This window comes from Hyaena hyaena, unplaced genomic scaffold (assembly GCF_003009895.1).
Source record: "Hyaena hyaena isolate Hyena2069 unplaced genomic scaffold, ASM300989v1 scaffold_70, whole genome shotgun sequence".
Taxonomy (NCBI): Eukaryota; Metazoa; Chordata; class Mammalia; order Carnivora; family Hyaenidae; genus Hyaena; species Hyaena hyaena.
In genome coordinates, this window is record NW_024080701.1 from 2,677,410 (window position 1) to 2,965,767 (window position 288,358).

A 288,358-nucleotide genomic window follows, 5' to 3' on the forward strand; every position below is an offset into this window, starting at 1 on the left:
AGGACAAGCAAAAATAATTCCAGACATATAAGAACTCAGAAAGTTTACCACCCATAGATCCTCCATATATCTATTCAGTTTTGAAATTCAACAGAAATAAAAATAAACCCAAAAGGAAGAAAGGCATTATAAGAAGCTATAATGGGCAAATAAATAAGTAAAATACATTGTAAAGTGGAAATAAATATTTCTATTTTGAAGTTTGTAATACATTGTAAATAAAATTCAAGTAAGAGCCCCAAGAGAGTTTGTACAATGTTTGGGTGGGTGGAGAGCCAGATGTAGGACAGAAACATAGAAAACGTGTTAGCATGCTCAGGTTCTTGTCTTATTTGGGGAGAAAAAAATGGAGATGACTGGCTTTTTAAAGTGCTCTTTAAAAATAAAATTTTAGTGGCACCTGGGTGGCTCAGTTGGTTAAGTGTCTGATTTTGGCTCAGGTCATGATCCCTTGGTTTGTGAGTTAGAGCCTGGTGTCGGGCTCTGTGCTGACAGGTTGGAGCCTGGAGCCTGTTTCAAATTCTATGTTTCCCTTGCTCTCTGCCTCTCCCCATTTCATGCTCTGTCTCTCTCAAAAATAAATAAACATTAAAAATATTTAAAATAAAATTAAAAAAAAAAGTTTAAGTATTAAAAGCTTAATGAGGGGGCACCTGGGTGGCTCAGTCGGTGAGGCATCTGACTTCGGCTCAGGTCATGATCTCACCATGTTGGGCTCTGTGTCGACAGCTAGCTCAGAGCCTGGAGCCTGTTTCAGATTCTGTGTCTCCCTCTCTCTCTGACCCTCCCCTGCTCACACTATCTCTTTCTCTCTCTCAGAAATAAATAAAAAAATATTTAAAAAATTAAAAAAATAAATAAAAGCTTAATGAGAGCTCAAAACTGGAAATAACCCAACTTTCCATCAGCAGGTGAATGGATAAACAAACTGTGGTATGTCCACAAGATTCCTACTTACCAATAAAAAGAAATGAACCACTGATAAACACAACGGTGTGGATGGATATCAAAAGCACTATGTTGAGTGGAAGAGCCAGACACAAAAGAGTATACTCTATGTAATTCCATTTATACAAAACTCTGGAAAGGACAAACAAAGCTGGTCTATAATGACAAGAAGCAGATCAGTGGGCCCTGGGAGCAAGGGTGGGAGACTAGTGAGCTGGAACCCAAGAGAACATTTTGGGGTGAAACAAATGTTCCATATCTTTGTTTAAGTTTATTTATTTCTAAAACAAAGAGAGAGAGAGAGAGACTGCTGGGGAGGGGTAAAGAGAGGAGAGAGTAAGAGTCCCAAGGAAGCTCTGTGCTGTCAACATGGGGGTCTGATGTGGGGCTTGGACTCACAAACCTGAGCCAAAATCAAGAGTTGGACACTTAATTGACTGAGCCACACAGGTGCTCCTGGAAATGTTCCATATCTTGATTGTGGTGATGGTTATGTGTGTCTGAAAATTTGTTAAAATTCATTGAACTGTACCCTTAATCTTGTACACTTACTGTGCACTCAGCATGGGCGCATTATATTATTTATAAATTATACTTCAGTAAAATTTACAAGGGAAACCGTCAGCACTCTAGCAATAGAAAGTAGAACTTTCATACTAGTGGAAGGGGATGTAGAGGAAAGAGAATTGAATCAGGAGGCAAAAAATAGGAGGGTTAGATGATACCTGCCTGAACCAGAGACACAGGAGTACTTGGGCCCTATTGTGAAGCCCTCAGCCTGAGTCCAGAGGACTGAGTGGGGGTGGGTAGAGCAGGGAATATGGCCTGCAGTAGACCAGAGCAGGCCAAGCTTAGACAACTGTACCGTTTACACTCCCCAAATTATTCCACTGTGTGACATTTTGTGACCAACACTCTGAGGTCAAAGGATAAAGAGCTACAGAAGACTCGCAAACTCCAGCTAAGCAGCCAGACACTGTCTCAAAAGCAATTGCCCACCTCCTTTCCACAGCCTACTCACGCCCTCCCCACCTGATTGCCCCTCCCCTACTCATATTTTCTTCCTTCAATCTTTTTCTGACTTCCTCGAACCTTGCCTCCTTTTATCACTTACCTTTCCATGCTCGCCACCTAGTGGTGGCAATTAAACTTAAACTGTCTAGGGGTACCTGATTGGTTCAGTTTGTTGAGCATCTGACTCTTGATTTATTTCAGCACAGGTCATGATCCCAGGGTCATGGGATCAAGCCCCGTGTCAGGTTCTGTGCTAAGCATGGGGCCTGCTTGAGAATCTCTCTCCCTCTCCCTCTGCCCTTCCCCAGCTCATGCCATGCATGCACAGGCTCTATAAGATTAGATAGATAGATAGATAGATAGATAGATAGATAGATAGATAGATAGATAAAATGAAAAGCCTAATTAAATGGCCTATTATATATATTTTTTCAAAACCAAATTTGACTAAAGTAAAAGGTTTTTAATATATGTGGGCTCCTCGTTGCTTAATATTTTCTGCGCCTCAGTTGTCCTAATGGAAAAAACTTAATCCCCACCCCTGAACTCCAGGGATTAGCCTCACTTACTTGCAGGACAGCCCCCGAGTAGACCCCTGCCTCCTGCATGGAGAAGGGTGCTGGACTCCCAGCCCTGTTCCATGTTCCTGTAGGTTTTCACGCACTACAGAGGGAGTGCTTGAGGGGGAGATGGATGCATGCAGAGTCATGCAGGGAGTCCTCCTTTCCTCCTCTCCAAAAATGACTCCATCTGAAATGAGGGAGCTTCCATTTAAACTCTCAGCAAAAGAATGGAGTAGCAATGAGGCAATAAGCTTCAGGGCCTGAGCTCTGGCGAAGGTGGGGGTGCACCCATGCCAGACAGCCACCTGCCAATACCTGTGGCTCCCCTCCCAGGGCTATGCCAGCCAATGATTGAAGACAATACTTCTCTGGGCACCTGGATGGGTCAGTCAGTTAAGCATTCAACTCTTGATTTCAGCTCAGGTCATGATCTCACAGTACATGGGTTTGAGTCCCTCATTGGGCTCCATGCTGACAGTGTGGAACTTGCTTGGGATTCTTTCTCTCTGCCCTTCCCCCACACATGCAGAAGCTCTCTCGCTCTCTCTCAAAATAAATAAACTTTTTTTAAAATATAAAATTCTTTTCTTTCTTCTCTTTCTCTGTCTCTCCTTTCCTTCCTTTCTTCCTTCTTCCTTTCCCTACCCCTCCACCCCACCTTGCACCTCTTTCCTTTCTCTGTAGGAGACTCTTGTGAATGTCTGGAGATATATCTGAAGAAGCAAGGAGGCCAATATTTGAACCAGCCTCTTTTCTCACATTCCTTCAGCTAAGACTATGGGTTCAGGGCTTCCCTGCAGCACAACCCCATGGGGCAAATTCATATCATCACTTCCTACGAATGGCACCCCCTTGAGTTGTGTAGTATATAACCTGTGCAGACATACATGACACCTTGGTGGCCACCCTTTTCTTCTTTTGTGTGATGAGAGAGTCTGACAAGTTGAGGAATGATGTTCCTGCCTCTGTGTTTTTGCCCAGCCTCAGGATGAATCAGGCTTACAACTGTCTTTTTATGGCCAAATCCTTCCAACCTGGTCACCCTCAGGACCTTGAAATATGTTATTGGCCATCTTGGGCCAGGGTTGGAAATGGGACATAAATGCAGTAGAAATCGACTCTGATCCCTCCTCACCTAGGAGCAGGAGCCGAACTGGCCTGGTCATCCTTGACCCTTAGAGTCTGGTTGGCTCCCAGATTCAGTATTGGTGATGGTTCCTCTTTCCCTGGCTGCGGTTACCCCTGCATCTGCTAACCAATTTCCTGGCTAGAGACCAGCCTCCCCATCCTTGTCTCATTATGTCTTCCCAAACCCGATCTGAGCCAAGGTGGCATTTCCTACATTTCTGTGTAAATCGAGTTACCTACCAATTCTGCACAAGCCCACGTGCCTGCTTCCTTCATAAAACCCGCTGGCCTGGGACAGCAGATACCAGCCACCACAACCCTGGCGTGGTGATCACACAGCGAAGCAGAGAACTTGTTGTGTACAACTTTGCATATGTAAGTGCATTTTTCTTTGGAGAAGGTCCATGGCTTCCATCAGCTTTCCAAAAAGGTCCAAATGGGTTAAGAACCACTAGAGTACAGTGTTGCAAATCTTTTCATGATTAGTAGGTAATGATCCATCTCTTTAGAATGTAAGATCCCATTCACTTATTTATCAAATATTTATTGTACATCTACTATTGGCCAGACACTGCTTTAAACACTGAAGATATAGTGGCAAACAAAAAAGACAAAAAATCTCTACCCCCCGGGGCCTTACTTTTCAAGAGCCAGAGACAGCCCATGGCTATATGAGGCATTAAAGACAAACTGAAGATTCTAAGTTTTGAGCTCCATGAAGATCTTAGAACTCAGAACTCTCTGGGTTCCAAGTTCTAAGAAATCTACAAAGTTCTAAGTTATGAACTATGGAGGTCTTAATAAGTACTAATGATGCCAGCACAGGGGTGGTGATGACAAGTGGCCATAGCAGGAACTCAGGGGCCAGCCTGGGGCTACCCCAAAGGGAATCTCTCATTGCTGAGCCAAGAGATAGTGGTGACGATATATGATGATGGGCAGCAATGGTTGGGAGGTAGGAGAGAACCAAACTGTCTCCTACCCATGCCAGCCAAAAGCACTGGCCCTTCGGAGATCCAGTTCCTTAGCCCTCCTTGCTCATGTCCATCTGGAGGCCTGGGGGTCCCAGGCCAGGCCAGGCTGGGGACACAGGCTGGGGCCACCTTTCTCCCAGCTAGGAGCCAGAACAAGGGCCTTCTTCCCAGAGTCAGGATGGGTGAGGCTTCCTTGCATAAGTGTCCCTGACCAAAAAAGGAATTGTGACTTTGGTTCTGGAGAGGATGGGGAGGGAAGGCTATGGCCCAAGAAAGCACTTCTGGAAGAGAACGTGGGAGGAGCAAGTGTCCAAGTGAGTATGACATCAGGGCCACTGAAGGACCCCAGGCAGCTCAGCACTCGGCAGGGTGGAGATGGGGAGAACAAGGCCACAGAGGCCAAAGGCCAGAGGGCCCCCAGATCGTGCCTAGTCAGGGTGGACCCCCCTCTCCACAGACCTGAAATCTGCTCATGCTGAAGAGACTCTAGCTATTCAGAAGGTCCCAGGTGGGTCAGCAGAGATGAAAAGCAGGGAGAGAGAGGGGCAGTTTGCCCAGATCATAGCATGCATCTGTGAAAGAGGCAGGAACCCAGGCCTCCAAGTTCCCAGCCAGACCCCTCTATTACTGCCCATCCCTGGCCCACAGACAGGTGCTCATCAGCCCCACCCTCACAAGCAGAACACACAGCCATGCAGGCACACACACACTCTGCTCCCTCATCAACAAATGCATGCTGCCTGCTCTAGACATACCCATTGAGCTTCTGGGAATGGCGAGACTATTTACAGGAGGGGGAAGCTGTACGCCTGACAAGAGAGTGTGGCCCGAATGTAAAGAGTAAAGCATTAGTAATTAGCAGGGAAACATGAGGACACCCACCAGCCAGCATACCCTCTCAGCCTTCAGGAGGCTGGGCAGAGAAGGATGGTGAGCAGTGAGGTGAGGGGGCAGGCAAAGCCAGAGGTGAAGGAGAGTCGGCAGGCAGGAGGATGGAGTTTCTGATCCAGACTGACAACCCAGGAGGTCTCACTTTATTTCTGATAGCACTGAGCACTGCATCCAGGAGCCCCGCCATTTGCAGGAAGTGTGGATTAGAGGGATGAGGCTCAACCTGCTTTCACAGCTCTCAGTCTGGTGAGGGTCTGAAGACCTGGGCCCCCTAAGGTCCTTTTGGGTTTGGGGCAGGCCCTGGGGCTAGATTGTTGCCTGATTCCCTCTACGCTCCAAAGTAAAATGAGCACTGCTCACTTCTGCCCCCCTCCCCAGGAGGCCTGGGGAGAGACATCCTCCCCCATTGTCTCCCAGAAACACACATGAGAAGAGCCCAGCCCCAAAGCCAAGCTGCTGTTCTGCAGGAGCTTTCTGGGGCCTGGAGGACCTAAAGCGGGTCCCTGTAACATGGGAAGCAGAGTCTACTCCCCCCATCACCAAGCCCCAGGCTGGAGCCCATAGTCACTCCCCTCTCTCACAGCCCTCCAACTCCAGCTGGTTGGCCTCCAGCCCTGCCCCCAGCCTACTGTCGCTCCAGAGCCAGCCGGAGCGCATGCCTCAGGGTCTCCACATTGTTCAGAACATTGTATCGACTCAGAGCCACCAGCCGCTCAAACTCCTTGGGTTCATAGGTGAAGTTCATCATGCCATACGGAGTGTCTGCTCCATTGACCACAAAGTCCCCGTCGGCCTTCTCCTCAGCCGTTTGTCGCTCCACACCTAGGGGTGGGAAGTGGCAAAGAGGCCAGGCTGGGACTGTCTGTGGCTAGGAGTGGCCAGCCCAGAAGCCCCCACCCTTGCCCTAGGACTTCTGGGTGGACCCGCATTTCAGCTCCTTCTGTCAGGAAGAACTGGGCCAGTGTGGATGCTGAGGCCCCAGAAGCAGACGGCGGCAGACGCCAGCTCAGGCCTTCCAGGAGGCATGCCATCCAGGAAATCCACTCTCAGAACGGCACCCACCACCACTCCTAGGCTGTTTGGGCCAGACCCCAGCCCACGGCCTCTCCTCACCTGGGGCCAGGTGTGTGCGGAAGGTACGGTTGACGAGGGGGAAGTGCAGTACAATGGGAGAGCGGGGGTCCTTGGCCTTGGCAAACAGGTAGCACTCACGGGGTTCCTCCAAGTCCTCAGGGAGCACCTCGATACTTGGGAAGGGGATGCCTCGGTCCAGGCAGTACTTCTCTGTCATCTGTAAGACCTGGGCAGGGAGGCCAACTTTGGACCTTGCCTCAGGCTGCCTGCACTCACACAGCCGACCCACTAGCTGGGTGACTGCCGGGTGAGTTAGATGGAGAGTCAATGTCTTTATTTACTTAATAAAGACAGGAATAACTCTAGCAAGGGGTGGTGCAGATTAAGGACCATCATCAGTGTTCCCAGTGTCATTCCTCTGCTTCCCTTCTCTGGCTCCTCCCTGCTCCCTCTTAGGGGCTGATTTCAATGTCACCAGATGGAGACATAATGGTTACAGAAGGTCGTGTGGGAAGAAGCTTTATTCGTCATCTAATCCCAAGCTCTCCTTAGACCCAGGAGGATAAGGAGGAGGAAGCCAAAGAGAGAAGGGCTGGCCCAGCAGCTCGACCAGAACGCTCATCCGGATGGTGAAACCTGTCCACTACCAGACAAGGTTTGAGGGAGCTGCCCCTGGAGACTTCCCGAGGGGACCTGATGGTAACTAAGGGACAACAGACCCAGACCCCCGTCCGGACGGGAGCAAAGAATGCTATCAGGACAGGCAGGGGCCAGAACAGGAGCCTTCTCTTCACCAGGATGGGAGACTTCTAGTACCTTCTTTGGCTTCTTCTTCCCCCTCCCCCTCCATCCCATAGCCTCAGCAATCCCCCTCCTTCAGCTGGGGAGACCAGTGCCACTAAAGATCTTCACAGGGTGCCCACCCTTGGATTAGAACCTAGGCCCTCCATGAAAGGCAATCCCCAAATGCCCAGCTGGGCCGCCCCAGCAGAGACCCTCAGTTCCTCCCCACTACACACCTTACCTCAAAAGGGGCCTCCAGGGAGTAGTCAAAGGACAGAATGAGGTCCACTGCTCTCTGGGGCAGTAGGCTGAGTGGGAACGGAGAGTTGATGGCAAAGCCCCCATCTACCAGGTACAGGCAATCCCGCATGGGAGTGAGCTGATTGGGGAAGGCATCAGGGTGCATATCTGCAATAGGGACAAAGGCTTGCTCTTCTCTCTCTGTAGAGATCTCTCCTCCCCTTCTGATGACAACAGAGTCTCCCACCCCAGCCCCTGGCCCTGCCTCCTGGCAGACATCCCAGTCCCTCTCCGTCGGCCCCTGGGCAGCAGGAGCCCACAGTGCAACCTCTGGGAATAAAGGCAGTGCTGGCCCCAGTGAGCCAGAGGCAAAGGCAGCCCGGGGTGGGGGGAACCCCCACCCAGAGCAGCACCCACCTTTCCAGGCCACAAACTCCCGGCCAGCCACATAGTCTTTGTGTAGGCAGAGGCCCCTGGTGAAATTAAAGTTCTCCGCAGAGGTGAAGCGGGAGGTGAAGATGTCCAGCACGGTCTGGGAGAAGGGCCCCTGGGGGGTGAAGAGCCTGGTCCGCAGACATGCAGGATCATGCAGCTGGAGTTTCTGGCAGTCATCTGGATGGGGTGCGTGGGTGAATATAGTTGGAAGTGGTGCTGTCCATTCTCCAGTGGCCCCTATGGTCCAGGGGACCCCTTCTGTCTCCCCCCACACTCACCCCTCCTTCACCCCACCTCCCAAGCCTCAGACCACTGCTTTTCAGAACCTCTTTTAAATGACCTTTTCTTTCAGTTTCCCTATATTTTGAAAGTTTCCTATGACATTGTATTTATTACACAATAATTTATATCCCCCTTTGAAAATAAAGATGTATATGGGGCACCTGGGTGGCTCAGTTGGTTAAGTGTCCAACACTTACTTTCAGCTCAGGTCACGATCTGTGGTCGTGAGATCGAGTCTGGCATGGGTCTCTGCACTGAGCTGAGCCTGCTTGGGATTTTCTCTCTCCCAGTCTGTATCCCTCCCTCCCTCTCTCTCTGTCTCTCTTAAAATAAATAAATACATTTTTAAGAAGTTGCTACAGTCTAAAAAAAAATTATTTTTAAAGAAAACAAAGCTGTATGTACAACTTCCAATCACAATTTCATCCATTAAACACCTACTGAGCAGTTACTGCGTGCTGGGCACGGTGCCAGGCACAAGCCCCTCCAGGACTTAGAGCCTCATTAGGGGAGAGTCACATAAGAGATCAGAAATCATAACAGTGCCCCAAGGTAAGGACAATGATAGGGTGTGCACATAGTCCTATGAAACTTTGGTGCTGGAGGGATGGAGTGGAAGAGAGAAGCCCCCTGACATAAAAAATTATGTCTGAGCTGAATCTTAAGGGATGAGCAGAGGTTATCCAGGGAAGAAAGGCGGAAGATGTGTTCTGTGCAGCAGGGAGCTCATAGTCCACTTAAGGAGCAGTCCAAACAGGAGCCCTGAGGTATGTGGACAGACACCCACCAGATGCCTAGCGGTCCTGGGCTGCACTGACATAACTGAAACCCAAGAAGAGAATTCAAAGGTGTAGCCTTACTACAGAGCACTCACAGCTCCCACTGGCTTTTCTCATGTGGGCCTTCCCCTGGTCCCCCTGGCACACTGCCTCTGCAGACCTCTGGGCATCCACAGACTCTAAGCTACAAGTCATTTCCTCGGGACTTCTCTGAACCCAGTGGGACAGTTGAGTCCTGCATCATCCTCTCCCTCATCCTTTGTGCCTCGGCCAGGGCCCTGGCGCTGGGAATAGCGGGTACGGGGAGGTCAGGGTGTCTACCTGCACCTGTGTTGTTTACATTCCCTCTGTAACAGTCTAGGAAGCTGAGGCCCGAGCCAGCAGTCTTCAGGAAGATCTCATCCACGCTGGCTGCGAAGGCGCTGCCCCACACACCTAAGCAGAAAGGCAAGGCCCTGGGCCCTCACATCTCCAGCCGGCCTCAGGGCCTGGCCCAGCCCCTGCCCTGGCCCCAGCCCTCCAGCCCAGACTCACCCTGGAGGTAGCAGATCCGGGGCTCAGGTCGGGGCTGCAGCAGACGCCCCATGAAGAACTCAGAGCCAAAGAGCTCGGTGGGAACATAAGCCCCATACTTGGGGAAGCCGACCTCATGGGGGGTGAACTCACACCACTCTGGGGGCCCAGAGCGAAGGGAATGTCACCAGGGGCCTTCCACCAGGACCCCAGGGTCTCCCGTCACACCTGAGTGCCTGAGCGGGAATCTCACTTGCCAAGAAGAGGAGGCAGCAAGCCCGCTGTGGGCCACGGCTCCCATCTGTACACTAAGAACGCTGGCCCCTCCCACCTTCCTACCAACCATCGTCTCCGCCTGCCTCCCAGGTCCCTGCACCCAGGCACCTGCAAAGTCTTCCCCGCTGATGTTGGTGTGGACATTGATGCTGGCGTAGATAGGGTAAGGGTTCTGGCCCTGGCTGATGGCCTCCTGCTGGTCAGACAACTTGGCAGGGTTTTTCTGGTAGGAAGGAAAGGAGGCACTTGGCTTTTGGGGTCCCCCTTCCCCCCATCCCCATGGCCTGAGGCCTGATACCCTGCAGGGTATGCCGTGCCCACAAGAGACTATGACTGCCAAGGCCAAAGCTCTAGAGTCAGCTCTCTAAGGACGAGGCTTTAGGCTGCAGCAAAGGTAAGGCCACTGAGGGTTTTGTGCAATTCCAGGGGCATTGGGAGCACTCCTCACTTGTTTCCTGTTCCAGAAAGCATATTGGAACCCAAGGGAGTCGGTGACATTTCTTTATTTTTTTTGAGTCAGTGACATTTTTAAAGGAAAAATTGAAAACCCAGTTTACTTTCTTTAAAAAGTAAATCATTTGAAAATGTGAATTCTTTTCTTAGACATGAGAAACCACTGTGATAGAAGTCCACAACTGAGAGCCACACACCAGTGGGCCAGGCTCCCAGGGCTGAGAACCCTGTTGGGCTCTTAATACTCTTGCCTCCCAGCTAATGCCCAGCCTGCAGTTCTAGAAGCGGCACGGCAGCTGGGCCAGCACACTGCAGGTGGAACGCTCCCAAAACACACCTGTGCTAGAGCTCGACCCCAGACCAGCCCAAATCAATATCTCTGGGAGTGGGTTCCCAGGCAGAGGTGTTTTTGAAAAGCTGTGTAGGTGGGGTGCCTGGGTGGCTCAGTCCCTTCTGCTCAGGTCATGATCTCGCGGTTCATGGGTTCGAGCCCCACATGGGTCTCTATGCCGACAGCTCAGAGCCTTGAGCTTGCTTCAGATTCTGTGTCTCCCTCTCTCTCTGCCCCTCCCTCCCTCTCTCTTTCTCTCTCAAAAATAAACAAACATTAAAACAATTTAAGAAAAGAAAAGCTGTGCAGGTGATTCTAATATGCAGACAGACCTGAGAACTGAAGACCAGCCTCTCCCTTCCCTGGGTGAGGAGCCAGGAATAATGAAGCAGTGTCAGCCCACCCAGGAATCCACCTCTTGTCCTCAGACAGCTCAGACCTAAGGGATCTCTTTGCAAATCTTAGGTCTTAGCACAGCACCAAGGCAGAAGTAAGTGCTGCTGTGGGGGCAGGGGTGGAAAGGAGCCGTGTTTATTTATTATCTGCTCTTACCTCCTGGTAGAGGAAATACTCAATGAGGAGACCCCAGATGTCGATGAGGGAAACTTTGTGGCCAAGGCTTTCCAGGCTCCCCAGTTCCTGGGCGTAGTACTGTAGGCGCTCCGTGGACATTGCCCCTATCTTACTGCTGCAGACCCGAGCCTGGGCACGCTCAATGGGGCCCTGCAAGGCCACCTGGGACCAGGCTGGGTCCTTGTAGAGTGTGGAGATGCACCTGGGCATAGAGGCAATTAGGGGCAGCGCACCCTGCCCCACCCACTCAAGGAGGCCTTGGCACTCAGTGCCCCTCCTAATCCCCTTGGAGGCAGGATCCCAGCACACTCTCAGGGACTCCACCACATCACCAGACACATTCCTGCCCCTTCAGGGATCTCCTTTACTCTGCACCCTATCTCACCTCACTTACCAGGTAGACCCAGAGACCCCACTCAGGTAGGTCACAGTGTCCAGGAGGCCAAGTTCCTGCAGCCCTGCCAGGCTGCCGTACAGGGAAGACATGGCCCGGGTTCCACCTCCCGACCCCAGCACGGCCACCACAGGCACCTGGGCACCAAAACAATGATAACAGTGACCACCACTGTCGCTCATGAATTACTGCTGATAATGTCAGACATTTATCTAAGAGCCATATATGTATTATCTCATTGAATCCTTACAGCAACCCAGTGGGATCTCCATTTTACAGATTAGGAAACTGAGGCACAGGAAGGTTGGACAACATGCCCACAATCATATAGGTAGTAAGTGATGGGCTATCAGACTGAAGCAGTATGACTCTAGAGATGGCTTTTAACGATTGTCCCAGGATCGTATGTAACGGGAAGGTATCCTGGATTTCACCCAAAACAATTAAAGCAGGGTTTCTTGGGCCTGACACTATTGATGATTTTGGACTGGGTCACTTGTTCTTGTGAGGAGCTGTCCTGTATGTTAGAGGATATTTAGCAGCATTCTGAGCTGTCACCCAGTAGATGCCAGTAGCATCCTCCTCCTCCCTCACCCACCCACCCCGGCCCTGGTGGTAACAGTAAAGCATGTCTTTAGACAGAGACAAGTGTCCTCTGGGGGGGTATGGGGGGGAGATGAAATGACCTCCAGTCGAGAAGCACTGGGCTAAAGTGATGACCACCATCAAAGAGCCTGGACCTGCCTCAGACATCAGAGGTGCCTGGGGGGCTCAGACTAGAAGCTTTCTGGCTGCTCAGCTTTTCCATGAAGCTTTAGCTCATTCTGCCCCCAGACTTTTGGTTCCTTTCCCTGCCCTCCTTCCTTCTGTCTCAGAAGAAATGCTCCCCGGCCAGTGCCTACAAGGACACTCACCCTTCGGAGTGCTGGAGAAGACAGCTCCCTGAGATCAAGACCTGTGCCCTCTTTACCCTCCACCTCCTGAGAGGAGATCCAGCACAGAGCAGTCACTACCAAATGAACAGTCTGGCCTTGCTCACCTTGTCAGCACCCGGAAGAGGCTCTGACTCCTGACTACACTTGTAGCGGGAGGAAGCCACCGACTTGTTTCTGATTTACCATAACTCTCTGCCTTGGTGTGACCTTTCCTCCTGCTTCCCAGCCATGGCTCCCATGGACCCTCCATTTCCAAATCCCTCTGTCTACTGTTATGGTCTGAACTGTGCCCCGCCCCTGCAAATCTATATGTTGAAGCTCCAGTGTGACTATATTTGTAGAAAGGGCCTATAAGGTAGTTATATAGGTTATGTAAGGTCATAACAGTGGGGCCTTTATCTAATAGTATCGGTGTCCTTGCAAGAAAGGGAAGATTCCCCCGTCATCACCTGTAAGTGCACAGAGGAAAGGCCACAAGAGGACACAGCAAGAACGTGGTTGTCTACAAGTTAGCAAGAGAAGCCTCACCAGAAACCAATCCTGATGGCACCTTAATCTTGAACTTCCAGCCTCCAGGTGAGAAGATAACTGTTTGCTGATTAAGCCACCCAGTCTGTGGTGCTCTGTTGTAGCAGCCCGAGGACACTCACTTATACCATCCTTAGCCAGGGCTGTTCATCCCTCGTTACATACAGGGTCCTGACTCTCCTGATTTTGCCTATCAGCTCAGGCAAACAGGCCTGCCCCTTCCTCCTTTGTTTCCCAACCTTTCTCAAGGCTTCCTATAACCACTTGGCCACACAGAACTCTCAAGGGAAGAGGCTGGTTTGGTCTTGGTGACCCTGGGGACGGCTCCTCCATTTCATACCTGGCCACTGTCAGGAGCCTGGCTCAATCCTAGCACCTGCTGCAGGGCCTTGGACACGATCTGCTTCCTCTTGTCCAGAAACTCTCGTTCCCCATCACACAGGCCAAAACCAAGACGCAGGTCAAGGTCTCCAGAGCTGGCAGAGATGTGGTGGAGGTGGGGTACTGGGTGACTGTTCATTGGAGGAGAGCTTGGGCCCAGCCCATTTTTCATAGGAGCAGACCCACATTCCATGGAACCCCTTAGAAAGACCTCACCAGAACCAGAGATGCCTTCCACCACCAGGCTGAGCTGAGTGGGCAAAGAGGCCCTACATATCCAGCTTAGCCTAAGAGCTTTCCTCCTGAAGTCAGCCTTCCTCACCTCATTTCTGCCTTCATACTCAGAATCACCTCCAGGCCCTGAAAGAGACAACAGACCCATCCCAGACTGCCCTGAGTGGGATTCTCCCACCTGCAGCCCCTGTTGCTCTTGTAGCTCTGGCCCGTATGTGGGCATTGTGGCTGAGCTCCAGGCTGGCCTGATCTTGATCCCCTCTGTGGCCCCTCCCCTAGCCTTCTTTTGGTGGTCACAGAATAAGCAGGGGTCCCTCAGGCACCCAGACAGAGCCTTACCTCCCCTAGTGCCACTACGCGCTGTTCCTCTTGGCCTTGGGCCAGAGAGGAGAGCAGGATGCCCCCCTCACCCAGCTTGCTGGTCTGGGCCTCCAGCTCAGCACTTGGACCACTCTGTAGAGAAGAAAACACCCAAGGAACCCTCCATGGTGAAGGAAAACGTGCCTCCGCGGTGGCCCCAGGATGCCCCTCTAGGCTGGACTGATTCTATTATCCACCTCTTCCCAGGCTATGGGCTCACTCACTTGCAGGACTGTGAGCTTCTCCCCCAGCTCCACATCCAGCCTAGAGCTGATCACCGGGTTCACATGAAAGGTGAAGGTAGCTGGGAGGCCTCCCTCCATGGTAGGTTGCAGAGGCAAGGACTGTGGCTTCTCGTAGGCCCCGGGCACTGTCAGCTGAATCTGCCTAGAGCCTGGGAGCAGAGGGCCCAGGTGAGGGGGTGAGAGTGGGGGTATGTGCATGGCTTATGACAGTAGCACCCTGGATAGCAACTGCCCTTTCTTTCCTCTTTGGAGATGCCAATTCATCATCCTGCTCACCCTGTGACCCACAGCAAAGGCATCATGAAGGACACTCAGGGTCCTACAACATACCCTGGTCAGACCTGGGAACCTGGGGAGAAGGAAACACACAATGCCTGGGGAGGGGGAAGGGCAGGGAGGGAGAGGACTCCTTGCCCAGAGTTAATGGGGCTGATGATTTTGAGATCATGATATTAATGATGTAAAATATAATCGTATAATAATTATAATGTTATAATTATCATACATGATTACATTAATTACCAAACTTCAACTGGTAGTTTCCCCATCTTTTGCCTCCATTCAGCTCTGTGCTCATCATCCTGGGGAAGGTGTGTGGCCAGGGAAAAAAACAAATAAGGCAACAAATCGTTCTGCCCTTTGTTTCCAAAATGTTAAGAACTTGGGGGAACACAGAAGGTGTGTAGTGGAGGTGAGAGGGAGAGGTGGGTTCACGGGTAGAGGCTCAGAGAAGCAGGCGGGGCCAGCCCAGGTCAGAAGGACACAAAGAGGGAGGCCTGTGGGCTCATCCTGTTCCTAGCAGCTTTCTCGGGAGGAGGCAAAATCCCAGAGAGAAACATGGATGACATTCAGACAGAGTGGACCCCAGGCAGCCTCACAAAAGAGCCCCAGACCCCCAACATGACTTGGGAGCAACAGACACCCAGAGAGTCCAGGATGGCAGATGCCTCAGAAATAAGAGGTCCACACGGAACCCTTCTCCCAACATAGGCTTCTTGGCACTAAATGAGACCTCAAGACATGACGTGACCCCAGGTGGGAGGGACTTAGAGAAAATAAGGAAGCTGATACTCCTTTCACACCACGGTTTATGGATGGAGATTGATGTGTGCTGTTTAGAGTCAGAAACAGTAGCCCCCGGAGTGTCACAGACCTGGGTTTGGCTCCTGGCTCTAGTACTCTCAGGCTGTGTGACCTGAAGCAAGTTTCTTATTTGAGCTGGAGCTTCATAAATGAAGAGGTTAATAGTTGTATTTTCCAGGATCGTTATGAGGATTAAAAGATAAAAGACATGTGAAATGCTGAGCACAGTGCCCGAGTCATAGTAAGTGCTGGACGTTTTCTGGACAGGACTCATCCCATGGGCTCAGACCCTCAGTATCAGAGGAGACCGTAGGTGTCACACAGCCTCTGTGCCGCTTTTGTGCCTGCATCTGAGTGGCTACCCTCTGTGGCACACTACACCAGTGGCCTCAGTTCTTCACTTCTGGAATTTCCATGCTTTGTCATGTGACTTCACTTCCGCCCACCGAGAGGCCAAAATGTTAGTTAGTGACTATGATGTAACCAAAGGTTTGAAAACTACCTGCTCATTTGGGCCTGCTCTCCAACCTCTGCTGATGCCTTATGGACATGACCAGCCCAGGGCACCAGGGTGGCTCAGTCGGTTAAGCATCTGACTTCAGCTAAGGTCATGATCTTGTGGTTCATGGGTTCAAGTCCCACATTGGGCTCTGTGGTGACAGGTCAGAGCCTAGAGCCTGCTTCAGATTCTGTGTCTCCTGTTCTCTCTGCCCCTCCCCTGCTTACTCTCTTTCTCTTAAAAATAAATATTAAAAAAAATTAACAACAACAACAAAAGAACATGACCAGTCCACTAGTCACAGAAGGTGGATGAGGGCCATATGGCACAAAGCCAGGTCATTCTTGCCAAGCCCAGACTAGATCACGATGTGTGAGCTTAATAAATGGCTCCTGTTGTCTGCCGCTGAGATTTAGGATTGCTTTTTGCAGAGCACTAGTACTGATACAGCTTCTATGCTTGAACACTTCCAGGGACAGGAAATTCACTACTTCCAGGGGCAAATCCGTTCCATCCTTGGTCAGCTTTGAGTGGTGAAACATTAAGAACTTTCTGCCTCAGACCTGCCTTCTTGAAATCAGCAGCCCAATCCCTAGGAGGCAAGACCCAAGGCCATGGACCAAACTCACCATACTCTCCATGTGGGGCTGTCTTGTCTTCCCTGAGCGTCCCCTGGATTTTCAGACAGGGCTGAGCCTGAGGAAAACAGAGGCCTGTGGGAGCCAACCATTCACAGGGCCCAGCCCAGGGTGGAAGGAGGGGTCTCTGGGGCAGGGCCCAGGTAACAACCTTCCCAGGGCCTGGGCCTTGTGGGTAGAAGTTTTCTGTAGCAACCTCCTTCCCAGGACTCAGAGGAAGTGGGCCTGGTGGGAAAGGGGAAGGAGGAGAGGAGCTCTGATAGCGGTGCCTTCGGCAGTCCCAGCAGCCAGGGCCCAAGTAAGGAATGTGCTTCGCACACGGGAGGGTGGTGGGCCTCTGAGCTGCCCGCTCAGTATGAGATAGCTTCTTGCCCCGGGTCCCTGGAGATGCCTCCCTAGCATACTTCCCCTCTCAGGAGCCTTTGAATGTCTTTCACAGCCAAGTGGGCAGGATAGGCTCAGTTATGGAGTTTGCATTGCCCTCCAGCCCTGGGCAGCCCCAAGCTTGCCTTCCCTACTCACCACCAGGACCCCGTTGGTGATGACTTCAGACGCAGGCATCTGGCTGCAAAGGATGAGGGGCTCATGGGACATCTGGCTCCCCTCGAGATGGCTGTTACTATAATATGTGACTGATGCCGCTGGAAGAGCCTGGGGATGATGGCCAGGTTTGGGGGTAGGAGTGGGTTTGTCATCAACACTCAAATTGGTGACTAGACTAGGATACTCCTTCATGGGCCAGGCCACCAGAGGACCTGGTGATTGACAGCTGGAGCTGTCCTGGAGTCTTGGTGTAAATGGGAGGTCATCGCCACCACCTGGACTCACCTGTTCTCCAGAACAAATTCCACCTGCAGCTCCTGTGAATCCTACATAGACCAAGCAAGGGAGCACCCATTTTCAAAGAGCTCTGAAAGCATCAGAGACTGTCCCTGCCCCCTACCCTGCTCGGCTCCAGAGACTAGAAGAAGTGACTGTTGTGCTTCTGATGGGCATAGGATGGGTAGTAGCATCTTCATGAGGAGGTTCATGCCTTCAAAACTGTGTGCCAGGCCCTGTTCTAGACCCTCAGTGTCAACTGAGCAGACTAAGCAGCAGTGACTAAGACAGACAAAGTGCTCTGCCCTCAAGGAGCTCACATGTTGGCTCCTCTCAGGGAAAACGTATTTGAGGGGAACCTTTGTAGGGTCAGTGGTGTAGGACAGAGGAGGGTCTGTCTTGGAGGCCTGGCCTGTGCTGACCAGGAGCCCTCACCTCGGTGCCCTGTGCCCAACTTCCTCTCCTTGAGGTCACTTCATTGCTGGCACAGGTGGGGTGGCTCACCTGGTGGTTGAGTGGGAAGATGTGTCTGTAGGGTTGGCCAGGCTTGAGGCTCCTCAGGTCAAAGAGTAGCAGGGAGAGCTGGTCACTGCTCAGGATGTCCTTATCACAGAGGGTGAGCTCCAGGACGTTCTAGGAACAGGGCAGGTGAGAGGTGGGGGCCTGAGGCAGGGCAGGAGGACAGGCAGGCCTCTCCGTCTGCTGGCCCTCACCTTCACAGCATCATGGATCTGGTAGTGGAAGATCTCGTTCCACTCAGGGTCACTGCAGTTGGCCACCATCCTTGTCTGGGCAGGGCTGGGGGATGCAGTGGGCAGGGACAGTTTCACGTAGCAGTCAGCTTTGGACACTGCAGGGGGTAGGGAGGGGTCCTCAGTCCTCTAGCTCTAGTTGCTGAAAAGGTTGCCTGGAGAAGGCTAGGGCAGGAGGGGAAGGAGCAGAGGAGGATGGCAGGCTGCCTGTGTGGGACAGGGACATGTGGGGAGAGCCACATGTCCTTAATTCCATCTGGACCAGTTACACCTCCCATTCAACTGAATCCTATAGTGGCCAGTTGAAAAGATCACGTGGCAGCACAGATCGTTGAGTAATTCCCTATAAGAGCCTGATTCAGGCATAGAACTCTCCTCCCATTGTGAGCGCTGGTGTGGAAAGCTGCTGGAGAGCAGTCATTGATTTCTGGCAAGAGCGGGCCTCACATGCCCACTCAGGCTGGCACTGCTCCACTTGCTAGTGTCAGGGAGGAGTCCAAGGTCTGCACAAGTCTCCCCTCCAGCCTTTCCTGCCTGCCGGCCCTGGGGCTCCCTCACCAGGGTGGATTCCTTCCATGGTCAGCACGAGCCCCTCTGCCCCACTCCAGATAAACACACATGTCAGGCCAGCCCCTGCTGAGCTCTGGGGAGCCCCTAGGGAATGGAAGAGGAGAAAGGGTGGAATTGGGGGTCACTCACACAGATCTGTGCCCTGGATATTTCTGGCCTTCAGCACCTTCACCTGGAGGTCATAGTATGGGTGGGTTTCCCGCTGAAACAACAGAACTCCAGAACTCAGTTCCAGGAAGCTGGGTAGACGGCCTGATCTCCTCCCTGCAGTAGTGGCCAGCGTAGCCTTCCTTCTTCCAATCACAGAGCAGGAGCCTGGCCCACAGTCATTGATGTTGCTGTGCGTGGGAGCTGAGAGGCCTTGGCAGGGCCCGGGGCATTGGGAGTTCAGCATGTCAGTGATGAGCCTGGACCTTGGAACCTGGCTAGGTTCAAATCTAAGTTCCACCAGGTACTAGTGGAATGGCCTTGGGCAAATTACTGGATTTCCCCCATGCTTTATTTTCCCCATCAATAAACAGGGATTTACAATCTCACAGGGTTGTGGTGAGTTTTAAATGAGAAGTTGTATAAAGTGCCTGGTGTAAGTGCTTCACACATGTGGCCATTGTTACTAATTAGGGTTATGATGCACCACAAATTGGCAGCTTCCCTATCATGCTGCTGCTATAGCTTGGGAGCCTAAGTGAGAGCTGGAGTGATGTATTTAGGAGATTAAATATTAGACTGAGAAAGCCAAGGTCCACCCCACCCATTAGCTCGCTGACAAAGGCCACACCTCCTAGGAGGCGGCAGGTGAAGAGAAACCAGGTGTTATCCATCTTGTACTGGTACGACTAGTCTAGTCGCTAAGGGGACAGAGGGATAACAGCAGGCTTCAGCCTCCTGGGAATGAGGCTGTCTCCTCAAAATCCCAGCAAACACCTTCCTCATTTCCCCTGAGGGGCTTTCCAGCCAGGCTAGGGCATTCTGGGCAACAGCTTCAAGTAGCACATGACCTCACTCTCCATTCCTAACTGGGGAGGGTGGGGGGGTGGAATTATTCCCAAAAGCCAAGGTCTCGGCCAACCTCTTTAAGCTCTGCAAGGTTGGCTAGAGTAAGTTGGTCCCAGCCCAGATCAAAACCCAGTCCCGGGCTAGCCTCAGTCTTCACAGTGGACTGAGCTCCCAGGACTCCTGCAGTCCACACTCCCCGGGGAAGATCAGGTACTTTACCCGCCATTGCCTCCACTGAAGTCCCCTCTTCTCTCTCTTCCGCAGCAGCACTGCCCCCAGAAGGGGCAGCCCCTTCCCTGCCAGCCACCTTGGCCAGAGTGCCCAGAGCATGGCCAGGCAGCCCAGTTCTCAGCAGAAAGCCCGCCTGCTTTCCAGAGCCACTTGGCTCTCCTCTTGACTACACTCACTGCTAGCTCAGGTCTGACGGTACCACCAAGGTGGGGAGGGTGGAGCTGGCCGCTCATGGGAGGACTCAGGGTTGGGTCGCCTGCTGGGGCTGGAGGTGGAGTTTGATGTGCTCCAGGAAGTGACTGGGGCCCAATTCCCTGAGGCAGGAGGGACTTTAGTCCCTCTCCAAGAAGATGAGGAACTGGGAGTCTGGTTCCCAAACCCAGCCTCTGGTTATTATTGGGCTGCTCATGGAAAATAGATACCTGAGCGTCACCCCCTAGGTCATTTGACTGAGTGGGTGTGAGGAAGTGTTCATATTTCTAATCAGCCTTCTAGACAATGCTGATGCAGCACGCCCAGGGAATGGAAGCCAGGAAGTGCTGCCTTGGGGCCTCTTCTCCCCCAGGTACAAAGTCCTAAAACCATCTGCCTTCCAAGTCCCACCTTCCCCATGGCTCTGAAGCAGGTACACGGAAATCTCTGGTTCAGTTTTATCTGGACTCAAATGTGTTTCTAATCTCTTGTGGCCTCCCTCATTTATTCTCCCAACACTGACAGTGTGCTGTGTACCAAACCTGTACTAGGGCCTGTAACCAAAGGTGAGGAGGACCCAGCCATATCCTGAGGAAATTCGCAGCAGCTTTTGCCCAGGCCCTCTTCCTGGGTGGGGAGATGTGACTGGATGGTCCCAGTATACGGGTAGGGATACAGTCAGGTGGTATTAATAGGGACAGCTTAAAAAGCAGGTCTGCCTATCCTTAAGCTCCTAGAAATAAGGCTTTAGAGGTCCTCTTTTGACCACCGTAAGCCTAAGGCTACAGACGGTATGTGACGTCCCCTCTTCTGTGGACCACGACACTCTAGATGGTGTTTTTCCATCCAGGCAGTTTCCGGAAGAAAAGATCTCTAGGATAGTGACATGATGGGAGATAATTTATAGTCTTCAACCAAGACTTAGTCATCTTCACTCTCCTCCCCAGGGCCTGAGGTGGAGACTGAAAAAACAACAACGAAAAAAGAGGTGATTCAATTCCAAAATGAACACTGTAGGCAAGTTGAGAACAGAAACTCAGAAAAAAAGAGGATGACTGCCAATGGCCAGCCCCAACGGGAAGGCCTATTTCTGCTTAACTTGGGGCATGAGGCCAAGACCTGTGCTGAGATCTCAGAAATGCCTGAGTGTTGCCCCGTTGGTGGTGTCCACACACAGCATGCAGAGGACCCGTGGATCCACACCAGAGGTGCCTGAGTAAGGGCATGGAGCTGGCTGGGGCAGACACAGCAGCCTGGTGTCCCATCTCCTGACTGATGTGTTTCCTGGGCTGTCCAACACTCTCTCCTGGAAGTCACATGCCCTTTGCCTCAATAAAGCCATGCTTTAGTTCCAGATGTTTTTCATTCTCAGAGGACACTCAGGATGACCAGAGATGGCTAAAGAGAGGGACACAGAAGGACCAAACTGCCTTTTTGGAGCTGGCCAAAATGGACCAACCCGTCTCCACTTCTCAAACATCCTTCGGTCATTCCATCCCACCGACTCCATACGTTTCAGGACTCTCCCGGCCACCAGGAGCTGCAGTAAGAGGCACGAGGCCCTAATGTGTGAAGCTGGAAATGTTCTATACCCGTGCTGTCAAACCATCAGCCGCCACAGCCACGCTAGCTGTGCTGGACCGTGCAGACCGAGACACACGGGCCACGGGTGTTCTGTCTTTTCTCTTTGTCATGAATTGGCTTATTCTGCTCAATTCTTAGCTACATCATTATCTTCTCATTGTTATCTCCATCAAATTCCATAGGAAGCAGGGGAAAGAGATCCAAACAGGCTGGTTTCTTACTTTATGATGTTTATTACGAGAGATCCTCAAGAGTCATTACAGAGTTTCGTGGCTAGCCTTCTCCACATCTCCACAGAGGGCAAAGAGGGTCCAGGGAAGGAAGAATGGAGTTTGGGGAAAGCTGAATCGTTTTTATATTCCAGAAGGAAGAAAACACGCATTCTTTACTCTATTCCTTCAAACACATGTGCCACACAGGTCGAGGGAATGGCAGATACAAACAGAGCAGGCCGGGAAGCCCGGGTCTGCATGACGGGCGAGTCTCTGCTGCACAGAGGAAGGCTGGCCTCCCGACCTCACCGCTGCTTCCAGGGAAGCTCCTTCAAACCGGCAAACAGGTCCGAGGGCAGCACTGCTTCTAGTGGACTTGGTAGGGCCAGCTGGGACCTGGCTCTCCTGAAGCACTGTGCTGCCTCCCAAACCTGAGAAGAGCCCCCCGTGCATGCATGATGCTGAGGGCCTGCGCTCTGTCCCTGCGGACCCTCCACGGACAGTGCCTGGGAGGAGCCTAGTCTACTACACCAGCAACTCAGCCTACAACACAGGCCCAAAGCGGCACAGTGCCGTGGGCTGAAAAGAACCGTGGCATGTCAGGGACAGGTTACTAAAACACTGTCAGGGCCGGGCACCATCCCCCACCTTCACCACCATTAAAAACACAGCAGTGACAAGGCTGAGTGTCTGTAGAATCCCATGGAGGACAGGATACAGGGCCGCTCTCCCCGTATGTCCTCCGCCTGCAAGGCTACACACTCCTCCTGTCTGACTCTGGTGCCCCGTGAGGTGGGGGGGGTCTCCCTGCCCCCTAGAAGTGCTCCATGAATCTGGTAGGGAGTGACTTCATAAGCCCACGTGCTGCCGCCGCCTCCTGCAGCGCCCTTGGCTGTCCCCGGGGACCTCACAAACATGCTGACGTCATGTCCCTGTCCGTTCCTGATGTGATCAGTCCTGTGTGTAGCAGAGATCCACCCACCTACAACAAGCCAGCGCAATCCTCCATCTCCTGCAAAAAAAAGCTGGAGAACAATGGCCAGGCCAAGCTGCAAGGTAAGTGGGCCACACTGGCTGCAAAGGGAAAGGTGCCCGAGGCACAGAGCTCTCAGCTCACAGACTAAACCAACCTGCCCTGGGCGGCTGGTGGGTGAACCAGGAGCGGGAGTCCCCTTGGATGTCCCCTCTAACAGGTCATATAGCCAGTGCAGGCCATCCTTAGAGCCACCGTCCTGAGGGACGGAGGATGACGCTCTCCTAAGCCTCTAAGCATAGAGCTCAGTCCAAGGAGGATCTATTTACAATAAACCTGACAATCAATTATCAATGTATCCTGGAAACAGAGACTTCTTCTTGCTTCTCATTTTACCTTGTTTAAAATATTAGTTATTTCTCGTGTCGGGAAAATGGGAGACAAAGCCTGGGTGGAGCAGTGAAGGGAGAGATAAAGGAAGAAAATAAATAGTGAGAAAGAAATGGAGACTGAAACATAAAGGGGAGACTCCCAGGAGGACACAGGGTGTGGCGACTACGGAGAAATGACTGTCATCACCTAGAGAGCCAGTGTCCGGCCTACACAGGGAGAAGAAACCTAGGACTGTTACCTTCCAGACCTCAGGCCAACCGCGCAGGGTGCTCTGTGCTAAGTCCTGCGTGTGCCTTCACAGAAAACTCTGAATAAACAATCTCAGGGTTATGAACACTTAAGACACTTTCCCTGTTCAGGTAATTGGTGTGCAAAGGCAGGACACTGCCCTTCCCCACCTCCTCCCATCCACGCAGGTAGTAAATTCTCTGCAATTGCCTGCAACATAATGGTATGTAAGGTATAGCTAATCTCTTTTTTCTATCAAAAAGCTGGTAACACCAGACCACAAGTCTGATAAATTCAGAGATGTGCCAGGGCTCAGGGTAGCCAGTAGTGTCCAAATGGGGAGACACTTGGTGGTGGAAGCAGCGCCTCTTTTCTAAGACCGGTGCTCCTTCCCCTCTCTGGGATAGCTGAACCGTCCATCTGAAGAATTCCTGGCATGCTGGGCTCAGGTGTCAGCTGGGTTTACCTCTTTGGAACAGAAGTAGTGCACAACCACGCCATTGGGGTATCTTGCAAATGCACTGTAGGGAGGGAAAGCCATTCAGGACTGAGGACCACCTCTAAGAAAAGGCGCCTTATCCATGTGCCACCCCAGAAGCGGCCCACCCTAACCATGAGGAAAGGCCCACCCTGAGGTCTTCTGGATTTACATAGTCACCATCTCTCATATAACCAAACAGAGGATGAGCTCCATGCAGTTTGAAGGCATGGGAAGGTTTCTAATTAAGTCATCAATGTGAAATATAGGGCAGATGGAGCAGAACACTGGCCTGAGTCAGCACCAGCTTATGCAGAGCTGACAATGCTCATTAAAACAAGTTTCAGGCCAATTCTAACAAAAGACAGAAAGTAAGGTCTTTCTGGATTCTTCCACCCACGTAAGAAAAAGGACAAAGCACCCTGCTCTGCAGGAAAGGGGATGGACTAGAGTATATGCTTTGAAACACAATGATGCTGGCTCAGGATTTTACTCAAGTCTTCTTCTTCCTGCAGAGGCACATCCTTAAAAGACTTTCTGCCCACATACAATTCACATACACCCACTGACTACAGCACAATGCCTAGATGCCAAAAGGGAAGGGGTTTATAGGTAAGAAATCAAGAGCCCCATGCCATTTCAAGTCTTTAAATCCTCAAGCCCACCTGCAACAGACAATACGGACTGCTTTCTGGAGCCTCAAGAACTACCTGTGGCCAAGACAGCAGCCCTGCTTTCCCCCGCAGTTAAAGGGCAGAAGTCCATCCTGAGCATGATGTGCTGAAACTGCACAGCTGGGGAGGAGGCTCACCTGTTCCCAATCTTCTTCTTACACACCATACACACCTTCTCCTCTGTGATGATGCACTTCACCTGCTGGTGTAAAATCCTCTCTTCCTGGACCTGGGGGAGCAGAAAGACTGGGAGAGAAGCCCCACTGTCCAGTATACACAGTACCAACCAGAGGCTGGCATGGTCTCATTTCCCAGCTCCCACAGAGGCTTCTAACTGCAATACTTGCAACTACATGTCAAGTTGGCTATTGGATCGGTTTGAGCTACAGTGTTAAAGGAACACAAAGCTCTGCTTTTGTTTACAGGGCATGTGTGCTAACTGTCTCCTACTAAAGAGTATAGCTGCACCCTAGAGTTGGGAAGTTTCATACCCTCAGAAATTCGGCATGAAGAAGGTTCTTGAGCACTTGATTGAACCGTTTCTTTTGTGCATTTTCTTCCAACACCTTTTCCAGAAAGATGCGTATATCGTTAATCTGAGTGTTTGCTGGGAGAAGGTTGATGGCCTAGGGACAGGAACAGGGTGAAACAGGACACGAGTGAGCCTGAGGAAATGTCTGATGCCACAGAGCTCTCAAACCCCAGTCCCGTTTTCTGTCCTCTCCTCTCATTCAGTGCTCGCCCAGTGCCTGCCATCTCCCTGAGGACTCCTGACCTTAGTGGTGTCCAGCTTGCTGTGGTGCAGCTCGAGGACCTGCAGGGCAGCCTGGAGGTTGGCTTGTGGCTCCAGCAGTTCCAGCTTGATTGGTCCCAGGCAGTGAACACTGGGGGGTGACAGGTACATCCGGAGCAGGGACAGATACACCTGTCTCGTACAGGTACAAGCCACATATGTCAGGCTGGCAGTAAGCCTCCCAGAACCCCCCAGCATGACCACACCTAAAAATAAGAGGGGCTGGTCTATAGCAATAACTGTCAGGGAGCATTTTAAACTCATCACTTTTCACATTTTTAAAAGATTCTGGTGAAGTCAGTCAACTGAAGATGTTAAAAATTAAGGGCTGTTTTTCCTGAGAGGCAAAAATCAAATGCCTTGTATTTGTTAAGCCTGATACTACTAACAAAACGCCAGCACTGCAAAATGACTCAAAAAAGATCCCTCCAAGCAATCTGGCTTTGAGGTGGAGGCCCTGTCACATTTTGGCAGAGGAGATGAACCCAAGATGAGATGTCATAATTTCTTCCTGGTACCAGTAATGCAGGATTTCTCAACCTCAGCACTCAAGATTAGCATCTGGATTATTCTCTGTTGAATTTTAGCGCTCTGTTTAGCAGCAACTCTGGCCTCTACCGCCTAGACTCCTGTTGCCCCCGTTTCCCCAGGCATGCCTAACAAAAGTGTTTCCAGACACTGACAAATCCATGTGCATTTTAGATGGCACACATAAGTGCACCTTATCACAATCATTAGATGCTCCTTCTCAATAGGCTGACCACAACACTTATCATACAAACTAGGACTCTCTTGACAGTAAAGGGGCAGGGACGCTACTTATAACCACGTGGATGACAATGAGCCAGAAATATCCCAAGCAAACCAGGAGGTACACTCAACCCTGCCTCTTCCTCAATAAAACATGTGCAAAACCAATCAGTGATCTTAGCGATTCATACCAGTGTCACTTATGGACAACCTAGAAGGGGTGGGGTGTGCTCTGAGGGACAGTGAAAAGCGCACATGCTCCCTGGGGCCGGGGTCACTACTTACATCTTTGTTGCCATCTTTGTTTTGGTCATAATGCTTGTGGCAGTACCTGCAAGGGAGAAAGTGGTGAGACAAGGCCAGAACACCCATGTCTCGACAGAAGTCATGAGTGCTGCCTCCTCAGCAGCCTCAAGATGGCACCACAACCAGGGGCCAGCACAGGAAGCAGGGTGGAGGGGAGGTGGCCTTTTTAACCTCTCCCGCCTCTCCTCTCCTGTGGGGCGGCCATTAGACAACTTGGGGTGGTGAAGTGGCAGGGTCAACGTACTCCTCAGCCATCTTTGTGTCCTTCAGGATGTGGACGTAGATGAAGAGGGCTTGCTCATGCTTCCCCATGCGGCCCAGCAGCAGTGCGCGCTCTTCTAAGAGGCCTGGGAGGAAGAAGCAGTGTAAGTAGCCATAGCCACCACTGTGAAAGGATAGGCCAAGGGTTAAGCTGTGAGACAAATGGGTGACAATATTTTTATTACTTGGGATTTTTTTCAAGGAGAATTGCTAAAATTTAAAAAAGGATGGAGGGAGCTATTTTAGGAGGTACTTTATCCCATCCTTTTCGGTGATCACTTTTAAAGTGGGTGAGAACCCTCAGACAAAGATCAATTGTGCGATAAGCACCTACAATGTGCCAAGCACTCCAGCTAAGGAAGGCTAACACTCAGTCTCTGCTCTCCTGGAATTTATACATCAAACATGTCTTTTTCAGACAAATTATGTCAGATCACAAATACTGCTAAATCATGAACATGACCAAGAACAGGTACTGATGCAATAAACAGGTTCCAACCTGGCTATCAATTACCAAGTGGGTCACACCCAGAAGAGACTCCTCTCAGTCATGGTACAAAAGTGAGTCTTCAGATGGGACAGAAGAGCAACACTGGCCTGAAACCCATGGTTTTTTCCAGGCCCAAGTTTTGGGAAGACTATGACACTAGGGAAACAGGGAAGATGAGTTTTTACATTACCTTCTGATGAATGGCTTCTAGCCACAAGCCAGACACTCACCATCAAAAGGGAAGTCACAGATGAGCCGGCCTGGATCATAGTAGCCAGAAATTTCCAAGAAGATAAGGAGCTTCCGCCGGTATTCTCCCAGCTCACCCTCTTCCTCTCCAGCAGGAACTGGAGTTTTGCCTTAAAGAAAACTATTCTCAGTATGAAAAGATGCTGCTGGGCAGCAATGTGGGGTCATCAGGAGAAACGAATGATGGCACCACCATAATCAGAAAGGGCTGCCACAGTGGGTTCCAGTTGGACTTTTCTGAGTTTATGGTCTCTACATGACCCCAAAACATCAGCTTGAGGTATAGAGAAAAACAAGCTGCACAAACACCCTTGTAGGCAAACCTGTTTCTTATCAGCACAGCTGTCATCCTGCAGACAAACCTGTTCCTTCCTCCGCCCACAAGGGTGATGCTCAGAGATGCCCAAAGCCAGACAAGGGCTCGAGTCTCCCCTGCTGGGTCACTTAGCTTCACTGGCTCCTATGAGGAACCTCCCGCCCACCTGGGCCTGCAGAAAACAGTGGGGTCTGCTTCCCTAAGCCACATGTCACCCTTGGGGCCCCAGGTCACTTCCGAAGCCCAGGGCCACCGGCTCCCTATAAGAACTGGTACCTGCAGGGAAGGACAGGAGATATTCCTTCATCAGACCTTGCACCTTCTCACAGTACAGCTGGATTAGGCAGTTGTGGAACCGAGAGCCTGTCTCCTCCCAAACGTGGATGACATGTTCCTGAGGCAAGACACAGGTCTACCTGGTACCCTCTGTGCTATGACCCAGCTCCGTCACCCAGTTGCCCTCACATTTTTAAGGCCCAACAGGTCCCATCCAGATTGTTCTCTCATTAAGCGATAGCTGTTTTAAAACCGCCAGGAAGTTTTGGAATACAACCTAGCAACATCAGAGATTATTTTCTTGATTTGCAATCTAAGCTCCTTCATTAATTTTGTCCCACAATCTCTAAACTCTCACATCACCCCACGTAGTTAAGGTTAAACAGCTGCCTTCTGGTACTTAAAACCAATGTGGCTGTCCTGTGGTCACTGCTAAGTGGCTGTACAAATGTGGCTCTGAGCTGTTTTTCCTGAGCGTCATCAAAAAGTAACATTTCCAGGGGCGCCTGGGTGGCTTAGTCGGTTAAGCGTCCGACTTTCGCTTAGGTCATGATCTCGCGGTTCGTGGGTTCGAGCCCTGCGTCGGGCTCTGTGCTGACTGCCAGCTCAGAGCCTGGAGCCTGTTTCAGTCTGTGACTCCCTCTCTCTCTGACCCTCCCCTGCTCACACTGTCTCTCTCTCTCTCCTAGAAATAAATAAAACATTAAAAAAGAAAAAAAAAAAAAAAGTAACATTTCCAGCTTCACCTACCAAGATCTCTTTCTTCAGAGGATCCTGAAATCATCTTCCTTACATTCCTACCAATCCCCAAGTGACACAAACCCCAATCTGAATTGCCCAAGAACTGACCCATGTGGTCCTGGATTGCACATTTAAAGGTTTTTAGATCAGACCTAAAAAGATCTTACCAGATAAGGAATAGCCAGACTCTTAAAATTCTCCACCAAGAAGCCGAGCACTCGGTCTCGTGGCAGAGACTCCACTTCTGGGAGATCTTCGGTAAATATCTGTGGGAAAAACCTGAGTTCCAGTGGTGGAACGACCTGCTTGCAGTGCCGCCAAACACACACACACACACACACACACACACACACACACACACACACACACGGACCTCTGAAGAGGGAAAGGGGTGCAAGATGGCACCTGTAGCTAATGCGATAGCCTAGATCGTAGGTCTCCTGGTGTCCTGTGCAAGGCTCTCTCCACTACGCTGTCTCGTATTTCCCAGTCTACTCCTCTGAACACTAAGAAACTGCATGAATCCTCCCTTGCCCTCCAACCACCATTGCCCTAAGTAGAATCAAGAGCAAGCATCCAAGAGACCCCCGTGACCCACCTTCAGGCCATCCTCTGGAAAGTCTCGCAGCACCCATACTGAGTAGGAAAAAATCAAATGCAGGTTTTCTGTGCCTGGAGGGAAAAGACTTGTCAGCAGGTGAAGGCCACCTGCCCACAGGGGAAGGCGGGTGCACAGGTGGCCCCAGAATTTACTTTCCAGGGATAGTTCTGTCCAAGCACCAGACACCCAGGGCTGCTTGGCCCTACTAGGCTGTCAGTTCCACCACAGGAGTACTTTTACCCCAAAGTAAAAACAAAGCTGGGTGAACACAAGGGAGAGAGGGCACTGACGAGCCAGAATCAGAAATGGTGGAAGATCGGGTCCATTGGAACACAATCCTTTCCTGCTTCCATTTCAAAGCCGGACTTACCCAAATGTTGCAGATACTGCACGGTCCTCTCATGGCCTTTCAGAGGGGAGTTTGCTTTCTTGGACTGGTCCACCAGTACCTGCAGAGCTGGCCATGAAGCCCAAAAACAAGGTCATGAGCCTCTTCCAGAAGGCGTGTCCCCATGGGAGAGTTATCACACATCAGTAGGCTTCCCCAATCTACATACAAGTGACCCTCCCAGATGAGAGGAATCCCTCCTCCAGCCACCTTTCTCGTGGAGCCCCTTCTTCTCATACAGGATTATCAGTTCACTGTACTTGTGTGCCTTCTTCAGCACATGCTCGCTCTCTTCGATGTGGCAGTGATTGTTCTCCAGGCGCAGCAGGGGGGCCACTAGGGCCACGTTCGTCTGCAGAGGAAGCAGGACTTTGGTGGAAAGTTCTGCTTCATGGAGGAGCCCCCGCCCCACCTAGCCCAGGCCTGCTTCAGGCTGAAAGGCCAGGGCATGACACAAGCAAGAGAAGGCAAACCACCCATTTTCAGGACTAGAGTTAGCAGTTTCACAGCATTATGTTCTTTCACACAACAAATGTTAATGTTCTGGAGGGGAGTGGGGGAAAGGCGGCGATGCACTCAGGAAATACTGTCCCCGTCCACCTGGTAGCATTAACCCCAATCTTACCAGAGACCAGCCCATTGCAAATTCTGGGGCAATATCTTGCCTTATCCTTTTAATTCCAAGAAGCTCACAGGTGTCAGGCAAAGACCAGGCGGTTCCCATCATCAAAGATTTCACTTGTACTAGTGGCAAGTACCCCAAAGTAGCATTTTCCCAGTTTTAGCGGACTGGGGAATTGCGGGTACCCAAATGGTTGGAGAACTCACATGCAGGTAGCACTTGAGCAAGGTGGTGTCGATGATTTGCAACAGCTTCTTCTTGGATTTAATGGTGGGAGTGCCTTCCATAAGTGGGGATGTGCTAGACTGGTGATCTGAGTCATTCAGCTTCTTTACCAGTTGGCTTCGTTTCTGCAAAGGCCCAAAAATGCAGGGTCAAGGCCAGGACTAAATCATCTGTATCACCTGAGCTACCAGATAAATTTCAAAGACCTCCAAAGCGGCTCACACCTACCTACCTTGATCTCACAATAGGACATAATTTTTAGCAGGTATCAAAATAGATGAGTGCCAGACTGCCACAGATATGGTAACAATTATTTACTGGATACTTACTGCACACCAGGCACTGTGCCAAGAACTTTATGTTATCCTATTGTAAGCCTAAAACAAATGCAAGTATTATTATCCCCATTTACAAGCGAAGAACCCAAGGCATACATGTTACATTTCTCACAAGCAGTAGAGGCAAGTTTCCAATTAGGGTCTAATTCCAAAGCCCATATTCTTTTTTTTTTTTTTTTAAATCAACTTTATTGAGTTATAAGTAACATACAATAAAATGTATTGTACAATAAAAGTATGAGATCCATTCTGACGGACACACATGCATGTGCTATCATCTGCGCTTTGTTCAATTTATAGAACACAGGCAGAGTAGGTACAGCAAAATCCTTAAGGGCTCTAGGATATTTGAAATGGTCAATCAACACTGGCTCCAACTTTAAGTCACCAGCTGCATTAGGCCCCAACAAGAATGTCAATCTGTCCTTAGAAGCTTTGAATCCGAGCCCTAACTTCTACTCTCTAGCTATGAAAGTCCCAGTTGAGGGCGCCTGGGTGGCTGAGTTGGTTAAGTGTCTGACTCTTGATTTTTGCTCAGGTCATGATCTCACAGTTTGTGAGTTCAAGCCCCACATGGAGCTCCACACTGACAGTGTGGAACCTGCTTGGGATACTTTCTCTCCCTCCATCTCTCTACTTCTCTGCTACTCAAGCTCGCATGCTCCCTCTCAAATAAGTAAAAATAATTAAACAAACAAAAAAAATGAAGTCCTAATTGGCATTTTCTTCCAACAGAAGATTGTTCCATCTACACTGAAAATCTATTGTTGAGTACAGCCACCTTCATGAATGATTTTAGCTAGACCTTCTGGATAACTTGCTGTACCTTCTACATCAGCAACTGCTGCTTCACCTTGCATGTTTATGTTATGGAAATGCCTTCCTTCTTAAACTTATGAACCAACCTCTGCTAGCTTCAAACTTTTCTTCTCTAGCTTCCTCAACTCTCTTAGCCTTCATAGATTTGAAGAGAGTTGGGCCTTGCTCTGGACTGGGCTTTGGTGAAAGGGAATGTTGTGGCTGGTTTGATCTTCTATCCAGACCACTCAGACTTTCTCCGTAACAGCAATAAGGCTGCTTTGCTTCCTTATGATTCACGTTCACTGGCGTAACAGTTTTAATTTCCTTCAACAACTTTTCCTTTGCAGTCACAACTTGGCTAACTGGTGTTAAGAGGCCTAGATTTCCGCCTATCTTGGCTTCTGCCATGCCTTCATCACAAAGTTTAATTATTTCTAGCTTTTGATTTAAAGTGAGAAATGTGCAACTCCATTTCACTTGAACACTTAAAGGCCTTCGTAGGGCTATTAGTTGACCCAATTTCAATATTATTGTGTGTCAGGGAATAGGGAGGCCCAAGGAGAGGGAGAGAGACGGGGAAACAGCTAGTTGGTGGAGCAGTCAGAACACACACATTTATTAAGTGTGCCATCTTATAAGGGCACAGCTGGTGGCATCCCCAAACAATTATAATAGTGACATCAAAGGTCAATGATCACAAGGGCGTATGGGGGGCTCAGTCGGTTAAGGATTCGACTTAGGCTCAGGTCATGATATCGTGGCTCACAAGTTCGAACCCCACATCAGGCTCTGTGCTGTCAGCTCACAGCCTGGAGCCTGCTTTGGATTCTGTGTCTCCTTCTCTCTTTGTTCCTTCCCCATTTGTGCTCTATCTCTGTCTCTCAAAATAAATAAACAAATTTTTTTAAAGATCAAGATCACAGATCCAATCATAAATAATAATGAGACAGTTTGAAATGTTGTGAAAATTACCAAAATGTGACACAGAGACACAAAGTGAGTAAATGCTGTAGGAAAAATGGTGCCAATGGACTTGCTCCATTGCCAGGGCTGGCACAAACCTTTAAATTTTTCTTTTTTTTAAAAAGCAGCATCTGTGAAGCACAATAAAGGAAGTTGGTGTGGCTCTAAAGATCTAGAAGGACAATAATATAATGATGATTACTTTTCTCTGGGTGGGAGAGTTATCAGTGATTTGTACTTTTACTTTATATTTTCCTGTGTTTGCCAAGTTTCCTGCATAGAGCACGTATTTTTCCAGAAGTATGTGTGCTCCAAAAAAAGTGTTCCAAAAAACTTCTTATTTTCTAGCAACTAAAATTTATTCCTTTTAGTTCCTATAATAGCTTAGCATACATGTACCAGAAATCAAGTACATTTCCTGGTATTACGATTTGGCAACAAACAGCTCAATGTAAGAATGAACGGGAAGATGAAGGAGAAAGAAATGTGCCCAGCCCACCATGGCTGCTCTAGGATTCATGTGTGGAATCTGCCTGTGGGTTAGAGAAGGCCCTTACTTCCATGTCATAGAATAGCAGGTTCTAGAACTCCCAGGTAAACTCTTCCACACACCTCTGTATTACACCTACCTGCGTCAGATAGTCAATCAGAGCTAGGTGTGCCTTCTCCAGCTCAGCCCCCGAGAGCACAGGTAGCGGGTTAGGGTACTGCAGCTGTTTCCTGTAGTCTGTGGGCAGCAGGTCCGGGTACAGGCCCATCACATGAGTAGGGTCTAAAAAGAAGGTAAATGTGATTCCCCAGGAAGGAGCATGTAGCAATTTAAAGATTCAATAAAACGAGACTATTATTATGGCAAAATAAGTTCCACATTGATTTTTTTTTAAGATTTTTTTTTTAATTTTTTAAGTAATCTCTACTCCCAACATGGGGCTTGAACTTACAACTTGGAGATCAAGAGTCTCATGCTCCACCAACTGAGTTAGCCAGGCGCCCCAAGACTGACTTAAAAAATTTTTTTTAATGTTTGTTTATTTTTGAGAGAGAGGGAGAGACAGAGCACAAGTAGGGGAGGGGCAGAGAGAGAGGAAGACACAGAATCTGAAGCAGGATCCAGGCTCTGTGCGGACAGGCTGAAAGCAGCAAGCCTGATGTGGGGCTCAAGCCCACAAACTGTGAGATCAGGATCTGAGCTGAAGTCAGACACTTAGCCACCCAGCTGCCCCTAGACTGACATTTCTTTAAAAAGGAACGATTCCAAGTTCCTAACAACTCAATGAGCTATACACTTACATAATTTGAGCACTATTTATATTTCACCAAACCATTACAAAAATGGCTTGACTCTTTATTCCAATCATAGACATATATATATATATGCAGAATTCAAACTGAAAATTTATGAGCTCTCTGAAATGGAGAAAAACTTTTCCAAGAAAAAATGATAAAACATTAAAGTTGAAAAGATAAGGGGTGCCTGGGTGGCTCAGTTGGTTAAGCATCTGGCTTCAGCTCAGGTCATGATCTCATGGTCTGTGAATTTAAACATCACATCAGGCTCTGTGGCGACAGCTCGGAGCCTGGAGCATGCTTCAGATTCTGTGTCTCCCCCCTCTCTCTGCCCTTTCCCTGCTCACACTCTGTCTCTCTGTCTCTCAAAAATAAAAACACGAAAAAAATTTTTTTAAATAGCTGAAAAGATCAAGAACTTTAAAAAATTATCTGTCAAAAAAGGAATATTACTGAAACAAATGGCCAGACAATAGGCTACGGTATATATTTGCAGCCTATATGGCAAGAGATTAATAGGTTGATTATATAAAACAAATCCACACAAATTCGTAAAAATTTGTTTTTGATGAACAGGCAAAAGACACAAACATCTGACAAGAAAATAATATAAATAAGCGGGAAAGAATTCTGTTACATTAAGAATCAAAACAGTACAGGGACGCCTGGGTGGCTCAGTCGGTTAAGTGTCTGACTTCGGCTTAGGTCATGATCTTGAGGCTTGTGGGTTTGAGCCCCTCTGAGCTGTCAGCACAGAGCCTGGAGCCTGCTTTGAATTCTGTGTCTCCCTCTCTCTCTGCGCTGCCGCACTCATGCTTGCTTCCTTTCTCTCTCTCTCAAAAATAAACATTTAAAAAAATTTAATAAAAAAAGAAAACAGTACACACTAAAAACATGTACATATTTTTATATCCATTTAATTAGTAAAAAAAAGAATTATATGATACTAGCCAATGCTTGCAATATTATGAAACTGAATCCCTTTTACACTGCCAAGGCAAAAAATACTGCTACCTCAAATAAGAATAAAGCACCTGGACCCACTAAAGCCACTTCTAGGAGTTCACCCTAACAAAACAGTCTAAAAATGGGAGGGGAAAACACATCTGAATGAATAGGTAATGTTATGAGCATTATCTGCAACAATGCAATTCTGGAAACAAAGTGGAATTCCTTCAGCAGCAGAAATAAAATAATTTTCATTTAACTAAGAGATTATAATGCAATCATCACAAATTATAATTATGAAGGGCAACACAGCAACATGGAAAAATGCTGTAACAATTTTAAGAAAAACTATGAAAGTATATACCTTTATGATTATAATTACATTAAGATGTATACATGTCTGGAAACAGTCTGGATGAGAAAGAGACAAAATGATAGTCAAGGCTGGATCTAGAGTAAGCTTTGTTTCCTTTAACACTTAAATGTTTTGTATTAATGTTTTGTTTTCATTAAAAAAAAACTTTTAGGGGCGCCTGGGTGGCTTAGTCGGTTAAGCGTCTGACTTTCGCTTAGGTCATGATCTCGCGGTTCGTGGGTTCGAGCCCCGCGTTGGGCTCTGTGCTGACTGCCAGCTCAGAGCCTGAAGCCTGTTTCAGTCTGTGACTCCCTCTCTCTCTGACCCTCCCCTGCTCACGCTGTCTCTCTCTCTCTCCTAGAAATAAATAAAAAAATATTAAAAAAAAAAATTTTTTTAAAAAGTTGGAGGAACATGAGAAGGCCCTGTCCCTTCTATAAGGAGGGGAGTGCCAGGCAAGCAGACCAGAAGAGAAATACCACATAGCCTTCAATGCTCCAGGACCCACATCATTCCTAAGGAATCTGTGTCTGGCCACAAAATTTCTGCCAAGCCAGGAAGACTGTGTTCCTCAAAATCAGAGATCATGATAATGTGAAAAAGACACTTGTGAGAAGCGACAAACCAACAGGACAGTTGGTGGTTGTACATGGTCACCATCCGGAAGCGCAGTCTGAGGAAAGAAGATGGAGGTAGAGGGAAGGGTGGCCCTCGCTGTGATGCTCTGTCAGCCTCCTGCACCACAGTGTGTGTCTACAAACACGGCTCTGATCATGTCATTGTACTTACACCTTGTGCTATCACCCAAAGCCTCTAATATGATGTCTGCATTCCCTTGCAGCATTCAAGGTCCTCTGAAATTTGGCCCCAACATCTTCTAGTGTGATCTACCAAGCACCACGAACATCCCACTGGGCTGTGGTTCACAGACCCTCAGACACAACTGCATCCCCCTGCCACCTGCCTTCCTGTACACTCTCCTTTCCCATCTATGTTCCAGGGCCCACGTCACCTCTCTCTCTCCTCCTCTTGAGACCCCCTGACTCACTTCTCCACAAGCCTGGAGACCTCTTTCACACTTACTGCAATGTTTTACTGAGCAGTTTTACATGCAAGCTCTTTATGGACACACAACATGTCTTATTTATCCGAGAAGCCCAGGACCGAAGGCAGGAATGGCACTGACCAGGCTTACCTGATTTGCCTTCAGGCCATATGTTCTCTGAGTCCAGGATTATGCCACACATCAAATCCCGAGTAATAACAGACAAACAATTAACAATGAGACTATATTCCTTATGAGAACAAAGGATACAGATCAACTCTGCTTTGGCCACATGGATCTGGCGGCTCCCTGAATGTACCAGGCACCATTTCCACCTCACTGCCTTCCCACCAGCCATTCCCTCTGCCTGCAGTGCACCTCTCCAGACATGTACCTGCTTCATTAAATAGCCTCCTTCAGTCCCCAGCTTCTCAGAGACGCCTTCCCTAATCATTTCATCTCTAACTGCAATCCTAATTCTTATCTTCAGTACTCCTTATCCCCATTCCCCAGTTTTATTTTTCTTAGGACTTACCACTTCCCAACATATTATAATTTTATTTTGTCATCTGTCCTCTCTCTATCAGAATATAAGCCCACAACCTGGTACCCAGAATTGTCTTCAGTGCATGATAGAAGCTTGATAAAAATTTTGTTAGCTGAGTAAGTAATGAATATACTATGTGAACCAACTCAACAGTCTAGGGCTCAATTTCAAGATCTATACATGGGTTTTAAGAAATATAAAAATTATCTTACTCACATTATTCTCAAACACTAGACTCCAGTGTATCTTCTTATCAAGCCCTGATGCAAATGCCAGTAGCCTTACCTTTCTATCTTACATTAGAGCTTTTTATGTATAAGTTGTGGATTGCCACAAGGAAATAACCCTAAAATATTGGTCCTTAAACATTTTTAGGATCTAAGACATCTTAAAGATTTTGATAAAAGGTACTGATCCTCTCTCCAAAAAAGCTACATATGAAAAAACTTCTTTTACATCGAGTCTAGGGTGGTTTATATATTTGATAAAGCCCACTCACAGGTCCCATGTTCCCAGTGGGAGGAGACAAGTTTCTTCCCACTCATAAAGGGTAGAAATAGGACACCCTTATAAGAACCCTATCTGTGGGACACAGGAAAGGAAACCTGGGCCCAGTCCATCCTATACTATGGGGATGAAAGGACACTGGGCCCGGCAGTATTATATTCTAGTCATTTGAGACTGTTCTCTGCAGCCTGGCCTCCCCTCTGGCTCAGATGAAACACACCTCCACAAAACTTCCTTTCGCTCCTATTCTGTACTCTTACAGCATTCTTCTCACTTGGCATCCCAGGTACACTCTGTTCTGCTACAACCCAAGTTTCCTTCATGTGAATTAGTTCATGCACAGTTGGTAAGTGGGAAAATGATATCATTGTGAGGCGAAAATTGTGTCAGTTTGTATGCAAATTTCCCCAGCTTGTTAATGTTTTGAAGTGACCAGGCAAGCTTCCTCACAATTAAAGAGAGCCTTGACTATACAGGGAGACTTAAAGAAAGGAACTGAAAAGAAGTGACCTCTTTTAGTGCAAGGCGTGGCTGGTTAGCTTCAAAACACCTATACCTTCTATTAAGTTAAACCACCTGCAAAAGCTGAGAGTAAAAATGAAGCAAAGATGTTCCCTCCATATGAATTTTTTGAGGGTTTCATAAAGAAGCCTATATCCAGGATTGGACTTTTTATTTTGATGAAACTTGTTTCTATTAGAAGCAAATATTTTCAAAGATTTGTATCTCAAAGGAAAAAGCACAGCCCCAGGATTCAAGATTGCAAAGCACTATCATGCTGGGTACCAACACCAGTGGGAATTTAATTTTAGTAGGACTATTACTATTTTGTTTTTTTTAATGTTTATTTATTTTTGAGAAAAAGAGAGAGAGCAAGCACGAGGGGGGGAGGGACAGAGAGAGAGGGAGACACAGAATCTGAAGCAGGCTCCATGCTCTGAGCTGTCAGCAGAGTCTGACTCGAAGCTTGAACCCATGAGCTGCAAGATCATGACCTGAGCTGAAGTTGGACGCTTAACTGACTGAGCCGCCCTAGGACTCTTACTGTTTTAATTAATGTTCCACTTAAAAAGATGCCTGTCTTGAGAGTGGTCTGCCCCAACCTCATTTTTCCAACAAGCCTGTTATGTACCATTAAGTATGTATGTATGTATGTATGTATGTATGAATGAATGTATGTATGTATGCATGTATTTAAAGTTTACTTATTTATTTTGAGAGAGAAAGGGAGACAGAAAGAGAGAGAGAAAGCAGACGAGGGACAGAGAGAATCCTGTGCTGTCAGAAAACAGCCTGATGCAGGGCTCAATCTCACTAATTCAGAGATTATGACCTGAGTGGAAATCAAGAGTTGGACGCTTAACCAACTGAGCCACACAGGCACCCCTCCATGAGTATTTATTATAGAATATAAAGTTTTGCAGGACCACAATGAAGGCATCATAGCAAAATTGCCTGCACCACAATATACATAAAAAAGAGTACTGTGGGTGCCATGTATGAATATTCTAGCCATTGGAAAGAGATCTAACCTCTCTCCTGTAAATAAATAAAGGGATATTCTGTTAATATATTGGTCTGATGTGATTTTAGTCAGGCTATACTGATAGTCTGATGATCTCTGGATATACTAAGAACATCCACTTCTGGACCTGAGGACCAGACCTTAGTCTGAGGTCAATGGAGACGCTGCCCACTAGACAACAGCACCACCAGCACACATCTGCTGCCGCCACTGGTAAGGGTCCAACTTCTGCCTTATCTTCCCTACTAGACTGCTCTTTGAAAGCAGAATTCCTGTCTGGTTGTATTTGCTTGGGGTCCAGCGGAGTGCACTGCACTCTCTAAGAGCTCAGTATGTATTTGTGGAATGAATAAACTAAAAGAACTTCATTAAGATTGACTTTAAAGCTTTAGGACTGGAATTCAATTATCATTGGTACATGGAAAAAGTACCAAGTTACTATGGCAGTTATAGCTTATTATTCCAGTGTCTTCCCAAAGAGCTGGTAGTACACTGAAAATAAATGTCCCAAGTGAGTTCACTCAGAGGAAGGATGGTAGAAATTTAGTGATTTCAGGTTGCCAGCTTCCATCCCCCTTCTGAAACAGCAATCTATTTCCTTTTGGTGAGCTCCTTCTTCCATACCACATGTGGTCTTGGAGAATAGTTCTAGGTACCTACGTTTGCCTTCAGAAGCAAAGGGTAGCCACAACCTCTTTCCCCATCCCTAGTACAGTCAGAAGGTGTGAGACTATAACCTAATCCTGGCCAATCAGAGCCCCTTAATCTTGAGGAAGTGACTCAAGGATGACAAGCAGTATGGTACACACCAACACATATCATACATCCTACAAGGTTCTTTTACGTAATGTTGATATTCCTCCATCAAGAGGTAGGGTCTGTGTTCCCTTGCCTTGAACACATATGAATATGGCAGAAGTGACTATGATAAAAGACCACCTAGGTCTCTTGGATTGCTCACTCCAGGAAAAGCCGGTCACTGGGAATGAGGACACTCAAACAGAGGGACCCACTTGGACAAGAACTGAGGCCTCCAGCTCACCACCAGCACCAACGTGTCAGCTATGAGAATGAGCCACCCTGGAAGTGGATCCTCTAGTCTAGTCAAGACTCCAGATGAAGCCAGCCCAGCCAACACACAACTGCAAACACATGAGAGATCCGAAGCAACAAGTGCCCAGCTAATTCCTTCCCAAATTCCTAACCACAACACATACCGGGAAAGATAACAGATGGTTTGTTATTTTAAGCCGCTCAGCTTTGGAGTGATTTGTTACTTGGCATTAGATAGCTAATACAAGCTGGTAAGGGGTAATTTTCATTGAGGATGTGGTAACAGGAAAAGTGGTAGCAACAGCTCAGGAAGTGATTGTGCCAAAGGAGGACTGCTCAGCCTGTCCTGGTTCCACAGGGATTGCTGTCCAGCTTCCTGTTTCTTGCTGGGAGGTTCTCTGGAGCAACCTTGGTTCCTATCATTCACAAGCCTGGTCTCCATTAATTTTGTGTCTACCTACCATTCCCCCAATATTCCAAGAAACTACTCTTAATTTATCCAGATACTGCTTTAATTAACCAGGACTGGTCTCCACTGCTCACAGCCAAGAATCTTAACTGATACAGGGAGTTATCTTTAGTTCATTATTGGCCAAGGATGGGGGAAGGAGGAAAAAAGGCAAAACAAGAGAAGAAAAGGGGATAAATATTATATAAAGTCAAGCCAAGCATACATAGATGGACCTAAATTAAGCAAAAACAGAAACGAAACAATCTAATACTAACAACAAGCAAACTTTATTTGGCATTTATCTCATACCATACACTGTTCTAAGCACTTTACATAATCTTCACAGCAACGCTTTGAGGTCAATTGTTATTTTTGCCCTGCTTTGCAGAGGAAAAAACTGGAATGCAGAGAGGTCCAGTGACTTTGCCTGAGGTCAGCAGCTGGACTCCAGCGTACCTACCCCTCACAATGATGTTCTAATGTCTAGAGATTTTGTAGGTCTGAGAATAGGAAAGGCTTTGTAGCACTGCCCCGTGTGGCTCTCAAAAGGAACCTACTGTTTAATCCTACTAAGCTCAGGTCAGGGACTTTTGCCTAGAACAGCATTCAATAAACACTAGATGACTGAATACACTTGAATGACTTTGTTATCTTTCTCTAATGGCAAGACTAAACCATCTTGGGCAACCGGAAGTCTGTGCTAACGGGTGAGACCAGATGAACAAGATGAGAGCTATAAATACACAACCACTGTGGTCACCCACAGGATCCTGTGAGGCCCGAGATCAATTGACATGAGCACTGGTCTCAGATGGTCTAGTATCACTTCTCCCGTGCTTTTCAGTTTCCCTTCCCTCAAGGCCATACCCATGTGTTACCTGTGCCAAGCTTAGCAAAGACCTGCATGGACTCATCAAAACGCTTCTGGCAGAAGAGGTTGAAGGCATACAAGTTCTTGATGTGATGGATCTGTTGCTGCTTTTCACTGTCGAAATCATCTTTCATTTCCTGGTAAGAGGGTACAGGTAAGAGCTCACTCACTCATCAAATATTTATTCAGTAATATACTAGGTATTAGACACAACCTACGAGGCCCACATACTGAAGTGCACAAGGCAGCCGCATGGCATCTGCCCTCACATTCTAATCGAAACAATGAGAAGAAACTATGTAATGAAAATATAACTGGGTTTCTACAAAATATGTGACCAGTATACCTGAAAATTGTCAAGGTCATGAAAAATAAGGAAAGATTAAGAAACTGTCACAGATCAGAGGACACTGAAGATACACAACAGCTAAATGCAATGGGATTTCTGGATTTGAAACTGGAACAGAAAAAGGGTGTTGCATTAATGGAGAAATTGGTGAAATTTAAATCAAGTCTAGAGTTTAGACTGGAAACCAAAAAAAAAATCTAAACCAAAACAAAACAGGGTTGAGTAATGACAGAGGCACATGGGAGGGATATCTAATCTAGTCTGAACAGTGGGTCCAAGAAGAAATACCAGGAGGAATGTGGACTGAGACATAAGGCTGAGCTGGGGTTAGCCGGGGGAGTCCGGGCAGCTGATGGAACGGAAGAGGAGTGTGTTTTCCCAGCAGACAGGACAGCAAGTGTGCAAGGCCCTAATGTGACAGACAGAACATGGCATGCTCAAGGATCAAAGGACATTTAACATAGCTGGCAGAGTAGGGACAGGTGCTGTTCGCAGTAAGAGCTAAATTAAAGCAGCTATTTATAATTTTTGTTTCATTTAAACCCATCTTTATGTTTAATTTCTTCCTTCAAGCTGTCATTCCATTTTTTCCCTTCTTTTCCTTTTCGAATGCCATCTATTGCCTTGTCTAGACCACCGTCACCATGGGGCCACACCTGGCCTAAGCCCTCTTGGTGCTTTACAGGTTTTAAAAATCTGGCACAGCCACCTTATCTGGATTATTCCCAGACATTCAAACATCACCCTCCATCCCAGTCAGGATGGGCTCCAAATGGTTTCCACTCTTGTTTTCACTTCTCCAACCTCCTCAGGCTCTTAGTGTTCCTCTTTCCTCACCTGATTCTGATCTATTCAGAAAGGGTCCAACCTTGGGATGCCTTGTCCAGCCCACAGAAAACTGTCCCCTGGCTAAAATTTTGACCCATGTTTTGTCAATGGTAAAAACTTTGGTATGTAATTGTCCTTTGAAAGTTTCATGTATGTTCTTTAACTTTTTTACATAAAATTTTCCTCAAGAGCTAAGATGGCATCAACCAACCTTTCATCATTGCACAGAATACCTAGTAAGTACAAGTCAAAAAAAGAGAAGGAAAATGGAAACCCACACAACCTGCAGCAGGAAGAGATCAATGAAAAGACCCAAGACCTTCCTGTGGAGAAAAACAGATACTAAAAAAGCTATATGCTGCATCATACTTTGTAAAGTTCAAAAACTAAATATATATTCAAGCACACATACATATGTAAATGATTCAACAAGAAGCAATTGTTTTATTTATTTAAATTTTTAAAAATATTTTATTTCTGAGAGATAGAGACAGTGTGAGCAGGGGAGAGTCAGAGAGAGAGGGAGACACAGAATCAAGACAGGCTCCTGGCTCTGAGCTAGCTGTCAGCAGAGAGCCCGACGCAGGGCTCAAACCCACGAACCGTGAGATGGTGACCTGAGCTGAAGTTGGATGCTTAACTGACTGAGCCACACAGGCACCCCAAGAAGCAATTGTTTTAAATTTAATTCCAGGGGCAGCTGGGTGGCTCAGTCAGTTAAGCATCTAACTCTTTATTTCAGCTCAGGTCATTGATCTCAGTTTGTGAGTTCGAGCCCTGCATCGGGTTCCATGCTAACAGTGTGGAGCCTGCTTTGGATTCTCTCCCTCTTCTTCTGCCTCTCCCTTGCTCATGCTCTCTCTCTCAAAATAAATAAACTTAAAAAAAATTTTTTAAATCCCACCCAAGGATTCCTGGGTGGCTCAGCTGGTTGAACATCCAACTCTTGATTTCAGCTCAGGTCATGATCTTAGGGTCATGGGTCGAAGCTTGCATTGGGCTGTGCATGGAGTGTGGAGCCTGCTTGAGATTTCCCCTCCCTCCCTCTCTCTCCCTTCCCCCACTCCCCGCTTGTGCTCTCTAAAAATAAAAAAAATTTTAAAAACACTTAAAATTTACTTGCAAAACAATTAACGTATTATATTAGCTTCAGGTGTACAACATAGTGAATTGACAATTCTATATACAATATTCAGTGCTCATCACAATGTGTACTTTTTTAAAAAAATATTTATTTATTAGAGAGTACACAGGTGTACACATACGTATGAGAGGGACAGAGAGAATCCCAAGCAGTCTCTGTGTCCACACAGGGCTCAGTCTCATGAACCGTGAGATCAGGATGTGAGCCAAAATCAAGAGTCTGATGCTTAACCAACTGAGCCACCCAGGCAGCCCATGATACATGTACTCTTAATCCCTTTCACTTATTTTCCCTCATCTACCCAGCCCTCTGATAACCACGTTTGTTCTCTATAGTTAAGAATCTGTTTTTGTGGTTTGCCTCTTTTTAAATTTGTTTTGTTTCTTAAATTCTACATATGAGTGGAATCATATGGTAATTGTCTTTCTCTGACTGACTTATTCACTTAGGATTATACTCTCTAGGATCCCTCTATGTTGTTGCAAATGTTTCATTCTTTTTATGGCTGAATAATATTTCATTGTGTATATATACCACATCTTCTTTATCCACTCATCTATCAATGGACACATACGTTGCTTCCATATCTTGGCTACTATGATACAATAAACCTAGGGGTGCATATATCTTTTAGAATTAGTGTTTTTGTGTTCTTTGAGTAGTTCTATTTTAATTTTCTGAGGAAACTTCATACTGTTTTCCACAGTAGCTATACCAGTTTGCAGACCTACAACAGTGTATGAAGGCTCCTATTTCTCCACATCCTCACCAACACTTGTTGTTTCTTGTGTTGTTGATTTTAGTCATTCTGACAGGTGTGATCTATCATCACCCTGTGATTTTAATTTGCATTTCCCTGAAAAGGAATGATGTTGAGCATCTTTTCAAACGTCTATTGGCCATGTGTATGGCTTCTTTGGAGAAATGTCTGCTCATGCCTTCTGCCCATATTTAAATTGGATTATTGTGGGTGTTGAGTTATATCAGTTCTTTATATATTTTGGATAATAGCCCTTTGTCAGGTATGTCATTTCCAAGTATCTTCTTTCATTTAGTAGGTTGTCTTTTAGTTTTGTTGACTCCTTGGCTGTGCAGTTTTTTATTTGGATGTACTCCCAATAATTTGTTTTTGCTCGTTTCCCTTGCTTGAGGAGACATATCTAGAAAAATGTTGCTATGATCGATGTCAGATAAATTACTGCCTGTATTCTCTTCTAGGATTTTTACAGTTTCAGGTCTCACATTTAGGTCTTTAATTCATTCTGACCTTATTTTTGTGTATAGTGTAAGAAAGTGGTCCAGTTTCATTCTTTTGCATGTTGTTACCCAGTTTTTCCAACCCCATTTTTTGAAGAAGACTGTTTTTACCCACTGCATATTTTTGCCTCCTTTGTTGAAGAGTAATTGATCATATAATTGTGGGTTTGTTTCTTTATTCTGTTCCATTGATCTACGTGTCTGTTTTTACATCAGTACCATAGTGCTTTTACTAATATACTTTTGTAGTATATCTTGAAATCTAGGATTGTGATACCTCCAGTTTCGTTTGTTCTTTTTCAAAACTACTTTGGCTATTTAGGGTCTTTTGTGGTTCCATACAAATTTTGGAATTGTTTGTTCTAGTTCTGTGGAAAATGCTATTGATATTTTGAGAGAGACTGCATTAAGTCTATAGATTGCTTTGGATAGTATGGACATTTTAAGAATATTTGTTCTTACAATTCATGCATATAGAATATCTTTCCATTTGTCTGTCATCTTCAATTTCTTTCATCAGTGTTTTACAGTTTTCAGAGTACAGATCTTTTACCTCCTTGGTTAAGTTTATTCCTAGGAATTTTATTATTTTTGGTGTAATTGTAAATGGGATTGTTTTCTTAATTTCTCTTCCTGCTATTTCATTATTAGTGTATAGAAATGCAACAGATTTTTGTAGATTGATTTTGTATCCTGCAACTTGACTGAATTCATTTATCAATTCTAGTGGTTTCTTGGAGTCTTTCGGGTTTTTTAGATATACTATCATGTCATCTGTAAACAGTGATACTTTTACTTCTTCTATACTGATTTGGATGCCCTTCTTTGTTTTTGTCATCTGACTTCTGTGGCTAGAACTTCCAGTATAATGCTGAATAAAATGGTGAGAGGAGATAACCTCGTCATGTTCTTGACCTTAGGAAAAAGGCTCTCAGTTTTTTTTTTCCCCATTAAGAGTTATATTAGCTGTGGGTTCTTCATATATGGTATTGAGATATAGTTCCTCTAAACCTACTTTGTTGAGGGTTTTTTTTTTTTTTTAAATCATGAATGGATGCTGTACATTGGCAAATGCTTTTGTTTATTCACATGATCATACGGTTCTTTTTTTTTTAATATGTCTTTTTTTTTAAGGTTTTATTGATTTCTGAGAGAGAGAGAGACAGCATGAGCAGGGGAGGATGAGAGAGAGAGAGGGAGACAGAATTTGAAACAGGCTCCAGGCTCTGAGCTGTCAGCACAGAGCCTGACGCAGGACTTGAACCCACGAGCTGTGAGATCGTGACCTGAGCCCAAGTCGGACGCCCAACCGACTAAGCCACCTAGGCGCCCCGATCATATGGTTCTTTATCCTTTCTCTTGATGTGACGTATCACAGACTGATTTGCAAGTATTGAACCACCCTTGCAACCCAGGAAGAAATCCCACTTGATTGTAGTGAATGATTTTTTTTAATGTACTGTTGGATTCAGTTAGCTGGTATTTTATTGAGGATTTTTGCATCTGTGTTCATCAGGTATATTGGCCTGTAGTTCTTTGTCTCTCTCTTTTTTATTATTTTTAAAATTTCTTTTACTTTGCTTTATTTTAATTTTTTGTAGTGTCTGTATCTGGTTTTGGTATCAGGATAATGGCCTCATAAAATGGATTTGGAAGATTTCCCTCCTCTCTCCTCTTTTATTTTTTTGGAACAGTTTAAGAGTAAGTATTAACTCTTCTTTAAATGTTTGGTAGAATTCACCTGTGAACCCATCTGGTCCTAGACTTTTGTTTTTCAGGAGGTTTTTTGTTTATTTATTTGTTTTTGAGAGAAAGAGAGAGAGTGTGAGAGCAAGTAGGGGAGAGTGGCAGATGGGGAGAGAGGGAAAGAAAGAGAAAATCCCAAGCAGGCTCCACACTCAGCATGAAGCCCAGTGTAGGGCTAATCCCACAATCCTGGGATCATGACCTGTGCCGAAATCAAGAGTTGGATGCTCAACCGACTGAGCCATTAGGATGCCCTGAAAGTTTTTTGATTACTGATTCAACTTCACTGCTGATAATTGATCTGTTCAAATTTTCTATTTCTTCTTGATTCAGTTTTGGGAGGTTACATCTTTCTAGGAATTTATCCATTTCTTCTAGACTGTCCAATTTGTTGGCATATAATTTTTCATAATTTTCTCTTATAATCCTTCACATTACTGCGTTGTTGATTTTATGTATCCTCTTATTTATTGGAGTCCTCTCTTTTTTGATGACTCTGGCTAAAGGTTTATCAATTTTGTTGATCTTTTCAAAGACCCAGCTCTTGGATTCATTGATTTGTTTGTTTTTTAGTTTCGATTTCATTTATTTCTGCTTTAGTCTTTATTATTTCCTTCCTACTACTGGTTTGGAAGTTTGTTTGTTCTTCTTTTTCTAGCTCCTTTATGTGTAAAGTTAGGTTGTTTATTTGAGATTTTTCAACAAGAAACACATTTTTAAGAGGCATTATAAATACAAACTTAGGGTAATGGCTGTGTCTGGATGGAAGGCAGAGCGATGAGATGGGGAGGAACATATAGGTTACATAAGCTGTTTTTCTTGGGTAGGATGGTGGGTTCATGGATATTCATTATTTTAAAAATGAAAATAAAGTAATGGAGCATAATGCATAGGCGGCCAAAAAAATTAGTAAGATGTTGAAATTAAATGCCTGTAGAAAGAAACAATCTTTATGGGATATTAAACATGTCTAACTGTTAAAACTGGATTTTTGTTTTAAATCTAGAACATATACATCCAAGATAAATGTTGCTCTTCACAAGTATCTCCCACATGTGACTATCAACATAGATTCCAAAACTTGCGACCACCGCTTTCCTTTCAGAAAGAACTTACAAGATACTCAAAAAGTAAGCTTTTTAAATATTATCTTCACAAAAATCTCTTCTTACTAAATTAGTTTAATGACTAGGATCAGAATAATCTTTGGTTGTTTCCTAAAATCAAATCCACTCTCTACAGACAAAAATCACCACTGGGGATATTTAAAAGAACAATACAACTCTCAGAAGTCAGTCTTCAAAAGTTGGCAATGAGAGAAACACCTAAATAAGAGCATGGTCATGGCCATTACTTAACTCTGAACTTGGCTATGAACAATATCCCATGCAAACATTCAAGGACAGTGGCAGCCATAAACTTAAGAGTGCAGCCCTCTGGAATGCAGCAACCTGAGGTGGTTTCAGAATACCCGAAGAAGCCTGGCCTGTCCAGACACAGGAGGACTACTGCTGAAAGGGATTTTGAGAGGCCCTCTAGTTGCTGCATTTAACCACACTGTGATCTTACATTTATGATTGTTACTTTAATACCTGCATTGTCTTTAATTTTTCAAGGCTGTAACATATCTATTAAATTCTTTTATTGTCAGGGCATCTGGGTGGCTCAGTCGGTTAAGTGTCCAACTTCGGCTCAGGTCATGACCTCACGGTTCATGGGTTCGAGCCCCGCCTCGGCCTCTGTGCTGACTGCCAGCTCAGAGCCTGGAGCCTGTTTCAGATCCTGTGCCTCCCTCTCTCTCTCTGACCCTTCCCTGCTCACGCTGTTGCTCTCTCTCAGAAAGAAATAAAACATTAAAATTTTTTTTTAATTATTTTATTGTCTTATTAATTCTAGGAGATACTATTATAACTGGCACACTTCTACATTTGACAGATAATCAAACTGAAAAAGTGAAATTAATTAGAGTTTATGGCAGCATCAGATCCCGAATCCAAGTCTCCTAACTTTCAGTTCTATGGTTATTCAACCAGTCCAAACTAAATATAAACATCTAAACCAAAATCACCTGCTTTGGAGAACAATGAGGAAGGGAGACTCACATCTGTGTCTCAGAAACAATACTTACTGCGAGCTGTAGAGCCAATTCAAACTGTTTGTCCTGGAGAAGCTGTTGGATTTGGGTTGCCATGGGGACAGGAATAAGTCTCCAAACAAAATGATTGCTGGCCACATAGATAATGTTTGATCTGGGGACAGGAATAAGGGATATCAGAGAAAGGGCACAGGCTTTATGATGACAGAGGTTATTTTAAAGCTTTGCAACATGGCAGCTACAATAAAAAAGAAATTTCTTACCCTCCCGAAGTAATGAAGCGGGGCCTTTGCAATTCAATGCTCTGGACCAGAAGCCTTGGCTCAAATGTTCGGATCTCTACATATCGAGGCAAAACTGCAATGATGTAGGGAGGCTGGTGCTCTACACAAGAAAGAACATCTTGAATTGCAGATCTGGTCTCAGGCTTTAGGTTTATGGGCTGCTATAGTTTCCCATTTCTAAGGTGCATTTAAACGGGATCTCCAAGTAGTCCACTAGTCAAATACTAAGCCAGGATCCTATACTGTGATAACCGAAGGGAAAAAAATGTGTTTTGTCCAAGTGATGCTAAGAGAAATCTCTTATACGAGAAGGATGCATCCAGCTTAGCTGACAGTGACATGACCCCACACCTACCATCTCCTTCAGACGACTGGGTGAAACCTTCATCTGCTCCCTTTCTCACCAGTCACAAAACTAAACCAGAGAAAGGCAAGCAGCAGCAGCAGCAGCCCCTAACAACGCATCAGAGGGAGAATAAGGTTGCATGACCTCTTCTTGAATTCTCTTAGGAAGGGCAGGAGGAACGCAATTTCCTTTTTCCCTAAAATGAGGCTAAGGAAAGAATTCCACATTTCTGGCCAAAGTTATTTCTGCTTGAGATTTTCACAGGGAAAAGATGCAAAACTCCACCTGATGCTTAATGGTTCACAGAAAAGGCAGCTGGATGGCACTCTCAGGGTAGCAGTTTTCTACCAATGATGTGAGGTATCTAGAATGTAGAAGAGTGGTTGCCAAGGGCTGAGGGAGGGAGAAATGATTTGTTACTTAATGGATATAGAGTTTTAGTTTCGCAAGATGAAAATGTTCTGAAATCTGTTGCATGACATTATGAATGTATGTAATAACTGAACTGTACACTTAAAAATGGTTAAGACGATAGATTTTATGTTATTTTGATCACAATTAAAACTGGAAATTTTAAAATGTAAAAAAATAGTAAGAAATTAATCACTAGATGGCATAATTATCATACAGAAATTTAGCCTCAAAGAATATATTATTCATAGTTTCTTAGTATGGCTAACTAGCTATGAATTTATTTTCCTCATTTATTTTCTGATAAAAAGTTTTTCATATTAGATTTGCAATTTATACTCTACATCGAGTAAAAATTTTAAAGCCAGAAGGGAATTGGCTTAAGTAATACTTCCATCACTTTGAACGCTATCGTTCTTATTAGGTTGGCATTTTTCGTCTTACAAAAAAAATTAAAATAAAAGTTAAAAACATGGTTTTGTATTGGATTTTTTACTTTCCTTTTTATGCTGTCCTCATTTTTAAAATCTAGTACAATTCCCTTTGGTGTTAATTTGTATAAATGCATAAAATGTCTCTCCTTTAATCTGGTCTAATTTAATAAAAAAGGTAATCTATAACAGAAACGCTCTTATCATTGCCTAGTCTCCTCAACTCTGACAACAGAGATGGTCTACATCTTTTTGTATCTTCAAAACTTGGCAGAGTGGCTGGTATAGAGCAGATATGTAATTAATGGACAATAATGACCTATTCAGCAAGCATTTTCTAAAAGGCTATGATGTTTCAGGCCCTACTCAGTGGATCAAGACACGAGTCCAGAGCTCACAGAGCTCCTACATGAGCAGAGGAGAAGAAAGTTCACTGTATCCAGTGGGACAGTGTGGGTACCATGACAGGGAAAGCTGAAAGGGCTTTGGAGGCACCAAGGAGGAAGTGACTAATTCTGCCTGCGCATCTGAGAAGACTTCACAGAGGAAGTGCCACTGAAGAGGGCCTTGTCATGTGAGCTAGACAGGGCTGGGCAGAGAAGAAAGGAAGAGCAATAGTGCGGTGATGATCACTCCGTGAGTGGGGGGTGTCCATGATGACTGCAGCCTGGGGGAAATGGTAAAGTTGAGAGGAGAAATATAAGCGAAGTTTAAAATGCACACCATCTAAGGAGTTTAGTCTTCCTCACTCCGATGGTGGTTCTCTCACCCTACCTAAAAAGAATGCCCTCTCCCCACCTCAGTATGTTAAGGCACAGAACTGTTTTTGAGAAACACTGCCAAAGGCACCAGGCACTAACAAAGGGACTCTTACCCTAGGGAATCTGAAACATTCTTCAAGCATATTATACACATCTTCATCAGTTCTCCCACAGCTCCTCTTCTGAAGGGAAAACAAGGGTCCTCTAGAACACCACGAAGCTTCTCGTGCAGCTCTGAGCCCCTCAAACTTGTTAATATACATAATCTTGGGCTTTATAAAATATTGTCCTTTTGATTCATCTTCCTTCTGACCTGTTCATCTCTAACCACCACCAGAATAATTACCCTAGAACATGACGCTTTTATCAAAGCATTTACCATTCAGGAATCTACTGGCCTGTCAGACCTCTGCAGGGACATCTAACTGGCATTGGGCTGTCACAAATTAGCCTTTCTGACTATTTTTCAAACAATTTTTTCTACCTAGACAGGAACTTTTTTGCAAGCCACAACGTAAACTCCCTGCTTGCTCCGGTTCAATCGTACCTATGAAATGAAACTTCTTCCTGACAAGTTGAATAATGAACTGCCCTTTTCTGAACTACTGAATCTCAGCTCATCCAATTTAACCCCTTATGTGGTGCCTTATTTTATCTCTTTATCCAAGATGTAATCCTTACCTCCCCAGCTAGAGTCCTTAAAGACTGTAGCATGTCTGTATGCCCCACTCCACAGCAGTAACTATTTTTAAAATGCTCACTCTTTTCTGACTGAATATGAATTGCTGCAATGGTGGTCACACACTCCAGGCAATGCCACTGCTGAGAGCCTGAAGCAGGTGGAGGAGCAGCAACACCTAACGTGGAGGGCAGAGACTGACATCTAAACGCAATGTGCACCTCCAAGCTACAAAAACAGAAGCAATAATCACATCAAAGGCACTTCAATACTGAGCTGCATGTGTTACAGGAATAAATAAAGGATTTCCACAAACTTCCAAGTGTAGTCTATCTGGGAGAGGACACAATAAAACCATTACAAAGAAGGGAAAATGAAAAGGACTAAGAAGTAAAAATATATACCGGTAGACGATCACTTCCTAAAACACACAACTCTGTACAACTCTGTTCATATCTTTCCCCCGCAGAGGCAAAACCCAGCTTCCTACAAAAACCAGAATATCCCATTTATAATGATCTCACACTTGGCTTACAGGAACGGGAACCGAGAGTAAATGACACTGTAAACCACAGTTTGATGAAGCTGTGAAAGGGATTCACTCCGCTAGGATGGCTCACAACCCCAGCCCACAGTGGGAAAGAGCCGCTATGGTGGTCTCACCCATGGCCACTGGTATGTCTGTCCAGTTCAAGGCACATTTCTGTGTGCATATCCCCTCCTCATTGAGCACCACGGTGAGATCATCCTGACCCACAGCCACTTTTCCATCTGCCAGAGGTGCAACTAACGGCTCCAGCTGTTTTCCTGTTGGAAAGAGCTCTTTGATGGACCCCTTTCCATCGACCTATAGGAAGACACAAAGTGAGTCAACCAGCATCTCTTGCCAGAGGCATGAATATGGCCTGAAAAATCCAAATATAACCCCAAGCCTACAGAAGCCAATAATATTCCTTGCGTGGCATAAGGAAATATTATAGAGTTTGTTATGACAAATTGTGTCATCACAATGACAGAACCAGTTCTCTTTTTCTCTAACACAGAGCCACAAGCATCTGGCCTGGCAACTAACAATGTCAAGTGCTGGTGAGGATGCAGAGTGACTGGAACACTCACTCGCTGCTGATGAGAATACAAAATGGTACAGCCATTTTGTTTGTTGGCTTCTTATAAAGTTATATAGACACTTACCATATGACCCAATAATCCCATTCCTTAGGCACTTACTCAAGAGAAGTAAAAACTTAGGTTTACACGAAAACCTGTATGCAAATGTTTATAGCACCCTTATTCATAAGGGTGTAAAAATTGGAAACAACTTTGTTCTTCAACTGATGAATGGATGAACAAACTATAGTACATCCATACCACGGACTACTACTCAGCCAAAAGGAATATAATGACACGCACAATACAGATGGATGTCAAACGCATTATGCCAAGTGAAAGAAGCCATATTCAAAAGGCTACATACGGTAGGATTCCATTTATATGACATTCTGGAAAAGGCAAAACTATAAGAGATGAAGAACAGGTCAGTGATTACTAGAGGCTGGGGCATAGAAGGAGCGGTTGACTTCAGAGGGGCAGCAAGAGGGCATTTTTCGAGTGATGGAGGTACTCTGAATCTTGATTATGGTGGTGGCTACACAACTCAAGGCATCCGTTAAAAACTCAGAACTATACATCAAAAAGAATAAATTTTACTGTATGTATATAAACAATTTTTTAATAGCTTGGGCCTAAACCAAGATTTCCCCCCCCCTCAAAAGACTGTACCCTCGAGAAGATGATGACAGCATTCAAGAGAGTCAGAGGGAGCCCAAGCCAGTTTCAGGCTTTGTATCCCAAACGCTCATGAACTTCTTTTAGCACCTATATGTCTCACTGTTATTCTGCTAATCAGTCAGCTGGAGAGCAGTGATTCCTCTATGAGTTTGCAACTCTGATGCTTATAAAATGAGGACATTCTAACAATGTAAATGTGGAACAGATAATGAAGAGCTAACACAGTAAGGAGTGGGGAAATGGGGAGACATGGAGATGAGGAGAGAGATTTCTAGAATTGTCAAGTCTGGAATATGAGAGGGTAAGCTCAAATTTAGGTTCTGCTATGAAATGAATGGTGTATCAACCATATCTACATACATTATGCCTACTGGACAGAAAAAACTAATATTGTGGATATTTATACCACTTAGGAGAAGGAAAAAAAGATTAGAAAACAATGTGTATGACTGTTTCATAAACAGGAGGACCTCGCATGCCCAAAGATGAACAGTAATTATTTCTGAGTCAATGGATTATGGATGATTATATTTCCTTTATTTTCCTTATCTATATTTCCTTATTTTTTTTATAATAAACACATGTGGCATTTAAAATTTTTTAAATGAAAGTAAAAATCATTTAAAAAGTAAATGTACAAAAAAATTTGGAGAAACAGGAAACTCAAAGGCTTCAAAATGCTTAATACTAAAATTAGTTTATAATTCCTGAGCACTGAAGCCTTAAGATGGCAGTCCATGATAATGCTGTTGGACAGAGGCAAGCAGCCCTTATGATCTGTTCCAATAATTAGATACAAGACGTGGACAATTCATTATGTACAGAACTGAGAGTTAATGCTGCCTCACTTCAGACAGCTATTTGTGGAGATGCTGAGAAGCATAGAAAAGAACCAAATACACAAACACAAGCCCTGTTATGCCAATACACCACTTAAGGCAGTCTCTTGACCTGTAGTTCAGAAGCACGTGATCATGTCCCCCAGGTAAACTGATATACGCAAAATAATAAGTTTACCCTTATTAGGTAGTAGTCTCTCTTGAAACCCACACAGATAGAATTTTCACACCATGCCATGGACTTGGGCACATCTGGTACACTAAAGTCCCCCTGAGGAAAGAGAGCAAGAGTTCAAATGGAAAGATGTTAAAAGAAACCATGATCTTCCTGTTATTCCACGCCCACTCTGCAAAATCAACCTCACCCTCATCTAAACACAATTCTGTAAGCACAAGGCTGGGAAACCATCTGTGATAAAAATTTAAGTCACGCATGAACTGGATGACTGGATGCCTTTAGAAAAGGTGAAAACCCACTCTAAAATAAACCCATCTATATAAATGCTGTAGAACCTCTCGGAAGGCCAGGAGACTATTGATGAGTGGCCATGAACAGGCTCTCCTGTACTCAGAGAGAGCCTTCATTGGGAGAAAACTCCAAGACTGAGACCCTGACCTTCTGTGTCACCGAACAGGAGCCTTTTCAAGCAGTGAATCAACGTGCACTTTACCTGCAATTCGTGAAATTCCCTGTCCTTCCAGAAATAGAGCTGCAGCTTCTTTTTCACCGCCACACACATCCGCAACACCTCCTCACCAGTCTCTGTGTGCTGGGAAGAGACACCCAGAGCAAATGAGTACGTGTATATGACGGCTCCATGACTGAGTAACCGATAAATGAGAGACTGTCTACCCTGAAATGGCTATGAATCTGAAAATTCCCTGTAATACAAAGTCATCCTACAGATGAGCTGGATGGAATAACATCATTTTTCTAAAACGTACTTAAAAACAACAGGCTGAGGAGCGCTTCCTCCCGGAGGACTACCAGCCAAAGGCCCCAACCCCAGCAAATCTCTTGGATATTCGTAAGTCACACGGGAAAATCCCAGGGCAGGCCTTCACCTATGGAAATGTTTTCTCCTTTATCTTTCTTTCTTTCTTTTTTTTTTTAAATGTTTTTTATTTATTTCTGAGAGAGAGAGAGACAGCGTGAGCAGGGGAGGGTCAGAGAGAGAGAGAGACAGAGAATTGAAAGCAGGCTCCAGGCTCTAAGCTGTCAGTCAGCACAGAGCCTGATGCAGGGCTCGAACCCACAAACTGCGAAATCATGACCTGAGCCAAAGTCGGATGTTTTAATTGACTGAGCCACCCAGGCGCCCCGTTTCCTCCTTTTTCTTAAATGCTTCTCGCTCATGGCTGTCAATATATGTTGGTCAGGATCAGCATGTGTCACTGGCCACTTAATCCTTAAAGGAGCAGGGGAAAGAAAATGTCTAAACATAAAGCAGTGTCAACACAGACGACAAATGCTAAAAAGCAATCAAGCTGAGTAGAGGGGTAAGGCAGATTGTGAACAATGTAAGGATGATAAATTGGCAAAAATTAGGAGAAATGTCTTTCCTGAATAACAAAAAACATCCTAAAGACAAAGAAGACAATAATATGTTCAGAACAAGATCAATTTAATGTCCTATAGTAATGCCCACCATATTCTTACGTCTGGATTTTCCCCCTAATGGTTTGTCCATGGCAAATCCTTTTATTTTTTAATGTTTATTCATTTTTGAGAGACAGAGACACAGCGCAAGTAGGGGAGGCGTAGAGAGAGAGGGAGACACAGAATCTGAAGCAGGCTCCAGTCTCTCAGCTGTCAGCACAGAACCCGACGCAGGGCCCGAACTCACAAACTGCAATATCATGACCTGAGCTGAAGTCAGACATTGAACCAAGCCACCCAGGCGCCCCTCCGTGGCAAATGCTTTTATCCTGAATTAGTTGCCTCCTCTGGTGCTCTAACAGGGAACCCAAATGTTTCATCTTCAGACCACATACAAAGTGGGAAATTTCGCTAATACGATCTCAAACCAAACACTTTCTTTGGAGTCTCTGCTGGGTTTGGATATCCATGTTATTCTTCCCATCTAATGACAGGAATAATATAGGAAAGACTATTAAAATACAAAGTCAAATTTCACCTTGCCTACACTTACCTCGAGGTCACATGTGAACAGTGATGATCCCTTTGCCTTTGAAACCGTAGTGATTTGTTGAAATGTCAATAGGTCATGGACATAAATGTTACTTTCTGTTTGGAAGGAAATATAACAACCTTGTAAATTATCATAATTCTCTCCATACACAAAAGTAACTAACAAATCAGAAGAACCGAAAGGTGAATGTTGGTTGAAGCTGTATCTTTCAGTTTCATTAACAATGATTTATTCTGATCTATTATCAGAATTATATTCCAAAATGTTTAAAAGGCCACTTTTGTTCCTTTAAATTTGGGCTGGCTTGTGTAAGAGAGCTCTTTCACTTAGCAAAGTCCTCCTATACTCTGTCTTCCTCAAGGCTAGAAATTTTTGATGCAATATTTGTGTAAGAATTGGCTTTTGGGGTGCCTGGGTGGCTCAGTCAGTTAACCGTCCAACTTCGGCTCAGGTCATGATCTCACTGCTTGTGGGTTCGAGCCCTGTGTAGGCTGTGTTGACAGCTCAGAGCCTGGAGCCTGCTTCAGATTGTGTGTCTCCCTCTCTTTCTGCCCCTTCCCTACTCGCGCTCTCTCTCTCAAAAATGAATAAATGTTTAAAAAAATTAAAAAAAAACAAAAAAAAAAAGAATTGGCTTTCAAAGCTACTTTCAGTAGGAGGCCTCAATAAAAGAAAGGAAACCGTCTGTGGGTTTTGTACAATCCCATGATGCGGCTTTCTTTTCTAGCAAAGCAAGCGAAATAATTTCACTCCAGCCTCCTATCTAGTTTCACTAATGAAGATTTCATTATTTTAAATGTTCCTCTCTCGACCTACATTTAAAATTATTCTACCATTTGGGCCCTGGGCTGAACAGGGAAAGTTCTAGTTCTCTGTTGCCAATAAAAGGCCTCAATGACAGCCTTCAATGGAATCCATGGCTTTTCAGACAAGGCCTGAATAGTCTGACCTTGAGTCTGATCTCCTGCCACTGTGTCACTCTCCACCACACATCCTAAGACTGGCCAGACCGCAGGGCCTCTGCTTAAAATGCTCTGCCTTCCTCTCCCTTCCTGTCAAAATCTTAACCACCCACTAGATGATGCTGTCGCTCCCATTAAGATTCACATTTTTAAAAATAAATTTCCATTGTAACATCACACTGTATCATGATTATTTTCTGTCATTTCAGTCTTCACAATCAGAATATAAACTCAAAGACAGAAACCATGTCTCCTTCAACTTGGTATCCCCAATGCCTAGAGCAGGGCTCAATAAGTATCTGCTCAAGGACTCCATGACTGAATGAATGAATGGCACTCCTTGGAAAACAGAGCTCAAGTGTAGGAGGGACGCTGCTGTCTTTACTATTTGTGTGGCCTGCTATGTCTGGTGTGGAACAGGTCAGTTTCAATGACTCTCAAATCAACCATGAAAGAGTTAATCAGGTAACAGCTTTTGTTTTTTGACACATGAAATACAATTACAACCCCTCTGCTTACCTAATAGGCTGACCAGAATCTTAAACTGGGAAACCACGTGGATCTAGAAAGGAACAAATCATGAGACTCAATTAAACATTTCTGACAGGACTTAACAACTCTTCATTTAACTACAGTACTAAAAAGGGACTAAAGAGTCTATGCCAATGACAGGGATCAGACTTATATTTATGTGTAACCACAATGCCTGCTCACTCTAGAGGATCTCAGGCACATGATGGATGGACCATGATCCCTGTGTTAAGTGTGAGAACAGATAGCAAAAGATTCAGAGTTAATAAAAATGCTACCAAAGTTCTAGCTTTGACAGCGTCTCTCTCATAGAAGTCAAATATTCTTGTAGCGACCACCATGACTGCCTACCTGCTGAATCTTTTTGGAGAAGTTTTTATTGGATTTCTCTAGTGTAACTTCAAACCTGTTGCAACCTATGGAAAAGAAACAAACATTCATAGTTCCAAACACAGGGATATGTGCAAAAATAACCCTAACAAAAATGCTCTTCCATCCTGCTCTACTACATGAATCCACAAATTCCTAAAAGACTAGAAGCTGGAGGTCTACACTAGACAGCTGTCTTCATGGAGTAGAAGAAGTTGCTTTCAATTCCAATTTTAGAACAGAGGGTTTCATACACCTTCACTTAAACACTGGCACTGGCAATCATATGACAGAAGTTCACTGAAGCTTACAAGGTACCTGTGAGTCTGAAGGTCTTATCCTGCAATATAGGACCTTGGCTAAGTGTTTGTAAAAAGTCACAGTCAAATATAAGAGCCCTAGCAATGAAACCCAGCCCAAAGCATCCTCAGATCTAGACCAGCTAAACCCCAGCAGCTACCCTATGTTCTGCATCACGGGACAGAGCAAACACTCAACACTGTCCCCAAAATGAAAGCAATTTAATGCATCTACACTTATTGCCGCTTTCAGGAGATGCTACATCTGTTGGCGCTGCAGTAAAAAGGGAAGAAAGTTACACACTACAAAAATATGTCATGGCAGCTTTGTGGGAATGACAAAAATATTCAGCCTCAAAGGTCACCAAAAAGCCAAAAAGAGAGTAATTATCATAATAATGATAATAACAAACGAAACAAAAACTAGCTGCCGGGTTCTGGGTTTAAAAATTGATGTGTATTTTCTAAAACTTCGCAACTACACCGAGAAGTAGGTATTACTATTCCAGTTTCATATGTGAAGCACCTGACAGGGCAAGTATTTAGGTTGCAGCCAGTGAGAGAGTGCCCAGAAGCAAACTCAGGGCTGACTGTAAAGCCTGTGTGCTGAGCCTACACTCTACCTGTCTCCCAGTTTGTGAAGAGACCGTTCAGGCTGCTGACCCCAGGCTGCTCCCCACAGCTAGTAGGGCCCACACCACCAAGCTGGTCTGACTTCTTCCACATGTCCCTCAGCAGAGGAGATGAAGGGACTCTGGAGATGTAAGAGATTCAGAAATGTGCTCTGTATTCTGCTGCTGTATTTCACAAGGAAAAAAAAAAACACCTCAGCCACTTCCTATTTGATAAAGAGTTCTATATTTGAAAAGAGCTTTATTAGATTACTTCCAACAATTCTCCTCATAAGCAGAATTATCTAGGACTGAGGTTCTCAAATTTTTTGGTGTCAGGACTCTTCCACAACCTTAAAAATTACTGAGAATCCCAAAACTTTAATATGGGTTGCAGTTATCAATGTTTACCAGGGTAGTTATTTAAAAAAATTTTTTTACCGGGGCACCTGGGTGGCTTAGTCGGTTAAGCGTCCGACTTTCGCTTAGGTCATGATCTCGCGGTTCGTGGGTTCGAGCCCCGCGTCGGGCACTGTGCTGACTGCCAGCTCAGAACCTGGAGCCTGTTTCAGAGTCTGTGACTCCCTCTCTCTCTGACCCTCCCCTGCTCACACTGTCTCTCTCTCTCTCTCCTAGAAATAAAAAAAAAAAAAATTTTTTTACTGTTTTTATTTATTTCTGAGAGAGAGAGAGAGAGAGAGAGAGAGAGAGAGACAGCATGAGCAGGGGAGGGGCAGAGAGAGAGGGAGATACAGAATCTGAAGCAGGCTCCAGGCTGTGAGCTAGCTGTAAGCACAGAGCCCGACGCAGGGCTCAAACCCACGAAGCGTGAGATTATGACCTGAGCCGAAGTTGGATGCTTAACTGACTGAGCCACCCAGGCGCCCCTACCAGGGTAGTTATTAAGACTGAGAAATTTTTAGGGGCACCTGGGTGGCTCAGTCAGTAGTATCTGGCTCTTGACTTAGGCTCAGGTCATGATCTCACGGTTTATGGGTTCAAGCCTCATGTCGGGCTCTGTGCAAGCAGTGTGGGGCCTGCTTGGAATTCTCCTTTCCCCTCTCTCTCTTTCATAAACCTTCTACTTTGACTTCTGGTTTCTCTTCTAACCAGGTGCCTTCCTCTTTTCCTATTTCAAGGGTAGCAGAAGAGTAGCAGAATAAGGTGATGGGTAGCAGAATCGGCCACCTCAAAATCTGCCACTTTGGTATAAGGATTATTTTGAGCTGAAGGTAATTGAGAAGAAACAGTTACAAGAAAAGCTCTCTCTCCCTCCAATTTGCCTAAAAACAGAACATATGTTTACAAAGGTGTCCCTCCACCTCCTCTCTACCAAGGACAAGATTTACTTAGTTGGAGACAACCCTAGATCCTCAGTGGTCCAGAGAGGACACCAGGGCAATCTACTAACAAACTTTACTAACTAGTCCTTGCTGCGTTAGTCCCCTGTGTGTCTGTCTTCGAGCAATTTGCCATCCTAGAAACTCAAAGTCCTTTTCCTTTGTCTTATCACTTCTTTAAAAATTGTCTGTTTATTTGTTAAGACGCTATATAAGCTCAAATTAGAACCAGCCCTCTGAGTTACCCATCACTGAGTGCTTCCACATGTATGTATATGTGTAATACACATGTTAATACACTTGTCATTCTTTTATTAATCTGTCTTTTGTTAGTCTAATTTACATTCCAACCAATGAACCTAAAATGGATAGAGGGAAAAATATTCCCCACCTCACACACCTGAAAGATGCCCTTGTTTCCCATGTGACCCTTGCCTGAGGTTCCAAAGGGAAGTACTCTTATCTTAAGCTATTTACTATAGAAAGTCTATTAGGCTGAACATTATGAAATGTAGTTTTTTCTAATATAGTCAATAATGACAAGGGCAGGGTTGCCTGGGTGGCTCAGTCAGTTGAGCGTCCAACTCTTGATTGCAGCTCAGGTAATGAGCCCACAGTCACAAGACCAAGGCCTCTCCTTCCCTCTCCAACCCTCTATCCCTCACACCTGTGCTGGGCATGGAGCCTTCTTAAGATTCTTTCTTCCTTTCTCCCATTCCATCTGCCCCTCCCCCACTCTCACTCTCAAAAAATAAAATAAAATATGACAATTTCATATGGTTCAACATACTCAAGCATTTACAACAGATTTCTATATACTCTACAACTCCCAAGAATATTATCTAAACACAACAGTTTTCCATAAAAAGAACATCCAAGTAAAAGTAGGAAAAGGGAGTGAGGTACTTTTTTCTCTCCCAAAAGAGGAAACTCTAAGAAAAAGATTTCAAATACTTATAGTTATTATTCTACATTTTACTGACAATGCCACGTTTGAGAGAGCTTTAGTTTTCAAAGTCCTTGCGTCTGACTTCAACAGTTCTGTGAGACAGACAGGCAGTTTATAGAAGAGGAATATAATACTGGGAAAGACCTACTCAGAGTCATTTAGCCAAAGAAAATGAAAGCTGGGCTCACCCCAGGTCTCCTCTCTCCTAGTCCACCTTTTACAAGTTAACAAAAGTTTTTAAACCAGTGGTTCCTAATTTTGTTTCCTATCCCATCATTCACACAAAAATCATATCCATCAGTAATATTTCTTATTTCTGACAGGGAGTCTCTAAGAAGTAAGGAGGGGAGGAACTTTCAACCCCACCTAAGGGGGTGGGTAGGGGAACAGAATCTGAAGAAAACAAAAAACCCTGGGGATTTTCACATGCTTCTCCCCACTTTTCCACTGTATTACTCTCAACCCCGATGATTTTTAATGATCTAGGAATCACTGATTTCACAGTTGTATACTAGATATCAAAATTTTTTGCATGAGTACTAAACCATTTCTCTCGATTCTGGAGAGCTGCCACTTACCAGCATCTTTCCGGATCCTATAGAGAAGAAGGTGTCCTTGTTTGGTGCCAACAAGAAGCCATTCCTCTGCAAGAGAAAAAATTGTGAGAAAGGTCAATCAGCTTCCATAAGACCCTATTTCTTGGGCTGGGGCTAGTAACTAGAAATCAACGGGTCAAGAAAAGGAGTTGCTTTTGACAGCAGGTGTTTTGCAAACCTAAGGAATATTTATTTTTTTTTAAAATATTTTTATTTATTTCTAGGAGAGAGAGAGAGACAGCGTGAGCAGGGGAAGGTCAGAGAGAGAGGGAGACACAGACTCTGAAACAGGCTCCAGGCTCTGAGCTGGCAGTCAGCACAGAGCCCGACGCGGGGCTCGAACCCACGAACCGCGAGATCATGACCTAAGCGAAAGTCGGACGCTTAACCGACTAAGCCACCCAGGCGGGCCCCCCTAAGGAATATTTATAGTCAAGAAATGTTTGAGAACATTTGACTGGTTAATCAAAAAATCATCATTACTAGACTAGACATATCAGGGAACAGAAAATGTCCCTGCCTTCAAACAACTGGAACACTCACACATTGTTGGCAGGAATATAAACCACCAGTACAGTCATTTTGGAAAACAGTCTGGCAGTTCCTCAAAAAATTAAACGTAGAGTTACCATGTGACCCAGCAATTCTACTCCTGGGCATATACATGAGAGAAATGAAAACATACGCTCACACAAAACCTTGGACACAAATGTTCAGAGTAGCAGCATCTGTAAGAGTCAAAAGGTAGACACCACCCAAATGTCCAGTGACTGATGAAGGGATAAACAAAATGTGGCAAATCCATACAATGGAATATAAGCCCGCCATCAAAAGGAATGAAGTGCTGACACTTGCTACAATAGCAGGGACAAACCTGACAGTATGCTAAATGAACAAAGCCAGACAAAAAAGGCTACAAATTCTAGGAAATTCTATTTATATGAAATGTCAAAAAAGCCAAATCTATAGAGGCAAAAAGATTAGTGGTTGCCTAAGGCTGGTGGGCTTACAGGAAAATAGGGGAGTAAATACTAAGGGGTCTGGGGCTCTTAGGGTAATAAAAATGTTCTAAAATGGACTGTGGCCATTCTTGTACAACTCTGGGAATATACTAAAACCCACTTAGTGGTATAATTTAAATGGGTGAATTGTACGGTATGTGAATCACATCTTAATAAAGCTCTTATGAAGGGGAAAAAAAAAGACTGTCTAGGCCAGTGAGCAGTTCTTTGGTGTACATCAGAATTATCTGAGGATTTGTTAAAACAGATTGCTGGGCCCTGCCCCTAGAGTCTGATTCAGTAGGTCTTACAATGGGCCTGGAAACTTGCATTTCTAACAGGTTCCCAGGTGATGCTAACACTGTTGGCTCAAGGGCTGCATTTTGGGAGACATTAAAATGGTCTTTGCTAAAAGTAAAGAGGCTCTAAAAGGATTTAAATAATTACCCTGACAGATGTATATTAACTCATTAAGGGAAGTTAACCATGTACAGATACTTCCTCAGCTTTCTGATGTTGTCACATAAATGTTATTCATTCCTTCCATAAACTCTCTTGATCTTCTGCAAGATAAAATACTGGAAATGGTACAAATAGATAAACTTTACGGAGCATGTATTGTGTTCCAGGAAATACTAAGCACATATCATACGTTAACTTCACTAATCCACACAACTATCCTTTGAGGTACATTCTTCTTATAAAGCCCCATTTTATAGATGAGGAAGTTGAGGCCTAGGGGATAAGTAATTTGTCCTGATTCATACACGTAGTAAGATGTGTACAGAAGTGTCAGGACATAATCACATGCTGTGATGCACTTACTAATGCATCATATGTCAAAATGACTGAGCAGCTCAGTCGGTTAAGCATCTGACTCTTGATTTCGGTTCAGGTCATGATCTCACAATTTGTTAGACTGAGTCCCAGGGCTTCTTGCTGATAGCATGGAGCCTACTTAGGATTTTCCCTCTCCTCTCTCTCTGCCCCTCCCCTGCTGGTGCTCTCTCCCTCTCTCTCAAAATAAATTAAACATAAAAAAATATAAAAACAAACGAAAACAGGTCAAAAGCCACATCGAGGACATTTCTCTGGACTGATGTCCTTAGTCTTCTAGAAAAAGATAATGATTCTGTCTTTTATTTTGTGTTGCCACAAGAAGTAGAAGAGTGTGCCCCCCTTCTTTTTTTGAGAGAGGGAGAGAGAGGATATGCATATGCAGGAGAGGGACAAAGAGAATCTTAAGGAGGCTCTATGCCCAGTGTGGAGCCCAACATGGGGCTTAATCTCAAAACTGTCAGATCATGGCCTGAGCCAAAATCGAGAGTCCAGTGCTTATTGGACTGAGCCACCCTGGTGCCCCAACAGTGCGTGCTCTTAATGACATAACAGAAATCAGAAATATCATTAGCTCTATGAAATGGTGCACATTTATGTTGGGACAGAACACAGAAAACAAAAGAAATGAGTTCACAATGCTTGCTTTGTAAAAGATATTGTGCTCAGAATCCTACTTATCAATATCACTGCATTGAGCAACTGGTAATGCTGAAGTCGATTTTTAGGACACCCAGTGCTCTTCCAGATATAAATAAAATGAAGTGGAAAAGTTTTTAACTCACTTATTACATAAAAACCTATAACCAAAAGGCCAACATAATATAGTGCTCACTTTCCCTTCCCACTCCACTTCGCAAATCCCTACTGTTTTTGTGTCTTTTAGCACCTTCTTCTTGACAGTCTACCTTCTATAAGGTACCTTGCAACAGCTGTATCCTAGTTCTCCAGTAACCCCTGTGATGGCCTCACCCGGTCTCACTTTATGTGTCCTTCCACGTTTGCTGCAGGTTACCTTAGATCTGTTATACTGACACACTGGGGCTTAAATCCTCATGAAGCTGCACTACTAACATATGACATCAAACTCATACGCATGACATTCAAGAGTCTACTTTCCATTTTTATTGAAATGTTTACTTGCCAATAGATGTTTCTCGTCAAATGCCTACTCTATTGGTCATAAAGTAGAATCAGACAAATTCATTAAAATAAAAAAATTTTTAATTGAGATTTTATTTGGCCCTTTTCATGTTTTCATTTGAAGGTGCTAGGGAAAAATGTATTTATCAAATATGTAAAGTATTATAACAACTTTCCTTCATATAGTGAAAGCAACACACACATACACACACACTCCTAATACTCAAATTCATAAAGGAAAACAGTACATCATCCAGATGTAATAATGGCACAGAATCTTGAAGAGGCTTGATTTGGTTTTGGAAGTAAGTGGGGGCTCAGGGGACCAGAAGACCTGACCTATGTTGGGCCTCCACATTCTATGACATGTCATCTGATAATACAATCATGGATGCAAAACACAGAGAATGAGAAGCTTGCAGAGCAGGCTCATAATTGGGTAGACAGTCCCTTCTGAGACAGCAAATCACAAAGTGGGACACAATACATAAACGGTGTATTCTGTGGATAACACATAAACAGATGTGAATCAGTCCTAGAAAATTCCTGACAGCCTGATCCTGAGCCACAAGTTTGGATGTTATTCCTCCTGGGAAGTGAGTAAGTGCTGGGCCCTCTTGCTCATAATTACCCTCATGAAGCTCTGTCCAAAAGTGCAAACCCAGTCCAAGCTCATGTGATACACAATTCCATTCCTGGCCCTATGCTGGCCACTGCAGGGAATACAGAAATGGAAAAGGTAGTGGTCACTTCCTCTTTTTGGGTCATAGGGCAAAGAATGGTGTTTCTTAAAGCATAATCGTGGTTAACCGTATCAGAATCACTTGAACTTATTAAAAATATACATTCCTGAGTGCTGCTCCCAGAGATTCAGATACAATAATTCTGCAACAGTGACCTGAAATCTGAATTTTTCAATTCAATGCTTTAATTACATGACACATTTATGTAGTTTCAATGCTAAAACTGTGGGAAGTCTAGCTTCCATTCTTTTTTTTTTTTTTAATGTTTTATTTATTCCTAGGAGAGAGAGAGAGAGACAGCGTGAGCAGGGGAGGGTCAGAGAGAGAGGGAGTCACAGACTGAAACAGGCTCCAGGCTCTGAGCTGGCAGTCAGCACAGAGCCCGACGCGGGGCTCAAACCCACAAACCGCGAGATCATGACCTAAGCGAAAGTCGGACGCTTAAGCGACTAAGCCACCCAGGCGCCCCTTCCATTCTTTTTTTTTTTTACATTTATTTATTTTTGAGACACAGAGTGAGAACACAAGCGGAGAAGGGGCAGAGAAAAAAGGAGACATAGGATCTAAAGCAGGCTCCAGGCTCTGAGCAAACATTCAGAACAGAGCTTGATGCAGGGCTCGAACCCACGAACCGTGAGATCATGACCTGAGCTGAAGTCAGATACTCAACCGAGTGAGCCACCAGGCGCCCCAAAGTCTAGCTTCCTTTCTTGTCTACCCTCTCCCTTCTGCTATGGGCAACCATTTTAGTTCTTTTTATCTTTCTATTGTTTCTTTGGAAAATATAAGATTGATTGCATACACACATACAGATACACACACACACATTCACACATTTGCATTTTTCTTTACAGGTTCTGAATATATATTAAAGTTTCGGAACCAGTATCTATAATCAGACATGATTTACTAGGTAAAGGACCTTGGAAAAATTACTTAAATTCTCAGGTTATTCCTCTGCAAAATGCAGTTATTGTTTCATAAAAGCTTAATGCAGATTAGTACTCAATAAATGGAAGCTATTACTATTAATATCATCATTCATTCACTGAACAAAGATTTAATAAATACCCATTACGAGGAGCTATTCTAGGAGCTATAAGTAAAGCAATATATAAAACAAAGTTCCTGCTCTGAAGGAACTTCTATTCTAATATGCAGTGAAAAAGACAATAATATAAAACAGCATTAAGTAGCAATCCATGATAAGAAAGATAAGGCTGAGAGAGAAAACAGCACATTGTCTTTTATATGGCATAGTCAGGGAAGGTCTTGCTGAGACCTTTCTGCAGAGACCTGAAGGAAATGAGGAATGAGTCATGTAATATTTAGAGCAAGAGAGTTCTAGGCAGAGGTAAGAGCAAGTGCAAAAGCTCCAAGGTAGGTACGTGCTTTGTGTGTTATGGAACAAAGAAGACTGTTGTGTGCCTAACAGGACAAAGGAGCAGGGGGTAAGAGCATAGGAGATGGGGCAGATGAGGCGAAGTAACCAGAGGCCTGATGCTGTCAGAGGTACAAAGCACAGTAAGGGCTTTGCACCTTCTTCTAGTTCTGAGATGAAGCTACTGAAGGGTTCTGAACACTGGAGAAATGTTATCACACTAAGTTTTCAAGGGATCACTCTATCTCCGTGTGATAAAAGACTGAGAGCGGCACAATTACAAACACATGGTGATCAGTCAGATGACTACTCTAGTAATCCAAATGAGAGAGGTGGTACTTTCATCAAAGTAGAAATACTGCAGATGGAAAGAGTGACTGGACTCTAGACTTACTGGAAGTAGGGCAGACAAGATTTGCAGATGGACCGGATGCAGTATATAAGAGAAGTGAAGAATGATTCGAAGGCTTTAGGCCTTAGCAAAATGGGTAAAGAGAAATGTCATCTGCTGAGATGTGGGATGCAGGGGGACAAGGCATGTTTTGGGAGAGTGGCCATGCTACCAGACATCCAAATGAAGGTACAGAACAGGCAGGTGGGTTCTACAACTCTGGAGTTTAGGGAGAAGTCATCATCATCAGTATCCTCATTTCCATTTTCCAAGAGATGGCCTATGGTGTCCCTAAGACATCTTCCAGCTTGAATACTGTCTGGCCCTGTATGATCTGATTTCTAGAGGTTCCCAGATGAATTTTAGGTAAAGGGAGATAACAACTAGGAATAGTAGTATTTACTGCTGCTGAGTCAGAAAATAGTTTTGAGTCAAGAGGTGGTAAATAGCCTCTTGTAGCCTCATACTTAACACAGCGTCCTAGAAGGTAATGAGTACTTCTCCTCCTGGGTGACCGATGAAGGCAAAGAGCTACCTGCCATTTCAAGTTTTAATTTATTTATTCATTTTAAGTAATCTCTATACCTACCTTGGAGCTTGAACTCATGACCCCGAGATCAAGAGTTGCATGCTCTTCGGAGCCACCTAGGCCCCCCCATTACCTACAATTCCCAAACTATCTGAAAAGCTCAAGTACAGGGAATCTTTACTGTGACAAAGTAGAGTTGGTGAAAGGGTGAGATACATGTACCACTAGTTCCACAGGGTATCAGTCAAGGATTCTGACAAGTATGGTAAGCAGCTGTATTCATCCTTTTTAGAAGCATATGTCCTAGGCTGAGCTGAGTAACCCTCTCCCATGTTTCTATATTAGGCAACATATGCCTCCAATATCATTTATCTTGTGTCATAATCTATTCATAGGTCTTTGTTCCTCACTGTGTGTCCTAGGAGTACAGTTACTGTTTCTTAATCATCCCTTAATTCCTGTAGCAGAGAAATAGAGAAACTGGTGCATATAGGCATCTGATACATATGTGATGAAGAATTAGGGGAATATGTCCCTTTGTACTGGGTCAAATCTTTCAGTTTTTACATTTCTTTCCTCCTCTATTTTATTTTTTAAAATGTTTATTTATGTTGAGAAAGTGTGTGTGTACACATATGTGCAAGATAGTAAGGGGCAGAAAGAGAAAGAAAGAGAGAGAGAGAGAGAGAGAGACCCAAGAGAATCAGCGCAGAACCCTACGCAGGGCTCAGTCTCATGAACTGCAAGATCATGACCTAAGCCAAAATCAAGAGTCCAATACTTAACCAACTGAACCACTCAGGCGCCCCTCCTCTATGTATTTTTAATTTTTACTGAGCATTTAATCACAGAAAATGGAGGTTTTCTTGAGATATCCAGAGGAAGCAAGATTCTCTCCTTAACCCAAGGGACTAGGAAAGCGTGGAGGTATGATTTTAAAAAAGCCCAGGGCTGCTAAAGGCAAGACAGTGCACATTAACATGAAGACCTGTAGTAAAAGCACCCTACTGTAGAGGCTGTAAGGAACTCTGCAAGACTGACTGGGTGGTACTGTCCATAAATGATGCAGAAGATGGTGGCCACCACCAAGATTCCGCCAGGCCCATCTTAAGTACCTAGCTCAGTATAAGATCTGATTAAGAGTTCTGGGCCACTTTTTTATGGCCCTTTTTTAGCACCTAGATATTAATAAGAAAGACTTAAATTATTTGTTTAGTCTTTGGTAGCTGTTATCAGACACAACCACTCAAAGATAAGAGCATAATGTTCGTAACTAAGAGTCAAGGTTTAGACTCCTGAAACCATTTGTATTCTAGAGCATCCAAGAGATGCCAGACCCTGTTTTCTGTATTGACCCATCCCAAGAGGATTACACAAGTTTTTGAAGGGTTAGATTTCATGACAGCCTGGAATGAGGCTCCTCTACCCACAGTTAGGTAACCTGGACATTCTGAATATAAAGCAATCAACGACTTGGCTAGATTGAGTTTAGAACATGAGTTACCTAGAATACAGAGAAGTGAATGATGAGGGACTACTAAAGGGGAAAAAAGGCATATGGTATTAACGTATTTAATGCCTCTCAAAATAGTGGTTTTTCACCTAGAAAACAACAATCATCTGGACAAGTTCACACACCCGATAGGTTGAAAACTCCCCAGTGCTTGCCCCCTCCAAATTGAAGACTTTTTGGAAATCGAAATGAGCCAAAGCTGAGCACAGTTAATAAGAAAGTTGAACCTTCAATTCGGTACTGAAAGCAAGGGTAAACGTACCGAAAGCCTGAGTCCCTGAGGACTTGCCAAACAGCTCCATTGCCCTCGCTATCTACAATACTATGCCCTCCCTCATCCCGTGTCTCTTGGATAACGTCCGATCCGAGTCCATACAGCCAGACACCTGTCCACATTCCTAGCCTTGTAAAAGATAAGAACCGATTCTGCGCTGACCCCGCCTCGGCCCCTCGGCTCACCCCAGGCGGCCAGACAGTCGATCTGCAGAGGGAGCTTTTCCAGGATCGGCACTGGCTCGAAGGCATCATGCATGGCGGCGAGCAGAGTCGCCGCAGCAGTCTCACCCGAAGTATATGGGGACGGGCCAGGTTTGGACCTGGGCCGGGAACCAGCACAAAGGGCCGAGCAGGAGGCTGAGACCCCAGCTACAGGCCGTTCGACAACACAGCCACCAACGCCGGACTTCCTGTGCGGCCAAGCCCGCCCCTTCCGCTGTAGAAGCCCCGCCCCTTCCTCCCAAACACCAAAGAGACCTTCGAGGAACGCGCCGACGCTAGGTTCCTCACCTTCAGCCTAGACCCAGAACTTCTTTGTCATGGAGCCTAACTAGCTACGGAGCCTAACAAAAAGGAAATGGGTAGAAATCCTGGAACTGTCCCAGGCAGTTCGGGCTTTGGCGTCACTTGGTCGGAATGGAGATAAGCCATTTAGGAAATTAGCCTTTGTTTCCATATCTGCAAAGGGATGGTAGTGTTCCGCACTAGCCTGGCGTTGTGGGCGTTTAGCAACTCCTGACACACTCTAAACACCCAATAAATGGTGTTTGCATTACCATTATAATCCCAACAAGCTCAAGTATCTTACCCTTTTTTTAAAGGTTGTTCTAGGTAGTGGTTCTCAAAATGTGATCCCTAGACCAGCAGTATCAACATCACCTGGAAACTTACTGGAAATACAGTCAGTCTCAGACCTTCTTCCTAACCTAATGAATCAGAAAATCTGGACTGGAGGGGCTAGCAGTCTGTGCTTCAGTAAGTCCCCAAAATGAGTGCATGCACTTTAACGTTTGAAAACTACTGCAAGAATGAGGTACATCTGGCAACTTCCTTCCCCTTTACCCCAAAGAAAACAGCAGGTAGGTCATAAAAGCATTTGAGTTTAAAGCAAAAGTCTTTAAGTAAAAATAAAACTGGCCTTGGTCACTTTATTTTTATACCATGTCAGTTTCTTCACTTGTAAATTAGGATTATTGTCCCATCTTTACCAAATGTTTCTGATAATCCAGTGAAATATTTTCAAAGTATTAGCACTAACACAAAAATTGCTAAATAAATCAAGTGTTATGGGTGATTTTCACCATAGAAAATGGACACCTTGAAAATAAAGAACTGCCAGCTACCGTCCTCATAGAAGGCCTAATACCTGGTAGTTTCAGGCCCAAGGACTAAGACCGATATAAACTCTCAGGTAATAGGTCAATGTAATACTATAAATTACTTCTGAACCAGTTCTAAGAAATGATGTGCTGTATCTAACCACAGTGCCATAACCCATAAGAGAAAGCAGAAAGAATTATCAGGTCCGGTCTACATAATTTGTTACAATACACTACTGCTTAACACAATAGGATTTATTCCCTAATCTTAAGTCAACATCTAACCATCCTCAAAAATACATGACCAACTATTTTGCTGCATAATAACTATTATTCACTTGATAAATGTCTCTGGAAGAACAGAAGTACACAACAGTACCACTAGCCTTTTGCTAATGGGTTAACCTGAGAATATAGTCAGTTCTTCATATTGTTCCTTAGAGATACAGCCTAGGTGAATTTTTAAAATCACCACAGCAAAGAGCAGAGATGTTAAATAAATGTAAACACTTTCACTATAGTATGAGTTAGTAAAGATTGTGGTCATGTGGTCAATGGTTTCAACAGATAATAAGACTGTAGAATAAAAACCATGGGAGGAAAATTCCCGCAAGAATTTGGAAGAAAGAATGGTCTTTAGAGAAAGTCTGGAAAAAATGAGGAAAATATATTAATTTTGTTAAAATTTTTTATATTAAAAAGTGGCATGAACTTTCTATGTAAAACAAAAATCTTGGGAAGGCAAAATTGGACAAAACCATTAAAACATACATAGTGCTTCAAATGAATCCCATCACCTTGTGATGTCTCTTATAAACAGTCTCTAAACCAACACCAGATATAACAGTCAATCCTAAAGAATGAGCAGCAGTCCAGGGCCTCCACACTACTTCATGCAGGAAAAACTGTTTCAATTAAGCCAGAAGGACCTGTTTCCTTTGTATTAGCTCCTGCTACTTGAGCATTACACTTCCTTTAGCAGGATGCTCACTCACAAGCACACAGATGGAGTGCCTCTCTGCATCTAGTGCAACACCCAGTGAATGGCATGAAGGCAAACAAAGCACTGCCTAGGACTCCACAATGCCGCCGCCCTTGGAGGCTTACAAAACAGTAGTTAAAAGTTCTGGAGTGTGCACCACATTGCCAGCAATGGGATGTGTCACAATAGCAGATGTCAAGAGTTAAGCTAATATTTCTCTCTAAAGTACATCTGAAATAGAAAAATCTTTAATATACACCATTTGTAAACAAAATTGCACTTGATTTTTTTTTTAAATGATCTGAATCATACTGTAACAGTTTGCTTCTCTTACATACTCTTTTTGTTTTAAATCATCCATAGAACCATGGCTCCTTAACTCAGGACTCTTTTTTCACAAAACTAGCTCTGCAAGATGTAACCTTGGCTTCTCAGGAAATGGAAAGGTAATTGATAATTTCCCCCATCACCTATGTAACTCTCTAAAAAAAATAAAAATTATAGGCAGTTGCTCCTGGAGATCACATATTATGGCGTTGATGTCACAGTTCTTTAGAAGATGTTAAACTTTTTAGTTGGATAGATTAAACAATTTAGACATTATAGAAGATTCAGGAACAACACACATAAGTTGCATAAACATCCATGTCAGGGCGTGGCAGGGAAAGGGGCATCCATGTTGTAAATAAAAACTTGTAGATTTTTCTTGTCCTATGAACTTGTTTTCAGTAAGATGTTCTCCGTATTCTGACACCTCTCACCAGCTCCGATGCACAAAAGTCAAGGAATAGATCAAGTTTCACTGCCTCCTTTAATTCCATGGAGTGTAGAAGACTGACACAGAAGCTGATCTCTTCGGAGTTACTATCCATCTTCAACTGCACATCTTCCATTCTTTACTCCATTTTGGACCTTTCAAAGTGTGTGATCATTCGTTCCTAGGGGGAAAAAAGGTCTTTTCTAAGCATATTAATTTTAAATGGTCTACATTCCAAGTACCTTCTACAAAGATGATGCACATACACATTTCCCACAAGTACTTTTGCTGATGTCCACTAAATATTTAGAAATGCTTCCTAACTATCTATGAAGATATTGAAACATACAGATGTCTAGGCCCCACCCAAGATTAACTGAATCAAAATCTCTAGGATTCTGGACACCAAACCACAGATCCAAAGCAACTGTGTATTTTTGAGTCAAATAAGACGATTAAGCAAATATTTACTTAAGATTAAACTTTAATGAAAATGTGGACCTCCTCTGATTCAAGAATTTAACTTGAAGAAAATGTCAAGGATGTAGGCACAGGGTTTAGCCAGAAACATTTCTACTGCAAAACTCAAAACCGTAACAAAACAGAATTAAATGTCCAAAACATAGGACTGTATTACCCTTAAAATGAAATATTACACATTCAACAAAGTTATACTTTATGAAAAAGTTCTAGAGATCTGTTGTACACAATGTGCATATAGTTAACACTTTCCCTGAGAACAATTAGGATAGTAGAGTTTATACATTTTGATATTTTTTTAAAAAGTCATGCTAAAAATTCTGATTAAAAAATAGTACTTGTAGCATGCCACTTCAATTAAGAAAATTAATGTATTACCATTAAATATCCTTTCTTATGTAACTTTTTACCTTAGAGTTAATATTTTCATTTTTGTGTTGTTTCATTTGCTAAAAGCACATATCACAAAATTTATCCTGAACTATAACAGAACTATAATGCCTTTTCACTATGATCAATTACATCAGCTAATCTATCCTTTTTATTTTATTCTTAGAACTACTCCTCCTGAAGCTCTCTGGTTTGCTCCATTATGGACTGGATGCCCTCCATGACTGTCACCCAACTTCACTCTCGGAATTTCTAACATCAGTTTATCCTTGCCCCTCTATTGGACCTTTTATTTCCTGAGTCCCAAGTCTTTCTCTTTTTAGTTCTCTCATTTTGTAAAGGACATTTTCTATTACTTTCCTGAGAAAGCACATATGGAATGTTATTTTATTGCTTGCATGACTGAAAGTATCTTTATTTTACCCTCATACTGACAGTTTAGTTGAAATACAATTCTAGATTGAAAATAATTTTCCTCAGAATTCAAAGGCATTGTTCTATTATCTTCTAGCTTCCAAAATTGAGGCTGAAGAGTCTGATGCTCTTTTAATTCCTGGTCCTTTAAAACTGGTTTCTCTTAGAATTCATTTAAGTTCTTAGTTCTTTTTTTTATTTTAATGATTTTATTTATTTTTGAGAGAGAGAGAGAGAGAGAGACAGCGTGAGCAGAGGAGGGTCAGAGAGAGAGGGAGACATAGAATCCGAAGCAGGCTCCAGGCTCTGAGCTGGCAGCACAGAACCCGGTGTGGGGCTTGAACCCACGAACCATGAGATCATGACCTGAGGTGAAGCCAGACGCTTAACCGAGTGAGCCACCCAGGCGCCCCTCTTAGTTCTTGAATAGATTTTTCACACAGGGAAACATGAACAGATAGGTGACGTCGATACAACCAAAAGTACTCTATTAAACCTGTATTGCCATGAACGGCCCAACTGAGTTTCACATACTCAGCCTGCTCTGGCTGAAACAGAATGATGGCTGGAGAACTAAAGTCAAAGGGAAGCCCTGTGAGCAAACTATTAGCAGAAGCCCACAACAGGGAGATCTGGGAACTGCAGAATATACCATAGAAAGCAGTGTTATCACCATAGGTTTAATTCTGAATGGTAGAATTCTCAATTATTTCAATGCACAGAACTGCTAAGGAATTTGACATTGTATGCTGCATCACACAGCATGTCAGTGGGAAATAAACAAATCTTTTTTTTTTTTTGTTTTTAGCAGCCAATCCAACAAAATGAGTTGGATTCAGGCAGATGCTTTCAAAAGATTTTCAAAAATCAAGAGATTCTAGAATAACCTAATATTCAGAACAAAAGACCTGTCCTCAAATCTGATCATAAAACTTTGGAAAAGAAATAGGGGACACAAAGAAAGGAAACCTTCTTGAATATCTGGGCTCTAATATTAGTAGTTCTATTCTCATCCTTTTTGAACCATACCAAATATAGTTCTTCAGGCCATTATTGAGTAAAATAAATAAAATTCCCCTGAACAAAGGACCTATTAAATCATGAGACCTACAGTTGATGCACATGATTTGATCACTAACCTCATCTGAATCCAGAAGGGCTGGAAGTGCTCTGCAGAGAGGAAAACACCAAATGAACAATGTAAAGTCATAAATGGTTCATAGAGGAAAGTGAAATTATGAATACAATTTAAAGCCTTTTTAATAATTAAGATCTGCTTAATGCACACTTCAGGGGGAAAAAAGCAAATATGAAAACAGCAGAGTTACTGGAATTGTACAGAAAAAAACCATGTTCTGCACTGTAATAGGGCCAATATTTAATTAAAAATATAGTCAAGGAAAGGAACTAAAAAAATCCCCCCAAAAAATATCCCAATGATTTTGGCAAGGTTTACAGCTAAATCTTTCTAAGCAAAAATGAACAATCTGAACAAATAATCTGAACAAATAATCCTGATTACTTTTGCTTGTATATCATTCCTAATTTTTACTTAACATCTTTTTAACACTTTTAATATTCTTTAATTTTCTATTAGCATTCTCACTAGCATGTTCTTTAGCTCATTCACTTAGAATAATAAAAGTTATACTAACTGAATAAGGATTCTTGTGAAAATAGTTCAAAAACTTACACATCTGTCACAGAAGAAGGAACATTCTCTTCTACCCATTTCAAATCATCTTCCTGCTGGGAATGTACAAATACCAGTAGTTACTAAAATGTACCAAATAATACATGTCAAGTAAGGATCTAAAGAGGTCTCAAAATTTTTAAATTTCATCTTTTGAGAATTCTGATGTAGTATATTCACATAACAAATGTGACTGCTAATAATTTAAAAAATTACATAGTCAAGTATTTTTAAAAACTATGTAAGTGTAAAGAGGTGCCTCCTTAGCGCAGTAGGCAGCGCGTCAGTCTCATAAAAACTATGTAAGTGTAATATAAGTATATAAGTGACATAAAATTGTCTTTAAATGCTTTCTTCTCAATGTTCTAATACCTAAGAGTTTGTTTCTTGTAAGTTCTGCTCCTTAAAAGTGAGATAAATTCTAAAGCCCTTAATGTAGACTGCATGCATCATTCTAAAAAACAAAGAAAAAAAAAAAAAACTCCAAAACACTGCTGAATGAAAGAAAGCTTGTTCTTTACTATAAACAACACTTTAGGTTAATAGGGCTATAACTTACATTGATGAAAATAATTAAATAGAACCCTCAGGCTAGTCTGATGTACCTTTTCAGGACACAGTAACAAACCAAGTAAGTTAAAGATAACTAGATCTTAGAATCACTTGCTGTTTCTGTTTTTAAAAGTGTAAAAGAAATAATATATTAAAAGATGTATAAAGCAAGCTTAATTACAGCACAGATCTAAAAAATCATTAAGGCCTATACACAATTACTTACTGCTTTGTTTATTTTACTATTTCCGTTTGGTTCTTGTTTAGTACTTCTCATTTTCATTCCTTCTGTGGTGGGAAACAAAGTAAATGGGTTAAGTATACTGCAGTCCTACTGGAGTCCAGCAACAATTTCAAACATGGACTCAGAACTTTAGGTTTATGGACTGTGAATTATACAACAGATGTCTCTACCTTTATGCTAGGAAGTTCAAAGCCAAACTTTCAGCTCATCCAGTAAGCACACTGTACATTTCCTGTGCAATTATTTACTGAATTTATCATGGCTTCACCTTAAAATTTATACCCTTCCCTTTGATTCCCCCTAACTTCACCACATACCAAATTGAGAAACAACTGTACAACAATTGTAAAATGATAAACAATTATCAAAGCATCTTGATGTCGATACACACTGTTATACTTGCTTTACTCTATTTCTAATAACCAGAAAATAGTATTTAAAGCACAAATAAATTTTATAACTACCAAAGCTTTCTTTCAGCATAGGTTCCTTTTGTTCATCCTCTTCCTCTTCCTCAGACAATGGTGAGAAGGCAAACCTGAGAGAACAAAGAACGGAAGGAAAAATATTAGAAAACTACAAAAAATGCTACACTCTGGATTTTACAGACCTTATTATTGAAGCTGCAATGAGTCATTCATCAAATTATTTTAGTGAAAACAAAACAATTCTTGCCCTTCAGAAAGCTCTTGATTGCCTTTATTAGCAAGAGAAGCAGGACAGTATGACATTTACAAGTGCAGGCTCAGCCATACTGCCTGTGACTTGAGACAAGTTACCTATTCTCTGTGCCTCAGTTTTCTCATCTGAAATTGGGGATAATAAAACATTACTCATAGCAGTGTTTTATAAAAAGTAAACAAGTCATATCAAAAAGTGCTTAGAACAATACCTCACATGTGGTAAGCATTTACAAGCATATATTACACAAAGAAGGAAGTAAATTCTCATGTAATTTAAAATCTCAGCCTTTCAATTTGTAGTTAAGAGACAAAGTCCTGACCTTGTATGTACCGGGTAATTTAAAATCTCAGTTTCCAAGCGGGGAGCTGAGAAGATCAAGGCCTCAGGTGGTACATCTAAGAGATCTTTCCTTTACAACTTCCAATAGATTCAGCAAAGCAGCTGCCAAACAGGTAACTCCTAGAAAGCTTCCACTTTGAACCCACTCTGTACTGTTGTCTCTTATTTTCATTCTACCTTGTTTTTAAATCACCCTTTCATGAATTAAAAACAAAAAACCCAACAAACTCTTTAAAAGCTAGGAGTAACAGGAAATACCCATAATCTATTAAAGGATACCCAGCAAAAATTAACACTAGATATCAAAGTTAATAATAATAGTTGAAAAGCACATTTTTTAAAGTCAGAGTAGATGAGAAGGCCCACTCTCAATGCCTCATTTCAATATTATACAGGAGAGCCTAGCCAACACAAGAAACAGTAATGAGGCAGCAGTATTAGTTGGAAAGGAAGGAATAACATTGTCATTACTTTCAATAACAACCTAATGGGAAAATCCTGAGGTTATCAGAACTAACAAGACAATATAGAAAGGCTGATGGAAATGATAAATATATAACAAGAGCATTCCAGGGCTCCTGGCTGGCTCAGTCCATAGACCATGCAACTCTTGATCTCTGGGTTGTGAGTTCAAGCCACATTAGGTGTGGAGCCTACTTAAAATTTAAAAAACAAAAACAATTAGAGGTGCCTGGATAGCTCAATCAGTTGAGCATCTGACTCTTGGTTTCAGTTCAGGTCGTGATGTCACAGTTCTTGGGACTGAGCCCATGTAAGCTTCTGTGCAGACAGCATGGAGCATACTTGGGATTCTTTCTCATTCTCCCTCTCTCTCAAACATTTCACTCATATGTGGAATTTGAGAAACTCAACACATGAACATAGAGGAAGGGAAGGAAAAAGAAGATAAAAACAGAGAGGCAAACCATAAGAGACTCTTAAATACGGAGAACAAACTCAGGGTTGCTGGAGCAGGGTGGGTTAAATGGGTGACACGCATTAAGGAGGGCACTTTGCAAGATGAGCACTGGGTGCTGTATATAAGAGATGAATCACTGGGTTCTACTCTTGAAGCCAAGACTACACTGTATGTTAACTAAAGTGAATGAATAAATATTAAAAAAAAAATTTTAAAAATCAATAGCATTGCTACATTTTTGCCAAAGCCACATGTATTATTTTAAAAGGGTACATCCATAAGAGCCATAAAGTTTTTTAAATATTTCAATAAAAGTCATAAAACAGGAGGCCCAGGTGGCTTAGTCAGTTGGGCATCGAAGTCTCGATTTTGGCTCTCATCATGATCCTAGAGTTGTAGGATCGAGCCCCGCATCAGGCTCCATGCTAAGGGTAAGGCTCTCAGGGAGCCTCGGTGGCTCAGTCAGTTAAGAGTATGACTCTTGATTTCATCTCAGGTCATGATCTCCTGGTTCCTGGGATAGAGCCCCACATCACTATCACCTCAGCACCTGCTTGGGATTCTCTCCCTCTCCCCTTCTCTACCCCTTCCCACACCCACTCTCTCAAAATTAAGAAAAAAGAAAAGATCCTCCTTCTCTACCTCTGCCCCCTCCCATGCTCACGCTCTGAAAAAAAAAAAAAGTTATAAAACATAAAGCACTGAAAAGATTAAACAATGGGACATATAGGCAAGGATGGAAAAAAATATACGTAATTTCCCTAATTGACTTATCAATTCAATTAAATTCAATTAAATTCCAAACAAAATCTGATAAAGGTTTTCCTAGAATTAAATAAACAAGTTAAATGTTTTATTAAATAGAAAACAGCCAATAGCAATGGATATTTTCTAAAAAGAAGATTAAGGAGGAGGGCACATACAAAGACTTATCAGGAAACTAAGATAATTTAAGAAAATGTACTACTAATGCAGGATGAGAGAGAGAAAACAGCAGAAGAGAAAACTCACAAATAATTCTTGATGAATAAAAGCACAATTGAGAAATTTTGAAAAAATTACACAATAACTTTAGAACTTCACCTTAAGCCAGGAAAAAATTTCTTAAACAAGACACAAAAAATGGGGCACCTGGGTGATCCAGTTGGTTGAGCATCCGACTTCGGCTCAGGTCATGATCTCACAGTTCATGATTTGAGCCCTGCATTCGGCTTGCTGCTGCCAGCATACAGCCAGCTTCAGATCCTCTGACCCCTCCCGGACCCCTCCCCCACTTGCATCCTCTCTCAAAAATAAACATTAAAAAAAAAGACACAAAATATACAATACATGAAGGAAAAAAATGACAGATTTGACACTATACTTCCATCTTTTTCTATGGCCAAAAACCATCATTAAATTGTTCAAAGATAAACAACAAACTAGAAGAAAATATCTGGAATGCTTGGAACAAAATATTGGAATCTAAAAAAGGAATTTGTAAGGAATTCCTACAAATCAATACAAAAATGATCCATAAGCTGATAAGGAAAAAATGTCAAAGATCTAAAAAGCTGATTGGCAGAACTACGCAACCAGTAATGGCATAAAAAGTAATTTAGTCTTGGAGCACCTGGGTGGCTCAGTCTGTTAAGCATCTGACTTCAGCTCAGGTCATGATCTCATGGTTTGTGGGTCTGAGCCCCACATCAGGCTCTGTGCTGATAGCTCAGAGCCTGAAGCCTGTTTCAGATTCTGTATCCCTCACTTTCTCTGTTCCTCCTTCACCTGTACTCTGTTTCTCAAAAATAAATAAACATTAAAACAAAAAAAAAGTAATTTAGGCTTGAATGCAACTTTAAAAATAACGGTGAATATTCTCATTTACCAGATCTGTAAAAATTAAATAACAGGGAGATAGGAAGATAGAGGAGAGAGCTCCTCTCACACAATTGTTGGTAGACACAGAATTTCAGATTTTTCTGAATGCAATCTGATTTTAATACTTTAAAAATTATAAATATGCAGACCCTTTACCCTAGCAATCCTAAGTCTACTCAATTTCTCTTTTTTTTTTTCAAAGAACACAAACATTAAATGTATAATATGAAAAGACAGGCTATTTTTATGGGATAAAAAGAAGTCATTTATCTCACACACAAAAAGATAAAAAAAGATGTCGTTTATTCTCTAAATCTTTTATTGGTATCTCGAATTATAAAATTAGCTGTTTAGTTATACCACCTCATCCTTTTCCTTCTTTGGTGATATTATTGGGTAATATAAGCTCTTAACTATCTAAACATAAATGGGGGTGAAGGGGTGGTGCACCAAAGACACAGACATTCACAAAATAGCCAATTTCTATATTGTTACAAAGTAAGCTGAGCTAGTGGCTATAAAATTTTTCTTTCTTTCTTTACAGGAGACAGGTGAGACCCTCACGGAGTGTCACAATCTATCTACTTCCCTTCTTTACTTATAAACATACATATTACCAGAACACGTCAGAACTGAAAATCACCTTATATCAATTGATTCAATGGCCTCACATTATATGCTGAGGAAACTAAGGCCCAGAGAAGTGAAAAGAGGCAACATGCCCAAAGTCACAGTGCAAACAGGAAAGTGGACAGGAACCCATTTCTCTGGATTCCAGACCCAGTGAATATTCTTTCCACTATACGACATGGCCCTGACACTGTCACCCAATAAACCACCCCTAACTGATGACATGGCCATTCAATGATTAGCAATGTAAATAAGAAGTGTCCAAGAACCTCTGGTTGTTTGCAGATGGTCGCCAGAGAACCATGATGACAAAGAGGATCATGGAGAACAGCAACCGCCAGATGGCATCATCCACCCAGAGCTCCCGCCAATCCTACCAAAAGGGGGAGAAGTACATTTTTATACATAATCTTAACTCATTTTACAAAGCCCTTGGCAGAGAACAAGAATGACTTATTTATTAATTTAACTTACATTTACTAAGAGCCTGCTATGTGCTAGGCACTCTGCTAAGGGCTGGGAATAAAAAATAAATACCGTTTCTTCCCTGGTAGTGTTTATTGTTGCTAAAGAAAAGGCACTAACTAAATAGAACACTTTATTTATGCTTCCTTATAGCTCTGAGAATCTTTAGGGAATGATTTTTATACAAGCTAAGGGAAAGTAACATTATGTTGTTATTTTATTTATAGTTTTCATTTTATTTATTTTTACCAGCTTAGCTCTGGCTTCCAAAGAAATGCTTTGCCAGTCTCTGTGTTCAGATCTTAAATACATAGCTTCTACTTAAGATTAGTATTATTCACACATACTTAATGTTTAGGACTCTGGATTTCTTGCTAAAAAATTTTTAGTTAAGGCAAGATTGGGTTATGACAAACTGTGATGATCACTTATAATGTTCTCTCCCACTACTAGGATATACAAATCAGTCCTTTCTCCCAACGTCTGCCAAAAAAACCCTTTGAAACAAATCTATCATACTAAGCACAGTGTTAATATAGAATACTTAGGAGGAGGGAAGGATTCTAACCCTCAGAGTGGAGACCTAACCCTAATTTCTTAAAAGGTACGAATATTACCATTGTCATCAACATCACTGTTGATGTATAAAACAGTACACTATTCACAAATGCATGTGTTTGTAACTCACCGACTGACAAGTCACTATCCTGAACTTCATGGTTGTCCAGATGATAAACACAATAGATGCTAAGAGGAAATGAAAAACCTGGTCACGGTATGAATATTAGTTTACATCCCTAATTACATTCTCTGATTCTAGTTAAGTGGAATCCCACACATCCCTAACTCCCAATACATCACAATCATTTTCTCTCAGTTATTTTAACACATTTATTCAATACAAATTTACTTACAACTACGATAACTAAGTCCCACAATTCATACTCTTGTCAATCCTTTCTGTACTTAAAGAATAGTTTACCATGTGGCTACTTTAGTAACCCTCAGAACTGGAAAAGAAGGTATTAGAAACATGGCTTTTTCCAGATCAATAATATGATTTTTTCCCCCTTCTTCATCCTTAGTATAATAATGGTAATTTTTCTTTGGTTGGTCAGATGGAAAAACAGGTTGATAAAATGACTGCAAGACAAATAGAACTACTGGTTCCAATTATAGGCCAGACCTCCCTATTCCTGGTACAAAAGCCAAAAGGTAGGCAAATTAGCTTACATGGGCTAGAGTCTATCCAAATGGATATGTGAAACTTATATGTTATCCATGTTTAGTGACATATGTAGAAGCAATATAATAGCAATGTACATGGATCTAATATCTAAGTAAAATGCTATATTTATTTTAATAAAACCAAATAAGCAAATATTAACATCTTCTAAAAGAAATCTAAAAACATTAATGCTAACTTGCCTCAAAAAAAAAGTGTCTCAGAAAAAGAATGGAAACGGGGGAGAGATATACCAAGAGTTGAAATTATATGAAGTTGATCTTCAGCTATTAAAATAAGTGGTTCTCAAACTTTTTCTGAACCACAGACCCATTTGAGAATTTGACAAAAGTCAAAGACCACTTCCCCAAGTAAAATGTACAAAACTTTTTATTTAATTTTAGAGAGCCTACCTACGAGCTCTCAGGTTAAGAATCTCTGTTCTAAAAGAACTGCATTTAAACAGCAGGAAGCAAGTCTCCAACTTACCTGCCACTGCCAAGATAAGCGTGTTGGTAAAATGTCGGTACAAAGAAAGTTTTACAATGTTCCTCCGAAGTTTTAACAACTTCATTGTTTGAGTCAGGCTAATAAATATGTGTTTGCAGGTCAAGGAAATCAACATTCAGAAAATAACAATAAGCTAGTACACTAATCCTTATATTTCTTTGAGAATCTGGGGTCAAACTGACAGCTATGGACACCAGGCCTAACAGCTCTCACTCTCAACCTCACAAATACCCCAAGCCTCACCACGATTAGTAAGAAAGTCTTTATTTTCAATGAGACTTGAAGAGAACACAAAACTAGGATAAAGTGAAAATCAAAAGACAGGAAAAAATAAAAATTATTAAAGGAGAAATAAAGATAGGAAGAAGCTTTCTAGAGAAATAAGAAGAACCAAATGAAAGACAAAAGGAAGAAAATGAAATAAAAAGGAGTTCACAGGCAAAAATGGGAGTTAGCATCCTCTCCTTTCTTCTTTTAAGGTATTAGCTATGTTCTCACTGTCCTAACCAATCTAAAGTCATACACTCATGCCTACAACCTCCCAGAGTTTACACTCAGTCCCCTTGTGCCATGTTAAGAAACCTGCCATCAGCTGCCTGAGTTATCCACAGAATTACAAACTGGCTGAGAATCTCAGGCAGTTAGGCTCTAAAAGCAACAACTCTCTATTTTCAAGACATTATTCTTAAGTACAAGTTGCTGCACAACAACAGAGAACTAATGACTACTACAGATGATGATCTGCTCTGATGTTCAGCTTTCAGAATGAGGAGCAGATATGAAAGCCAAGTGAGCTGGAGCTCACTTCTGTCCTTTAACAGAGTGCTGGCTGCTACCTAATTACCAGGTCATCTTCTTGTATGGTTCAGTCCCCCTCCCCATATCTCTCAATATTTGTAGTAGAGGTTCACAAAGCATCCTTGAAAGGTATTGACCTAGAAAATCTTCAGCTTTTTGGGCCCAGTACACTTCAATTTCAAACATTTTTGATACAGGACAATCCCCCAAAATTCACAAAATTACAACTTTATTTACATTCAGCCCTTTATAACAATCATGGTCCATCAAGACTATAATATCACACCAATTGTATATAGGACCAAATAGCACAAAAAACAAAATAAATTTTTAAAAATCCCCAAAAGATAAAGTCCCAACGACCCGAATCCTTCATCTAATAGGTCAAGTCCCTAATAAATAAATGTTTACTCTTGAAAAGCAAGAAGAAAGGTTATTCAAATAGAAACTTGTTTGCTACCTGCTGGTTGACTTTTCCTATAAACAGATCAGTATTTATCTCAAAGAGTAGAAGTCTTCAAACAATCCCAAGTCCAATTTTAAATCAGAAGGTATAAAACACTTATCCTGTTATCCTGTATAGGTTAAAAATCAGCTAAATCTACTCAGAATTTTAAGAGTCACACAACCTTGGGGTGCCTGGGTGGCTCAGTCGGTTAAGTGTCCAACTTTGGCTCAGGTCATGATCTAGTGGTGTGTAGCCTCATCGGGCTCTGTGCTGACAGCTCAGAGCCTTGAGCCTGCTGCGAATTCTGTCTCCCTTCCTCTCTTTCTCTGCTCCTCCCAGCTCATGTTCGGTCTCTCTCTCAAAAATAAACATTAAAAAAATAAATAAAGGGAGTCAAAGAGCCTCATAGAGTTCCTAAAATCATATTTTAAGAATAAAAACATTTACATAATTTTCAAAGCATTTAATAATTGCCAGAGGTTGAAAGAAACAGTAGCCAGTGATCCTAACACTAAGTGAGATATGTAAGTCCAAAATTGAAGTGAAATCCTCATTTTAAGAAAAGCCAGAAGCTTTTATTTTGTGCTCAGTCCACAGTCACCAACTCTTGCTGCAATTTTTAAAATTAAAAATAAAATAACTCTTACCTGAGCTCTCAGGTTGTTAAGACTGAACATACCCTATTCCCAAAGGAAAGAGTAATCAACAAAACTGGTAAAAACCATTTGCAGAAAGATCAATGGAAACCCATCTCCAAGGGGAAAAATGGACCACCATCAAACAAGCCAATGAGAAGGATATCCACCAGCACAGGGCAGTGTCTAGGAAAGCCAAGGGGATAAAGGCCAAGGAAGCAAGATCAGTCTGGGCCTGCAGACAAAGAAAAAGAGGTGGTGAAAAAGATGTCTAGAGAGCACAGGAAGACACCAGCATATGATTCTGCATTTACATAATCATCTGGAATGATTTTGCACTCAAATCAAAAGAAAATAAGGAATAATACTCTGCACCTATGCCATTCTTCCGTTCTGACAAATGATCACATAGAATATACAGCTGTAAGCATTTCACACAAACTGTTGATTACAATCTCAATACAATGAAACATGCTAACTAAAAAGAGGCAAGCACCACAGAGCTCCTAGAATACTAAGATCTATGTTAAGAAGTGACCACACTGAACAGTTGTAGTGTTACAAGCCCACATCCCATTCTATCGTCGCCTATCATTGTGATTCTAGCTACATGTCTAAAAAGACCATTCTCATATTTCAAAGTACTGCAGTATTAATATATTACCAATTTCCAGAATTGTAATATAATGTAAATCTACAAATAAGAACACAGTCCAAAATAAAACATTAGGCAAATATCCGTCCCCAAAACTATGCTGCTTGTTTTGCACATTTATGTATAAAAGGTGCTATTTATATAACCCCAATTGTCCAATCACCAGGACATTATTGAAAGGATATCCATAAAATAATACAGGCATCAATTGCTGAGAGGGCCAGGTTTACTATCAGAGCCAAGGGATAAGAAAAAGACTACAGCAGCATAACAAAGAAAACAAAATTGATAGAGGGCTAAAACTGCTAAAAGTCAAAGGAAATTACACAGAACACAGTGTGATCTGAAAAACAAATATACATCAATAAAGTGTTTTATTTTAAGGGGCAATTTATTGCAAAACTTAAGGGGCTCAGTTTTCTTGAGGGCAAAATCAAATTTACAGCATTTGCCACCTTGAATCTAATGGGTTATTGCTGGGACTGATTTTTAAATAAGTAACTGCTGGAATGACCAGTTCTTCTTCTTCACACTAATCCACTCTAACATAAATTTCTTTATCATTTATATCTCAGTGCTTTGGTTTCCCTTCCTGGCAAAGGGCCATGATTTTATAATTCTCAAGAATGATGGGAAACAATTAGTTGTATATTAGAAAACCCTTTGAAACTCAAGTGGTGGCTAGCAAAGAGTACTGTCACTTTAAAACAAAAAATAGATTATGGAGCGAGTACATGACTGCAATGTTTGCCCCTTATACAAGAATGAGAGTCCACTATCAGGGAGGAAGAATAAGTAGCAATTTGGGGACAGGTGGGAAAGCATTCACTCCTGGTCACACATTAAACTTATAAAGCTCTAATAGACTAAAAAGAAAATTTGCATTACGCATACACTTTGAAAATCAGAGTTCAAAGATGACTCAGAAGAAAAAGCTCACAGACATTTCTAATTCACCCTCTCAGGACAAAAACAATGTATATGAACTGACCATACATACTCAGATTAAGGAGTACTGACCCCAGTAACTCTGAGGACCCCTTCCATGCCAGAAAACAAAAGATAGAGGGCTCCTGCTACCACAACTTTGTGAAGAGTGACTCCAAGTCGAGGCCTAAATAGGAAGCAAAGACAAGAGCTGAGTACCAATGCTACAATCTCCAAAATAAGCTAAGTAACAGCAACTCATGTTGATTAATAGGGGCCAACAACTTAGCAGAGATAAGCCAGACATACTTGATTCAGCTGAGAAAAAAAATTGGAAGAAAAATTGGTCTTAAACTAAGATAGTGGATACCTGAACTTTACATCTGGTCCCCAGTAATTGCATTTTTTTAAAAAAGGTCATTTTTATTACAGAGAATTTTCAAACATTCAATAGTATAAAGAATCCCTCAATATGTATCATCCACTTCCAGTAACTGCTAACCTATGGCCAATCCTGCCTCAATCCAAGCCTCATCCACTTCCCATCATCCCATATGATCTTTCAGCGTGTTTTTTTTTTCTTAAATCAATAAGGACTGTTAAAAAACATAACCACAATACCATTATCAAATCTAAACATTTTAACAATATAAGCAAATATCCTATTGCAACTCATTAGATAAACTGTAACATGTGTAAGCTCAGAATCCAACAAAATATAGTCTTCCGAGTAGTTTCTTCAATCTTGAATCCATGATATTCAAAATGCCATCCAATCAGAATCTACATTTTTAACAAGAGCTCCAGATGATTCATTAGTGCACTGTAAGTTTCAGATGCACTGCTGTAAATCATGTGTACCTAAGCCTAAGTGATATTTATTCCTGTATTTTTTGTTATATGCTAGCAAAGCTCCGTATGGGCAAGGATTTTTCTCCCTACTGTCATATCTTAGAAATCTTAGACTACTCCCTGGCATATACGAGGCACTCAAATATTTGTTAAATGAATTAAAGAACTAGAAAAATGAAACCCACCCCATTCCTCCAATCCCAATGAAAGCAAAAGTCCTTTAAATGAATAAATTACAAAAATTAAAACTCAGGGGTGCCTGGGATGGCTCAGTCCGGTAAGTGTCCAACTTCAGCTCAGGTCATGATCTTGAGGTTCCTAAGTTCAAGTCCCATGTCGTGCTCTGTGCTCACAGAGCCTCAAGCTTGCTTCAGATTCTGTGCCTCTTTCTCTCTCTGCCCCTCCCTTGCTTTGTACTCTCTCTCAAAAATAAGCAAGCATTAAAAAATTTTTTAATTAAAACTCATTTATTTAATCCCACTTAAAGCAAGACTCCTTGAAATAACTGTCTATACCTGGATACTCCCAACTCTTCTGCTTCTATTTTCTCTCTTGAACTCACTCCAATCAAGCTTCTATCCTAGCACTTCACCAAAACTGTCTTATTAAGGTCACTTATACCTCTCATGAAGTTAAACCCAGTGGTCACTGCTCAACCATCTTGACATGTTCACTCTGTCTTTGAAACAGTGTTCAGGTTTGCCTCTCACCACAATGGTCCTTCTCATATGCCTCTGGTCTAATTCTATTTCATCTCACTGAATTCTAAATATTTGAAAACATTCAAGGGCTCAATCCTTTGACCTCTTTTTTTTTTTTTTTTTTTTACAAATAGTTTATTGTCAAATCGGTTTCCATATAATACCCAGTGCTCATCCCCACAAGTGCCCTCCTCCATGCCCATCTCCTCCCTCCCCCCATCCATCAGTCCTCAGTTTGTTCTCAGCATTCAAGAGTCTCTCATGATTTGCCTCTCTCTTTCCCCCACCATTTCCCCGCTTCTTCTCCCCAATGGTCCTCCGTTAAGTTCCTCCTAGTCCTCCTATACTTACAAACAAATGATATTTGTCCTTATTTCGCTCAGCATAACACCCTCAAGGTCCATCCATGTTGCTACACATGGCCAGATTTCATTCTTTCTCATTGCCATGTAGTATTCCATGGTATAGATAAACCACGTCTTCTTGATCTATTTCTCCGTTGATGAAAACTTAGGCTCTTTCCATGTTTTAGCTATTGTTGAGAGTGCTGCTATGAACATTGGGGGTCCATGTGCTCCTATGCCTCAGCATTTCTGTATCCCTTGGGTAAATTCCTAGCAGTGCTATTGCTGGGTCATAGGGGAGTTCTATTGTTAGTTTCCTGAGGAACCTTCACACTGTTTTCCAGAGGGGCTGTACCAGTTTGCATTCCCACCAACAGTGTAGGAGGGTGCCCGTTTCTCCACATCCTCACCAGCATCTAGAGTTCTCTGATTTGCTGATTTTAGCCACTCTGACCGGCGTGAGGTAGTATCTCAGTGTGGTTTTGATTTGTATTTCCCTGATGAGAAGGGATGCTGAGCATCGTTTCATGTGTCTGTTGGCCATCTGGATGTTCTCTTTGGAGAAGTGCTTTGACCTCTTTTCTATATATATGCACTTTCTTGGTGATCACATTCCAGTCTTACGGCTTTACATAACATCTATATACTGATGACTCCCAAATTTATATCTTTACCCTATCTTCTCCCCTTTATTCCCTTTGGGCATCTAACAATTCCTAATCTTGACTCTACTCCAAACTTATTCTATCTAAGGTCCTTCTCAACTCATAAATGTCAATTCCATCGTTCCTTGCTCAGACCAAAATAGACGGCATCATCCTTGATTCCTCTTCTCTTTCACATCACACATTTGATCCATCGGAAAATTTCACTGGCTCCACCTTCAAAATCTGCACAGAATCTGACCACATCTTACCATCTCTTCTTCTAAGTGTACATAGAGTTCCCTCACCACCTTGAGATCTCTGCTTAAATGTCACTAAGTAAAGCTTTCCTTGGCCACTCTATTTACAACTGAAAGGTCCATTTCTTGCCTGGCACTCTCTACACCCTTCCCCTGCTTTATTTGCTCCATAGCACTTATCATTGACAGGTTAAATATTTTACTCACTTATTTTTATCTTTATCCCCTCTCTCCACAAATGTAAACTTCAGGTCTTTTGTTTATTTGCTTCTAGGCAATAAAGGGTCTAGACCACCATCTAATATATAGAAAGCACTCAATAAAATTTTCTGAATAAAAAGTAAATTATTTTCAGATTGATTTTTCAGACTGAATGACATTCCCATGAAAAAATGTGATCTGCAAAAGTATTCTGGAAGATTAAAAGTCACTGCAATTTCGCTCTAAAAGTTTGATGTTTTCATTGCCATTCATTATATTGCAGATTTTCCTGCAAATGCTTCTTGAGTTCTAAGAAGTGAAATGAAACACTTTACATTTCCTGGTTTTTACAAATCTACAAAATTTCAGATAACTGACTTATTGCAGTTCTTACATCAATTCTTTCAGAATAACAATGGAACCTGACATACTGGTACAGTTTAATCAATGTTTTAATATGTTCTTCCATATAAAAAGTTAATACTTACTTGACTATGCCGTATCCGAGGCTGACTATGATGACGAGGGTTCGAGCCAGGGAGCGTTTAACTGCTGAAAGCAGCTCTGCGAGGATCAGAGCACCCTGAACTGTGACAAAGAGGGAAAGGCGCAACTATAACCTAGGTTTGGGGAAAGGCTCAACTCTAGAATCAGGACTTAGAGCGAGATCTCCAACAGTTGTCAGAATAAGCACTGGGATTATCCTGTTCAGAGAGAATACCCCTCCTGCAATTTTTACAAATAAGCACACAAGCTAATTTTACTTACCTTTCTCATGTGAATAGCAATCTGGGTGTGCTCAAATCACCCTCCCTCCCCAACCCCACTTCATTAAAATCAGCACAACACCTCACCTACGTGGACTGTTTAGAAGACTTAGGACCTTTCCCCCATTTTTTAAAACTGAGGAACACACACTGAAAATATATAAATACATTGAATATACACATTGAAAAGCACAAAATACATACACAGTTTTCAAATCATTTTCACATCTACTATTTTCAAGCCCTTTCAAAGACAGGGAAAACTCTAATTAGTAATCTTACAATAGTAATCATTAAAAATTATTATGTCTGATGAGAAAGAACCAAAGCTATCACAAAAAACTTCAGTACAAAATATTTTGTCATTACCTGTTCACTTTAGTAACCTACGTACCCTCCTATTTTCTTGGTATTACTGTATTTTACCAGCTCTTGGACTTACTCCCTACCCCCCCACCCAATATTTTAACATCTTTGAAATCAAAGTATGTGCTATAATCAGTGACATCTTACTATTAAATTGGCAGTAATTATTTTCTTCCTCAGATGCATATAATGGTGCCTTAAAAATTAATGGTGATTGAGATTCAATGATGGTAATAATCTTACCCAAAATGGTCACTACTATTGTAACTTGTGAGAATATATCTCAGTACCATCACTCTTAAATCACTGAACCGTAAGTTATAAGGCTAAAATCAAGAGTCACAATCACACTGATTATATAATGAGGTTATTCCAGTAATTAAGTATAAAGTTAAATCCACTAATTGACTGCTGCTCTGAGTAAAACTGTCACGTCTTACCCACAAATCACTCAAAAACTGGCGAACAGTTTTTGGTTACATACCTGATTCTCCTTTGTATCGGATATTCTGAAATTCTGCATAGAAGACAGCTTTCTCAAGCATTCCCAAGAAAATGACAGCACCAATCCAAAACTGAATTCTCAGGAGATCTCTCCAGTAGCAGGCAGACCATGCCAGCCACAGAACACCAAATAGGACATATACAATGCACATCACCATGAAAAACTGTCATCCAAATGGGTAAGAAATAAAAAGGAAGATTAAGGCCAACAGCCAATTTAGAATCAATACGTAGTCTTAAACTATTAAAAAAAAAAAAAAACCCCAACATATTCTACCCTCTGCTGTTAAGAATAATTTTTTCTTTGGAGTTCCATAGTAATGTAATACAATGATCTCCTCTTGCACAGAGACTACCTAAGAACCTATGAATAAGAATATCCACTCCTCTGTATTATAAATGCATTTTCAGTTCACTATCGAAAATTACATAAATGAAGATAACACTAAAGTGGAAAAAAATATGGCAGGGTTATGATACATCTGAAGGCAATGAAACATAACAAAGTGGGAAAACTATGAAAGGAAAAAGAAAAAAAATCATGAACAAAGGAAATCTGAAAATAGAGTAAGGATATTCCTATAGACACAGACACACACAGGAGGCAGTGCCATCATTTAGTTACGTTAAATGGGATCGGAAACTATAGGGCTGTAAGAAGTGCCCCGCTTTGGATTCTAGAGAGAATGTGAGATGTGAAAATATCTTCGAGGTATTTTCCAATTCTGAAATTCCACAAGTTATCAATCTCTTCATTCTACAGATGTGAAGACGAGGCAGAGAGGGATTCATGGACACTCACAAGGTCATATGGAAATAAGAAATAAGTATAGAACTACAAGCAGTATTTTCTGAACTGTTCAGGAAGAATTCTTTAAAGAATATTGCCACAAAACATGAACAATCTTTCGAGTTAACTCATGTAATGTCAAGGTTAAAGAATGTAAGTTCACTTACAATCATCAGTGGATATTCTTCAAGCGTGAGATATTCATACGGACCCTTCACTTCAACGGTCACTGCCAAAACACATTCCTCAGAATTAATGTAAAGGATGTAGAAACTAAACAAAAACGCTGTGTAATATTTAATGAAATTAATGAAAATCTCATTGGTTATTTACTTTTAACCATTTCAATTCTGGTGAAGACTACATTTATAGAGCACTCTGAAATTCACGAAATATTCTCAAGTTTATGCTGGGTCCCACACAAGCCTCCATGGTCTGCCCCCAGTCAGTATCCTAAGTGGAAAAGGCCTCTCTTCCATATACACTTTGTTTCAAGACTAGAATGAATGTATTTCCTCCACAAAGCCTTCTGTGAGCTGCTCAACTAGAACTATAACCTATTTCCTCTAAATTCTAAACACTATTCATATGTACTTTTTCTTATAACACATAATGTGCTCTGAAAATTACAGGACTTCATTCCTTCACTCTGCTGTCCTCTTTGTCTTCTATCTATTCTTACCCAGATTTTTCTACTGCTTTATTATTTTTTACCTACTTCAATTTTATGTGACTTTGCTACATTAATGTATCATTTTCAGAAGTTCCTTACTAATAATAACAAAGTGTTTAACAATGGTAACAAGAATATAAATGACAGATTTGCCTTACAGAAATCAAACTGTATGACTATATAACTGTGATTATTTAACTGTGATTATTTTAAAATTATAATTGATAAAACTATTTGGATCGATTTTAGGTATGATTGATAAGTAAAATCTGATATGAGAAGTGATATCTATATCTAGAAATAGACTAATAACTGTCTAGAGTCAACAAAAATGTCCAAGTTTTTATCAAGCAAAAAGGACATAATACCATTGTTAAAAGTAAACCTGGTCCCCCTCACTGAAAAAAGTAAACCAAGTCCAACACTCATGCAAACAAGGAACATCCCATAATAGCAATCATAAAAATTAAAAAGATTTTTTTAACATTTATTCATTTTTGAGAGGCAGAGACTTTGTGGGGGAGGGGCAGAGAGAGGAGGAGACACAGAATACAAAGCAAGTTCCAGGCACTGAGCTGTCAGCACAGAGTCCAACACAGGGCTTGAATTCACAAACCGCAAGACCATTACCTGAGCTGAAGTAGGATGCTTAACTGATTGAGTCACTCAGGCACCCCACAATCATAAAAATTTTAAGCAGACAGACTGGTTATTAAATCTCTATCTACTTAATAAAAGAGCAAATAAAATACTTATTATTTATTACTCTATGCTAGGGTTCAGCCAAGTACAGCACGTGAGCCAAATTGGTTATCCACTTTTTATAAAGTTTTATTGGAAAACAGCTACATCCACTTACATATTATCTATGGTTGCATTCGCACAACAATGGTGGAGTTGGGTAGCTGCAGTAGAGAGAATATTTACTATCTGGCCCTTTAAGAAAATCTGGCTACCCCTTGCTGTATGCTACAATATAAAATAACATTTAGTGAGCACTTACTGTGTGACACACACTAGAGAAAACAGAGGAGATAAAAAGATACAGAAGATGTTTTCTGCTAGAAGGGAAAGTAGGAAAGCAATATGGAGAGCTATCCCTCTGAGCCAGTCCCTAAAGGATGAGTGTGTATTTTCCAGGACAAAGTAAAAAGCCATCTGGAAAGCGGAAATAACATGAACAAAGACAGGTATGAAAATGCATGATATATATTTGAAGAACATGTTGTCTGACACTGCACATAGTACCCTATAGTAGCATTCTGAAAAGAAAGCGGCAAAAGGTACATTGGGACAAACTGCAAAGTTTTATAAACCTTCCTGCAGAATGTAGACATTTTAGAGGCAATAGGGAAACATCAGGATTTACTGAAGGGAAAAATGATGGTAAAACTGTTTTAGAAAATTCTAGGAATTTCACATGGTGTAGTTAAGTCCATGCTTTAAAGTATCTTCTTCTTAGCTCCAAACAAAAGATGGATAAAACAAAATAAAACAAGGGATATAAGCTCAAAAACAAGATAAACACCTCCAAATATCAAAACTGAACAAAAACTTAGAACAATGTACAATGCTGAAGCTATGGTCATGTTTGACTCTAGGCCCAAAAAGTAAGCTATGGCAGGTGGGCTCCATCTCAGGAGTGGCGAGATCATGACCTGAGACAAAGTTGGACACTCAACTGACTGGGCCACCCAGGCATCCCTCCATTCTTTTCAAATAAAGAAGGTTGAAAAGTATATGTTGGCAAGTGCTGCTTTAGACTATTATTCATTAGAAAGCTGTGGGCCTAGAAATACAGAAGATACACATGTCTTAGGTCCAGAAACTCTGCCAGGCCATCTGTTTCCTTACCTAGACGCTATATCCCATATAACTATGGGGCATAAGACCCACTTCTGGATTGGGAATTAAAAGCATTCAACACAAGAATCTATAAAAAACAAAAATTTTAAATTAAGTCAAACAAAAGAAATATTGAAATAGCAAAGAAATAGTTGAGAAAACTAACAAAAGTTGGTTTGCTGCAATAAAAATATAGTAAAATACAATTCTATAAAGATTTAAAAAGTTAAAAAGGGAGACACATAGACAATAATAAGAGTGAGAAAAGCAGGTGCCTGAGAGGCTCAGCTGGCTGAGCATCTGACTGTTCTGGCTCGAGTCATCTCATGTTTCATGAGTTTGAGCCCTGCATCAGGCTCTGTGCTGACAGTGCAGAGCCTGCTTGAGATTCTTTCTCCCTTTCTCTGCCACTCCCCTACTTTCATGCTTTTCTCTCTCTCTCTCAAAATAAATAAAAGCTAAAAAAAAAAGAATGAAAAAAGCTATAGATAAGAGATATTTTTGTAAAGAATAATACTAATAATTTCATCATGACAATACAGTTGAAAATTTGAATGATACGGACAATTTGTCAAAAACAACACTGAATCAAGAAAAATAGAAATCACTAAAAAAACAACTTATTATTATTAAAGAAAATTAATCAGTTGTTTAAAATCTAAATGGGGGAAGAGACTGGCGCCTGGGTGGCTCAGTTGGTTAAGCGTCCAACTTTGGCTCAGGTCATGATCTCATAGTCCGTGGGTTCGAGCGGACAGCTCAGAGTCTGGGGCCTGCTTCCAATCTGTGTCTCCCTTTCTCTCTGCCCCTCCCCTGCTTGCTCTCTGTCTCTTGTCTCTCAAAATAAAGACATAAAAAACATTTTTGTAATAAAAAAATAATAAAATAAAATCTATATGTGGGAAGAGAAAAGAACATTAGGCCAAAACACTATCATTAAGTAACTTCTACAAAACATTCAAAAACTGGATCATCCAACCTTACAAACACTATTCCACAGAATTTAATAACAGGGGGCATTCTCCAACTCATTGTATTAGACTAGCATAACCTTGATGCTAAAAACCAAAGATGACAGTATGAGGAAAGAAAAGTATAGGGGTGCTTGGGTGGCTCAGTCAAAGGAGCACCTGACTTCAGCCTGGATCATGAACTCATGGTTTGCGAGTTCAAGCCCTGCATTGGGCTCTGTGCTCTCCATGCAGAGTCTGCATTGGGTCCGCTGTCCCTCTTTCTCTCTGCCCCTCTCCTGCTCGCTCTCTCAAAAATAAATAAAACATTTTAATAAAAAAATATATGTTATAAAAAAAAAGAAAAGAAAATTATAGGCCAATCCTACCATAAACATAGACCAAAAATTACAAATAAAATTCTGGAAAACAGAGGCCGTGTGTGTGTGTGTGTGTGTGTGTGTGTGTGTGTGTGTATCAAGACCAAATATTGACAGAGGCCAACTGTGTGTGTGTGTGTGTGTGTGTGTGTGTATCAAGACCAAATATTGGCATCTCAGAAATTCAAGAATGGTTTAACATTAGAAAATCAGTTTAATATAACACATCACATTAAGAGATTAAGTGGGGGAATCTACTTGATCAGTTAAATCAACACAAAGCAGTTGATAAAACTGAGCATTCATTCTTCATACTAAAAAAGGGGGGGAAATTCACTTAGTAAATGAGAAAAAGAAAGAAACATCTTTAACTACACCGAGTATCTTGAAAAGTCTACAATAAACATAATGAATGGTGAAATGTGCTAATATTGTCATTAAAGTCAAGAGCAAGAGAAGTATGGTAGTTATCACTGTTCCTAGTCAATATTCTACTTGTGAGAAAGGAGGGGTGGGAAGAAAACTACAGAGAAGGAAGAAGGAAAAAAGAAAGAAAGAAAGAAAGAAACTAGAAAAAATAAGACAGGTTAGGAAATGACCACAAAATTCCAAGTAAGGAATGGTGACCCATGAACTGGGTTAGTAAAATGAGAAAAAACATTAAGTAAAACTGAGACATAAAAAAATTTGAATTCAATTAATTCAAAACTTGCAAGTTTTGAGTTGGTAATCAAGTTTTGCTGAGTCTATTTTCAGGATACTGAGAACATAATACCAATTAAAAAATTTTAAAACAGGAGGATCAAATGAAGGAAAATGAAGAAAACATATGCAAAGTACCTAATACTGTCCGGTACATAACACACATTCTTAATTATTCCCTCCCTTAAAGCAGTTTTACACTACCCATTATGCATGACAAAACTAGGTAATACGAATGGTAAAGAGGAACAAAATGTACTTACTGGTAAAAAGATTACTAAGTGGATTTTCTTTTGAGGATTCCTTTGAGGGTGAAATGCCAACATGTACAATAAAAATGTATGGTGCATCTTGCCAAGTTTTCAGTGGATCATGCATTGCCTGGAGAGAAAAAAAGAAAACATCAAATCTACAAGTATTAAAACCTAAGAACACATGTTAATATAAAAATCTTGTTCCAGAATGTACCCTGAAACATGGATGAGTTCTTCATTTTCATTCATTAAAATAGTAGGCACAACAAAACAAACAGGTCTATAGTACATACAATAAAGTTAGACTATAAATTACTATAAGACAGAACATCTTATATATTTTTATGCACAAAGAAATCACATATTTAGGGGCACCTGGGTGGCTCAGTTGGTTAAGCATCTGACTTCAGCTCAGGTCACGATCTCATGGTTTGTGAGTTCCAGCCTCACATCAGGCTCTGTGCTGACAGCTCAGAGCCTGGAGCCTGCTTCAGATTCTGTGTCTCCCTCTCTCTCTGTACCTCCCCTGCTTGTGCTCTCTCTCTCACAAGAATAAATAAAACATTAAAATTTTATTTAAAAAATCACATATTTAACACTTACTTACAAGGAAAACCTCAGCTAAAAAATCACTAAATTGAATCTGTTTCATTAGCCATGCTAGAATATTTGGTTATATTTTACACGGATAAACTAAAAAGATTTAAATCACCTCAAAACAAAACAATAACACCCATGATGCTGACACCAAGTTATATTATAAACACTAATTCCTGAATTAATTCCCTTTGTTCAATGTTCTTCTCAAGACTACCAGAATTTCTGATAAGGACTCACATCTTTATCAAAAATTTAATCATGGCTGGTCTATGTGGAAAGAAAAAGTTACTGTTCCTCAACGTAAACGAAGTAGAGGTAACTGCCTCCATGTTTACGAAATTGGTTACTTGGGAAGAATCTAATCCAAGGCCAGTTAGTTTATACATAGCCTCAGCAAAAAGCCTTGGAAGGTTTTTTTGCCATACCTGCTAGATGGGACTATGGACCTTCACAAATACAAGACAAAACACAAAAATAAAGGACATGAACACAGATAATTATTGGCTTCTTCTTTGTGTATAAAAGAAGGTACTGCTACTTAGACTTGCCATTTATTACCTGTGGTCTTAAAAAAACCTTTTATCCAGACACCACTAAGTAAAGCTTCACTGATCTATGAAATCCCTCAAAGTGGATAACAGATTTTGCATATTTATGTGTTCTCCTGTAGAGCCACAGGTTTTCTCAAATGCTCAAATTATCCTACAATCCAAGAAAAAGCTAAAACAAATGTCCAAAAATTATATTCCATGATACAAAAGTGTCAAAGTAGATTAAATGATTCCACAGCTATACATTTACTAGGTTATTTTAGTAACTTAAGAACATAAATGCCATGCTGAATCATTCATTGATTTATCTCTGACTGAAGGCCTCTCTGTGACAAAATTCAGGAACAATTTATGAGAAAAATTTAGAGCTTCAAAGTTATAGGTACTGTTTACCCATAATTGACTGAACCTGTCCTGAACTTACTTGTTCATTAACCAATGAAACCAGGCATAACAAGCTGCTCTGGTATTAATTTTATGTATCTTAAAACTACCTCTTATAAATTTCAAAAGGGACTAATTCTCAGATTCCAGGATTTGATATCTATATCTGGAATATAGGTTTTTTGACCCTGTAAAAATAACATTCATATTCCAGACACTCTGTCACACATTTAACATTAGTCTTTTTTTAAAAATTATAGTTACTATGTCATTGTTCTCTTTTAATCTTTTTAAAAATTTTTTTAATGTTTATTTATTTTTTAAGAGAGAGACACAGCATGAGTGGGGGAGAGCAGAGAGAGAGAGGGAGTCACAGAATCCAAAGCAGGCTCCAGGCTCCGAGCTGTCAGCACAGAGCCCAATGCAGGGCTCAAACACACAAACCATGAGATCATGACCTGAGCTGAAGCCGGCCCCTCAATCAACTGAGCCACCACGGTGCTCCCATTTATTAGTCTTTAATCCTCACAATAACCACATTAGATAGGTACCATTATTAGCTCCTTCATAGATGTCTTTTAATAGGCGAATGGATAAAATAAACTGATACATTCAGGTAATGGAATACTATTTACCACTAAAAAGAAACGGACTATCAAGCCATGAGGAGACATGGAGAAACCTTAAATTCGTAATACTAAGTGAAAGAAGCCAAACTGAAAAGGCTATACATTATACAATGCCAACTATATGACATTTTGAAAATGTAAAACTATGGAGATAGTAAAAAAACAAAAAAACAAATCAGTGATTGCCAGGATCTTGATGGAAGGGAGAGATGACTAGGTGTAGGGAGCAATGAGGATTCTGAGGGCAATACAACTATTCTGTATATTATAATGAGGGATACCTATCCTTTTACAGTTGTTAAAAACCAAACAGTGTACAACACAAAGAACTAAAGCAGCGCATGTAACTATGGACTTTGGATGATAACGAAATGTCAATGTTGGTTCATCAACTGTAACAAATACACCACAATAGTGCAGGATGGCTGTGCTGGGGAGTCTGAGTGTGCATTTATGAAGGCGGTATGTGGGAACCCTGCTTTGTGCTTAATTTAAAAAAAAAAAAAGACAACCTTTTTTTAATGTTTATTTTTGAGAGAGCAAGAGAGAGTGAGAGTGGGGGAGGGGCCGAGAAAGAGGGAGACACAGAATCCAAAACAGGCTCTAGGCTCTGAGCTGTCAGCACAGAGCCCGATGAGAGGCTCAAACTCACAAGGCTGCAAGATCATGACCTTAGCTGAAGTCAGACGTTTAACTGCCTGCTCCACCTACGCGCCCCTGCTCAATTTTTTTTTTAAACTAAAGCTGCTCTAGGGGCACCTGAGTGGCTCAGTCAGTTGAGCGTCTGACTTTGGCTCAGGTCATGATCTCATAGTTAGTGGGTTTGAGCCCTGTGTTGGGTTCTGTGCTGACAGCTCAGAGCCTGGAGCCTGTTTCAGATTCTGTATCTCCCTCTCTCTCTGACCCTCCCCTGCTCACGCTCTCTCTCTCTCAAAAACAAAAAAAAAAACAAAAACTTTTTTTTAAAGAAACTCTAAAAAATAAAATCTACTAACTTTAAAAATATTATAATGGCAAATATGTCACATTATTGCTTAATTCAAACCATAAAACTGAGTTAATAAAAACATTAAATCTTTTCTTAGAGAGTAGGGGCAGCAGGGAGAGGCCCCTCTGTCTAAAAACTGTCTTATCAGAGCTTTAATACAAGGGAGTAGAGGTGCTCAACTTGTGAAAACTCTTTAAAAATAGGATTATTAAAGTATTGTCCTCTTAGGGCCAGTTTTCAGGAAGAATGATCAAAGAAAGATAATTCTTTGACTTCTTTTGACTACACTCTCACTATCTGTAAATATTACTTTGATATTCAACAGGGTCATCTTTCAGCCAGCTTTAATCACTAGGAACAGAGCTCAAACCTTGAGAAGAATGTTAAAGTATGCTATGCACAGAAGACCACTGAAAAAGCAAAATTACAAACAGCCAATATGCATATAAATAAATGTTCAGCTTCAACAATTTTTAAAAAATACAATTTACAACAATTTAACCTGATAAACTATATAAAATCTGTTTTAAATTGTAACAGCCATTGTGAGGAAACAGGGAAGCTCAATCTATTTTCTTGGGACCACAAATTGCTATATTTTTTCTCCAGAGCACTTATATGAAACACAAAAAAAGGACTTCTAAAATGTGCATACACTTGGACCTAGCATCTCCAACCTCTAGGAATTTAGACTAAGAAAATATTATAAATGTGCACAACCTTATCTGTAATAGTGAAATGGAACCTTATCTATAATAGTGAAAATTTGTAAACAACACAATATACATCAACCAGGAGTTAAATATAAAAATCATGGTAAAGTAAAATAATATGCAACCATGAAAAAAGTATAGTACTCAAGGTACCAATCTGCTAAATGAAAAAAAATTATACAACAGTATATATAATATGATCTCATTTTGGTTAATAAGCATGTGTTCTGTGTAATCACACCAAACCACTAGAAAATAAAATTACAAGGGATTTTTACTTTTAAATTCTACAACCAATATGTTTGCCCACATGGAAGTCTTCTGAAACCATAAAACAAAAAACTTAAAAAGTGTTCCACACATTGTAAGATTCCACTGTTAAATAAATAAGACTATAAGATAAATATATTTATAGTCCTAACAGTGTGTGGTAGTAGTACAGATGACTATTTTCTTCTTTCCATTTATGTATGTTTTCTAAATTTTTCATAGTGAATACATATTAACAACAAGAAAAATAAATTTAATGAAGTTGGTTGTGCCAAATTCTTCTTTAGGTTAAAAATTTGTACAACTATAAATCAAGGCAGGGAGAGTGGGGACACTTCCAAACTGGCAGAATGAGGACCTCTGAAAATGCATTCATCCCTAAAAGCAAAAAGACCATGGGCATAAATGATGTAAATCAACTTTTTTGCCAAGTCCAGAAATTAAAGATTTATGCCAACCCTAAAAGTGTTTTAAGAAAAACAGTTGGATCTCACTAAGGAAAGCAAGCTTGTTGGGGCTCCTGGGTGGCTCAGCTGGTTAAGTGTCAGACTTTGGCTCAGGCCACGATCTCACCATTCTTGAGTTTGAGCCCTGTGTTGGGCCCTGGGCTGACAGCTCAGAGCCTGGAACCTGCTTCAGATTGTGTCCCTTTCTCGCTCTCTCTCTCGGCCCTCCCTCCACCCCATGGCACTGTCTCTCTCTCAAAAATAAACATTAAAAAAAAATTTTTTTTTAAAAGCAAGCTTGTGGTGTTTTTGTTCATCCTAATCCCATGTTCCTCTTCAAGCTCCTTGAAACCAAAGTTCTCACAACAGTAAGAGCTGTGGAAAAACAGTCACAGGCAGCCACTGAAAAAAACAGAAAAAGTGGAGATGCCCTAAAACCCAGTGGCAGAGCTGTCTGACACTTATCTTTTATACCCAGGGCTTACTTTTATGACCTGATTCAGCCTCATTCAGTGGAAAGGACTGTACACTCAGGACACTGTCAAAGACACTCAGCAGCAGCTGTGAAAGATCACAGCTGCCCCAAGCAATGTTGGGGGGGGGGGAGTATTGAGAAGCTGAGTAAAAAATTAAAGGAAAATGGGGTGGGGGGGCCCCAGGTGGTTCAGTCAGTTTAGTGTCTGACTCAGCTTCAGCTCAGGTCATGATCTCCCAGTTCATGAGTTTAAGCCCCAGGGCTCCTCCACACTTACAGTGCGGGACCTGCTTGGGATTATCTCTCTCTGCCCTTGCACTTTCTCTCTCAAAATAAATAAACTTAAAAAAAAAAAAAGTTCCTTAACAGAGGACCATGGGGGAGAGAAGGGGAAAAATAGTGGAGGAGAGGGAAGTAGGCAAACCATGAGAGACTCTTGAACGCTGAGAACAAACTGAGGGCAGATGGGGTGGGGGGAGGAGATGGGGGGTGATGGGCATGTAGGAGGGCACTTGTGGGGATGAGCACTGGGTTTTATATGGAAACCAACTTGACAATAAACTATTTAAAAAAAAAAGTTCCTTCCTATTTACAAGTAATATTTATAGGATGATAATTACAAAAACAAGACTGATTGAAACAAATAAAGAAAATATAGGAAACACATAGAAGAAAATAAAAGTCACTCATAATATTATCCACAATAACCATTATTAACCTTTTGGTGCTTAAAGTTTATTTATCTACTTATTTTTAGTAACCTCCACACTCAAAGTGGGGTTTGAACTCATGACCCTAAGATCAAGAGTCACATGCTCTACCAAATGAGCTAGCTAGGCTCCCTAACACTTTGGTGTTTAAATCTCCATTCCTAAGTTTCTTTTTTAAATAGTAGAATACCAACATAATTGAAAACACACAAACATAAGAAATCTGAAATATGTATCAATGCCCCAAATTTCCTATTATACTTACAGTTTTGTCTCCAGTAAGGGTAAGGTTTGTTCCATTCTCCTTAGCCTAAACATTAAAAAAAGAAAAGAAAATTAATTCAGAATTCTTACTTTACTCTTAGAAATATGTAGCAATGAAAACAATTACCTCCTGTTTTTCTCCTAAGAGAGGCAATCGATGCACAAAATCTCCAGAAAAGCTCTATGAAAAGAACATTAAAGTTAAATATGTTTAATAGTAAAGAATAGCTCAAAATCGACCCCAAAAAATGGTTAAAGCAAAATACATTATAACATTAAATAATATAGCACTGTCAGACAAAAGATTTCCTATTAACCACAAACAAGTGAGAACTAAAAAATACTATCAAACTAAACAGGCCACTCAATTTTTCTGTTAAGAATTTAAAATACTTAAGAATTAAAAAAAAACCCTTAAACAGAAGACACATACTTAGGATAGAGAAATCTTATGGTTCCCTCTCTAGCTACAAATGAGAAAAATAAGGCTCAAAGCTACCAAGCTTTAGATGCAGAAGTGGAATTTCAACTTGGGATTTTTTTTAATGTTAATTTTTATTTTTGAGAGAGAGTGAGAGACAGTGTGTGAGTAGGGGAGGGGCTGAGTGAATGGGAGACCACATCTGAAGCAGGCTCCAGACTCTGAGCTGTCAGCACTGAGCCCTATGCAGCCTCAAGCCCACAAACAGTGACATCATGACTTGAGCCAAAGTCAGACGCTTAACTGACTGAGCCAACCAGGCACCCCTCAACTTAGGATTTTTAACTCTTGGGTCTACTGCTCCTTCCACCACAACACACTCCATGCCTATAAAAAAACCCACAATAATGGTCTCTTACCAATTATCAGTAGATGAGGAACTCTCCTTTCTGAGTAATTAGAGCACATTTTCCAACTCTGCTACATTAGACTGGAGGAGGAGAGGTAGCCTTACCAATAGGGATATATGCTAAAACCCTGAAAAGATTATAGCAGATCTAAAAGCAGTGAACCTAGGGCAACAGTACACAGCAGGTAGCTTTCCATGATCAAATCCAAGAAAGGGCAACAAATCTTCCCAAGCTAAGGGATAAACCCAGAAAAACTAACTGAAAGCCCCCAACTCAACATCATTTTTCCAGCTTTCTTATTCAACCATTCTTCCACCATTTTAAAGATACTTTTTCTCCTCCAAATCCATAATATCTAAGCTATGACAAGAAGTCAATTATCAACTGTTATAGTTCAATTATCAATTACTTCATTTGCTTATCAGCTACTAGTTATTAAATTAAAATTTTATCAATAAATTCTATTTCTAGTAACTATACAGAAAACTTAGCTTTCCATGAATGCTTTGCCTCTTTCAAGGCAATTTGCTAAATATTCTGAAGCAATATTTAAGTAAGGGCAAAGAAAAGGCTACAGTTAACAATAACTATTTTCAACACCTATAAAACATGTAATTTTTGTACCAAAAAAACTGGCATCCTATCCTATTCCTAAGAAAAAAAATTTCAGAGTAAGTTCCACTTACATGATTACGTATATGTAAGCATTAAAAATACACATTATTCGCCTCTTCCCCTTTATTCAAAAAAAGGTTGAGTTCAGGCCTATAGCAATAAACTCTAGAAACACTGATATTTCTCGGACTGTATCAATTCGATGAGATAACAAGAGAACCAAAAAACTGGAAATTTCAAGTGTCTGTCAGTGGATGAATGGATAAAATGTGGTATATATGTACAATGAACTACTATTCATCCTTAAAAAGGAATTAAATAGATATATGCTACATAGGGGAAGCTTGAAAACATCCTGCTAAGGGAAAGAAGCCTAACAAATATTGTATGATTCCACTTCTTTGAAGTACCTAGAATAGTGAAATTCATAGAGACAAAGGAGAATAGCTGTTAACAGTGATGGGAGGGGAGCAGGTGTTATTGTTTAATGATTATTAAGTGGCAGTTTGGGATGATGAAAAAGTTCTGGAGATGGCTAGTGGTGTTCTCATCATCTCTATATACTACACAACAAAGCAAATATACTTCATGCCCCCAAATGGCAAGCTTAAAAAGGGTTAAAATGGTAAATTTTACTTATGTTTTACCATAATAAAAAAATGGGGATTTGCTTTAACACACAAAAGAAAGCACATCCTCTTTTTAAGGAGATGAATATTAAGTGGCTCACTGTGCAACTAACAGAACATGCTTCTAACTTATTTCTGTCAGAAAAAAGAATTCAGAAGCGGGAAATGGAGATCACCAAATACATAGTTTACCTCTTCTATCTCCTTCTAGCCACTAACAAACATTACCTGTGTTTTAAAGAGTTCACTACAGTTCTGGAACAATTTTGATGATGTCTGGTATTTCCCAGACAAGCCTTTTTTTTCCTTAAGGTTTTCCAAATATGTCTCCACTTCTTCTGCCTGGAAAAACAGAGAAAATACAAAGTACACAACTTACTTTTCACAAGTAAGGTATTTAGAAGATAACAAATAGATTGCCTATAGGGCAGATACAGTTTTGGATTTGCTATTTTAAAAATTTACAGCATCAGATAAAAACTGTGTAATAATATCCAAGATTCTAATAGTATTAGACTTAAAGCACAGAATTCCAGTCTATGGCTCACAAAGAGTAGTTCTTCTAAGAATTCTAGGAAGACTGGGAAATTGTCAAGATCCAGAAGATTTTATCACAAGAAAATATATTTACAAGAGTTACTCGACTAGATCATGAAAACCAACAAAAAGATATACCTATGCTCATAAGCTAAAATAGAGCACAAAACTGTTGTAGCTATCCACATGCCACTGTTGATACTCTGAAAAAACTCATCATTTCTGTCACTGCATCTATCAGATCTGTGATTTTTTTCCCCATATTTACATCCTAATCTTCCCCCTTTTTTCCTAAACTCCAGTTCCACATCTCCAACTATCTGCTTGTCATTTCTGTTAATTGTGTCCTGTGGCAACCCAAGACAATTTTTACATTCTTAACTTGTATTACCTATAAAGACCGGACCTGCTAAGCTCTTGACCAGTTTATCACAAGTTTTGAATGCATTAAGTTTTTAACTGTAAATTCATGGGGCGCCTGGGTGGCTTAGTCGGTTAGGCGTCCGACTTTCGCTTAGGTCATGATCTTGCGGTTCGTGGGTTCGAGCCCCGCGTCGGGCTCTGTGCTGACTGCCAGCTCAGAGCCTGGAGCCTGTTTCAGTCTGTGACTCCCTCTCTCGCTGACCCTCCCCTGCTCACGCTGTCTCTCTCTCTCTACTAGAAATAAATAAAACAAAAAAAAAAAAAAAAAAAGTTTTTAACTGTAAATTCAATTAGTGATTAAAAGATCAAAAATGCTTCAAACTACATTCTAGACATATTATCATTTCTCTCTAAATTCTTCAGTCCTTTTAGTCCTCCTCATCATTATCAATCCTACTCAATGTTGTAAACAAAAGCAAAAAACAAATCACCAACACCACAAAAGAGATACTGTAAAACCCTAACATGAGGCAGAAATTCAAAATGCTTAAGGTTTGGAAAACCAAGTGAATGACAGACATTTTTTAAAGACCAGTCAGATTATCTTTGGAAAGGAAAGAGAATAACAAATGGAGACTAGAAACAGAATGAACAAGGCCTGAAAAACCCACTTTGGAGCCATATATCTTCATTGCCCAAGTACAGTGTACTATGTCAATTCTTAAATGAGGTCTAAGACTATTTGCATACCACTACTAATAAAATAATAATGTTATTTGCCTTGTACTGATAACACAGTAGTCATGATGGATAAAATTGCTGCCCCTTACCAGGAACCAAGGCAGTGGCACCTAATTATGCCAGTAGTCATTGTAGTCAGTCACAAACTTACAGCTTATTAAAATACATGCCTTTTTAAATTTTCTATGAGACAAAACAGAAAATACACAAAATACTTAACTGACTGTCTTGAGAAAAAACACTTTACAACTGTTTTGACTTTAAACCTAAACTATCCACTTTTTTCATTTATCTGAAAGAATAACTGACAAGCTATTCACACTTGGTTATTTGGGAAATATTTTCTTGAAAATGGGCAAAGGCAGGCTATCACTTCAAGGATGACAACTGACAGTATTATTACCAATGATAAAATTTGAACTTCCAAGCCAAAACTGCAATTTGGAAAACTTGTTTCTTCCTCACCATGAGGAAGGAGTACTCTAGTACCTAAGGAGTTTCTGATGTGACAGAAGGGTGATACTAACAAATATAACTTCAAGTTAATCATAAAATGAGTTAGTATTGGCAAGAATGATAAAATTCAGTCCACAAGTATTTTCTAAGTAAACAGTTACAAAATCAGACATGGATAAAAGACTAAAGTGCATGACATACCAACTTATTTAAATCTAATGGATTAGAAAAAGAGTTCACTGATATGGTTTGGGATTCCACACTGCCATCCACCTTTAGGAAACTCTCTCCACTTGTTCTGTTTTATTATAGCATCAAAAAACATATCGACAATTATCTGAAAACACTATTAAGATATCATTCTCTTTTCCAACTATGTATCTGTGTGAGGCCACATTTCGTGCATATATTCCAACCAAAATAATATATCACAATAAAATGAGTGAAGAAGCTATAAGAATCCAGTTGTCTTCAATTATCCAACATTAAATGAAAGGCACTGCAAAAATACAAATACCACTCTTCTGTGTTTTTGTGGAAAGTCATTTTTCAACACAAAATGTTTTTTATGTTAACATGCAATGGTTTACTATTGCTATTTTAAAATAAATTAATAAATATTTCTTTATTTTGTTTTAATTTCTAATACAATAACCCACATGAACCAAGGCTTTTCGGAGAGTGCAGTAATGTTTTTTTTAATATCGAATGCTTCATGAATTTGCATGTCATCCTTGCACAGGGGCCTTGCTAATCTCTGTATTGTTTCAATTTTAGTATAAGTTCTTGTTAGAAGGTGGGGGAGAGACAGTAAAGTATCCCCCAAACTGACGAAGTATTTTAAGACCAGAAAACAAAGCAGGTGACTCTCTACAGTTTATGCAGTTTTATTCAGGGTAACTTACTGACAGGCGGAGGGAAATGGGCAGAGTATGATTCATGGCAGCTGCACAGTTATTCTCCGCAAAGTCCAGACCTTAGTCCACAGATTTTATACAGTGAGGGGACACACAGAAGGACACTGCGGTGAGATCAAAGGGTTCCCATGTACCTGCAAAGGGCTTGCACGTACCTAATTAAAAGCTAATCATTAATTAGATCTTGTGGCACCAGCTGTCCATCAGGAAGGGGAAAGACTATGTTATCTCTAACAGATTCATGGAAGGCCAAAACAAGGCTCCTTCTGTTCCAGCCTTGGTGGGCATTTCTAAGGTATGTATATTCATCTCCACAGACCCACAACACATAGCCCCACAAGAGAGGTAACCGAACAAATGTGAACAAGATGGAGGGCCAAAAAGATGGAGTCAGTACCGTCAGCATTTCTACAGTGCTGCCCAAGTAAGCAAGAGTCTGCAGTAATTTTTAAGGGTTGAGACCAAAAAGTTTGAGAACTGCTAGTACAGTAGGTCTATAAATTGGGAAGCACAGATTCTAATTTCAGATCCTCTCCTAGCTCCTCCTAGGTATATAACACTTCTCCCTCTGTCAGGTTAGGACTCGGTGATATCTAAAGTCCTAAGAAAAGTTTGTTAATTTTATATTCCTTACCTTGAAGTTATAGATTTCATTGTAACAATCAGCACTTTTCAGATACCAGGTTATATTCAAAGATACATCACAAGGTTGTCCATCAACTATAAAAGAAGAAAACTTTGTGAATAAGGATGATTCTCAAAGCATTTTTCCTAAACTGTTATCACACATAAAATTTTCCTGCTAAATTTAGATACTCAAAGACCATCTCTTCTCCAAACTCAAGGCAATGAAGTAATAGATGTAAAATAACTAGGTATTCTTCAGATAAAAGTACTGTCATTCACAAAAGAACAGTTTTTGACCTGCTTAAGTGTCTCTCTCTACTTTTATGCCTTAAAACCCGTTTCTGGTTTTCTGTTGGGAAAAACCTGGAAGTAATAAAGCAGTCATAAGTTAAAATCACTGTTCCATTATTATTCAAATATTTACAGAGCAGAGCACTTAAGTATACAAAGCTACTTGACAGCAAGGTAGGCCAGAGGAGAACAGGACCCTTAAAAAGGCTATGTTCTAGCTGGAAAGACAAGGAATAACATTAGGGACATCACAAGGCAGTATTCAAAATAGTTCCACTGAGGGAAAAATTAATGGCTTAGACCTTGCAAGATATCAAAACTAGAATACAAGACAAAGAACTACAAAAAGCAAACCTGGCTGGAGAAAGCAGAAAGAGCAAAAGCAAAATGAAAAAGCATTAGACTTTTTCCAAAACCCACCTTAACACAGGCCTCAAGGAACTTCACAAAATCACAGCAGCCACATAGCTCATTAAACATGGTTTGGAACACAATATTCTAGTGGACCAAGGCAACAGTCTGAATATTTAAGAGCATAAATCTGACTATATGACTGATTAGCTGTCCAACCTGGAAGTCAGCTTATTTTTGATTCCAGCTGCATTATGGAACTAGAAAATACCTGTTTTATGTACACATAACAAAGATAAATATGACTGCATCTAAGAATATAATTTTGATTCTTAACAAATGATGCATATCTAAAATTATAACCTTTTTTTTTTTTTAAAAATTAATTTTCAAGTGACACACTTTTACAAGGTTCAATACACAAAATTCTATAGTGCCTGGGTGGCACAGTTAGTTAGCATCCAACTCTTGATTTCAGCTCAGGTCACAATCTCTTGGTTCCGCTGGGCTCTGTGCCAACAGTATGGAGCCTGCTTGGGATTCTGGCTCCCTCTCTCTGCCCCTCCCCTGCTTGCTCACTCTCAAAATAAACAAAAAACAAATAAACATTAAAAAAATTTTTTAAATACACAAAACTCTGATGTGCTGAATAGAATTTATCTAAACGGTAAAAAGGATATTGCAATCTCAATATAAATGACTCAGAAGAAATCATACCAGGGTGAGATTAGCTAAACAGAAGCTAATAAGAAAACCCCTTAAACAGAAGATCTACAGGAAAATTTGGCTGCAAAAATACTATTAATTATGTTAAAAGACACAATTCAGAACTTTGAATGGATGGATTTAAGAGACAAAAATGTCCCAGCAATTTCAGGGAAAGCTATTTACCATACCCCCAAAAGTATAAAATCAGAGTAAAGGCACAAGTGAGAAAGCAAAGAAATAACAGAGTGAGACATGATGTAAATTTAGGGGCTTCAAATCCTCCAAAAAAAAAAAAAAAAAATGCAGACACTGCAAAACATGCAGCTTGTGTAACTTGGCAAAGCACCATTTGACCAAAATACAGGTGAGAAAAGACTATACATAATAGAAAGACAGAATAGCATGCAGGTTATCAGGCTATCCCATGAGACCAAAAACACTGTTGTCACTAAAAGTTACTCTTACCTAGAACACCAACCTCATAAGACCGACCAGTTTGTCAGAGTAATCTAATTTATATCAAATTGAAGTCATTAGTCAGGAAATTATATTTTCATGGATATAGTCTTCTCTTCATAGAAATTCTATAGGTTCCTTTCACTCCCACTACACTTGTAAGCGCACTTAAGACAGGGCCTTTTCTATCACTTTCCTGTCTAAAGCAGTGCTTAGCACAGAATAGGTTTTTTAACAACTACATACTACATGATTAAAACAATGAAATCATCCAACTACAACCTAAAACTTTGCACTTTCATAAAGAAAGATGTGCAAAGAAGCACATACGGGTGATTTGAACTTTTATCCTTGATCCTGAAATAGAGGTATCCATGATAATTTATTCCCTAAAATAAAACCAGTTTCAAAAATAAAAGGACATTTTTCTTTAATACATAATGGGAGATTCTGGATTCAGGTACAGTGGTTTTCTCACTGGACAGACTGGTTCTATTCTATATAATCCCTATTTCCTGATAGTATCTTTGAGCTTCCTCTTCCAAAGATCTAAATAGCAAAATACTCCTGTAAACAAAGGTTCACTGAACATATTCATGCAGAGCCAAAGGACTGACACCTAACTCACATGTTCAGTAAACACCTAATAAGCACTCAAAAGCAAAACTGATGGTATCTCTCTGACACAGGGCAGATTAAAACACCATCAGACAATCAACCAATATAATTTGTCTACCTGTATATAGTAAACTCCAGAAAAGCAAGAGTAGAAAATAAAGTTCACACAAGCAAGTATTCTGAAGATTACTAAGGGAAAACACCTTAATTATACTACATGTTTATGCCTAGATAGTGCTAGACTATTAAATTTCAAAACTTATGTGTAGAGTAGATCAAAGATAGAAAATAGGTAATTTAAAAGTTTAAAGATCACTTAAAAAAATAAAAACCTCATGAAATGCAAAAACTCACATTTCAGGAAGATTGTGGTATTTTTGAACAGGATCTTTCCAAAACTAAAATAATTTTTCCCCTGCAAAGATAAAGGAGAGAAAGATAATTAACATACATCACTTTAATTCCCAAGACAGAATATAATTGTTACAAAAACCTAAATTTATAAAATGTTTAAGTTAGTTTTCTTAACAACAACAAAATCAATATCCTTCCTTTTAGTAAAATTCAACCATATCCAAACTGCAGAATTTTGTAGCTTGGTGCAGAGACATGATTTTTCTCCCTGCAGGCCATGAAGCAAAGACTCTAGAAAAGAAACTGCTAGAAATCCCAACTTAAATCTTCATGGGAAGTACTCCTTAATTAGTTCATTCCCTTTACTCACTAATCACTGTTCAGAATAACCAATCATTTCCCTGCCCCAAAAAAACTATTCTATGAGCAAATAGACAGACTTAACAATTAACCATTTTAGTAACAATATCTAAAATTCAGAACCTGAAGATCTTCACCAAATGAACAAAAGCTATAATGCTTGCCATATAAAAGCTCAAATAAGATTTGGACACTACAACCAGAGAGCAGAGCAGAATCAAATGAAAAGGCCACCATGGTTTCAACTGGACAAATGGTCTTCAGCATTTCCTGCGTGCATCTGATTTTTATAGGCTCACAGGAGAGGAATAACTCTTACTTCCAAATGAAGTTTAAAGGAGTGAGGTGGGATACAGAAAGGGTCAATCTATCTAGTAAGTTGTCCAAAAGACAGACTACCTTTACCATATCAAATTTTGGAAGACGATTTCTTCCATTTCAGCCATTCTCACTTTAGAATGTATTTTTTAAATGCCTAGGCTTCCTAATCACACAAAACTTAGAATAACCATTCGAAAGTTCAAAGGAAATCCAACAACTTCGTAAGTAGAATCATCCAGTAACAAAAAGTGCAAAGGAAATAAAGTGATAAAGACACCTATTTACAGATCTCTCTCATCCAAGTCGGGTCACTGGATTCTGTGAAACTTCAGCTGAAAGGGAAACCGTTCTGCACCTATCATCCAACAACTTTACACGTCTCAAGTAAGGCACTGAAAGTTCTCTCTGACTTGGCTGATAAGAAACCTCACCACCATTCTTCTCCGCTCCTGAAGCAGCCCTGGCACTCCTGCTAACCTACCCACGGAAGTGCACGGCTTTCCGCTCCAGGGTAGTGGATCCTTACTATCCAGCGACACAGATGCTCCAGGCAATTCCACCCCTTTTGAAGCGGACTTTTGCGGAACCTTCATGGACCCCTAGGGCCGCCGTAGCCCCACCCCTTGCTCCTCCAGGCTCAGTTGCTTCTGAAGTGAACACTCACCGACGGTATCGGAATGTGCCACTTGGATCGGTCAGCAGCAGCGACAGGTGCCGGTCCTACACGAAGGAGCGACAGTGGGGACGGCTGAGCCCCCAAAAGAAGAAGAATGACAGGCAGCACCTGAAGCCACGCAGCCGCCGCCATCTTCACAACCACGGAGCGCCTACCGAAAGCATTTCACCGTCTTCCGGTTCGCCCCGCCCTCTTCCGGCTCTGTTCTGGGGGCGGGATCATCCGGGTCTTCGAAACCTAGCGGGGCTTGTTTGTTTTTCCGCCCAGCAGCCCCTCCCTAAGCCAGGCGTCACGGTCTCGTGTGATGTTTAGACCTGACAGCGCAGGCGTCGTCCCGTCGTAACCTGATCACCTTGGAGCTTTAACCAAAAGCTTAACCAAAAGCCACCTCCACGTAGGTCGACTCTTCTCTCTCCTTACCCTTAAAGGGTCTGGGGATTAGGCAAGCACCTCGTGTAGCGTTTGGCTCTCTTCTGTCGTTCGCCCCAGCTTCTCAAACCTTCTAAGTCAAAGTCAGACACTGGGTCCAGAAGTCTGGGAAAGCCGTAAGTCTGACTGCCTCTTTGGCGTGTAGTATTGACTTCTCGGTTTCTGGAGGTATTTAAGCAAAGACTGGAATTTGGCAGTGGTGGAGTATAAGCACTTCCTAAACTGTATCTACTGTACTCAATAAGCTGTTTTAAAAAAAAGACCGTTGTAGCCCTGGAAAGTATGATGGTGCAGTAGAATTTGGAGAATATCAACCTTCAGCGCCCATCCGTCCGGCACTTTCCATTTAAAACTAAAAACGGAAAGAGTGGGCCAGATTTAAATACCTGTCTCGCGTGGGTCACTGAAATAAACCTGCAGAAGTTTGGCCTGGATCAGGCAAGCAGTCTCTGTACTACCTGGTTCTCACGCTCTAGATTTCTGTCCTCTAGAGCTCTTTGAGTACACGCCCCCTCCAGTACGAAGACAGTTGCGGTTTCTAATGAAAGCACTTCCTTGTCGTCGGCACTCGTAAGCAAGAAAATTTTGTCAACTCCCCATAGAAACGCTAGTTTGGGCCTGGAAAACCCAGGAGTACGTATAGACTTGCCACTTCTTAAGGACCTGGAGAGGACTCCATTTCCCGGGAACTTGATGGTGGTGAAGCGCTGGTTGTAATTTAGAAGACTGCCCATCAGTGTTTTAAAAAGATCTATTGGCGTTGGTCTAAGAACTGAGAGCCGGTCCGACTGGCTGGGAAGCCATGGAAGCTGCTGGGAAAGAGGAAATCAGGTAAATGCCCACTGGTCCTGCAGGGACTGACTCCAGACAGCAGGGAATAGATTGTACCTGAAGCAACAGTCTAGGTTTGAAGGTTTTATTTGCATGTTCGGTATTTGTGTACATCATCTTTTCTCAATTCCCCAGGGAATTAGTTAATATTAGTAGCTAGTCCCTCATAAAATATGTTCGGGATGGTTTACAGAACATGGAAAGTTGTGATCAGAACCCTAACATGAATTTCAGGCTACACCCCCATCTTCCTGTCTTATTACAGAGCTCATTCTTCAAAGCTGGAAAGCAAGGACTGCAAATTTCTCTAATCTTTGCACGCTTGATTAAAGGAAATGGTGACACTGTTTTAGTGAAAGATTTGATTACTTCCAAGAAAGCAACTTTTTAGTACAGCCAAGGGTATCTGTGGGCTTGTTTTCATAATATCTTGAAATTTGTGTGGAATGATAGTTTCCTACATAATCACAGACATGCTGATTACAGCTGTATTCAGCAATACGTCTGCATTAAGGCAAGTGTGTTTATTTCCCTCTTATAGCCCACAGTTGTTTTAATCATTTGGAGGCTAATTTGTTTTTTTAAATACTTTTTTTTCTTTGAGAGAGCTTGTGAGCGGGGGAGGGGCAGAGAAAAAGGGAGACAGAATCTGAAGCAGGCTCCAGGCTCTGAGCTGTCACCAGGAAACCCGATTCAGGGTTCGAGCTTGGTAACCACAAGTTCATGACTGGGCCGAAGTTGGATGCTCAACTGACTAAGCCACCCCGCCGCCCCAAGATTCTTTTTTTAAGCAATTTCTACACCCAACATGGGGCTCGAACTCACAACCCCAAGATCAAGAGTCATGTGCTCCACCAAGTGAGCCAGCCAGGTGTCCCTGGAGGATAATTTAAATACATATACTAAAGTAGCAATATATATACATCTTGTTCATGTTGTATTCCAGAAACAGCTCTTCTGTGAACTTGGTTTTTAAAAAATTGGCTCCTGGATTGTCAACATTATCTTAAATAGTAAAAGATTTTCCTTCCACATCTGTTTCTGTTCTCACTCTAGCCTCTTACACATACCTCTCATAAAGCATTTGTCAGGTTGATTAGTGCTTGTTGGTTAGGCTCTTGCAGGAAGCTCTGACACAGTCCTCTGTATCTTCCTCAGAACCCAGCACTCAGTAAGAATATTCTGCAAATATTTTATTGAATAAATAAGTAGATGGATTGGTTTTGTTTGGTTTGGTTTTTTGTGTGTTTTTGTTCCTTCCTATTATATTGTTGTAGTCATAGCCTTCAGTCGTGATTTTATTTTATTTATTTTAAATTTTTTCAACATTTATTTACTTTTGAGAGACAGACAGAGCATGAGCAGGGGAGGGGCAGAGAGAAAGGGAGACACAAAATCTGAAGCAGGCTCCAGGCTCTGAGCTGTCAGCACAGAACCTGATGCGGGGCTTGAACTCACAAACCATGAGATCATGACCTGAGCCAAAGTCAGACGGTTAACTAACTGAGCCACCCACGCACCCTTTCAGTCATTATTTTAAAAGAACACTTCCTCATAAATGACAATACTCTTCTTCCCATGCTTTCAGAATAATTCCAGAACTTGATGTTTTGTTGTTTACCTTGAGTGATTTACAAAAGGATGTTATTCTGCAGCACACATGCTATCATGTTATGGCCATGACACAATTTTGCTTTACAGAAGTTCATTACCCATGTTCATGCTATAGTCAGAGAAGGAACAAAAATTGGATTCCTAAGTTTCTTAAACTTGTGGAAAATAAGCTTCTTAAAATGTCTTTTTATTTAGTGTTGAAGATGAAGCTGTGGATAAAAACACTTTCAAAGACTGCAGCAAGATTGCTTTCTACAGGTAAGGAGAGGAAATGTATTACTTAAATCAAAACATTTCAATATTATACTGTTTATAGGCTTTCTAAGGAAAAGGTCAGTTAGGAAATGCAGTCATTAAGAAATTCATCAGACAGGAGACCTTCACCTTTATACAGCTACTACTATATTATTTAAATTTCTCAATAAATTCATATTTTAAAAGTGTTTATGTCTTTGAATAGATAATACTTTTACATGTTTCAAAAGTCAAACAATATGAAAAGATATTCTTTAAAGAGTGTTACTCTCATGGTTGGCTCCTGCCACCCTATTCCACATCTTGTCCACACCTTGTCCCAACAAATAATCACATTTGTTAATTTCTTATTTATCCTCCCAATATTTCTTTTCATAAATGCATATATTCTTTTTTTAAAATTTTTAATGTTTTATTTCTGAAAGAGAGACAGCGTGAGCAGGGGAGGGTCAGAGAGAGAGGGAGATACAGAATCTGTAACAGGCTCCAGGCTCTGAGCTAGCTGCCAACACAGAGCCCGACACGGGGCTCGAACCCACAAACCATGAGATCATGACCTGAGGTAAAGCTGGACACTTAACTGACTGAGCCACCCAGGCGCCCCTTTAAATGCATATATTCTTATACCACTGCCTTTCTTGTACCAAGTAGCTTCCTATATATGCTGTTGTGCACTACTTTTTTTTTATGCTTTATAGTTGATTCTGAGAATATGGAGATTGTCCTCTTTTTATAGCTGTATAGTATTCCATTGGGCAGTCATCCTATAATGTATTCAGTCTCTTTCATATTGCTGTCCTTGAGTTGTTTTTAATCTTTCAGCTATAAAATCAGTGCCACAATGAAAAGCTATACATATGCCATTTCCTATACATGCAGGTATATTTATAGGATTAATTTTCAGGAATGGGATGACTGGGTCAAAGAATAAATGCACTTAAAATTTTAACTGTTACCAGGTACCCCTCATAGGGCTTGTTTTGTACTCTTATCACTACTATATAAGATGATCTGTTTCCCCAGAGCCTCAAAAAATATTTCTTTCAAATCTTTCTGTTGAGTATCTTATCTTTATGTGATCCTGAAACTTAAATGACCAAAAATTTTATCCTATGCTACAACATTCTAATTTATTCAGACTGCTCTAAAGAAGGAAAATCAGATCACTTAAATTCTGAATGGGCGCCTTAAAGGGAACTCTATAGAGAACTCTTGGTCATTTTGTTAAATCACTAGATTCTATTGAATTTCCACTAGAATTTATTGAGTTTCTATTAAAGTGTACATTTCATGTAAAGAGGAAGGGAACTTAACAAACTAATAAATATCATCTATGAAAACTGCCCCACCTTCACAATAAAGGGGACAAAATGTAATCCTTGACCAGTGTTATGTTGAACAATTTCATTAGTATTATTAGGACTAGTAGTAATTTTATTAGCACTGTAACAACAAAGTATTTCTGTTAGTGCTTTATTAGAGTGTTAATACTGTCTGGGCCCAATACATTTATCATCATAGGGAGTTTTAATGACTTCTACCTGATAATATAGTTTGTTGAATGCTGATAGTGACAAATAATTCTCAGGCATTTGTATACTCTGTAGGCGTCAGAAACACAAGCTCTCCACAAAGTCCACCTATCAGGCATTACTAGACTCCGTCACAACAGGCAAAGACAGCACCAAGTTCCAAATCATCAATGAAACAACTAAGGTGAGATAGAAGTATTTTCTACAGAGAATTGTTTCTATACTAAATTGGATTTGAATGAAGTAAATTTCCACAAAGGTTAATTAAAACTATGTATGCTTCAAAAATAAACTTTGTTAGAGAAGTAATGTGATCTTTTTCATATGTACGCTAATAGTACTTTAAAAGTAATGTGAATATTTACTTACAGATTGCCTGCGTATCAAATGCTTTTCTAGATACTTTACAAATATTATTTCCTTTTCATTAATCTTCATAATACAAAAAAGTGACTAGAAGTCACTTGCTCTAAGTCCCGTAGCTAATAATCAGTGTTTTCACCTGTATCTATAAACTGTCAAGCACCCATGTTCTATTACTGTTATATGCTGTAGTCGGGCTGGTCATAGAGGAAGTGCTGTATGGGCTAAGGCAGGAAGTATGGCTATGCACAAGTACCAGTGCTCCCAGCCTGACCCACACTTCCAGTTCCACCCTGTCTTCTAAAGGCATCTGAAGCTTCTAAGGCCTCCCAGACCAATCTGACTTAATTGGTAATTCATATAACCGAAGGACATACTCGAAGCCATGAAGTGTAGGTTCCCTAACAAGTAACTGAGAAGGCATCCCTCCTTTAACTGCAAAGCTGTGAGAGATCTTCCTGTGGTGACCATAGCTCTCACCCTATGGTGCTGCACAAGGGAACCTCCTCAGAGGAGACAAACAGAAGAAAAACTTGGACCATAACATCAGGGGCTTCTCTCTAACATTTGTAAGGCCTTTAATTTAGCAGAGAGTTCCAGTTTTATTCCCAGACATGAGGATCCACTGCACAGTGAGGTCAGCTACTTTCTTTATGAAGTTTTAGAAAATGTAGCTGTTTCATAGATATGGAACTTTCTAACATAACTTTTCTTGCCTGAATTCAAAATAATGGCTAGAATCATATTAACAGTTCTGTGTTCTCTATCCCTCTCCTGTTTCCATCTGGAAACTGTAAAACAGTACACTTAGTTCATCTTTCTTAACGACGCAAATGGGATCGTTAACCTTTTTCTGAAACCTAATGCTGCTTTTATACTACCTCTTTTTTTCTAGAGCAGTCTGCTCCCTTCCTTGGCATTTCTACTACCTTTGAGTTCTCCGCTCATTGTTCCCCCAGAGTCCTTAACAATTGATCCAACTCAATACTAATTATATTTTTTAGCATAGTTTGATAGCCATTCATGGGAAAATAATGAAGCAGCACTGATTTCCTTCCTGAAGAGCCACCTGCCATTTACATGTGGTCTAATAGCCAGAGACCCAGACAAACCTCTGTATTCAGGGTCAGCAGAAGCAGTTGGCTCCAGGAAATGCAGAGAGTCCACTAGAAACCTTGTAGGAGTCATTAAGCCTGCCACCAGACGTCAGGTACCTTTCATTCTTTTTTTGTCATTTGTTCCTCTTCCTATCTCTAATGTGTCTAAACCCAGAGAGTTGTAGCTATCCAATAGTCAGGGCAAGAATCTCTTTCCATCCTTGGAGAGCCTCAGTATATGGAGCATCTGAACATGCACTGTCATGAAGAAGCAAAGTAAATGAGGCAAAAGCCTCCTGTGGACCAAAATGCAAGTGTTTATGCATCTTGATACGAGTGCAGTTAGTGGTGCATCCCCACACACAGCCTTTTACAAAACTATAGCTCAGTTCTCTTCACACATCCCTCTTTGGAGCCTGAAAATGTGTGAGACAATGCTGTTCAGGTCAGGTGCCAGAACCAGAGCCCACCCGATCTGGATGCCTTCCAAAGAAAAGGAGCCAAAGTTCAGGAAGACCCACAGGATCTTAACACAGACAGCACATGGCTCAGAAGGAAGCTGAGAAGCCCTAATAAGCAAGGGCAGTTATCCAGGATGTCAGTAACATAGCTCCCAGGACTGAGAACTCTTGAGGACTCCTTGAAAAAGACTTCATGTTCAGATATTAGAAATATTGGGGCTGTGGGGCTCAGCTGTTGGGCTATTGGGGCCCAGTCGATTGAGCATCCAGCTTTGGCTAGGGTCATGATCTCACAGTTCATCAGTTTGAGCCCCACATTAGGCTCTGACATTGTAGAGCCCATTTAGGATCTTCTGCCCCCCCCTCTCCGTCCCTTCCCGACTTGTACTCTCTCAAAAATGAAAATAAACATTTTTAAAAAAGAAACATTAGGGTTGCATAGAGAATCTGCATGCTCTGCTATCAGGCAAGTACATTTATATGTTTAGGAGGTCACCCTAAAATTCCGGGCTGAATTACAGTTTAATAATTTCCTTGTCACTTGGAGTTGAGATGACTAATAGGAACTTAAGGGTTCATGTCCTCTGTCAGTCTGATAGGGGCAAGGAAGATCCAGACAGTAATCTCCAAAGTTGTCTGAACCTTGTATCCAGCTTGCTGTAGAACCAAGCAGCCTCCATTAGAGGTCATTTCTGGGATGAGATGGGCGTTTCATGAGAGATTTCACTTTAGAGTATGGTATGGGTGTGGTCTCGAGATTTAAAACAAGCTGCACATATCTACCTATTCAGAAAGATAGCTTTTTACTTCAGGTTCAGAGAAACAGCTCAAAGCCTAAGAGATCATATTCAGCCCATAGCTGCAGTTCTCAGATTTCACTGATGAAGCAGATTCTTAGTGTAGGCCTGCTCCCACACCATTAAAAGTTTTAAAGCAGTAACTTTGTTGTCAAGGTCTGTTGTTAATTTTTGAAATCCTTCTTCTCAGTCCTCTTCCCGCAACCTACCCCTTTATTAAGGATACTTATTAGCAACCAGGAAACAGAACCAAGCTTCATTCAACATTTTCTTAGCTTGTACTGCCATAACAAAATACCATAAAGTGGGGGGTCTTAAACAACAGATATTTATATGCCAAAGTTCTAGAATCTGGGAAATCCAAGATCAGGGTGTCTGGGGGCATCCTCTTCCTGGTTTATAGACTACCACCTTCTTGCTATATTTTCACATAGAGAAAGCTTATTCTCTGGTTTCTTTTTATAAGGGCACTAATCCTATCATAACCTCATTCTCAGAACCTTATCTAAACTTGATCACCTCTCAGAGGCCCCATCTCCACATACCATCATATTGAGAGTTAGTTCATTAGTCAAAATGAGTTTGGACATGGGGGAATACACAATTTACTTTGTAGCAAACATGTTTCTGAACCACAGTGATATTACAGAACAAACTGAAGTGTTTCCCTGTGTGTTGTCTCTAGCTCAAGACATCTAGGCTTTGAAGAAAGGCCCATTATAGTTTAAAATGCATGAGTTTTCTCATATAGGGGCCCAGCATAGTATCTTGCCTACTCCTGAGAACAAAATACTCAGGTAGATATTTGATAAAAAGGCTTCCAGAAGAAAATCTTAAAGGCAAGTTAACAGTAAAATGTTGACAGCTTTTTTAGAGCTGTTTTTTTTTTCTATTATCAATTTTTTACCTTCAGTGAAAATTTGACCTGGATTCAGAAACAGAAGATTTAGTCTGTGACTTCAGAGCAGAGAAATTTATTCTGTCCTACAAGTTTTGCTAAAAAGCAGTGCTTGCAACGGTATCTGGAATAGATCTATGCCTTTGATCTGCTTTATACTCCAATTTTTGTGCTTTCTCATGACATAAATTACCTTTGGCAACATGTTTACTTTTCTTTACAGCCTGTTTGCAAGTTTTCACCAGAGACTACACTTCTAGCAGCATGTACAAGGATGCAGGGATATCTCTGAGCACCTCCATGAAGTTACCCCTTGCCTTTGCATCTAAGCCTGATGAAAATGGGATTTTACCCAGCCAGCCACATCCTCAGCACATGAGGAAGAACTACAACTTGTTAGCCACTACTGTTTCTGCACAAGTGGCCATGAACAGGCAGCTAATTTGGGAATAATAAACCAACTGGCTGCAGCAGGAGAAGGAGCAATTAGAGCAGTTAGTGCCGTACAGCACTTTAATGAACTCTTAGACAATCCTCTGAGTACTGGGAGGCTTTTGTTTGGGGGGGGGGGGGTTGTTTTGTCTTGTTTTGAGAGAGAGAGGAGCCAGGCTCACCTGAAGTGGGACTCAAGCTCACCTGATGTGGTGCTTGAACTCACAAACTGTGAGATCATGACCTGAGCCAAAGTCAGATGCTTCACGACTGAGCCACCCAGGTGCCCTGAATTCTGGGAGGTCTTGATCAACAACTGGAAGAGGTTGCTCACTCTTGTAGGCCTTTTAGATTAACTGTTAGACCACAGTCAAGACACCTGGTGCCAGAGAAGAGGCAGGCTTTATATCCATCAAAGAGAAGTTGATGGGGTCATAATTTCCATTCCTAATACCCACTGCCATTTAAATATGTATTCTAGGGCTGTTCTGTGAACTCAGTCAGTCTCTACTACTTGTGATTCCCAGTTCTGTAAATAGCAAGTTTTGTTTTAATATAATTATCCATCCACTACTTGAATAAAAAGACAGCTGTTTCTAGCACCGTAGTTTTTACAATCTGGTATTTTTTGTCCATGTGGCCAAAACAAAACAACAGCAACAGCATAAAACTAGACTTATGGATGACAGATTAGCAGGTCTTGTTTTTATTAAGCTTGGATGAAATAGGGTAGGACAAGAGATTTTGTACTCTTTCCCAGACTATGAGAAGTAAGTCTCTGAATAAAGGTTTATGAAAAACCAAATAGAGACTTGTAGTGTAGGAACATCTAAATGTACTCCCTTTCTCTGAGGATTTATCTCATTTTTTCTGTGTAAGTGGACGTCTTAAATATTTTTAAGGGAGCAAAATCCATGCTGTCTCATTATTTTAAATGCTCAGTTATAGATTTCTTCACCTGTTTTGCAGAAATCCATTTTGGTATGAGTATAACTGTTACTATTATCTAAGTATTAACACTCATAGTTTAAGCAGTCTAGCTTCTGTAAGTTAACATATTTTTTCGTTGTCATTTCCAATCATCAGTAATAAAAGATTCAATAATTATTTGTATATTACTTTTTCATAAATGCCCAAGCAGAAGAATAGGAATATATAGCAATTCTTAATGTATTAGATATAAGAATATAACATTCATGTCCAGGTTTGTTTTTTTTTTTTTTAACAAAGCAAGGTTTTGGTGGAAGAATTGAACAATAACTGGCAATTGAGAAACCCAGAGAAGTGGTTTCTAAACTGTCAGCCACAGAGGCCAGGTTTCCATGGAGTTGTCTCAAAGTTCAGTCCTGGGAGGGGCTTCAAAGGTAGGGGCACTGAGTCAATCCCACTGTCTTTAATTCAAGTAGCTTCATTTATTGGACTAATGAAAATCTGTTAAAAAAATTTTTAAGCCAATAAAAACAGCATGAGGCAGGTCATAGAAGCAAAGTGTACTAATGTCTGAAGAGATTATATGCTTGGAACATGAAAGCTCTGTTGTAACAGTAGGAGGTTTGAATGAATCTGAAAATTGACTTTGAAAAGGATTACCTATTGGAAAAAACCACTTGCTTAATTGAGCTAAAATGAACACAAAATGTAACTTTGATTCATATGTTTGGTTGTATAAGGTCATTATGAAGCAGCATTGTTACCTGCCTCCTCATATAATTAGGAGTCCTTCCTAAGCTGTAGCCTCAAGAACAGAACATACAGACCAGCCTTTGGTTTAAAAAAGAAATTGTATTTAAAGAGAGCTCTTTTACTATAACTGGGAGGATCTCTGAGTGCATGAACTAGGTACAGTTTGTTCATCATATGTAAGCAACCTGTGTGCCCTCTGCTTAGGATGTGCTTGCTCTTTGTGCCCACCCAGAGTCCAGCTAATCTCTGAAGGTCCTACTCCTCCAGAGACAGCCCAGAACTGCTCTCCCTAAAACCGTCACGAATATTCCCTCTTCTTGTTCTCCCACAGCACTGTCCTTGTCCTTCCATCTCAGCACCTTAAAATGCTCTATGTTTACTATGTGTTTCATCTCTACATTGCAGTCTCCCTCTAAGAGTTTAGTCATCTATTTCACAGCACATCACAATGTTAGATGCCAAGTAAATGTTGGTTGAATTTGAGAGAACAGTGGGAATATATGTCTCGCTTGGGAGACAATACGTAATTTAACAAATTTCAGCTTTATTTGTATTTGAACAAATTTTTAAATTGTAGAATTCTGATAGAACACTTGAAGTAATTAAATTTACAAAAGAACGTTAAACATACAAGGAATAATTACAGTATGATTGAGGTGGGGGAAGGGCAATGTTGGTCAAAGAGTATAAACTTCTAGCTAAACACAATGAGTAAGTGCTGGGGATTCTATTGTACAGCAGAGTGATTATAACTATTAATACTCTGTTATAGATTTGAAAGTTGCCAAGAGAGTAGATTTTAAATGTCCTCATCACAAAAATGGAATGGTAATTATGTGAAATGATGTAGTTGTTAGCTAATGCTACGGTGGTAATCATTTTGCAATACATAATTATCAGATCAATATGTACACCTTAAATTTGTACAATATTATGTCAATTTTATTTCAAAACTAGAAAAACAATTACACTACCACTCTACTATAACCCTACTTTATTTTATTTTTTTATAACGTTCATTCATTTTTGAGACACAGAGCGCCAGCAGGGGAGAGGCAGAGAGAGAGGGAGACACAGAATCAGAAGCAGGCTCCAGGCTCTGAGCTGTCAGCACAGTGCCCAACATGGGGCTCAAACTGGTGGACTATGAGATCATGACCTGGGCTAAAGTCAGTAAATAGTACAGTGCCTCTGGCTCTTTTAAGTGTGGTGTCACTGCTTAAGTGCCCTGACAACTTTTCTACATTCCCAAGAGGCAAAGTTACAGTAAAGCCATTTTTTTACTGTTTGTTTATTTTTCAGACAGGGAGAGACAGAGTGCGAGCAGGGGAGGGGCAGAGAGAGAGAGGGAAACACAGAATCTGAAACAGGCTCCAGGCTCTGAGGTGTCAGCACAGAACCTGATGCGGGGCTTGAACCCACAAACCGCGAGATCATGACTTGAGCCGAAGTCGGATGTTTAACCAACTGAGCCACCCAGGTGCCCCAGTAAAATCATTTCTTAGTGCTGTGATGTTCTCCCTGCTTCCTACCTTGCACCAAATTGTACCTGTTCTAGACAGCCTGCCCACCTGAGCCTTTGATTTAACAGATGTTACAGTAACAGTACATGTACTGAGTTTTAACCAGAATTTGGCATCATATGAAGGATTTAATGAAGGATTTGCTATCAACCACTGCGGCATGGCACAGAAATTAAAAACTGTCAAAATGTTTCTCTGATCAAGCATTTTTGGGAAAGAGTATGGCTCTGTGTTGTGAGTTGCTTGCTCTCAGGGTTCCAAATAATTTGATCTGGGGAGAAAAGAGGAGCTTCACCTAACATTAGCAGTTGATATTTTATGCTTTCAGGCCCTTTATTTGGCAGGGAGAATTGGTAAGTGAATGATAAGTGCTATTTTTGTAATACAAGCATGGAGGTTTGAAAGCTTGGGCACATTTGACCCCTTTTTAAAACAGCCATTTAGAGTAAATCAAGGGGGAACAATAGGTTAGAAAAACAAATTCTCAGGCATAGCCCTAGACCCACACCTTAAGAATCAATAGAGTAACAGAATGTTTGATAGGCCAGGTGCCCATTAAAATTTCTAAGAAATCGCAGAAAGCATTGAAAACGGACAGGTCTATTAAAATTCCCAAGACTCCAGAATGCCTATGAGGAGAAAACTTGTCATAATAAACTTGGCCTTTTCCATCCAAGTAAACTGAATTTTTTTTAACTACATAACTAAATGGGAAACTGAAGCCCATGAGATCCTAGATGTTTTTCATTAAAATCAATGTCTAATAGACTTCTAAATTATAATAAAGATGACTGCATATTAAAAAATACATATTTCTCTGAAACTTCTAAATTATAATAAAGATAACTGCATGTTAAAAAATACATATTTCTCTGATCTAGATGCCCCATTTTGTAACCTAAATCTAGCCATTTCTATTCTCTTGGGTTTTGTTGCTTGGTATTTTTATTTTTCAAATTTTATATTGTCTATCATTCTATGTTGCTTCCATGTTGTACTCTAGGCAGAATTTTACTTAAGTTCCCCAGCCTCTTAAGAAAGCTGAGAATATCCCAGCCTCTAGAGAAAATTTCCCTGGCCCTATTCCCAGGTGTACAGGAAGTGCCTTGATTAAAATCAAGCACCAAGTTTAGTCATCTATCCTAAGGAATCCCAACGACCACTATTTTGTTCTCTACTCCTTTCCATTCTGTGGTCTGTTATCCTTCATCTTTCATTCAGCTAGAATACAGTTGCCCTAGTTTTAACACCAAACTCTTAAGATACCTGCAGTTTGTCATACATAGAGTGGCCATATGTCCCAGTTTTCCAAAAGCAGTTTCAGCTCATGCCTATTATTCAGTATAATTATTAATAGAGACCTCTCTTTTTTTTTTTAATGTTTTTATTTATTTCTAGGAGAGAGAGAGAGACAGCGTGAGCAGGGGAGGGTCAGAGAGAGAGGGAGTCACAGACCGAAACAGGCTCCAGGCTCTGAGCTGGCAGTCAGCACAGAGCCCGACGCGGGGCTCGAACCCACGAACCGCGAGATCATGACCTAAGCGAAAGTCGGACGCTTAACCGACTAAGCCACCCAGGCGCCCCGAGAGACCTCTCATTTTAAAGGTCCTGCTCTCTCCAGTTTACTTGGCCTATAATAATTCAAACATAGTTTCTAATCATTGTAATTTGACTTGAGAACTGGCCATCACTGGGGTAACAACCTGTTAAAACCCATCTCGTGTCCATTTCCAGGTTCCTCTTCTGGCTGAAGTTTATGGTATAGAGGGAAATATTTTCAGGCTTAAAATCAATGAAGCAACTCCCCTGACACCCAGGTATGAAGTTCCTGATGTCATCACAAGCAAGCTAAGCACTTTAAGGTAAGCCAAGGAACAAGAGGTCTTGGACACACCCTCAATGGTCTTTTATTATACCATGAGCAGTAGATTTTGCATGTTCCTCCTGTTTTTTCTGTTTGAAGCTACAATCATTTGCAGAGTTAGTTTTCAGTTATTTGGGGATGCATTTATGCTTTTTATATGTTATCTACTCTCCACCATTCGATTTATCAGCACTTATTAATGAGGAGAGGCAGAGCTTTGATCCCTGCTGTCCTTCTTGAAAAGAAAAGGATTCGTCAACCAGACTTTGGGAACAAATAGAATGAGAGCTATTTAATTTACTCAGATTAGCAGCAGGGCTCCAGAGATCTAATACAGTAGCCAAACTCCCATGCTTACCACAATTTACAGTTAGGCTCACATTTAATTAAGGGTAGTCTCAGAAATCTAACATGTAATTTGACTTAGAGTCAAAGGTAAATTAATTATCACTAAGTGAAAAGCAATCTTTGGGGATCAAAAAACATTTTTCATATACCTTCGGCCTCTTCCTCAGTTCTCAGTACTCTTTCCAGTGATATTTCATTGGTTCTGCCTGCTGATTCCTGTTAGTTTTTCATATTATTTCACTAAAGGAATATAGGCTTATGCCAGATGCTTTAATTTTCATTATCGTAGTTGTATGTGGATTACTTTTTCCATAAAAATTTAGTCAAGTCAATAGATTAGAAGGAGAAAGTACTTCAATTATAGTAGAATCTTCATAAATTCAAAATAGGTCTAATCACTGAGCTGCTCCTCTATGCCAAGAACTTAGGAAATGGGAATTATAAAGAGGCTGTTTTCTGGGCACATGGGTGGCTCATTTGGGTAAGCATTTGATTTCAGCTCAGGTCACGATCTCACAGGTTTGTGAGTTCGAGCCCCACATTGGGCTCTGTGCTGACAGCTCAAAGCCTAGAGCCTGCTTCAGATTCTATGTCTCCCTCTCTCTATGCCCCTCCTCCCACTTGTACTCTGTGTGTGTGTGTTTCTCTCAAAAATAAACATTAAAAAAATTTCTTTTAAAGACTGTTCTCAAGGCTTTGCAATTTGGTGCACATGCGTGTGCACACGTGTGTGTGTTTGTGTGTGTGTGTTTACTTGGTCACAGTATATTATTTTTGTTATCCTAGAGAATTCAGTTTACCAGTGACCCTTTTAACGTTTTACATCTGTGTTAAGTAAAATTTGTAGTTTTCTTTTTCTGTGTTATTGCTGTGTTTTGGGGTCAGGGTTATTACTAGCTTTGTGTGGTAAATACATTCTATTAGTTCTGCTTCTGTTCCAACTTCTTTCTAGAGGGCCTTTGGCTACTTCAGTAGCCAGAAAGTTTAAAAAAATACATTCCTCCATTTCCCATACTCTCATGTAGCTAGTTTCTGGTATAATTCAGGTTCTACCAATCAGGTACACTTACAGTTATCTTAACTTTAGAACTGAGCTTCTGATTTTGCTGGCATGGATTTGGCAGCTATAGAATGTCTGTAGAGGCACACTAATTAGGGCAGTAGTTTATTCATCTCTGGAGCTAATACGGTATAATCTTGGAGCCTAGCAGTTGCTATAGTGACTTCTGATTATCTAACTTCCTGATTTTACCTACAATGGAAGTCCCATGGACCACGCAGTAGTGATCTAGGGATCATTACCGCATGCCCAGCCTATTACCTCAGTTTTTCCAATGATGTCATAAGCTCCCAATTCCCTCATATTAAGTCACTTATTTTCCACTTAAAATAGCCAAAATTTTTTATTTTTTCAATGTTTATTTATTTTTGAGAGAGAGAGAGACAGAGCACAAGCAGGGGAGGGGCAGAAAGAGAAGGAGACACAGAATCTGAAGCAGGGTCCAGACTCCGCGCTGTCAGCTCAGAGCCCAACACGGGGCTTGAACCCACCAACAGTGATATCATGACCTGAGCCAAAGTTGGACGCTTAACTGACCAAGCCACCCAGGCATCTCCAGATTGTTTTCTTTAATGTACAGGTGAATCTTGGTTGATAGAGTCTTTGGTATCAGAAGTGAGTATAGGCAACAGACCCTCTAGGATGGGAAAATGAGATTGGTTAGCTGATTTAGCTGGATTTGAAGGCTTGGTTATCATTAGAGGATAAAATACTAGTGTTATGGGCTGAATTGTGCCCCACCCCCACCCAAACTCATATGTTGAAGCCCTAACTCCCTGTGCCTCAGAATGTGACTATATTTAGAGGTAGGACCTTTGAAGAGGTAACTAAGTTAAAATGGGGCTGTTAGGGTGGACTCTAATACAATATGACTAGTGTCCCATAAGAAGACGAGATTGGGACACAAGTGAACACAGACAGAGGGATGACTATGTAAGGATAAAGGAAGAAGATCGCCATCTGAGAGCTGAGGAGAGAGATCTTGGAAGAAACCAAACTTGCTGACACTTTGATCTTAGACTTCCAGCCTCTAGAATCATGAGAAAATAAACTTCTGTATTTTAAGCCACCCAGTGTGGTATTTGTTGTGGCAGACCTAGCAAACTACACAACTGGTAATAAACCACAGCATTCCGTGGCAAAGTTACTTAAATTACTACCTGCCGTCAACTGGAATAAAGTGCATATTGAAAGTATGGCCCCTGCAGACCAAGCGATAGGACCATAGGATAGCATGATTGCCATAAAGAACTCAAGATTCTGAGGTGGCCTGTTAATAACTTCACTGAAGAACTTAAAGACAGAAAAGAGAAGTCTCAGGCTTTAACTTCTTAGTTCAAGGCATTTTCAAAAACCAAACAGGTTTTTATGACAGTCTTAAAAGTCTCATACCTGCTGTAGCTACAGAGTCCGTATAGCTGAAAATTAGATACAGAGTTTAACTCTATGGTTCACTCAATTAGACCATGAGTTTAATTCACAGCCTCATCAGTTCTGTGAATTTAGGGCACTAACTGGGAAAAGGAAAAATTAAATGGCCACATTTGGCAAGATTTGGATAACTGAGTACCCAAACTTTAGAATTCCACCAAGCCTTCCGTTCCAGCAGAAGCACCTCCTTTTCCTCCAACAAGGCTGATCCTACTTTGCTTGGACACCTGTGTTGACCTCATCTAACGTATATTGTCCAAGTGGATTCCAGTGCTCATTTTGCCTCACCCCTACCACCCTTGACTGCCTCTAAGCCCGCTATCAGAGCCTAACATGCCTAGGGAGCTAATTACAGTCAAACACTACGTCTAAAGAATTGTAAGATTTTACATTGGCACCAACCTGGGAAATAGTGGATAGAAATTATTTCTGAGGGATATCCTAGACTGAAGGAAGGAACGTAATTTTAGGACCATGTTAAGTTTTTTGACATGGGTACCAAAGAATCTAAATCTGATGTACTAGCTTGGACAGCTGGGAGCGGGTCTAATTATTTGCTTGGTTGGTTAATTATAATCTGTACTCAGCTATGGACCCTGCTGAATGAAGCTGAGATACCAGTTCAGCCCTGGCACAGAGTAGAAGTGACGATCCATAGACTTAAGGAGATGAAGATGCTGAAGTGGATATATCGTATGCAACAGCTCAACTCCTTTCATTGAGAAATAATTTGATGAAGGAACACTTGGAAAGCATTGTAGGGAGTGAATGTCTTTTATGAGCTAGAAATAATGGTGGAAAATGATGCCATCAAAATGGGCTCCCTGATTTCAGTGGAGATGGTGAGACTCCAGGTACATAATGAAAGTAGCAACGTTTAGGGGAGCCTGGGTGGCTTAGTCAGTTAAGCGTCCGACTTTTGCTTAGGTCATGATCTCGCGGTTCATTGGTTAGAGCCCCGCATCGGACTCTGTGCTGACTGCCAGCTCAGAGCCTGGAGCCTGTTTCGGTCTGTGACTCCCTCTCTCTCTGACCCTCCCCTGCTCACGCTGTCTCTCTCTCTCTCCTAGAAATAAATAAAAATATAAAAAAAAAAGAAAAAGAAAGTAGCAGCGTTTAGTTATTAGTGGCAAAGTGAACACATTTCCATAATGTGCAGCAGGGCATGTACAGTACCCAAAATGTTTAACTCTCAGGGCAGTGAACAATGTATCAAATGTATTCAGGTCCAGTGGACTGAAATAGATGCATTAAAGTCCTACTTAATGGAACAATCAAAAGAATTCCATTTTGTTATTTGTTTGTTTGTTTAGAGTGAAATAGAGTGCAAGGGGCAAACAGAGGGAGAGACAGAGCCCCAAGCAGGCTCCACATTGCCAGCATAGAGCCTAACACAGGGCTCGAACCCATGAACGATGAGATCATAACCTGAGCCGAGATCAAGAGTCAGATGCTCAACCAATGGAGCCATCCAGAAGCCCATGCATTTAGGTTTCATGAACAGTGAGATACAACCTCACACACTACTCCTGCCAGTTACCAGAACCCCAGTATCTTTCTTCAGGAAGGCCTAGAATTCATGGAGAAGGACTTCGCAAGAATATAATAACATAAAATATCCCTCCTCATTTTCTCTAAGGAGGCATGTGACCATTTACCAGAGTGACTATGCACCAGAGAAAGAAATATCTAGAACTCTGAAAGATTCTAAGTGCTGCCTCTGAGCTTACATAATTCCTGGGGATCTAGAATATTCTAACAGTCTAACTCTCAAATCAGGGACTGATGGGGAGTCGGGAGAGATTACATCTCATCGTGGACTCACTGGGTCAATAATCCAATCTATGTCATTTCCTTAGTTTCTGAGTATATGGTTGGAATGAGAAAGAAAAGCTAAGTGTTTAGATTCTGTGCACCAAAGTGTTCCTAGACTGTCCAGACCAAGGTGATGATGATGATAGCTATCATATTGAGTGCTTATTATTTGCCAGGCACTGCCAAGTACTTTGCATGCAGCATCTCATTTAATTCTCCCCAAAGCTCTATTTGTTCTTTCTTTTATTATTTCTACTTTACAGATGAGGAAACAGAACTAGATAGACTGATTAACTTGTCCAGAGTTATACTCCTAGTGCATGATAGAGCTATGCTCAATCCAGGCTTTCTGACACCAAACCCCTACGTCACATGAATATGGATTTGCACATTAATTTGAATTGAGAATCACATTGAGCTATATAAACCTATTTTTCTCTTCTTGCTTTGTTTTCTAGGCTGACTTCATCCTCAGGGGATGCAGGTAGTCTGGTATTGGCTGATGGAGAAGGAGATCTCAAGTGTCATATCACGGCAAAGCCCTTCAAGGTGGATTTAAAGTCTGAAGAAGAAGTTGTGATGAGCATAAACTCCCTGGGCCAGTTGTACTTTGAGCACCTACAGACTCCTCTCAAGCAAAGGTATTTTATTTTTGCATATTAATGGACATAAGAACTTAAAAGGGGCACTTGGGTGGCTCAGTCAGGTGAGCATCCGACTCTTGACTTTAGATCAGGTCATGATCCCAGGGTCATGAGATCGAGCCCCAGATCAGGCTTCGTACTCATTGTGGAGTCTGCTTAAGATTCTCTCTCCCCACCCTCCCTTCCTCTTTCTCTTTAAAACAAATCAAAACAATGTAAGAAAACTTGATTGTGATTACCAATTGCCTAAATAGTTGATATATCACCATGGAAAGTTGGTTCACCATATTGCTGGAATATTATTTTGAGAAATTTCATCTTTTCGCCCATTCAAATAAATGCAGGCTTGATGACAAGAATGAAGCCCAGGCTTTTGCAACTTGACACTCTTAACACGTCCCATGTGTTTAACTGATGGCATTGTCTACCCTTCTATACCCTTAACAAGCACTGTCTGTTGAGAATTGATTAATGTTAGTGGGAATATGTCTTCAGAACTTCATTTTATCCTCTTACAATAACTTCAGTTACCTTATACTTAAATAATTTCCAAAAATTTTCTGGCAGCAGTCACTTGATCAAAGCTGTTTGTGTAGGGGGGGTGTCACATGAACTGGGAGGTAGTAATAGGGGGAGATTCTTCTTCCATTTTTTTTACGACTATTGTTTTCAAATTCTCCGGTCTGTAGGTCTTTCTATTTTTATCCTAGTGGTGAACATCTTACATGTTCTGTAGAAAGCATTGAACATTCATTCTTGCCAGACAGTGGTTTTTATATTTAAAAATCTTATTTTCTAAAGAAAAAATAATCTTATTTTAATTATTACAGAGATAGTGTCTGTTCATTAAAGGAAAAATAGAAAATGTTGTAAAGGAAAATTCAAATACCCATAATTCTGGCCCTTGTTAGTACCTCATGAATATTCAATTTTTTAAAATACTAATAGCATAACAAATACCTGTGACCCAAGTACCCAAGTTATTTATATTTAAGTATTTTTTCTTTTAATAAATTCCCATTATTTTTGTTTTAGAGGTGATATATAAGTTGCGCTTAATATTTTTAGGATAAGCACATGCTACAAAGGAGTATATAGTGAAAAATATCCTCACCATTTGTCCTTGAGCTCCCCAGTTCTACCTCTGAAAATAATCAGTGTTAAAAAAAAATAACAAAATTAACAAAAAAAAGTAATCGGTGTTTCCAGTTTTTCATATATCCTTCCAGAGATAATTTAATTTATGCCCATACAGTAAGATATGTACATTCTGTTTTATCCTTTCTGAACACACATGATACCACCTTTACACATTATTCTGCACTTTGTGGTTTTTCCTTTACCAATTTGATAGTTCCTAATTTCTTTAAAGCAGGTATATAGTTTCCATTGTATGGTTGCACAATGATTCATTTAGTAAATTTCCTCCTGGTGGACTTTAAAATTATTTCTAATCTTGTTTTACAGCCACTCACTTCATCGATAACTTTGTATATGTATCATTTTGCATACATGCAAGGATATACACAGACAAGTCATAGAACTACAGTTGCTGATCAAATGGTTTGTGAATTTGTAATTTTGACTCATGCTGCCATATTGCCTCCTATAGAGGTTGTGAACTAGTTTATATTTCCACCATTACATTTGTGTCAGGAAAATCAGATTATCCACCTAGAAAAATTTTTAAGTTTAAGACCCAAGCCTCACATTAGCAAAAATGAATTCCAGATGAAAAAAATTGCACAGTAGGAACATCTTGAGCTCAACTCCTCCCACACACACATCCAAGTCTACAACTACATCACTTCTGGGCCTTTTGGCTAAGATCAAGGGTAGCAGCTATCCTTACCAGTTTAATATCTGCTATACCCTCTATTTGAGGACAACATAGTATATTAAATGGATTTTTGGAACTAGGAGATGGAATAGGAGCTTTCTCCTTTCACTTCATGCATTGACGTGGTGTTGGAGTACCTTTAGGAACAGTGCACCCACCGTTTGGGTTGGGGGGCGAGGGAGGCAAGTAAAGATTGTACCAAAAAAAATGTACAACTACATATAGAAAACTATCTGTGAGAATGAACTAAAGACTAACAACAGATCATACAACTAAGGATATAAAGAAAAAGCCACATTACGGTACCGGGTAGGAGGAGTAAAGACATGGTTTAGTCAGGTCCCACACCCCCCAGTGCAGCAACCCACAAGAGGGAGGGATATCACAACCATAGGGGCCTGCCCTGAGGAACAAGAGGTCTGAGTCCCACATCAGAGGGCCTGCACTGGGGGACTTACACCAGGAAGATGAGTTGCCCTAATGTCTGGCTTTGAAAACCAACAGGGTGTATGTCCAAGAGAGTCAGAGGGCAGTAGGAAACAGAGACTCTGCTCTTTAATGGCATGTGCACAGTCACACTTGCTTTGAGGCCCAACACAGAGGCAACTGTGTGAAAAATCCCTGGGTTACATGTGAAGGAGATTCATTGACTAATTTTAGGGCATGTGCCCGAATGGCAGGAATCTGTAGGAATGTCCTTCAGGGACAGATGTACTGATGGCTACCGTTTTACTTATTCCTTCTACCTAGCTGGCCCAGCATTGGTGGATGTCAGTTCTGGCACTCTTTTATCTACTATGCTAGTGCCACTCACCCCACCCCAGTGTTCCCCTGCAGACTTGTCCCACCCAAGCCACCTCCCAGCCTAGAGCCCTTCCCAAGTGTCTTTGCACCCTGGCATTCCTGGCAGGTGCTTTAGCTCACATCAGAGCTCCTTCCAAGCAGCCTCCAACCCCAGCACTTGCAGGGGGCAAACCCAGCTGGGACCAGAACCCCTCCTAGGCACCTCTGCCCCAGGAAGTCAGCCCCACACACTAGAACACCTACATCAGTCACAGCTGGACCCTGCAGCAAACCATGCAGGAGACATGCCCCACCTACCAGTGCACTCACAGCTGTCATTGCCAGGCCTCACAGCCAGCCATGCCAAGGACCAACCCCACACATCAGCATATCCACACCAGTCACAAACGGTATCTTAGCCAGATGGGCCAGGAGCTAGCCCCGCTAACCAGTATGACCATAAACAGTCACAGCTAGACCTTGCAGACAGTCATGCTGGAGGATAGCCCCATACACCTGTGTGTGTGCACCAGTTACAACCTAGCCACAACAGGAAGGTGTACACAGCCCACATAGAGAATGATCTTGGGGCACATGACTGGGGTGACTAAGGTATTTGCACTACTGGGCCCATAGGACACCTTCTGTATAAAACCACTCCTTCAAGATCAGGAGATGTAACTGATCTACCTAATACATAGAAGCAAACAGAGACTTAGGCAAAATGAGACAGAAGAATATGTTCCAAATGAAAGAACAAGACAAAACTTTAGAAAAAGAACTGAACAAAACAGATAAGCACTCTAGCCATCAGAGTATTTAAAGCAATTCCCTCCAAACTCAGGAGAAGAATAGATGAACACAGTGAAAATTTCAATAAGGAGATAGAAAATATAAAAAGAAGCCATTAGCTGAAGGATAAAATAATTGAAATGAAAAATACACTAGAGGGAATCAGCAGATTAGATGATGCAGAAGAACAGATCAGCAATCTGGAAGACAGGTAGTGTAAATCACCCAATTAGAAAAGAAAAAAGAATTTAAAAAAAAAATTAGGATAGTTTAAGGGACTACTCGGGTATTAAGCATATAGACATTCACATTATAGGGATCCCAGAAGGAGAAGAGAGAGAGAGAGAAAGGGACAGAATCCTATTTAGAGAAATAATGGTGACTGGGTGGCTCAGTCAGTTGAACATCCGACTTTGGCTCAGGTCATGATCTCATGGTTCGTGAGTGCAAGCCCCATGTTGGGCTTTGTGCTGACAGCTCAAGAGTCTGGAGCCTGCTTCAGATTCTGTGTCTCCCTTTCTCTCTCTGCCCTCCCCTGCTCGCTCACTCTCTCTCAAAAGTAATATAAACAAATAAACAAACAAATAATTATAGAAAACCTCCCCAACCTGGTGAAAGAAACAGACATCCAAATCCAGAAAGCACAGAGAGACCCAAATAAGATGAACCCAAAGAGACCCATACCAAGGCACATTACAATGGAAGTATCAGTAGTTAAAGATGAGAGAATCTTAAAAGCAGCAAGAGAAAAACTAGTTACATACAAGGGACTTAAACTTGATAGGCCAGAAGGGAGTGATACTATATATTCAAAGTGCTGAAAGGAAAAAACTTACAATTAAGAATACTTTACCTGACAATGTTATCCCTCAGAATTGAAGGAGAGATCAGGGGTTTCTCAGATAAGTAAAAGCTATAGGAGTTCATCAACACAAAAGCAGGCTTCCAAGAAATGTTAAAGGGACTTCTTTAAATGGAAAAAAGTCCCTAACTGGAAATGAGAAAATTATAAAAGAAAAAAATCTCACTGATCAAGGTAAACATATATAGTAAAGGTAGTTGTTCAGCCACCTACACATAGCTTGCTCAAGGTTAAAAGACAAAAGTAGTAAAACCATCCAGACCTACAATAATTAATCAAGAGATACACGAAATAATAAGATGTAAAATATGACATCAAAAACATAAAACATGGTGGGAGGAGTAAACATGTAGTGCATTTAGAAAACATGTAGTGCTTGAACTTAAGTGACCAAACAGACTTTAAAACAAAAACTGTAACAAGAGACAAAGAAGGACATAATGATAAAAGGGAAAGATCCAACAAGAAATGACATATTACATCAGATGAACTTTATACATGCATGCATGCACATACACACAGACATTCTATCCAAAACAGCAGGATACACATTCTTTTCAAGTATATCTGGAGCATTTTCCCAATTAGATCACGTTAAGCTGCAAAACAAGTCTCAATAAATTTTAAAAGCTTGAAATCATTATCAACCATATATTCCAACTACAATGTTATGAAACTAGAAACCAAATACAAGAAGGAAACTGGAAGAAAAATACAAATATGTGGAAGCTAAACAATATGCTACTAAACAACTAATATGTTAAAAATAAAGAGGAAGTGGGGCGCCTGGGTGGCTTAGTCGGTTAAGCGTCCGACTTTCGCTTAGGTCATGATCTCGCGGTTCGTGGGTTCGAGCCCCGCGTCGGGCTCTGTGCTGACTGCCAGCTTGGAGCTTGGAGCCTGGAGCCTGTTTCAGTCTGTGACTCCCTCTCTCTCTGACTCTCCCCTGCTCACGCTGTCTCTCTCTCTCCTAGCAATAAATAAAAATATTTAAAAAAAATAAAAAAATAAAAATAAAGAGGAAGTAAAAAATACCTACAGACAAATGGAAATGCGAATACTCCAAAATCTATGGGATGTGGCAAAACTAGTTTTAACTGAGTTTATCACAAAACAGGCCTACCTCAAGAAACGAGAAAAATCTCAGATAAATGTTGTACCCTTATACCTACAGGAACTACAAAAAGCAAAACAAAGCCCAGAGTTCATAGAAGGAAGTAAATAATAAAGATCAGAGTGTAAGTAAATAAAATAGACTTATAAAAATAGAAAAGATCAGTGAGCTAAGAGCTGGTTCTTTGAAAAGATAACAAAATTGATAAACCTTTATCCAGACTTATCAAGAAAAGAGAGGGCCCAGATAAATAAAATCAAATGAAAGAAGAGTAGTTACAGTCAATACCACAGAAAATTAAAAGGATCATAGGAGACAACTGCACACATTACATGCCAGCAAATAGGAGAACCTAGAAGAAGTGGATAAATTCCTAAAATATACAGTCTTTCAAGACTGCATCAAGAAAAAATAGAAAATGTGAACTAATTACTAGTAATGAAATTGAATCAGTAATCCAAAAACTCCCAGCAAACAAAAAGCTAGGACTAGATGACTTCATAGGTGAATTCTACAGAACATTTAAAGAAGAGTTAATACTGTTCTTCTCAAAGTATTTCAAAAAATTGAAGAAGACCGAATGCTTCCAAACTCATTCTATGAGATCAGAATTGCCTTAATACAAAAAAAAAAAAATAGGCCAGTATTCTTGATGAACACTGATATAAAAAATATAAAATATTATCAAACTAAATTCAGTAATATTTTAAAAGAATCATACCTCATGATCAAATGAGACTTATTCCAAGGATGAAAGGATGGTTCAATATCCACAAATTAATCAACATGATACACTACATTAACAAAAATAAGGATAAAAATCTCTTGATTATCTCATTAGATGCAGAAAAGGAATTTGATACAACTCAACATTATTCATTATAAAAACTTTCTACAGAGTTGGTATAGAAGGAGCATACCTTGACATAATAAATGCCATTTATGGCAACCCACAGCTAACATCAAATTTAACCGTGAAAAACTGAAAGCTTTTTCTCTTAGAACAGGAACAAGGCAAGGATGCCTACTCTTGTCACTTTTACTCAACAATACTGGAATCCTACCCACAGCAATAAAACAAGAAAAAGAAACAAAAGGCCTCCAAATGGGAAAAGAAGTAAAGTTATCACTGTGTGCATGGTACTGTATATAGAAAACACTAAAGACTCTACCACAAAAAAAAAGAAAAAAACTATTTGAATTAATAAATTAATTCACTAATACAGTATACAAAACAAATATACAGAAACCTGTTACATTTCTATATGCTTATCATGAACTATCAGAAAGTAATTAAGAAAACAATCCCATTTACAATTGCATCAAAAAGAATAAAATAACTAGGAATAAATGTAACCAAGGAGTTGAAAGACCTGAACCCTGAAATCTATAAGACATTGAAGATAGCACAATGAAAAGGTACACTGTGCTTATGGACTGGAAGAATGAATATTGTTAAAATATCCATACTACCCAAAACAGTCTACAGGTCAAATGTAATTTCTATCAAAATACTAATGGAATTTTTCTCAAAAATAGAACAAATAATCCTAAAATTTGTACAGAACCACAAAAGATTCCAAATAGCCATAGCAATCTTGACAAAGAAGAACAAAGCTAGAGGTATCATGTTCCTTGATTTCAAAGTATACTACAAAGGTATAGTGATCAAAAACATTATGGTATGGCACAAAAACAATACATAGAACAATGGAATAGAATAGAGTCCAGAAATAAATACGTGCATATACAGTCAATTAATCTTCAACAAAGGAAGCGAGAACATACGATGGGGAAAGACAGCCTCTTCAATAAATTGTGTTGGCCACTAGGTATTTACCCAAAGAAAACAAAACCACTAATTCAAAAGATATGTGCACCCTTATGTTTACTGCAGCATTATTTGCAGTAGTCAAGATATGGAAACAACCCAAGTGTCTATCCATAAATGAATGGACAAAGAAGATATGGTGTCCACACACACACACACAATTACTCAGCCATGAAAAGGAATGAAATATTGCCATTTGCAACAGCATGGATAGATCTAGAATATATCATGCTAAGTAAAATAAGTCAGTCTCAGAAAGACAAATACCTAATAATTTCACTCATGTGTGTAATATAAGAAACAAAACAAATGAACAAATTAAAAGACAAAAAAAACAGACTCTTAAATATAGAGAACAAACTGGTAGTTGCTACAAAGGAGGTGAGAGTGGAGATGGGTGAAATAGATGAAGGGGATTAGAAGTACACTTATTCTGATGAGTAATGAGTAATGTGTAGAAGTGTTGAATCATACTGTACACCTGAAACTAATATGACACTGTATATTAATTTTACTTGAATAAAAAATATATTTAAATGTGAATCTAGGCATAGGCCTTACACCCTTCACAAAAATTAACTCAAAATGGGGACACGTGGGTGGCTCAGTCAGTTAAGCATCTGACTCTTGATCTCAGCTGAGGAGCTTGATCTCAGGGTCATGAGTTCAAGCCCCACTTTGAACTCCACACTGACTGTGGAGCATACTTAAAAAAGTTTAACTCAAAATAGATCATAGATCTAAATGTAAAATAAAAACTTAAAAGTTCTAGAAGATAACAGAATAAAACCTAGATGACCTTAGGTATGGTGATGACTTTTTAATATACCACCAAAGGCATGATTCATGAAAGAAATAATAGATAAACTAGGCTTCATTAAATAATTGATAAATTGGGTACCTGGCTGGCTTAGTCAATTGAGAGTCCAACTTCTGATTTCAGCTCAGTTCATGATCCCAGGGTCGTGGCATTCATTGAGCCCCACATTGAGCTCTACACTGAACATGGAGCCTGCTTGAGATTCCCTCTCTCTCTCTCTCTCTCTCTCTCTCTCTCTCTCCACCCCCCCTTTGCCCGTCTCCCTGGCTCATGCTCTATCTCTCTCTAAAATAAAACTTTAAAAAACTTAAAAAAATAATAAAAATAAATTTAAAAAATTAAAAACTATTACTCTGTGAAAAACAGTGTCAAGGAAATGAGAAGACAAGCCACAGACTAGGAAGAAATATTTGCAAAAGACACATCAATTAAAGGTCTGCTATCCAAAATATACAAAGAACTCTTAAAATTCAACAAGAAGAAAATGAACACTCAAAAGTGTGCAAAGGAGCTGAACAGAAACCTTACCAAAAAAGATGAACAGATGGCAAGTAAGTATAAGAAAAGATGTTCAACATCATACATCATTAAAAAATTGCAAACTAAAACAAGAAACCATTATGTATCTAGTAGAATGACCAAAATCCAGAACAATGATAACAAAATGCTGGGGAAGATATGGAACAGGAACTCACACTAATTGCTGTTGGAGATGCAAAAGGATATAGTCACTTTGGAAGACAGTTTGATAATTTTTTACAAAACTAAACATATTCTTACCACATAATTCAGCAATCATGCTTCTTGTTATTCACCCAAAGGAAAAGGAAATCTATGTCTACACAAAAACCTGAACATGGATGTTTATAGCACCTTTATTCATAAATGTGAAAACTTAGAAGCAATTCAGGATGTCCTTCAGTAGATGAATAAACTGTGGTACATCCAGATAATAGAATATTATTCAGTACCTAAAAGAAAACAACTATCAAGCTATGAAAAGACATGGAGGGAACTCAAGTGGAAGTTGCTAAGTGAAAGAAGCCAATCTGAAAAAGGCTACTTACTCTGTGTTTCCATCTATATAAAATTCTGGAAAAGGCAAAATTATGGAGATACTAAAAAGATTAGTAGGTTCCAGGGGTTAAGGAAGACAAAGGGACAGCAAAGCAGAACACAGATTTTAAGGGCAGTGGACTTACTCTGTATGATACTACAGTGATAGATACATGTTATTGTACATTTGTCAAAACCCATAGAAGGTACAATGCCAAGAATGAACCCTAATATAAACTATGGACTTGGGGTGATAATGATGTGTCAGTGCAGGTTCATTGATTATAATAAATGTAGCACTGTGGTACAGGATTTTGACAGGGGGGGAGACTGTGAGTGCATAGGGACAGTTGGTTATACAAGAACTCTACACTTTCTGCTTAGGTTTGCTGTGAACCTAAAATTGCTCTAAAAAATTACAATTTATTAATTTTTTTAAAAATTACAAGGCAACAGGGGTACCTGCTCAACTGAATCAGTTAAGTGTCCATCTTCAGCTCATGATCTCATGGTTCATACATTTGAGCCCTGCATCAGGCTCTGTGCTGACAGCTCAAAGCCTGGATCCTGCTTCAGATTCTGTGTCTCACTCTCTCTCTCTGCCCCTCCCCTGCTCGTGCTCTGTCTCTCTCTCTCAAAAATAAACATTAAAAAATTTTAATAAAATAAAAAAACTAAATGGCAACATACTAGTTGCCTTAAATTTCACCACAAATTTTTAACATGTGTAAAAATTCAAAAATTAATATGCAGATATAAGGAAGAACTTATACAAATCAGTAAGAAAAAGAAGAACAGGCAAATAAAAAATGGGTGATACAAACTGCAGCAACACATATTAACATGAGAATATCAAAATTTTTTAATGCTGAGTGAAAGACTATATATAATACATCTCTATTTGTATACAAAATTTTAAGGCAAAGCCAAATATTTGTTTGAGGACTCAAACACTAGTGGGAATAGTATAAAAAACAGCAAGGGAGTGATTTCACACAAAAATTGTTTAAAGTGCTTACCTGAAGAGTACAGGGAGGAAATGGAGGATACATTTGAGGAGAAGCACATAGGAATTCCAGAGGAGCAAGTCATCTCTGTTGCTTATGTGGGTTCATAGTTGTTACTTTAGTATTATTCTTTAATCTGTGAACTTATGTACTCTTCTATATGCCTACTGTATTTTACACTAAAAATTAATGTATGATGAGGATGAATGGACAATTCACAGAAGAAATAGAAATACCATTAATGTATATAAAGGTAGTTTATATCATTAATGAAAGAAATTCGTTAAAATGTATTGTCTTTTCTAAAATTTTAGACTGCCAAAGATTTTTAAAATGTGTAAGGTCCAGTATTGTTAAGAATGGGGAGAAGTGAGCAGGCAAACCCAACTGTGCCAATTTAAGTTGTTACAATTATTTTGGAAGACAGTGCATTATGTTGCCCTGTAGGAGGGTAACATTCCAGTGGGGGGAGCAGTGTTCTACCTTGCTTGCTTATATTTTGTTTAAATACTGTATTATGTATTACATGTATAATAAAAACTGATAAGGTTTTTCAAGGGTTAATAAGAATTCAAATATATTACATTTTAACAAATCATGTTATTGGATTAATGTTCATCATAAATGTTCTTCAGTTTCATAAACTTATTTTTGTAATGACAGTATTTTAATAAGTTAAAAGACATACTTTATGGGGGTCTCAAAAGTTAGAAATTAAAATCTTTATCAGTGAACAAAATTCTGTTAGTCTTCCCTTGAGTAAAACAACTTTATTTATATTAAAACAGAACTACCAAAGAAAATAAGGAGGACACATCAGTTGACGCTTCTCAGGTAATCTAGATTGAGCAATTTATCTTTTTTTAAATCTCTTTCATCATCATTATGTGCAATATAATGGTTTTGTTCTTCCCTTCCTCTCACAAATGGGTACTTGATAAATACTGCATAAAAATGGGACCACCTATCTCTTGCTCACCTTATCGTCTCATTGATTTTTTTATTCATTTGTCTATTCATGTGTTCATTCATATATAAAACAGGTAATTCTTGAGTGCCTGCTTTTGTGCCAGCTCAAAAAATTATGCTAGGCAAGAAGAATCAGCCATGAATAAAACAAATCTCAACTTGTTGTCATGAATCTTAGAATCTAATGGGAAAGACAGACCCTGACTAAGCACAAGCATGAGGAGTGTTCCCAAAGAGTGCTATAGGAGAATATAACAAGGAACTTGACCAAGATGAGGGTCAGGAAAGACCTGAAGGGAATGATTTAACAGCTAAAACTGGTGCATGAAGATACATCAGTTAGTCTAAAGATGGGAAAAGAATATTCCAGATAGAGGGAATTTCATATTCAAAGACCTTGAGGTAGGAAGGAGCACAGTTGAAGAAATATAAAATATATGTATACTTTTTAGCAGGAAAAAGAAAAGCAAAGGAAACAGTGTTGTGTAACAAGGCCAGAGAGATAGACAGAAGCAATTCAGTGGAAAGTCTTATAATAATTTTTACTAGACAAATAATTGTTGAGTATTTACTATATTCCAGGTGCTGTTCAAGGAACTGGTGATGTATCTCGAATAAATCAAAGTCCCCCATTACCATGCTGGCATTTTTTTTTTTTAATGTCTTGTTAACCTTTTTCAATTTTAACCTAAGAGCAAAGGAAAACTATGGAAAGTTGTAAGCAGCAGAGATACTATAGTCTGACGTCTGTTTTTAAAAGATTATTTTAGCTGAATTCTGGAAAATGGACATTCCAGAAATCTTCTCTTCATCCAAAGTCACATGCATCTTTGAAGGATCCCCGACAGTAGGTACGGCAACCAGGAATGGTGAAAAGTATTTCCAGTGCAGTAAGGACATGCTTCTTCCTCTTGAGAACTGACCCATGCTGATGAATATGAGAGGGAATATTTTTTCCATTTCCAAATAGAGAAGGACAACAAAGACATAGCATTCAACAGTTTTGTGACAATATGTCAAATAAGCTGTGGGGAAACCTCTAACTAGATAGCTTAAATAGTGGTTTTGCCTCACAGATGCCCTAGCAAGAATCTGATGAAGGCTTCGAACCTTCTCTGTAGAACAAAATTTTTATACTGTTTGAGAGAGTTCACAAACTCCAAAGCCCATCCACAGACCCCAGGATAATAATCTCTACATTAAGAATTCAGATGTGATTTAAACACAGATACAGGCACACATACATACAGACGCTCACTTTATAGAATTTTATAATTATGAAGAAACTACCTAGAAGTAGGCAAGGGGCTCATTTTTAAAAAAGAAACATGCATTTCATGCACACATACAACTTTTAGAAAACTTTTTCATTCTGCCAGAGAGAAAGAAAGAAACTCATAAAGCTGAGAAAGGAAACTTATAAAGCCAGGAAAGTTTTTGGTTCTACATCAAAAGATTGTGAACCTGAGCAGTGTAACTTCTCAGGTAGTTGGGCTAATTGAAGCAGGGTGGCCAAGTACCCACCTTGGCCAAAATGTTTGCTTTGTGACCTAAGTTATGTGATTCTCAATATTATGCCTCTCATGTTTCCAAGGTGGGGAAAAAAGGATTTAAAAGATCTTACTTATGTAAAGACTGCATTTTTCTCTTTTTATATAATTTTTGTTTTTTTGATGTTTATATTTGAGAGAGAGAGAGAGAGAAAGAGCTTGAGCAGGGGAGGGGCAGAGAGACAGGGGCAGAATCCAGAGCAGGCTCCAGGCTCTGAGCTGTCAGGACAGAGCCCAGCCTGATCTGGGGCTTGAACTCAGAGCACTGAAATTATGACCTAAGCCGAAGTTAGACACTTAACCGACTGAGCCACCCAGGTACTGTTTTAAAAAAAAATTTTTTTTTAATGTTTATTTATTTATGAGAGAGAAAGAGCAAGCAGAGGAGGGGCAGAGAGAGGGAGACACAGAATCTGAAGCAGGCTCCAACTCCCAGCTATCAGCACAGAGCATAACACAGGGCTCGAACCCATGAACCACATGACCTGAGCCTAACTCAGACGCTTAACTGAGTGAGCCACACAGGTGCCCCAAGACTGCATTTTTCAAAGTGATCTCACATCATTTTGGCCTGTGTAAAGATACTCATGTCAAACCGTGTGGCAGTTCCTCAAAATTACATAGAATTATAATATGATCTAGCAATTCACTCATGGATATATATCTGAAAGGGAAAGTAGGGACTTAAGCAAATATTTGTATACTTGTGTTCTTAGAAGCATCACTATGAATGATGATTCACAGTAGCCAAAAGGTGAAAACAGTCCAGCAACCTAAGAGTCATGGACAGATGAATGTGCACACAAAATGGCATATATACATACAGTGGAATGTTATTTGACCTTAAAAAGAAAGGAAATTCTGGGGCACCTAGGTGGCTCAGTCAGTTAAGTTTCTGTCTTCGGCTTATGATATCACGGTTCATGAATTCAAGCCCCGCATCAGGCTCTGTGCTGAACGCTTGTTCAGAGCCTGGAGCCTGCTTCAGATTCTGTGTCTCCTTCTCTTTCTACCCCTCCCCTGCTCATGCTCTGTCTCACTCTGTTTCTCAAAAATAAATAAATGTAAAAAAAAAAGAAGGAAATTCTGACATATGCTACAAAACGGATGAACCTTGAGGATATTATATTAGGTGAAATAAGCAGTCACAAAGGGACAAATACTATATGACTCTAGTTATATGAAATCTATGTATCTACAGTAGTCACATTCATAGAGACCTGAAGTAGAATGGCAGTTGTCAAGAGCCGGGGGAGGAAGAAATGGGGAGCCATTATTTAATGGGTGTGGAGGTTCAGTCTGGGAAGATGTAAAAGTTCTGGAGATAGATGGTGATAATAGTTGCACAACAATGTGAATTTACCTAATGTCACTTTCAAATGGTAAAAATGAGGGGTACCTGGGTGGCTGTCAGTTAAGCCTCGGACTTAGGCTCAAGTCATGATCTCATGATTTGTGAATTTGATCCAAGCTCCACACCGGGTGAGCTTGAGCCCTGTTTGGGTGAACTTGAGCTACCCTTCGGATGAGCCCCATTTCTCCCTCTCTCCCTCTCTGCCCCTTGTGGGATTATCAAACTCTCCCTTTCTCTCTGCACCTCTCTCAGTTGTACCCTCTCTCTCAAAAAAAAAAAAAAATAATTAAAAAATAAAATGGTAAAAATGAAAAAAGATGGGGTGAGGTAGCACAGCTGGCTGGATCAGTCAGTAGAGCATGTAATTCCTCATCTCAGGGTTGTGAGTTCGAGCCCCACACTGGGTGTCCAGATTACTTCAAAAATAAATAAATAAAATGGTTAAAATGGAAAATAATTAAAATGGAAAATTTTATGTTAGGTCTATTCTACCACAATAAAAAATTATGTTCATGTCAGCTTCAGTTCATAAGGAAGATGATTATTGGCATTTGTGTAGAACACAAATCAAATCTGTTAAATATTGTGACATCACAACAGATCTTTTAACATTTATCCAATTTTGAGAAACAGAGAGATTTGAGAGACAGAGGGGGAGAGGCAGAGGGACAGAGAGAGAGGAAAACACAGAAACCGAAGCAGGCTTCACGCTCTAAGCTGTCAGAACAGAGGCCAATACGGAGCTCAAACCCACAGACCACAAAATCATGACCTAAGCTGAAGTCAGATGCTTAACCAACTGAGTCACCCAGGCGCCCTACAAAGTGGTCTTTTAAAAGATAGACTCAGGGCACCTGGGTGGCTCAGTCAGTTCAGCATCCAACTACGGTTCGTGGGTTCAAGCCCCACATCGGGCTCTGTGCTCACAGCCAGCTCAGAGCCTAGAGCCTGTTTCAGATTCTGTGTCTCCCTCTCTCTTTGACCCTCCCCTGCTCACACTGTCTCTCTCTCTCTCAGAAATAAATAAAACATCAAAAAAAATTTATAAAAAAAAGACTCGTTTTCTCAGTCTCATTTTTAAATAATCCAAACAAAATGTACTGTTGTGGTAATCACATTTGTTGCAACGTATGACTCAATTTGCTCCTCTTTTTGTGCCACCAGGAAAACCAAGAGGATCTAGGCTTGTGGGAGGAGAAATTCGGAAAATTTGTGGATGTCAAAGTTAATGGTAAAATTGAAACTGGTGTAGTATTAAAGCAGATCTTGCCAAAATGGCTGAATGTTGCTACCTAAAAGTCCCTTGAGCTTTGGCACCTAAACACGTGATTTCTGTAAGGGGAACATAAATCTCAGATTTGGGTCCTCTATTCTTTAATAATGTTTATCAACAGAGAAATAGTGAGTATGTACCTTTGGTGGGAACGTAAGAGAAATATAGGCCTCATGGAGTTTATAGTCTCATGTTAAGAGCCTAGGTCAGCACACTGCTGGTACTACGCAGTGTATAGACAGCTGCAAATCCCACGTTACATTTTTATGATAGTCAAGTGATGAGAAACTAAGTTCTAAAGCTCATTAGCTCCAAGATTCCAAGCCATTGGTTCTCCACCTTTTCCAAGCCTCCCCATCATTCACACAAGTATCATATACCCATCTGTGAAAGTTTTCACTAGACTTAGTGATGTGGTATGTGTGGTAGGAGGTGAAGTTTGTCTCTTTTGAAAATATGGTTCAGGTATCTGGGGCTTATATAGTTAGAAGAAATACTCACTTTCCTCCTTCCTCCTTCCTCCCCAGCAGGGTAACAGGTCCTCCCTAACTCCTTGAGAATTTCTGTTCTAGCATCTATATCTATAACCTGGTATAATGATCAGGGTTGATAATGTGTCCAAAGTATATAAGTAGGGGAGCCATCAGGCTTTCCTTTCTGTAACATCATCATGTTTTTTACCTTTGCTATAGCACCCACTTTCCATAAATTCCTTTAAATAAGGACCGACCATTTGACGTCAAAACTTTTACCTAAGAGAGAATTTAAGTCTGTTATCTCTCTTAGTTACTTGCATTTTCCCCATATTTCTAAAATAATTGTCAAATAAAGGACTTTGTCTTTGGTTTAAAAAAAAAAAAAGCATATATCTACAGCATAGGGAAGGGATATTTTGAGGAGCCAGGAAAGATCCTCCTGATGCTCTTGACATTACAGTCCCTGTATGCAGTAAGAATAAACAGGCGGAAGACACCCAGTCTTTCATCTAGTGAAGATTAAAATTGCTCAGTATCCTTTGTTTCCTAATGCAAAGAAGCATGCAGTACATTTTAGGAAATGTTAGATTAGAAAAAAAAATCTAAAACTTCATTGGTATATTTTACAGATCAAAAAGAGATTTACTGTAATTGAGGACACAGAAAGCTTCAAGCACATAGCTGAAGAAACACTAACAAGTGACCAGAACTTTGCCTTGTGCATGTTTGTATCCCCACAGTACCTAAATGTAACATCTTACAAAAAGGGCACACGAATGATTTACTGATTGACCAGGGCAAGTTCAGGTCTCTCAATCCCTAGTTTGTCATCTTGCTTTATGCATAAGTAACTGAATTTCCTTAAATGATTGTCCCATTAAGAAGAAACAAAACTCAATATCCTGGTCCCTACAGGTCCTGCCTCCATTGGTTTGGATTTCTCCTTACATGGATTTGAGCATCTCTACGGGATCCCACAACATGCAGAATCACACCAACTTAAAAATACTGGGTAAAGTGAAAGCAAAAATCCTTATGAAAGGTTTTTGGACTGGACTATAAAAGTCTGAAGAGAAAATATGTGAGATATCTGAGCCTGGGCCAAAATGTGCCTGGCCTTGTCCTCTGTGAGCAGTGGTTTTCAATTTTTATTTTTGGCAAAAAATTGAGAATTATAAAAACTGTAATTCTGAACCTAAAAATATACAGAGGAAATAAGAATATGGAACTGTTATGGTTGAAGTAGGAGAGCTTCATCACACCACCTCCCTGGGTTTTGCTTTAACCTCTCTAGGCCTTTCTGTGGAACTTGGGAGAATACATGGTGAAAATTATGACCTAGAAAAAGGTTTTTACCAAAAAAGGGCTGAGCCAGAGAATGAAAAATTGTGACATCTTGGGGCGCTTGGGTGACTCAGTTGAGTGTCCAACTTCAGCTCACGTCATGATCGCTGCTGTCAGTGCAGGACCTGCTTCCTCTGCCCCCCCCCCCACTTGTGCTCTCTTCTCTCTCAAAAATAATAAAACATTAAACAATAAGAAACATTGTGGCATCTCATGTCACCTTTGATTCCCTTAGGGAGATCATTTCAAACTACCACTATTGACAAGTAATTGCCAGAGGCATTAGACTAAGGAAGCAAAACCAAAGAGAAGCAGAATCTGATCAAGTTTGCTGGGTTCAGATGCTGTTTCCACAACAGTCGGGCATAGAAACAAGTGAATCAGAAACTATGCTGCTCGCACACCAAGCCAAGCTCTATGCTTCCCACCCCAATTCAGCTCCCCATCTTTCCCTACTCAGCACTGTGGAAGCAGGTCAGGACACTATCTGTCGTTTTGTTTTAGCAGCAGAGAACTACTCACACAATTTGCCAATGATATTTACTTTGTGCTTGCTATTGTGGAGGATTCGCAGGAAACAGTCCTCACAAGAGATATTCAGAAAAGGTATCTAAGGGGTGCCCAGGTGGCTCAGTTGGTTAAGTACCCAACTCTTGGTTTCAGCTCAGGTCATGATCTCACAGTTCATGTGTTTGTTGGGATTCTCTCTCTCCCTCTCTCTGGCCCTCCCCTGCTTATGCTCTCCCTGTCTCTCTCAAAATTAAAAAAAAAAAAAGGAAAAGAAAGAAAAGATATCTAAGATATGAGACCATGCATGCCCGTTGTCACAGGAAGGGATGCCAAAGGAATCAAAGGAGAAGAATAACATTAACCCTGGTTGGGTCAGGAAAGCGTTAAGAGTAGAGACTTGAAAGATGCATAGGACTCAAGTGTTTGCAGGGGAAGGTGGAGCTATACTATTCATTAATAATGTATTTGTGACTGTAATTGATGATAGTCCCATCTTTGTGTGTTTCAGTGATGGTGATGCTTACCGTCTTTATAACCTGGATGTCTATGGATATAAAATACATGACAAAATGGGCATTTACGGTTCAGTGCCTTATCTCCTGGCCCACAAGCTAGGCAGGACTGTTGGCATTTTTTGGCTGAATGCCTCAGAAACACTAGTGGAGATCAATACAGAGCCTGCAGTAAAGGTGAGCTTATGGATCATGGCTACATGTCATACTTACAAAAGAAGGAGAACTAGTATAGTATAGCTTTGGGCTTTTAGTGGCAATTATCTGCCACCAAAATCTTTGCAGTGTAATCAAAGTTAACAATATGTCCCTGTTACTTACATATGGATGAGTATTGTACACTAGAAGGAAATTTTTCAGACCTTCATTCCATTCTTTTTCTAGTACACACTGACCCATATGGGCCCCGTTGCAGCTAAACAGAAGGTCCTATCTCGAACTGATGTGCATTGGATGTCAGAGAGTGGAATCATTGATGTTTTTCTGCTGACAGGACCTACACCTTTTGACATCTTCAAGCAGTACTCATACCTTACAGGTACTTGCATGTGGAAGTAACAGCTTCTTGTTTTATTATATATCTTCTATTGCATGTGTCATCATTTTAAGTTATTATTTGGTGTACACTGTATAGAATTTATAAACAATTTACCCAAGCTTTTCAAGAAGCAGGCATTTCACCTCTCACTTTCATTCCATTCAGCTTGGTAAAATGTTGCACTGGGGCTAAAACTCTCCATTCTATAATCCTAATACTCTCCTAATGCTTTCCTTAGAGACTTTAAACCCTGGGCTTTCTTTGCCTTTATCTCAGATGATCAGTGTCCCAACCTGAACTTTTCTATGTTCTCTTCTTCATTGAAATATACCGCTGGTTTTAGCACTGAAGCATTTTATCTTGAAAAGGTGTAAAAGATCATCTTTGTTGATGTGGAAAAAGCATTTGACAAAATTCAACACTATTTCATGACAAAACCTCTCATAAGGCTAGGAATGGAAGGAAAGTTCCTCAACATGATAATAGACATTTATGAAAAATCCACAGCTAACACCCAATTTAGTGGTAAAAGACTGCAAGCTTTCCCCAAAGATCATAAACAAGACAAAGCTGCCCACTTTCACCATTGCTATTGAACATTGTACTCGAAGTTTCAGCCAGAGAAGTCAGGCAAGAAAAAGAAATAAAAGGTATCCAAACTGGAAAGGAAGAAGTAAAATTATTTCTATTCACAGATGATGTGATCCAACATGTTAAAAAATCCCAAAGAATAGGGGCGCCTGGGTGGCTCAGTCCGTTACGTGTCTGACTTCAGCTTTGGTCATGATCTCATGGTTGTGAGTTCAAGCCCTGCATTGAGCTCTGTGCCGACAGCTCACAGTCTGAAGCCTGCTTCAGATTCTGTGTCTCCCTCTCTCTTTACGCCTCCTCCACTAGTGCTCTGTCTTTCTTTCTCTCTCTCTTAAAAATAAAAATAAAACATTAAAAAAAGTTGAAAAAAAAAAAGAGAGAAAGAATCCCATAGAATCCACAAAAAACTACTAGAGCTAATAAAGAAATTCACTAAAGTTGTAGGGTACATGATCAACACACAAAATCAATTGTGTTTTTATATACCAGCAATGAATAATCTAAAAAAGAAATTTAGAAAACAATTACAGTTCCAGTAACGTCCAAAAGAATAAACTACCTAGGAATAAATTTAACCAAGGAAGTGAAAGACTTGTACACTGAAAACTATAAAACATTCCTGAAAGAAATAAAGAGGCCTAAATAAATGGAAAGACATCCTGTGTTCATGGATTGGAAATCTTAATATTGTCAAGATGACAATACTACCAAAAGCAATGTACAGATTCACTGCAATCCCTACCAAAATTCCAGTAATCATTTTTTTGAAAAAGTAGGAAAGCTGATCTACAAATTCATATGGAATTGCAAGGGGCCCTGAATAGCCAAACAGTCCTGGTGGAAGAGGGGGGAGTTGGAAGACTTATACTTCCCAATTTCATGACTTACTATAAAGTAATCCAAACAATGTGGTACTGGCATAAGGACAGACATATAGACCAGTGGAATAGAATTGGAAATCCAGAAATAAACTCATACATCTCTGGACAATTGATTTCAAAAGACATTCAAGACATTTATTGGGGAAAGAATAATCTCTTAAACATATGGTACTGGGACAGTTGTATAGACACATGCAAAAGGATGAAGTTGGAACCCTATCTAACACCACACATGCACGTGCGCACACACATGCGCACACACACACACTCAAAATGGATCAACAACATGAGTATAAGAGCTAAAGCCATAAAACTCTTAGAAGAAAATGGGCACACCAACATGACCTTGGATTTGGCAACAGATTCTTAGAAAAGACACCAAAATCATGAGTAACAGAAAGAACAAATAAGTTTGGCTTCATTAAAATTAAAAACCCTTGTGCATCAAAGAACATTATCAAGAAAGTGAAAGGCAATATACAAGATGGGGGAAAATATTTGCATTTGATAAGAGTCTAGTATATAGAATATATAAAGAACCCTTACAACTATACAACGAAAAGATAACTCAGTTCTAAAATGGGCAAAGGACTTGAATAGACAGTTTTCTAAAGATCTACAAGTGGGTTAACAAGTATGTGAAAAGTTTATCAACATCATTAGTCATTAGGAAAATGAAAACTAAAACCACAATGAGATACTACTTCATACTCATGAGGATGGTTAAATTTTTTAAATAGAAAATAGTAGTATTGGTGAGAATGTGGAGAAACTGGAACCTCATACACTGCTGGTGGGAACATAAAATTGTTTGGCTGCTGTGGAAACAGTTGAGCATTTCATCAAAGAGCTAAACATAGCATTTAATATGTCAACTTGTCTAGGTCACAGTACCCAGATATCTGGTTAGACATTAGTCTAGATGTCACTGTGAAGGTATTTTTCAGACGAGATTATTCTGTCAGTACTCTTAGTTAAATGGTAGAATTTGAATAAAGCAGACTACTCTCCATAATGTGGGTGGCCTTCATCCAATCAGTTGAAAACCTTAAGAGAAAAGGACCGAGGCTCTCTAAGGAGAATCTGTCTCCAGACTGCCTTCATTCGTAAGCTGCCCCTTCCCTGGGTCTTTGGTCTGCCAGTTTGCCCTGAGAATTCAGAGTTGCCAGCCCCTGCAATCATATAAACCAGTTCTTAAAATCATTCTCCCTGTAAATGTAGAAATATATACAGACATACACATATCCTGTTGGTTTTGTTCTTCTGCAGAACACTCTAGATGAGTGAAAGCAAAGACTTGGAGGGATACTTGTATGCCAATGATCATTGCAGCACTATTCACAATAGCTAAAAGATGGAAACAAGTACCCATCAAAGATGAGTGGATAAACAAAATGTGTTAAATACATAAAATGGAATATTATTCACTTAACAAGGGATGACATCCAGATACCTGCTGCAGCATGGATGAACCTTCAGAACATTATTCAAATGAAGTAAGCCAGACACAAAAGGACAAATAGTGTATGATTCTACTTACATGAAGTACCTACAATAGGCAAATTCATAGAGACAAAAAGTAGATTAACAGTTACCAGAAGCTGGAGGGCGGGATGGGTATTAGAAAGCTATGGCTTAATGGTTACAGTTTCTATATGAGGTGATATAAAAGTTTTGGAAATAGCTAGTGGTAATGTTTATACTATATTGTGAATATAATTAATGCCACTGAATTGTACACTTTAAAATGGTTAAAATGGCAACTTTTATGTTCTCTTTTGCCACAGTTTTTTTAAAATGGTAATATAATAATACCCCCTAAAAATTGAATTGTATGCTTGAAGTTGGTGAATTGTATGGTATGTGAGTTACATCTCAATAAATCTGTTAAAAATAAAAGTAACGTAGCATCGCTTCTGATGCATTCTGTTGTTTAAAGTTCCTGGGTCCAGCCCATGTTCAAGGGAATTTGATTCCAACTTTGGTGGGAGAAAAAACAAAAATTTATGGATATGCAAAGACACACATATCGGAATAAGTACTGTCAAGGCCCACTTATAGCCCCTTTCAACATTGTTGAAATAACATTATTATTATGGAGCATAAGCCTGGTTTATAGGAGGATGCTTTCAAACACAGTGGGTCTGCCACCATGTTCAAGGAAATCCAAGTTTTAAGTTTATAGACTACCTGCTGACTCCTGATGAGGACTTAACAACACCCCCTATCTTCTCTCCCAATGTTATTATATCATAATTTTTAGTTAAATCAATATTTAGTGTTTATACTTGTCAGATGCTCAAGGGGGTCAGATACTTTATCCATCCAACTTTTCTCACTGTAGACTTCTCTCCCAGCTCTCTCTGTCCTCCCCCCTTTTATGGTGTTGCTCTCTAGGCTCCCTGCACAGCTGTCATCCTTGGACCTTTGTTTACTATTTTCTGGTGTTCGATCCCTCCTCTCTTGGGTTCCATGTTTTTCTTTTTTGTGGTCTATTATGTTATTACTTTTGGGTTTTGTTTGTAACATCTCCTGGTAGATTCCTAAGAAAGTACGCCTTTAAGGTACAACATCTTCCTTTCTACCTTCACTCTTGATAATTTGACTAGATTGAAAATTATTTCTTGGTGGGGGGCTTAGTGGGTTAAGCATCTGACTTTTGATTTCAGCTCAGGTCTTTATCTCAGTTTGTGAGCCCAAGCCCCACACTGACAGCCTGGAGCCTGCTTGGGATTCTCTCTCTCTGTCTCTCTCTCTCTCTCTCTGTCTCTCTCTCCACTTTCTGCCCCACCCCACCCCTCCCCACACACACACTTTCTTTCAAAATAAATATTCTTTTAAAGAAGAAAATTATTTCTCCCTATGACCCAGCATTTGCACTACTAGGAATTTATCCAAAAGATACAAAAATGCTGATTCGAACGGGCACCTACACCCCAATGTTTGTAGCAGAGCTATCAACAATAGCCAAAGTAGGGAAAGAGCTGAAATGTCCATCAACTGGTGAATGGATCAAGAAGATGGGGTATACACTTACAATAGAATACTATTCAGAGATGAGAAAGAATGAAATGTTGCCATTTGCAATAACATGGATGGAAATGGAGGGTATTATGCTAAGTGAAATAAGTCAGAGAAAGATATCATAGGATTTCACTCATAGTGGAATTTGACCTTCCATTTATGCTGTATTTCTAATTTCTTCATACTCTTTCTTTTCCTCTGATTATTTATTTCCAATATCTTTTTTCCTTTTTTAATAGTTTATTGTCAAGTTGGTTTCCATATAACACCCAGTGCTCATCCCCACAAGTGCCCTCCTCCATGCCCATCACCCCCCTTCCCCTCCCCCCCCATACCCATCAGTCGTCAGTTTGTTCTCAACATTCAAGAGTCTTTCATGATTTGCCCCTCTCCCTCTCCCTCCTATTTCCCTCCCTCTTCTCCCCCTCGGTCCTCCATTAAATTCCTCCTAATCCTCCTATACGTGCAAACATTCCAATATGTTACACTAGTCTTATTTCAGTATCTTTTATCTCCCTGAAGATACTAATGATAATATATTGATGTTTACTTTGGTTCATTGTATTGTCCCTGTTTTCTCAAAGATCCTTTCATTCTGTTTTTCTATGTGGGTCTTTCTAATCTTGGAGGCTTTCAATAAGGTTCTGCCTTGAAGCACTCTATTTTTGGGGGTGGAAGGTGGGGAGGATCTCCTTTCTGAGAGTTTTCTGAGAGCAGGGATGAGCCGTTCTCATCAATATCCCCCTCATGAGTACTCTGGTGAGGGCCTCCCTCACTTTGCTCAATAGTAACCACCCCTCCCCTGTCCCCCACTTTCCAAACTTTTGTTGAAATTACTCTTCTTCTGTTCTTTTTGTTCTTATGGCTTTATTTTTTTCCCTTTACTCTGATTTTAGTGGGACTTTAGGAGAAGAAAGAGAAGTGGTTGACCAGAAGTCAGCCATATTATCAGTGAATGTTTTGATAGTAATTGATAGTTTTTCCTGCCTTTAATCTCCTTCCCTTTTATTCAGTCTCAACATTGCTCCCTAATTTTTCTAAAACATAATTATGCTAAGGTCACATCTAACCAAACTTCTGATGACTTCCCATAAGAGAAGATTTAGAATTCCTAGCCTGAACTCCAGGGACCCTTACGAACTGACTCTCTCCAGTTTCATCTTCTACTTGTCTCTCTCACAATGTAACCACCCTGGATTATTTATGTTTCCCTAAGCTTATCATGCAGTCCTCTGACTCTGCCTTTTCCATTCCCTGTGCCTCAATGCTCTATGCATCTCTCTGGTAGATTCCTCCTACTTCTTCTTCAAGGTCCAAAACCAAGTGTTACTACCTCTGTGAAGCCTTTCAAGTCTCCACACTTACTGCAGGCAATATTACCCCTCTGTATTCCCATAACACTAGGCTGGTACCTTTAACACAGCAGTTATACCTCAGAGCAGAGCAGATAATGTATGTACCTGCCTCATCAGCCAAATTATCACTTTCTTGAAGGTAAAGATGATGTTTTCTTCTCCTTGATATTCTAAGTACCAAGCTCAGTGCTTAGACTCTGTAGACATTCAGGAAATGTTTATCAAATGTGTAATTATCATTTGATAATGATAGCTGGCTCAGTTGTCATCTTCCACTTTCAGGCACACAAGCCATGCCCCCTCTTTTCTCCCTGGGGTACCATCAGTGCCGCTGGAACTATGAGGATGAGCAGGATGTAAAAGCAGTGGATGCAGGATTTGATGAACATGACATTCCTTATGATGTCATGTGGCTGGACATAGAGCATACCGAGGGCAAAAGATACTTCACCTGGGACAAGAAAAGATTCCCAAACCCCAAAAGGATGCAAGAGCTGCTCAAAAACAAAAAACGGAAGGTAAAATAAGCTGACACTTTGAAACCTTTTCATTACCAAGCATATTTTTTAAATATTTAAAACTTGCATTGGCACATTGGTAGAAGAGAGCCATCTGATAAAAAATGGCCATGGAAATAGTACCTTCAAATGTCATTGTAACTGTGATAACAGGAAGACAATGGTGGAAAGATGGTCACACCATCCGTTCCTGACTTAGGTGTCGAGATCCCTGCAGGATAAAGGGGCCTAGCATTCAGTCTCATTTGTTGTGGCCATCCTGTAGTAATGTGATAGACACCCCAACAGCGTAATTTGGTTCTGATGTCAATATCAATCTCGAGATTGAGGACATCACATTGACACCAAGAGGGTCTGAAAAGGGTAGTCACATAAGCACTCTTGGGGGAGCAGGGCTGGTTCCCAGGCTCGTCTCAAGATGTCTTGAGAGAGCTAGGAATAGAGACAGCTCAGTTTTTGTGGTGGTTGGAGGTTTGGACTGGGTGAGGATTCCTCACCCGGGCCTTGTGTGGTTTGAACTTCCTGCTGGTACCCAAGGAGGGAGCATTAGGGCTTTCTTTGTCAGATGTGGGCAGAAGGGTAAAGAGGAGTGGTGGGGTTAGAAAGCTCTTAATAGTCCATCAAAAATGGAGTCAGATTCTTCATTACACCATTTTTCCTGAATGCTTCCCTGATGGACTCCACCTGTCAATCTGGCCAAGGAACAAACTAAAATAGAAAATGGAGAGGGGAAGAAAGACACTGGAATATATGTAATACAGGGTTGGGGTGGTGGTAACAGCAATGATGAATAGAAGGAGGGAGAGGGAAAAAAATTGAAAGGAAAAGGGGGAGAACCCTAGATGTTTCATATAAATGGATCCCTTGCCGTCCCTCTCCTCAAGATTAAAGTTGTCTTTTCAATCCATTCCTTTGAGCCCCAGGCCTTGCACAGGTGACCAGAGCCAATTCTGTTAACTCCTAATTTCCCAGTTAATTAATAGCTACCATTTGGCAAGCACTTACTCTGAGCCACAGAGTTTGATAGAACAAATTATTCTATACAGTGATCACAAAATTATGAGGTAGATCTTGTTAACCCATTTTTCAGAAGAAGAAACTGAGGCTTAGAGTAGTTTTATATTTTGCACAAAGGCACATAATAAATAAGTAGTAGGGCAAGAATCTGAACTCTGATCTGCCTGACTCCAGAACCCCATGTTATTCTATTTATTGAATTATTTATTGAATAGCTATTTATTGAAGCCATCAGATGTTCAAAATACTGTGCTAAAGATGAAGGGAATGCAAAGATGAGCTGCTTGGGATCTTGCAGTGAGTGGGGGGAAAGGAAAGTATACAACAACCACAATGTAGGGCAATACTACAACAGCAAAAGAAAGGTCAAGGTCAGGAGTGGACTAAGAGAAGATTGCATCCAGCTAGATTCAAGTTGGGCTTTGTGCATTTTAGATGAGCCCGGAAGAATGACTAACTAACTGAAAAATGGGGAGGGAGGAAGCAGTGCAGCCAGAGGCTAAAGCCCACAGTGGTGTTTGGAAAACAGTATACAGGTTGGTTTGGCAAGAAAACAAGGCATGTGCAAGGTTTGAGTAGTAGGAAATCTGCCCTTGTGTGTAGACTGCTTTGTATACATTTGGAGACATTAAAAGTTTGTGAATAAGAGGTTAGTATGAAGAATATATGAAGAATACCCACAACTCAACAACCAAAAAGCAAACAACCCAATTAAAAATTGGAAAAAGGACTTGATAGACAATTCTTCAAAGAAGATATACAAATAGTCAACAAGCACATGAAAAGACGCTTAACATCACTAATCATTAGGAAAATGCAAACAAAACCACAGTGAGATACCGCCGCTTATCATTAGGATGGCTACTATTAAAAACCAGAAAATAGCAAGTAAAGAGGTACAGAAACACGAACACTTACAGTGGAAAATAACTGTAAAATGTTGCAACTGCTACAGAAAACACTTTGGCAGTTCCTCAAAAAATTAAAAATACAATTACCATATGATCCAGGAACCCCACTTATGGGTATATATTGAAAGAAATTGAAAGCAGGTACTTGAGCAGAAATGTATATGCCCATGCTCATATCAGAACTATTCACAATAACTTAAAATGAAAGCAATCCAAGTGTCCATCAGCAGATGACTGGGTAAACAAAATGTGGTAAATACATGCAATGGAATACTATTCACCCCTAAAAAGGAAGGAAATTCCGATACATGCTACAACATGGATGAACCTTCAGGACATAATGATAAGTGAAACAGGCAGTCACAAAAAAAGGTGAATACTATATGATTTCATCCATCTGTAATACCCACAGCAGTCAAAATCATAGAGATGGAAAGAGCAATGGCAGTTGCCCAGGGCTGGACAGAGGAGGGAATTTGTTTTTAATGGGTACAGAGTTTCAGGTTTACAAGATGGGAAGGTTTCTGGACATTGTACAACACTGTGTATGTACTTGTACCCTTAAAATTGGTTAATAAGCATATTTTGTTATTTATATTTTACTACAATTAAAAGTTTTTGAGCAATGGAGAATTAAACTTCATTGTGCAGAATAGATTTGAGGAAGGATGATGACAGGGTTGTTCTAGCCAAATAAAGGGTTTTGAGGCCCTAGCGTAGGAGGTGATGGTATTAGAGATCCTAGAGACACAGAGCTGTGACAACAGCTCTTCTCAAACCTCCTTCCTAAATATAACTGTACCATTGGGTTTGGGCGGTTTTGTTTTTAACATGTTATTCTCTTGTTTTCTTTAATGTTTGTTTTTGTCAGTGTTCACTTCTAGATGTCTAGGAAGCAGGGACGACTTAATCCTCTCTATATGGCAACCAGCACTTCAGACAGAAGCTTAATAACTGCTATTTTGAGAACATGTATTGGTTGGGAAACAATAGTTATAGAAGAACAGTGGCCTAGTTTTGATTTCTGTAAGCATGAAAAGTTATTGTGTTTTACCAGTGTCTTAAGTATTTTATTACCAGTAGTTATTTCTGAGCAAAATTTGAATCCCAAAACTAAGATGAAAAGCATAAAAACCAACATAGAACTCCTATGAAACTGATGAGCTCTTCAAACCTCTATGTCCTGACAGCTTGTGGTCATCAGTGACCCCCACATCAAGATTGATCCTGACTACTCAGTGTATGCTGAGGCCAAAGAACAGGGTTTCTTTGTGCAGAATCATGAAGGAGGAGACTTTGAAGGGGTATGCTGGCCTGGTAAGATAGCACTTTATACACTTATTATTTCTACTTGTTTAGTCCCAATTAATAAAGATTGCATGGCCATCACCCTCATTCCTTATGGATGTCTCTTGACACAGTATAAGCACCTTTAAGAAAGAGATGGTATTACCATCTTTTGTATCTTCCATAACACCTGGTACAGTGTCTTCTGTACATATTTATCAGTGAATAAATGAATAAAAAAAAAACAGGCAAGACTAAATAGTACTCCAAGCAAATAGAAGGCCAAAGAATGAGAAAAGGAGAGAAGAAAGCAAAAGAAAAAGTGTCCTACAGTCTCTCCCGGTCAATCTTTTTTGCCTTGTTAGCCCATAGTTTTGACTTCCGAGACTTTCATGAGTGACCTCAGCTGCCTCCAGCAACTCTGGATTCTTTATGACAGAAGGTATTAGTTTAAAGCATTGGTAGAAACTCAAGGACAAAAGGGAATCACCAGTCTATCATCTCCTAGCACTCCATCACAAGCCCATGTACTGCAGAGAAACCCCATTCATTCCTTTCCCCTTTTATACCACGCATAACACTTCTTTGTTCTCTTTAAGAACAGAGGGGCCACTCCAGGGTATTTGCCATGCTTACGTGGGCTAAGTTGGGCGATCAGTGAGAGACAGGCTCCATCTGGATGCTTGTTCATTGGCATTTCCCTGGGCCTCTTGGGTTGGAAGGTCTAGTGGAGTCCAGCATTGCCTTCATGCACTTCTTGCCATGCCCTGTATCAACTAACCTACGTTTAGGGTGCCCAGTGATTACCCAGTTTTCACACCTTCTCTACAATGCATCCTACCATGAGGACCACTGTTTCTCACAGTCTGTCTACTCTTCTGCCTCTACAGGTCTCTCCTCTTACCTGGATTTCACCAATCCCAAGGTCAGAGAGTGGTATTCAAGTCTTTTCACCTTCTCTGCTTATCAGGTTTGTTTTTATTCTTTTGCTCTTTTCTAGTTACTTGGGAGGATGAAAGAAGGAAAAACATGATTGAATAGAACGAATGCTTCATTGAATAGCTCTTGATAGGTAATACGGAGATGAAAATGCAAGGATGGCAACCACATTACAGACTTTGGTGGTGCCAGGAGAGGTGCCATATATATTACCAAGTGCACAAAAGCTGTGATTTCTACTTTCATTATAATAAACTCTGTGACATATCAAAGTACTTAATAGTATATGTTAAAATTACTATATAAATTTACAGAAAATAATATTCTATAGCATATTTAAAGATGATGATAATGATATATATCTTACAAAGTATAGGGGTGCCTGCGTGGTTCACTTGGTTAAGCGTCCAACTACGGCTCTGATCATGATCTCGCGGTTTGTGGGTTCAAGCCCCACATCGGGCTCTATGCTGACAGCTCAGAGCTTGGAGCCTGCTTTGTAGCCCATGTCTCCCTCTCAGTCCTTCCCCCACTCATGCTGTCTCCCTCTCTCTCTCTCAAAGGAAACATTAAAAATTTTTTTAAAAAAGAGTATCTTGCAAAGTATAATGTGACATTAAAAGTAAGGTGTGGGGCACCTGGGTGGCTCAGTTGCTTGAGTGTCTAACTTTGGCTCAGGTCATGATTTTGTGGTTCATGAGTTCAAGCCTCACATCAGGCTCACTGCTATCAGTGCAGAGCACTTTGGATCCTCTGTCCCCCTCTCTCTCTGCCCCTCATGCTCTCTCTCTCTCCAAAATAAATAAACATTTAAAAATATAAAAGTAAGGTGTGATAAGACTTGAAATTTTTAAAAAGTAAGGTGTAATAATAAATCAATTTTTAAAATATTTTAAGAAATATATGAAAAAGAAATATATTTTAAAAATAAGAAAGAACTGGAGAGGCCACTTCTAGAGAATGGTATTCAACCCATTATGAGGATGATAATAATGAAGCTTAGTGTAAATTGAGTATTTGCTGTGTGCTAAGCACCTTATGTACCTTTTACCATTTCATCTTCAGAGTAACCTCTGAGGTTGAAACTATAATAAACTCTAATCCCAAAGACAAGGAAATTGATATATGGATAAGTTTAAAACCCTGCTAAGTTTCATCCATCTTAGTAAGTGGTGGACCTAAGATTTGAATTCAGTCTATTTGTCTCCCAAGCCCAAGTCTTAACCACTAAACCCTAGGTGTTTTTTTTTTTAATTAAATTCAAGTTAGTTTACATATAGTATAATAATGATTTCAGGAACAGAATTTAGTGATTCATCACCTACATATAACACCCAGTGCTGATCCCAACAAGTGTCCACCTTAATTGCCTCACCCTTCAGCCCTTCCCCCCACCCAGCACCCCACCAACAACCTTCAGTTTGTTGTCTATATTTGAGCGTCTCTTATGGTTTGTCTCCTTCTCTGTTTTGATATTATTTCTGCTTCCCTTCCCTTATGTTCATCTGTTCTGTATCTTGAATTCCACATATGAATGAAATCATAGGATATCTGCCTTTCTCTGACTTATTTCACTCTAGTTCCATCCATGTTGTTGCAAATGGCAAGATTTCATTCTTTTTTTTATCACCAAGTAATATTCCATCATGTATGTGTATGTATGTGTACATGCACATACCATACACCATATCTGTATCATATCTGTATCATTATACACCATATCTGTATATGTATACGCATACGTACACATACACCATATCTTCTTTATCCATTCATCAGTCTATAGAGATTGGGCTCTTACAGGGCCAGGATGTTACAAGGAGCAGAATTTTTAGAAAGTAATGGAATGAACTGCCTGAAGGACTCCCTGCCACTGTAGCTATTGAGTCCAATATGGAGAGACCAGGATTCTAAAAAGGGATTTCAACACCATGGTAACTAGATCACTCAAAAGCCCCTTCCCACTCTAAATGAACAATTCTATGCAGAACACAAACTCTAGACCATGCTACCAAACAGGTATCTTACCTGTCAAATTTTGCAGAGTATTAGAGGGAAGGCAGAATCTCATCATGGACAGCTATAATTGCCCTTAGTTAAGAGTTGTTGGGGTGCCTGGGTGGCTCAGTCAGCTAAGCATCTGACTCTTGATCTCAGCTCAGGTCTTGATCTCAAGGTCATGAGTTTGAGCCCTGCATTGAGCTCCATGCTGGGCGTGGAGCTTACTTTAAAAAAAAAAAAAATGTTTGCAGCAGATAATGGATGTTATAGGGCCTAACTGTGAACGTTAATACAACCTTTCCTGTAGGGGTTCTCCAGGGTAGGTCTTGGAGTGTACTTGCTGGGCAGTATTTCATGGACAATGCAGCACAGCATTCTTTCATTCGTCACCAAATACTTACAGGGAACCTTCTGTGGTTCAGGTACTATTCTAGGTGTTTATGAGCAAAATTGATAAAATTCCCTGCCCTGTGAACCTTTTATTGTAGCATTGGAACAGAAGACAGAGCATAAATAATAAGCATAATAAATAATAAATTAAATGGAGTATGAAAGAGGAATAGGGTGGCTATCATATTAACATCATCAGTCATGACTGAGGAAGAAATTTACTTCTTAGGGATCTACTGACATCCTCTACATATGGAATGACATGAATGAGCCCTCTGTCTTTAGAGGTCCAGAGTTAACCATGCAGAAGAATGCCATTCATCATGGCAATTGGGAACACAGGGAACTTCACAACATCTATGGTTTTTATCAGGTAAGACATTCATAAGGAAGTCACTTGGACCCATATGCCCTTGCTTTTGGGTTCAAAGTCATTTGTAATAGTCCTATTATATTGTTCATTTCTCTTTGTGGGTCTTATCAAGTTGTAGCCAATATAGGACTTATTATTTCTCCCTTTGCACCTTTCTTTCTATAATGAACTTGATGAATCATAGATATTATGAGATTAATGATAACATAGAAACATCTTCCTTGACAGGAATCATTAGTAAATGACATTGAATACTTCAAAACTTTATTTTGAAGTAGGGTAGGCAATTAAATACAGAATGTTTTAAAATCTCACAAATCTTATATTCATACCAGAGGAATAAGATAACATAGAAGTTGTAAACGCAGAAAGCCTTAATTAACTACTTACCCTTCTCACTGGAAGGTGGTAGAATTGTCTTCCATTTGCCAATCCCATCCAAAGCATATGTCAGTCAATCGCCTCTCTTGATATCCATGATTCTTCGTTATTTTCATCCTGTGTTCCTATGGGTCTCCCACCAATTGGTATGTTCCAGTGGGCGTTGCTGGCTGTATATAGCACAGTTCAGATTATATGTTTACTTCTTTAAAAGCCTCTTGCTATAACTGCAAACTACTCTAGAGAATTTTCTTATGTTGGCCAGGGCAAGACACTTAACAACCTCTTTGAATCTCTTTTTTCTCCCCTCAATGAAAATGGTCTATCTCAGAGGTTGTTCTGTAGACTATAAGAGAAAATTTTGTAAGATGCCTAGCAATAGTAACCACTGAATATTGCTAGCTTATCATTTACTATTATTTCATTGCTATTTTAATCCAAGAAAAATTTCCACTTTTAATAGGGGAGTTTAGAGTAGTTTCATTACATTATGAAAATTATTTGATCGATTTAATATTTTCCATTTTCCATTCCCACCTACTATTTAGTTTTGCATGTCCAATACCTTATTACGGATGTCTGCACAACACCCTAATCTAATCATCTCTTTGAAATCTTTCTCCTTTGCCTTTGTAGCAAATGGCTACTGCAGAAGGACTGATACAGCGATCTAAAGGCACGGAGAGACCTTTTGTTCTTACACGTTCTTTCTTTGCTGGATCACAAAAGTATGGTAAGGAATGGCTCATATGATGAGACTAAAAAACATAAATTAGCAAACATTTTTTTTATGGTGTATTGTGCTACTGTGTTGATGCCTTTTTTCCAGTGGCCACTGGCAGGCCTAGGATTGTAGCAAATGACATTCCATGAAGCATGCCTTTTGTCCTGTGAGACAAATACATTAATTTTAATTAAGTTTAGTTACTTGTTTCCCACTGAAGAAATGTCCACTTAGTTGCTGGGGGAATGACTTCAGAGTATCTCAGTTTGCTAGGATGGTCATCTCTGATTCTGTCTATTTGATTTACCTAAACCAGGGGAAATATACTTCTTACACATTCCTTCAGCCACCTGTTCCACTTAGCAATATGACTTAAAATAGACCTGGCTGTTGCTTGTGGTCAGGGTCATCTATAACTGGATTCAGTTTACTAGCTAATTCAACATAACCACCTTCCAGCAGGAACACTATTTTAAGTCTCCTAGCCTTGAATAAATAACTAGGATCTTGGGTTTTAGTTTGAAGAGTCCAGCCTTTACTGTATCGTAGACATTATTGGGCTTCCTCCGCCAGCCCTGAAAACCAACCCCTGTGGTTCTCTGGAAAAGGCCACAATATTGTTATCTCAGGCAAAGATTCACACACAGAGATACTCACCAGCATTAGTCCTTTAAACAGAAAAAGAAAGAAAATCCAAATAAGGGAATATTTATAAAAGTATGCTATATCCATATAATAGACTATCATAAGGCTATTTAAAATAGTACCACTTAATTGCATAAGCAAATGTTTGTGACATGATAAATGGGGGGAAACCAGAATGCTTAAATGTTTTTACAGTATGTTATCACAATTTTGTTTAAAAAATAGAGATAGCAATCAATAAATTTAGTACCTTGGTGATTATGAGTGCTTTTTAATTTTCTTCTTTTTACCTCTCTAGTTTCCAAATTCGCTACAAGAATCATTTTTAACCACTTAAAAAATGTCAAGTATTGGGGTGCCTGGATAGCTCGGTTGGTTAAGCATCCCATTCTTGGTTTCGGCTCAGTCATGATAGCACAGTTCATGAGTTCGAGCCCTGCATCGGGCTCTGAGCTGACAGATTCTCTCTCTCCCTCTTAGGATTCTCTCCCTCTCTCCCTGCCCCTTTCCCACTCACATACATTCTCTCTCTCTCTCTCTCTCTCTCTCTCTCAAAATAAGTATTTTTTTTAAAGTCAAGTATTTTTTAAAAAATTTTTAATGTGTATTTTGGTTTTTAGAGAGAAAGAGAAAGAGAGAGAGCACAAGCAAGGGAAGGGCAGAAAGAGAGGGAGACGCGGAATCCGAAGCAGGTTCCAGGCTCTGAGCTATCAGCACAGAACCCAACTTGGGGCTCAAACTCTTAGACTACAAGATCATGCCTGAGCCAAAGTCAGATGCTTAACCAACTGAGACACCCAGGGGCCCCTAAAAAGTCAAGTATTTTTGATGAAAGTACTAATAAGTAGCAGTTAAAAAAAGATAAAAGGTAGAATAGTAAGTAATCTCTGATCTCTTAAATATCGGTCTACTGCCTAGTCTTCAGTACTCTTTGTGAAAGTATCAGCCTGCCCCAAAGTGCAGCAAGTGAGGCATTACCAAGAACATTACTGTGTTAAATTTTATGCTTAGACCAATAACCAGAGAGCGCTTCTGACTAAACACCCATATGACACATGAAAACATCTGCGTGCATAAAGGAACTTTCTGTCTTGACCAGAATGCTGCCACATTGATTTCAAAATCATTTTGTCTCATTTAAAGTCAAAGAGAAATTATTAGGGTACCTTTAAAAAAAAACAGTCCCTTGAAAATATTTTTCTTCACTGGCCATCGGACAACCTAAAATTTCTATGGAAGAAAAAAAAATAGCTACCAAAGCTATTTTGGTAGAAGACAGACAAAAATGCTTCAGGACTAATTTAGATTTGGTAAAATAAGATATTTTTCTTTTGTGAGTCTCTTTAGTGGTTTATAATTGATCTTCACAATCTCGTATCAACTATACAATGATCAAGAGCAGTGGCTTTATAGTCAGACTACCTGGGCTCAAATCCTGCCCCTCTTACTAGTAACTGTGTATTTTAATCCACTGTTGGCCCTGTTTCCCCTCATCTGTAAAATGAAGTTAACTAGTGTTGTGATGACTAAGTAGCTACCACAAGCCAAGTAGCACCACCTGCCTCTACACAGGCTTGATACATGTTAACTATTGTTCTTGCTACTGTTATAATGCCCCTTAGACAGTCTGTACCACTCCTCTTAAATAATAGAGTAGGGTGGAGGAATAGGCATAAAAATCAATGGAACAGAATAAAGAATCCAGAAAGAGCCCAACACACATATGATTAATTAATAGGACCAGAGTTGCCAAGGCAATTCAGTAGAAAGAGGAGTTTTTCAATAATGGTATCAGAAATCTGGGTAGGGAGGTAGGGAAAGGAAAGAACCTTGATTCTTGACCCTTACTTCTTACCATACACAAAAATTAATTCAAAATGCAATATAAACCTTAACTATAACAGATAAAACAAAAAACTTCTAAAGGGAAACATAAAAAATCTTTGTGACTTGGAGGTAAACAAGATTTCTTGGATAGAACACAAAAAGCATGAACCATAAAAGAAGAAAAATGCTAAGGTGGACTTTATCAAACTTGACAACTTCTACCTTTTCAAAGAGATTAAGAAAATGAAAGTCAGGGGCACCTGGGTGGCTTAGTAGGTTAAGCATCCAACTTTGACTCAGGTCATGATCTCACAGTTTGTTCAAGCCCCATAATGGACTCTGTGCTGACAGCTCAAAGCCTGGAGCCTGCTTCCATTCTGTGTCTCCCTCTCTCTCTGTCCCTCCCCTGCTCATAACACACACTCTCTCTCTCAAAAATAAATAAACATTAAAAAATTTTTAAGGAAATCAATAATAAAAAGACATCTACTGTTACAAATAAGCAAAACATATGGATAGACTCTTTATAAAAGAAAACATATGAATGATCAATAAATACATGAAAAGATGCTCAAAATCATTAGTTTTTAGGGAAATAGAAATTAAAACCACAGAGAGACACCACTACACATCCATTACAGTAGCTAGAATTAAAAAGACACACTACCAGGGCACCCAGGTGGCTCAGTCAGTCAAACGTCCAACTCATGGTTTTGACTGGGGTCATGATCTCATGGTTTTTGAGTTGGAGCCCCACACTGGGCTCCATGCTGAGAGTGTGGAGCCTGCTTGGGATTCTCTCTCTCTCTCTCTCTCTCTCTCTCTCTCTCTCTCTCTCTCTCCCCCCTTTCTCTGCTCCTCCCCCTCTCACTCTCTCTCTCTAAATAAATTAATTTTTAAGAAAAAAATTTAAAAAGACACACTACCAAGTATTGCCAAGAATGTAGAGCAACTGAAATTGTCATATATTGATAATGTAAAAGTAGTACAACCACTATGCCAAACAGTTTGAAGTTTTCTTTTTTTTTTTTTTTTAATGTTTTATTTATTTCTAGGAGAGAGAAAGAGAGACAGCGTGAGCAGGGGAGGGTCAGAGAGAGAGGGAGTCACAGAATGAAACAGGCTCCAGGCTCTGAGCTGGCAGTCAGCACAGAGCCCGACGCGGGGCTCAAACCCACGAACCGCGAGATCATGACCTAAGTGAAAGTCGGACGCTTAACCGACTAAGCCACCCAAGCACCCCTGAAGTTTTCTTAAAGTGTACAACATACACTGAAAACAGACCCAGCAATTCCACTCCCAGATACTCACCCAAGAGAAATGAAAACATAGGTCATGCGATCAGGACCCAAATGTTTATAGCAGCTTCATTCACAATAGCCAAGACTTGCAAAGAATCCAAATGTCCATCAATAGATGAGTGGATAAACCTATGGTAGATTCATACTATGGAACACTATTCAGCAAATAAAAAAGATAAACTATAACATTATGCTGACTGAAAAAAGCTAGAACCCAAAATAGTATATTTCCATGTATATGAAATTCTAGAAAAGACTTGTAGAAATCAGATCAATTGTTAGATAAAGTGGAGGCTTACTGACTGCAAAGAAGCCCAAGTGATCATTTACAATTATGGACATGGGTCTGTACCCTGCTTGTGGTGACAGTGACAGGTTTCAGAACTCACACTCTTCACTTAAAATAGGCACACTTATATATGAATTATATTTCAGTAAAGATTATTTTTTTAATGTTTCCCCTAAAATCAGATTTGAGTTATACCTTATTTTTAAAAATTTTTTTATATAGTTTATTTATTTTTGAGACAGAGCATGAGTGGGGGAGGGGCAGAGAGAGAGGGAGACACAGAATCTGAAACAGGCTCCAGGCTCTGAACTGTCAGCACAGAGCCCGATGAGGGGCTTGAACCCACGAACCATGAGATCTGACCTGAGCTGAAGTCAGCTTAACCGACTGAGCCACCAGGCGCCCTGAGTTATACTTTAAAAATCAGTGCAATTTCAGAATATTTTCACAAATGTTTGGTGGATCTTAAGAACTTTTTCACATTAGGAAATCAGTATCTTTTCATTGTAGAAAGCAGAATTTTTGTATTTTAAGGTAAGAAAGAAATGCTTTCCTTTACATTAATTTGTCTATCTCAAATAAGGAATCTATGAAATGGAGTGCATGAGCTGATTTGTGATCTTTTTTTTTAATACCTTGTTACTGGTGATCAAAGGTGCTGTGTGGACAGGTGACAACACGGCAGAATGGAGCTACCTGAAAATTTCTATCCCTATGTTACTCACCCTCAGCGTTACTGGGATCTCTTTCTGTGGAGGTACGATGATATCCGCAAGCTTGAAGTGAGAGAAAATAAAAATCTAGGGTGTTTCTCCATCAAAGCTGGTCACAGATGCCTGCTCATTAGCTGCTTTTGGAGGGATAACTGTGGGAAAAAGAAAATGAGGAAAGTGAAGGGATACTGCCAAGCTGTTTGTGTCATGTGTGAAATGAGGACATGAAATAAAGTCATCAGAGAGCCCGGGGCTCCTGGGTGGCTCAGTTGGTTAAGTGTGTAACTTCAGCCCAGAAGGTCATGATCTCACAGTCTGTGAGTTTGAGCCCCACGCTGGGGTCTGTGCTGATAGCCTGGAGCCCTCTCTTTGGCCCTCCTTCACCCCTGCTCACACTTTCTCTTTCTCTCTCTCAAAACTAAACATTAAAAAAAAATTTTTTTAAGTCATCAGAGAGCCCAAATGCCTCTTTCCCTCTTTCTCTGATTCCTTCTTAGTTGCTCTTGATAATTGAGTTTCTTTTCCTGAAACCTACCTTTTCTTCTTCAAAGTGAGAAAAATGGAGAGAAGGACCAAGAATTTAGCAAATCAGAGATAAGCCTTACAGAAATCCTTTTTACTAAGCAGGTTTAAAATTGTATGACAGGGGCACCTGGGTGGCTTAGAAGGTTAAGCGTCCGACTTTCGCTTAGGTCGTGATCTCGCGGTTCGTGGGTTCGAGCCCCGCATCGGGCTCTGTGCTGACCGCCAGCTCAGAGCCTGGAGCCTGTTTCAGAGTCTGTGACTCCCTCTCTCTCTGACCGTCCCCTGCTCACGCTGTCTCTCTCTCTCTCCTAGACATAAATAAAACATTAAAAAAATTAAAAAAAAAATAAAATGAAATGAAATAAAATTGTATGACATACTTTAACTGTTAAAAAAAAAAAAGGGGGGGGGCGCCTGGGTGGCTTAGTCGGTTAAGCGTCTGACTTTCACTTAGGTCATGATCTCGCGGTTCGTGGGTTCGAGCCCCGCATCGGGGTCTGTGCTGGCTGCCAGCTCAGAGCCTGGAGCCTGTTTCGGAGTCTGTGTCTCCCTCTCTCTCTGACCCTCCCCTGCTCACGCTGTCTCTCTCTCTCTCTCCTAAAAATAAATAAAAAATAAAAAAATTAAAAAAATAAAAAATAATAAAAAAAAAGATATGCCCTTGGGAAAGATAAAGTTAGCTAAAATACAATTCCCTGATGGGCTGCCTTCCCTAAATCCTAGTAATTCTCCTCAATGAGAAAGCTCAGTGTGGAAGGTGCTCAGCAGGACTAGTTCCAGCTGCTCCTTGTTTTCTGTAGGAATAGAAGCAACTTAATGTCACACACATTTTGATAGATGCGTTTCTTATGGTATTGGTCCTCATACAAGAAATATGTATCCTCCTTAAGGACCAAGCATGACATTCTCCCCAAATCTCCAATTCTGATTGTCTGTTTTTCTTTAGTTCAATAATTTTTATCTTGCTTCATCTGTTGCTTTCAAAAGGAGATCGATCTATTGCCAACCTCCTACCCCAGCCCTAAACACACTTAAATGAGTCAGGTCAACCTTTTGCGATTTCTGGGTTTGGGAACATAACAGAAATGTCAGTCTTGCAGTAAAACCTCTGACCTTTGGACAAGAAAAGAGTAGTCGAAGAAAATATTGTCAGCCCCCCAAACAGGCTGAGGTTTTAAATATGTGCTCCCTAATTTCAGGCCACAATTTTATCCTGTCATTTTGAGTGTACATACAGTGCATTTATCCTGTCAGTTTTTAAGCCCTTATTTTACCTGTGTGCAACATTTGTTAGAAGACTGGTTGCCTCACTCGGCCTTTCTTTGACTAACCAGCTGATGTAGGCGGCTTCATCGGGAATCCAGAAGCAGAGCTGCTAGTGCGCTGGTACCAGGCAGGAGCCTACCAGCCCTTCTTCCGGGGCCATGCGACCATGAACACCAAGCGTCGGGAACCCTGGCTCTTTGGGGAGGAGCACACCCGACTCATCCGAGAAGCCATCAGACAGCGCTACACCCTCCTGCCCTATTGGTATTCTTTGTTCTACCGTGTACATGTGGCTGCCGAACCCATAATGAGGTAAATGGGCTGCACCAGTTGTGGGCCCCAGAAACTAGTCTACGCCAGAAAAATCCCCTAGCCGTTGGGGAATTCAGTTAATTACACAGTGATTTCAAGAGAAAAGCCCGGTGTTTAATCAGGTGTCAATCAGATTACTGAGCACCAGCTGTGAGCAGGCCAAGGCGTTGAGGTCAAAGAAAATCCAGATCCCCTGCTGCTTTGTAATTCAAGTGTTAATATTTGGTAGGGGACAGAAATACAGATTTTTCAAAGGAAAAGGAAGTGACTTGTAACTGAATTCGTGGTTTAACCCACAAGCCATCCTCTCAGGAAGAGCAACTTATTCTACTGGTCTTGGGTCTTAGTCTTAGGGCTAAACCATTCCGAGTTGTAGGCGAACATTTTTCCCGGTGTATAAATTATATTCTGATTATATTTTGGAGGCAGGGTGTGAAAAATGGACTTTCTAGGTAACAAAACGATAAAGACACACACATAGCACACCAAGGCTTCCAGATCAGCACTTCCTAAACCTGGCTCAGATCAGAACCACTGAGGAGCTTTTTAAAACTATAGATTCCAGGGGTGCCTGGGCGGCTCAGTCAGTTAAGCGTCCAACTTCAGCAGAGGTCATGATCAGTCGGTTAAGCGTCCGACTTCAGCTCAGGTCATGAAGGTTCGTGGGTTCGAGCCCCTCATCGCGCTCTGTGCTGACTGCTAGCTCAGGGCCTGGAGCCTGCTTCAGATTCTGTATCTCCCTCTCTCTCTGACCCTCCCCTGCTCAGCTGTCTCTCTCTCTCTCTCTCTCTCTCTCTCTCTCCCTCCCTCTCAGAAATAAATAGAAAACATTTTTAAAAAAATTTTTTTTAATTAAAAAAAAACTATAGATTCCAAGGCCATACCTCCAAACCTACTAGGAAACACCTTGGGTAGGCCTCAGGATCTGTATTTGTTAGAAATTTCCCTAGTGTTGCTAGACATCAGCCAGACTGAAAAACTACTGCTTTGTTACTATTCAGTAGGAAAGGAATATATTATTACAAAGGCTAGTGAATAAACTAAGTTTATCTTACTAAAAAATATCCTTTACTCATGAGGTTGGAAAAAAAACATTAGAACCATTAAGTCGATATCCAAATACACAGATGTTGAAGATTTTATCTTTATAAGCCCAAATGCCTCCTAGATAGTTGTATAAAACAATAGTAATAATAGAACCATACACAACTGTTTCTCAACCCTCCAAAAATGTTGCCACCTTGAAAACAAAATCAGTTCTTTTTATTTAATATAGATAATAATTAAGGATGCATGGAAGGCAGTGACAGAATGAACACATGCACAGATTTTACATCATCATAAAATACGGTTTTACACACATTTAATTTGGTCCACACTGAATGTGTTAGGCATGCCAACAGCTCTGATTCTGCCTTCAGAGTAGTATTTAGTGCTCAACAATTGGAAGGAAAAATTGTACATACCAGAATTCTCAATCTTTCATTGGAACGTTCCAGCGAGTAGATAGCTCTTTCATGTTAGAACAATATATAGTAATCCTAGCAACTGCTCGTAAAATCTTAAATCATGTGAGAGGAGTCTTGGCTCTCTGGCTTTTTCCAGTTTCCTTTGAGTAGTTATAAAACTGAAAATATAAGTGATTTAAAAGTAATAAAACATCTAATGATATTGAGGTAAGAATTTTTTTTTCTTTCCCCAGGCCTCTATGGATAGAGTTCCCAGAGGAATTAAACACTTTTGGTGTGGAAGATGAATACATGCTGGGTAAGCAGTCCTTGATTAATTATCATTATGACAAATACTGTAATTATGTTTTTGTTCTTTTCCTAGTGTAAGAGCACTAAAATAATCCCTAATCTCAAGAGAGCCAAAACATAAAATGTAATTCTGTCATTAAGATTTTTAGTATATTAATGTAATTATAGTTACATTATTGTTAACTTCATATAAATCCATTCTATTCATGGATGCAATTTCAAGTTCTTGTTCTGGTTCACTCATAAGCCTTATGATACCACTATAGGGAATGGAAGTAGAAGACAGTAGACCAGATGGTTACACACAATAAAGACTCAGAGAGCTTACTTCATATGCAAAATAGGGTTGTTTGTTATTGTTGTTGTTGTTGACCTCTTCTTTAACAAGGGTTGACCACCAAATACAGGATAGTGATGTTTATCATCTTGGGAATAGGACTCAAGAAACCATGCTCAACAGAGAGTTGCCCAAAAGGTGAATCCTGTTTCTAAAGAATGGAAATCCTAAAACGTAAAAAGCCTTGCGCTACATCTCCACTCATTCTTTTTTTTATATATATAAAATTTTTTAATATTTTTATTTATTATTGAGAGACACAGAGAGACAGCATGAGCATGGAAGAGGCAGGGAGAGGGGAAGACACAGAATCTGAAGGAGGCTCCAGGCTCTGAACTGTCAAGCACAGAGCCCAACGTGGGGCTCAAACTCACAAACCGTAAGATTATGATCTGAGCCGAAGTTGGAAGCTTAACCAACTGACCCACCCAGGCGCTCCTCCACTCATTCTTAAGTCTCAGTTTAAATAGCTACTTCCTTGGGGAACATTTCCTGACCAGAATTGCTTCTAATACCTAATTACACCTAAATTTAGTCAAAGTCAGTCTCTCTTATTACGTAACTTTTATTCTATTTTGTGCTTTTGCCTTTTTGGTATTTCTCCCGACTCTAATATATAATTACTTGTTTAATAACTGTCTTTACTAGCTGCAGACATGTCCCATGAGGACAGGGACATTGTCTGTCTTATTTGCCACTATATGTCTAAAGCCTACCATAATGCCTGGCACTCATCCAGAACTCAGTAAATATTTGTAGAATTCAAGAATGAATTCATAAATGGGTGAAATTTATAAACATATGGTGCCATGGTCAAAACAAAGTTAATAATCCAGATTGCCTTTAAGAGAATTCCAGCCTTCCTAATGATAACTACCCACAGATACACTCCTATCCATGCTGAGCACATCTGGATAACAGTTGTAGGCTCACATTTTCAAAGTCACTGACAGCAAACAGTGACACACTTGGAGAAGTGCCATGGCTCCTCCAGACTCCTGACACACGAACAGCTGTGCGAAGAAGGAGACTGTGATAGACAGCAGCAGGGTCCCTCCCTGTGACACTTATATGCCATAAATAGATTAGTGAGCGGTAAGAACACAGTCCCCATTTTGAGCACTGGTCCCCTCTCTAACAATGCATCACTCTGATGAATCATTGGTTCAATTCATCAAGGTCTCTATTTTTACAAAGTTCGTAGTTAAGTGGTCTCTACAACCACAAAAGCACGCGGGGGAGAAGGGTGCTTTCAGACCTCTTAAAATGATATTCAGCTTTATGTCCTCTCTGTTTTTCAGGAAGTGCTTTACTGGTCCATCCAGTCACAGAACCAAAAGCCACCACAGTCAGTGTGTTTCTGCCAGGATCAAATGAGGTAAGAATAAATGACAAACAGCCACAGATCTTACATGTCTCATATCTTCCCCGTTCACTCTGACAAATTAGCCCCTGTTAGGACATAGATTTCTGCATCATGCAGTTGGGAAGACAGCCCAAATGACTATAGCAACTGAAGAGTCTGGTAAATCGTGATCTCAGAGGTTAAGAAACGTAATGAGGTGCGCTTGGGTAGCTCAGTCAGTTAAGCATCCGACTTCAGCTCAGGTCATGATCTTACGGTTCATGGGTTTGAGCCCCTCATCAGGCTCTGTGCTGACAGCTAGCTCAGATCCTGGAGACTGTCTTCTGATTCTGTGTCTCCCTCTCTCTCTGACCCTCCTCTGTTCATGCTGTCTCTATCTCTCTCTCAAAAATAAATAAACATTTAAAAAAAAAAAAAACATAATGTAAGAGGAGAAAAATGAAGAGGTGACAACACCGGGTGGGGGTGGGGGTGAGAAGTTCTTTACCTTCACCCTTTGACTTGTGTAAGTGACTCCTTGTTAACATATAGAAGCTTTGAGTAGGAAGAAATCTTCCGTCTACTAAAAGGTGTGAGTGTCTGGGGGAAAAGTAAGTAAGAAGAGACTTTGTTCATTGGTTCTGGCCCTATCTAAATCCTAAATTTTGGTACCAAAAGCTGTCTGTCTCCAGGCTCTTGCCTAAGTGGGGAAAAAGTAACAACGGTAACTTCCTTTGTGCCCCTCCCCAGCTTCCCAGTTCTTTTATATGCTATTGTCATTAATTATTATCACTGTATAAAATACCACCCTGGACTGCTGGAGCCTAGGACACTGAACCCAGGCAGGGCACAGGGAAGAGGTGGGATTGGCTCATGGCCTGCCAAGCAGAGAGCCCCGAGCAGTAACAGCAATAGCCTCCAGAGACAGACCAGGGACATGTGCAAAGGGGTCAGGAGAAGAGGCAGGGCAGGAACTTGGGGCACCAGACCAGGGAAAGAAGGTATGGAATGGAGAGCAACAAGGAGACAGACCCAGGAGGGAGTCCTTGAGCACTGAATATCGCCACAGGCCTCCGCAGGCAGTAGGAGGAGCCATGAAGCTTACCAGACTGATGTGAGACGTCTGTGTCAGTATATTCCCAGACCGTCAAGGCAGGTGGTGAGGTAGCTGAGCCGGACCATGCTTGCTGCTCAGTCCTGTCGAGTGCCAGCGTGGCAACACCATGAAACATCCAGCGCCGGAGTGCTCTCTCCAGCTAGCTTTACCAGTGGAGCTGCTATATTCATTTCCTGAGGCTGGTGTAAAAATGACCACAAACCAGGTGGCTCAATACAGCAAAAATGTATTCTCTCCCAGTTCTGGAAGCTTGAAGCCCAAAATCAAGGTGTCAGCAGGGTTGGTTCCTCCCGGAAGTCCTGAAGGAGAATCTATTCCATGCCTGTCTCCTCATTTCTGGTGGCTGCCTGCGTCCTTGTGGTTCCTAGCTTTGTGGCCACAGCACATCACTTACTCTATGCCACCATCGTCACAGCAGCTTCTCCTGTGTGTGTCTGTGTCTCCTCTTCTGTCTCTCATATGAGGACCCTTGAGATGACATTTAGGACCCATCTGGATAATCCCAGATAATCTTCTACTCTCAAGATCAAATTTGTTACCACAGGAAGGAATATTCAGTCCTAGGGATTAGGAAGTACATGTACTGTTTTGCGGGGCCACCATTCAACCCACTATGCATGTCATTAGTGATATGGCAGTACCCTGGCTTTTCTTTAGAATGGTCATGAATTATGTTCTTTCCTCTTGGTTTCTCCAGTAATTTGCAGTTCTGAAGATGAGAGCTCTTTACAAAGGTTCCCCTGCCAAATAAAAACCAAAGTAAACAATAACAGCTAAATAAATCGTCCTGTCAAGCACTTCTGCCAAGAGTTTTGCAATTTGATATTAACAAAGCAATAGGCTCCTGTTAAGAGGAACTAGCTCCCTTATGACTTAGCCACAAATTAATTTTTTAATTAATTTTTTGACTAATAAAAATATGTTCTTAATGATCTATCATCATTGCAAGCACATCATTGTGACTATGTAACATATTCCTTGAACATCATTTCCCGAAGCGTTCTATGATTGTTTCTCTCATTACATCTTCACAAACCCTGGGTAGGTGAGCCAATCCCTTTGCTTCATCAGTCAGCTAGTATCACATCGCACTGTGCAAGGGGGCTACTAAAGTCCCTTGTTGTCACTTTTCCCCGTGTTTCTAGATGGCCCATTCCCTCTACCTCAAGTCTTTTTTCATATAGCTTTTTTTCAGTGAGGCCTTCTCTGACCACCTAGTTAAGATTACAGACCACTCCCACTGCCCCGGTACTGTCCAACCTGCCCTCATCCTTTATTTTTCCCATAGAACCTGCGCCTTTAACATTCTAGATATTTAATTTACATGTTTTATTTATTATCTTTCTCTCCCTTTAGAATGTTAGCTTCTTAAGGGCAGTGATTTTCATATGTTATGTTCACTCTATATCCCGAGCATCCAGATGGGTATCTGATGGGTAGAAGGCCTTTAGTAAGTACTTAGTGAAGAGTTTGATAACTGAACACTAGGTCTGATCTGCATGATACTTTATACCAGTTTGCCCTTCCTAGGCTGCGGATCTTTTTATATAGTACCAGTACACTATACCTTTTTTACCTTTCGCCCCCACTACTCTTTATCTAAGGCTACTGGAATTTGCCAGAGAAAGACATTATTCTAAGAGAAAGCTAAGACTATATCCCTCATAAACACAGATGCAGAAATCCTTGACAAAATATTAGCAAATTGAATCCAACCAAGGTTAATACATCAAGACAAGTTGGGGGTTGATCCTGTTGAATTAAGAGTTCACTATAGCTGAGGATGGTCAACTCCCAGCCCTCTCACATTCACAGCAGGACAGTGACAGACTCAACAGCACAGCTATATAAAGGATGTGGTAATCCCAGGAGGTGAATTTGCGAAACAGACTCCTCAGCTGCCAGAAATTATACGGGCTAGAAGAAAGAAAAAGAAGTTTTTGCTTCCATGCTGCTGCTGGTGGGAACTTAAGGATTGATTCCATCAAATTACTTTGTAGGACCTTCCTGTTACTTCAGCAACTAAACCCCCTTGATGAGTATCCCAGATAGGAATCTGAACATTATCAGTGAATTGTACTCTGCTTTAAAAAAATATCATAGTAGCAATCCAAGTTTCCACTTGCCTTTCTCCAAGGTCTGTTTCCTTCTCTGACATGTTCCTTTTCTCCCACCTCATTTATAATTTATTTGCTTGCAATGTGCTTTTCTTCTTTGTTATTGCTTTTCCTTTCTTCCATTGTCTTTTTTACTGCTAAACACAGTAAATTAAGTTTATAAGACAACCAAATTATAAAATCCATGACGGCAGGAACTCTGTCTTTCTGTTCATTCATGTATGCCTAGCACTGCTGGGCATGTAGTAGGTCGTTCAGTAAATAGCTTTTGGGTGGACAGATGGACAAATAAGTGGCCTTTTAGTCAACTTAATCTTTCGTAGTACTAGGTTAGTCCTTTGGGACCTTCTTAAAAGCATATGTTCTTTCTAACTTCTACTCCAGATTTTTTTTTAAATATGCTCATTTTATTAGCCTTCTGGGTATTTGAAATCCAGAAAAATGGATGTTTTACTGAATAATGAAATTGTGAGCAGAGTTACTCACACACTCTCTTTCATTAAGATCTGTTCCTTTTCAGGTCTGGTATGACTCTAAATCAGGTAGTCGTTGGGAAGGAGCATGTACTGTGAAGATCCCAGTAACCTTGGACTCTGTAAGTTACTTTCAGGCTGTAATTTTTACCTGCTGTGTTCTATCAGTCTGCTGGGACTGCCATGATAAAATACCATAGACAGGGTGGCTTAACCAACCAAAGTTTATTTTCTCACAGTTCGGGAGGCTAGATGTCCCAGGTGAAGGTGCCAACCAATTCATTTCCTGGTGAGGACTCTTCCTGGCATGTAGACAGCCCCTTTCTTGCTGCGTCCTCCCATGGCAGAGGGAGAGAATGCGCTGTTTTGTGTCTCCTTATAGACACTAATCATATCAGATCAGGGCCTCACTTTACGACCTCATTTAACCTTAAATACCTCTTTAAAGGCCCTGTTCCCAAATATAGTCACATTGGTGGTTGGGGCTTCAACATATGAATCTTGTGGGGACACAAACATTCAGTCCATAACATGTGCCTGATAGCAAGAACCAAGGACATTAGTGTTCTGCATAACAACACATGTAGAAAGAGTCAAAAAGCAGATTAATGGTTGCATAAGGATGGGGCAGGGAGAGGGTTTGGGAGCGATGGGGAATGACTGCTAATGGGTACAGGGTTTCTATTTGGGATGAGGAAAATGTTTCAGAATTGATTGGGGTGATGGGTACATGACTCTCAATATGCTAAAAAACATTTAATTGTACATTTTAAGTGGTTGAATCATATGGCATGTGAATTAAATTCATACCAATAAAGTTGTTAAAAACTGAAAAAAAAAAAGCATAAACACATAGCCTGGTCTCACAATATGAAACATCAAAGACAAACAACTCTTCCCCATATATTTACCTCTGTATGTGTAAGAAAGAGAGTAATGCTGAAATTTGTGTAAAAATCGTGATCACCACACACACCATATGAAATGTCCTTCTACCAGACCAAGTCACAAAGCATGAGTTTTCAGTTGTAACCCTGGACCTCTAGGTGCAAGGGAAGGCTGTCAGGTTAGATGTTAGAATCACAGGGGCCCAATTCCACCTGAACTTGTGAAGGGAAGTTTGCTCTTGCAGCTAAATCACAACCACTACTGCAGGCCCTAAGTAGTGTTAAGAGCAATAAACCTTTACTGATGTTGTTTTTTTAAACAACATCATAAGCAGTATGAACTCCATAATAAAATGATTTCAGATATCAACTTTCAGATCTAGAAGAGACCTTAACATTCATCAACTCCAGTCTCTCATGCTTATAGGAGAAGAAACTGAGTTCAGAGAAGTTAAATTACTTGTCCAGGCTTGTGGCTAGATTTTGGCAGAACTGAGAGAAGAACCCAGGCCAGCTACACTCCCACTTCAGAGCCCATTCTGTACTAACTTACTACCTCGGTCTTTGAGAAAAAAAAGAAAAGAAAAGAAGAAGTTGATGAGGGTGGAGAGATAAATGCGCTTTACTTCTTGGTGCCAACTCTGAGTCAGGCAGAGGGTGGACATCTTGACTACTCCACCCTCACACCCAACTACATCTATATTCATGTACTTTTTTCCCTCTGGTACTTTACTCAGAGCAAAGTACAGGCTGCCATATGATCTAGAGACTTCCTTACAGAGGACCGTATGGGGGGGCAGGAGACCTCCAGGGCTTTCCATGCTGGGAATGCCGCTCCAGAAGAACCATAGGTATGGGCCATGTCTATAACACTTGTTAGAGTCACTTAAAGTGCCTTTGGTGGCTTCTATAACAGAAGTTTTGCAAACTTACTCTCAGAATTGAGTCAGGCATCCCTGATTCAGGGATGCAGGGAATAGGAAGGGTATGAACTGTAGTGAGTAAGGGCAAAGTCATCTCCCAGAAACCAAGAAACTATAATTTTTTATATCCACACGTACATACATGTGGGCCTACTTACCCAAGCAGAAAAACTCACTCCTTAGCAGGGCCCTGGAAAGAAACATGTATTATGTTGACAAGTAAATTAAAAATACAAAATAGGAACTACTGATAGGATAGGCAGAATAGATAACAAATTGATGAAGGGTGAGAAGTTTCCCTAATAAGAAATGAACCATTTTTTTAGTGTTTGAACTCTTTTCCTTTTAATGCCATGGCTTCCCTGTTTTCCATCTTTGTGCTCACAAATTTATTTTGCTTTTGAGTCTATATTTGTAAAGAACGTGAGTCTTGGGGTGCCTGGGTGGCTCAGTCAGTTAAGTGTCTGCATTCAGCTCAGGCCATGATCTCACGGTTTGTGGGTTCGAGCCCCATGTCAGGCTTTGTACTGACATCTCAGGGCCTGGAACCTACTTCAGATTCTGTGTCTTGCTCTCTCTCTGACCCTCCCCCACTCGTGCTTTGTATCTCCTGTCTCTCAATATTTTTAGATTCTACTTTGAAATTGCCTTATACAAATACTCCTTCCCCAAGAGTATTGTTCTGTTGTAGATACCAGTGTTTCAACGAGGTGGAAGTATAGTACCAATAAAGACGACTATAGGAAAATCCACAGGCTACATGACTGATTGCCCATATGGACTCCGGGTGGCTCTCAGCACTAAGGTATTTGGGAAATGTTACCTTTACACATCTCATTCGTTACTACTTTATCTCTTTACAGGAGTAGTAGCCTTCTGAGTATGTGACACTATGTAAAAATGATAAACCCCAGTAGTTATGGGATGGGTGCTTCTGATGGTTTGAATCATTTCTGATTCACTGTCCAGCTTGTCTGACTTTCCTGGAATTGTACTTAAGAGAACTCTAAGAACTAGAAATGTTAGCAGTTTCCTCTGAAGCATCATGACCTTGGTGCTCTGCAACTTGGCATTAAGGTTGGTGTTGATTACCACTGGACTAAATGCTGATTGGGCATAGTCAGCCTGCTACATGGATTAGCCCTAAAATTCAGTCTCCTGTAAGAGGGTACCTATATCTATGCAATATTTCAGAAACACCAACCCCACACAGTGACCTCTGTTCTCATCAGATGACTCAAACAACTAAAATTTTCTGGGGTAAAGCTTAGAAGGATCCAGAATTTGTATGTCCTTTTCAGAAGATCTTTTGAGCCAAATGAAACCTATAGCAGATTCCTTTCCTGTCCATTTGCCCAAATACAGTTCCAACACAAATTCTTATTCTTCTGAAAGACTAAACACAAATTCTTACTCTTACACAAATATTATAAAATAATTAAATTTTCTTTTTCTTACATCTTTCTTTTCCATCTACTTCACTTAGACATGTCTTCTTGGGCCAAACTATAAGCCTCAGACAACAAAATAAATACAAGAGACTCGATATCCATAGCACGTCAAACATTGTCAATAACAATAAACTGCCACATGGAGTGCTGTGACATTGTTTGACATGCCAAAGGGGTCCTCCTACTGAAGGAAGTAGGAACTTCCATTGTCTAAACAGAGGGTTTATAAGGATAGTTGATCTTATCTATCATATGCTACATTGTTTTTAGCTTTGTTTTATTCTGTGAACTTTACTTGACCTGTTGTCACATTCTAGGATACTATTTTTAAAGAAGTCACCTATGCCACTACCATATTTCAGTTTAAATTTTTTTCAGGGGTGCATGGGTGGCTCAGTTGGCTGGGTGGCCAACTTCAGCTCAGGTCATGATCTCACAGTTCATGAGTTCGAGCCCTGTATCCGGCTCTGTTTTGACAGCTCGGAGTCTGGAGCCTGCTTCAGATTCTGTGTCTCCCTCTCTTTCTGCCCCTCCCCTGCTCATGCTCTATATCTCCCTCTCTCAGAAATAACTAAACATTAAAAAAATTAAAATTTTTTTTTCAGCAAGGTCTCTTTGTGCTCCTCTCATGTGACTTCCTTATTCATATTAATTCACTAATGTGCATTGAATGTATATATTTGTATGATGACATTACACAGTTTGAATAGTAAGCTTTGGTTTAATAAAAATTTTCACAAATGTTTTAATCCCTCTAGTGGGTGACATTGTTTTCCTAGTGAGCTATTATATAAGCACATTCTCTCTCTCTGATTCACTCTCCAGGGTTCTGCTGTGGGTGAATTGTATCTTGACGATGGCCATTCATTCCAGTACCTCCACCAGAAGCAATTCTTGCATAGGAAGTTTTCATTCTTGTCAGGTGTTTTGATCAACAGGTAATAGCAGCTGAAAAGTTGTGTGCTTTCTTAAATAAACTTTGCTATCCTCAAAAGCACAGCTGTTATTTTAAGGTAGTATTTAAAAACAGTAATGATGAAGGCCATTTATGGAGTATTTTTCCTTTTTTTTAGCTTCACTAAGATATAATTGACAAATAAAATTGTAATATATTTAAAGTGTACAACATGGTGATTTGCTCTATGTATATACTGTAAAAGGATTCCCCCCATCAAGTTAATTACCTCATCCATCACCTCACATATTTACCTTTTTTGGTTTGTTTGTTGTTTTGTTTTAGTGAGAACACTTAAGTACCTCTATTGGCAAATTTCAATTATACAGTATAGTATTGTCAACTATGGTCACCATCTTATACATTAGATTCTGAGACCTTATTCATTTTATATCTTAAAGTTTAACCATCCTCTTTCTTTTTCCATTTGCAAATAGAATCAATTTTACTACTTCCTTTCCAATCTGGATACCTTTTATTTCTTTTTCCTGCCTAATTGCTCTGTCTAGGGTGTCCAGTACTATGTTGAACAAAAATGGTGAGGAGTCAGCATCCTTGTCTTCTTTCTGATCTTGTTTCAGCTTTTCTCCATTGAGTATGATATTAGCTGTGGGCTTGTCACACAGCTTTTATTATGTTGAGTTACATTCATTCTATACTCATTTTGTTAAGAATTTTTATCATGAAAGACTGTTGAATTTTGTCAAATGCTTTTTCTGTACCTACTGAAATAATCATATTATTTTTATCCTTCTTTTGTTAATGTAATGTATCACATCCTGGGATGCTGAAGCATCTCTGTATCCCAGGAATAAATCCCACTTCATCATGGTGTATGATCCTTCATTGAGGAATTCTTCATCTGTGTTCATCAAGGATATTGGCCTGTAACTTTCTTTTCTTATACATGTCCTTGCTAGCTTTGGTAGTGTTCCATTCTTTGGATGAGTTTGAAAAGGACTGATATTCTTTAAATGTTTGATGTAATTCAATAGCAAAGCCATCTGATCCCGGACTTTTCTTTCTTGGCATTTTTTTGGATTACTGATTCAGTATCCTTACTAGTAATTGATCTGTTCAGATTTTCTATTTCTTCATGATTTAGTATTGGTAGGTTGTAGGTTTCTAGGAATTTATCCATTTCTTCTAGCTTATCCACTTTATTGGTGTGTAATTATTCCTAGTAGTTTCTTTTGATCCTTAGTATTTCTGAGGTATCAAATGTAACATTTCCTCTTTCACTTATTTTATTTATTTATTTAAATTCTAGTATAGCTAACATACAGTAATATGTGAGTTTCCTACTTATTTGAGTCCTCTTTTTGTTGATAACTCTAGCTAAAGATTCGTCTATTTTGTTTATATATTTTGTTTATATTTTATTTTTTAAGTAATCTCTACACCCAGTGTGAGGCTTGACCTTACAACCCCAGGATCAAAAGTCACATGCTTTACTGACTGAGCCAGCCAGGTACTCTGGTTTATTTATTTATTTTTAATTAGCTCTTAGTTTCATTGATCTCACATTGTCTTCTTAGCCTCTGTTCCATCTGTTTTCACTCTGACTTTTGTTGTTTCCTTCCTCCTACTAACTTTGGGCTTAATTTGTTCTTCTTTTTATAGTTCCTTGAGATGTAAAGTTAGATTGTTTATTTAAGATCTTTTCTTTTTCTTAATGTAGGCATTTATTACTATAAACTCCCCTCTTAGAATTGCTTTTGCTGCATCCTGTAAGCTTTGACATGTTGTGTTTCCATTTTACTTTATCTAAGATATTTTATTTCCCTTTTGATTTCTCTTTGACCTATTGTTGTTTAGGAGCATGTTATTTAATCTCCCAAGTATTTGTGACTTTTCCAGTTTTCTTCTTGTAATTGATTTTGACTCTCCTACTCTTATGGTTATAAGAGATTCTTGATATAATTTTAGTCTTTTTAAATCTGTTAAGACTTATTTTTTAGTCAAACATATGATCTATCCTAGAGAATGTTCCATGTGTACTTGGGAAGAATATGTATTTTGCTCTTGTTAAATGGAATGTTCTCTATATATCTATTAATCTATTTGGTCTAACATGTAGTTTAAGTCCACGTTTTCCATATTGATTTTCTGTCTGGATGATCTATCCACTGTTGAAAGTGGGGTACTGAAGTTCCCTGCTATTATTGTATTACTGTCTATTTCAACCTTCAGATCTATTAATATTTGCTTTACATATTTAGGTGTTTTGATATTAGGTGCATAAATATTTACAAATGTTATAACCTCTTAGTGAATTGACTCTTTGTCTATTTTTTTATTAAATAGTTTATTGTCAAGTTGGTTTCCATATAACACCCAGTGCTCATCCCCACAAGTGCCCTCCTCCATGCCCATCACCCTCCTTCTCCTCTCCCCCACCCCCATCAGCCCTCAGTTTGTTCTCTGCATTCAAGAGTCTCTCATGGTTTGCCTCCCCCCCCCTCCCCCAACCATTTCTCTCCTTCTTCTCCCCCATAGTCCTCTGCTATGTTTCTCCTAATCCTCCTATAAGTGGAAGCATATGGTGTCTGTCTTTCTCTGCCTGACTTATTTCGCTAAGCATAACACCTTCTAGTTCCATCCATGTTGCTACATGGCCAGATTTCATTCTTTCTCATTGCCATGTAGTATTCCATCGTATAAATAAACCACATCTTCTTGATCCATTCGTCCATTGATGGACACTTAGGTTCTGTCCATGTTTTGGCTATTGTTGAGAGTGCTGCTATGAACACTGGGGCATATGTGCCCCTATGCATCAGTACTCCTGTATCCCTTGGGTAAATTCCTAGCAGTGCTATTGCTAGGTCATAGGGGAGTTCTATTGTTAATTTTTTGAGGAACCTTCACACTGTTTTCCAGAGGGGCTGCACCAGTTTACACTCCCACCAACAGTGTAGGAGGGTGCCCATTTCTCCACATCCTCGCCAGCATCTAAAGTCCTCTGATTGGCTCGTTTTAGCCACTCTGACTGGCGTGAGGTGGTATCTCAGTGTGTTTTGATTTGTATTTCCCTGATGAGAAGGGATGCTGAACATCATTTCATGTGTCTGTTGGCCATCTGGATGTCCTCTTTGGAGAAGTGTCTGTTCTTATCTTCTGCCCATTTCTTCACTGGGTTGTTTGTTTTTCGGGTGTGGAGTTTGGTGAGTTCCTTATAGATTTTGGATACTAGCCCTTTATCTGATATGGTGAATTGACTCTTTTATCTTTATGTAATGATCTTTGCTGTCTCTTATTACAGTTTTTTGGCATAAAGTCTGTTTTGTTGGATATAAATATAGCTACCTCTGCCTGGTTTTGGTCTCCATTTGCATGGAATATCATTTTTCATCCCTTCACTTTCCTTCTGTATGTGTCCTTAAAGCTAAAGTGGGTCTCTTACAGGCAGCATGTAGCTGGGTGTTGGCTTTTTAACCATTCAGCAACCGTGTCTCCACTGATTGGAGAATTTAGTTCAAATACACTTAGAGTAATTATTAATAGGTGGTTTGAGGGCTCATACCTCAGATGGGGGCCTTAAAACTGGGTTACTAAAAATGTGGTCCAAACTCTTCACTCTTTAGGGAGAAGTTGGGATTTGGGAGTTCCCCTCCCACTTGTATGGTACTGTCCTGGGGGTGGGGAGAAAGAGTGTGTTCTCAGCCTTTCCTACCTGTTTTGATGTGGGTATTTTCTCAGTTGCTCAGTGTATGGGAGTCACTCAGCTAGTTTCTGTATCTCCAGAAGGGAATTGCCCCACCTGCAGCTTTACTTTCAGTACATCCATGAAAGGAGAGAGAAATTCAGGGGCCTCTTACATTACCATCTTGGTCTGGAATTTCTCTGGAGTATTTTTCAATCACTCCATGAACCTTCCTTCCTTATTATCTCCATCTTCCTTTTCTTCCCTCTCTAAAAAATAAAAAAGAATTCAATTTAAGTTCTGATTAATCCCATTTATTCACCCATTCAACAATTCATTAAGTATCTGATTTCTTAAAATTTGATTGCAGAGTGCAAGTCACATTTGAGACTTGAGTGTCCTTAGGTGATTTCTCTCCAAATGGCTTGTTAACGGGAGATTGGTTTGTCTACTGGTGAGTCAGTCCTGGGTACACAGACTTATCTTTTTCCTTTTCTTCATCCTAGTAAATATGACAACCATATTGTTCCTGCCTCCCCAGGGAAAGATGGGAAGGGAACCCACAAGGCTGGGATGTTGACCTAGTAACCAGTCCAAACCCCTATGCCTCGCCTTTCCTTAATGCCCTTTGTATCTATTCCAGTTGTGCCGACAAAAGAGGTCATTATCCCAGCAAGTGTGTGGTGGAGCAGATCTTTGTCCTAGGCCTCAAGAAGCAGCCATCTTCTGTGACCACCTATTCATCTGGTGAGGAAACGGGTCATTTGTTTTTGTAAACATGGACGTATCTGCAGTGAAGAGATGATTATCCTAAAACTGATGTAGTGTGCTGAGCTGAGTGGCCCCTGTACTTTCTGAAATAAATTGGTCAAATACCCATGTGTCTAATAGGAGCAAAGCCATCCTGCTTCTCCTCATCTACTATTCTTTCTGTGAACTGTAAGCTGTTAACATTTTTCTAAGGGAAATTATTTGGGGCTTGGAACAATATTGTAGCTTCCCTGAATATTTTTTAAATGTAGCTATCTGAAGCTGCAGAGAATCATACCCATGTTTACAGAGTTTCTTAAAGGGATATCTCCTGTCTTACCTGCCAAACTTCTTGGGCAGATCACTTTGTTCCTGACAGTTTCTCCTCAACCAGTCTTGCACACCAAACGATGGAGTGTTTAATGTTTAAGAAATTCATGGAAGTCCATGGATAAAAGTGCTATTAAACTGGATTTTCCTAAGTGGGGTTTAAGGTTTTATGACCAAGTCAGAAATATTTTAGATTCAAAAGAAAGATTTTACTCTCCTAGATATTCATCAAGCTTTTCCTGTTATTGTCTTGATATTTAGATGGTAAAGATGAGCCTGTGGTTTTTACATATTGTGCCACAATGTCCACCCTGAGCCTGGAGAAGCTGTCACTGAACATCGGCACTGACTGGGAGGTCCACATCAAATGACAGTGACGTGCACCCAGTGATGGGCACAGGAAGCAGCCTGCACCTTTCAGCCTTTCCCTCGGCCTTTTCTGAGATTTGTGCTGTGTGCTAATTGACTTCTCTGGCTAAGAACAGCTTTCACTAGGCACCACTTTACTAACAAAAACAGATTTCAGGTTTTACCTTTTTAGAGGTACTAGGAATACTTTTTGTGTCAAACACCACCTCTTCTTCTAGATACAGGTAGCCCTGAGACATTTAGAGTTCATTAATCTTCCCCTGTTTCTTGGACATGGCTCTGTGGTCACCACCGTGGACCGATGAGTAGTTTCTCTTTGAGCACAGCTGGATGGTTGTGTGTGTGTGTGTGTGTGTGTTTAAGTAAACTCTACCCTCAATGTGGAGCTTGAACTCATCAAGAGGTGCATGCTCTACCAACTGAGCCAGCCAGGCACCCTGGATGGATTTGTTATGTGTGAGATGTGGGCCAAGCCCACCATTTGTGGTCCATTTGTGGCAGCTTGCCTCAGGCCATGCAGCATGGTCAGTCTGGCTACAGTGGCTGAGTTACTCAAGGCCTGTCTCCAAGGGGACAGCAGCCTCTTGTGCTCCCCAGTCATCTTTCACCCACTTAGATGTGGGCAAAACCACCCTTTTCTGCCTACACTGCATACACTGAAGCAACAGGGAATTACTCTCCCCTAAAGATTGACTCTGAAGCACAAAGGATTCCCTTCCCTTTCATACTTTTTGGGCTTCAAAGTTCCCAGTTAATCTTCTTAAAATTGTAATTTATCTTAATTGTTTTTATTAAATACTGTTTATTGACCACAGAAGACTTGTAACATAAGCTACAGTTTATATTTAATAATAAAATAAATACCCATGTCCCCACTACTGAACTTCAGAAATAGAACACAGGGCTGGGATGAGGGTGAGTTAAGTAAGGCACAAAATTAAGGAGATGTCAAAAAAATGCAATGATCAAAATAAATACTTTAACGTATTTTTAGAAATCAAAATTAATGCAAAAAAATCCATGATAAACAGAATATCAAAATTTTAAATAAAGACAGGATCAGTATTACTAAGTTTTCCTTCTCCCCCCAGTCTCCAGTATGCTTGGCATGGGCTAAAGCCTTATGGCACACCCGTTCCTCGGGCTGCTTCCTGCTCTGGAGACACCAGTGCCTCCTCACTGCCCATTATTGCATCTGTGGGGCAGCCTCACATGCTCAGCACATTTTCATGTTTCCTCCACTGAGCAACTTGCCAACTGCCATCTCTGTGCCGTCTGTGCCTGGGCCCTGGTATCCACCACCTTCCTCCTACCCATGCAGATCTTACCATCCATTGAGGCTCAACTCAAATGCCGGTTTTCCATTAAGCCTTTCCAAATCCCCTGTCACCCCCGTGCCCCTGTACCCATGTGCAGTGACTTTGCCCATCTCTGAAATGCTGCTCCACTTATAATGCGTGCTCTCCTAGCATCCTCAGGGACAGTCCCTTAATGTCTCAGGTTTGTCTGTCTTATTCCCCTGCTAGAGTGCATGTTCCTCCAGAGCATGTTATGTTTGTCTTCTGTCTGCCAGAGCACCGTTATACTTGCCTTTCTGTAGCTATTGGCTATAATTAGTTAACTGATGGATTTGATTGATTAAAAGTGGGAACTGAATGTATTTGTTTCTGATTTACTATTCTGACAGGCTCTTCCCTCCAGATGTAGTAAACATTGTGCATTTCCTGTGGACACATTTTATTATATCAGGTGGGATTTGAGCTTTGCACCACATAGACATGCACAGATTCTTTGCTATTTCTGTACGTTTTGCAATTCAGGAAAAAGGAGGAAGTCTACACTAGCTGAAGCCACATTTCCCAGCTTCAAACTTCCCTCAGCAACCTACAATAAGACTCTACCTGAAAACTGGGTACTTTCACCTAATACACAATGATGGTTTTTAATAGCATGTGAAGCTGAATGATTAAGACCTATCTTTAGATTAACATTTATTGCCTTTATTCTTCCATGTAAAATATTTTTTGGAGGAAGGAATGAAATAAGAACTAGTATAGTAAATTGGTGGGAAACTACTCTGTCTCGACCCAGAATGATCTTGATACGTTCACATAGAGACACTGAGTGGAGAGAAATAACAGTCTGGGTGTTCACTGTTCTCTGCCTTTATGGCTTCTCACACTTCTCCCGCCTCCTGTTTCTGCAGCTGTTACCAGAGCGCTCTGGGGGGGGGGGCGGGTTGGGGGACATGGCCTGCACATGTTCAGTCACCTTGTTGGTTGTGGCTAATTCTTGACATGTTTTCTCAGGAGACTGGGTTTCAAGTAAGAATTAGAATAATTTCAACAGAGATGTGCCAAGGTCAGAGTTGACAAATCAGTTTAAAACCAGAAACTGACCAAGAGAAAAACAGGCAAAGGTAACTCACCAAAGAAAGTAAAGCAGACAAAATGCACATGAAGGGTGCTCAGCTTCAGTCATAATCAAAGAAATTATTTTTTTTCCCTAACTGGCCAAGATTTAAAAAAGTGAAAATGTCCAGTACTGATACAAGTGGGGGGAAGAGGCCTTCTCGAGCATCATTAGTGGAATTACAAATAAGGATAATCTTCCAGGATGAGTATTTGGCAATAGTATCAAAACTTTACGTTTGCATACTCTAACCCATCGATTGATCCCACTTTAGATAAATCAGATAAATTGCTCAGAGCTACTAATTTCAATGTGGTTTACACTGTGGAAAACTAGGGATGAGCTAAGTGTTCTTGAACAGGGGACTGGTTAATATAGCCCTTTCATACGGTAGAAGACTATACAATTATTAAATATCAGTCTTGGGGCGCCTGGGTGGCTTAGTCGGTTACGCGTCCGACTTTCGCTTAGGTCATGACCTCGCAGTTCGTGGGTTCGAGCTCCGCATCGGGCTCTGTGCTGACTGCCAGCTCAGAGCCTGGAGCCTGTTTCAGTCTGTGACTCCCTCTCTCTGACCCTCCCCTGCTCATGCTGTCTCTCTCTCTCTCCTAGAAATAAATTAAAAAAAAAAAAATTTAAATATCAGTCTTTATGTGTATCAACATAGAAGTATGTTTTTGCTAAATGTTTACTGAGTGATTTCACTTATATAAATGTTATCATAAACTGAAACTGAGGGACATCCTATACTTTTCAAAATGTGAAGGCCATGAAAAACAACAGGTCTGAGAAGTGTTCTAGACTGAAGAGGGTACAAAAGAGACGTGGCAACAAATATGTGATCCTGGGCTGGAATCTAGGCCTATAAAGGACATTATTGGGACAGTTGGCAAAATTTGGATGAGATCTTTTGATTACATGGTAATTTCCATAAGTTTGAGGGTTATCCTCTGATTATATAGAATTTCCTAGCTTTAGGAAATATATGCTGAAGTATTAAAGGGCAATGGGTCATCGTATCTCTAAGTTACTCTCAAATGGCTCAGAAAAAAAAATTTATATATGTCTGAGAAAGAGAGACAGAAAAAAAGGCAAAATATATTTAAATGCTACAACTGAAGAACCTGGATGAAGGGTATATAGGAACTCATTATGCTACATTTTCCACTCTCCTTTAAGTTTTAAACTGTTTCAAAACAAAAAGTTGGGGGGCGCCTGGGTGGCTTAGTCGGTTAAGCGTCCGACTTTCGCTTAGGTCATGATCTCGCGGTTCGTGGGTTCGAGCCCCGCATAGGGCTCTGTGCTGACTGCCAGCTCAGAGCCTGGAGCCTGTTTCAGATTCTATGTCTCCCTCTCTCTCTGACCCTCCCCTGCTCACACTGTCTCTCTCTCTCTCTCTCTCTCTCTCTCTCTCTCCTAGAAATAAAAAATATATATATATTTGGGGCGCCTGGGTGGCTTAGTCGGTTAAGCGTCCGACTTTCGCTTAGGTCATGATCTCGCGGTTCGCGGGTTCGAGCCCCGCGTCGGGTTCTGTGCTGACTACCAGCTCAGAGCCTGGAGCCTGTTTCAGTCTGTGACTCCCTCTCTCTCTGACCCTCCCCTGCTTGCGCTGTCTCTCTCTTTCTCTCTCCTAGAAATAAATAAAACATTAAAAAAAAAAAAAGAGTCTCTAAAAAAAAAAAATATATATATATATATATTAAATTAAAAAAAACAAAAACAAAAAAAACCAAAAAGTTGGGCCATATCTCTATAGTATCTAACAGCTTTAAAATGTAAAAGCTTGTAAGCTGTGGCATATAAAATAGGGTGAAACAAATGAATTTAATAAAAGAAGACACCTTGATTCTGATGCTGCAGACCATTTCAGAATGTTCCTCACATCCACTGTTCTCCACCTGAGAATACTGGGCCAAGCCAAGTCCTCTACTTCAGGGACACAAACAGCATCCTCTTGTTAGCTAGGATACAAAGGGCGGTGTACTCAGATGTGAGGGCTGAAAGCCTTCAGCAGAAGGAAAGAGAGGGAAGGAACAAAAGCAGGGAAGTAACATGTTTTGTTTTGCAGAACCAGAAGTCAGCTAAGGGGACTCCCCAGCTAGGTGTTTCACCTGATATCCTCTTGTGGCAGCCAGTTTAGGCCAGTTTGGACTGTGGACCCAAGCAGAAGCCCCCCTGAATTGTCCTAAAGTTAACTTTAGCTCATTATAATACCAGATTTCCTCCTATGTGCTGAGTTTTCTGCTATTTTTCAAACATATAACGTGTGCACTAGCATGTTGACATGTGAGGCATGTGCAGTTGAACCAAAACGCCTAAGAATAGAATGTAAGGTTCTTAATATATATGCAAGCTCCCTGCCCCTGCCCCCTAATACACTGAATGAAAGCTTCCTGTACTAACCCCATAGGAAGACAGCGCTTTGAGAGCTATCTGTCTTCTTACTTGTAACAAGTAATACAAAGTTCTTTGTTTTCAGCACTTCCTTGGGTTGTTTTCAACTTAATGCACACCAAGTGTCAATGCCCTTGAGTTCAGTTACACTGGAGCAGCAGGCCAGCAGCCCCTGACCCTACAAACCCACACTGCGGCAGCACTCTGTGTTGTTTCACTACAGAGGTCTTAATTGATTGCAGGAGCTGACCAAAGGGCCTCTGAGAGGGTTCACACTAAAAAATAGAATACGTGTTTAGGGGGGCATTTATTTAGGGGAGATGACCAGCATCATGGCCAAAGAAAGTCCTTCCTGCATTTGGAAGGCCAGTTTGGTCACCCTTCTTCTCTTCCCAGATCTGAGTTATCCAGCAGATCCTGACAGTGGTGGATCTGAGGCTGTCAGTTCCTTAAAGAAGTGATCCCAAAAGGTAGGTTCCAATTTGACTGGTACCAAGACATTCTCTGGGAATGCCCAAGGAGGCCGGTGGCACTTAAGATTGACCTATAGGACTAATTATGTTCCAGGCACAGCTCACTTCAGAGGCAGGTGAACTACCATGTGTCAGCATGACCAGGGCCAATCCCAGATCAGGCCATTCTCCTAACTGCTCCCTAGAGGAAAAAAAAGTATAGATTGTTGCCAAGAGTTTGTCCTAAAGTTGTGCTGAGTCCTGTATCCTAGTTAACTAAAACCAGCGAGTCAGATTACCATGGCTTTAAGAGGAGACTGCAATTCTGGAGTTCTGGTCTGTGTGCAGAGTTCTTTCACTTTCTCACATCTCTTTCACTAACAGACTATCATAATGATAGACAGCAGAAACACAAACATATCGGGGCACCTGGGTGGCTCAGTTGGTTAAGCGTCTTACTTCAACTCAGGTCATGATTGCACGGTTCGTGGGTTTGAGCCTCGCATCGGGCTCTGTGCTGACAGTTAGCTCAGAGCCTGGAGCCTGCTTCAGATTCTGTATCTCCCTCTCTCTCTGACCCTCCCCCTGCTCATGCTGTCTCTCTCTCTCTCTCTCTCTCTCTCTCAGAAATAGATAAAAAATACTAAAAAAATTTTTTTTAATTAAAAAAAAAAGAAACACAAACACATAAATATCTGGAGCTTAATGGATTTTTTACCATAACTGACCATCCTACCTAAGAGCCTTCTGGCTAATGGAATTCTTATGACAATATCAAGCTTTCCACTCTGCTTTTAAGATTCCCACCCCTACCAACCCCTCTGAATGCCTCGCATAAATTCCAGGGGCAGCACCCTAGACTAAAATAACCTCTCAGCCCAGGGCATAGAAAGCCACCAGCAGCTCCACTGGAAACAGATTACTATATTAACCACAGACAATAGAGGCCATGTAATTAGCATTCTAGGAGAAATAAAGGAGGCATTGGCATCTGATATCAGATCTGCCTGTCTTATGACCAGCCTTGCAAAAGACTGCAGTGTCACAGAAAGGCCAGCCAGAATTCTACAGCTGCTTCTTGACAGTTGTTTCCAGCAGGGCTATGGTATTAGATTCCTCTCCAATCAGAGCTAAGGGAAAGGGAGCCCTCACTATTTATATGCAAGGATCCAGTGTTCTTAAGCCTGCTTCACATACTAGAGTCCTAGTTACGTGTTTAGTCCCTCCCTGGAAATCAGAAAACCTAGTCTAGTTTGGTTCTGCAGTTAACTGGTTGAGTGATCTTAGCCATGTCCTCTCTCTCCAGGGCTTGGTTTCCTCATCTGTTAAAGAAGAGAGATCATTTCTGATATCCTGTGACTTTTCCATGACTTCACTGCAAACTTATGGCAGATAACTCACGTTTCCTCAGGTGTAAAATAGGATTAATCAAACCTACAAGGTTGTCATACAGATTTAAAATATTCTATGTGTATGGAAAGGGAATAATAGTAACTTTACTTTGGAGAAACCTGGTAGACACCACCTTAGCCGGGTGATCAAGATTGACATCACCTGTAATAAAACACCTCTAGATCCTGTACCCCCAAGTAAGAAGGGCACATGACCTCTATGACCTCCCAAATCCACAACCTCAGTCTAATCATATGAAAAAGATCAAACTCACATTGAGGGACATTCTACAATGTACCTGCCAAATCCTCTTCAAAAGTAGCAAGTCATGAGAGACAAAGACTGTGGAACCTGAGACTGGAAGACACTGAGGAGACATTACAGTGCAGCACAGGATCTTGGATCAGATCCTGTAACAGAAGAGGAGAAAAAACCAAAACCTGTTTGTGGAAACACTATCAAATCAAAATATGTCTTGTAATTTACCAACATTAATTTCTTAGTTTTGATCATTGTATGATGGTTACATGAGGTGTGAACACTGGGGAAGCTGGGTGAAAGGTACACAGAAACTCTGTACTATCCTGCAACTCTTTTGTAAATCTAAAATTACTTTAAAATTAAAAGTTTTTTTTTTTTTAAATTAAAAGTTTTAACAATGCTCAGCATCGCTCCTCATCAGGGAAATACAAATCAAAACCACACTGAGATACCACCTCACGCCAGTCAGAGTGGCTAAAATGAGCCAATCAGAGAACTCTAGATGCTGGCGAGGATGTGGAGAAACGGGCACCCTCCTACACCGTTGGTGGGAATGTAAACTGGTACAGCCCCTCTGGAAAACAGTGTGGAGGTTCCTCAGGAAACCAACAATAGAACTCCCCTAGGATCCAGCAATAGCACTGCTAGGAATTTGCCCAAGGGATACAGAAATGCTGAGGCATAGGAGCACATGGACCCCAATGTTCATAGCAGCACTCTCCACAATAGCTAAACCATGGAAAGAGCCTAAGTGTCCATCAACAGATGAATGGATCAAGAAGATGTGGTTTATCTATACCATGGAATACTACATGGCAATGAGAAAAAATGAAATCTGGCCATGTGTAGCAACATGGATGGACCTTGAGGGTGTTATGCTGAGCGAAATAAGTCAGGCAGAGAAGGACAAATATCATATGTTTGCACGTAAAGGAGGATTAGGAGGAACTTGACGGAGGAACAAGGGGGAGAAGAAGGGCGGAAATGGTGGGGGAAAGGGAGAGAGGCAAACCATGAGAGACTCTTGAATGCTGACAAAAACTGAGGACGGATGGATGTGGGGGGGGAGGGGGAGATGGGCATGGAGGAGGACACTTGTGGGGATGAGCACTGAGTGTTATGTGGAAACTAATTTGACAATAAACTATTTGTAAAAAAAAAATTAAATTAAATTAAATTAAATTAAAAGTTTTTAAAACGATATGAAGTGGCTAGCTCACAATAGACAATGAATGATGGGTGTTAAAACAAATGCATTTCTTCCAATAGAGTTGAATCAAAGAAATATTTATTGATGGAGAAGACAGTGACACAGAGCCATTGGTTGGCTTTGTGGGTGCAGCAGAAACCATTCCAACCTTAGATATCACATGATGTTGTCTGAAATATGTCATAAAAGTTAGTTCTCTATCCTTGATGAGCCTTCTGGGAATCGAAATGTGCAGCTGTGCGTTATCTGCCCTTTGTTCTTGGGCTCAGATTGGAGTTTTCCCTGATGGCATGAGGCAGCCGAATAAACCATGTATTTGGACCTGCTAATCTGAGAGGGGGCTTCATCCACAGCGATTGATAGAGCAAAGTGAATAGCACCTCGCCCTCTGTGTGTTTGATATTCCCATCCCGCTCTGACAATAGGTTCATCTCATCACATTCTCATCTGAGTCACTAAGTTACTTGGTTAGACAGCCAAAGGTCAGCAAATGTGTGGCCCAGAGACAGCTCCAATATCAGGGGCAAATCAGCCAAGAAACTTGGATTACATTAGCAAAGCAATACAATGGGTAAGAAATTTCTCCTCACAGAGGGAAATTTCATTCAACAGATATACAACACATATTTATTAAGAGCTTTCTATCTGCTTAACTCTGAGAGTGGAATGGGGGCCCAGAGTTTACGGCCTTGTGGGCAGATGGAAAGCTTAATAAGAAACAATAAAATGTGGGTGGGTACTATGAATTTCAGGGTATAGAGCAGTGGGCTGGGACTCAAGCATTTGTGGAGAAAGGAAATTCCCCCACTTTGCTTTCCATGCCACTGGGGAGTTTAAGACCAGAAGTAAATGTTTTTAGAGGCTTGTTTAGTGCAGGCAGATAGGCATACCTCTGACCAGAGATGCTATGACCATGTGATGTTGGGCAGACTGCACCTATCCCAGGGCAGGACACATGGAAGCTATTCAGTAAATAAATGCTCATAGACTGAACGCTGACTGACTATAATTCAACCTGATCTAACCCCAAAGCAACATCCAATTGGGGTCACCTCTAATAACAACATTTATTGAGTGCTTAAGACAATCAATCTTAGCACTATCTTAAATGTCTTACATAAAATTGTTTAATTTTTATGATAACTCAATAACAGAATGACTATCCACATACCCACTCTAAAGGTGAGAAAACTGAAAACTGAGACACAAGAAGAAAGGAAGAGGTAACTCACCTAAAACTTACATAGGCACAGCCAGCAAGCAGCAAGCCTAGGCTTTGAAGCTGGGCAGTCAGCCTTCAGGCTGCCCTCCCCTTTCCTGCCTCTCCAAGGTAGTCAAGGTCCTTGGGCATTTTCTTAGGGGACAGGAGGATAGGCTGATGGTCCCTACAAGCAGCTCCTGACACAGGGCTCCTCAAAGCTGCAAACCCGGCCACCGTGAGCCTTGTAGTACTCCCTATTTCAGCTGTCTTTTCCCACCTTCTCTCATAGCCTCTAGTGCTCTTATCCAAGAGCCCTGATACCAACTGTTTCTGGAATGACCTCCCCTAAGACTTGACAGGCAACCTGATTCAGTCCAGTTCCGTCTCCATCTTGACTCAGATGCCTAATGTGTGCCTGCATAGTCCACACTCAGGTGCACTTTTTGTAGCAAATTTGGTCCAGTGATTATTTGGGGAGGTGGGGAGAGACGAGAGGTGTCTAGGTCAAGTGGGCAAGAAGAGACAGGGATTCTTCTCAACTGGGGACTCTGCTGAGTGGCATTTTCCACCCAGACAGTTCCACTGAACGCTGACACTATAACATTCTAGAAGAGATGCCAAACCCAACTGAAGAATGTTGGTATCCTAGAGATTTAGGAACTAAAAATTATGTTCTCAAAAATATCTAGAATATTCTCCTAGAATTCAGTGTCTCACATTCAGCCTGGCTACCTTTTCTTTGATATTGTTCTCCATTCATTCGGTGGCTGATAGTTTGATGATCTATATAGGAGCCGATTCAATAACGCATCAGCAGTGCTTTGCTAATTTTCAGTGTTCAACTTCCTCAAATATTCCCCTTTCATTTCCTGACAACACCAGCATTTAATGACAGCACGGAAATGTCCCTATCCAGGTCCTTCTCTGTCCACCACGTAGTCTGGCTGCACATAGCCTCTCTTGCTCTCATACTCATAATGTTTCTTCATGCCTATTTTTAGTTTTCCTGGCTCAAGCTTCTTCAGGCCACTGAAACACAGCCCTCACTCTCTCTCTCCCTCTCTCCCTCTGGCATGCTTCTTGCTGGTAGGAGCCCCCAGGTAAACCCTCCTGCAGAAACCCTTTAGTGCTCCTTTCTCAGGAAAACCTATTTCTTTGGGATCACAGCTCAGCTTTTAAGATGGACATAAGCTGGATGACCTTCTGGATGGGCTTTGAACTCTGAATTTGGATGCGGACATTTTTCTCTCAGATGACAGAATCACTCCAACTTCCCCTTTGCCGTGGCTTCCTTTCCTTGAAGGTAGCTGTATCTCGTTTTCTTTAAAAAACCTTTTCCTTCCAAATTTGCCTGCCATGCCAACCGTCATTAGTGCATCTGTGGCCCCACGGACAGGGGCTGAGCCCAGGTCCCCGGGACCGATTCCCCAGCCGGACCAAGGCAAGACCACCGAGGCGGGGGGCACAAACCCAAGTGGCATCTACTCAGCCATCATCAGCCGCAATTTTCCCATTATTGGAGTGAAAGAGAAGACATTTGAGCAGCTTCACAAGAAGTGTCTAGAAAAGAAGGTTCTTTATCTGGATCCCGAGTTCCCACCGGATGAGACCTCTCTCTTTTACAGCCAGAAGTTTCCCATCCAGTTCATCTGGAAGAGACCTCCGGTGAGTAGCTTGCTGGATGCCTGTTGGGCTTTTTCCCCTCCTTAGAAATCCTCCCACTCAGCACCTCCCCGCAGCTGCAGCTCCGCGGGTGCACATGGGCGCTGGGGGAAGGGTCCTGGCAGCGGCTCCCCAGGGTTCTGCCCTTGGCTGAGGCCCAGCCCATTCTCACTCTCTTGCTCTCTTTTCCTGAAAAACATCTTTCTTTCTATAAAAGTAATTCGAACCTAGTGTAATTCATCCTATACAAGTAAATATCCCTTTCCCAGAACAAAGCAAACAAACAAAAAGTATAAGAGTTCTTCCATTTTTAGGGCTAAAATCACAACGAATGACATCTTTAGTCTGCCAGCAGCCATGACTTTCTGCAACAGAGAAGCCCTGGAAAGAGGAGAGGAGCTGCCAAAGACCACTTTTTCATGCATAGAGTGTTAGGATTAGAAGGAGAAATCCTAGCATTTGGCTTCATCCACATACTCCGCCTCTCACATGAGAAAATAAAGGCACACGGAGGGAAGTACACCCAGAGCATGCATGGCAGCCTAGAATAAAACCCTTTCTCTGTAGGTAACTCTTCCAGCCTCTGGGTTTCATTTACAGTCATCCGCCAGAAAGAAACACATATCCCCCTGCCTCCCTTCTCTGATCAGACCATTCATATGACTCCTGTCCTTAATTCTAGAAATATTGGGCATTGCTAGAGCAGGAATGCAGGCAAGCAACTGGGGAGACAGCTGTGGGTAAGAAAGACAGAAAGTCCTGCTCTCCTGGAGCCTAGAGTCCTGAAGGGAAGGCTGTCAGGAGAGAGTGTTCTGGATACCCTGGGCTCAAAAGGTGAGGAGAACTAACCTTCCCTGAGGAGATCTTTTTTTTTTTAATTTTTTTAATGTCTTATTTATTTTTGAGAGACAGAGACAGCATGAACAGAAGAGGGTCAGAGAGAAGGAGTCACAGACTCCGAAGACAGGCTCCAGGCTCTGAACTAGCTGTCAGCACAGAGCCCGACACAAGGCGCGAACCCACAAACCGTGAGATCATGAACTGAGCAGAAGTTGGACACTTAATCAACTGAGCCACCCAGGTGCCTGCCCCTCCCCCCCCAGCCATTCATTAACTTAATCAAGTGACAGAGGCCGTGTGCTATTCATTGCTATTCATTAGCCATGTTTTTCTTACTCACCCGAGATCAAATATCCAACAACCCTGTTCTCAGCCCCTGGGTTCCCCAAGGGCTCCTTTCCTTTCCTGGTAGCTCTGCAGTTAGGCCTGGGACTATCCTGAGTATCCTCAGTTTAGAAGAAAGGACTGGAAAGAACTTCATTCTCCAGCCCAGTCACTGCCCTGCTGCCAGAGCACTGGGATATGTCCCCGCCCTGCTGAAATGTCTTCAGTGACACCGGTTCTCCCCTCCCCCATGCCTTCAGGATAACTCCAAACTCCTCAGCTGAGCTATTGGCCCTTCTCAGGCAGGCACTCTCTCCCCTGGACCCTGACACATTCAGCTGCTCCTGGCGTTCCAAGTCTCCTCACACCTCAGGGCCTTTGCTCATGCTCTCTGTCTTTCTGGAATGCCCCTGGTTTTTTTTATGTTTGTTTGTTTTTGTTTGTTTGTTAATATAATTTATTGTCAAGTTGGCTAACATACAGTGTATACAGTGTGCTCTTGGTTTGGGGGTAGATTCCCATGGTTCATCTCTTACATACAACATCCTGTGCTCATCCCAGTAAGTGCCCTCCTCAGTACCCATACCCATTTTCCCCTCTCTCCCATCCCCCACTCATCCCTCAGTTTGTTCTCAGTTTGTATTTAAGAGTCTCTTATGGTTTACCTCCCTCCCTCTCTGTTTGTAACAATTTTCCCTTTCCCCCTCCTTTCCCTCCATGTCTTCTGTTAAGTTTCTCAAGTTCCACATATGCGTGAAAAGTGGAATGCTCTTGTTTTTTATCTGATTTGCTCCTCCTCACCCTCTCTCCCGTGCTCAGGTGTCACTTCCTCCAAGCTTTCACATGTCTGTTCCCTATCTGATGAGAACAGTACCCATTCCTATTCACTGCTGGACCCCTGTAGTCAGAGAAGGGCCAGGCCCACGGTGGGTACTCAGCTGCTGGTGGTTAATGAAAACTCACATCTGAGGGCATTGACCACCAAGAGAAAAGGACAGCCCAGCATTCCAAGCCTGGGGGTTCCTAAAAGCCTTTTCTAATACTACTACAGAGAAGAAACAAAACCAAAACCAAAACAAAATTAAAAAAAAAAAAAACTTACAAATACTGCTTTTAGTGAAATTATTGGTGGCTTTTACTCTTAAAAGCTATACTTGCATTTTGATAAAAATATTATGAGGGTCTATACACTCTAGGCACTACTTCAATCCTAAAACTTACACTGCCATCGTCAGTGTGACACTGGGGGCACCAGAAGACCTGTCTGTTTCCAACTATGCTTCCACTACCAACACCCCCTCACATACAGGTGAAGTGATTAAAGTACAGAAAGGGCAATCACACAAGTTGACTAAAATCAAAGAGTGAAATGATTCCAGAACTTCCCGAAGTATGAAGCACTTCTTGGAAATGTAAGTTTTCCATGCGTTCCATAGATGTAGTGACCTTTGCCAGGTTTGAGCAGTCTGAAGAGGAGACTATGTCCTATGAAAGAACTTTCCTGCCTCTACTATCAGAGGCATGAAATCATTGGAAGCCAATCTGAATTTTTCTTCATAACCAAGTATTACTTGTTACAGTTAGATGATGGTGGTGGTGCTGGTGGTGATAAGGAGAGACTTATTCAGGCCAGCTATGATTCAAGTTAAGATGATGCTGCATTTTCAGCCTTACCTTCTTGAAAGAAAAGACACCCGGGCCACCTCTCCAGGCATACCTATGATCTCTTCTCACTCGCCTACCCATGCTACCTCACTGCCTTTCCTCTTCTACTGTGGAGCTTCATGCATTGTGTCTTCAGGCCAAACTACCTGATTCTTCTTGCCCTTCTTTTCATGATCTATTTCTAGAATCAGAAAGCAAACAAATCAACCATAAAACACTTCCCAAATGCTAAGCCAAATATTTTTTTGATGACAGACCCCTGGACAGAAGAGAATGGGGTTCTAGAATAGGGCCTCTGGGAAACAGATTACTCTTGCCTAATTTCATCACGGCAATGCAAATCAAAACCAATGAGATATCACTTTGTCAGAAAGGCTAAGATATAAAAGACAATAAATAACAAATGTTGGTGAGGATGTGGAGAGAAAAGAACCCTTGTGCACTCGTGTTAAGAATGCAAATTGGTGCAGCCACTATGGAAAACAGGTTCCTCAAAACATTAAAAGCAGGGGTGCCTGGGTGGCTCAGTCGGTTAAGTGTCCAACTTCGGCTCAGGTCATGATCTCACGGTTCGTGGGTTCAAGCCCCACATCAGGCTCTGTGCTGACAGTGCAGAGCCCTGAGCCTGTTTCAGACTCTGTGTCTCCCTCTCTCTCTCTATCCCTCTCCCACTCCTGCTCTGTCTCTCTCTGTCTCAAAATAAATAAACTATTAAAAAAAAATTTTTAATAAAAAAATTAAAAACAGAAATACCATATGATCCAGTAATTCCACTACTGGATATTTATCCAAAGAAAACAAAAGCACTAATTTGAAAAGATACATGCACCCCTATGTTTATTGCAGCATTATTTACAATAGCCAAGATATGGAAGCAACTCAAGTGTCTATCAATAGATAAATGGATAAGGAAGATGTGGTATATATATGTGGTATATACAATGGACTACCAGTCAGGCATAAAAAAGAATGAAATCTTCCATTTGCAACAACATGGATGGACCTAGAGAGCATAATGCTAAGTGACATAAGTCAGACAGAGAAAAACAAATACTGAATAATTTCCCCCAAAAATGTGGAACCTAAGAGACAAAACAAATGAACAAGCAAAGAGACACACAAACGGAAAGGCTCTTAAATATGGACAACAAACTGGTAGCTACTAGGGGAAGTGGATTGGGGAATGGGTGAAATAAAGGGGATTAGGGAGTAAAAACTTCCCGTTATAAGTAAGTCAGGGAGGTAAAAAGTACAACATAGCGGATATAGTCAATAAGACTGTAATAATGCTGTTTGATGACAGATGGTGACTACACTTAACAAGGTCAACACTGAGTAATGTATAGAATTGTTGAATCAATATGCTGTATACCCGAAACTGATATAACACTGTATGTTAATTCTACTTCAGTACAAAGAAAAAGCCCAAAATAATAATAAATAAATCACTACCTTTTTCAAGTGAAGCCATTAACCACTACAAAATTATCTGATTTTTTTTTTTTTTTTTTTACAGATATTTAGCCAAGCATGCTTAACAAAATGTGAATCCTTAACATGGCAGACTCTAGCTTTACTCTTCATGAGGAAAACTCCTAAGGAAAAATTGGGAAGATTCTTATAATTACAGAAAGAATAATTTCTCTCTAGAAGGGATATGATTGTTTAGTGGGGGAAAAAAAGAGAGGGAAAATGCTAGTTCATTTACAAGAGGGAGCTAGAACAGAAACCAAAGTGGGGGGGTGGGGGGGAAGCAACAGAGCAGGCCACACACCCCAGTGTCCTTCCTCCGCTTGACCTGACGCTCAAAGACATCTTTACTCATGAACTTGCAAAATGCCTGAGGCAAGTAAAAAGTAACTTTTTGGTAAAAGGGGAAGTTAGTGTCTTGAGTTACACAGGCAGTATGAGCCAACACACCCGGAAGTCGGAGTGTGGAAAGCACAGGAGTGGGAAAAGAGAGGCATCCAGAAGCAAACTGCCAGGAACCCACTGAACTCTGGTGAGGGGAGGAGGCTCTGCCCTCTCGGAGGCTATGAAGTGAGGGTTCAAGATCTCTAAGGAACTGTGAGGCCCCAGCTAACACCTGGGGAGTGCTCTGCTTACAAGAAGCTGACACATGGTAAAGTCACTGGGGAAAACAGAATGGAGGTTCCTCAAAAAGTTAAAAATAGACCTACCTTATGATCCAACAATCACACTACTGGGTATGTGCCCAAAGGATATGAAAACACTAATTCAAAAAAGTCATGACTGTAACGAATTAAAACATGTTGCAATGTGGGGTGCCTGGGTGGTTCAGTTGGTTAAGCGTCCGACTTTGTCTCTGGTCAGGATCTCACAGTTTGTGAGTTGGAGCTCCAAGTTGGGCTCTGTGCTGACAGCTCAGAGCCTGGAGCTGCTCTGGATTCTGTGTATCCTTCCCTCTCTGCCCCTCCCCTGCTCATGTTCTGTCTCTCTCTCTCTCTGTCAAAAATAAATAAACATCAACAAAACAAAACAAAACAAAACAAAACATGTTGCAATGTTTCCTGCTAATCATACCCTTACTAGGGTATTATTTGAAGCTGTGATATTTAAGAATGCAGAGAACATAGGAATCACAGCCGAGTCTCATTATTCACACCCGTTCCATGTGCCCCATCGCCTGCATAACTAACACTCTTCACGTGTATATTCCCAGCCGGGGCGGGGGGCGGGAGGGTCACCTGGACTGCACTACTCAACTCTAAAAAGAAGAAACCCTAGGTTGGCATAAAATAAAATTACTCCCTGTGGTGTGGAAGAAGAGGGAAGAAACAGAACTACAGGAAACCCCAGGCTGTGTGTACAGTGAGCCCTCTGTTCCAGGGCTGAGGGCTCAGTCCCTGGTCACACAGCTTCTCCTTTCAGGGATATTACGTATCTTTCTGGTGAACCCAGCTCCGCAGGAGGTCCGCTTGTAATCTGATTTAGAGGTGTCACCTTCTGTCAGACAGTTTCAAGAGAAGTGGGATCACTGGGCTAGACACAAAGAGGAAGACCTGAGGGCATCATGCAGAGGAGTTAAGGAAACTAAATTTAGGGGTGCCTGGGAGTTGAGCATCCAACTTTGGCTCAGGTCATAATCTCATGGTTTATGAGTTCTAGCCTCACATCTGTCTCTCCGCTACCAGTGCAGAGCCCTCTTTAGATCCTCTGTCCCTCTGTCCTTCCCTTGTTCGTGCTCTCTCTCTCTCTCTCCCTCTCTCTCAAAAATATATAAACATTAAAAAAAAAAAACACTAAATTTAGAGCCAGATATACCTGCAGGTGGACTCTGGCTCTGCCACTAGCAAGTCACAAAAACAGAATGTTTAAAAGTTTAAATTAAGAAATACTCTTAAGAGAGTGAAAAGGCAATTCATGAGGTGGGAGAAGATATTGATAGCACATCTGACCAATAAGCAATCACTATCCAAAGAATGAATGCCTGCGATTCAAGTTGAAAAAGACAAACTCAATAGAAAAATTAGCAAAAGACAGGTATTTCGTGAACAGCAAGGAACAAAAGAACAAGAATACATGAATGCATGAAAGATGTTCTGCTTATAAGGGACATATTATTCTCAGCACGTGGCCGTTCTGAGCTAGAAACCTTAAAGTCTTGGTAGGTGCTCAAGGTAAGGGAGCAATTACTCTGAGCAGAGGCAGCAAAGGACAGGAGCACAGCACAGTGCTGGGGAAAGCACAGGCTTTCAAGTCAGACAAACTCGATTCAAATCCCAGCTCCACCTCTCAACAGGGTGACCTCAGGCAGGTTACTGACCATTTTGGGTCTCAGTTTCTCAGTTTCCTCATCTGTGAAAGGAATATGAAAATCTAACTTGCATAGAGTTGTCGTAAGGATTAAATGAGATGTTGTAAATGACATATTAGCATGATGAGTCAACAAATAATGATGATGGTAATTCAAAGGTAAAATGTGGTACCCATTTGGGAGCCAGCCCTCTCTTTACTCAGCAGAGAATCATGATGGCACCGTGCTGGAGTGTGGGAGCATAAGTTCTGGGGAAAGTGACAATTCAATAAATAATTAGGACTGCCTCCCCTCATATTCCACAAGACAACAGCTCCTCCTGAGGGCCGTGATGAGGATAAAGCTCTGGACATCATACAGAAGAAGCTAAAATAGTATAGCAGTAAAATAGTGAAAATAGGGGGTGGGAGCAGAAATAGTCAAGAAATATATGAAAAGTTGCATTTCCCTGATTATGAATGGGGCAGAGCATCTTTTCACACATTCCTGTATTTCTTGACTATGTGTTATCTTGATGCCCATGAAATACATGCCTTTGCTAATTTTTCTATTGAGTTGCCTTTTTCAACTTGAATTGTAGGCATTCTTTGGATACTGATTGTTTCTTGGTTAGATGTGCTATAAATATCTTCTCTCACTTTGTGACTTGTCTTATCACTCTCTTAAGAGTTTTTTTAATTCTTTTTTTAAAAATTTTTTAATGTTTATTTATATTTGAGAGAGAGACAGAGTTGGAGCAGGGGAGGGGCAGAGAGAGGGAGACACAGAACCCGAAGCAGGCTCTAGGCTCTGAGCTGTCGCAGAGAGCCCAGTGCGGGTCTCATCTAACTCAGAAGCCTCAAGATCATGACCTGAACCAAAGTCAGAATCTTAACTGACTGAGACACAAGCACCTATTTTAAAAATTCTTAATTAGGAGCGCCTGGGTGACTTAGTCGATTTAGCGTCCGACTTTCGCTTAGGTCATGATCTCACGGTTCGTGGGTTCGAGCCCCGCGTCAGGCTCTGTGCTGACTGCCAGCTCAGAGCCTGGAGCCTGTTTCAGTCTGTGACTCCCTCTCTCTCTGACCCTCCCCTGTTCACGCTGTCTCTCTCTCTCTCCTAGAAATAAATAAAACATTAAAAAAATTCTTAATTAAAAGTTCTAAATTAATTTTTAATTTATTATTTTTTCCTATATGGTTAGTGCTTTCTATGTTCTGTTAAGAAAGTTTTTCCTAAACCAAAGTCATTCTTCTTTATTATCATTTTTTAAATGTTTACTGATTTGAAAGAGAGAGGGTGTTTGAGAACATGAGAGCAGGAGAGGAGAGAGAGAATCCCAAGCAGGCTCTGCCACTGTCAGCACAGGGGCAGAGCTCGGTCTCACAAATCACGAGATCATGACCTGAGCCAAAATCAAGAGTTGGATGCTTAACCAACTGAGCCACCCAGGGCACTCCTTTATTAACATTTAGAAACTTACTTTTTCTGCCTTTATATTTGGGTCTGTAATCCATCTAGAGATTTTTCATATATAAGATAGGGATCACATTTTGTTGTTTTTCCATATGGATAGTTTTATCTTTTTAAATCCTTTCTCTGCTGTTATGTAATGCCACTGTGTCAAATGTCTACCAATATGTGGGTGTGTCTCTGCACCCTTTACCATGTTTCACTGGTGTGCATCGGTCTGTCTTTGTGCCAACTCCACACCTTGTACCAGTAAGTCCTGACATTCAGTAGAGGCAGTCCTTCCAACTTGTTTTTCTTCTTCAATATTGTTTTAACTATATCTGGCTCCTTGCCTTTCCATTCAAATTTCAGAATCAGGATATTGAGTTCCACAAAAAATTCTGTTGAGATTTTTACTGAGATTGCATTGAATCGACCTGGAAATAATGCACATCCTGACAATATTGAGTCGTCCTATTTGTGGAGAAGAGACGTCTCTCCGTTTAAATGGGTCTCCGTTAGTATCTTTCAATGAAATTCTTTTATAATTTTCTCTATACAGGTCTTGAACATCCTTTGTCAGATTTCTTCCTAGGCATCTTTTGATTTTGCTGCTATTTTTATAAAGGGCATCTTTCTTAAAATTGTACTCAATATCTCAGGTATAACATGCATTTAACTTTTATCTTATATCCAGTGTATTTCCTAAACTCTTAGTAATTCTAACCATTTGAAGACCCCAAGTTATTTCTCTGTAGATTCCATTTCCATATAGATAGTTAGGTCATTTGTAAATAATGACAGGGCTGCCTGGTACATTATGCACAACTGTATTCAGCAACGTAATTCCTCTTTTATTGCACTGGCGAAACCCTCCAGCATAAAGGAAGATAATGGAAACTGTCTGACTCCCAATTTTATTTTTTAATTTTTTAAATTGTATTTATTTTTGAGAGAGCATATGTGGGGGAGGGGTAGAGAGAGAGGGAGTGAGAGAATCCCAAGCAGGCTCTGTGTTGTTAGCACAGAGCCCAACAAAGCAGGGCTCAAACTCAAAAATTATGAGATCTTGACCTGAGCCAAAATCAAGAGTTGGACATAACAGTTGGACTGAGCCGCCCAGGAGTCCCTGGCTCTTAATTTGACCTGAACCGAAGTCAGATGCTTAATTGACTGAGCCACCCAGGCACCTCTTTTTTATTTTATTTTTTTAATTTTTTAATGTTTTATTTATTTTGAGAGAGAGAGACAGCATGAACAGGGGAGGGTCAGAGAGACCTGGCTCTTTTTTTTTTTTTTTTTTAAATATTTTATTTATTTCTAGGAGAGAGAGAGAGAGCATGAGCAGGGGAGGGTCAGAGAGAGAGGGAGTCACAGACTGAAACAGGCTCCAGGCTCTGAGCTGGCAGTCAGCACAGAGCCCGACGCGGGGCTCGAACCCACGAACCGCAAGATCATGACCTAAGCGAAAGTCGGACGCTTAACCGACTAAGCCACCCAGGCGCCCCATAGAGAGACCTGGCTCTTAATTTTAAAGAGAACTTAATCTTAGCTGCTTCGCTGTTGAATAGACTTGCTATAGATTTCTATGTTCTAATTTCTTGGGTGTGTTTCTTATAAACTGCTTAGAGTCTTTTTTAAATGCAATCTGAAAACCTTTGTCTTTTAACTGAAGGTTTAATCCATTTACATTGATTATGAACATCAATCTATATTGGACTTATTACTATCATCTTAACCATAACCTTTCTGCTGGCATTGCTTTTTATTTTTTTTTTAATTTTTAAATGTTTTTTATTTATTTCTAAGAGAGAGAGACAGCATGAGCAGGGAAGGGTCAGAGAGAGAGGGAGACACAGAATCTGAAACAGGCTCCAGGCTCTGAGCTAGCTGTCAGCACAGAGCCCGACGTGGGGCTCGAACCCACAGACTGTGAGATCATGACCTGAGCCGAAGTCAGACGCTCGACCGACTGAGCCACCCAGGTACCCCAAGGCATTGCTTTTTAAATATTACTTTTTTCTTCTTTACACTCTTCTAAAAATATATTAAAAGTGTTTTCTCTTTTTTTTTTCTTTCTACGAGTTCAGATGTTATTCACTATTTCTGTTTGTTTTAATGGTTGCCCTAAATATTTAACATGTTTCATCCTGACAAAGCCTGAGGTTGATCAATAGTTTTATCTTCCTCATAAACAATATGAAGACCATAAGGCACTATGACTCCAAATATTCCACTCCCAACTAATCTGTCATTGGTGCTCAGAATTTTAGCTCTATATTGATTTTTCAACCTTAAAAAGTGGAAAATATTATATTTTTCTAAACAGTCAAAATTTTACGCACGTTTACCAATTTCTTTGGAACGTTTACTGTTCCTTCTTGAGTCTTAGACTTTTTCTTCTAGAATAATTCTGCTTTTTCCTAAAGTATCTTGTTTAGCAGTTTCTCTAGTGAGAATCTATTTGTAGTAAGCATTCTCAATTTTTATTTGTACAAAATTTGCTCTCACTCATGAAATAGTTTTCCTGGGTAATCAGTCCCAGGCTGATTCTCATAGTAATGAGAATCATTACTTACTTTTGACTTACGTCTTTTGACTTACATTCTTGCTGAAATTCACAATCATTCTAATTGGTGTCCCTTAATAGGCCATCTGCCTTTTCTCTCTGACTGCTTTTAAGATCTTGCTGTCTCTGGTATTCTGCAATATCACTATGATGTGTTTCAACAGATATTTCTGCATCTTTCCTGCTTAGTATTCATTGGGATTCCTGAATCTGTGGATTGGAGTCACTGATTAACTGTAGAAACTTTCTTAGAATATTAATTCTTTCCATATTTTCTATTATCTTCTTCTGGAACTCCAATTAGATATATGCTGAACTTACCTTGCTCTAGCCCTCATATAGCTTAAACTTTTTTTCTTTCTTTTTAAAAAATTTCCCATCTCTTTGATTCTCTTTGTGATATTCTAGATGATTTCTTCTGATCTCCCTTCCAGTTCACTAATGCTCACTTCAACCTTAATTGGATTCTGGTTCCAAAAAAAAGCAACTATAAAGGACATTTGTGGAACAACTGAAGAAATTAGCATGTGGATTTAGATTTTGGATAATATTAGAGAATAACAGTTAATTTTCTTAGTGATAATGGCATTCAAGTCAGTAGGAAAGTGCTCTTGTCCTTAGGAGATGCCTGCTGTATCCTAAGTATACCTCTAAGTATTTAGGTGTGGAGTGTCATGATAGTGTCAACATTCTTTCAAATGGCTCAGCGAAAAATAAGATCTATATATACATCTATAGATCGGTAAAACAAAGATGGCAAAATGTTAACAGCTGTTGAATCTAGATGTAAACTATATGGGTGTCCATTCTTTAAACTTTTCTGTAAGTCTGAGGTTTTTCATAACATAAAGTAGAAAACTATGAGAGTGTAAATTTACATTTTTTAATAGCAGGGCTAAAATATAAAATCAAGGAAATCTAGGATGTAGAACAAACAAAAATTGGAAAATACAATAAAATTAGAGGAGGTTTAACATCTGAGTTTTAGAAATTTCATGAAAAGGAAGGAAGGAGGCTGGGAGAGAGAAAGAGAGGAAGGAGGGAAGGAAGGAAGGAAATAATTGAAAGGGAGAGAAATGTCAAAGAAATAACCTAAGAATATTCCTAAACTGAGGACAAAATCTCTATATTGAAAGAATTCAATGAGTGCTCAGCACAAAGAATTAAAAAAACAAAAACAAAAAACCAAAACTCATACCAAGGCACATAAATGTGGCTTTGAAATTGGGAATGGAAGAAGTAAGAGGGAAGGGTAGAAAACGCTAAAATCTTTTAGAGGGAAAAGATAGGTCACATACAAAGGAATGTTCATCAGAATCGCACCATACTTCTCACAACACCAGATGCTAGAAGCAATGAAGCCATGCCTTAAAAAATCTGAAAGGAAAATGCTTTTCAACCCAAGATACCTAGCCAAATTTTCAATCATGTGCCAAAGTAGAAAACAGACTTAGATGGGCAAGGACCGAGGCCACTTACCTCCCGTGCACCCTTTCTTAGGAAGCTCCAAGTTGTCTGCCAATCCAATGAAGGAGTAAACCAAAGAAGCGTTAAGATCCGGGAAGTGGAAGGGCACCAGAAGGGCACAGTCTGTCCCAAGCCACCACTCTGGACGTAGAGGACAGCCAGTCCCGTCTATATGGGAGAACCAGGCTGCAGAGGAATGCCGTGGTGGGAGAGCAATGGAACTGCTAGGTTATCTGACAAGTTTAAGTATTTGGAAAACTGCTGCCGAGGAAAAGCATTGATCAATACAGAGAAAATCAGAAAATTATAAAGGATAAGAGGAAATAAAACATTCATACAGAAAGGAAATGTAAAACAGCATAGCACTTGGCTAAGAAGTAAACAATGGTCACTTCATTATACTCAAGTAAATAGTGAGTTTTCATTTTACCAAACTTCATGACATTACTATTTTGGGAAGATGGTGGGCAGAGCTTAATGTGAGAAGTCTCCATCTCATTCACCAAAATAGGAATTCTGCCAATACTTTCTAAAAATAATAAACTAAAAAGTAATAATACAAGGATATTTTTTAGAAATATAGTGGTAAATACCAAAAGAAATTGCTACAAGAATTAAAAGTGGCTGTCTCTGAGGAGAGGGATTTACAGGGCAAGAGACTGCTATTCCTCTGTGTACCTTTTGTACTGTTTGATTTTTTTAAAACTTTGTTCATGTCTAAACGGAATAAAATACAATGATTTGGTAAAAAAAAAAAAAAAAACCCGACCTCAGAAATTATTTTGAGCTATGACAGTACTCTGTAATGCTAACATCATGGTTTCACACCCTAGGAGACATGAAAATCTCCTGGGTGCTTCTTTAAACCGAAGAGTCCCAGACTCCCTACCAAGAATATTTGTATCCTTAAGCCTATGGTGAATCCTGGGAATCTGCATGGTAAACCAGCAACCCCGGTGATCCTGATGCAGGTAGTCCAAAGACCACACTTGGAAAAGCCCAGGGTAGATGCAGGGTGGCAGGAGCCAGGGACTGGATGGGGACAGCACCCTGCTAGTGGGCAGGCTGCCAGGCGCAAGCGTCCACCTGCATCAGCTCCCAGCTCTCGCACTGAGTTGCCCACTGAAGCATGGCGAGGCTTTGAAAAAGCTGGGCTTTCTTGTCGATATAATTCTGACAAACACATTTATCCTTCCTTCCCCTCCCACATTCTCCGCCTCAAAGATCCTGAAGTTGTAACCGTGGATGTCTGTTTGTTACCAGGGGGCCTACTCTACCAGGGTCGAGTTACGTACCCTTCACAGATTAGAGTCCCTGAATGGCCAGTCAAGGTCTTTGGGGGGATGGGGCAGGGACATCAGGAGAATGAAGGCTTCATTAACCTCAGACAATGGCTTGGAGCAGATTCCTTCTATGCATTCAGCAGCCTGTATAGGATTAGTGTATACAGCATGTTTCGAAGGCCCCATACTATATCCCGTTGGCTGCCAGTGTCAAAGGCATGAATGCCTTTTGCTGAGGCAGGGTAAGCCTCTTGGTAACTGTATTTTTGCTTTTTAAAGAAAGAATTCCAGCAAGGCTGATGGAAGTACACTGAAAGTCTACAGGCCATTATGGCCTGTCCTGGGACTGTCCCTGGCTCTCTCACTCCCCTTGCTGGCTCCCTCTCTGACTGGCATGGTGTTGCCCCTTGACCGTGGGCTCAGGGGCCTCCAGCCAAAGCTGCTGACTCTGACCATGGCCTTTCTCTGGGCTGTGTTCATTTGCATCGCGCTGCTGAGGGTGGAGGAGCTATATAGGCTCCGGCCCATTCACGGGAGGATTAGGCCTGGACTGAGGGCGCAGTGGGAGAGAGGCCACAGTGAAGGCCCAGCTCCACTCCCTGAGCGGTCACCATGCCCTACCTGCTGCCAGGATTTTTCTGTGACCGCGTGATTCGGGAGAGAGACAGGAGAAATGGAGAGGGCACCGTCACACAGCCCCTCAAGTATGAGGGGCAGGATTTTGTTGTTCTCAGACGACGGTGCCTAGCTCAGAAGTGCCTCTTTGAAGACTGTGTGTTCCCAGCAGGTGTTCAGGCCCTGGGCTCCCATGAGCTGAGCCAGAAAACCAAGATGAAGGCCATCACGTGGAAAAGGCCAAAGGTAGGGATGGGAGGGACGGGGCTTCAGGAGACAGCCCTTGGGGACAAGAGGTCAGGTCGTCAGAGCCAGAGGCCAAGGATCCACAATCTGAGCAAGTGGCTTATCAAGGTTCTCTCACCCATGTGCCCCCAGAATACCTTTCTGCTTCCTCCTGAAATGGGAGATGTTATTTTCTATTCCTGAACTAGAGGTTATTATAACCCTTTAGAGGTCCCTGAGCCTGTAAATAGTTTTAAGAGAGCCAATGAGCTGGTTCTATTAATTGTAAAATAGTAAAGCATAATTATCAAGGCTTCTTGAGAGCAGTTATTCTGGGGATGAGAGAATGGAGTGGCTGAGAACACGGAGGCTCACAGTTTCAAGGAGAGTTCCATGGAAAGTGGTGAGCAGTTAAGAAATAGGAGGCCGTGGGAGGCTGGAGACGCCTTCTGAACCTTTCACCTAAGGCTGGTACATTAGGGACATGCCGCTTCTGTTTAAACAGAAAGGTCTATGCTGAGCAGCCAGACTTCTTACAATGCAATGTGGTGCATGCACATTTAGGATGGTGTGTTTTCTTGGTAAAGTGACTCCTTTATCATTATGTGATGCAACTCTGTCTCTAATATTCTCTGTTACGAAGTCGGCTTTGTCTGAAATTAACACGACGACTCCACCTTGCCTTTGATTAGTGTTAGCATGGTGCATCCTTCTCTAGTTTCTTGTAGACAACATATAGTCGGGTCTCTTTTTTGATCCATGCTCACAATCTCTATTTTTTAATTGGTATACTTAGACCATTAGCATTTCAGTGATTATGAAATAGCTGGATTCCTATCTACCATGCTTGTAACTGTTTTCTGGTAGAACTGTTCTTTGTTTCTCCCCTCTCCCCTTTTCTAATAATTTAATATTCCATATGAGTCCATTTTATGTTCTCTCTTAAGTGTATCAATTATACTTTTTAATCTTAGTAGTTGGTTATGCTACCATTTCCAATACATTTACAACTAATCTAATTCCACCTTCAAACAACACTATGCCATCATATATGCAGTCTAACAACTTATAATAGAAAATGTCCCATTCCCCCTTCCTTCCCTTCATTCATCTATTCACATGCTATGATTACTCAACACATTATAATTATTACTTTAAACAAAGTTATCTTTCAATTCATAAGAAAAATAAAAGTTTTATTCTACCTTAATTTATTCCTTCTCTAATACTCTTTTTTATGTAGGTCAAGTTTTCTGACCTATACCATTTTTCTTCTCCCTGAAGCACTTCTTTTAACATTTCTTGCAGGCAATAAATTCTCTCTGGTTTTATTTGTCTGAGAAAGTCTTTATTTCTCCCTCGGCTTTGAAAGATAATTTCTTGCATATAGAATTCTAGCTTGGTGGGATTTTCTTTCATCAATTTAAATATTTCTATCCAGTCTTCCTTACGTGCATGGCTTCTGAAGTCTGCTATAATTATTATCTTTGTTCATCTACAGGAAAGAAATTTGTCCCCTCTTGACTTATTTCAAGATTTTTTTTTTGCCTTTGGTTATTTGCAGTTAGAATATGACATGCCTAAGTGTAGTAGTTTTGTGTAGTTGTATTTTGCTATCACTTATGCCATTTCATGTTCTTTGAGCTTCCTGGATCTGTGATTTGGTATCTGTCTTTGAGAAATTTCTCCTCCATTATTACTTCAAATATTTCTTCTGCTCTATTCTTTCTTTTCCTCTGATATTCCAAGTATGCATAAGTAGAGCATATATATAAGTTTTCCATAGTTTTTGGATGTTTTGGGGGGGGAGTTGTCGTTGTTTTGTTTTTCATTGTTTTTTTCTCTTTGTACTTCACTTCGGGAAGTTCCTATTGGCTTACCTCCGACCTCACTGCTTTGTCCCTTATCTGTGTCCAGCTTATTGATGAGCGCATCAAATACATGTTATTGTGTTTTTTCATTTACATCATTTCTTTTTTATTCTTTCTCAGAGTTTCCGTCTCCTTGCTTATATCACCCATCTTTTCTTGCTCATTATCTACTTTTCCCATCATACTTCTTTTTTTTTTTTTTTTTAATTTCTAGGAGAGAGAGAGAGAGAGACAGCGTGAGCAGGGAAGGGTCAGAGAGAGAGGGAGACACAGACTCTGAAATAGGCTCCAGGCTCCGAGCTGACAGTCAGCACAGAGCCCTACGNGACTTACCGTCCGTCACAGGCGGGACGAATGATGAATCTCCCTGCTTACACTGGCTGTTTTCAGAATCATGGTTTATCTCCTTTGGCTACAGCAGATCTGAAGACACAGTTATGGTTGAGAGGAGTGATTCCTCTTAGAAAATTAACTCTGAGCCTCCAAACTCCTTCTAACTTTGTTGGATCTTTATATTTTTTTAATTTTTAATGTGTATTTATTTTGGGGAGAGAGAGAGGGAGACACAGACTCTGAAATAGGCTCCAGGCTCCGAGCTGACAGTCAGCACAGAGCCCTACGCGGGGCTCGAACCCACGAACCGCGAGATCATGACCTAAGTGAAAGTCGGACGCTTAACTGACTAAGCCACGCAGGCGCCCCTCCCATCATACTTCTTTAAGTATTCATCATAGTTACTACTAACGATTCCTGCCTGGTGATTTCGACATCTGTGTCACATCAGAATCTAGTTCTGATGCTTGCTTTCTCTGTTCAGACTATTTTTGCTTGCCTTTTGGCACACTTTCTAATTTTTTGCTGAAAGCCAGACATGTCGTTTTAGGTAATAAGAACTGAGATAAATAAGCCTTCGGCAGGAGGAGTTATGTTAAGCTGACTAGGAACTGTGCTGTGTTTGATGGTTCCTATGGCTGCAGGTGTCAGAGGCTTCAAATTCCTCTAGTATTTTTATTTTACCCCCACCTCGCACTCCTCTTGCCTTTGGGCTTTCCTAAGTCTCCCTCTCAGTGTTTGCACCTTGAAGATCTTTAGCTGTAAGTTGCTGTTATTATACTGAAGCTCTGTTAAGGTGAGGAAGAGAAATGTTCATTAACTTAATGACTAAATCTCTGTCTTTCAATGGGCCTATGTCTCTGGGATGTTGCCTTCATACACATTTCCCCATTGGTATAGCATTTTTCCATTCTTAGGTGAGAAAGGAAGCTTGGAGAAGGGCTGTACAGGGAGCAATGCCCTTCCCCAACTTAGGTAAGACTCTGGAAAAGCCTTTTTAAGGAGGATCTTTCTTAGATCTTCACCACAAGAACTTGGTGGCATTTTTGGAGGTTAAAATCATGAATGTATATATGAAGGAGGGTAGCTTGTCCCAAGACTGTGGCCTCCAGAAGTTTCTCACTCTGATGCTAGTCCACACTCGGCTCCCAAAAATTCATCAAAATGACTAGTTGCGTGCTCTCACCACTTTACAGCTCCAGCAGCCTCCTCTCCGGGTAAGCAGTCTCGGCTGTCACTTTCTGGTTTCACTTGTGCCATATTTGAGGGTGGTGGGTTGCTGTGCAACCTCAGTTCCCTGATGAGTCCCAGCAAAGTCAGTTTGCTCAGTTTTTTCTTGTGGTAAGGACAAGAGTGATAACTTCCAGGACCGTTAGATATTGGAACTAAACCAGAAATCCTCCATATAGATCTATTTTAGCACAACCTTTTAAGTGTATGTTCTGGTGTATTTTGTAATACACAGTATATGTTAGGACAATCAATACACACATATATAATTTAAACCACTAAGAATACTTACATAGGGTTGCACATTCAAAATGTTTTACTGCAGGGAAGGTATACAATAAAAGTTTCAAGTCGCTGTGTGAACCACAGTACCCAAGAACTGAGGAAATGCGGGGTGCCTGGGTGGCTCAGTTGGTTGGGCATCTGACTTCAGTTCAGGTCATGATCTCATGGTTCGTGGGTTCAAGCCCTGCATCGGGCTTGATGCTGACAGCTAGCTCAGAGCCTGGAGCCTGCTTCAGATTCTGTGTCTCCCTCTCTCTCTGACCCTTCCCTGCTCACAATGTCTCTCTCTCTCTCAGAAATAAATAAAACATTAAAAAAAAAAAAAAAAAGAACTGAGGAAATGGTCATCTGTTGCTCATTGCTGGGACTCCATATTTGACAGATCCAGTCCCCAACCTAAATTATAGCCAAAGAAATAGCTGGCAATCTTAGGCCCCCAAGCTAAAGTGACAGAGCTGGCACCATTTACCCTTTGTTCATATCAACCAACCTAACAGGTCTCAGATACTGTAAGGGCTACTGACACAGGGTTTATAAGTAAGGAGAGAAGCAGCAGGTGGTAGGGAGGGGCTATCTAGGCAAATCAGAGCTTTGTTATGAATTAACCTTCAGTAAGCTTGGTAACTGACCCTCTCTAAAGAGACATCTCTTATGAGAACAAACAATTAAGTGTCTCTAGGCTGTGCATTTCATGGAGGGCAGGCAGGGATGATTTCCCATTTTTATGATACCCTTAATTCCCCCAGTTCTGTACATACTTGGGAGTTCAATTAATGTTTGGTGAATTTAGCTGAGGTGGTGTTGAAGGTAGATGTGATATGCTGGGGAATCTACTATTACAAAAACTGTAACTCCACCCAAATACCTGGGCCTCCAAACAGATGTGAGAGAGACCAGGGTAGTTGCTGCTGCCTTTCCAAGTAGTCAGCCCTGGAATTGGTGGGCAGTGGGAGGATGAAGAGTGCTTCTGAATTTATAATCCCAAGAAGTAGCTACACCTGTAACAACTAAAAAATGTAGCTAAAAGTCTCGTATTTGAGTCACATATAATACATTCCTTCTAACAGGGACAAAAAATATAGTAGTAGTCAATCAAGGGTCTCAGCTGGCCAGTAACAGAGTACCAAGCTCAAACTGGCAGAAAGAAAGAAAGAAGGAAAGAAGGAAAGAAGGAAAGAAGGAAAGAAGGAAAGAAGGAAAGAAGGAAAGAAAGAAAGAAAGAAAGAAAGAAAGAAAGAAAGAAAGAAAGAAAGAAGGAAGGAAGGAAGGAAGGAAGGAAGGAAGGAAGGAAGGAAGGAAGGAAGGAAAAGAAAAAGAAAAAAAAGCTCATATAATCCAAGTGTTCAAGAGTGATGCTGGATTTAGACACACTTGAATCTAGCCCCGGAAACATGCCATCAAGACACAGTCCCTAATGATATCTATCTATAGATCTATCTATTGTCTGTTTATCTGTTATCACCTCCCTCTTCTGCCCCCCCCCATCTACATCTGTTTCCTCTGAGTTGGCTTTATTCTCAAGCAGACTAACTTTACAATGGGGCAAAGATGCCACAAGCAGCTTCAGACTAACATTCTACCAGCTTTAGCAGCTCTAGCAGAAGAATGTACAGTTGCCCCTTGAACAACACAAGTTTCAACTGCCCAGGCCCACCTACACATGGATTTTGTTTTGTTTTGTTTTTTGGTAATCTAGTACAGCACCGTAAATGTATTTTCTCTCCCTTGTGATTTTCTTCTCTTTTTTTTAAAATAATTTTTTAGGTTTATTTATTTATTACTGAGAGAGAGAAAGAGTGGGAGACACAGAGTCCGAAGCAGGCTCCAGACTCTGAGCTGTCAGTACAACCCGACGTGGGGCTTGAACCCATAGACCCACAGACCATGAGATCATGACCTGAGCCAAAGTCAGGCACTTAACCAACTGAGCAATGTAGGCATCCCTCCCTTATGATTTTCTTAATAATATTTTCTTCTTTCTGGGGTGCCAGCATGGTTCAGCTGGTTGAGCATTAGAGTCTTGATTTTAGCTCAGGTCATGATCCCAAGGGTCGTGGGATCAAGCTCTGTGTCAGGCTCTTTGCTCAGTGCAGATTCTCTCTCCTTCCCTCTGCTCCTCTCCCCACCTTGCTATCTCTCTCTAAAAAAGCATCCTTGCCTTATTGTAGGAATACAGTGTATAATACATATAACTTACAGACTATGTGTTAATCAATAATGGGGAGATCAGAAAACATGTCCACTATACCTTACTTGGCTTCATTTTAAGAGGAAGGTAAATTGTTATTGCTTCTAGTTTGGGGGGGTTGTTATGGGGGAAGAGAGCTCCTTGTTTGTTTTTAGTGCAGAGAAATGGGGACTATTTTCTTAGACAAAAAATAAACTCTGAATGATGTTTATATATCCAGTTCAATTCTAATATTGCACAGCTGTTACTTAAGTTGTTCGATTTTATAACTTTACATATTTTCTTTAATGCTAAAAAAAACTTGGTTCCTAAGGACATTAATGTAAGTTCTTATTTATCATACAGTACGTGTCAAAGTTTTGAAGTAATAACATTATTATTTCTTATGGTTCATATTTCTTTATGGCTTGGGTTTTTGACCTTAGGATATATCCCAAAAGGGAAAAAGAGTCAAAATGTTACATTTTAAGTCCCTTGAAAGAATTCTTTTTATGTGTGTGGTCATGCCACCAACTTAATTTGCAGTTAGGTTCCTTTGCTTCAATTTGCTTTCAGCTTTTACAGTCTGCTTTTTAAAAATATAATGTTTATCTTATTTACTTTTGAGAGAGAAAGAGAACACACACTTGTGTGTGAGTGGGAGAAGGGCGGGGAGAGAGAGAATCCCACACAGGCTCTATGTCCAACATGTAGCCTGACATGGGGCTCAATTTCATGACCATGAGATCATGACCTAAGCTGAAATCAAGAGTGAGACGCTTAACTGACTGAGCCACCCAGGCAACCCCTACAGGCTGCTTTTTAAAATTGTCTTTCCTGGAGCGCCTGGGTGGCTTAGTCGGTTAAACGTCCGACTTTCGCTTAGGTCATGATCTCGCGGTTCATGGGTTCGAGCCCCGCGTCAGGCTCTGTGCTGACTGCGAGCTCAGAGCCTGGAGCCTGTTTCAGTCTGTGACTCTCTCTCTCTCTCTGACCCTCCCCTGCTCATGCTGTCTCTCTCTCTCTCTCTCCTAGAAATTAAAAAAAAATAATAATAATAAAATAAAATTGTCTTTCCTTTAACTTTGGCTTTTAATTATGTAAAAATTTACTTGGTTCCCAAGTCAAAACTATTTTCAGCTATATTCAGAGTTTTACCTCCATTCCTATTGCCACCATCTTATTCTCTTATAGGTATCCTTTGTAAGAATAAACCTTGATTTATCCTTTCATTGCATTAAGAGTTTCAGATGGGAGGTGCATGTGGTGTGGTCTAAGCAAGACATTCCATCTAGTAGGAGGGAGAGATCTGGGTGTACAAGGAGCTTCAACTCACTTTGGTGTACAGAGTTGTGATGGGGCAGGAATGAGGAGAGACACACACGCACACACAGAAGGAGAGACAGAGAGAGAGAGCGAGAGCTTTGTCATAGGGATAGCAAGACTTCTTAAGCCTCTGAAGAATGGTGTTAAAACCAAAACAAAAAATCTACAATTATTTCAAAATTTTAGAAAAAAACAAAGCACAAGACATTGAAAGAAAAAACAAGAGCGCCCTCTGTTGGCCTCAGTTGGGCTGCACATAATCTGTAGTACCTGAATTTGGAAACTAATGGGGCCAGTGGTGCCCTATGGGGTTAGCTTGAGTAAAGAAATGTACCCTCAGCTGACCAGGACACCTACAAGGCCCACAATAAATTTGCTTTCTGCTCTCCTCAGCTATCAAGTCCTACAGACCCTGGGATGTAATGTGACTAAATATCTGTTACCACTTCTTGAGAATAAAGAATTTTATTTTCCCTCCTGCACCTATTTTCCTGGCATAGAAAAAAAAAGAAGAAGAAGAAGAAGGGCGCCTGGGTGGCTTAGTCAGTTGAGCATCTGACTTCAGTTCAGGTCATGACCTCACAGCTGGTGGGTTCAAGCCCCACGTCAGGCTTTGTGTTGATAGTTCAGAGCCTGGAGCCTGTTTTGTATTCTGTGTCTCCCTCTCTCTCTCTACCCCTCCCCTGCTCATGCTCTGTCTTTCTCTCTCAAAAATAAATAAACGTTAAAAAAAGAAGAAGAAGAAGAAAAAAGATCCATGCTTTCCGTTGTCCCTTCCCAAAGCTGTGACAATAATGATACTGATCTAATTCCTAAAGTACATCCTTACTCAGACAGTATGTCAGTGTGTGGGAATGATATAGAACAATGGGAAAAGTAACATGTTTCTGGCTTCCACCACTTACTAGCTGTGTGTCCTTGGGCAAGTTTCTTAACCTCTCTGAGCCCTGGTTTCCTTATCTGAAAAATAAGAATGATACTATCCAATTGTTTGGGGGGGGGGGGCTTAAATGAGTGTTGTATATAACACTCCTGATATAGAATGTCAGTACTAACATAATGGACCACCATAAATAATTGCTAATACTACTATTATGATTTCCTTTTTGTTTCCCAGGAAATTTGTGAGAATCCTCGATTTATCATTGGTGGAGCCAACCGAACTGACATCTGTCAAGGAGATCTAGGTAGGAAAGTACCCTTGGGTCATATCCAGCCAAACAATTAAGGGGTGATTAACAGGTGATTAAAATCTGGTTTTGCTTTTAATGAATGTTAAGGAAGAGGGTTTGTTTTTTTTTTTAACACTACTTTGTGCTCATTAATCTATGTGCTGTGATGGCTCTGTTTCATGTCTGTTCCTCCCCTCATCTCTCATGAGTTCACAGGGGATATACCTCAGTCCACAGCATCCTCCTGACAGTCTCAAGGACACTCGTCCACCCCAATCAGCAAGATAAAAGCCCTGCTTTTACTATACCCACTTCCTGAAGAGAGAGCTCTGAAACTGCATACCAAGGATGTCCCTTGAACATATACTGAATCCATAGGCACACAAAAAGTGCACTTGTAACTCAAACTCCTGTTTAAATAGCCCCAGAGTAGCTCCATATTAATGGAGTCTTTCAACAAGCATGACATTTGCCATGTGATGAGCACCCAGTTTTCTGTCCGAGTGGTCAGCTTGCCTTTTCTACCAGACCTTCCTCTCTCAGGAAGTGCTGTCTTTGGCGTGGACTGCAGGAAAGCTCTACACTTGATCTTAGCCAAAAGGCCAAGAAGTGACTGGACTACAGGAAGCTCTGTGAAGCAGAGTTGGAGAGAACATTAATAGACATAATTTAAAACTTGAGAGAAAGGCGTACTAGAGTCCAAATGAAAGGAATTTGGCCCCAGAAAGAGAGGCTGAGGAGGTTTTCAATATTGAGGTGCCTGCACCCTAGGGGAAGGCTGCCTGCAGAGCCATGGGAGAGCTAATAACCTGGACTTTCTAACAGATACTGTTTAAAGGAGAGGCTTGCTTCTTCAGGGGGGACCAGGTGGGGAGGAGGGCTGCTGGGAGCTCTCGGTCTCCCCTTTACAGTCTCAAGGAAGATGTCACATCCACACAGCAAAACAAAGACTTTGTACAACTTAACCCACTCCTTAGAAGGCAATTCTATGGCTGTCAGTGTGCCAGGCATGCCCCTTGGGCATTCTCTGTCTGTCTGTCTGTCTGTCTCTCTCTCTCTCACACACACACAGAGCAAAATGACTACATTCAGTACTCTGCCAGAAACAAAATACAGGGAGTAAGAAAATATCTCCTTTTCATTCCATGGCCAGCAATGTCTCAGTGCCTCCATAAAGTGGCTGCAGGGAAGCTGCTTTGCTGGCTTTCCTTCCAGTACAAGTGGACTTGGCCATGGCTCCCAGATGCTCAGTCTCCACTGAGGTTGCACTCACATTGCGAAAGTCCAGGCAGTGCGGCTTTCATACAGGTGTTAGGAAGGATGACCCAGTTTTGACCTACGGCTCTGTGTTCACTGAGGTCCAAAAAGGAAGTGAGCTTATATTACAGATACAGCAATTGCCTACAGCCTTCTGGAAAACCAGTCAGAAGAGAGTAATTCGCCCTGATCGAATTGTCAAGGGATGGCCAACAAACTCCTCTGGGTCAACCTCCAGAAGGTCAGATCTGGAAGTGGGACAGTGAACACAAAGTGAACTCATTCTTCAGAGAAGAAGAGTCCATTGGGATTGAGCCATTTTCTTCCCCGGAGGTGACCTATACCGTGTACTTTCCCGCAGGAGACTGCTGGTTTCTCGCGGCCATCGCTTGCCTGACCCTGAATGAGCGCTTGCTTTTCCGAGTCATACCCCACGATCAGAGTTTCACTGAAAACTATGCGGGGATCTTCCACTTCCAGGTGAGGTCACCAGAGCGTGGTTAAGAGGGCCAGCTGCTTTCCAGAAACCCACCTTTCCAGGAACATTTACCTCAGATACCAGATGCGTGTGGAGGTTTTCCGATCCTCGCGACGTGTTTGGCACGCACCGCTTACATATTTTATTATTTGTTTTCTGTAGTATCAAAATTGATTTTTGAGAATTCTTAGGGTTAAACAATCACTAAATGTTTTCACAATTTTGTTTAAAAAAGAAAAAAAAAGAAAAGGAAGAGGGCCAGCTGCTGTCCGCCCACCACTGGTCTCCTGGCCTTGACTTCCCAGCGGCTTCAGGAAAAGATTCCACCCACCCTCCCAGCCTTGGCTGTGGGCAGTGACCCCCTTAAGGCCTCAGGCCTGTGAGGATGCAGTTGTTTATCTCTACCTCCTCAGCAGCCCCCCTCCTGACAACCCCGCCCCCTTCCGCCATGCCCCAGAAAGGCAAGAAGACATCCTGTCTGCTGGCCTGTGGATCTATTTTTGCCTCTCCAGCTGGCTGGCTGCTGTGTTGTTACCTGCAGCCCTTCTCAAGTAGGTCCCTAAGATATTAGCATTGGGGGCCCATAGGACCCTTTAATTTGCAAAGGAAACCCCCTGCATGACTACGGCTCCTTTTCCAGTTTTCCTTTAACAGCAGGTCTATACCGAGTCTATCACTCACCTTTTCCAGGCCGTGGAAGGAAAGTCTGGCCAGTCTGGGGACCAGGCTTCTGGCTTGGCCCAGAAAGAAGTCTTTTGGTTCCAGAATCAATTAAACCGTTAGAAATTTTCTAGCTCGAAATTCTAGATCCAAAATCAGAGAGCCAGATCCTGGTGCTGGCCCCAAACTGAAGTGAGCTCCTCATGTGGGGATCTAGCAGATGCTGGGGTTCTGAGGCCTCAATCTGTTTCCAGCTCCGAAAGCTCCCAATGTCCTGGGACTGACCCAAACCATCAGTTGACGTACCTGCTGATTTTGTACCTCAGGAGTGAAGGCTTGAGAGAAGGTCCTTCTTTTCAGGTTCAGGTTCGTGTCTCGCTGCCCTCTGAACACGGTAAGGCAGCCAGGCCCTCATTTTCATTTCTTTCCTATGCCATCGAGCTGCTAGTTTCCCTCTGATATTTAAAAGGTCTTCTACCTAAATAGGGCCATAAATATAAACACCACATAGATTTTTGCCCTCTTTTCAATAAGGGAAGACAATGTCATTAGAGGGGAAATTAAAGCACATTTGGCAGTGTTCAGTTAAAATCGGTTTGTTCAAAAAAGAACATTCCGAATTGAAGTTATTTGACGATGTTCTTGTTATAGCCAGAGTATATTCGGGGGCACTTTCCTTTTCCACGTCAGTCTTTCCTCTTCAGCAGCCATCTCTACCTTGTCATCAAAAAATCTATAAATCAATACATCACCTGCACCTAGACTAGCAATTCTCAACCCTAGCTGCATATTAGAATCAGCTAAAATACCCACAATATAATACATAAGCTCCACTCCGAGCTTACTGCGCAAGAGAATGAAAATCTCAAGTCCTCAGATATTCACTGAGCACCTACCATCCCTGAGACTGGGCTGGACTGTGTGGAAGACAGAAAGCGGTATGTAGCCCATGTTCCTGCCCCCAAGGAATTCATGGTCTAGTTAGAGAAAGATACACTCCAAACACAAAAGAGTCTGAATAAGGACCAAGTGCAGAGCTGAGGAATTGGGACTGCTTTGGCATCAAAGAGAGTCTGAGGAATGTGAAGAGATACATTTCCCAATGGTAATCTGATGATGTGACTCTGTCCTTGGTGCCTCTGTGCAGTTCTGGCGCTATGGAGACTGGGTGGATGTGGTTATTGATGACTGCCTGCCAACTTACAACAATCAACTCGTTTTCACCAAATCCAACCACCGCAATGAATTCTGGAGTGCTCTGCTGGAGAAGGCTTATGCTAAGTAAGGCAACACTTCAGGATGTGAGGCAGGGCTAAAGGTGTTGGGCTGCAAAAGGCCAGTTGAAGTCTGTCACAAGAGGGGGCGCGTGCGCATGCATATGCGCATGCGCACACCATTCCCCTGGGACCCAAAGTCAGAGAGGGCCAGGACCAGGCATCAATGGATCTAACTAAAAAACTGTATTTAATGGGAGGATGAAGCCATATGTGGGAAATGTTTAGCTTTAGCTTCCCACAGTGAGCACTTTAATTCTGCCTTCCATGGTGGTGTTGCAAGTCTTGGGTCTGAGCATTTAGATCTCTGAAGCTCACATTCCCAGGATTTTGCTTGGCTCAATCACATGATCTCACAGTATGTTAATAAAGCCATGTTATCTCTCAGTTTGGAAGCTCCACTCAAGCTTTTTCTAAGGGCTCTATGGAGCCCTTCCTTGGGATTCAGGGTATGGTGGAAAGAGAAGAGTCAGGAAGTAGGAATGGCTGGGTTCCCGTTCCAGTGCTTCCGGTTCTCTGTGGCCTTGGGTAAGCCTCTTGGCCTCTGGAATGTGAAGCCTTTCTTCACACTGTTTCTCAGATGTGAAGAAAGAGAATTAAAGTATCTATTCCATTAGCATGTAGGGTTGTTGGAGAATTAGATAAGAGAACATCACAGGACCCAAGAGTAAAGTTCTGGTGGCCTGGGTATTGTTTCCTGGAACCCTGTGACCTCAGATTGGTCTTCATTCTCTCTCCAAGGCTCCATGGTTCATATGAGGCCCTGAAAGGTGGGAACACTACAGAGGCCATGGAGGACTTCACAGGAGGGGTGACAGAGTTTTTTGAAATCAAGGATGCTCCCAGAGACATGTACAAGATCATGAAGAAAGCCATCGAAAGAGGATCCCTCATGGGCTGTTCCATTGATGTAAGTCTGGGGTGTGGTGTGCAGGGCAGGGAGCAGTCAACAATCGGGAGGCCATTCATGAGACAAAAAGCAATAGAGGGCTCTCCTCTGGGACATGGTGGATGTTTTGTTTTGGGAAGTAGGAATTGGCTCTCAACTTTGAAAATTTCTCCAGGGAGTTGAAGAGTTCCTGGGGATTTTCTCTAACAGGACTGGGCAAAGATGTTCCAAGCCCTGGACTTTAGGTAGAGATAGGTCTAGAGGCCTGTGTCAGCCCCAGCCTCTGTAGTCAGTGCCGCTCAGCCCCAGCATGCCCCAATTAAGCTGGCCACATATCTGGTTCTGGACCAGAGCCAGCCTGTTCCCTGAGACAGCCTCTCAGACACTGAGCTGTGATCCTTAGGACATGGGCCTTGTGTTGTGATTTGGGAGAAGGTCGGCCTGCAGGCACACTCTCAGTGCAAGAGAGGGTGTGACCTGACGCTGGGGCGAAGCTTAAGGAGACCTGCAGAGTGGCCAGGCCCTGGGGGCTGCTCAGGGTATAAGAATCTTGCTGGCGCTTTCCATTGCTGAGGAAGGAGCCCAAGCTCAATTCCTGAATTTCCTTCCTTTCCCAGTACTCCAAATGGGTCCAAAAGCTTGGGAAGATTAGCTAGCATTAAACACCTGTGGATGAACATTTTCTTTCTATATCACTTTTCTCCACCTTGTCTCCATTCACACTGTTTCTCTCTCCTCTTTTCCTCTGTCTGTCCCCTCCCTACTGTCTCCTCTTTCTATCACCCTCCCTTGTTTGACCTCTCTCTCTCTCCCTCTCCTGGACTGTCCCCGGCCCTCCCCGTCGGGCCTCAGGATGGCACAAACATGACCTATGGAACCTCCCCTTCTGGGCTGAAAATGGGGGAGTTGATTGCACGGATGGTGAGGAATATGGATAACTCGCTGCTCAGGGACTCAGACCTCATCCCCAGAGGCTCAGATGACAGACCGACCCGGGTGTGTACGCCTCCAATTGCCAGGAATGACCATCCCTCCCCACCTGCATGACCCAGGCTTGTTGATGTTAGATTCCCCTCAGCAGCCAGTGCCTTACACACAGACCTCCACATGGGCCTTCCAGGGGTCTGGAGTGAAATAACTTGCCTGCTCCAATGCGCCTGAAGAATGGGGGGACAGGATTGGGAGGGACTCTCTGTGGGGGTCCCTTCATACCCTGTGGTCCAGGCAGTTTCTCTGATAACAAATTAACAAGTAGAAATACAAGAGACTTTGTTGATTTTTAAATATTTCTCCTCTTCTAATTCATGTATTCACTCAACATGGATTTATTGAGCTCCTATGAGGTGCCAGACACTCTTGTAGTAAAGAAATAAAAATACTTTTTGTTCACTAAAAGAGTCTCTTCCCTCATGGAGTTTATCTTCTAGTACTTTCAGAAGTAATGCATGCTCACCAAAGAATATTGAGCCTTATAGAAAAGCACGGCGGAAAAATTAACTCATGTTTTCTCCCATCTAAAGGTTGTAACTCTAAGCATGTACTAAATGTCCTTCTAGGATAGTTCTTTGCATATAGTTAATCTACATTTTTCTTTTTAAAATGTATCACACTGTATGTACCTCTTTGCATTATGCTTTTTTCAGTTAGCTTTATGTTCTTAATGTGCCAATATGAACTATACCATTAATGTGTCTCCGAAAACATTTTTTAATGTTTATTTTTGAAAGAGAGAGAAAGAGCACGTGTGCACTGGAGTGTGAATGGGGAGGGGCAGAGAAAAAGGGGGAAACAGAGGATCCAAAAAGGGCTTTGCTCTGACAGCAGCAAGCCCAATGTGGGGCTCAAACTCACAAACTGTGAGATCATGATCTGGGCTAAAGTCAGATCCTCATCTGACTAAGCCACCCAGGTGCCCCCTAAAACATTTTTCTTAGTGGCTGCACAGTATGTCAACATACAAATAAGTTATAATTTATTTACTCAATACCATATTATTGGAAAATTAGATAGTTTTCTCTCTCTTGTGTTGGCTATTATTTTTAAATGCTATCTTGAACATCCTAATAGATACATCTTTGTGTGTCGTGATAATTTCTTCAGGACAGATCGCCAGTGGAGGAACTGCTAGGTGTGCATTAAGTAATGCCAAAAGAGTTGTTTCAAGTGGTTTCCGCGGTCTAGACTTGAAGGACGCATGGGTCTGCTGCCCCATCCCGTTCTATTGAGCATAGTCTGGATCATATAAGGATTGAGATGTGCAAGAGGCCATGATGCCAAAAGCCTTGGCTCCACCCGCATGCCTGAAGTCGAAAAGGCTCACGGATTGCACAGCCTAGCATGGCTCCAGGAAACTCTTCTTAAGCTGTTACGTCACCAGGCAAAGGAAAGCCATAGAGTTACAGTCTAGGACTCACTGGGTGTTGGAGATCCTATCCCTCTGCTCAGCATCTACTGGGGCTGAAACTTGGGAATTTCTGCAGATCTAAGAGCTTCCCCGGTACTGGGAGGACAAATCATATTTGAGCAGGACTTGACTCTGGCCTCTTCCAAATTCCTTCCCCTGGCACTGTGACTCTTGATTTCTTGAGTTGTCTGTTCTTGGTGGGTGTGGAGGAGGTACGGTGTATATCCTTATGGGGATATACAGAGAAGGTTAGACCTGTATGTTTCATCTAACCTCTTTTCTCAATTCCTTTCTCTTCCAGGAATTGTCAAGTCTTGGGTGGGCTCAGGAGAAGGGGCCTCCATTTGTCCCTGTTCCTCCTTTGAAAGATCCCAAGAGATCTAGAAAGGAGGGGCAGGGATCTGCTTACCTACATCATCATTGTCCCAGCCTCATACTCTTCTCCGAGGGCCAGAGCAAACCTTTTCAGGGCAACCAGCTTGAGGAAAACCACTTGTCTGGGCTGTGTCTTCTGGACTGTAAAAGAGCCACTGAGGGTCTTCTCAAGGCCAGGAGGTCCACATTCAGAGCACAGAGGAGTCTTTGACCTCACAGAACCTGGAAAATGATCCAATGTGTCCAACCCCTGACAGGCTGTCTGGTTTTTGCTCCACAGACAATTGTTCCGGTTCAGTATGAAACAAGAATGGCTTGCGGGCTAGTCAAAGGCCATGCCTACTCTGTCACTGGGCTGGAGGAGGTGAGGCTGATATGTGGGCCACTTGGGAGCTATTTGGGTCAGCCTCCTGATGTCAGGACTGGGCCCCTTCACCTCTGCAGAGCTTGCCTCCTCTCAGAGGCTCCGCTCGCCATCTGGGCCCAGCGCCTGCCATTAGAGGGGACCATTGGGACTGGTAGAGGTGGATCTTGCCACAAGGTGGTGCTCAGTTCATCTTTGCTTTTAGTGCTAAAAATGGCAGTTTTCCCAACAGTTCCAGGGAACAAATAGAAATCACTTTGGTTTTTATGAAATTGATTTCCTGGGCTCCCGTGGTTCCTTTTCTTTGACAGTTGAACAGATATGATTTTGCTCCCCTTGGCACGTCTGGCTGGAGACAGGAAACTGTCAGGACCAATGCCCACAGTTGGGCAGGCTGTGCCCTGTTCACAGGGATGAGCAGAGACTGGAGGAAGGGGCGTCTTTTTTTTTTTTTTTTTTTTAAGAGACAGAGAAAGACAGCATGAGCAGGGGAGGGGCAGAGAGAGAGGGAGACACAGGATCTGAAGCAGGTTCCAGGCTCTGAGCTGTTAGCACAGAGCCTGACTTGGAGCTCAAACTTGTGGACTGAGAGATCATGACCTTTGCTGAAGTCGGACGCTTAACCGACTGAGCCACCCAGGTGCCCCAAAGGGCACATTTTTCTAATCAGTCCATCTATGTGGCCATTTCTCTGCAGTTCCTCAGCCAGCAGGGTTTTGTTTTGTTTTTTTTTTTCTAATTCAAACACAGACGCCTAATGTGTTAGAGTGGCCCTACAGTATATGCCCTCCCTCCTCCCCCAAAGCTCATAATGGCTGGGAAAACCACTTCTTAGAAGACAGTCAAGCCCTAACCTCTGCAGACTCAGTCCAAAGGATCTGACCATTCACTCTGCCATTCCCCAAGAGACCCTCTGATTAGTCTCCCCCACCAGAACCAGGCAGGACAGCCCCCTGTACAGGATTCTCTCCCCATCCCCACCCCAGCCCTCAGGGCAAGACAGAAAAACCCCTTTCCAGAAAGGCCCAGAGCAAGAGAGTTTTTTCTCTTTGCCCAAGACCCTGTTCAAGGGGGAGAAAGTGAAGCTGGTGCGGCTGCGGAATCCCTGGGGCCAGGTGGAGTGGAACGGCTCCTGGAGTGACAGGTAGGTGAGGGGGACTCTCCTTGAGAAGGGGACACCCAGCCTGGGGCAAGGCTGGGTTCCATATCAAGCCACATGAGTATTACAAATGCGTGGTCTAAAATTACCCTCCAAACCCATGATCCACAGAGGGGAAGAAGGGATGTGGGCTCCAGGGAAAGGCCCACGGAAGAGCCAGGGGAGCTGGGGATCCAGAGACCTCACTGATGGCCACTAGCTGGAAAGTTAAGTTTTTAGAAAACATGGGCTAGGTCCAGGTAGAAGCAAATTGTGAATGCAGGGGTCTGGACTAGACAAGTGATTTCCTTTCTCAGAGTCTCTGTTTCCTTATCTGTAAAATGGGAACAATAACAACATTTACATGGTGGGCTAGAGAGTGTCCACCCAGTGCTAAGATTCCCTGTCCTTCAATGTCCCCATGAAAAAGGTGCCCAGTCCCCCTGAAAGATCTTACCACTTACCACCGAGTGGAATGAACTGGGAGCAAATAAAAAACATGGGGGACATTTACAAAGAAACATTTACAAAGTTTTATAGGCTGATTCCCAGTTGCCTCACTGAGTGGAGAGAAGCCCCTTGAGTGCCTCTTTTATTCCCAAGAGGAGATAACAGGACTCAGTAGCCATGTGTGCCCTTCAGCCCCTGTGCTTACCTTTACCTGGGTCACCAGCATTGCTTGTTCATTCAGCTCTTCATTCGCTGAGCAAGGCTTACTGAGCACCTACTCAACAGCAGGCACAGGCCTAGGCACTGAGAATGTTCTGTGAACAGGCAGCTCCCTGGATGGACTGTGACGATGTGCTGACTCTAGTCCTCTTACTGCCTCATACAGACATTCTCTGGCACTCCTTCACTCATCAGGGAGACAAATCCTTACTTCCTCTGTGCTGAGTGTGTGGCTGGCCCCATGCTACTAGCTAGGGACCTAGAAACAAACAGACAGAGGCCCTGCCCTTGTAGACTCCAGTGGGAAGGGCCAAAAAAAAAAGCCTACTGATAATTAAAATAAATGCTATCATAAAAGTCACAAAGAAGGAGCCCCTCTCCTAGTTTGCATGGGACAGGAAAAATAGAAAAAGGTGGCTTGGCAAGAGTGGCATTTGAGCTAGGCTCTCTGCTCTGGGAAGGCCCTCAGTGTCCCATCAGTTGTCCATTCTAATGGCTCAGGTCACCCACAGGGACTGTCACTGTATAGTCCAGCCTCATCATTTGGTATCCAGCCCTAACTCACATCCTGCCAATGCCTCCATTACAGGGACTGCTGACAAGTGGGGCCCATCTCTGGGTCACTCAAGGAAACCACACTCCCGGCACAGTGTCCTCCCTTATTTTTGTTTAATGTTTATTTATTTATTTATTTTTGAGAGAGAGAGAGAGGGAGGGGCAGCAAGAGAAGAAGACAGAGAATCCCAAGCAGGCTCCGCACCATCAGCACAGAGCCCGATGTGAGACTCGAATTCATGCACCCTGAGACCATGACCTGAGCCAAAATTGAGTCGGATGCTTAACCAACTGAGCCATGAACCGCCCCCACCACCACCACCACCACCCATGTCCCTCCTTCTGCTCTCTCAGGAATCTCCATTTCCCCTCTCGCATTCCCTGACCCCAAGCCCTTCCTCAATCCCTTACCTTTCCAAGGACAACCCAGTTTAGTTTTATTCACCTCAGAGTGTCTGAAACACAAATGCGTTTTCTTTCCTCTCTCTTGAAGAGAGGTGTGGGAAATCAACCTGCCTTTATAGACATGAAGCCAGGCTATTTCCTGGGGTGACAGGACAAAGGAAATGTTTACATGCTTGGTCTTTTTCTCAGTAACTGAGACAGTTACTTATTAGATGGCAGGCACTGGTCTAAAAGTTTTGCATGTATTATTTCATTCACTGCTTATCACAGCTACATAAGTAGATGATGCTCATCCCTCTTTTGCAACTGAGAAAACAGAAGCTGAGAGGTTAAGTGCCATGCCCAAGGTTACATAGCCAGTAATGACATTATTAAATGGAATCCAGTTCATCTATTTCCTGAAGTCAACTGTTAACCTTTAAAGTGTGAGGAGAGATACGGGGCACCTGGGTGTCTCAGTCATTTAAGCGGCTGACTTTGACTCAGGTTATGATCTTGCAGTTCTAGAGTTCGAGCTCTGTGTCGGACTCTGTGCCGACAGCTCATAACCTGGAGCCTGCTTCAGATTCTGTGTCCGTCTCTCTCTGCCCCTCCCTTGTTCACACTCTGTCTCTCTCTCTCAAAAATAAATTAAAAAAAAAAAAAAACATTAAAAATTTTAAAGTGTGAGGAGGGATTAAAAAAAAAAATCGACCAGAGAAGGGTCAAGCCCTTACAAACCCATTTAAGGTCTTACTCTTGAGGATGGTGGGAAGCCATTATTGGGTTTTACACTGAGGGCATCAGAGCAGATTTCCATATTGATGCTTCCTGTTTGCTGCAATTTGGAGATGGGCTACTCTTTCAACTTTTTCGTATTTCTCTTGGTACCTCCTGTCCCAACCCACATCAGGCCTCTCCCCTTCTTCCTTCCATAATTCCTCCATTTTCCCTCCAGTTGGAAGGACTGGAGTTTTGTGGACAAAGCTGAGAAGGCCCGTCTGCAGCACCAAGTCACTGAGGATGGAGAGTTCTGGTGAGTCCAGGATCCAGGAGGACCCTGAAGGGTGAGGGATCAGGTGGGGAGCTGAAATCTCAAACCTCAAGCCCTGGAAAGAGGCCATCAGATTGTAGCCCTCAGGAGATCTGGGCCCTGTTCTCTTCCTCCAGCCCAAAGTCCAACAGGATGGGGCTCTGAGAGCAACCAGCCAGGTCACGGTGACAACTGAGCCTGGGATCCGGCCAGCACGATGTGGCTCTAGCCTGGCCTGTGTCCTTGTCATGCACACAGCCCCAGCCACTTGCTCCCTGTCTTCTGGGCCGAGGCAGCTCTGCTTTGCTCACCCAGTGCCACCCTCATCCTCTCATGGATCATTTCTACTCAGACCTTGAGTCTCAGCTTAAAGGAAACTTTTTTGGATCCCTGTGTTTTGCCCAGGACTGGAATTAGTAAGACTCATCATCCTTGAAATTGCTCGCTTAGTTGTCTGTCCTTCCCCAGACTGCTTCTCTTTCCAATGAGCCCACACCTGAGCGGTGTCCGTCTCCAAACTGCTTCTCTTTCTGCTGAGCACAGCACCGGGGCCCAGTGCAGAGGCACACGGTACCATTGGGAGAACTGAATTGCTGCCAAGCTCTCCCATTGACCACACAGGAGTTGGAATTATCACTGGAAGAGATGGTAGTTTGGGGTGGAGACATGAGCACTGGCCCTAATGAGGAAGGGCAGGAGCATCCCTGGGGACATGCCCAAGTTCCTCCGAACTTTGTGATCACACCGCGCTGGTCCCGGAGTCTTACCTCTCCCAGCTTCCAACATGGGTCTCTCTCTTCCAACCTCTCAGGATGTCCTATGATGATTTCATCTACCATTTCACAAAGCTGGAAATCTGCAACCTCACGGCTGATGCCCTGGAGTCCGACAAGCTGCAGACCTGGACGGTGTCCGTGAACGAGGGCCGCTGGGTGAGGGGCTGTTCTGCCGGAGGCTGCCGAAACTTCCCAGGTGGGAGAGGCTCGGGATGGGGGAGGGTCCAAGCGCAACAAGTTCCAGGTGGAATAAAACCATTCGCTGTGTCTGTACTAAGTTCCAGGTGTATCTTATCTTATTAAACCCTCCTCATTTTACCCAGAAGGAAACTGCCATGCTGAGGAGTGGGCGGTGGGGCGCTGCTAACAACTTTTAAGCAAGACGCTGTGTGGGAACAATACTACATTCATAATACTGAGGGTGGGCCTGGAAAACGGGCCTGAGTGGATGGTGTCAGTGTCACAATATAAAACATACAGGAGGGAAAAATCAGCATGTTGTTTGTTTTTTTTGGCGGAGTTGGGAGGTGAGTTCAGCTTGGCACCTGGGAAGTTTGAGGCAGCTGTAGAATACCCAGGTGAAGACGTATCCTAGAGAATTGGATACACAGATTAGAATGGTACTTGGTTGTCTGATTAGAACTTAATATATACTTGTGGAACGTATACAGTTCAGGCATAGTGGGCAGACAGGGACAGTTAAAAAGTGGATAAAACAAGGGCACCTGGGTGGCTCAGTCTGTTAAGTGTCTGACTTTCGATGTTGGCTTAGGTTACAATCTCATGGGTTTGTGAGTTGGAGCCCCACAGTAGGCTCACAGCTGTAAGTTCAGAGCCTGCTTTGGATCCTCTGTCTCCCTCTTTCTCTGCCCCTCCCTGCTCACTTGTGCTCACTCTCTCTCTCTCTCTCTCTCAAAAATAAATAAACACTAAAAAAATTTTTTTAAGTGGATAAGACAGCCTAGGGAGACAGGACAGTGGCCTGGGAGAGAGACCCAAGACCAAATCCTAGGGACCAACAATATTAAAGGGCAGGTGAGGAAAGGGAAGCCATCAGCAGAGAATGAGAATCACGGCTCAGGGAGGAAGGAGAAGCCACACACAGCCAAGCAGCGAGGCTCCATCTGTATAAAGGTGGAGGTTACTCACCTCTCCCTTCAAGTAGTTTGGCAAATGCCTGAATCATTCCTTCTGTATCTATTGAGCACCTAGATGCTGGAGGTAAATAAGTTCCCTCTGCCTTATTTCCCTTCCTGACCTTTCTCTGAGAGGCAGATCTGAATGAACATTTCCTTCCTTGGGGGGCACAGACACTTTCTGGACCAACCCACAGTACCGTCTGAAGCTCCTGGAGGAGGACGATGACCCTGACGACTCAGAGGTGATCTGCAGCTTCCTGGTGGCCCTGATGCAGAAGAACCGGAGGAAGGACCGGAAGCTGGGGGCCAACCTCTTCACCATTGGCTTTGCCATCTATGAGGTGTGCAGTTCCTGACCAGCTTCAGCCCAGGAAACACATTCCTTGGGAGTGGGAAGCCCCCCAGAGCTCCTAGAATCAGGCCCTCATATGTCAGAATCTCTTAGATATTTGTTATGAGTGGAAAAAACCCAGGTTGGAGGAGGTAGAGTGGGGCTGAGCAGGGGGGCCGGAGGGGCGAGGGGGTTGGGGCTGGGGCTGGTCGGATAGGTAGATGAAGAGTCAGATGTCTGCATTCACACTCCACAGTGGCCGGCATTCCCTCCCTGTGAGTGTTTAATCACCATTCAGATCTGAAATCCATGGAATCTGAGCATCTTCTTTTTCTGTTTCTCCTCAAGGTTCCCAAAGAGGTATAGAAGTGGCAGCGGCCAGCAGTTGTGTGCAGCATTACCTGGGGGTCCTGTGTCCATTGGTGGCACATCGGGAAGCTTCCTGGTGGGGTTTGAGGACAAGACTATGATAGGAGAGGGTCTCGCCCCGTCATGCAACTCCAGAGCAGGTGCCTCAGGGTACTGCATGACCCCCACACAATCACCCTCATGAGGACCCCTTTCTCCCTTCCCTCCAGAGACTGTCACATGTATGCTCTCACACATTCATACTCACTTCTTCTCTTACACACATGCATACACTTGATCACATTCATACACATTTGCACTCACAATTACACACTCACACACACAGTCCCGCAGACACATTCTGAGGGCAACTGCCCTCTTTGGGATGGAGGAATTGCCTCCCTCAGACCCCAGCCAAGGCCCCTCCTGCCTCCTTGGGGTCCTTCCCCAGCCTGGAGGTGATTTGGAGCTGACCAGCAGCAGTTCTGGTAAGTGGGGGAATGATAAACTTGACCTTCACTTCTGAAGTGAAAGTGAGAACACAACAAAAAAAGAGGAGGAAATGGGGTAGGGAGCTCCCGGGATGTTGAGCTTCTGAGGACTTAGGAATCGGAAGTAGGTACGTCATGACTGGAAACTGGGTAACCAGGGAGTTGGGGGACTGTGAGCAGGACAGGGCGTCCTTCTGGAGGAGCTCAGGTCCCTCGGGCTCTTCTCTCCCTCAGATGCACGGGAACAAGCAGCACCTGCAGAAGGACTTCTTCCTGTACAACGCCTCCAAGGCCAGGAGCAAGACCTACATCAACATGCGGGAGGTGTCTGAGCGCTTCCGCCTGCCTCCCAGCGAGTACGTCATCGTGCCCTCCACCTATGAGCCCCACCAGGAAGGAGAATTCATCCTCCGGGTCTTCTCGGAAAAGAGGAACCTCTCTGAGTGAGTCAGCCCTGCTTTCCCCACCTGTCCCTGAAAGCCCATGCAGCCCATTCCAGAGATTGGAGCTCTGAGGTAGCTGAACCAGTCTCTTCCAGGAATCCTGGGACATGTTGACCAGGCTGCCCTTCTTCCTCAACTCCCGAGCACTGGTTACATCTCCTTTCATTTAATCAGTCTGTCATCCCACAGATTTCTGTTGAGCACCTAGTGTGTTCCAGGCACTCTTCTTCTTGGGACTAAGGATGGAACAGTGAACTAAACAGAAAGAGATCCCCGCCCTCATGGAGTTTAACATTCTAGCAAGAGACAGCAATGCATAGGGGGAAAATGCACATACATGTGTTCGGGGGAGTTAAGTGATAAGGAGAAAGAAAAGAGGGAACAGGGACAGGAGGCGTTAGGGGTGATGGGACTTGCAGGTGAGGCGGCCAGGGAAGGCCACATCCTGCGTTTTTTTGGTCACCACAGATGAGTTCATAAGCCCAACTACTCTGGACTCTGCTCCTGAAAGAAACACAAGGTCCATGGGTAGGTGGCTGAGTCTGGGCACCTGGGCAAACCCAACAAGAACCCATGTGTGTGCACTTAGCTGCTAGGGATGGTGCCTACGTGGGGCTGGTTTCCGTGGTGGGGTGTTAGTTCCTGAAGTTCCTTTGAAGTCAGCTCCAACTTAATTCTGAGGAGCCATATGACCTGAGTGAACCCTCTCTGTGCTTCCTGCTTGCTCCTGGGGACACTGAGACAACCTCCCTCATGTTTGTGTTTCTCTACAGGGAAGTTGAAAATACAATCTCCGTGGATCGGCCAGTGGTGAGTGGTTTAGTTCTTATGTGTGAGAAAGTCCATAGGGTCACCTTCCCCGATCCCGGCAGGGGATAGAGGGAAGAGTGGGTATCGGTAGAGAGGATGGGAGTCTGAGGCATGCAGGGCAATTCTTCCATGTTAGTGCAGTTTCTGTCTGTCCTGACTAGAAGTAACAGGCATCACGGTGCTGGGCCGTGTGCTCAGTCCAGCACCTAGGAAGTGCAGAAGAGTCCTAGAAGGGAGACGCAGTTTGAACAGCTAGAGGGAGGGGTCAAGGCCATAGGAAGGGACAAAAAGGTCAGCAGATTGGATTATGAGAGCTAGTCTCACATACAGAAAAAAATACACACCAGCTCTGGAGTCAGCGTCAAAACCTAGGTCCTGCATTTGGACAAGTTACACAATCCGTCAGTTTCCACCTGTATAAAATGAGGGTAATAATACGTGCCTTGCAAGTTTAAATCAATGAGATCATGTATGTGAAGTGTCTGGCACAACACAGACCCTTAAATGGTGGTTATTATTCACATGCTTTCTATCTCACAAGGTACTTCTCATGTGCATTACATCACTTGATCCTGCAAGGTTTCTGAGATGTAATAGGGTTGTTATTATCCCTGGTGTTAAGGAAGTAGAGGCTTAGTGGGGTTAAATGTCTCCCGTGGCTCACAGGGCTCATTAAGTGGCAGGGCTGAAACTGACATCCAGATTTTTGGAGCCCAAACTCAAGCTCCCTCCCCAGTCGCCATGCAGAGACCTGTTCCCACGAGTTTGAGTCCCAGAGTGAGAAGCAGAGTTGGTATATGTGGTATCTCCTTGTTAAGGAGTCTTGTGACTCCCTTGGGCTTTTGGGCCCTGGTTTATAAATGGCCCCTTGTGCTCTGTGTGACTTGGGCCAATAAGAGGACAGAAAACACCCACTGCACTCTCAGAATGGTGACACTCAGGGTTCCAATCCTGACCCTGTGTCAGTGCTAGATCTCCAAGTGCCTTCTGAATTATCACAGGACATTGGTCTTCGTATTAAATGCATTTGGTTCTATTCTTCTCTGTTAAACATTAGTAACCAGGGCAGTATAGTGATCAGGAATCTCAAACTCAGGAGCTTATAGGAGCTGGCATGCCACTGAACTGGGTAGGATGGCCACGTGTGGGGGTTTTGATGTCCCTCCACAGGCATGTTTGCCTGGAGTCCTCACCTGACACCCAGCTTCAGTGTTGGAAGGACAACTGGAGTGGTGGTGGCTGTGGCATCTGGAGGGTACAGGCAGCCGCTGCCCTCAGCTCCCCAGATCGTTGCCCACGCAGCCTGCCAGACCTTCTAGTTTTTTTTTTCATTTTAAAGCCCCAAACTTAGATTTCCACATTAAGTCTCTTCCTATGTTGTAACTATTTGCTAAAACAAAACAGGGGCGCCTGGCTGGCTCACGCAGTAGAACGTGGAACTCTTGATGTCAGGGTTGTGAGTTTGAGCCCCGTGTTGGGCATGGAGCCAACTTAAAAAGATTTTCTAAAAATTAAAACAAAACCCCCAAAACTCTGGGAGTTAAGCACAACTCATTTTCAGGCCAGTCTGGGTGAGCCACTTTTTTTGGAGTCTTAGAAACAAACTACACTTAAAAATACAAAACTAGCCAGAGATTCCTTTCCTTGGCTGTGTCCAGTAGGAGTGGATTATAACCACAGCCACCAGAGTAGCCACCAGTCTCTGAGCCTGGAGAACTCTGACCTCCCTTCACCCTCCAGGCCTCTTTTGGCTCCATGTGGTTCAGACTTCTGGACCCTGGAGCCTCACCCCAAGCTGAGGCCCAAATCACAGGGAAGTGAAAAGCCATGGAGTCTTCTGGAAACTTGATTTTTCACTTATTCTGCATTTGTTGTTTCCTTTCCTTATGCAGAAAAAGAAAAAAACCAAGGTGGGTGTAACAGGGTGAGTGGGTAGACAGCAGAGTGTGTTTGTGCATGTGTGTGTGTGACAGCATCTGTACCAGACGTGCCTCTTCCCTCACTGCCCCCACCCTGCCTTTCTGGGCCCCTGTCGTAGCTACAGGTGTGGACCAATGTTAGCTACCAGTGGCCAGGTGAAGGCTATGGGCCAGGCACTCTTCCAGGTGCTTTCCATGGATATACTCAGTCCTCAAAACAACCTCATGACATTGGTACTGTTAACCTCCCCGCTTTCAGAGAAAGAAAAGGTACAGATGGATTGACTAAATTGTCCAAGGTCGCAGAGCCAGTAAGTGGCAGTAGCAGCACTAGGAGCCCAGGCAGTCTGGCTCCAGAGTCTGCTCTGAACCACCATGCTCACCTTTCATATGAGGGAGGAAGAAGATGGCCAGCAGGTGAAAATAAGCCTGGTGTGGGGACTCTTGCAAAAAGCAGAAGGACCACTCCTTCTTTCTCAGAAGTGCTAAGCAGGGTTTGATGCTTTGGGGGATAATGGCAACTGTTTCCGTTTCCCAGGGTATAGCTGGACAGGTGTGCGAGGGTTTCCATGGAGAGAGTCTTGAGATGCCAGCTGCCTGCTCAGGGGGCAGGACTGCTCCTTCTCCCTCCTTTCTGCTCCCTGCATGCTCCACACTCCTCCTGCTTCCTTAGCCTGCTGGGGTGGGAGTGGGAGAGGATGCCCAGAGAAGCTAACTCACTACCAGGGCTCTTGTTCTAGGTGAAGCTTGTTCCACATCCCTTTCTAGGCAAGTGACTTTTGCATACGCAGGCTCCTCAAAGCCCTGGGACCCAACAGACCTGTGTCCAGCTAGTAATGGAGAAAGGGAAAGAGATCTGCATCCTCAGAGCCCCTGAGGAGCTGATCGACTTGACTGGTTTAGTTGGGAATGAGAGCTGCCTGGACAGCTTCCCCTCTTGGGGTCTCAGGAGGTTGCTGTGATCCATTGATTCACCCGGGCCTCTAAGATCTGCTCCTCAGTGTCCTGATGATAACCACTTCGCTTTGAGGACCCCACTGCTAATGGTGACCACCTGTCCTAAGAGCATCTCAGGGGCCTCAGAGCAAAGCTTTCATCTGGGACCAGGGGCATTGTTTCCTTTGTGTGGTTTCAAAATTCAGGATTACGGTTGTTTAACAACTTAGATTTCCTTCTATATCCTTGCTCCATGTACCCCATAACCTTCCTGTTGTCTCCAGGGCCTATCGTGATGGCTAACCCTTTCAGAATTTTTGCTTGACCACTCAGAGTGCCATGCAGAAATGACTGGCCTTTGGGTATCTTCGGGCCCATGAGGTAGTAGTAGCCACAAGCCTTCGGACAAGGCTTGGTATTAGTGTTAATGGTGGTGTCTGGAAGGATCTACCATAGAGGTCCTCAAAGTGTTGACGCTGGTGCAGACTGGAGCTGACACTGATCAAGCACCTACCCTACACCAGGCACTATGATATGGGTAAAACATACATTGTTTTCAGTTACAACAGTATCTACAAGGTGGGTGCTAGTACTAGTCCCCTTCTATAGATATTTTACAAGTATTCCAAGAAGTGAAGAAACTTGCCCAAGGACTCAGCTAATGAGTGGGGAAAGTGGAAGCCATGTCGATCTGGTCCAAAACCCATGTTTCTTGCCCTCAGTGATCTGGTACAGGCCACTTACACTCCAAGCCCTGTGTTATCCACACCCACACTTGGGCCCGGAGATGTGTGCCTGGCAGGGGTGACTCATGGCCACACCATGCCCACAGGCACACATTCCCCCTGCAACTGTGACCCACAGTTGCTCTAGGATCCCCACAAACATCAGTTCTTGCATGAGACCCTTTGCTTGGAAGGTAGAGCAGGCCAGGGCCATGGGAGCCTGCTGGAAGCCAAAGTTCTAGGAGCTGTTTCTGTAGGTCTGTGCATTTATACAGTTCTAGATGAACAGCATGGAAAGGCAGAAGGGGATTCAGAAACCGGTCACACTGCTTTTCTGCTTAGAGAGATTCCGACTGTCCCATTGCTCTCTGCACTGCAGCTAAGAGCCCCTACAGCCTCGCCTTCCTCTGGCTTTCCCTGTGGGGTGACGGCACCAATGAGGGGTGGCATAGCATGGCAGCCACTCTCTGCTCTTTGTCCTCTTCACTTTCATGAGCATGTCTTGAAAGTATCCCTTATATCTGTGTAGCCTCTTCAGTGTTTTCGCAGAAGTTCTGTATTCAGCATCACATGCGCTCCCCGCCAGAGTCCTATGGGAAAGGTTCTGTCATCTGCATTAATGGATGAGTTACCGGAAGCCAGAGAGGTTATTGCTCGTATGTGAGGACAGGGCTGGAATCCCAGCCATGTGTTCTCACCTCTCACCCATTAATCAGGGTCCTTTTTTCAGTCTGTCCTCTGCAGTGTCGCAGAAGTTCCTTGGAGGTACCTCCGTAGTTGCCACAGCTGATACAGGTGTGCTGAGGGAAAAGAACTCTGCCCCCTTCATCAAGAGGAGAAGCTTGTTTTTAATGACTTTGTATGCACTAGGGCTTCTGGGGAAATTTACTCTGAATAGTGTTTCCATTTGAAGAAAAAAAAAAAAGCCTACAAAACAATTGAAAATCATTGTACTGGATCACACTGCTTTTAACATTCTTAGCATTTTCACAGGTACTACCTACCTTGTCTAACCCTCCTTGCTCTGCCATCAGGAGATAGGGACCTGAGGTCCAGAGAGACTTAGCATCTTACCCTAAGTCACACAGCTTGTTAGCAGCAGGGATGGAGCTTGAACTAAGTTCAAGAGCTCCCACTTCTGCTCTTTTCCTCTTCACTGAACAAAGCTGCACCAGGGTGGAGTCTGCCTCCATGTGCCCGCTCAGCCTGCAATCTTTGCTTCCTTCCTGCCCTTTCCCCACCTCCCTCTTCTTTCCAGCCCATCATCTTCGTTTCGGACAGAGCAAACAGCAACAAGGAACTGGGTGTGGACCAGGAATCAGAGGAGGGCAGAGACAAAGCAAGCCCTGATAAGCCAGAGAAGTCCCCACAGGTTTCTGAGCATGTGGCATGAATGTGGTGGCTAGCACACAGCTGGGGGCCTCTGGATTGGAGGGGCTGTATGNGGGAGCAGCAGGCCCTGCCCGAAGTGTCGCGGGACTAGGATGCTGCGTGACTCCGGTACTGGAGCTGCCTGTGGCGGGACAGGGGGGCGGGGGATGGGGGGGGGGGGGGGGCGGCGTGTCCCTTTCATATCTGGAGGTTTGGATTTATCCCACTGACCTTTTCTCTCATCACGCTCTCTTAAAATTTGGGATGCTGCTTGAGTGAATGTCTCAAGGGGTGGCAGTCACACCAAGCCAGTCGCAGGCCTGGGAAGGACAGGCCACACCCACCCACTGGAGCCCCACCAGCCAGGACAACGGAGGAAAAGGGAGGCAGAGCCCGGGACATAGCCAGCTTGAGAGAGCCCAAGATAGAACAATTCCTGTGTCCTGCTGCCCTCGAGCTCTTGACAATGAGGGGGTAAAGAATAGTAGCAGAAAAGAGGATGGACATCAGAACTGGAGTCCTGTGGAGTCCAGAGAAGAGTATTAGACTGATGTGGGGAGAGGAGGTCATATAAAGCTGTAGTGGAGGTGAGGCTAAGGGACGAGTCCACAGACAAATCCAGGGCCCCCTCCTCCATCCTGGAATGTCCATACAGTGGAGTGTGGGCGTCCTCTGTGGACTTGGCCTTGATGACAGAAGTGGTTGGAGGTATCAAAATGGTCTGGTTCCCTTTGTCCTTCTGGAGGTCATTTGGTTGGGACAGTCAAGCTCAAAACAGTGGGGTGGGGAGAGAGGACCCAGAGGGCTGTCTACATGTCGGCATGGCTTATCTAACTCCTCTGGCTGGGATGTCTGGAGTGAACAGTCGCTGGGCCTAGAGGACTCTCACTTCAGCTCACAAGGTTCAACTAAGAAAAGCAGTTTGTCCTGTACCCAGTACCTGCTGCCATCTGGGGCTGGTTTAGGCACTCTGGCTCCTTCAACCCCAAAGGAACTTTCTTCCGGGGTCTGTCCATCTCCATGATCACGGGGAACCAGTTTTCCTTTGTGCTTCCACAGCCGCGGCCCGGCAACACCAGCCAAGAGACTGAGGAGCAGCAACAGTTCCGGAACATTTTTAGGCAGATAGCAGGCGAGGTGAGAACTGCCAACCCAGACTCCTACAGAGGCGCCTCTCTTTGATTAGCTGCTCAGATGACCAGTTATTTCATTATTGTTCAGTAGGGGTCCTTTTGGCTTTTGGTGGAAATGGGGGATATGCATGTGAGCCACAGAAATCCACACGTCAGGTCCTTGAGCTTTAGACCAACATCCACTTGGGTGCCTTAGAGACCTTTTTGTCCCAAGCTGACCACTGCAGTCTGGACACTGAGGGTGCCATGTGTTCCTCAGAAAAACCCCAGCCTCCCAGACAGAGTAGCACTGACAGGGACCTTACCAACATGGAAGGCTGGGGTTTGTTTGGCAAACCTTCTGTTCCGTCAGCTGCTGTCCCCTTGGACTGTTACTCTCTACTCTCTTCCTCCTCAGGATATGGAGGTCTGTGCAGATGAGCTTAAGAATATCCTGAACACGGTTGTGAACAAACGTGAGTGGCTCTGACTGTGTGTGGAGGACGGGCAGGCAGGAGTGTGCGTCTGGTGTGTCTGAAAGCAGCTCCTCACTCTTCTCCATACCTCCCAGATAAGGACCTGAAGACACAAGGGTTCACGCTGGAGTCCTGCCGTAGCATGATTGCTCTCATGGACGTATCCTTCCCACTGCCCTTCCCCCCTGCCCCGCGCAGCCCCTGTGAGCCAAGGCAACACTGAGGGATGCCCAGTGAGAAAGAGAGGCCCTTGGAGGAGGCACCGCTGGGCAGGACATTGGGTTCTGACCAGCCCCTAACTTCTGCCCTCACCTCAGGCCCGAGATTCTGCCTCGGGCCCTGCCCAAGTGAAAATGGTCCTTAGGAGATAGGTCCTTAGCAGACACTAACTTAGAGGAGGCATGGAGGGGAGGGTTAAATACCAGGAGAGGCAGTGGGTAGGATATCTGGGGCAGAGCCTTTCTGTGAGGTGACCTTCCCTGTAGTACCCTCGGCCCCCTTCCTCCCAAGCCAGGGTGATTTTGCTATGTGTGCCCTGTAGCCCTGACCTCCTTCCTCCAGACAGATGGCTCTGGGAGGCTGAACCTGCAAGAGTTCCATCACCTCTGGAAGAAGATTAAAGCCTGGCAGGTGAGAAGAGAATGAAGCAAGGGAGTGAAGGAGGGAGTTGATTCAGGGGTTTACTGTGTGACGTCTGTCCTGAAATTTTCTTTTGCCAGAAAATTTTCAAACACTATGATACAGACCAGTCCGGTACCATCAACAGCTATGAGATGCGAAACGCAGTCAATGACGCAGGTGCTGGGGAAGCAAGTGGGTGGCGGGGACGTGGGCTCCTGGCTGGTGGAAGCAGGAATTGGAGGGTGGGGGCAGAAGGCCCCTAGGGGCCTACTAGCCAAAGGAGAAAGTGCTTCTCATCTCCCTCCCAGGCCACAGAGTGGCTGAGAGGCAGGGCAAGTGGAATGCAGGCCGAAGGACTCAGCCTCCTTCCTCCTCTCACGTGCTGCCCCCTACAGGATTCCACCTCAACAGCCAGCTCTACGACATCATCACCATGCGGTATGCAGACAAGCACATGAACATCGACTTCGACAGCTTCATCTGCTGCTTCGTCAGGCTGGAGGGCATGTTCAGTAAGTGGGGGGGCTACCTTTCTGCACCCTTGTGACCCTCCGCCCACAGTGACAGGAGTCACAACAGGCGTCTCAGCTTGATCATCTTCAGTCTACTCTATACAAGCTGAACAAAGCTCAGAATGCGCTGCCAAAGGGAGGGGGATTGTTGATACTCTGCCCGGCAGATTTTTGTGAAGGACGGCACTTAGTACAAGGTTCTCTTTTTTTTTTTATTACTTATTTTTTAATGTTTATTTACTTTTGAGAGACAGAGAGAGAGTGTGGGCACGGGAGGGGCAGAGAGAGACACACACACACAATCCAAAGCAGGCTCCAGGCTCCGAGCTATTAGCACAGAGCCCAACACGGGGCTCAAACTCACAAACTGAAATCATGACTTGAGCCAAAGTCGGACGCCCAACCGAGCTACCCAGGCGCCCCAGTACACGTTCCTCTTAAGAAGAGTTACAATAGTGGAGAGGAAGTGACCCTTTAACTGGCCTCTGGCCTGTGCCTTCTTCCACACAGGAGCTTTCAATGCATTTGACAAGGATGGAGACGGTATCATCAAACTTAACGTTCTAGAGGTAAAGCCTAATAGAAGCAGTACACTTACCCTGCACGTTCAAATTCAGGGTGGAGGAGTCAATGAAGGTGGAGGGATGGAACAGGAAAGGAATGGAAAGGGAAGCTGAGCAGGGAATGTGTCTCATAGGGAATGTGTACTGGGGGAAGGCACCAACGGGGACTCGGATCCTAAAGGCTTTTATGTTGGAAAATGTAACTTTCTAGTAGAGATTGGGGAAGCATGCCATAAACCACTGCTTCTTAGAAAAATATTCCTAGTGTCTGGGGCTGTCCTTTTCCTCCTACCCAGTCAGACCCTTAAGGTTGGGCTCTCTTTTCTTGTTTGCTTTCTGATCTTGGGACTTCCTTTTTCAGTGGCTGCAGCTCACCATGTATGCCTGAACCAAGCTGGCCTCATCCAAGGCCTTACAGATCACTCAGGATTTCAATTTCATCCAATATAGCTAGGGCCACTTATCTCAAAGGACACGGTAGCTGCACCCCGCCCCATCCCCACCCCCAAGCAAGCCTCCAGGTACCTCCTTGGTCTTATTCCTCCTCTATTTCACTCCCCGCTTGGCCTCAGGGCATCTGTCCATCTGTCACACCCACACTGACACTTCAGTTAGGTAATGAGGGGGAACAATTTTGTCCCTTTGCCACAGGGAGGCAAGTGTCTGTCTGCCTCCGGTAATTGCAGCCCAGCTGAGGCTTGCTCAGAATCTGAGTGGCCTCAGTTCTGAAGGAAGTTCCTTAGCTTGCCCTAGGCTGTTTCTAGAAGCATTTGCCAGTGGGACTCAGCACTTCCTGTGCTGGAGTCCTCCATCACCTTCATGTTCTCCCACCCATGGGACAGTAACCAAACTAGCACTTGGTTCTGTCTAATTGTTTCAGGATGGGCCCGCTCTGGGATAAACTAGCTCAGTGGAAGAGGGCTGGATACTTTGGGCTGTATGACTCATAAGTTTGGCTGCATTCTGAAAAGAGTTGATCTAAATAAAGGCATGTGTATGGCTGGTTCGGTCGTGTTTTGTTTTCTCACATTTAGATATCAGCCAGAGCAGGGCTGAATAGCTTCTAATCTTACACTCTTCTATCACACAGAGAGCCCTCGTTTCAGAAGACAGTGATGGAAGACACATATACACGCACAAACAAAACCTGGGCCCCGTGTCAGTCATGCCTATCAGTATTTCTTGAACATGGGAATCATTCAGATACTTTTTCCAAGATCAATGAGGAAAAGAAGGGGAATAGCTGTTGGTGTATAGAATAGCAAGAATAAATGGGTCACCTTGTAACTAGAGGGGCTGGTTACTTGAGTATAATGAAACTGTCAATGTAGATGTAGTTTTTTAGGAGTTAGGAGTGTCAAGTATACAACACTAGAATTTGATATCTGTATACACTACAAAGTGATTACCCAAAAGTCTATTTACCATCCATTACCCTACAAGCGACCCTCTTTCATACCCATCACCCAGTGCCCCACCCCCTAAATGCCTTCCCCACTGGTAACCATAGGTCTGTTTCTCTATGAGGGTTTTGTTTTGTTTTGTTTTTAGATTCCACATATGAGCAAAATCATACAGTATTTGTCTTTCTCCTTCTGATTTATTTCACTTAGCTTAATACCCTCAAGCTCCACTGATGTTGTTGCCAATAGCAAGACTTCATTCTTTTTTTTTTTTTTTTTTTTTTTTTACAGCTCAGTAGTATTCCATATATATGTACACTGGATCTTCTTTATCCACACATCCACTGATGGACATATATAGGTTGTTTCCATATCTTGGCTATTGTAAATAATGCTGCAGTGAACATGGAGGTACATGTATCTTTTCCACAGTGGCTGCAATAACTTATAACCCATCAGCCATGTACGAGGGTTCCCTTTCCTCTACCTTCTCACCAACACTTGTCACTTACCTTTTTGATACTAGCCATTCTGACAGATGTGAGGTGATAACTCATGGTGGTTTTTACATTGCCCTAATAATTAATGATGTTGAGCATCTTTTCATGTGCCTGTTGGTCATCTGAATGTCTTCTTTGGAGAAATGTCTATTCAGATCATCTGTCGATTTTTAAATTGGGTTTTTGGTTGTGGTTATGTGAGTTCTTTGTGTATTTTAAATATGAACCCCTCACAAGAGGTATAATTTCCAATTATGTTCTCCCATTTAATAGGTTGCTTTTTTGTTTTGATGATGGTTTCCTTCACTGTGCAGAACCTTTTTGGCTTGATACAGTCATACTTGTTTATTTTTGCTTTTGGTTTCTGTTACCTTTCAAGTCTGATCACAAAAATATTGCTAAGATGATGTCATGGAGCTTACCACCTATGTTTTCTTCTAGGAATGGTTATGGTTTCAGATCTCAGATGCAAGCCTTTAATCTTTTTTAATTTTTGTGTATGGTAGAAGACAGTGGTCTAGTTTCATTCTTTTGCATATGGCTGATCAGTTTTCCCAACAATGTGTATTGAAGGGGCTCTCCTTTCTCACTGTATGTTCCCAGTTCCTTTGTCAGAAATTGTCCATATAGGTGTGGGTTTGTTTCTGGGCTCTCGGTTCTTCTGCATTGATCTGTGTATCTGTTTTTGTGCTGGTACCATACTGTATGATTCCTATAGCTTTATAGGATGGTTCAAAACCACAGAGCAATACCCCCAGCTTGGCTCTTCTTTATCAAGATTGGTTTGTGTTTTGGGGCTCTCTTCTAGTTCCATACAAATGTTAGGACTATTTGTTCTATTTCTGTGAAATATGTCATTGGTGTTTTGATAGGGATTCATTAAAATCTGTAGATTGCTTTGGGTAATATGGGCATTATAACAATATTAATACTTCAAATCCAGGAGTATTGAGTATCTTTCAATTTATTTGTGTCTTCAAGTGCTTTTATTAGTGTTTTGTAGTTAGCAATGTATCAGTGTTTTTCTCTTTAGTTCAGTTTATTGCTAGGCACTTCATTCTTTTTGATGCCATTGTAAATAGGATTGTTTTCTGAATTTTTGATTGTTCATTATTAGTTTAGTAATGTAATATGTTTTATATATTCGTATCCTGCAACTGTACTGAATTCTTATTTATACTTTTTTTTAATAGGATCTTTAGGGCTTTCTACATATAATATCATGCCATCTGCAAATTGTGACAGTTTTCTTCTTCCTTTCTGATCTGGATGCATTTTCTTCTTTTTTGCACCCAATTGTCTGGCTAGGACTTCTAATACTATGTTGAATAAAAGTGGTGAGAGTGGGCATCCTTGTCCTGTTTCTGATCTTAAAGAAAAACCTTGCAACTTTTCCCCACTGATTGTGTTGTTAGCTGTGGGCTTGTCATATATGACCTTTATTATGATAAGGTATGTTCCTTCCCACCACTTGAGTTTGTATCATAAATGAATGTTGAATTTTGTCAAATGCTTTTTCTCCATTTATTGAGATGATCATGTTTTTGTCCTTCTTTTTGTTAATGTGGTGAATGACATTGATTTACAGATGTTTGTTGAACCACTCCGTATCACTGGAATAGATCCCATTTGATCATGGGGTATGATCCTTTTATTTGGGGGGGGATAGCCTTCTTAAAAAATATTTTTGAGAGAGAGAGAGGGAGGGAGGGAAGGAGGAAGGGGTGAAAAGAAAGAGAGGGGCCGACAGAATCTGAAGCAGGCTCCAGGCTGTGAGCTGTCTGCAGAGCCCGATGTGGGGCTTGAACCCACAAACTGCAAGAACATAACCTAAGCTGAAGTTGGGAGCTTAACCAACAGAGCCACCCAGGCACCCCAGAATATGATCCTTTTAATGTATTAATTTGCTAATATTTTGAGTGTTCCCTCCTCCTCTGTGTGTTTTGAAGAATCTGTGTGTTTTTCTTAAAGAATGGGCATTAATTCTTCTTTGAATGTTTGGTAGAATTCACCAGTGAAGCCATCTGGTCCTGGGCTTTTGTTTGTTGGGAGGTTTTTGATTATTGATTTAGTTTCCTTACTAGTAATCAGTCTGTTCAGATTTTCTATTTCCTCTTGATTCAGCATTGGTAGGTGGTACGTTTCTAGGAATTTATCCATCTCTCCCAAGTCATCAAATTTGTTGGTGTATAATTGTTCATAGTAGTCTCCTAGGATCCTTTGCACTTCTGTGGTATCAGGTATAATGTCTCCTTCATTTCTTTGTCTTTTTTTTTTCTTGGTGATTTTGGCTAAAGGTTTGTCACTTTTATCTTGTCAAAGCAGCAGCTCCTAGTCACTGACCTTTCTCTGTGTTTGCAATCTCTATTTCATTTATTTCCACTCTGATATTTGTTGTTTCCTTCTTCCTACTCTCTTTGGGTATTGTTTTTTCATGTTACTAGAGACATGTCTCATTTGTCGCTAGGTATTTATTTTATATCTTTGATTTCAATGACCTACTGATTATTCACTGGTATGTTGTTTAATGTCCCTATTTTTGTGGGGTTTTTTTCCCCAGTTTTCTAGTTTTTCCAGTTTTCTTGTACTTGATTTCTAGTTTCATACCATTGTAGTTGGAGAAGATGTCTGATAGGACTTCAATCCTGAATTTATTGAGAGTTGTTTTATTGCCTAGCTAATGATCTATCTTGGAGACTATTCCATGTGTACTTGAGAAGGATGTGTATTCTGTTGCTTGAATGGAATGTTTGGTATGTATCTATTAAGCCCATCTGGTTGGGGCACAGCTGCTGCACAGGGAGGGTAGAGCATACCCAGCCCAGTTTGCGATGTACTCACCTGGCCCAGTTGTGGCGTAGCTGCTTGCATCGGTTCAGTGGGACACGGTGAATGCTCGCCAGTGCTAGCAGGCTAGAGGGTGGGCACCAAATATGGTGCCCACCAGCTGTCACCAGCTAGTTAGAATGAGATTGCAAAAAGGGCTCCGGTCAGTGCTTCCGTCCCCAGAGGTCACTGCAGGTTCTTGTCTGTTAGCCATTTTAGGATTACCAAGTGGGTCTCTCCCTCCGTCATAGCCTTGGCACTTTTCAAATTATTTTTGCACTGAATCTCAGGATGAGTGGGTGGGCATGTGAGCCCTTTAAAAGTAGGTTCTTTGTTTCCTACAGTTTTATGGTCCCTCTGGACCTAATCCCTCTTGATTTTCAACATCAGGTGTTTTGACAGTTTGTCTTTCTGGCGCCAGACACAAGGGTCTGCGTGCCTGAAGTGGGGCATAGTCCCTTCACTCCTCAAGGGAAAGCTCTGTATTTTACAGATCCCTTCCCCATGGTGGGGGGTTGTACCTCAGGTGGTATCCAGACGGAGAATGAGTCTCTGCCTCTCCTACCTGTCTCAATGCATCTCTTCTATCTTTTCTTTTGGGGCTGCTGTTAATCTAGTTCTCAGGTCCTTTTCAGAGGAAAATTAATTCTTCTATAGTTGTAAATTTGTTGTTATATGTGGGAACAGATGAATTCAGGTTCTTCCTACATAGCCATCTTGAACCCCAGAGATGTAGTTCTAATCCTGGTCCCCCACTAACTGACCTGTTATATGACTTTGGACAAATCCATAAATGTAGCTGTTTGCCAAACTTATCTGGACCGGGTCTGTGGCATATCTATAACCATTTTGTGTTTCCCACCCAGTTTCCTTCTTGCTGTCTATTCCAACATGGAAAAGAAAGGGTTGGCTATTAATATGCAGGTAAGGTAGCAAAAGCAAACAATTAGTAAAAGTACTTTATTTTCCTCTTGTATTTGCTTTATATCTTGCTTTACAAAGTTATGAAGTTCACAGCTTTATACCAAAATGTAAGAAGGCTAATAAGCTATTTGCTTATAAACATTTTTGCAGTCAAATGTCATCTGATTTCATTCTTCTAATCCATATTCAATATATAAAAAAATTCAGAGACTAAGGGTACTGGAGCAGCTCTAGGGCATATATGTCTCTTAAGCAGGAGAAAGATCTTCAACAGTCTTTCCTCCTTAACTTCCTCCCCCACCAATTCAACTGGGCAATGACCTTGAATTTAGACCAAATCTAAGGAATGTCAGTTGCCATGTGACCCAGCAATGCCATAGACTTGGGGGCTGGAGGTGAGGTTAGAGGCTATTGTCTGGTAAGTATTATGTTTGGTTTACACCAAGATTTCACATCTACTTGCATGTGGAACTCAGTACAACACAAATCACCTCCACCATGGCTTCTATCATATCCATTAGATGGCTTCTCTGAAATCCTGAAAATCGTGATGATTTGGGGCAGGGATGAAATTACAATTTTACCCATGTGGCAGGCATGGCCTTCGTATGTAACAGTTTTAGGAGCTCTCCTTTTGGCAGCAGAAACAAAATTTTTAGCTCTGCGCATACAAATTGCAGTTATTTGAGCAAACCAGAGGATATGTGCTGTTTAAATCCCTCTTCACAAGGTACTTTGATCTCCCCTCCAATGAATTCTCTTCCATAAAATATACTGTACCATTCCGCTAAGTGTTGTATACCTACTCCCACCACACTGTCCACATACCTACTCACTAAAGTTGCCTACTGTATACAATATCCCAAAGCCAAAACAAAAAAGCCCCCTCTGTTAGGCAGATAATCACATGAACAATGATAATATTGCCTGTAAGTTACAGGTACGTCAGGAGCTAAACACTCAGCTGCTCACTTCTGAGGCAGAAAAACATTCTCCTCACAAAAGTAGGACTGTAGGAGCAATGGCGCTCCTTCAGATTCAAGTAACACCAGGTCGAGATAACTCTTTGCTCTTATGTGTTGAACTGCTTTCTAACTGAGTAGAGGAGTGTGCCAAAATACATTTTGAACCTGATTAAAAACTTTGGGATAAAACGAAGTGACTGATAGCCTGGCACAACAAACTGCCATTAAAACACTAGCATATGCACAAAAAAGGACTGATACCACGTTTTTCTTGGCTTCTAGCCTTCAGAAGTAGGCACAGGAAATTAAAGACAGCATTGTAAAAATGGCCTCCCAACTCCTTACAAGAAATGAGTTGGGTTTTGTCAGGTCATGTAACACCTTCCTTCCTTCAGGAAGTACTAAATACCATATCAATGCAAAAACTTGAGCCACAGCTCTTCTCTAAGTGAAGACGTAGGGCTAGCGTAAGTTAAGACCTTGGAAAAGACAAAAGAATAGCCAAAGTTCTGCATAACTTTCAAGACCCCTAAAAGTAATAACACAACCATAAGCAGCCAAGATGCTTATGTTGCCTTTATTTCTAAACAGAAGGCTCGAACAGTGCACTTAGGATAACACACTAACCTGCAGTCAAAGAATTTCACACATTCCTGAAACAAAGACATTATTACCATGGATTCAAAAAGTTCTTTGTGAAATGAGGAAAAGTATTACAGGTATAGGTGCCCATGCACGTACACATGTCCAAGGAACATTCACCCTGCACACACAGGGCAGATAAACTGTGTACACTTCTACCAAAATTAAACCCAAATTGGTGGTTACGGAGTCTATCACACCTTCACAGGTTCCCCACTATTGCCCAACATCTCACATATCCCCTTCCTGCTGTACAAAGGCCCCACCACTCTCCTCTTTTCAGACATGTCCTCAGGCAGGACAGAAGGGCACCTATGCAACAGAGCACGCAAGACTGTCTTAGCTCACTGCCCAGTCAACATGGAAATGTGGCTTCACGACAGCTCCGGATAAAATGCCAGGTGTGGTAATAAATTCCGATCGCTTTCCTGGGAAATCACCCTTCCCAAACCCACACAACAGCCTGGCTTCCCTGCTCATCCATACAAGAAACGGAGAGGAGAGGTAAGAAAGCTTCTTAATCTCATACGGAAATGGCACAAATACATTTTATGCAAGAGAATCTTCTCTTTTCTCTCTCAGGTATCACGCAAATATCAATAGTCTGGTCAAAAAGTTTTCCTGTTCACAAGGATAGCAGTAAATAGCTTTTGGTGCCATTCATTATTTAGCAGTAGCTCCTAGATTAGCTCTTTTTTTGGGGGGTGGGAGGGGGGAAATCCAGTAAGAACCCCTGGAAAAAAAAGAACACATACTTAGTCTTGCATACAATTTCATACCCTCTTGAAACCTATCCATGAATGCTTCATGAAGTCCCCCAGCCCTAGAGCCTGAGTGAAGACATGTGAGTAGGGGCGTGTGCACTAAAAGGGGTGGAGGTAAACCTGCACGCTACGCGGTCCTAGAAAACAGCAGGTGTCACACCCCAAAGCCTGCTACGTGGCACTGAGCTCTTCTCCCTTCTTCTACCACTCTGAAGAATCTGAAATTTCCGAGTTTTAAGAATCCAGAATAAAAAGGCTCAAAAGCAACACTTCTATAGCTTCTCTTAAGAGTCCAGAGAAAATCCAGAAACAAAGCAGTCTCACTAGGCTTTGTTAATTTGTCTGTTCTCAGTGGACAAGTAGTCTTCACCCTCACCACACTCCACTCTTCTTGGCCAGCTAGAGGGGAGGTGAGGGCAAGATACCAGTTTAGAAATCAGTCTCTAAGAAGCCTGCTTGAGCCCCTGAAGACTGTATTCAGATGCTTTATCCTAACTCCCCCTTCTTGAGTGCTGCAGGCGGGTAGAAAGCACCCCAGGGGCCCAGAGGAAGAATTTGATGGCTGCCAACTGTCTAGGCACAGCTAGATAGTGGGAGAGAAAGGGACTGGTAATGGAGCAAACTAAAAGGCTGCAAACCCACAGCTGGCCTGGAGAGTCAAAAATTGGAAAAGGAGATCTACACCTCCAGTTCAAACAGCCCGACAATACCTGCAGCAGTGAGTGCCTGGGTCTAACAGCAAAATTCCAAGGCAGACACTGGGTCTGTGCACTGTCTTGAACTGTGAGCACTTTTATCAAAACTTGCACAGAGGTTCAAAAGGAAGTTACTGTCTGTGAGGACTTGTCATTATGTGATTTGCTGAGTTCTTAAAATACCATCAGCAGAGCAGTCGCTCAAGCCATTAATAATCTACCGTGTGTCCCTTTGGCATTTAAAGCTAGCTCTGTCCATCTACAAAGCAAGAGGATATTGAAACACACTGCACATAATTGTTAAGGAAGGAAACTAGTTGCTTCTAATTTAAATACCCAGTTATTAGAACTAAAGAAATTAAAACTGATCCTAAAAAATCTAGCAATTGAACAAACTTGTACTTAAAAAGCCGGACTATGGGTTTAAACCATCATAAGAACATAAACTAAAAATTGCAAACTGAAATCAAGAAAAAAAATACATATTAATCATATGGGTCAAACTGAGTAGCCAATTACGATCTGTATTTTTAATAAACATCTGGAGAATACTAGTAGCAGAGATGACTATATTCCATGCTGTACCAGAGAAGTATAGTTCCCTAAAATCTGTTTAAATCGGACAAACCGCCAGTAGGAACTTAAAGTGTAACTATCATCCCAAAGAGCTGCCCAGACTTATGCTAGTGGTAAGCCTGGCTGGTAACAACTTTCTCCTTCCCTGCTTCTCTGGGGAAGGGAAGACTGTGGCGTCTGTGAGGGGCCGATGTGAAATTAGTTCACTTAATAACTTCCCAACATGGGAGGCAAAAAGCTTCATGAATCAATTTTGCTGTCATCCTCAGCATGTCGTTCAATGTGTCCTGCGGCATCCTAGGAATAAAGGGAGAGGGCTCATGAGGGAAAAGTTGATAGTAAGACAAGAGAAAGTCAAAGCCAAGGAGAGCTTCATGGCCACATTCTAAGATCCATACATGAAAGGCAGTTAGGACCCACCACTTTGCTAACTTATATGAAACCATGCACCTCAAGAGGAGTTCTTATGTTATACCAGAGCATTTAATAAACCTCTAGGTTCAGTTACTGGATTTGAAACATTTGAAAACATTCTCTTTAGGCTCTTTCTCAAAAATTACCATCATTTGAAACCTCATTAAGCTTTTCCTCAAATCTTGTGATGACCAATAAAAAGGAAAATCCTTATACTCTCCCTATTTGTCGCAATTCTCAACATTCTAATAAGGCAAAAAAGGTTTGCCTGCTCTGAGCAAACAGACCCAAGGTCGGCCTCAAGTCCCACTCAGGTACCTGTTTAGAACCTTTACGAGCAGTGAAAAAGGCATCACAGTTCTTCCAGCGACATTTCAGAGTTTGAAAGTTTGGATTCGTATGATCTGTGAGCAAATGTTGTTTTAAATGATCCACAACACCAAATATCAGAGAGCAACCGTGCCACTGGAAAGACAACAAAAGGGAAAGTTAAAAAGCATACAGGAAGCATGCAACTGCAACTAGAACACCCCTCACTCCTATCCTGTAAGTTCTGTGCAAGCAAAAAGTAAGCCCAAGCCTTAGGCTTATTCTTAGCTAGAAAATGTAACAAAGCCAGAGGCACCCACATTAAGGGGCCTTGAGAAGCCTGGGAGGTCTTGACACTGTGATATTGAGAAGGCAATGCACTAAGACATCCGTTTCATTAGAGAGAGAGGAAAAGGTTAGTAAAAATTGAGAGACAAGTTATCATAAAATTCAGTTTACACCACACTTATTTTTTTACCTTGCTGTCACCGAATGAGCTCCTTAGTCTATTTATTTCAAAAGGCTAAGAGGTCTCTGTAATACTGAAGGGGCTATTTCTAACAGTTCTACGAACTGCTGACTTGTAAACTTAAAAATAAAAATGCCTGATAAAGAAAACTACATTACCATGGAAGCCCAACTTTACTCACAATCTTTATCACTTGATTCACAATTCTGTTTCTTTTTTTAAATTCTAACTTTACTATATACGTGGCTCAATTCTCAATTTCACTCGTTAGAAAGCATAAAGACTCTTTGTCTTGTTTTTTTTCCCCCTACAGGCCTGCTTGTCATAAATCTTACAATTCTAATTCTAACATGGTGTTTAAAAATTTTTTTTGCTTCTATTTTATTTTTGAGAGACACAGAACGCAAGCGAGGGAGAGACAGAGAGGGAGACACAGAATCTGAAGCAGGCTCCAGGCTCTGAACTGTCAGTACAGAGCTGGATGTGGAGCTTGAATCCACGAACGGTGAGATTATGACCTGAGCCGAAGTCAGACACTCAACCAACTGAGCCACCCAATGCCCCTAACACATTCATTTCCATAAAGTAATGCAAATTTGAGTTTTTCCTGTCAGCACTAACCCACCCTTCCAGTTTTAAACCAGATGGTTATTTTCTCCATTTCTCTCGATAAACTAACTATTTGTAATTCTACTTGTATTCTAGATCCTGTTGTACCTCATTTTGTGTCCTTCACTGAGAAGACCAAAAAGCAAACATAGTAACGTTTAAAAAGCTGCAAAGTAACCAGGCTGTGGACAAACCTAAGACCAAATCTAAAAATGGAGGATTGCTGATTTCATTCCATCAATTCTACAAAGCACGTTAGGGTATTGGGAGGGGGGAATTTCAGCCATAAACATTTCTTTGATCATTTCTAACATTAGAACTGATGAAAGAAATTAAGGCCTATAAGGAACAGTGTGCAAGTTTGGAGCTCCCACCCCAAAATAAAAACAAGGCAATTAAGCCTAGGCAATGGAGGTTTAAAACCTTCATGAATACAAATTAAAAAAAAAAAATTTAATGTTTATTTATTATTGAGAGACAGAGAGAGACAGAGCATGAGCATGGGAAGGGCAGAGAGAAGGGAAGACACAGAATCCGAAGCAGGCTCCAGGCTCTGAGCTGTCAGCACAGAGCCCAATGCGGGGCTTGAACTCAAAAACTGCGAGTTCATGACCTGAGCCGAAGTCAGATGCTTAACTGACTGAGCCACCCAGGCACCCCAAGAATACAAATTTTTATTGGCCTATTCCTCAAAAACCAATGTGGACACAAACCTAACTATTAATACACGTAATCCCTGAGGAATGAATATAAGCTAGTGAGCAGGTCACAAAAATAAGCACTTGCACTTTTTATTTCATATACAGTTGACTCTTAAACAACATAGGTTTGAATTGCATGGGTCCATTTATACATGAACTTTTATCAATAAATATGGTATAGTACTGTAAATGTATTTTCCTTATGATTTTATCCTACTTATTTAAGTAATCTCCACACCCAATGTGGGGCTTGAACTCATGACCCTGAGATCAGGAGTAACATGCCCTACCAACTGAACCAGCCAGACACCGCTTCTTAGATTTTAGTAACATTTTCTTTTTTCTAGCTTACTATATCGTAAGAATACAATCTATAATACATATACTAAATATGTGTTAACTGACTATGTTGTCAGGAAGGATCAATAGTAGGCTTTAAGTACTTAAGCTCTGGGGGAGTCATAAGTTATATGCGGATTTTCAACTGTATGGGTGTGGTGTCCCTAACCACCTGCACTGTTCAAGGGTCAAATGTACTTCTGTACTCATGATATTTCTGTAAGCATGTACTGATTTTATAATAAACAAAAACCACCAAAGAAATAACCTCTGAATGGATGATATGTAAACACACCTCATAGCTTCATAGCTCGTCTTAAGACAGACTATTCATGAAAGAAGTATGGAAAAATTTTATGTACCGCTTAAATTTTTTAAAATCATTTTTTTAAAATGATTATTTTGGGGATGCCTGAGTGGCTCAGTCAGTTAAGCATCTGACTTCAGTTCAGGTCTCATGGTTTGTGAGTTCGAACCCCATATTGGGCTCTGTGCTGACAGCTCAGAGCCTGGAGCCTGCTTTAGATTCTGTGTCTCCCTCTCTCTCTGCCCACCCCCACTCGCATTCTGTCTCTCAAAAATAAACACTTTAAAAATTTAAGAAATAATAAAAATAAAAATAAATAATAAAAATGTTTATTTTCGAGTGTGAGTGCGTGCATGCACATGTGCACGGGAGTGGGGGAGGGGCAGAGAGAGAGGGGAACTGAGGATCTGAAGCAGGCTCTGTAATGACAGCAGAGAGCCCAATATGGAGCTCAAACTAATGAACTATGAGATCGTGACCTTAGCCAAAGTTGGATGTTAACCGACTGAGCCACCCAGGTGCCCCTACATATAGATTTTAAAAATAAGCTTCCTTGTCTTACAGTGGGAGGCATAAAGTAGATACTCAAATATAAAAATGCTTAATTGATGATAATTAAGATGTATAAATTAGCCTAGCATTAAACAACTCCTAAGTCTGGTCATAAGAACAGTTTCACTCCTCACCCAACAGCGGTAATTCTGCATCAGATTCAGCCTCACAGCTTGAATACTGCCATCATAACAGCCAGTGTAAATCTGGGGGGAAAAAAGGTTTATCCTATCAGACTGAAACAACACACAAAAAAACTACTCAATATCCCCAAAATGCTTGTCAAAAGCGCCTTGTACCAGATACAAGAAAATACAAACCAAAACCAAACCCAGCCTCAGAGTACACAGTGGGGAAGTATCTTCTAGTGTAGATACTTTGAAGCCAGGCTCCTTGGAACCAATGCTGGCTGAGAGTGAAAGTGGAAGGGCTCAGAGGCACCCACTTACATTGTAACTGGTGCACTCTGGCTGGCTACTGGGCATTGTATGCTACCTTGGGCATTATATATTAGCCATCTGTGTTTCACCGGAACAAAGCGTTCTAAGGCTCAGAGTGTGAAAAACCCATTCTGGTTCAACCATGTAATTGAAAAAATAATAAATCAAAGCTTAGCAGGGCTAAATGACTTAGCTGCTACTTTTAGGTCTGCTTTCACTATGCCATACTAGCCTAATCTCCTGACTCTATTCCAATGTTCTGTTTAGATCATAATGTCTCTGGGAAAAGCACCACTCAATTTTGAGGGGAAATATTTTAAACTTATTTTCTATTTAATGGTGGTATCAGATTTTCATTGTAGTTATTTTAGCTATTAATAGAAAAGGGACTATTCAACAACGTCACTGGGTTACTTCTCAATAATAGTATGCCAAAAGATAGAAAGGCATTCACTAATGAGGCCTATCAGAAACATGTTATTTTTGGAGGTGATAAATAGTAACACTGTTATCAGTTTGGAGTTTTTAGTAATAAGCATATTTAAAATCAAATATGTTACATGGCTAATAACACTCACCATACTTTTATGGATGGTCATACACATAATCATGTCTTTGTGTCCTCCATAAACTTGCAATCGATCATGGGACTTAGGTGGAGGAAAAAAACAGAAAGAGAATTAAGGTTATTTATACCCTGTGTTTAATAAGCATAATCCCTGGAGGCCTCTGGCAGATTTAAAACTATACCACAGGCACTAAGCTGAAGCACCAGCTTTTCAAAGAAATATAATCTAATGACAATCTTTCAAATAAGTCTTCAAGGAAGGAGCTGGTAATTGGAGATGAGAAAACTAATTTCTATGCAGTGTCAAAATCTAAACCTGAAATTGCACACAAGGAGAACTAGACAGGTTTTAGAGACTAAATCTGCTCTCCGAAAACCATTTCAGTATTGACCTCTGTGAGCCTGACCATGCCTCTCAGAGCAGTGTTCCTCAAAGTCTAGTCCAAGGATCATCTGCTTCATAATTATCTAGAGGGCCTGTGAAAAACGCAGATTCCTGGGTCCCACCCCAGCCTTACTATATTAAAATAATAATAATAATAATAATAATAATAATAATAATTCAACACCAAACCCAAACAGACCTACTCCCCAATCATTCAAGCAAAATATGGATCTAAAGTCTACCTGTAATTCATAGACACGAACAAATTTATCCAGGCAAGCGGTCACCATCACTTTCCCTAGGATATTCACCACAGTCACTGCATGATTGTGACCTTTATAGATCCGTACAAGCTCACCAGTCTGCATCAGAAGAGAGAAAAGTCACTAGACTGACTTTCAAGATTCCTTCTGACTTTTGAGATTTATGATGAGTCTATTATTCCAAGTCCTAATTCTGAGCCTACTTGTACACAAAGTAGCATACTTATTTTAACAGCTCAAGTACTTGCATAAGCATTTATTACAATATACAATTTATATTTCATGAAATGTGTCTGATGTTACACCAAGAGAAGGGCCACAACTCTATCTGTATGTATTTTATAAGTTTTGAAGAAGTCTCACTCTTATCACTGTGTTGTGCGCACAAGTCCCTGAGGTTTCATTATCCCCAGGTTTATAGACCCGGCATTGAGCTTCAAAGAGCTGCCTCTATGACCTGAGCAGAGTCTCTCGGCTGTTTTTATTTGTTCTATTTTAAACTACATATCACATCCACTTTCTTAGAGCCTCAGATGCTCAATTTATCTCGGGTTTAAATGAGACAAACTAAACCTTACATGTGTCCACCACTAAAAATTCTGAGGAGGTCAGAATTTCTGTGCTCACTATCTTCCAAGAGCGTATGTGGTTAGGGATTATTATAAAGCTTTTTATTGGAAAAAAGCACTTAGTTTAAATTGCAAGAGGTCTGAGGAATCTTTCAAGCTTTAGCCATCATTCCATTAAAGATTTCTTTACACCAACACAACCTACATGAATGTTGTGGGCGTGGACTGACTGATCGCTGGAGCCACTGAACACAAGGTCATTCACCACCTTAAAGAAAAAAATTCATTGGGTTACATTTGGTAAAAAGTTCTGAGTTTTCTCTGTAACTTGTAATGCACACTGTCGAATTCTAATTTCCAACCTACTTTGAGAGGAGCATGAACTAGACATAAAACTGTAAGTTCCTCAAATTTTCTGAACTGAAGCTTATGGCCTACCACCAGGTACTGTGATGAAGTGACCATGCACTACAGGGTTTGTTACCTCTTCAGAATGATTGTGAAACAGCCTAGAAGGACTTTAAAGTATATCTACATTCTATAATAAAATACACTGTTTCTCCACTAATATATTAATGTATTCATATACAGCCCATCCCTCCCCACCCCTGCCCCCCAAAATATAGTACATCCCTTGGTGACCCAGGCCTAAAGAAAAGCACTGTAATCTCCTTGCTCTTTTCCAGATGATGTGCCATGGATAAGGCAGTAGACAACAAGGGAAATGTCACTCAAACGATTTGTGCCAACTGATTCCTGTTGTCTTGCACTCTACTTGCCTTCATGCAAAGAATGGTTTTGCTGTGGCCCTCCAGGGTCCTGAGGAGGAGTCCATTGCGTGCATCTCGTACACTAATGGTACAGTCGTAAGACCCAACAACGAGGAGCTTTCGGGCACCTTCCTGAGCTGTGGCAAGACAGCTGACAGCCCGAGGGCCATGGCATTCAAAGATTTCAAGTCGTTTATTGTTCTGAAAAATAAGTCACCGTTATATGAAATAAAAGCAGCTGAGGTGGTAAATATCAAAATCAACTCACCCATATCACTACCTTGATTTGAACTCTTAAATTCTATTACCTGTTACGTTCTCATACCCCATCAGTTCAGTATCTTTTCACTTCCCAACCTCTGCTATTCCCATTCCAACTCTCTTTGTGTCCAGTGCAGGCACAGCAAACTCTTACATTATAAACACATTTCTAACTTCAAACTACACCATCCAATCATAATTAGCACTTGATTCTCTTTTTATGCCTTCTCTCAGTTTCCTTAAATTAATGATAATGGATGATCGACTTTCTGTTTCATATGCTAATACACTTTCCATGCCACAGACCCAGAAGCTCTCTCCATTTGTCATCCAAACTTTATGAAGTCAATTTGTCGGGTGTTTCCAAATTTCTCCACTGAGAATGACTTACTCATAAATAATTTCAGTAAGAAATCTCTCATTCTCCACCTGTTATTCTCAAGTTCTTCTGATTTCTGGTTCTAGGTCATCTCTCATGACATCATTTAGTGAACCCTAGAGAAGTCTCTTATATCAGGGTGGCATGTTCACATCCTAAATTCCCAAACATTCCTTTACCTTAGATCTTAGACTTGCTTCCCTCAGTCGCACACCAATCTTGTTCATAAAGTCTCCCACTTTCTCAAAATCTCTAAAAAGTAACTTCAGGTGCATGCAAGGGGTGAAACTCAGAGAAAATGCACAAAGCAGCAGCTGGGAGCCTCTGGGACTAAACAATGATTCCAGCCATCAGAGGTGCTGGGGAGACAGCCTAATGGGAGTTTAGGGCCCACTGGTGGACAAGCTCTGGTAAACAGCCCTGCCTTTCTGTTGAGACCTCAGAAGCACTGCATTCAAGTGTATGGGCAAACCAATAAGGGCTCGGCCCTCATGAGGCTTCAAAATTCCGATGTCTGCGGGGATTCTCAACCATTTATTTTTCAACTGTCTTCATCCTGCCTCAAAAGTCCTGTTCCTGACTTTTGTCTACCTCTGATAACATTACTCTCACAAAAGAGAACTATGGAATTATCAAGTTTTATCCTTTAAAATATTTTAAACTTATTCTTTCTTCTTCATTTCTATTGCCCTAACCAAACTGAATTTAGGCTGTTAACACATCACATCTGGAATGCAACAACCTTCACTAATTACCCTTCTGTGATCTCTTCATAACCGGCACTTGATTATCTATGTGCTAGATTCTTCTAACTTGATTTTAAGCTTCTTAAAGGTAGAAGGCACGATGTATTTTACTGTATCCCTTAGAAGTAGTGGTTCCAGCTCACACGTGGAAGGAGTTCGTAGGTATTCACTAAACATATGAATGATACTGTTATTGGGCGTAACATAATAAACATTATAACGTGCTGTTAAAAGATGACTAGATGACCCTGGGATATGGGCGCTACTCATTAGCGCACACTCTGCTAATAAGCAACCAAACCAAACCATCAGCTCTATCTCTTCTATCTTTTATCCATTCTCTTCATCCATAGTCTAACCTTTCATGTCACCTTCTACTACAAAGCCTCCTAAATGATTTCCTTGCCTCTGTTAGGACCAGTATTTTCATATCTCATCAACTCCAGAATGACTTTCTCTAAAATACAAATTGGATCGTGCCTCTCATACCTTAAAGCCTACAAGATGGAAGTCCATCTACATTAACAAAGCATATAGGACCATCAACAAGTAGTCCTTCCTCATTTCCTCAGCATTATCCTGAGGTCTAGCACATAACAGATGCTCAGTAAAGGTTTGCTCCACAAATGAATTTCTCTTTGGGTTAGGAGAGAATGAAGCCACACGGGCTTCCAGACAAACCTATGACTTAGTTCACATTACAGAACAGGCTCTCGTCACAAAACCCTCAATCGGTTCCAAACCACATCAATGTCATACTCAAAAGAATTTAAGCTCATTTTTCATGGTGTCATTCTTAAAATGAGACAGACTAGTTTAACCTCTGACTCATTATTTGGCCCCAAATCATCGGGCTTGGTTTAATTTAGTAGAGTTATCTTTTGGTCCTGGCACATTTGGGCCTGAGCAGACGGAATGCAGGATCTTGTTTCACTTATACCAGAAAATAACAGTTTTTGAGTAGCAGCTAATTCTGTCATCTTCTCATACAAGACAACAGGAAAATGTCTGCCTTCTACGTCCTTCCACACACGCTCACGCTACTTTCAAGCGGCGTGGGAGTACAGCCTTCTCCCCTCAAACACTAACCTTTATGCTGAAGGTGACCACGGTGCCATTCGCCAGTCCTGCATAGAGGGTTCGCCACCTGCTGTGGAGGCAGAGGACTCGGTCTTCCAGCTGCAGCTGCTCCACACACTCTCGCGTCTAATAAAGCACACAACACCTAATCAGCAGGGGTTCACAGCAAATAAAGTGTGAAACAGTCCTTCTAAAAGCAGAGTGTGACATGATTTTTATGAGGAAGGAAATGTAGCATCCTCTGTTTTGTACAAGACTATTTTAGATTCTTTTTCCTTTGAAATATGTGGCCAAAGACCCTCAAGCTGTAAACACATAGAAATTCTAATGAGGTTACTCATGTTCCTAATTTGGAATACAGAAATTCTTCAAAGGGCGCTAAGAACTGGGCAGATTATAGCTGGATGAAAACACAGATGATGGCTAGCATTTGTTTAGTAATAACTAAATTATTTTCGGGGGTTTTTTTTCTTTTATTCCCTCTCTGTGGAGGAGTGAAAGAAAAAAAGTATTTTTAATTTAAGGTACATACTTTTTTTTTAAAGATTTAACACCACTTCACACTTTTAGAATACAATATAGTATCAACATAACTTTTATATTCACCAGGAAACCAAACAATTTATTTAATCATTTTATTGTGATACTCTCCTTACTGCACGGGTCTGGAACCCCACCCGCAATCTCGGAGGTGTGCCTGTACTAAAAATGGTTTAGGAGTGTAAAAGAGATAGTGGGCAGAATGAAGCATCTGTTTCAATGTCTCCCCTCTGCACAGTAAATGCAGTCAAAGCAATTTAATATCATCACTTTGGTTTCTCTGGACTCGCTTACCTTAACATTATAGCAGCGAATGGTGTGGTCACTGGAGCCAGTGTAAAGGGCAGCATTCTTGCCAGAGGTTTGGGTAACCAGGAGGCAGTTCACTTTGGAGGCATGCCCCTCAAAGACCCCAATGCACTTCCGACTCTAAAGTCAAGCGCATATCAGATCATTACTTGTGGATATACAAGGATTAGATAACACATTTACTTAGCAACAATAAAAATGTTAAAACATTAGTTCGCTGCTGTGTCCTCAGTGCCTAGGTTAGTGCATGTTACACAAAAGGTGCTCAGTAAATATGTGTTTACTAAATGCCCAGCAAATACATGAAGTAGGTGCCCACAAGTCTATGTTAGCTGAGCCATACCAAAAATACTTAGGGCAGTTTACTGTTGGATCAGAATTTTTATTAATGCCAAGAGCAAGGCTCTCCAACATATGGGCCAAAGATATGACAAATCCAAACTGTAGTTAGTATCCCAGGTAAGTCCCTTCATTTCCTCGGTAACTTGCTGAGAGAATGTTCCACAATATTCAAAGATGTGTCAGGTGCCATCACAGGCCCTAGTGGTCCAGGGGTGGTTTAACATGGAAACATCCTAGATATTATCTTGTGCACATACTAAGATCTACTTAGAATATACACACATACATACATTTATCTTGCAATTGAGAGTTAGAGCCAATTTCCCAAATCTTACTCATACTTCCTGGTACCACTGCTTCCATGAAATCAGGACCTGAGCTGAAGTCAGTCACTTAACCAACTGGGTCACTAAGGTACCCCATTTCAGACATCCTTCTTGCCCCTTCATATCACTCGGCTATTGGAATCTAGACAACTATTGCCTAGGACACATTTTCATGGTCCATCGTCTAACCGTTTGACTTTCAAGGACTTCAGTAATTTCAAATACTTTTGTGGTATTCATTCAGACAACATAGTGTTTCTAAAGTTTCTTGGAGATCACTGTTGATAAAATTAGTCTGACATACACCAAATTCAAAACTCAAGAGTTCCTTCTATGAAAACTGAGTAATGAGCATTAGGTTATCAGTGTGGGGTCCTAGAACACTGTTGCCCTCCTTAATCACGTGGGACAATGAATCAGCTGTGAGGAAAAAGTCTCCTCTAGTACTTTCCCAATATTTTCATTCTATCCTCACTATTATGTCGCAGCAATCCGCCTGACCTCATCACCACCTCAAGGACCAGGACCTGAGTGGCCCAGCCTTCGGTTGTCATCTCATCTCCCTTTGCCAAGTGGTTGTTCACAGAGTAAAAGCACAGGACCCTTTTTTTGGTGATGGGAGAAAAAAGAAACTCCAGTGGCTTCTGACATTGGTCTATGAGCAGGAGGAGAACTAGCTTTAGGAAGAGGTGATAACAGAGAAACCAGTGTGGAGAGACAGAAAGAAGCTCATTCCTGAGGGACCCTGCTGAGCCACTGCATCAACGTTATCTACAGTGAGTCTACAGCCTCCCTCACCTCTGCACAGCAGATGCTCCTACTGTTTAAGAGAGTGTGAATTATAGTTCCTAAAATCTGCAAAAAAACAAAAAACATTCAAATTCATGTATCAACTCACCACCAGATTATAAGCTCGGACGGTTTTATCTGCTGAACAGGTGTACAGTAAGTTCCCAAATATCTGAATTGCATTCACTGCAGCTTGGTGCCCTTCAAAGCTCCCTTCTGTGGGCTCATCATCATCTCCCGGCTCTGAAGATATTTCTGGAAACCAAGAATATGTTTCAGAGATGTGTCGGCTTTTGTCTGAAAAGATACTCAAGAATTAAAACCATTACATAATATTGTGGTCCTTGGATTCTCCATAAAACCTAGTTTCCCTAGCAAAACCTCACATTTTCCATTAATGATCTTTATTACGAAGATTTCATAATAAAGACACTCTAGCAGAGAAGGCCTTTCACTGAGGAAAAAAGATAGATACTGATTTTTTGAGTGATACCTGAAGTACCAAATCGCTCCCCACATCCTCTCTTCTGCTGCCAGTTATTTTGTTGAATAAGGCATTATACTTCAAGCAATTTCTTCTCAAAGCAAAAGCCCCATGAGCCAATGAAAACTCATTAGTTGAAAAGATAAAGAGGGATGGGAATAAGAAATTAAAAAGGCAGACTTACAGGACACAACTGCAGATCAAAACAATATTCTTGGTGACAGTCGCCCCACCCCATCCCATTCTATAGGCATAAATTGGATTTAAACCCTGGCTTTAATATTTATAAGACTTTTTTTCTGTGGTCAATTTAAATAAAACTGAATAACCAAATACCTGAAGAGTTCTTTGATCCTTTTATGGAGGAGATCACAGTCTGAGTTTCTGCAACACTACAAAATAATAGCAAAAGTCTTTTTAGCAGAAGTCTTTTTAGGACAAGAAGTAACTTAAATTTTCCTGACTCAAAGACTGTTCTAAACACCAGGCAACAAAACAGTGACAGAAGAAATCAGTTTTTCCATCTGAAATTTCTATATGAAAGGAAATATAAGTTCAATATATATTTACAACACAAATGAGAGGGCAAAGAATCACCACTGCCAAGGTTTGATTCTTCCATACCCATAATCTCTACTGATTTTCTAAATATTTGATTCATTTAAAAATTGATTCATGGGGTGCCTAGGTGGGTCAATTGGTTAAGCACCTGACTTCATCCCAAGTCATGATCCTGCACTTTGTGGGTTTAAGCCCTGTGTCGGGCTCTGTGCTGACAGCTCAGAGCCTGAAGCCTGCTTCATATTCTGTCTCCCTCTTTCTTTATACCTCCCTGCTTGTACTTTGTCTCCCAAAATATTTTTTTTTAATTTAAAAAATTGATTCATAACCAAAAGTTCTATTGTTAAAGAGTAACGGCGAAAGCTGTTCTGACTGGACTAGCACAACATCCTTACCTTACAGGGATACCATCTTTATAACGAGTGCCAATCTCACTGGTAGAGCTAACTTCATCACAACCAGAACGAGAAGTTTCTAATGAATTTTGCTCTGTGGAGTTCCAAATATCCTTTTTAGATGGACTGTCTGGTTTCTCTTCTCCAGATTCAGAAGAATCAATGGCCACCACTTCCAACTGAGGATTAGGAATTTCTAGGACTTCCAGAGACGAGTCACTATCTGGCTCATCTCTGACACTCTCTTGTTCTGGGCCAGTTCTGCTATCTTCCCAGGTGGAGGTTGTTACTTTCCCCCCTTTGGTTGACTTTCCAGTCTTTACTTTCCTTACAGGTTTAGCAGTAAATACATCCTGTTCAGTGTCACTGTTCTCAGGAACATGAGCAGCCCGAAGAGTTTTCTTCTTCCTAAGTTTCTTCTTTTTCTTGTTTCCCCGAGTTTCAGCTGATGTCAGAGTGGACTCAGCCTGCTGCTCGGGCTGGTCAGGTGGAGAATGGGGCTCCTTCTCCAACGGGGTTTCAGAAGCGAACGACAATCTTGGAAAAGAACTGGTACAGGCCTCAGACCCGCTGTTGCCTTTAATGGGCTCTTCATCTTCTTTATTCAGGCTTGGAAGTCCAGTTGGTTGGGAAGAGGGAGTATTGCCTCTGTTCCTGGTACTTCCTTGCTCCATAGAAAACTTCAATTCTTGGCTAGGCTCATGGAAACTTTCTGTTAGCTCTGATAAAGACAATGTTGCAGGGATGACTGGACAAACTGGATAACTGTCACTGTTCTCTCCTGAATTAAGAAGAAAAAAAATATTGTATCTTTTTCTGTGTCTGCAATTTATCATCATAAACTGCCATTATTTACCACTGAATGAATCTCTACTGAAAAACAACCTTTCAATGATATGTTAACAAAACTATGACTGTTAAAGCTGTTTTCTGTTCGCTCAGCTTCCCACCGCCTGCAGAAATTTCTCTTACAGCGCTTACCACAGTTTGCCTTGCATTAAATCTCACAAATAACATGCACATCTTATACCTTACAAAAGCTCCTTATGGGTAGGGACTGCTTCTAGTCATCTTTTTTCTTTCTTTTTTTTAAAAAAAATTTTTTTTAATGTTTTATTTCTGAGAGACAGAGAGGCAGCGCATGAGCAGGGGAGGGTCACAGAGAGAGGGAGACACAGAATCAGAAGCAGGCTCCAGGCTCTGAGCTAGCTGTCAGCACAGAGCCTGACGCGGGGCTCGAACCCACAAACTATGAGATCATGACCTGAGCAGAAGTCAGACGCTTAACCGACTAAGCCACCTAGGCGCCCCATCTTTTTTCTTTCTTTCTTGTTTGAAATGTCCACATGTTTAACATGATCTCTTATTCTCGGTAGACACATGAATCTATTTAGCTTATATGCTGTCACCTTTATGTCTTAGATGTTTTTGCTATGCCATTTTACCTGTAACATCAACCAGTTTGACTATGTAACAGCAATTAAAATGTCAGTTGACTTAAAAAAGCCTATTTTCTTTAACGTAGTTATTTCGTGTCAGGGAATTCAAATTGATGAAAGAATCACAAACATACTCAAAGACATATACAATGTAGTGTTCTAGGGGCGCCTGGGTGGCTTAGTCGGTTAAGCGTCCGACTTTCGCTTAGGTCATGATCTCGCGGTTCGTGGGTTCGAGCCCCGCGTCGGGCTCTGTGCTGACTGCCAGCTAAGAGCCTGGAGACTGTTTCAGTCTGTGACTCCCTCTCTCTCTGACCCTCCCCTGCTCACGCTGTCTCTCTCTCTCTCTCTCCTAGAAATAAATAAAAATATTTAAAAAACAAAAAAAAACAATGTAGTGTTCTAGAAAATACTAAAGAAAAAAGGATAAAAACTAAATTCAAAGGAGATTTTATAAATTACTATGTATCCAGATTATGCAATTTCTCAAGTATTATTCAACTAGTAAAATTAAAATATTTTAGATAATTATTTTTATGACACAGGAAAATGATCATGCTCTATTAAGTGGAAAAAAAAACAGGTTATAACAGACTATGATTTTCCCTTTGCATAAAGTCTATGTGCAAATTCACATTTATGATTTAAGATTGAAATAATATATAACAAAATAATATATCTACATTTTAATCATTTCCCAATTTTTTACTGTGAACATGAATTATTTTGCAGAGGAAAAAATCTAATAAAAGACATTTTTAAAAATATTAGCTTAAGGGGCGCCTGGGTGGCTCAGTTGGTTGAGCATCTAACTTTGGCTCAGGTCATGGATCTCGTGGTTGGTCAGGCTCTGTGCTGACTGCTCAGAGCCTAGAGCCTGCTTCAGATTCTGTGTTTCCCTCTCTCTCTTCCCCTCTCTTGCTTGTGCTCTTTCTCTCTCTCTCTCAAAAATAAATAAACATAAAATTTTTTTTAAATATTAGCTTAAGAAGTCACTATAATACTTCTTTACCAGTTTTTTTTTTTTTTTAGAATACCAAATACTATTCACACAAAAGGAACAAAATTCAAGACAAGAAAGATAATATACATTTGAGCTAGATAGATATCTAGGTTAGTACTGCAACAGGTAGCAATATCTAGGGTAACTCTTCAGACTTTTTGTTTTTGCTCAGGTCACACAATGGCAATTTATTTTTACTTAGTTCTCAATATAGCACCATTGTGGTTACACAAGCTTCAGATAAGGTTTAAATAGCTTAGAAGTTATTCTCAAATGGTAAATATATGTTATTTTATCAAAAGAATAAAAACCTTGGCCAATTCTCAAAACCACTCAAGTTCCTAATGATGACCCTAAACCCGTGGCCGCTGCCTTTTATCATGGCCACCTGCCTCTTAGGCTTGTATGAATCCTACCTTGCACTTTAAATGACAAAGTTAAGTGCTGAGAAATTCAGAGGATATATCTTATTTCGAAAATTGACTGGACAACTTCAACTCCATTTCTCTCACAAAAAAAACAAAAAGTCAGCACCAATCCTCATAATGGAATATTTTAGGTGTTAATACAAAGTCAATTTAGTAATCCTAGATTAGAGAAAATTGAGGACAAATTAATGATATTTAAACAATCTTTCTAAATGGAGGAAATTTTAAGAATGTTATTTGTAGCAACTTTAGTTTTAATGAGCAGGTATGACTTTACATCACTGACCTAAAACTGCCCTAGACCCACTGCCGGGTTGCCCTTAACCCAGAGAAAAGTTTACATACTATTAACTTGCGGTAATTCCTTGGACACATTGCCAGCAGAGCCTTGTGACACAGCGTTCACATTCTCGTCTTGCTCAGGAGACATGGGTTCTTGTTTAATGTGAACTGAGGAGTCGGGAGCAGGAACACTGCCATGGGCTTGGAAAGTAGGAGATGTGGTTACTTGGAGAGGGACTCCGGTGGATGATGGAGATATATGGGAAGATGGAGGCTCCAGAAATACTGGGAAAAAGGGAGTAGGCAGCAGCGTGGCATCAGCAGATGTTTGAGATCTACTGTTCCTTTGTTCTCGTGAAAGGCTATAAGGAACCTGGTCAGGGCGCTCAGAAGGTTCATATGTTTCTAGAATGGGAAACATACGCACATACAAATGCAAAAATGTTTTCTGAAAAGCCACTCATTTCTGAGCCACTTTGTATTTTTAAAGATTATGGGAACTTCAAAGTCCCTCATAATTTTTTGAAATATATTGTCATAAAATCCATATAACCAACAGGCACACAAGCAGAACAGGCGGAAGTATTCCAATTTTTCAAACTTTAAGTGACTTATCCCAAGTCATATAGTTACTAATGGAAGAGCCAAGATTTGAACCCAGGCCTTTTGATTCCTAACCCAAGGCTTTTCCTATAACATACTGCCTCTTGTTGCTAAGCATTTTCAGGGTGCACAGCCTCACAGGCCTTTCTATAGAAGGATGAAAACAAAGAGACAGGAGAGACAACATAATGGCCTTTTCATGACTACTTTAATTCCCCTGTATATAGATAACAAAGAAAATAAGCCACAGAGGATCCAATCCATCAGATTCTCTCCAAATACCTTGTAATCCCTGTAGAATCTGTATTCTATGGGTCCGCAGTGCACTCATCTCCATAGTTATCTAAAAATAAAGTAATTTGTTAAGCATTTTGAAATCCAACTTTAGAGATGACCCATTCTCATTAAATGTTCCATCCTCTGTTACCTGCTGCTTGAGCATAAGTAGCCTCTGAACTTCAACGTAAGCTGTCTGCAGTGCTGCGCGGGCTTGCAGAAGGTTGTTATCCATGCACTGTAATGATTTGCTTAGTTCTTCCTCCCTTAAAGAAATACTTAGCAGCTGGTCAACCTGAGAACGTTCTGCCAAAAGAAACCATAAGGCTCAGTTTAATACTGCAGACTTCTCCTTAATAATACACCACCTCAGAAGGTCAAACTACATTAATTCTCTAGGATAAGCCTTTATTTTTCTCTCCAACAGGTCACTGGAGACTCATCAAATCTCACAAATCATGTGGTCAAGCCTGATGTCAGAGCTAAACCAAAAGTGAGAATTGGTAAGACAGAGGTACGTCATAGGTTCAAGAATGTTTAGATTGGGCCCCAGATGGGAACTGCTTGCACTCTCTTCCCAAAGCATATTTTTCTACTCTTTTAGTTAACATAAAACAGTTCTTTATTAGAGAAATCTTCCTAAAGAAAATACAGCTTTGAAATAGTACATTTAAGTGACTTTAAATAAAATGTCCTACTACATGTGCGTATCTGTCATCTTTATGTCTGTCTCTTTCCCATTCAGTATGTCAAGACCTCTTTCCAAAACTTCAGGCCCACATAGCCAACTACCACCTTGATTTTACTCAGGTGTCTCTAAGATCCTTTAACTCAAGAGCCCCAAAAGGGAACTCATCATTTTCCTCCAGCCTCAACCTGCTCCTCTCATGCAGTTTTCTAGCTCAAGTGATATGACCATTCCCAAAGATGTCTCAGCCATAAATTGGGGTTATCCTTGATCCCCACCTTATCAATCACATCCAACCACCCAAGGCTCATCCAATCACTTCCCATTCTAGCCCTTATATTGCAAAGGGTTCATAATCAGTGAAAAGCAAGAATCAGAGAAGCCTATCAGTGAGGGAGTCCAATAACTTCTCCCAAATCAAATAAGAAAAGTAACAAAACTGCCTCAAAATGTAAATAGAGAGAAATGGCTATAAATAATCAAGAGACTCAAAATTGTTACCAAACAGCCTATATTCCTCTTCATCACTGAAAAGGCCCAATGGGACTTTCTGACTTTATAATGAACTCAATTTGTCCAAGATATATATTAACATTAGCCTATAGGTCTATGGGCATCAAACATTTCTTCTATAGCTGCAACTGGATATGGGAGAAAAATAACCTTTTCTACACCTTTAAGCAAGATAACAAAAATGTCAAAAAATAATAATAATGGGTGATCAGTATTTGATAACCCCAAGCTATACTGTGTCAAGTTGTGAAAAGGCTGAAATGCTAGAAGAAAAATTTCTTTCTGCCAGAATACTTTGCACTGTACCTTTCTTTCCTTTAATTTTCCTTCTTTTATTTTTTCTCTCAAGACTTGGGAGTTCAGGAGAAGATCCATCCTGAGAAGATAAAGAAAACTGAGTAATATTAAATGTGGAAAAGCCATTACCCAGGAAGGAAAAAAAAAAAAAAACTGAATCAATTCTAAGACTTTTGCTACATTATTACCATCTCTCACAGGATAGTATGAATCTCAGGAACACACTATGAACTCAAATATTAGTTGAATGTATCTGATTTAAAACAAAACAAAAACAAATTAAAAAAAAAAAAAAAAACCCAGAACAGAATCCAAGGTCAAGTACCTTCCTAGCATCCTAGAGGTGGTAAATCTCTGGGCCTTAAGCAAAGCATTTCACCTTGGTAAAGCATGGCATAGGTAGTTAGAGGTATGGACAAAGCCAGTAATGCACATATCTGATTTCACTGTGGCATAGTTTCTACTTTACTAGAAACTCTTCACAATAAAATCTTCCAACAAAAGGCTAAACAGTCCATCAGACAAGCCCCTAGATATTAGCCTTGTTATAGAACAAACTTGTGTCCAACAATATCCACTACAGTGTCTAACTCAAAGGGGCAAAGTTGGAATTTGAACTCAGAGCTACAAGCCAAGCCCTGAACTATTCTGCTATAGTGCCTCAGTATTAAAGCAAACACTCCATTTTCTCACAGTACCACATTCCAGACTACATCACCACCAGCAACTATTCCTTTTCAGAAAGGGTTCCTGAAGACTCTAGATTCTGGCGACGATGTGGAGAAATGGGCACCCTCCTATACTTGTGGTGGGAATGTAAACTGGTTCAGCCCCTCTGGAAAACAGTGTGGAGGTTCCTCAAAAAATTCACAATAGAACTCCCCTATGACCCAGCAATAGGAATTTACCCAAAGGATACAGGAGTGCTGTGCATAGGCGCACGTGTACCACAAAGTTCACAGCAGCACTTTCAACAATAGCCAAATCATGGAAAGAGCCTAAGTGTCCATCAATGGACGAATGGATCAAGAAGATGTGGTTTATCTATACGATGGAATACTATACGGCAATGAGAAAGAATGAAATCTGGCCATGTGTAGCAACGTGGATGGAACTTGAGGGTGTTATGCTGAGTGAAATAAGTCAGGCAGAGAAGGACAGATACCATATGTTTGGACGCATAGGAGGATTAGGAGGAACTTAATGGAGGATCATGGGGGAGACAAAGGGGAAAAATAGTTGGAGCGAGGGAGGGAGGCAAATCATGAGAGACTTTTGAGTGCTGAGAACAAACTGAGGGCTGATGAGGGTGGGCGGGAGGCGAAGGGGGTGATGGGCATGGAGCAGGGCACTTGTGGGGATGAGCACTGGGTGTTATATGGAAACCAACTTGACAATAAACTATGAAAGAAAGAAAAAAGAAAAAAGAAAAGGTTCCTGAAAGTGTTAAGCAGTATTAGTGACAGAGATGCCAGAAGAGAAGTTGTTTCAGTGAGCGATGGATTCTAAAAGGGCCAGGCTGGGTAACTAAGGTACAAAACACTGAGTGACAGACAGTAAACATATTTCTAAAACCACGTTCACATAGATGCACTCTCATCATATTAAAACTACCTTAGTGCTAAGCCCAATTGTCTCGGTCTAACGAGCATTCATGGCCTATAGATGCAACACTAGAGTGCCTTTCTTCAGGGCCAGTACAGAATGCATCATGAAGCCAGATATAGTTACAGATGAAGCCATGGCTTACTCCTCGGTCAGGTGATACAAAGAATCACTGGCTTGGAGACTAGTTTTAGAGATGACTTCATATTTTCCTACTACTGTACATTCATATTCACTGACATCTATCTTAGCAGAATTACTCAGTGAAAGAAACCAGTAGGATAAGAATATGAAAGGAAGAGTAAGAGCTTCACAAATCTATTCCAGAGTAGGGAAACACACAACCCAGATACTCAGAAAAAATTCAACAGTTGAAATCTTTCTTATAAGAGTCAAGTCAGCATGTGAAACGTCCAACAACAAGCAAGGGCAATCATACTCACTCCAGTGGCTCTTCGTTTCTTCCTAATACTCTGGCCGTCGTTTTGTTCAGCACCAGAGGTACAGCTACTGTCTGTGGCTGCATCTGCCAAACTGGAGATTGCAAGGGCTGAGGATGCATTTGATGATAAAGAGTTTCCTTCTCCATTACTCTCCTGGGTATTCTGATTCTCTGAAGGCGGCGAAGAACTCTCCTGGTTGTTCAGGTCTTTTGCCAAATGCATCAAAGGTATTGTACGGTCAGAGGATAACTGCATACTATGTCGCCTTTGAGTAGCAACATTTTCAGCCCTTTCACCTGTTCTTAGGGACAGAGCCAGAGGTGTCACTTCCTGCTTAAGGCCCATGGTTGTTGTCTGACTCTGTGCTGCCCTCAATGCATTACTAGGTGAAAAAATCTGCTGGGGCTCATTTTCTTTGCCTGTACCTTCCTCACTGAAGAAGCTATATACTGAAGGAGCCCTGTCCATGATCACGCTGCTCTCAGAAAGGCTTCGCTTCCTTGCCAACCCAGGAGATGAAGAAATGGAAACACCTTCCCAATGGAATCCTTCGAGACTAGACAGATCAGGCTCCTCATCCAAATCCAAGACCTCTTGTTCATTTTGAACTAGAGGCACCATTTCTATACCAAACCTTAAGAAAGAAAAAGAAACCATAAATCAGACATGATTAAGGAAGAGGGAGTACCACTTAATGTGCCAGACTGTGTAAAGCACTGAGAGTACAAATGTAAATTAAGATGGTTTCAGTCTACTAAGTGTCCCAGACATAAATAACTATAGTGTATTATAACAAGTACTAAATTATAGATTTGTATACAGTTATGAGACTACATTTGAGGAAGTAAGAATAGAGAGTTTTATTAGCATGGAGCTTTTCTAAAGCAACCATAATAATTTTTTAACAGCACACAAACCAAAAACAAACAAAAATATTTAGTGAATGTTCACAAATGCCAGGCACAGGGCAAAGGATAAGAACTTTATAATCTCAATACTGAAGTTGATTTTCAAGTAGCAAACCTATGTTGAATGCTGCTTTATCATTCAAAGAAGTTTAGTATCTCAACAGAAGATGAATAGCCAAAATATGACACAAGTACTTAAGAGAGAGTATTTTGTGATCACAAATATAGTGCCCAGAATAAACACAGAAAGGTTAACTATTCGTAGATTCTGAGTAAAAGGTCATAGGAAGTTACACTTAAAAACTGTATCAGTCATAAAGAAAAAAACAAAACCGTACCAGTCATTAAAATCTAGAGATTGATACAGATTTATTGATATCCTTTTTTATGCTGTCACTTTCTGGCCTCTATAACTAAAGTGATGGACTTCTGATAATTTTTTTTCCCCACATCCCCATCTCACTTCATTTCTTAGAGGCTGATGTGCTTCCTTGCAACCTGAATTCCCTGCTAAGAAACACTTTATTGCACTGTTATACAGTAGCAGTCACTCTTTAATATTTAAACCAGACATCTACAACATATTTATTTTTGCAAGCATTTAAATATAACAAACAGAATTCTCTTGACCAGGGGCAAAGGGTTAAGTTTAAAAGAAAGATAAATGGCCACTAAAAAGAGGCACACACCTGGGCAAGCCTTTGCCTAGCTCTTGCTTTTTCTTGGTTACTTGCTGGATGACCTGTTCCCAGTTGACATTTCTCCGGGATGCATTCAGAATCTGCCGAAGGGTTGGCTTGAGCCCGGATTCCTTCTCTGTCTCACTCTTTCGATGACCACTAATATTGCGTATGCGGCGAGCACTATTGAGGTTTGGCTCAGGAAGGTGTGCTCCAGTTTTGCTCTTTAAGCTGATGTGCCGAGTTAGATCTCTCTGGAGAGAGGCGGGAAAGCCAAGCTTACTGAGGTCAGGTAGAAGAGGGCTCGAAGATGGACCGATATCGTTTTTTTGAAGCTCTGCATCCAAACTTGCACTCTCGAAACCTTCTGTTTCGTAAGATACATGAGATTTAACAGGGTCATCAACCTGTGCATCTTCTAGAGAAGTTTTCAAGTCTAGCAATAAGCCAGAGTGTGGACTGGCTGCAGATGTCATTTGTAACTCAGATTCTTTCTGATGAACTGTTGGATTACACGTGTTAGTGGATAGTTTTCTACATGTATTCAGGTTCTGGTCATGCCCCTCTTTCTCATCAGCGATGTGAGTGCTGCAGGATAAAATTTCTGTAGTTGCAGAACCCAAGGCTCCAATTTTTGTTCCATGCTTTTCTGTGTCAGATAGCTCCCCGTCACTTTCATCTTCTAATGTGCGTACCTGAAACTCTATCTTCAAAGATCCTTTTTCAGACTCTTCTACATTCCTACTTGCTTTTGCATAGTTCCTGGTCCTTTTAGAAGTGCTAAGAAGTGGATTTTGTAGTGATTCATGACACTGTAGCACTTCTTTGGCTTTTTGTAATGTATCACTACTAACATTTTTATCCCCAGGTTCCACCTGAGTGCCAAATGTACTTTTATTCCCTTTTAAAACATGAGAACATGAACTTTGCAATTTGGTTATGTAAGACCCATGACTGTCTTCCACAGTGGGTTTGTTCAAGGGATTTGAGTATTCTCCAGGAAAAAAAGAATTTGTTTTTGTGTTTTTTGAGGGATTCTTTATATCTGGCTTCTGGGGAACTGATTTAGTGACTGGAATCGGAAGGAGAGCAGATTTCAATGACGGCATCTTACTTAAGTTAAGTTCTTGTTCGTGTTTCTCTGTAGCAGGGCAATCTCTCACCGCCTCATAGGAAGCAGTGCAGTCAGAAGGGGCTTTGTGACTAAGTGATCCAGTATGTGTTTCTTTCTGTGTTTTCAGTGTTGGAGAGTTATTTGTTCCATCAATCTGGGGCTCTGCTGCTCCTGTGGTTGTCAAGCTAAAGCCAAAGAAAGGCTTATCTATCATTTCTGACTTGTTACCAGTGACTTCCTTCATTCCGGATTGTAAATCCAGAGTCTTCTGGGAAGGGTAAGGAGTCCAGCGACGGAGCTTTTCCCTGGTTACACTGCCATTCTTTCCACCAATTTTGGAAGCTATGGTATCTGTCTGTTTAGTAGTTTTGCTCTCTAGCTGTTCAAAATTGAAGTCAAGTAAGCCTTCTGAAGGAAACGTATCGCTTGTAAATCCTTCAGAAGGCCCTCTATATGTGGCAGCTGCACCAATTTTGTCACTTTCTTGCCTCTGCCAACTATATCTATCCTGACTGTATTTGTTTGACTTAGATTTCTTATTCCACAGCAAAGGTAGGTCTTCCATTTGACAGTTAGAATTTCTGTTTCGGCCTGGCTGAAATTTGTCTCCGGGGCCACTGTAATTCCAACTATTTGTACTACGTACACTGGATTTCCAGTTTCCGTTACTGCTATTCATATGCCAACTGGAAAAGCCACCTGTTCCTTCAGAATGCCAACTGGAATTCCTTCCTGTTCCACTATGATTCCAATCTACCGTTCCACTATTGGCATGCCAGCCACCTCCAGAATTACTATGGTTGTGAAACCAAGTGGCGGAGCCTCCTGCAACACCCTTATGCCACCCGGAACATCCTCTTGGTCCACCGTTATTCCTCAAAGAATGTGGAAAGTTGTTTTTCCTAGTGTTATTAAAGCCATCTTTCTCCCACTTCCAGTCTCGCTGAGGAGGTCCGCGATGATGCCATGTTGGCTGACTGTAACCCTCTCTGTCTTGGTAAGGGATTCGGTCTTCTCGTCGCCATTGGGGTCGTCTGTCATCAGAGTTTATTTCTTGGCTGCTATTGGAAGGTTCATCTTGTCTGGAAGGAAAATAGTTCTCCATTAGTGATTTAAAGTAATTATCATGCTTCCTTTAAAGGCATAACCCATCACACATTCCTCTACCTATCTCCTCGGCTACTTAGCATATGTAAGAGTCTGTTTTTATTTCTAATAGTGGCTGTTTTCCCATCTTTAAAAGATATTGCTAAACTCATATTTCACAATGTATGGATTCAGACACTAAACAATATTCCATTTCTGCTATCACTCTAGAAATATTAAAAATCTGACACATTTATACTATCCGCCTTTTCCTGCTCCTGCCTTTCTTAGCATGTTCTGGGTCTTTTGTCCCTATCATCCAATTATTATTTTCATATTATGTAGCTTTTTGAAAATAAGCACAATTGTTACTTGTAGCTTTGGCTAGCTATCACAGTTAATACAACCTAAGTTCTGCTGCTTTTAATACTGTGGACTCTTCCAGCCATAGATTCTTTCCAAAATACCCAGTTTCCTAACCTATTTTAAATGCGAAGATTTCACTTTGCATAATCACTTTCATTAATAAACACTTTATTAAGCACATATTCAATAATTGTTAGTTGTGAAAGAAAAACGTTTTTATATAGTTCCTGTTCCTGAAAGGCTTACAACCTAGCTGAGAAATAAGTCACAAAGAGGAGTAAAATAGCACATACCAAATAAGCAATACCCATGATCAGTGCTATTAGGAGCTTCATGAGCTAGAGGGTTTTACGAAGCTACAGCTGTTTGAACTATTCGTGTTAGACAAGGAGCCCACAGAAATGTGAACAAACTTAAGTAAACATCACAGGAATAGGTATAAAACCACTTTCCTCTAAAAACTGCCTGTGGTATGCCTGGCACAGTGCTTAACATTTGATTCAAAAAATCGAATAATACTAGCTAAAATTTATTCAGTGCCTACTAATTGCCAGGCATTTTAAGCACCTTATATAGATTATCCCATTTAGTTTCACAGCTCTGAAGCAATTATTTCTCTTATTCCTACTTTTTGGATGAGAAAACAGCATTAGAGAGCTTGAGTAATGTGCCTAGAGTTAGACAGCCAGTAAGTAAGTGGACAGGAGAGATCTGTCTGAGTCTCTGGAGTCTACACTCTTAACTGCTAGGCCTTGATAGACTGAAAATCCCCAAACTAAGTTTCTGCTATTGGGTTCCCTCCTCCTAACTTGACCTAAATTCAGTACTGACTCTAACTGGTTCTAAAAACTTCTAATGTCTCTAAGATTTTGGACACAAACTGGAATTTCTTCCTTTTCACAAGATGGAATTAAAAGTTAATTTACCTGAAAGCTCAAACATCCACTTACATTATGAATTACAACCATTTCTAAACAGGAGACCCCAGGTGACAAGTGTTATTACATACATGTACAGGATTTTTTTTTTTTACACCATTAACCAAACTGCTTTTATCTTTTGTTTCTAAGCAGTATGCAACTTTTGACTTCCAAGGAGATTATGGACTTGGCTACACTAATGGGATCCAGAAATGGGAGAACTGGGCAATAAATCTGTCACAAAATAGAATTCCTAGATCAGCGTGAATTAGTTAGATCAAGGGAACAATGGCATGCAGCTAAATTCATAGCCCAGAAAAAGCAATCTAAATTACAAACCTCCTGAAGGAAAAGAGAAAAATATGTGGAGAAATAAGTAGATGACTATAAATAAGCCACCAAAGAAGCGTATCAGAATATTCAAAGGATATTAACTACAATGTGAATTTCTAATTTACTGAGAAGCTCTTTTAACTTCTGACTTAATGTTTAATCATGTGCACAGATCAGCTAATAATGGCACAAGTGTGAAAGAAAAAAATAAAAGTCTCCTAGAGGCTTCAACACTCTAAAACAAGAATAAACTACAGCTATACTGAAAGTAGTAACAATGTCATTTGAAGGACTAAGCAACTAAACAGGTTTAAGAGTCAGGCTACTGACATTTTAAGACCAAGAAAATGTTGGGGCATCTGGGTGGCTCAGTCAATTAAGCGTCCGACTTCGGCTCAGGTCATGATCTCAAGGCTTGTGGGTTCGAGCCCCACATCGAGCTCTGTGCTGACAGCTAGCTCAGAGTCTGGAGCCTGCTTCAGATTCTGTGTGTGTCTCTCTCTCTCTCTGACCCTCCCCTGCTCATGCTGTCTCTCTCTCTCTGTCTCAGAAATCAATAAAACATTAAAAAAATTTTTTTTTAAAAACTAAGAACATGTCCTTCAAGGACTTACTCAAAACACTTGTAGCATATACTACAAGTAGAGAAAACGACGTCCTTTTAATACTAAACCATCAACTGAAGATGAAATGCATACCTGGTATAACTAGTACTCAAAAAGTATCTTTAAAATTTTGTATTAGAATGTGTAATGTTTCTCATAATATTCTAAGACTTGAGAAATCACCCAAGCTCTTAACCAGCTCTCTCTCTTACTCGTAACTGAAAATTTCTGCTTCATTAATTAAACTCTTTAGACCACAACTCAGTAACGTAAAAATACAAAAGCCTAATACCCAAATTATAGATATAGGTATAAAATTATGTAATACAAGCTGGAAAACATATATTGCTCAAATAATCCTGACATTGTCAAACTTAAAATACAAACTTATTCAATAAATACTTACTGAAACACTAAATAATAAAGAATAAATCACATTTGGTAGAAGCACCATGTTAATTTACATCAGGCAAAACATTTTTTACTATAACAGATAGAATAAGAAATATATATGAAGGAAGCTTATACAGTAATACCTTTCCACTAGACATTTTGGGTATCAAATAAAACAATTCACTGGTGTTCAAAAACAAAACTGGAATAAAAACGGTTCTAAACATGGTTATCAACACAGTAAAAATTTCAGATATGTAGCACCTATAGGTAACTTTTATGGAGGGATAATACTGAGGTTTGTTTTGTTTTGTTTTAAGCCAATAGTACAGTAGCTCAAGAGAGGATTCCACTGACATTTTTATGCACAAGACGGCAACCTTAAACTAATCTTTGCAATGAAAGCAAGTTTGAAAGTTCCTGGCTGTAAAGTACGGAAACGGAAAATGTATTCTCTACCATATTGTTTCAGATAGCCTTTTTAAAAATCAAAATAATTACTCACCGACTTTGTTCTTTCCTTTGTTTTATTAACTGAACGAGTTCCTTGTCAAAATAATCTTCTTCCTCTTCTTCTCCCTTTCCATCATCTTCTCTCTCCTGGGCATCAACGTTATCTTTGTGCAACTGGCTAGAAATGTGCTTTGCATATGCAGAAAGACCCACTTCTGTGACCCCGCACACTCGGCACTCATGACTACTGTCCCTAGGGAAAGAGGGAGATGAGGGACATTCAATTCTGCCCACTGGCATGGCACACTCACCAGATCTGTTACGGTTTCCTCTGAAAACCACTGCACACTTTGGCACAGTGAAAGATGAGTGCTAATCAATTTTAATGCTCCTTTCATCACTTTTAATACGTTTGTTCATAAGTTATTTTTGTAATGAACTTAAGATTCTTTTCCAGCAATCAAGAGGCAATACACTTCAGAATAATGTAGTTTAGGAGGAGAAATCTTCTTGAATTGCTGTACTTAAAATCTTGCCAGAGGAAACATGGTGAAAGGGGAGGCAGGGCAGGGGGCTCAGAGCAAACAAGAGTTGCTCTAGAGCACACCCATGATGCCAGCTGCACTCGGAAGCCTGGTGACAGCGCTTCCATTTTATCTCAGGCTCAAGAGCTTTCTCCCAGTGAAAGTTGAGGGGTGGAGAAAAGAGCAGGCAGCCTAGCCAATCCCAATGTGGTAACTTAATCCGACAGGCTGGAGCTCTGCCTGGAAATGTGCAGATTCCAGACCCCAGGGCAAATGACAGGAGGAGTCTCAGCAAACTTTTTTGGTCTGGATGATACATGTGGCCTACATTCTGCTTCAGAAGGGCTTATTTAAAGAGAATGGAAAGCATTTCAGTGGTAGGAAGTTAACAGCTGTGCTAGGCAAATGGTTTTTCTCAAGTTTCAGAAAAAGCAAAAGTTTAGAGAGAAGCAAAACCAGTTCCTGTTAAGAAAGAAAATTGAGCAGTTTTTTTTTTCTTCTACTTTACCCAGTTATTGATAACTCTCATACTTGGCCAGTTTTAAGAAACCAAAATCTTGAATCGACATCCAGAGCTGTAGTAGATGAGTGTTATAACTGTTTTCTTAGCTTCCTGAAATCCATGACTGGTTCAGCTGTCTATGCAGTAACTGATGGGAAACATCTGAATACCATGGCCACAAGTGTAAGCAATGGACAGTAATATCCATTCAATAATCCAAATGGGCTTAACTCTGAATCATTTGTCTTGGGTTTACAGGAGTGTTATTTTTGTACTTCCTATACCAATCTCTATTATTTATTTATTTTATAAGAAGTTTGTTAACATGTATATCTCATGTGTACATGAGATATACCCAAGGAAAATTAGTAACTGTCCTAGGTAACCTAAGCCACCAACTGAAATACAACCTTCAGCTAAAGGCAAAAGAAAGAAAAGCAGGAAGGAGGAATAGTTACGGAGGTAAGCAGAAAAAGTTTGGAAAACAATGGTAAGGGTAGTTATGTAGAATTAAGTTGGTGCTTTCTCCAGTGATTAAATTCTCTACTTATGCCAATCTTAAAAAAAAATAAATAAATTCAGAGGTGCCTGGGTGGCTCAGTCAGTTGAGTGTCCAACTTTGGCTCAGGTCAAGATCTCAGAGTTTGTTGAGTCTGAAGCCTGCACTGGGCTCACTGCTGTCAGCATCCTCTGTCCTCTCTCTCTCTGCCCACCCCGGCCCCTGCTCACAAAAATAAATAAACCTTTAAAAAAACTAGCACAAAAAGCCTTCATGTCTTTGATAAGACAGACAGACACACATCATGCACAATAATGTTCTATTCTCCCCTCAAGTATATATATAAAAACATGGTAGAATTCTTATTAATTACCAGAGAACCTCTAAACTGAGCACTTCACTTACCAAAAGATGGTTTCTATAACAGACCACCCGAACACTTATTAACAAAAATAAGGGAGAGGGGGCCACCTGGTGTCTCAGTCAGTTAAGTGTCCGACTTTGGCTCAGGTCACCATCTCGCGGTTAGTGAGTTCAAACCCTGGGTCAGGCTCTGTGCTGACAGCTGAGAGCCCGGAGCCTGCTTCAGATTCTGTCTCTCTCTCTCTCTCTCTCTCTCTCTCAAAAATAAACAAACATTAAAAAATTTTAAAACAAAAAAACCTAATTGAATAACTACTAAATTCTGGGCACCATGCTAACTATATGGTTACAGCTATCTGGCATGACAAAGCAGAAATAATGTAAATTAAAACACAGTTTTTCACTTTGTAAGAATGGTGAAAAACACCTCAGAAAAATGGAGAAAATTCACAAGTTTTTACCTTTTTTGAACTTTGTAACCTCAAATGCTCTGGATACAATATAGTCTCCGACATTAAGATTGAAGAGTTCTTACCAGGTTCCCTGAAAATCTCAATACTATTGTCCTAAATATCAATATTCTAATTCCTTCTAATCCTCCAAAAACTTAAATCCATTATTTCACTGAGTGTTTTACACTAAAGAATAATCCTCAAATTCCTCCAGGTTACCAAGGATACCCACAATCTTCTCTCACAACTAAAATGATGTTAGCTTATTCAAAGTGAATGTTAACTGTGGGGTCTCTGGGGGCTCAGTTGGTTAACTGTCAGACTTTGGCTCAGGTCATGACCTCATGGTTTGGTCTGTGAGTTTGAGCCCTGTGTCTGGCTATCTGCTGTCAGCACAGAGCCTGCTTTGGATCTTCTGTCTCTCTCTCTCTCTGACTCTCCCCCTCTAACTCTCACATTCTCTCTCTCAAAAATAAATAAAAACATTTAAGAAAAAAAGTGGATATTAACTTGTAACAGAAACCAAGACTTTTCTCACAGCAACACAGAAAGAAGTTAAAAATATGTTAGGTATAAATCTATCCAGCATCGGAAGAGTCTGAGAACTACAGCTAACCTAGAATATATAGTTTATACTAGAATAAAAATTTGAGTCATACTTACAGAGGTCTTACACCATTATGTTGTACCCCTAAAACTAATGCAACATTGTGTGTCAACAATCCTTTAATTAAAAAAGATTTTTTTAAATTTAAATCATGAAGTCAAAAAGAAAATTCAAATAAAGTGCATTTTCTGGTTAGAAAATCTTTTTGGCTTTAAACTCTCTAAAACTATGAAAAATGTTTTAGTCCACTTTTCTCCCTAAAAACTTATAGAATACTAAACTGTATTTTGTAGTACCAGGGATATCATTCCAAAAGGTTTTTTGTTGTTGTTTTAAGTTTTCAAAGTTTGGGGTTTTCTGTTTTGTTTTGTTTGTTTTAAGAGAGAGAGACAGACAATATAAGGAGGACAGGGGCATAGAGTGAGGGAAAGAGAGAATCCCAAGAGAAAGAATCCTCTATGCACGGCCAGCAGAGAGCCGGACGCAGGGCTCAAACCCCCAAAACCATGAGATCATGACTTGAGCCAACACCAAGTGTCGGATGCTTAACTGACTGAGCACCCAGGCACCCCAAAAAGGTATTCTTAAATAAAATTCCTGATTATACCCTTACTTCTAAAATGTAGAGAATTTTTCTCATGTCCAAACTATCAAAATCTCTCTTTTCAGAAATTACTGGAAGACTGTACTGTTTAAAATATTAAGGAATGTAGTATAGACAATATTTAACTCTGTTAAAAATAGACATCCATAATCATAAACCCACACACTGCAATCCCTAAAGCACAGACATATGCTGGACATGAAACAAATAGTCAAACACAGATTTTTAAAACATATGGGATTGCCTTGTAAGAAAGTGTATTAATCATAGTTCTAAAGTTACATTTAATTTTTAACAATAAATAAAGTTGCATTTAATAGAAAAACACCTAAAGAGATCCTGTCCAGAAGGGTGCAGGAAATAAGTGCAATATAAAGTTAACACTAAAAGCAAACTATCCGAAAACAAAAGTCCCTAACATTTTTATTATATATTAATTCTCATTTAAAAGCGCGAGAGAGGGAGAGAGAATCTTTGTGAAAAACATCAAAATGAGAAAAAAGAGAACCCACATTTATCTTGGGAAAGAACATGAGGTTACGACAACCACATCTCTTAAAAATGGAAATGTGTCTGGGTCTGGAAGCAAGAATATTACCTGTTCTACATATAGTATGCATGAATGCTTCTACATATGATGTTAGGGAAACCACATATTTTTAAAAAGTTAATGGTAAATTAAATAATATTTTAGTGATGCTACTTCCCAATTTTCTATCAAATAACAAGTTAAAATACTTACTATTTTGTATAACTACATAAGTGATTGTTGGGGGGAAAGTACTGCTTTACTTCCTGACTAACAAAAGAAAAAACTGTTCTCAGGACATTTAAAGGAGGGCCCAAATTAACTTCATCCTGTTACCACACAATTTCCTCTCATGTGTGAAAGGCAAAGCCTTAAGATATTCTATCCATAAGCTTTTCTTTATTAAGCCTGCTCTAACTATACCACAACAGCTGGTTGATAAATAAAGTTGTGCCCTTTTAATAGCATTTATCTGTAGAAACAGGCCATGCATCTGAATAAGCACAGTGGGGAAAAAATAGGGGAATGCTCCAGATGTCCAAAATTGTGAACCAAATAAGAAACGTCTTACTTGTCAATCAAGTTTGTATTCAAAACCTAGAAAATACGTTTTTTACATTTCTTAACCAGATCACAACTAAAAATTAGAGTGATACAAATATAAATAGTCTTAACATCAGAAAGCCAGTAATTAAACATGAATTCCACAGGAAATAATCACAAACTGATGAGAGGAAGGAAAAATAATGATTGATAACTATTTGTCCCTATGGTGCAAATTAGGGATTAATAGTTTGTCACTATAGTAAATGCTCCAAGTAAGTAAATGATTTTTGAAATTTTGCTTTTTATAGTTTTATAAGCTGTTTTTCCTTGCTATCTGCTTTGCCTTCTCCCTTATAATTTATTACAGGCCAGGAAGCCATATAAAACTTGTTAGCACTGTATCCAAAATATGAATAAATAAGCACTAAGGTGTATCCCTCTAATAAAATGAGTTTGGATGCTAAGGTTGACATTTAAAAAAAATATATTTCTATTTATTTCTAGGAGAGAGAGAGAGAGAGAGAGAGACAGCATGAGCAGGGGAGGGTCAGAGAGAGAGGGAGATACAGACTCTGAAATAGGCTCCAGGCTCTGAGCTGGCAGTCAGCACAGAGCCTGACGCGGGGCTCAAATCCACGAACCGCGAGATCATGACCTAAGCGAAAGTCGGACGCTTAACCGACTAAGCCACCCAGGCGCCCCTAAGGTTGACATTTTTATTGTCAACATGGAAGCTTTGAAATGCTTTCTCCTTGATTATTTGACTATGCTCCAAATAACTAGAAATGATACACAAAATCCCCAAAGCACAGTTAAGTTGATGGGTAGGAGTAGAGGAAAAAAGTTACTGAACAATAAATACATGGCATGTAGTTCAGTTACGTAAGACAAAATCATATATATCTGCATATAAATATAAACCTATGCATAGACACAGAAAAAGATGTGGGTAAGATATACACCAAACTGATGACTTTCTTATAAAAAGGAAGTAGGAATGGAGGCAGAGTGGGGAGGTAATATAGGGGTGAGAGGAGTTCTACCTT

General features: G+C 41.5%; 6 protein-coding genes, 1 long non-coding RNA gene, 1 other non-coding gene and 1 pseudogene across 15 annotated transcripts in view; 4 read left to right on the forward strand and 5 right to left on the reverse strand.

Annotated features, from left to right (window-relative positions):
- Positions 1-6,143: 6,143 nt before the first annotated feature.
- PLA2G4F (phospholipase A2 group IVF) lies at positions 6,144-20,021 on the reverse strand. Its single transcript, XM_039232933.1, has 20 exons — positions 19,911-20,021; positions 18,825-18,897; positions 18,087-18,223; positions 17,878-18,006; positions 17,383-17,423; positions 17,077-17,119; positions 16,546-16,612; positions 14,314-14,483; positions 14,069-14,182; positions 13,818-13,855; positions 13,455-13,590; positions 11,652-11,788; positions 11,237-11,459; positions 10,009-10,123; positions 9,646-9,783; positions 9,439-9,546; positions 8,033-8,227; positions 7,617-7,783; positions 6,632-6,818; positions 6,144-6,340 (listed from the first exon to the last, which is right to left on the reverse strand). Exons 1-20 carry the CDS (start codon positions 20,019-20,021, stop codon positions 6,144-6,146), a joined length of 2,526 nt encoding a protein of 841 aa, XP_039088864.1.
- A 1,887-nt stretch (positions 20,022-21,908) lies between these two features.
- On the reverse strand, positions 21,909-70,346 carry VPS39 (VPS39 subunit of HOPS complex). The gene is made up of 25 exons (XM_039232732.1): positions 70,131-70,346; positions 62,116-62,181; positions 58,321-58,385; positions 57,958-58,000; positions 56,477-56,571; positions 54,995-55,093; positions 54,502-54,594; positions 52,360-52,543; positions 49,048-49,168; positions 48,818-48,938; positions 41,373-41,502; positions 33,406-33,548; positions 30,656-30,799; positions 30,038-30,179; positions 29,810-29,896; positions 29,437-29,510; positions 29,006-29,104; positions 28,098-28,215; positions 27,487-27,615; positions 26,750-26,852; positions 26,485-26,530; positions 25,432-25,581; positions 25,148-25,282; positions 24,794-24,885; positions 21,909-24,025 (listed from the first exon to the last, which is right to left on the reverse strand). Exons 1-25 carry the CDS (start codon positions 70,201-70,203, stop codon positions 23,950-23,952), a joined length of 2,628 nt encoding a protein of 875 aa, XP_039088663.1. The 5' UTR covers positions 70,204-70,346; the 3' UTR covers positions 21,909-23,949.
- A 582-nt stretch (positions 70,347-70,928) lies between these two features.
- LOC120232207 lies at positions 70,929-74,104 on the forward strand. Its single transcript, XR_005528518.1, has 3 exons — positions 70,929-71,026; positions 72,612-72,694; positions 74,042-74,104. It is a non-coding gene; the product is annotated as an uncharacterized LOC120232207 (long non-coding RNA).
- On the reverse strand, positions 71,937-113,178 carry TMEM87A (transmembrane protein 87A). The gene is made up of 20 exons (XM_039232733.1): positions 112,976-113,178; positions 111,631-111,691; positions 108,860-108,945; positions 105,440-105,553; positions 103,264-103,317; positions 103,138-103,182; positions 97,116-97,233; positions 92,470-92,531; positions 91,493-91,676; positions 90,364-90,463; positions 86,967-87,060; positions 85,458-85,526; positions 83,390-83,498; positions 82,364-82,422; positions 81,480-81,583; positions 77,243-77,316; positions 76,761-76,822; positions 75,983-76,038; positions 75,429-75,459; positions 71,937-73,186 (listed from the first exon to the last, which is right to left on the reverse strand). The coding sequence occupies exons 1-20, from the start codon at positions 113,117-113,119 to the stop codon at positions 73,145-73,147; spliced, it is 1,668 nt and encodes a 555-aa protein (XP_039088664.1). The 5' UTR covers positions 113,120-113,178; the 3' UTR covers positions 71,937-73,144.
- Positions 108,006-108,104, reverse strand: LOC120232307 (annotated as a pseudogene).
- A 46-nt stretch (positions 113,179-113,224) lies between the features above and the next one.
- Positions 113,225-190,081, forward strand: GANC (glucosidase alpha, neutral C). Of its 5 annotated transcripts, none has more exons than XM_039232726.1 (25): positions 113,225-113,532; positions 113,908-114,247; positions 116,057-116,119; positions 117,724-117,832; positions 126,637-126,764; positions 131,879-132,061; positions 142,958-143,003; positions 147,207-147,273; positions 148,707-148,803; positions 150,154-150,334; positions 150,542-150,695; positions 156,829-157,064; positions 160,183-160,309; positions 161,170-161,249; positions 163,839-163,982; positions 165,000-165,096; positions 169,805-169,906; positions 171,722-171,965; positions 173,668-173,732; positions 175,364-175,440; positions 179,162-179,236; positions 181,616-181,729; positions 183,201-183,313; positions 187,620-187,723; positions 188,318-190,081. In XM_039232726.1, exons 2-25 carry the CDS (start codon positions 114,219-114,221, stop codon positions 188,425-188,427), a joined length of 2,745 nt encoding a protein of 914 aa, XP_039088657.1. In that variant the 5' UTR covers positions 113,225-113,532; positions 113,908-114,218; the 3' UTR covers positions 188,428-190,081. The 5 variants fall into 5 exon arrangements, with proteins under 5 accessions (XP_039088657.1, XP_039088658.1, XP_039088659.1 ...); XM_039232727.1 differs by having other exon boundaries at positions 114,019-114,247; XM_039232728.1 differs by having other exon boundaries at positions 113,225-113,381; positions 114,019-114,247.
- On the forward strand, positions 133,868-134,063 carry LOC120232305. The gene has a single exon (XR_005528533.1). It is a non-coding gene; the product is annotated as a U2 spliceosomal RNA (small nuclear RNA).
- An 8,448-nt stretch (positions 190,082-198,529) lies between the features above and the next one.
- CAPN3 (calpain 3) lies at positions 198,530-246,437 on the forward strand. Of its 3 annotated transcripts, XM_039232743.1 has the most exons (24): positions 198,530-199,415; positions 221,942-222,011; positions 223,615-223,733; positions 225,539-225,672; positions 226,407-226,575; positions 227,407-227,550; positions 229,614-229,697; positions 230,756-230,841; positions 233,402-233,479; positions 234,288-234,448; positions 235,563-235,732; positions 236,071-236,082; positions 236,796-237,004; positions 237,778-237,814; positions 239,707-239,724; positions 242,653-242,766; positions 243,825-243,902; positions 244,296-244,353; positions 244,449-244,513; positions 244,915-244,983; positions 245,073-245,151; positions 245,370-245,486; positions 245,997-246,055; positions 246,411-246,437. In XM_039232743.1, exons 1-24 carry the CDS (start codon positions 199,107-199,109, stop codon positions 246,435-246,437), a joined length of 2,466 nt encoding a protein of 821 aa, XP_039088674.1. In that variant the 5' UTR covers positions 198,530-199,106. The 3 variants fall into 3 exon arrangements, with proteins under 3 accessions (XP_039088674.1, XP_039088673.1, XP_039088675.1); XM_039232742.1 differs by lacking the exon at positions 239,707-239,724; XM_039232744.1 differs by lacking the exons at positions 227,407-227,550; positions 239,707-239,724; positions 242,653-242,766.
- Positions 246,438-251,719: 5,282 nt separating this feature from the next.
- Positions 251,720-288,358, reverse strand: part of ZNF106 (zinc finger protein 106) — a 59,934-nt gene continuing 23,295 nt past the window's right edge. The window contains exons 4-22 of one of the 2 annotated variants that reach the window (XM_039232741.1): positions 282,739-282,939; positions 277,426-279,612; positions 275,829-276,462; positions 273,790-273,859; positions 272,434-272,588; positions 272,289-272,349; positions 271,467-271,604; positions 268,252-269,032; positions 267,632-267,687; positions 266,921-267,066; positions 265,340-265,474; positions 264,515-264,631; positions 262,049-262,240; positions 261,475-261,537; positions 260,680-260,799; positions 260,063-260,134; positions 259,179-259,250; positions 256,077-256,223; positions 251,720-255,641 (exon numbers count right to left, since the gene is read on the reverse strand). In XM_039232741.1, coding sequence (XP_039088672.1) covers positions 255,585-255,641; positions 256,077-256,223; positions 259,179-259,250; positions 260,063-260,134; positions 260,680-260,799; positions 261,475-261,537; positions 262,049-262,240; positions 264,515-264,631; positions 265,340-265,474; positions 266,921-267,066; positions 267,632-267,687; positions 268,252-269,032; positions 271,467-271,604; positions 272,289-272,349; positions 272,434-272,588; positions 273,790-273,859; positions 275,829-276,462; positions 277,426-279,612; positions 282,739-282,939 — 5,404 coding nt within the window. In that variant the 3' untranslated portion in view covers positions 251,720-255,584. Of the gene's footprint in view, positions 255,642-256,076; positions 256,224-259,178; positions 259,251-260,062; positions 260,135-260,679; positions 260,800-261,474; positions 261,538-262,048; positions 262,241-264,514; positions 264,632-265,339; positions 265,475-266,920; positions 267,067-267,631; positions 267,688-268,251; positions 269,033-271,466; positions 271,809-272,288; positions 272,350-272,433; positions 272,589-273,789; positions 273,860-275,828; positions 276,463-277,425; positions 279,613-282,738; positions 282,940-288,358 lie in introns of both variants that reach the window. The other variant, XM_039232740.1, reaches the window with a different exon arrangement.

What these genes read in the sequence shown, in the direction of transcription:
- VPS39 (XM_039232732.1), bottom strand. Translation starts at nt 70,203, where the DNA reads ATGCATGATGCCTTCGAGCCAGTGCCGATCCTGGAAAAGCTCCCTCTG. An exon ending in AATTGGCTCTACAGCTCGCA is followed by an intron (nt 41,503 to 48,817) that starts GTAAGTATTGTT and finishes CCCTCTTACCAG; the next exon opens with GAAATGAAAGATGATTTCGA. An exon ending in AAGAAGAAGATTGGGAACAG is followed by an intron (nt 24,026 to 24,793) that starts GTGAGCCTCCTC and finishes CCCTCCCTACAG; the next exon opens with TGCATTTGCAAGATACCCCA.
- GANC (XM_039232726.1), top strand. Translation starts at nt 114,219, where the DNA reads ATGGAAGCTGCTGGGAAAGAGGAAATCAG. An exon ending in TGTGGATGTCAAAGTTAATG is followed by an intron (nt 147,274 to 148,706) that starts GTAAAATTGAAA and finishes TGGTCCCTACAG; the next exon opens with GTCCTGCCTCCATTGGTTTG. An exon ending in GCAGTACTCATACCTTACAG is followed by an intron (nt 150,696 to 156,828) that starts GTACTTGCATGT and finishes TTCCACTTTCAG; the next exon opens with GCACACAAGCCATGCCCCCT.
- TMEM87A (XM_039232733.1), bottom strand. Translation starts at nt 113,119, where the DNA reads ATGGCGGCGGCTGCGTGGCTTCAGGTGCTGCCTGTCATTCTTCTTCTT. An exon ending in AAGAATATCCACTGATGATT is followed by an intron (nt 91,677 to 92,469) that starts GTAAGTGAACTT and finishes TTTGGATGACAG; the next exon opens with TTTTTCATGGTGATGTGCAT. An exon ending in CCTTCTTCTGTGACAGATGT is followed by an intron (nt 75,460 to 75,982) that starts GTAAGTTTTTGA and finishes TCCTCTCTGCAG; the next exon opens with AGCACTTCCAGCCCTTCTGG.
- CAPN3 (XM_039232743.1), top strand. Translation starts at nt 199,107, where the DNA reads ATGCCAACCGTCATTAGTGCATCTGTGGCCCCACGGACAGGGGCTGAG. An exon ending in ACTGAGGATGGAGAGTTCTG is followed by an intron (nt 233,480 to 234,287) that starts GTGAGTCCAGGA and finishes CCAACCTCTCAG; the next exon opens with GATGTCCTATGATGATTTCA. An exon ending in AGCCAGAGAAGTCCCCACAG is followed by an intron (nt 242,767 to 243,824) that starts GTTTCTGAGCAT and finishes GTGCTTCCACAG; the next exon opens with CCGCGGCCCGGCAACACCAG.
- PLA2G4F (XM_039232933.1), bottom strand. Translation starts at nt 20,021, where the DNA reads ATGCTCTGGGCACTCTGGCCAAGGTGGCTGGCAGGGAAGGGGCTGCCC. An exon ending in AGGCTCCTGACAGTGGCCAG is followed by an intron (nt 11,789 to 13,454) that starts GTATGAAATGGA and finishes TTTGGTGCCCAG; the next exon opens with GTGCCTGTGGTGGCCGTGCT. An exon ending in CCCTGGAGGCCCCTTTTGAG is followed by an intron (nt 6,819 to 7,616) that starts GTAAGGTGTGTA and finishes CTCCCTGCCCAG; the next exon opens with GTCTTACAGATGACAGAGAA.